The sequence below is a fragment of the Homarus americanus genome, unplaced genomic scaffold, assembly GCF_018991925.1.
Source record: "Homarus americanus isolate GMGI-L3 unplaced genomic scaffold, GMGI_Hamer_2.0 scaffold367, whole genome shotgun sequence".
Classification (NCBI taxonomy): domain Eukaryota; kingdom Metazoa; phylum Arthropoda; class Malacostraca; order Decapoda; family Nephropidae; genus Homarus; species Homarus americanus.
The window spans coordinates 1,923,338-2,190,211 of record NW_024743709.1 but is presented as its reverse complement, the minus strand read 5'-3'; the positions used below and the strand labels follow the sequence as shown (position 1 = coordinate 2,190,211).

The following is a 266,874-nucleotide window of genomic DNA, read 5'->3' as shown; positions in this document are numbered from 1 at the left end:
TTGGGATCATTGAAAAGCTCTCTGATCTGAGGGCCATAAAAATTCCTGCATTCAGCTTTGCCTCACTGACTTTTGGAAATTTTCTTTCAGAAAATTGAAAGCCTGGCTTTTTGTCCAGTGCCTTTACAAACTTTTTGAACAGACCGAGCTTGATGTGCAGTGGCGGAAGAAGAATGTTCTCTTGATTCACCAGAGCATGGGCAACAACATTGTGAGAACCTGGGTAAGTCCACTTCTTGCAGGCCAGTCGTTGCATGTAGTGCTGCTTGTCTGCTCGACTATCCCACAGACAGAGGAAACAATGGAAACTTGGTGTAACCACCTTGTAAGCCCAGCACCATGGACACAACCTGTGGAAAAACAGATTAAAATATGTTTAGCTGAATAGTTTTATTATTAAAAATAATAACACTTCATAATATGACAGTATGTCGGCAGACATATTACCTATTAGAAAAACTGTCAACAAAATATCAATTTTTGAAAGCTCAACTGTTTTTGGTTTATTAAATTACCTTCAAGTCTCCACAGATCTTCCAATTGTGGTCTTTATACTTCAGAGCAGTTAACAGATACTCCATGTTGTTGTAGTTCTCATCCATCTGCACTGAATGCCCCACCAGAACAGACCCGACCTGGTTTCCATTGAACAACACAGCTTTCAAGCTTCTTTTTGATGAGTCAATGAAGAGCCGCCACTCTGATATATTGTATGATATTCCCATAGCTGCAATGAGTCCACTGATATTGTTGCAATACACCAGACAGTTTCTTGTCAAAACTGAAGAACTTGCGAAATTCCTTGTCACGGTTACGGTACCAGGCAAATGTTGTTCCTGGTGCTAAGACATTGTGTTCACAAACCGTGATCCTAGTAGTTGAGCTGACTCCTTAGACAAGCACAAGTCTCTTGTTAAATCATTCAACTCAGCTTGACTGAAGGGGTATGGGCTCTTTGCAGAAGCTGTGGGCAAGTATGTACTAGAAGCGTCAGTCTCTTCTATGTCTTCATCGATATCATGATCGTCATCGAGTATCATGTCCTATAGTTTTCTGGTGGAGTTGGAATTGGTATTCCTGGTCCGTGAGGAACTGGTTTGATGGCTGAGGGTACATCTGGATACTTAACATGATGTTTGTTCTTCCTGTTTATACCTGAAATGTGAACGAAGGATTTAGTATCAAGATAGCATAACATATTAACTTACAGATATATTTAGAATGCATGAACATACTGCATTTGATATATTAGTATTGATGTATTAGTGTAATCGCTTATAATTCATATATGTATCAATGTCATATTAAGGTTAAGTTAATATTAGATTCAGTCTCTCGTTGTCAATATATCCGATCAATAAGAAAAGAAAATCAAATTCACTCGTTCGAAAGCTGTCACAAGTTGAAGCCAGATTGATATCCATAAAAAGGATTATGTTTCAGAACTTTAATTATTTACGTATACAGATATATAAAAAATAAGACAAATATAACCAGATAATCCAAAACACACTGTAACCAGGCCAAACCTAACCACATTTAACCAAATCTGCCCAAACTACCCGCGTGAGGAACCAAAAAATTAGTGTCTTTTTACAGCAGTTTTCACTCGTCTTACTGTAGCAGGACACCAAGGAAGTAAATGTGATGAGGGAGGTAATAGTTCTCGAGGGAAGAAGACCAAGGGGTACATGAGAGGGCAGCTGATGACTAATGATCCGTCAATAGAGACAACAGATGGTAATAGGAGCTGTGGTGGTGATGTGTGTCGGGGGAACAGGAGTCTTGTTATAATGGCAGCTATTACTATTAATAATCTCATTGCCCAGCATCTTAACTCTCCCAACCTAAGTCACTATCCTAATCCCAGTTCTGCAGTCCGTAGCTTTACGGTAAGAAATAGTGAACACTTGGGTCTACCAATCCGTACTTCTTTACCAGATAACAAACCCAAACATTCCTTTGTACATCATCAGAGAGAGGAAATGAAAGTGACCCAAGATATCTTTTATTTTTTTCAAATATTAAAGCATCAAATGAATTAGACTTGAAGATTCTGGAATCGCTAATCGTCGCAGGATATCTTTTGCCAAAACATTTTATTTGTGCTCACTGTAGTTGATCTGGACCTCGATGTTGTTAAGAGGCAGATCAGAAAGACTATCTTCCAAACCACCCACCCACCCACCCTCCTACTCCACAGTTGATGAGGCAGCCTCCTTCACAGGTAATAAGTCAGACCCCACTCCAGTAATGGCTCAACCCCCCCCCCCCTCCAAATTTATTGTTCAGCCCCCATTCCGCAGTTAATGATTCAGTCCCCGCTTCACAGTTAATGACTCAGCCCCACTCTGTAGTTGATGACTCAGCTCCCACTCCCCAGGTGATTACTCAGCCCCAAATACCCCCACTCCACACAGTTATTAACTCAGCCCCACTCCCTCATTACACAGTTGACGACTCAGTGAATCCCCACTTCTCCCACTGTACAGGTAATGACTCCGCACCCATTCCTCACCCCACCATTAATTACTCAGCCCCCACTCCCCCCACTACAGCTTATGACTTAAGTCTCCACTCGTCCCACTCCACCATTAATGACTCAGCCCCCACTCCCCTTACTCCAGCTAATGAATTATTCTCCACTCGTTCCACTCTACAGTTAATGACTCAGCCCCAATTCTTCCACGCTACAGTTAATGATTAAGTCCCCACTCTACAGATAATGATTAAGTCCCCACTCTACAGATAATGACTCAGCCCCCTCCACTCCACAGTTTATGACTCATCCCCATCTCCCCCACCACAGCTAAATAACTCAGCCCCCAACTCCCCTCACCCCACAGTTAATGACAGACCCCACTTCACAGTTGATGACGCAACCACCACTCTACAGCTGACTCAGCCCCCACTCACCCACTGCACAGCTGATGATTCAGCCCCCACTCTACAGTTGACATATCAGCCCCCTACCACACCACACAGTTGATGACTTGATGACTCAGCCCCCACTCCACAGTCCTGGCCCTCAGCCAGCGCAACACTAACTCCGTAAACTCATCACTCACCCAGCAGTCAGCCACAAGTAACAAGAAAGCAAATCACTTTTAAAAGGCTGTATTTATATCTTAACTAAAGCTTAATCAATACCAACATACATTTATATACACTATACACATGGTCTTCACAAGCTTCATGCATGGATACGGTAAATAAACGCGTCAATTCAATCGATGTTGAACCGTTGTCCATCAGTGTATTTACAGTATACAGCCATTCACTAGCAGGGCGGCAAGTGTTAACAAGGTCACGCCAGGTCAAGGGTCACTGGTTACTCATACTTGACCTCATAATGTTCCCCTCACGATACTGTACACAGGATCTTTTATGGTTCACTTACACTTATTTATGTCACTCGTTAAACCTCAATAACACAGGATGGCTTTAACTTGTTTAGACCAACCTCGCTATAACGATGTATACGCAGCGTCACGAGTCGAGCTGCATCACTGGTGGATCAGTGGCACTACAACATTCCTCAGTGGTGGATCAGTGGCGCTACAACATTCCTCAGTGGTGGACAAGTGGCACTACAACATTCCTCAGTGATGGACAAGTGGCACTACAACATTCCTCAGTGGTGGATTAGTGGCACTAAAACATTCCTCAGTGGTGGATCAGTGGCACTACAACATTCCTCAGTGGTGGATCAGTGGCGCTACAACATTCCTCAGTGGTGGACAAGTGGCACTACAACATTCCTCAGTGATGGACAAGTGGCACTACAACATTCCTCAGTGGTGGATTAGTGGCACTAAAACATTCCTCAGTGGTGGATCAGTGGCGCTACAACATTCCTCAGTGGTGGACAAGTGGCAATACAACATTCTTCAGTGATGGATAAGTGGCACTACAACATTCCTCAGTGGTGGACAAGTAGCACTACAACATTCCTCAGTGATGGATCAGTGGCACTACAAGACAACACAAATCCCTCTATCATGGTAATATTCCAATCACGATTTTTGGGTAAAGTATTTTTGCAGGAAGGCGAACATCATATATTGCGGTAAAGGTATTGCAGGGTGAACCAATCCTCCCAGCTCTCAGATTGATAAGATAAATATGGTAAAATATGCTCCCCCTAGCCTCTTACACCGCCATGCCTGTCATTCCAGCCGACGGTGGACGCCACGCTTATTTTATTCAGTCACGGGGCCGAGCTTATCATCCTAGATAGGGGGGGGGGGAAGCGTCTTTACCTTATCCTGAGTCGAAGACGTTCATGAATGGAAGGAGAGACCCAATATTATGCCCTGATACCTGACATAAGGCTGTGTGCGTCACCCGAAACAGATGGAAGGGTAGAATGTTAAAAAAAATACGCCATAGGTACTTCAACAACAACTTATGTACATCCCTGTAATTGGGTTGACTGAACATGTACAAATTGATCAACTCTCTCACTCTAGCAACAGTAAAGGCTTCACTAGTGTTCTCCGCCTCACGGTGGTCTAGTGCCCACAATGGACACAGTCCCCTGGAGTCATCATCCTGTCAGGGAATCAGCTCCTCAAACAAAGGATCTGATCACGTTAATAATTCCCAGTTGTTACTTCGTATTTGTATGTTGTTGTTGTTGTTGATAGGGGCCATAAATATATACGATACAATGCGTTTTAGTAATAAAAGTAAAGTTTATTATTTCCTTATACATATACGTGTGTGTGTGTGTGTGTGTGTGACTTACGTTTATTGTTTTAGATCAAACTAGGGAGAGGTCAGCACTATTTGTTTCTCATTACTCTACGAAAAACCATCAAATTCTTCACATATTTCAACAACACAATATATCATCGGTAATATTCCTCTCTCAGACGGTGACAGGTGGCTTGACTCTTATTGTGGTTTTATAGTTTTCCCTCATTTTATAGTCAAGTTCATAAAGACAGGTCAATCTTGGTGCTATTCTTAGATATTGGTGTGTGAGACGCACTCCTGGGCCGGCCGCCCACAACGAAGGGTGTGGAGACGATAAGCGGCTCCTCAGGGTGCTCTTGTAGGAGGTATGGGGCAAGTTAAGCGTCCATGTTGACTTTACTGTAGGAAGATGGGAAGACTGTAATAGGACTTATACTTGTGTGTGATAATCATATTTTTTTTATTATGTTTTCCTTTTTATTTCCTCTTTACTTCTATCGTTCATTTTGTTGCTTCCTTTTTTTCCTCCTCTTCCTTTTCCTCTACTATGTTCCTTGTTAATTTCTTGTGTTAATTTTTTCTCCTTTCCTGCTTTTCTTGTTCGTTATCTCTCTCTTCTTTTTCTTCCCTTTCCTCCCCCACTGTTTCTCCCATACTAATTATCATCCTCCTATCGTTCTCACTCCATTTTCTCCTTCCTTCCCTCTTAATTATCCATCTTTCCCCTCAGTCTACCTTACCTTCCCATCCCCTCTGTCCTCTCTCATTACCCCTCACTCTCTCACTCCTCTCCATCCCCATAACAGAGTGCCGTCACCCGTCAAAAAATTACTCAAATTACAGAAGACTTTACACAGAGGGCGAGGTTGATCTTGAAGTAATCAGAGCTGAGACAACACACGAGGAAGATGGACAACTGGTTATTTTACCGGAGTTATGAGAATATAAACTTCTTGTAGAGTTAGTTTCATTGTTGGGTTTTTAGAAGTCTGTGAAAAGCTATACTGTATATCTGTCTGGCGGTAGAAATATATATGTGAAAAGCTATATATCTGTATTTGAGTGTAGAAATACATATAAATGAAAAGTTATATAATCTATGTGGCTAAAAATCTTTGTATTTAAAACTATATTGTATACATCTGCTTATGTATCTAAAAATTTATATTTATTTATGTAAAAAAAACATAATAAACATACCTGTAAAAATCTTTCCCTGCAAAAATATCCATTTATTGCGATCTGTAAAAAGCTGGTGTATATATCCATCTGCTTGTGATAAGGTATGTCTCAGTATCCAGACGGCTATATATGTTCAGTATGTATCCATTATCCAGGTGAAGGGTGTCCTTCAGGCGTCTCCATCCATCATCCATCCACTCCTTTGTGTGAACAGAGAGAAGCTCGGGAAGCAGCCATCCCCCTGGACTCCCCTCCCACCTGGTACGATGTTCTCCGTAAACTTCCTGACCTCTCGTACGTCTATGGGAAAGGGTCGCGGAAAGGGGACGTGATTGCTGCCCGTATCATCATTCGGTATGACTTTGCTTGGGAGATTGGTATCCTCGCATCCCCTGGGCAACGCTCTTGTGCATTATGCAGAAGACCCGACAGCAGCACCCTTATCCACTACCTCCTAAGATGTCCCCACACACAACGCTTCCGTGACGCCTGCTGGACCACCACTCCACGACCCCCTGACGGAGACACGATGATCCTCCCCATACTGGCCAGATATTTTGTAAATAATATTGATTATGTGTTAAAGTAATATCCTTCCTTCCTTAGGCTTTAGTGAGCTCCTTTATAATATTTATACTGTATATACTTGTCACACCTGCCAGATGCTTCTGGTGTCATTGTACAGGGGTACCTAGTGACAGCACTAGGATCCCGCTTCCTCTATCAAGGAATAAACAATTGAAATTGAAAATTGAATCCTTTGTGTGAATTAAATCTAAGCGCGGACAACGGGTAGTTACTGTGTACTCAACCTGTGAGCAGGGGCGTAGAAATGATTACAGAACTGAGGTTACTGTGTGTGTGTGTGTGAGTGAGTGTAAAGTATTATTACATGACCAAATTACACCCAGGAAGCGGAGCTCTTTAAATAAACACGGGAGCCCAACCAGCCATCACAGTTCATTACCTCACTCACTACTACATCATCACCCTCAGACAACACCCCGACACAGTCAACTACTTATACACGCAACATTAAATACCATCATGCAGGCTACCACACTGCTGCCACACAACATAGTGGGCTACCACACTGCTGTCACGTAACATAGGCTACCACACTACTGCCACATAACATAGTGGGCTACCACACTGCTGCCACGTAACATAGGCTACCACACTGCTGTCACGCAACATAGTAGGCTACCACACTGCTGTCACGCAACATAGTAGGCTACCACACTGCTGTCACCATAACATAGGCTACCAAACTGCTGCCACGCAACATAGTGGGCTACCACACTGCTGCCACGTAACATAGGCTACCACACTGCTGCCACGTAACATAGTAGGCTACCATACTGCTGTCACGCAACATAGTAGGCTACCACACTGCTGCCACGTAACATAGGCTACCACACTGCTGTCACGTAACATAGTAGGCTACCACACTGCTGTCACCATAACATAGGCTACCACACTTCTGTCACGCAACATAGTAGGTTACCACACTGCTGCCACGCAACATAGTAGGCTACCACAGTGCTGTCACGTAACATAGGCTACCACACTGCTGTCACGTAACAAAGTAGGCCACCACACTGCTGTCACGCAACATAGTAGGCTACCACACTGTTGTCACGTAACATAGTAGGCTACCACACTGCTGTCACGTAACATAGTAGGCTACCACACTGCTGTCACGTAACATAGTAGGCTACCACACTGCTGTCACGCAACATAGTAGGCTACCACACTGCTGTCACGTAACATAGTAGGCTACCACACTGCTGTCACGCAACATAGTAGGCTACCACACTGCTGTCACGTAACATAGTAGGCTACCACACTGCTGTCACGCAACATAGTAGGCTACCACACTGTTGTCACGTAACATAGTAGGCTACCACACTGCTGTCACGTAACATAGTAGGCTACCACACTGCTGTCACGTAACATAGTAGGCTACCACACTGCTGTCACGCAACATAGTAGGCTACCATACTGCTGTCACTCAATATAGTAGGCTACCACACTGTTGTCACGTAACATAGTAGGCTACCACACTGCTGTCACGTAACATAGTAGGCTACCATACTACTGTCACGTAGCACAGAAGGCTACCATACTGCTGTCACATAACAAAATACACGTAATTCGCTCTAACATTTATCTTTACGTTTTTGTGTGAGACAATATGACACAATGGAATAAGAATTTTGACAACCCCACCGAGACAACAGTAAGTCGCTTTGTTTATTTTGAAAATCATACTTTTTTGAGCGCTGAACATTATAACCTGTGTGCTGTCTCGCTGCCTGCACGGTGATTTACAGCGATGGTTCATATTTGTATACACTCTAAACACTGACAAGGACGCGACATAAAACTAGGAAGATTCCCAGCTCTGAGGACCTCGACCGTGATCCTCCTCCCACTTTGTCCTGGCGTTGTTTCCACTCTAAGGACTGCACACAGGGAGGGGAGTCTCTTTGGTGAGATCCTTTCTCTCTCATCACTGTGGACGGGATATCTTTTTGTATAGCGATATTCGTGTCTGTCTCTTTATCTGTCTTTATTTAATTAGTGTATTTTGACACACACACACACACACACACACACACACACACACACACTTGTATATCATTTGTAAACCAAGAGACCCATTCCACAATTATGTAATTGTATATTTTCAGCCTTCCGGCTGCCATGCTCATTCAATAAACCATTAATTATTATTTTTATTATTATTACACACACACACACACACACACGATGCATCATACGTGGTGTGTAGTGGTGGCCAGCGTGTAAATCTTCCCTACCTCAGGACTGTACCAAGTGGTGGGCGTGTAGGACAATAGTATATATGTTAGTAAGTCATATGTCAGTGATATATTATGCTTGTATGATCATTTATGTTTGCTGAGGCATTACTGTCATGAAAAGGAAAGTTATGGCTATATTACCTTCTGGATAAGAGTCTGTTAGAGCTAAATTTACCCCTGGAATATACTACTGTTGATATATAAATATTTGTTGACTTCCTAGATCTCTTTTAGTATTTCATTTTTCTATGGGCGAGTTTTACCCAAGTTGAAGTGTGATCCATGAGTCCATTGTGTATCTGTATTAACAAATAAAAATACATATACGGAAAAACATATATATTATTGACTTTAAAGGTATATTTACTTTTATTATGGATATATTCAACTTTATCTCGCCTTGGACTTCCCCGGCCATCACAAGATCAAGCGAACCTAATTTGTATTATTCCTGATGTACTTAAATAGTTAGGCACATTAAATTTTAGTTCAGAGAGAAAACGTATTTTTGGCCAAAAATCCTAATTTTTTGTCATTTTCGGCCAAAAATGGATTTTGTTCAAAATTTCAGTATAGGTACTCCTGAATGTGCTGCTTAGATCTGTTAACCAAAATTTGATATCTTGATTATAACTTGTTCAAATGGCTTTTAGAAAAATGTTCAAATGATTTTTTAGAATAGGTATATATATATATATATATATATATATATATATATATATATATATATATATATATATATATATTTATTGAAACATGCAAACATTTCTATAAATTTGGGGGCCCACTGATGAGTTTGGCCTGGGGCCCACAAGTAGGTAAATCCGGCCCTTTCGCTATTGCTGTCCCCTCAGTTCACATTCACGTTAGTTTCTTGGTTTTCAGGAACATCTGGGTCTGCAGTGCTGGTGTCTGTGATGGCACCCAGGCCGACGCCCACACCAGGTGGTCCCAGGCTCTCCCGGGCCCCTACGCCAGGTGTGTTGAGGGATAGGCTGAGGGCTGCATAAACCTAATCTCTAAAATTAAAATTGGTTACAGAAAAATGTCACACTACTTAACCTAACTTGTTGCTTGTTTGGGGATTTCTGGAATCTAATGCTAGCCTGACCTGATCTGACTTAATGCAACCTAACCAAAGTCACTGTAAATTTCTTTTCAAACATTGACTGATAAAAGTTACAGCAGAGTATAATATTTAAAGAATTATTATTATTACATATCCAGTGTAGAGTGTTGTCATCAGCTTAGAACACAACATGAATCTTTTAGTGTTGTTCTTTCCCCCAGGCATCCAGACATTGGTGGTGTTGCCTGGTGGGGACCTGCTGGTTGGGGACCTGGGTGGTTCACTGCGGGCCTACCGTCAGCTTCCAGATGTGAAGGAAGATGGGCGACCTGTATGTGCTGGCCCCCCTCGTGCCCACGGAACTGTCAAGTATACACACCCAAAGGATCCCACCAGACCGCTCCTCGCCCAGGTACAACACTTACGTATATGGTGGGAGTTAACTTATGGTCTTTATAAAGTATGGCTGTCTTAATATGGGGATGTGTATTGTTGTGTATTAAAGCTTGTAAGCATCAGTCTCTTCCCACCAGGTTTTTCATCAGTTATGCCCTCTCTCTCTCTCTCTCTCTCTCTTTCCATCATCTAGCAAGGGTGTCAAACTCATTTGCCAAGGCGGGCCAGATTTATTATGAGTACACAGTATGCGGGCCAAGTAACATAATTATGAGCACTTCGCAATCACCTCTTAGGTGAGTATTACGACAAAATAAGAAAGGTGGATTTAGTCTGCCCTCGTGTGAAACCCTTAAAAACAAACAAATCAAGTGTTTACTTACCTTGATCAATCTTATTGTTTGCTACTGCTGCTTCCTGATAATTGGCCTCTTGGTATGGACCAGTGCATCAAAGTTTGGCACTAACGACTGAGCTGTAGCAACCTTCAGTGTTGAATTAAGGTGCACCTCAGTAAGTTGAGACCGAGGCCGAGACTTGTTCAAGTTCATCACAGAAAAGAGTTGTTCACAGACATATGTACTTCCGAACATTGACATAATCTTTGAGGCAAAATATTTAATCCCGGGATAATTTGGTCCAAAATATTGATAAAATGTGCCAACATCAACACTCGAAAACTTGTTCCTCAACACAGACTCACATTGGAGCTCATTGGTGATGTTGATTGAGTATATTGTTCTAGGAGACAGCGGACTATTTTATTCAGCTGAGGGATACACTCGCTATTTAGTTTTGGCCCCTCAAGGTGAGGCTGGAGCAGCAAATGGGCCGCATGCAGGAGTGTGTCGGGCCGCATGTTTGACGCCCCTGCGCATAGTTGATGAGTAATTAGCATTGAAAAATGTCAGTAAAATATTTCAAGGGTCATTTTGGCCACTAATTACTCTGCAATCGAATCGTGGACCACATATTCATAATCAGCAAGCTCAGGAGTACCCATACTGTGATTTTCAGCAAAATCTAATTTTTGGCTTAAAACCACAAAAAATGTAAGTCTTATACCCTACAAAATTTTTGACCCAAATATAATTTTTTCTCAGAATTGAAATTTAAGGGGTTTAACTAATTAAGTACTTTCAGAAGAACACACAAACCCTAAATCACACCTTGGAAACCTATAGTTATTCTACATATTCTAATCCTTCTGACCTTCGCCAGTGACCTTAATTATTATTTCTCACAGCCTCAATACTTTCCTCTCATTATCTCTGTAACAGCTATGGTCACTGGACGTTGGGGCCACTGTGACATCGGTCAGTGTGGTTGGGCGGGAAGTGGTCTTGGGAACCATTAACTCTGAGATGTTCCAGGTTCACCTCCCAGCTCCCACCACCCACCAACCCTCTTCCAGAGTCCTGCCTCTCTATAAGACAAATGGATGTATGAGAAAAGCAAATAACTCTGGCAACAGTGAATCAGTGGGCAGTAAAAACACAGATAAAAAAAATAACAAAAGACTATCAAGATTATCTGACCGTCTTCAGGAGATCAGACTGGATGTGATGCCACTTGAGGCCCATCTTCTGTCAACCTGTCATTCAGAACCCATTTATGATGTCACTTTTCCCAGGTGAGTAACACAGGAGAATAGATTGTTATATATATACTGTACTAAGTGATCTTGTACTGATGATCCTTCACTGAAAGATATTGTAAATTAAGGGATTTAGAAAATTCATAAAAATTGCCTCTGGAGCATAATAAATAATCTTAGAAAAATACAATATGTAATTCTGTAGCAGAAACTATAAAAAGGGATATTTATTAGCAAAATATATTACCTGTACTTGAATGTATGGTTTTTGGCCTCGGCTTGTCCCACAGTACCAATAGTGAAATATTTAAGGACATAAAAATACTGTACTGTATTGACAAATTTAAGTGGAATACCCAGTTTTGCCAAAAACCCCTTTCCCTTCAGGTTGGACAGTAAGGCTTTTAAGGGATTGCCAAAGAATATGGCATGATCCTACGGGACTCCTGAGGGCTGAGGAGGAGGCTTTGCATTGATGTATCCTCTTTTAGGGGTGTGGGTGAACTGGTGGTGAGCGCGGGTGTAGGGGGCATACGTGTGTGGAATGTCAGGTCCTTGGAGGAGGTGCTGAGGGTGGAGTTGCCCGGCCTTGTGTGCTGTTGCTGCTCCGTCACCCCCACACTCAACACAATTGTCACAGGTAGTGTTGTACACACACAGTGGGCATGTACAGTACTCAATAATACACACTCATAGGAAAGCACAACTATATAATTGGGCAGACAGTGTTATGTTGCTAAGATTTATGACCATGCACATAGAAACTCCTTTGCACATTCCTGCAATATGAATACTGTACATAGGCCCAGATATGTACACAACCTATTGTATTTGTAACTTCCACCCCATACACACACCATCTTGCTCTCCCTGCTTTTGTATTCACTTGACCCAGCAGTATATCGGTACTTTATATCCCTCATAAATGTTCACTTACTATTTAGTGCACTCACCTTAAAACCCCTTCTTATGGATGTGTCTTAGTCTAGGCAGGTACATCTTCCTTATTGATCAGCAGAATTAATAATGCCTATGTCAGCATCCTGAAAACACACACTGCATTCCCATCTGAAGCCTCCTCGGGTCTCTGCACTTTTCTGCAACTCTCTCTCTCTCTCTCTCTCTCCTGATTAATTACTGTACTTGGAATGCTCTCAATTATTTGTACTTAACTTGACACCACTACTCCTCCACATGTGCACTCCAGTACCTTCTCTAATGATTAACTGCACTGGTACTGTACCTGGCTCTGTATTTATACTGTACTTGTGTCACACCTACACATGACTCCTCCCCCCCCCCCCTCAGATTGACCGATAACTGTACTTTTGCCTTTGTTAGCATGGGTGTGCATGAACATGCTTATACATTTGTACAGTCAAAGACAAAAGTCATGTCGCGGTTTTGTCCGAAGATTGCGGTAAATATAACTCGTGAAACATTATGAGAGCCCTACCACAAGGCAGAGCGCACCAAAAGTGATAGACCTTCAGCATAAGTTTTCACCAAATTTCACGACACGACTTTTGTCTTTGACTATACATATATGATATATTTATGGCCAAAACCTCTGTATCAGGGTGGAGTGATGGGCGGCTACGAGGGCTGGGGGCAGAGAGCGGGCAGGTGGTGTGGACAGTGGATGACGCTCATCATGGTGGAGTGAACACAGTCATCACGCTCAGAGACGGCCACATCATCTCCGGAGGTCGTGATGGGCGGGTGAGACGCTATGGGGATTTAATATAACCCTGGTTTTGTGTGTGTGTGTTTATTTCTTTTTAATGTGTGTCAAGTCTTGGTTGATGAATGAAGATACACTGCTGTCTGTTGAACTTACTGATAATGTAAAGAAATATGAATGAACAGTTATACAGTGGGACAGTGATGAGACAGTGGCAAGATTAAGTTTAAACTGAAGGTGAGACACTTATGAAGTAGTGGTGAGAAATACTTATGGAGGAGAAATGCATGATGAGACAGATTATTCTAAGTAGGATATAATAATAATAATAATAATAATAATAATAATAATAATAATAATAATAAACGGTTTATTAATAGAGTTGCAGCCGGTGGCTGAAAATATACAAACTTACATTTGATTTAGACAAAATGATATGCGTTGAATACATTTACAGGGCTGTACAGTACATAAATCAGGGGTTGTTTATTATTTTAACAGTAGATGGGATGGTGCTGTTCTTATATCTATCAGTGCGGGCTCTTATGGGCTGAATTTTGTTGTAGTGGCGGACTGCGCGAGGTGGGCGGGGGATTGCCGGTGGCAGGAGGTGGCGATGATGAGGATGGTGCAGTAGTCCACTGCCAATCCTTGCTAGTGCTTGGTGGTGGAGGTCACTGAGGGATGGTATTTCCAGGGTGGAGAGAGCGTTGTTGTAGCCGGAGTAGTCTGCGCCGAGCATGATTCTGCAGGCCCTCTTCTGTACCTTCTGTGTATGAGATAAGGGATGAGATGGGGGGATGAAATTTTATCATAAAATAAGTCTGTAGTAGAAAGATTTAGGATGATAACAGTTAGACCACAACTTGTATGGGCAGGTTAGGAAGTGTGCAGTATACCCTCACTCTGCACCAATTACTGTACCTAATTCTCTGAACTTGTGGCAGGTGAGAGTGTGGGTAGTGGAGGGGTTAGGGGTGCGTATGGAGGCCTCACAGAAGGAGCACCGCGGAGAAGTGACACATCTGGCCCTCTCCTCCTCTGAGAAGCGGGTCCTTTCATGCAGTGGTGATGGTTCCTCTATCCTCTGGCAGCTGCCGTAAGTATTTGTTTTTTCTGTCTTAGAAACCACAAGGCCTCCGATACCATGGAACAAGTATCCACTATACTGCCCTTTAGTGTGATCACTCAATTCTAGGGGTAATCAACTTACGGTCACTGCCACCATACCACAGGACAGTATGTGTAGTGTTCTTTAGGTAACTGACAGAGCAATCCAGGCACTGTGAGTTCATGTTTTTCATGAGAGTTGAGAGTGCTAGGAAAGGCGAAACACTAAACAAAAATTTAACTACTTTATTTCTTAATATATAAAAAATATTGCATTCGGTCACAATACAAAACTAGTTGACCTTCCGCAAGCCATTATTAAGGTCACTACACCACAAAAATAGCAGACCTTCTCCAAATAATTAATTAAAGTCTTCTCTCTCCATAATAAAATCATTGACCACCTTACCTAGGTCATTCCTTCCCCAATATCACCCACAATATCCAATAGCACAGACACACCCAATAGCATCTGATTAAGGAACATTCAATAATATCCACCATACACACAGATACTTCAGCTCATTCTTAGCACCGAGGTACACACTAGGTACACGTTTCACACCCTACTCTTGTTAGGTGGATGAAATCCTTCCCAGGCATTCATACCAGGACTGTTTCTGCGTCTGGTATCATTAGGTCGCTTAGAGTGGCGGCCGTGAGCACCTCAAACAGCACCAGCATTTCTTCACATCCAGGGTGTTGAAGTGTGAGATGTCCAGATATCCATAGTGGAGGTTGTATAGTGGCCATAAGCATTACCCACAACACCAGGTGGGTTCCTCAAAGTAGAACAGTGGATGATTGGCCAAACATTCTCTCCGACCTCACTGGTCTTCCTCCACTCACAGGTGTGTACACCTGCGTGTATGAGAAGCCGAGCGTCACGGAGGACGATGGGGTAGCGTCTCACCCTGACTAGGCCTACTGGTGCCAATGCTTAAATTTCTCCGTCACTTTATTCTGGCCCTCACACATACACTCTCTTATTATTGCGAATTTATGCCTTATAGTTACGTACCTTAATTCTAAATTACATACTACAGTAAGTGTCTGGTTTGTCAGGTTCAGGCAAATTACTTTGGCTATCTCATTACCTCGAAGCTTTAGCGGAGGCCGGTTTAGGCGCCAGACCAAACAAAAACCTTAGTTCTTGGCTTGGGTATACAGTATAAATTTCACTTACTCCCATGTATGGCTCATTCCCCCACACTCTGCAACTGTTCAACACGTTCATAAGATTATCGAATCACTGCACTTTTGTGGTTATTTGTCACATGGGTTAACAATGTGTATTAAGCTCATACTGAGGTACGCAAGATATTTTCCCTGGAGTATATTTTATGGGTCAATTCCAACACTTCACATACGTCCGATACATTTATCCTTTCCCAGATCAGTGTCTCAAATATTTTTACCCGATACCCGAGGCAGCTATGTTTACTAATCGTACACAGACGTAAATACCACAATCTTCAGCCACGGTCACACTTATTCACTATATTGTAATACACTAATCCGTATCAATTGGGCCTTCCCAATCATCATATAGGTACCTTGAGTTCTCCTAAATTGCTATCAGTATACATACTGTACTTAAGATTATATGTACGGATCCTGGTATAGTTCATATAAAACATACAGCATACGAATTACCCCTCTCAAATGTTTAATGTTTTCTGTAACACTTCCCACTAACACAGTGAGTTTGAATGTTATGTAGCTGTAATGTGAATCAGAAGAAATTATAGACAGTACACCACAACCATCGTATAGGTTCTCACTATCTGTGGTTTTAATACAAGGAGGAGGTGGGTACTGTCATGACCAGAAACAACCATCTTTATATAAATACTTGACTAAATAGTGTTCCTCTTGATGTACAGTACAGTATATGTGACTGGCTACCATTTACTTGCATACAAGTAAACTATAACTAACTGTTAAATCCATAATTATAACAGTGAAAAAAAAAATTTTCTCTCTTCATTGTGTATTAAATACAATACTTTACTGTATACTATATACATCTGTTAATGAAAAATGAAATATAAAAACCAAGAGTGAAGAACACAAACAACTGTAAATCTGTTAGTTTAGGAAATGCTATGTGAGAACAAATGGAGATATGAATATTGAAGATATATTTTATGGGACTGAAATTTAAGCATCTATGACAAGACACTGTTACAGGGAACTGGAACGAGTATATAAACTGACAGCCCACACGGTGTTCCTTGGTGGGACTGTACTGACCAGTGGGGAGATGGCCACTGTGGGCAGCGATGGGTCTGTACTGGTGTGGGACCACGAGGATGGAGCCCTGCTGGCGGACCTGCCAGCTTCCACCAGACCCATCACCACCATCACCTCCACCACTGATGACTCTACATTGGTCACGGCGGGGGAAGACGCTGTTGTCAAGGTGAGGCAGACTAATACTGAGAAATACTCACTATTGTTCAACCTGAGAAGTACTTGAAGGTGTCCCTGGGGACGCCACTGCCTCTGGGAGGATCCCTGGGGGGCACTGCCGTCCCTGAGTGGGCTCATGGTGACACCACCACCCCTGGGAGGGTCCCTGGGGGTGCTGCCACCCCTGAGTGGGACACTGGGAATGCAACCACCCCTGGGGACCCTTCGTAGGGTCCCTGGGGGCGTGGTTGCTCTTGGGAAAATTTTCTTGGGGGACCCTGAGATGGTGCCTGGGGGTGCCGCTGGCCCTGGGACGGTCACTGGGATGGTCCCTGGGGACATCGCCGCTCCTGGGAGAGTCCCTGAAGGTCTCACCGTCCTTGGGAGGTGTCACTGGAAGTGCCGCCGTTCCCGGGAGGGTCCCTCGGACCGCCGCCGTTCCCGGGAGGGTCCCTCGGACCACCGCCGCCCCTGGGAGGGTCCCTGGTGCTGCCACTGGAAGGGTCCCTGAGGGCACCGCTGACACTGGGAGGGTCCCTGGGGGTGCTGCCACCTCTAGAATGGTGTGTCTCTATCCCATTCCTAGACTTTTCACCACTGTCAAGACGTGGTTCCCCCTCTTAGTCCGGATCTTCAAGGGTTCACTGTAATTTGCTGTACGTTTATTTTAGTACAGTATTTGAGAATAATTTTGTTACTTTTTACTTTTAGTACTTAAGTACTTTATAAATGAGATACTTTTTACTTCTACTTGAGTAATTTGAACTTTGGATACTTTTACTTCTTCTTGAGTAACATTTTGTCAATGTAACAATACTTTTACTAAAGTAACAAAGTCCTATACTTTTTACAACTCGGTCATAATTTCAGGTCTGGAACTGGAACAAAGGTCGTGTGACTCATGAAGGTCGGGGTCACAGCGGCGCCATCACCAAAGTTAGTCTCTCTCCTGAAGGTGATGTGCTGGTATCTGTTGGTAAGGATGGCGCTTTACTTTTCTGGAAGATACCTTAGGCAATATGTATTTATCTACAATCACTGTCAGGCAGCTGTTGTAAGGCATCGACCATGTCATTGTGTCAAGACTCAAGACCAGGAAAGTCATTAAAATTGTTGGCTGGGGACTGATCTTTTGACAGCTATTCCATCCATTACAATGGTCACTTTAAAAATAGCAGAAATAACTCATCCTTAAAAGACAGGAGGTCTTGTTTAGAACAATGTCTCGGTAACAATAATTTTTGTACCTCGACTGTCTGGCCATCTTCTTGGCTTTCAGGATCAACTCTCACACATGTTTGGTCTGTAGCCCCCCCTCCATGTACACAGCACGTGTTTTACTTACCAGTTACAGATATTACTATTCTCAACTTTTAGTGTCTTATTCTGTATCTCATGAAGGATTATTAAGTTAAAGGTATCACTTTAATAGTACCTGTTAAGGTGCATGTGATACCCATGATATACAACTACCGTCTCCTGGGGCAAAATCCTACCCTATTCTGGGACGGAATCCTACTGTATTATGAGGCGGAATCCTCGGTATTCTGAGGCGGAATCCTACGGTATTCTGAGGCGGAATCCTAATGTGTTCTGAGGAGAATCCTACTGTATTCTGAGGCGGAATCCTACTGTAGTCTGAGGCGGAAACCTACTGTATTCTGAGGCGGAATCCTAATGTGTTCTGAGGCGGAATCCTACTGTATTCTGAGGCGGAATCCTACTGTAGTCTGAGCGGGAAACCTACTGTATTCTGAGGCGGAATCCTAATGTGTTCTGAGGAGAATCCTACTGTATTCTGAATCCTACATATTCTGAGGTGGAATCCCTACTGTATTCTGAGGTGGAATCCTACTGTATTCTGAGGCGGAATCCTACTGTATTCTGAGGCAGAATAGTACTGTATTCTGAGGCGGAATCCTACTGTATTCTGAGGTGGAATCCTACTGTATTCTGAGGTGGAATCCTACTGTATTCTGAGGTGGAATCCTACTGTATTCTGAGGCGGAATCCTACTGTATTCTGAGGCGGAATCCTACTGTATTCTGAGGCGGAATCCTACTGTATTCTGAGGCGGAATCCTACTGTATTCTGAGGCGGAATCCTACTGTATGCTGAGGTGGAATCCTACTGTATTCTGAGGTGGAATCCTACTGTATTCTGAGGCGGAATCCTACCCTATTCTGGGACGAAATCCTACCGTTAGGTCCGGTTTGGCCAAATAGGTCCGGTTGGGGCCAAATAGGTCTGCTGGAGCCAAATTGGTCCGAAGTAGAAAATCATAGAAAACGGGAAATTTGTATCATAGAAACTGGGAAATATCTACTTTCCCGAAAAGTAGATGATCTACTTTTTATGCATGCAACATTTTAGAAATACCCTAGTATGGATATGTATTGTACATGTATACTATGAATGTTAATATATGTGTGTGTGTGTGTGTTGTGAATGACTAATTCTGAGATTGGTCCATGTGTTGTTGACAAACTGTCTGTCATGAATTTTTCTGAAATCTCTACATACTTAATGGATTCACACTAGTGAAGTCTTGCTACTGTATGTTCATCCTGGTGGAGCAGCAGGATGTGTTGCTGACTCGCTATACTGTACTTGCTATCTAGACTAAATTTCAAAGATACTTTAAGAGGTAAATTTTAGTGCTCAGCCCCCACACACATTGGATTCTTTGGTAGTGTTCAGTTAAATATATGTACAGTACTGTACTTAAACTTGCAGAATGTCATGTCAATCTAGAAATTTTATTGAAAGATCTCGTCTCTATATTTTAATTATACTAAATCGGGTATTAACTTCTTGCATCTGTTACCCAAAATGAGAAAAATACTGATAGATTTTATAGGTACAGTAGTGTAATTTATGCATTGTTTCCTAACTGTATTAAATTTTATCCATTATAATACTGTATTAAACTTTACTCTAGCAGGTTGGTGTAATGCTACAGCCTGTACTGTATTAGCAGAGTCTCAATGTCAATTTTGGTGAAAGATTATCTCTGGCCTCAAGGTCCGAGACAACACCCAGAAAACGTTTTTCAGCAAACCCTTCCTAAGGGACGTGACGTGTAACCACAAAGTTCTTGCAAATTATGATTTATCAAACTTAAAGGCTTCAAATTTTATACATGACATAATAAGAAAAACACCAAGTAAAATTGTGGCAGTTACCTCAACCCTGACTTTTCTACACCTTCAATGTGCTATTCTTGCCAAATAAAAACATAACTTTTGTTGATTGTCTTTTATTTAAAAATATATTTAAGAGTAAGCATGTATTACACCTATTATATTTGAAAAGTTAGTTAAAAGAAATTAATGACAGGAAGAAGAGACTGTATGAAGGTCCATCACTGGAGACAAAAACCCTGAGGACACAGAAAATGTGAAATATTTCTACTTTCTGGGAAAGTTGGTTATCTACTTATCATAGAAAATGGGAAATTTGTATCATAGAAAATGGGAAACATCTACTTTCCAGGAAAGTTGGTTATCTACTTTCCTGGAAGGTAGATTATTTACTTTAAGGGAAAGTAGATTATTGACTTTTTGGGAAACATTAACATTTTCCAAAGTAGATTATCATAGAAAACGAGAAATTTTTATCACAGAAAATGTAAAATATTTCTACTTTCTGGGAAAGTTGGTTATCTACTTTCCTGAAAATGGATATCTACTTCAGGAAAGTGAATTATCGAACTTTGGTGGAAGTAAATTACACCGACTTTTGGGGAAATATTAACAAATTTTTCAAAAGTAGATTATCATAGAAACGAGAATTTGTATCACAGAAAATGGGAAATGTTCTACTTTCTAGGAAAGTTCGGTTATCTACTTATCATAGAAACGGAAATTTGTATCATAGAAATAGAAATATCTCTTTCGGGAAAGTTGGTTATCTACTTTCATAGTAGATTATCTACTAAGGGAAAGTAGATTATCGACTTTTGGTGAAATGAAATTACCGACTTTTGGGAAATATTAACAAATTTTTAAGTAGATTATCATAAACAGAAATTTGTATCTGAAAATGGAAATGTTTCTACTTTTCTGGGAAGTTAGTTTTATCTACTTTCCTGAAAAAGTAGATTATCTACTTTTCGGAAAGTAGATTATCGACTTTTAATTGAAATGGGGAATACCGACTTTTTGAAATCATTAACTTATTTTCAAAGTAGATTATCTTAGAAACAGAGGAAATTTGTATCATAGAAAATGGGAAATATTTCTACTTTCTGGAAGAGTTAGTTTATCTACTTTCCTGAAAGTAGATTATCTACTTTTTCCGGGAAATGAATTATCATTTTGGTGAGTAAATTACCGACTTTTTGGGAAATAACTTATTTCAAAGTGATAGATTATCATAGAAAACCTTGAAATTTGTATCTGAAAATGAAGGAAATATTTTCTACTTTCTGGAGGATTATTTATCTACTTTCTGAAAAGTAGATTATCTACTTTTCGAAGTAATTATCGACTTTAGTGGGAAATAAATTACCGACTTTTGGGAAATATTAACTTATTTTCAAGTAGATTATCACCAAAGCAGGAAATTTGTATCACGAAAATGAATATTTCTACTTTCTGGGAAAGTTGGTTATCTACTTATCAAACGGGAAATTTGTATCATAGAAAATTAAATAATCTTTCCGGAAAGTTGGTTATCTGAAAGTAGATTATCTACTTTTCGTGAAAGTAGATTACCATTTCGGAAAGTAGAAATACCATTTTCTGTGATACTAAATTTCCCGTTTTCTACCTCGATATCTTCTTGAAAATAAGTTAATATTTCCCAAAATTTGGTAATTTACTTTTTAAAATTCGATAATCTACTTTCCCGGAAAGTAAATAATCTACTTTCAGAAGAAACAATAACTGTTTTCGGAAAAGTAGATATTCTCCCATTTCTATGATAAATTCCGTTTTACTGATAAATAGATAACCAACTTTCCCAGAGGTAGAGTATTTCCCATTTTCTGTGATACAAATTTCCCCGTTTTCTGCAAATAATCTGAAAATGAGTTAATGTTTCCCAAAGAGTCGATGATCTTCACCAAAGATCGATAATCTACTTTCCCGGAAAGTAGATAATCTTTTTTCAGGAAGTAGATAACCAACTTTCCCGGAAAGTAGATATTTCCCATTTTCTATGATACAAATTTCACGTTTTTATTCCTGAAATTTCCCGTTTTCTATGATAATCTACTTTGGAAAATATGTTAATATTTCCCAAAAAGTCGGATAATTTACTTCCACCAAAAGTCGATAATCTACTTTCCCGAAAAGTAGATAATCTACTTTTCAGGAAAGTAGATAACCAACTTTCCCGGAAAGTAGATATTTCCCATTTTCTATGATACAAATTTCCCGTTTTCATAAGAAATAGATAACCAACTTTCCCAGAAAGTAGAAATATTTCCCATTTTCTGTGATACAAATTTCCCGTTTTCTATGATAATCTACTTTGAAAAATAAGTTAATATTTCCCCAAAAGTCGGTAATTTACTTCACCAAAAGTCGATAATCTACTTTCCCGAAAAGTAGATAATCTACTTTTCAGGAAAATGATAACCAACTTTCGGAAAGTAGATGTTTCCATTCTATGATACAAATTTCCCGTTTTCTATGAAGTAGATAACCAACTTTCCCAGAAAGTAGTATTTCTCCCATTTTCTGTGATACAAATTTCCCGTTTTCTGTGATACTTTGAAAATTTGTTAATATTTCCCAAAAAGTCGGTAATTTACTTCCACCAAAAGTCGATAATCTACTTTCCCGAAAAGTAGATAATCTACTTTTCAGGAAAGTAGATAACCAACTTTCCCGGAAAGTAGATATTTCCCATTTTCTATGATACAAATTTCCCGTTTTCTATGAAAGTAGATAACCAACTTTCCCAGAAAGTAGAAATATTTCCCATTTTCTGTGATACAAATTTCCCGTTTTCTATGATAATCTACTTTGAAAATAAGTTAATATTTCCCAAAAAGTCGGTAATTTACTTCCACCAAAAGTCGATAATCTACTTTCCCGAAAAGTAGATAACCAACTTTCCCGGAAAGTAGATATTTCCCATTTTCTATGATACAAATTTCCCGTTTTCTATGATAAGTAGATAACCAACTTTCCCAGAAAGTAGAAATATTTCCCATTTTCTGTGATACAAATTTCCCGTTTTCTATGATAATCTACTTTGGAAAATATATTAAGTCGGTAATTTCTTCCACTTCCCAAAAGTCGATAATCTACTTTCCCGAAAAGTAGATAATCTACTTTTCAGGAAAGTAGATAACCAACTTTCCCGGAAAGTAGATATTTCCCATTTTCTATGATACAAATTTCCCGTTTTCTGATAAGTAGATAACCAACTTTCCCAGAAAGTAGAAATATTTCCCATTTTCTGTGATACAAATTTCCCGTTTTCTATGATAATCTACTTTGAAAATTTGTTAATATTTCCCAAAAAGTCGGTAATTTACTTCCACCAAAAGTCGATAATCTACTTTCCCGAAAAGTAGATAATCTACTTTTCAGGAAAGTAGATAACCAACTTTCCCGGAAAGTAGATATTTCCCATTTTCTATGATACAAATTTCCCGTTTTCTATGATAAGTAGATAACCAACTTTCCCAGAAAGTAGAAATATTTTACATTTTCTGTGATAAAAATTTCTCGTTTTCTATGATAATCTACTTTGGAAAATGTTAATGTTTCCCAAAAAGTCAATAATCTACTTTCCCTTAAAGTAAATAATCTACCTTCCAGGAAAGTAGATAACCAACTTTCCTGGAAAGTAGATGTTTCCCATTTTCTATGATACAAATTTCCCATTTTCTATGATAAGTAGATAACCAACTTTCCCAGAAAGTAGAAATATTTCACATTTTCTGTGTCCTCAGGGTTTTTGTCTCCAGTGATGGACCTTCATACAGTCTCTTCTTCCTGTCATTAATTTCTTTTAACTAACTTTTCAAATATAATAGGTGTAATACATGCTTACTCTTAAATATATTTTTAAATAAAAGACAATCAACAAAAGTTATGTTTTTATTTGGCAAGAATAGCACATTGAAGGTGTAGAAAAGTCAGGGTTGAGGTAACTGCCACAATTTTACTTGGTGTTTTTCTTATTATGTCATGTATAAAATTTGAAGCCTTTAAGTTTGATAAATCATAATTTGCAAGAACTTTGTGGTTACACGTCACGTCCCTTAGGAAGGGTTTGCTGAAAAACGTTTTCTGGGTGTTGTCTCGGACCTTGAGGCCAGAGATAATCTTTCACCAAAATTGACATTGAGACTCTGCTAATACAGTACAGGCTGTAGCATTACACCAACCTGCTAGAGTAAAGTTTAATACAGTATTATAATGGATAAAATTTAATACAGTTAGGAAACAATGCATAAATTACACTACTGTACCTATAAAATCTATCAGTATTTTTCTCATTTTGGGTAACAGATGCAAGAAGTTAATACCCGATTTAGTATAATTAAAATATAGAGACGAGATCTTTCAATAAAATTTCTAGATTGACACGACATTCTGCAAGTTTAAGTACAGTACTGTACATATATTTAACTGAACACTACCAAAGAATCCAATGTGTGTGGGGGCTGAGCACTAAAATTTACCTCTTAAAGTATCTTTGAAATTTAGTCTAGATAGCAAGTACAGTATAGCGAGTCAGCAACACATCCTGCTGCTCCACCAGGATGAACATACAGTAGCAAGACTTCACTAGTGTGAATCCATTAAGTATGTAGAGATTTCAGAAAAATTCATGACAGACAGTTTGTCAACAACACATGGACCAATCTCAGAATTAGTCATTCACAACACACACACACACACATATATTAACATTCATAGTATACATGTACAATACATATCCATACTAGGGTATTTCTAAAATGTTGCATGCATAAAAATTTTTATGATAATTTTTGATAATGTTCTTCACATTATTTTTAAAGAGTTGTAGTGGATGAGGAAGCATGTCTAGTACTGAACATTGCCATCACATACTGATACACTAGAGAGAAGTTTTGTTGGAATAAGGAATTTGCCCATAAATTATGAAAATGTTAGTTCCCACCCAGTTTCTGTACAGGAAATACTGTACATGTTAATGAATCACAATCTTGTGTTTGACTGTTATGTGCTGCTGGCCTCTCTAGCATCGACATTATCCTATTCTTTCTTCAGGAAGGATAAATTCTTCACAAATGTATGTACAGTAGTCCTGAATTGCATTTCTCCTCTTGTTAAGTTGATCTTTAATTTGTTTATTAAACACCAGAGACCCAGCCAGGATTACTAGACCATTCAGCCTGACTCCTCCATGACTATCAGAACTTCTGTGACTGTCTTCCTTCCACCATCCATGAACTAATATTTTTGTTTTTACTTTACAAGTGAAATGCATTGTGAAACTTTACAGGAATAATTCCCTTAAGTTGTGTCACAAATATACCTATTTTTTCCCTTAAGTTGTGTCACAAATATACCTATTTTGATGATGTTCTGCCAGTGGTTGTATTATTTGAGGAGAACCGGTCTTCTAATGTTGGATGGTTCAAGGATGAAGTACTGTACTTATTAAAACTCTTTTGGTCTTTTATCAGTAAAGTTCAATATTAAACACTCTGAAAAAATTTGACAAGGTATTGGATAATTTTTTTATATTTAACACTCATTAGTTAAGATTAAGTGTGAAAAAAATACTTTAAAGTTTATACCCATCCATTCACGGTCCAAGAATACTGTATAAACAAATTTATAAAGTAATTAAGTTTTAAATAAATTTCCTTCCATTTCTAAAGTTGAAGAATAAATATATAAGTATATTTTCAACTACAAAAAGGCAAACAATTTTAACCATGAAAGACTCTACTAATTTTCATGAAATACTGTATTTATATTTTTACTTTCAATTAAGGCACATAATTACGGAAAAAAAGGAGTTTGATCGCTCACCTTTCTTACATACCAATAAAATATACTGTACAAGCAGAAGCATCTTCACTGCCAATAACCATCAACACAGGAATTTAGTAACTAACCAAATTCTATCAATATGATTCAGTAACAGTGGCAAACACGATTTTGATAGGAAATGGAGGGGGGTGGGGATGGTGGGGTGGGGAGGGTTAGAAGGGAAGGGTGAGGAGGGGGAGGATAAGGAGAGCGGAGGGGGAAGGGTAAGGAGGCAAGCTATGGTAACAGCACTTTAAAGTTCTGTTACCTTGAATTTTTATTACAATGTCTAAACACAAATTCTGCAAATAATAGAAAGATCCACCCTCGATGGGCTCTCGAGTTTGTAATGACAGAAAAATTAAAACCCAATTATTGCCATAATGTCATTGGGGCCAAGAGCACATGTGATCCTTCACCAAACCATCCATGTGCCTGAGTGTCAAACCTTATTGTTAGTGAAGTCCCAAGAAACAGTTGATGTAACTTCTTTCCAACATTAAAACTTAGAGGGAAAAAAAATTTCTACCAGAATATACAGATATACCCTCCTGAATATACTGCATTGCCAATACGGACATGGTGGGGAAGAATGTACGATGCGAGTAAATATAATAATTCCCTCCATTGAACAACTTTACCTGGCGGTGTTTTGTAGTGCTTTAGAAACCCAGACCCACAAATTACACGGATCAATATTCTACTGTACTTGGGCAGCTGTCACCTGTACAAAAGATTGTCAGAAACTTGAAACTTACTGTATAAACCTAAATAAAATCCTTAAGTAATAATTCACCAATAAAGTATCACAAAGTTAATACAGTACAGTAATTATAAAACCTACACAAAGTTAAATATTCAACCAAAATGATCAAGTAAAAGTTAACATTAAACCATAAATTATCATATTTCCACATGAAGGTAAAACTTACAAGTACAGGATGACAGATACAAAGAAACACAAAACTTACATTAACATTACAAGCAACAATATATATGTACCAAATATAACTTCAAAATTTATATTTTACAGACTATTGATTGATTGGTGTGTGGTTGTGGTAACAACAATGTATTTCAACAGTCCCTTCACACTCAGTACTGTATTACTGCTGGTGGAACCCTCTGGTGCTCCAATGGTACAAGGACACAGTTTCTCGACTGTTAGTGACGCTTCTAATCGAGTTTCAGCCCAAGATCTATAAACACCTAGACCCTAGCAATATATTTCGTACTTTTGGGGAAAAAGTGAAAGTGGGTCCTGTAGGCCTCACTGCCTATTAGGGGTGGATACAGTACACTGTACACCAAGCCTTTTATTGGTATATAAGGAGACGGTGTCCAGCACTGTACTCCACTGCATCTTCCTTTCCCAACTTTTAAGTCAGGAATCAACAACAGTTAGACAAAGTGGTTGGAGGTACTGTTCCCTGGACATGGACCACAATCCTTATAACAAGAGCTAAGCATTGTGTACATAAAACTAACAATTAAATGCCAGAGAGAGTAGAAAGCTGCCAACACATTTGCTTAATTTTTTTAAACACATCATTTAGAATATATTTTGGGGAGCAAAAAGTTACAAACCCAGCTTGCGATGTTTTCAATGTATTAACTTTCCTACTTTACCATTGCTTTTAAATAAAGATTTAATTGTCTCCATTTTACATAACTTAATTTTAAAATTAAAAGAATATTGAAAATATTCCTCTGATTTCTGACAAAATGAAGTACTACTGTACTGTACTAAAATACCTTTGTAACAAGAGGAATACACTTCTCTTATTTCACATACTGTAACAGCTCTTCAATATCTACAGAAACATTCTTTGTAACTACCAAATTTTACTTTCAACACAATGTTCACAAAACCAAAACTACTTCCAGTTTCTGCAATACAGTTAATGAGTATCATTAACATATCCTATTATTGAGTCTTCAGTCAATACAAAGAGTGTTCATTAACGCCCCACGCTAGGGTGCCGCCGGCCGTACCCCCAACGCGGGTAAAACGAGAAAAATCAACTTTCCCAAACATAAGTTTTAACCTTTAAAAATGTTAAAACAATAAAAAATACACAAGAAAAACTATATATTGTCCCTCTAGAAACTTCCGTGGTACCTCAGTGACGAGGGTTTTTTTTTTCGGGAGCGCTGGCTGTCACTATGCACTTGGGGGTAATTTTCCCGCTTGCCTGTGTCAGAGATGGCCAATAAGGCATATACTTACTGATCATATTACTTATTTCCTATAAATAATTCATTTAGAATATTTTATTTACACCATTTTTCATAAAAGTGCTCGGCAACACACACGCAGGCTGTCTGGTTGTCTTTGTGTTTGGTAGAGCAAATAATGCATATAAAATAAACTTGCATTCAGGAAGCTTCCCTGTGGCCGAGTGTGTGGCATGACATGCAAAAAGTCACACTGGTACCTAATAACCCGAGCAGGGGATTTAAACAGTGGCGGGAAAAGGCGAGCGTTCTGAAACGTCACCCGGGACGTGCCAGTCCGGCATTCTGGAACGTCACCCGGGATGTAAGGGTTAATACTGTATTACCTCATTCACATAGAGTGGTGTGGCTACACTGAAACATCATAGCCTTTACTCTTTTTAAATAAAATTGCAAATCCATCTTTAAAACACCACCACAAACTGTTTATCTTCCAATATTTCAATAAAAACAAGAGGGCTTAAGCTTTATGCACACCAATACTCCTAAAATACAAGAAAATAATCCTACCACCACACACACACACACCAATTGAATTAATATATCAAAACATTTAAGTTCCCAGCTCAACAATAATACACTACACTGTATATTCACATGGGTCAATCCTCATTGTTATATCAATAAAAAATAATCCAATATTATAAAAAAAGGGGCTGAAATTTAATATTTTTATCACTCGCTTCCATTCTAATAAATTACGAATAAAAATCTGCATCTGTTTAATAGCACTCTTTCCTCCTAAACTGAACTCCCCCCACATAACACACACGGCACATTTGTTATACGCTCATTAATATTGTAAAAGAGACAAGTACAGAACTGTAGTTTTTGATTATTACAACTTTAATATTGTGAAATGTCAAGGTTCTCATCTTGTTGGTTCAGCCATGACTTTGACGACAAACAAAAACTATAGTACTGTAGTAGTACAGTGCTCAGATGGTGTACAAGTACTGCACTATAGTGTTATTGTTCAGGTGGTGTACAAGTATCTGTACTGTACTTTAGCTTTGGTTTGTAGTAAAAAGTTATAATGTTTCCTGATACAGGAATTTATAGAATCTTTTCAGTTTGAGTATAGTAACACTGATGTACAGTACAGTACCAACATGGCAAGCCACTTACAAGACACTCCTCAACAAAAGTTGTAACTGGTAACGAGGAATAAACCCACATGTAAATTTACAGTAAAGCTAAAGATTCCATTTGTTCATTACATTAAGGGTCTATTTAACAGATTAACTCTTTGAACACTGTAGAGTGAACTGATGAAAAAACCAAGTATAAAAATGCAAAAAAAAAATATACAGTACAGTATGTATATATTAATACTCACATCATAGTCATTTAAAGCTATTCACTAAATCGGTGCAGAAAACTAATTACAATTGTTATTTATTCAATGAGAAAATAAAGAAGCACATTATAACACTAATAATTGGAGTAAACTCTAAATCAATTCTCGTTAAACTACAGACAATGCAACAGATTCTCGCATACTGAAGACCGCTGGAATATTGTACAGCATATAATTGTGTTTTTATTTTACCAGCTGTTGTTGGTGCAGCAGAACAATGGAAAAGTAATCCACACAAGACTGAACACATGTTAATACTGTTCTATGAAACACTAAAAATAATTTATTATTAATATTTACCTAAAATTTACTTTAGAAAAATCCACTTCACCCTTTTCCCCCCAACATGTAGGAAGTTTAAACTTAGCTGATAGCACTGCTGTGGCCGAGACCTCCACCAGCTTTCCTTGGCCACAGGAGTGATTGTTTCTTGGGTTGTAAATCCACAGCTCTATTGTACCAAGTGAGCAATTTAATGGATTTTTCGAATTTTTTAAATTATTGTACCTTCTTCATTAATTTTAAACTATCCCAGATTAAATTCACAAATCAGTTTCTCACAGTTGAACATTAAAAAAATCAAAGAAAAAAACTGGAAAATAAAACTAATTTGAATATCCGATAGAAGAAGCAAAAGTGACAGACAATAACTTAGTTAAAATGTGTGACAATAAACCATACAATAGGTTGTTAAAATCACTTGCACTCTTTATTCATGGTCTATAAGTTGTTTATGTCACTTTAATCCCAGGAATGACATAGTATAAGTTAGTGTCTCATATTAGGGTTTACCTTTACACTCTTTTCTCCTCAAGATAGTTTGGTATGACAAATGAGATGATTTTTACTCCCTACACAGCAGGATAATGTCTTCCTGCCAAAAGAAATCTCACACCAGCAGCTGTTCCGAGTTTCTTTTCATAATCAGGAAAGCAAATGAATTTATGATTATTGTCAAAATATGAGATAGTACTGTACTGTATTTAGTTTCCTGCATCACACAACTTGAATACAGTGAAAGGTCATATTGTGGTTACAGACACATTACAAGTCAAGCCACGACACACAGGAATAAATATTGTAGGCGAGGTTCCCCTGCACTCATCATCTATTGGAGAAACTTATGTACTGTATATGGAGTAAAAATCTCATTTGAAACCTTAAAATCTTTAAAAAAAAATTCCCTCTGTATTTAACATTGTTTAATTATAAAAATGCCAGAATATTTGAAGAAAACTATTGCTAATTTTTTTTCATAATTTTTCCTTTTAAATTACAAACTGTTTAGAACTGACAGAATAATTTAACTTAGAAGTGTCCGTAGACTTGGAGCGAGGCGAACAATACGTATATCAACCACAGAGAAATTAATATTGCTCCAGAAATATACTTTGCTGCTGCTGGACCTCCCAGTTCTGCCTTTCCACACACAGCAAGAACTCTGGAAAAGACAAAAATATATATCAAAACAACACTGACATCCTTTACTGTTATAAATACAGTACATGATCATTATTGTACACACAACTGTTGCCAGGCATCAACACTGTAATGGTTTACTGAAAGTTTCACAACTGTAATGGTTTACTGAAAGTTTCACAACTGTAATGTGAATTTTATTTCTAAAGATGACTCTTCTTCTTGTTAAACTTTCCTGCTAAGGTTAACATTCTCAAAAGATGGATGACTGAGTATGGGAGCCACAAATTTTTGTTTCCATTAAATTTGTTATCTTGGCACTAAATGCACACCTCACACACAGTACCACCTGGTAACCTCACACACAGTACCACCTGGTAACCTCACACACAGTACCACCTGGTAACCTCACACACAGTACCACCTGGTAACCTCACACACAGTACCACCTGGTAACCTCACACACAGTACCACCTGGTAACCTCACACACAGTACCACCTGGTAACCTCACACACAGTACCACCTGGTAACCACACACACACCGCATCATCTGGTAATCTCAAACCCTCAACACGGAGTTATGACTCACCTTCTGACCATGAGAATAGCAATAGCCACAATACACAGTCCTGTGAAGAGGCCCACACTAAATCCAAGACTGCCAGCCTTAACTATAAACTTGGTTTTCTGAAACACAATGAAAGAAGCAAGAACTGTAGAATAACATGTAATAATAACTCGTTAAATCAAAATAAAACAAGTGTGATTAAACTTAGCCCCTGGAGACTGTTAAATAAGACCAAATATGTGATACTGTGTCCCCATATTATTGTAAGTGTCAACTACACAAGTGAAGATCTGTTGAAACTATTCTCAATATATTATTAAAACTTGGCTGCCATCATCAGCAATCATTTATCAACATCACACCAATCATATTCATCTAAATGTTTTATTAAACTATTAGGTAACACTTGTAGATTACTTAAATAAATATTGTTTCCCTCCTAACACCAACAAGTGAGCGTCAGTATAAAAATTGACGACTTAAAATGTAAATTACCTAAAAATTTAATGAAACCATAATTAATCAATAAACAAAATTTAGTGATAGCTAACAATAAAAATGTAATACAAGAATTGTCTTCATCATAACCTAATACTCTTCTGACTGATTACTTATACTGTATAGTACTGTAAATCTGAAAACAAAAGAGTGCAAAGGAGATTCTGAGGATGTGTCAGTACATTACTAAAATACAGGATTATGTCAATATTATATTCAACCTATTTTAAACCAATAATCTCACGTATAGATACAAAACACCATTTTTTTTTATATATGATGATTGACTAGCAAGTTTTTTCTCGTCTTGGGAGACTTTCACCCGAGGAATGTGTTGTATCAGGTGGGCAGACATTTTGCGACTGAACAATTCATCACTGCTCTATTGAATACAGTTACATTTACAAAATTTAGATAATGTCTTTATTTTAGAGGTGATAAAACCATGATTAGTTAGGTTTGTACTGAACTGATGACAATAAGTTCTGTTTATAATATTTTTGAGTTTAAGTTTTAAAATGGGTCAGATAATTTACACACCCAGTACAAGGCAATTTGTTTAGTCTGGTCATCACTTACTTGAGTCGCGTGGTAAATGGCCGCAATAAACCAGGGGAGACCAAGACCGAGAAACACATTCACCGAGTTACTGCCGGTCACGTTGCCAACAGCATTGTCGGCATATTTCTCTTGAATTGCGGCCGACTTGGATGCAAAAGTGTCAGGCAGTGAAGTTCCCAGTGCCACAAAGGTGATTGCTGTAAAAATCAATGACATTAAAATTATTTCATGGGGAGAGAAGGAGAAACTTTCTTCTATACTTATTTCTTTACTTCTCCCCTTGTTATCAATACTATAGTTATAAACAGTAATATCCAGATTGTTGTATGACCGGGCTGGAGATTCTCTAGTAATTATAATCTCATTAATAACACTCAAGTGAATGTTGTGTCAGCTCAATGGTGAGGCTGTTGCCATGACAAGTGATGACAATGGTGTTTCAGTGTTTGTATATGTTCATTCGAGACATGTACACTTGTCAATCCGAATTTTCTTACAAAAAGCTAACATAATAATGGAGAATACTTAGAAACAAGTGATACATCCCAACAACTGTCCAACACTGAAACTGACTCGCTGTTGGTTGAGGGAAGCCAAGTACACCATACACGACAACTGTCTGGTGATAAGGTGGTCAACTTCTTGTACTAACGACATTAGTCTTTCATATACTAACAGTAATCTAATTATTCCCGCCAATAAAATGTATAATCAAATCAATAATAAAAATGACCCTTAAAACCTTTAATATTGTTTCATTTCCTGCTGGTTATGCCACACATGAAACAAGAACAAACAAGTATATGTCATGGGGGACTTATGGAAGCTGGCACACACAAGTTTTTTAACAATTACTACACACCTTTGGAAGTAACTTAATCAAGGAAATTTAATGAGTAAATACTAAATATTATACCGTATGCTGATGAAAAATCAAAAGCATTTTAATTAGAAGATGTTGATTTATATTAAAAAGTATAATAAGTGTAAATTACATAAACAAAAACAATTGAAGTAAACATACCAGTGACGGAGTCCTTGAGGCCCACAAGACAACCAAAGATGGAAGCCAAGTCACCAATAATGGCAGTTAACAGACCAATCACTCCTAGAGACACAAAGAAGCACAACCAACCACCGAAGATGCTCGGGGGCGGTACCAGAGAGAAGATTATCTGAGGAAAATACAGTATTGTTAGAGGTACGAGGTCAGACACGGTGTATACGTATCTACTGCACTGTGGGGTCAACTTTGAACCCTTAATAGTTTATCTCCCCAAACACACCAAACCAAAACAAAATGCAAGAGATCTTGAGTTATTATCTTACCTTCCACCCAAAGGTTAAGAAATGCATAAAATAATCCATTCCAGTTGCATTTTCCACATCTCCACCATTAACGTTGAGGGCATCTTTGATCTGGCCGAGATAAGTCTCGTGATGAACTTGCATGGCGTGGACATTAGCATTGGTCAGTATCATCATGTTGGACAAAACATTGTTAAAGTCTGGAAAAAAAGAGAAAAATTACAATTTCATAGACAACGGATTATAACTTTTTATTCTATAGTTTTAATTTTTTGGTCATATAATGCAGACTTCTAAAATATCTTTAATACCATATCAATATTTTTTTTAATAAATCGAGTTTACCGAAGCTGTAACTAACCGTCATCGTTGGTGATGGTGACGGCAGTACGGTTTATCTGACCCAATTTGGCACCGCCTTCTGCGTCAAAGAGTTCTACCTCAAAGTGTTCATCCTTCTCTGGGGTCATGTCGTCCATGATCGGGATCTCAATGTTTTGTATAGTCTATTGGGGCATAAAATGAAACACAGTAAGTTAGGTTAGGCCATAAGTTAGACTACAGTAGTTATAATGTTTTCACTGGATTAGTTGTAATGTTTTCACTGAATATCCTTAGTTGAACTGCCTACCGTTTAAGATTAGTTGTACACCCGCATTGTCTAGGTACATTGGAAACTGCAAATATGAATGGTCTATGTGCACTATATATCAATGTTGTCTATAGCCATGCTTAACTGCGTAACTGCAGTATCTATATACAAGTGCAAACTAAACCAATTGTAAACTTGTATGACAATTTTACTGAATAAATATCTATCCATGTAAGACCTTTCCAAGTACTGTACAGTATACAAGAACCAAGTGACACACAGACCCTCTCTTAGTTCATTCTCACCACTGGTAACACATGTGTATTGTTCTGGTGCTCACCATTGCCATCGCCATAATCTCCTCAGTGCTACATTCTCCTCTCATTCACACACACTTATACTGTATACATGTAGCTCATAAATATTTGTGGGGTTACTTAACTGGATATTTCAATCGGAATTCTACCATAATTCCCCCAAAACATGCTAAGGATATTACAGTGCTCCCTCCATAAGCACAGTATGGACACCACTAGTAAATAAATCTCTTGAAATATTTTAGATAGTACGTATATCCAACTTTAAATTTATTTTCTTTCCTTTCTCTCCCATAATAATGTAAAAAAATGCAAAATATGCCAAATTTATTCAAACCAACAGCCTTTTCATATGCAAACATCACAGACTAATCAATGGTTTTCATCCAGAAAACCTTCAGAAAAATTGGTCAACCTCCTTTAGATATGGCTCTTGATCAGGGCCAGATTTACCTACTTATGGGCCCCAGGCCAAACTCATCAGTGGGCCCCCAGATTTACAGAAATGTTTGCATGTTTCAAAATAAATAAATAAATAAATAAATAAATAAATATAAATAAATATATATATATATATATACAGTATATATATATATATATATATATATATATATATATATATATATATATATATATATATATATATATATATATATATATATATATATATATATATATATATATATATATATATATATAATTTTTGTCATTTTCGGCCAAAAAATAGATTTTGTTAAAAATCTCAGTACTTTTGGAAAATTTTAATTACAGTACTTTTGCAATGCTAATTACTTGCCACTTATGGGTTTTCAAGGTCACTTCTTGGTGCTTGTGTATTATTCTGGATGTACTTAAATAGTTAGGCACATTAGATTATAGTCCTCAGAGAAAAAGTATTTTTGGCCAAAAATCCTGTAAGGCATAAGACTTACAATTTTTGTCATTTGTGGCCAAAAAATAGATTTTGTTCAAAATCTCAGTATAGGTACTCCTGAACATGCTGATTAAGGATCTGTTGACCAAAATTTGATATCTGCATTATTACTTATTCAAATGACTTGCAAAAGTAATTACAATTTTCTAAAAGCCATTTGAACAAGTAATAATCCAGATATAAAATTTTGGTCAACAGATCCTTAATCAGCATGTTCAGGAGTACCTATACTGGGGTTTTGAACAAAGTCGATGCTATTACTGTTAAACCATTGTACAGTACAGTACTATACTCGAGAGACAAGGCTGAGAAACTGCAGATGTTGTTAATGATTCACTGTGAAATTTTGTTTGCATTTTCCCAGGATAATCTATTCACCCCGTTAGTTGTTTGAATATGTTATCAGCAACACACTACTACTGGCATTTGTCAGAATCCACAAAGTCGTGGAGGAAGTGAAACTAAAAAGATATATCGGATTGATTGATTTAAGTTAAACACAATAATTACCAGTACATTATACACTTTACATCCAAATACTGTATAATACTGTAACATGATAATGTACTGAGCATTGGTCCTTGATGGCCTAACACAAGTAAGGATACATAAGGTTCTTACTTCAGTGTGCTTGAAGACAACTTTTCCTTCTCCTCCTTCAAAGTCACGACCGGACAGAGCACTCTTGTCAATAGTACGCCATTTAACGGTAATTTCTCCATCGGCTCCATTCTTTCGAATGACTGGGATGACAGCATTGCCAATGCTCTCCTTCACCAAGAAGCCTCTCTTTTGGAACATCACCACCCCAGGCTCTTAAAGCAAATATATGAGACATTGTCACAATCCACTCAAAGTAAAAAAAAAAGTGAAAAGATTAGTAAAAAATATATCACATTCATGAAATTTTACCAAAATTATCTGCACACAAAGTTATTACAGATTCAATATATATTTTACAATTACAACATTATGTTATTCTACCAATTCTACAAACAACATTGTTAATATTACATTACTGTACCAAAAGTGAGTGAAACCAATCTAATTTACTGTACTGTACTGGAGAGATGAGAACAATACTTACTCACAGTTAAGCATCAACATAACTCTGATGGTACAGGTGAGTATAAACCAACATTAGAAAGTAATGGTAGAACTGTACTGAACAATACAGGACAAAATCCTAATAACCGTAAATATTTTGATTAAGTTAAGAGTAAATTGTCTTACTGGACCATCACACTCAAGAGCCGTGTCAAGTCCACTTCATTGATCAAGACAACAGTTCTGATGTTCTTAACAATTTACATGGCATTCCTTTATTATTTCACTTATGTACGAAACAACAATTCCAATCCTTTATACATTACAGGTAGGATCAGCTGCTTTAATTAATGCAATGTTTTTATTATGGTACAAATGGTGTGTGCAGCAGTCATCTGGTGCCTCAACCGAGCCTTTATCAAGTATCTTAATCACCAAAGTTGTATATAATTCTCATGCTCAAACTAAAAGAAACTTTCCATAAAACCAAATAAATAGTCTCCCATAAGATTCGGCATTACCAGTAACCCTTAAACGGCAGCTAAGGATTCTCTACTACGTCCCCATATGTGCAAAAATGGGATCCAGGGAACATGAAAGGGCCACTGATGAAGGCCACCATCCCTACAGCTAATGGCCGCCGTTTAAGGGTTAGGGAACACTCAACAATCTATAATGTGCAGTCACGTTCACACACTGCTACTTGGTGGCTCATATCTCATCACTAATGGGTTACTTTTAAGCTTTTCTTTCAAACCTTTTCTCCTGTGTTAATGGAAGAGAAAAGCTCAAGGCTGTTAAAATATACCACAAAAGACTGCCATAGCTGAACAGACAGACATACTATCTGTAAAAAAGACAAATATGAAGAGTAACCTAAAACATGTAGCTAATAATGTCATTCAGTAATATAAAGCCAAATACTGTACTGGTAGTGAGTAAAAATGCTCTCGTTCTCCTAAACTATCTAGAAGAAAACATGAGAGAAGCAGCAGATATAAACCACAAACTTGCGTGAAAAACTCGGAAAACCTTCTAGTAAAAACCAAAATTATCATCAAACTCAGCAGATGACAAATATTACCTTGATCTTATTTACACTGAACCTGCCATCCTCAACTCAATCTATTCTATCTCTACAACACCATAGTCAAGATTATATATTTCTTCCTCTGACGTGTGTGAACCTCCATGAGAAGTCCCTAGTTAGTGTGTATACTGTACTGGAACTAGTTTCAGGGAGCCTTATCTTTCCTTACTACTCTAAAGGTTTTTTTAAAAAAACAAAAAATGGAGTATTGCCTTATTTTCTCTAACTATAAACATATAATCTTGTAAAAAAAATTATTGGAATATATTTTTAAAGGAATTACTTAAATACTAAGAGCCCAATGTTGCCACTCACCATCATCATTGAGGATAGTTATCTCCATGATAGAGATCCGGCCCAGCTGGACGCCTTGTCTCTTCTCACTGTCAAGCATCAGCGAAATCTTCAAAAAGAATTCCTCGTCCGGTTCCCATTGGTTGTCGTTGATAATTTCCACTTCAATCTGATGGTTAAATATATTTTTGTATAAGCTAATGAAAATTTCTTCATGACCAAAGAGAAAAAGTTTACCACTTGTAAGATTTGCTGAAAAGTTCTCTTAGCTTATCAGAGAAGTACAAGAGTAATAATTAATTAAAATGGCTGTATAATACAGTGTGTGTGAAGCTGAACTTAACAAATTCAAAAGACAGAAAGGTCAAAAAATGTACAGGAAGTGAATGGAAATTAAAATGATAATGCAATAGATTTTATGCAACAGTAAACAACTTTCAACTGGAATGAAACCAACGATGAGAACCATCAGTGGAAGAGAGAGCATTGACTCCATAGAGGTACAGGTACATCTATAACCAAGAATAACTCGCCTGTTTCTCCATCTCTCCTGGTGCAAAAGTGATGACCTTGTTGATGGCAATATAATCTTGCTCCTCTGTGGCTGTCCCATCTATGCTCTCAACCCTGTAATATTACCTTCTATATAAGTACAGGTATTGTTATAAGTATATACAGTACATATTGCAACTGTTGCAAGATTTATTTCTTTGGAATATATTTAATACGAGGTCAAATATACGTATATTCCTAAAACTTGTCGGTAATCGACTCGCTAGATCATCATTTTGTGTCAGAAATAATCCAATTCAATTTTCAATTTCAATTGTTTATTCCTTGATAGAGGAAATGGGATCCTAGTGCTGTCACTAGGTACCCCTGTCCTATAATCCAATTAATTTTTTTGTGCATGATCAAGCAAAGTAATCACCATTATGTTGTACTGTATTGGGAGGTGACAAAGGATGACCACATTGTGTTGGTTTACCTTAGAGATTAATACAAACCAGCTTACAATTTTTTTTAACTATTGTTCACTGTGAATTCTACTATAAGAGTCCTTTACAAGAAATGAATCTGTCTACTTATTTCATTACGTCCAGTACACACAAGTTGCTCACCTGACACTGACTTCATTATCTGTCTTGCCGGTACGACAAATAGCCACATTGAATTTCCCAATGTTTTCCATAACAGCACAAGAGGCGGCATGGAAGTCAATAACAGCATTTCTGTGTGGCATCACCTGTGACGAGGGTAAGAATAAAGTCTTAAAAGGAGAATCTTGGAATTATTCATAAAAAATCTGAACTAATCAGCTAAATTTTGCACACACATGACATGGCCATCAAACTACTTCTTTTAACTTTGCATAACAATGAAGCATTTATAGACATTATAATAGAATAGATACAGTATACAATTAGAATAAAAGGTAAGGTAACAAACTATGAAGTTAGACATAGGTATCTATCAATCAACTTACCAGCCATCATACTAATGTCCACTGAAGTATAATGAGAGCATTACAAAACTCCTAAACAACAGATATGGGTACTCCTCAACTGATGCACACATACCAGCTGCTCCATACAAGCGCGCGCACACACACACTTACCGCTCCAAGTATGTTTCCTCAAAGTGAATCAACTCACACTTCTTCCTCCCAACTTAGCCACAATCAACCTTGTGAACTATAGCCCAATATATCTCCATTCAGAAGGTCGTCCAGCTCTTCACACTTAATACATCTGTCTGTCAGTCTTGGTGCTGTAGAAGGTCAACTTATCCTTCAGATCAACAGTGGACTTCCCTTCCCCACATCCACAGAATCATCAACACAAAACATTACTAATTCCCCACATCCACAGAATCATCAACACAAAACATTACTAATCGAACAACTACAATAAGAAATTAGACCTGTGGCACTTAATAAAAGCTCATCAAACACAAACAGAAATAGTCAGAGTGTAATTATCTGAGGCAGGCATGGGCAACCTGTGACCCGGATCGTGTGTTTGTGCGGCCCGTGGAGTGATTGAGAAATTCTAATTAATGTGGCCTGAGGTTCGGGTAGATGCAGCCAGTTTATGGCGAGTAAAGCAATATTTGTTAAAAGAATAATCTTCACACACAATTCGTTTCTGTTTCATCACCTAAGAGTAAGTAACTTCAAAAATGTAACAGTGAAATAAGTACATATATAGTCAACAATATAAACATTTTAAATTGTGTGAGTTTATGGGCCAACTTCGGCCCAATCTGTATGGTGGATTAACTGCTATGTGGCAATGGGTCACTTGGGAATTAACTAAGGCTGGATAATTCCAAGTAGGGTCACAGGCATTGGTCACACAAGGTTTAACTAATTAAATACTTCCAGAATAACACCATAACACAAAAATAGCACCTCGGAAACCCATAGTTGGCGAGTAATTAGCATTGAAATAATGTAATTAGAATTTTTCACGCGTTAAATGCCAAGAAACATTAACATATCACTAAAAAATTATTATGATGGATTTGTTTTATAAATGGAAAAAAGATGGACTATAAACTGAAAATATCATAAGGACGTGACAATAAACTGCTCCATGCTAAAACAATATTAACATTACTTTTGGGTTAGGTAGGATATAAATTTTGGTGGGTTGACCCGCAGAAAAATACCTAAATTGTGTTGTGGCCCATGACTGAGGAAAGGTTGCCCATGCCTGATATAAGGTAAAGAACGTTTTGAGAAAATTCCATCAATGTACAGTACAATCCAGAATCCTACAAGAGCAAAAGATCAGATCAAATCTTCCAAAGTCAAAGGAAGTATCCCCCAGATTTGAAATAAATTGGCTGAGTTATTATTGGGATATTACCTCAAAATAATAAAAATAAAATACATTGGCTACTACAACAACCTTGAAGGGAAAACATCATCCACAATCAATACAATACACCAGAAGAATCAAGGCAGGTATCAAACTGTGATCCTTTATAACCAGAGAAAAACTTGAATGGTGCTGAATAGAGGAACTGAGATACCAGTACATGTACACAAACAGGAGTATTGTACTGTACTTGGCATGTAGTTAAGCTGTTTAAGAAATTAATGAAAAGGGATACCCATTAATACTAATCTGTGAATTTAATGTGAAAATAATTGAACCTGTTCTATCTTCTATTTAAGGCAAACACTATTAATTTATTCAGTTTAGTCTTTAGTACTTTCTATTTCTCTAAGAGCTTTCTCACCAGTCCAACACAGACTACCCCATCACTGCACATCTCTGCTCTTTTTATCCATCATCACCTCATTTGTTAAATCCTTGTATTGTTCCATCACCTTTTCTTCCCTGCTGTAGGCTGTTTGCTAACACACCTCATACACCACCACCAAGCCAAGAACGTTACTTCGTGATAAGTCCCGACATTTCAATTGCTCAGAAATTTCCTTTTGTAAAGTGCATGTTAGATCCTAATATCCTATAGAAGAAGTGCCATGATTGGACAGCTAAACCCCAATACCCTATAGAACAAGTGCCATGATTGGTCAACTTCAAGTAATGAACTGCAACAACAGACATTTGTGCATCAGTAGTGACAACACCACCATGTGGTGCATTGATTGAAGAAGTTTACCTTTGGAACCTCCCCAACTGTTGGTGCATCAGGATGTTCATTCATAGCATTGTAGACCTGTAGTAGTGGAAGATAAACACAGATTGTTAACATGCAGCGACTGATTGAAGAATTTATGACATAGAAGCCCAAGAAGGAAGTTCTCGAGGGCAAGCCTTCTTCCTATCATGCTAATATATTTTGATAGATTCTTAATTAATGGTTTTTCATTTGTCTTGCCAACAAAATCATTTAAAAAAACTAAATAATTTTATATTACCAGTTTAAATAAATAATTATGTCATCATTTTAAGGAGAAGCTTACCTGTAAAGATCTTTAAAAAAACATACAGTTTTAGGATTTTAATTACACCAAATGGTTAATATTGACTACAGTACTGTAGTAAGGAACAAACTATGATACTGTGCTATATGTTAACTAACCATAATGCACTACACTACTGTACTTGGCCAATATTTCTACTGATACTGAAGACTTAATGACACCTTACACTAATTTTCTAATGACTCTTATTCTGTATTTATTTATTTATTTATTTATCTATCTATGTCTTCCACACCATCACCTACAATCACAGGAAGATGGTATTAACATTTCAACAGTTTGGTAACTACAGTACTGTATGAGGAGTTTAGTAATTAGAGATCATCATTCTGTTAGATTACATCACAACAAAACACTGATGGTGACCTGTATTAAGGCTGTTACATAACACACAGTCTCCCTTATCTCTTGACACCTTAATAAATATGCTCAACACACTATTAATAAAACTATCTGTCGAGAATCATCAAAAGGTCTGAAATACTGTGAAGTCTGTCAGGTTACTACTATGAGATACTGTATATACTTGAGGAGCATCTATACACTACACTAAATACTAAATCATTTATATAAGTGGTCTGGCTATGAATATTATTATCTACACCACAATATATCTCTCAGTTACTCCCAACTAAATGGGGTGGAATACCAATTATAATCTTTTCACACTAATGAAGTCTTTCACGATCAACTTTAAAGCATTGCATGTCGAGCTGTCATCTATACCGAGGTGCCGAGTTCTAAAAATAATCATGAAAAGTTTAAGACAAAGTGTGTTATTACCACTGCACCGTACTATCAGTGACCACTAACTCTACGGTAATCATGAACTGCAGTACTGTACCTGTCTCCAATATGACACTGGCATTACCTACACAAAGGGCATATGTTCTATGTTATAAATCAAATATAAACAGGGAAAAATTTTAAGCCTTATTAAATTTTATCATCAAATATATAAAGGACATGAGAGCATAAACACATCCCACTGTGCAATGCATCAACCCAAAAAGCAGTGCAAGATAAAGTTCGTGTAACAGTCATGCATAGAATATTGTACCAAAATATTTCAATACCTTTCATGCACATGCAGTAATCTTCAGGTTAACTCTGTCAAATGATAAAAAGAAACTCCCGAACTTTCATATTCAAATGAAGTTTATCAGTAACACAGATCGGCTGATGTATACTGCACTGCCGACTTTCATTATCCGCACAGTTAGTTGTTAACGTACAAATTAGCAGCTTTTAATTTCCATCTGCAAATAAGACTTTGGGAGACAGTGTAGTGATAACTCACACACCGAAAACTGGACAGTGACAGCTACATGTCTCCCAGGGTAGAGGTTTAAAGCCATCAACTAAATCTGATCCACAATAAACATACGGTACAGAGTCAGTAGTAAATTTTTTTTTAATACAAACATCAATTGTTCTCTCAAGAAAAAATATTGTTAATAAATTGTAAAGGATAATTCACATTTGTGATGCCAGAACTGTATAATGAATGTTTCGTATCACAAACTATTATTTCATCCTTATTGACGAGTCTGTAAAAACCTTTATACATTTTTCTCGAGTTTCTCAAGTTATATTATAAAATTACCAAAATAACTTCCTGTGCCTTATGTGGACAGTCGCCATAAGAAAATGAATTATGATGAAATTCAATAAGTCTATTACATACAACTCATTATCACTGTATAATGTACAACTCCCATCAAGTGTACTCCCAAAAAAATATATGATAAAAATTTTGAGAAACATCACAAAAAGTTTACCAAAATTAAGATCCAACGGAGATCAATTATCCCAACAGGGTATGACAAAGGATGAAAATAATGTTTACATCCTTTACACAATAAACATAACGTAAATATTCACAGTACTACATCGCTCACAGAACACAAAAAAAATTCCAATACCGAAATAAATGCTCAACAGAGAATTATCACAGGATCACGATACAGTTATACAAGGAACAAACATAACCGGTATAGTACAACGTGACCACAATAACGAAGCTCACAAACTTAACACTATTAGATGCCTCAACATCATCGCCTCAACAAAACTTAAGATCTCATTGAGGCGAAACAAAAGAAAGAATATGACGTCAAACTAAATCGGGGTTTATATAAGATCTTTAGATGCGGGAGAAGCAACAATAAATTTTTAAGGGTAAGTCATTCCCAAGACTCCTGATGACCTTCCACCAAGGCTCTCTGAATATCTCCTTCCAAAGTAAAATACCACAAACACTTCTTCCTAATGTCACTTAAATAATGCATCTCACTCCACTTTACAACACAAACAACAATATTTCTTGCTGTGTGAACTGTACATAGCTAAAGTGTCTCAATGATGGGGACAATGAAAATAAGTGGGCTGGTGAATGGTTCCTCAGAATGAATTATCCTTTTAACTTGTGAAAAACAGCAGATACATTAGATAGCTTCTCAAAGTTAACCATCTCTTTAACTTAGGGAAAAACAGCAGATATATTATGTAACTACAGTACAGTACTCAGAACTGGCCATTACTTTAACTTGAGGAAAACTGAAAATATATGTTTAACACTGCTGCCAACACTATCAACAATCACTTAAAAGAAAACTCCACTGGAAGTCCTCATTACAACAGCCCTGGAGTTGTGGCTCAAGTTAGGTATCTTATCTCCGTAACTGGGGAACTGCAGGCTTAATGTGATGAAGATATTTTGATACCTGAATCTATATGCATCTGATCAGTAGCCAATGCAAAGGCCACTTAATATTGGCTTCATTTGCTCAGTTCTCTCAAAATATGAACACATTCACATCCTGATTGATGAACTATACTAAACAAAATTTATAGGAAAATACAGTCCAGCAAAGACTTGCATCGAGGGAACTGAAGCTGATAAAAATGTCTGCTAAATCTTGTTAGACATGATCTGCTACAATAAATGTAAACAATATGGTGAACTATATATGAGAGATCGACTGTGTATGTACACTGTACTGCTGACACCAGGCATGTAGGGGTGAGGCAATGGCCTGGTTCACTCTTTAAACTGGTGTATAATCAGTGCTCAATATACAGTTATTCCTAAAGTGTTGTGGAAAGTATGACCCAGAGAGCCTTAGTGGTGGGACCTCAGCTCACATATTCTATCAAGACTCTTTCCTTCATTGATGGAAAGCGTTGTCTACCAACCGTCTTATATTTTCACACTGACATCAGTCCAGATGTGCCGTTGTCATTAGCAATTAAACATAAAACATTTGATTGTTAAGTAACCTTTATATTCTGGGAAGCAACATTCAGATATAGAAAATAATGTCAGTATTACCTTGACTATTCTAACTTAAAGAGCACTAGAACTACTAAGTTATTGTATTTACATATACAGGTATTAATAAAATTAACAACTATCTACAAGTCCTATTAACTAAATTATTGATATAATCATTACAGAACCTCAAAATCTAGTAATATATTTTGACTAAACTAAATACAGTATGACTAAAAAGCTATGTTAAAATATGAGGTGGCTACAATTATGCTAAATGTTAAAAAATTAAAATGAAAGGTTAAGCTGGAGGCATCTATACGAACAGTTGCAGCATTAGAGTCTGTTTAAGGTTAAAGAACAAGAGGTGATCAGGTTTACTCCAAGTGTTGAGGTGGAGAAGCCAGGTGTGTTGCAGGAGGGTACTTACACTGTGCAGGTATTTGTCAACACCCTGTAAAACAAGGTCGAGGGATTCTCATACAGTGTCTAGTATACACAAACACTTAATCCATACACTTAGTAGCCACAAAACTCATGGAAAAAAATGTGTTGCTTTTCACTACAGTCAGATAATACGCAGCAAATAGACATAAAATTAAGTCTGCAAATTAACCTAAAGCGTCTAATGACTTTAGTAAGTGGCATGTTTCTCCGAGCGAGGAAGAAGTGTATGCATCACTCGTTACAGTATTACATAAAATTGATGAACACAGTTTTAGTAGACACATTTAAGAATACCAGTACTGTACCACAAGAGGTTGGTGAGAAGGATTATTTATCAACATGTGTATGAGTGGTGCTTCAAGAGGTACAGTTAGTCATAAGAAGAGTAGCAGTGAGGAACAAGTAACCCGACACATGCTGGTAGTAATGAAACAAATATTGGAGAGCAATTATTTCAAACTAACTATTCAAAGGAACCATCATTTGTTTTGTCATAAGCTTAAAATTCCTTTGTTTTTATCCATTTTCTTTTTCTTTTTTTACTCACATTAACTGTCCCTTTAGAAGTCATTATGGACCGTTTACTTAGCTGAAATATATACATCACACATGAAAGGATTTATATAAATATACATTAGATGTGTATATACAGGGTGTTCTGTTAATAGTCTACATATACCCGGGTGAACACACATACAAGACCAATGTTACATCTTACTGTATAACGTCAGAAATAATGAGGAGTGAGTGGGGCTTAGTTTACCCTAAAGGTTTCTGAGTGTTGACAGCTATAGAGTATATGTTGTTAGAACACCAGTAGACAACACAACTGTAGGTAGGGAGAAGAGAGACCGATCAAATAAAACACAACGAATGGCTCTATTACTACAATGTCTCCCAGCCCCTGAGAGCTAAGATGTCAAGGAGGCACAACTACAATACACTTAAGATCAGCGAAGCATAACACCCAGACATAAACCACATTTGTACAGGGTTATTACACTACCTTCCAAGTATTATCAAATAAATTCCCAAAAACTTTAAGTCAGAGAAAAACATTTCTTACCATTAGAACACAAATGAAAAATTATGTCACCAAACACTGAAGAGGATAATGTATAATAGCTTTCATTTCCTTAAAATAAAATGATTCACTTTCTCAAAAACTGTCAATTATTTGATCAATGTTATCTAGGGGGTTAGATTGGGTTAGGTTAGATTGGGTTAGGTTAGATTGGGTTAGGTTAGATTGGGTTAGGTTAGATTGGGTTAGATTAGATTGGGTTAGGTTAGATTGGGTTAGGCTAGATTGGGTTGGGTTAGGTTATGGTTACAGGTAATCTTAAAAGTGAAATAAGCTTGGGGATTTAATCTTCAGGTGATTCACAAACTGCATATTTCCTCAACTCGGTCACTTGGCTCTGACAGGCTTTAGTTGTAGGTAAAACAGAGAACACTCCTACAGATCCACTGATACAAGCCAAACAGACCATAACTCCCAAACATTTTCTTACATGACTTCTTAAAATGTTGTATTTCAGACCATATGGTATTGACTTACAGTATATTAGTTATCAAATGCAATACTGTACAGATGTCTCTTTTCAAGGAATTCCTATAACTAAAAGATTCTACCTAAACTCTTATGTCTACATCTAGTTATTAATAAGACAATTCACAGCTACACGGTGGCCATGTTCATAATGATTCTACAGAGATCTCGTCCACTATTACTGGAACGAAGAATTAACTATTAATATTCATACTGCTACAGCACTGTACATCACAGGTGGTTCATTTCCAGGTAATATATATCACTCTTCATTCTTTTCCTTATAAATAAATGAGTAAATAAAGTATAAGAATACACTAACACACAATGTATATTTTAAAATTAGAATTTTATAACTTGTCAATCCTTTACTAATGTGAATAAAATACAAAAACATATAAAATTATATCCAGTACAACACTGCACAAAATGGGTTAAATTATTTTCCTCTACAAACTGCCGCTGTAAACGGAGAGACACACAGACCCACATCAACCAGCAGTAATGCTGGAGGTGTAAACAATATCACTGACGACACTTTCCTAACATCACGGAGAACATATTATTTACTGTACACAAAACACCACACAAAATAATAATCACTTGCAGGATATAATGACAAAAATAATGAATGCAAACAATAAAGAAAATCCATGCAGGGAAGCCATACAGACCTGCCACGTTAAGATGACCACAAGACTAAGGAACGTAACCTCCAAACAATACAAAAAGTGTACATACAACATTACATACAGTTAACAAATGGTAACTATAGGAGTAAATACTGTACTTGTTGCTTCAAAGGTAAAACACCTCAAGGCATACTAAAATACATCTCGTAAGGTCAAGATAATAGAGAGGGTTTCATTCCTAGATGGTTACGGTGAATGCAAATACACGTAATCAGCCTTAATGAAACTCCTGAATATATTGTGTAGAATAAATCAATAAACTACACCATTCTTTCAATCCAAGAGGCCAGATCGGATAAGCTTACATACAGCAAATTGAAGATTCACAAGTCAACCGGTGGTCCTATACACCAAAAAATATATATATATAAATTCCCAGCACGACAACTCACCATGATGAGAAAGTTATCCAGATAGAGTAAAACAAAGAAGAAAAAACACTCAGAATTATAAGCTAAGATCCCAGAGAGCTGCCATTATCCCATAAAAATACTCAAGCTGAAATTGCAAAACAGTATAATTTAAAGGCAAAAAGGACCAGTCAAGGAGATCTTGACATGACAGCTGTCCCCTTGTTTTGTTCGACAAGTATCACGTCACGTTATAGATAATACAGTATACTGTACTATATATAATGGCACAAATATTCCCGTCAAGTTGGGTCCTCTACAGAGCTTCATTAAATGTTAAATATGACGAGTCTACTGGAAATAATATCATCCTCAGCTCATGTCCAGGTCCATCCTTAACTTGTCCTTTCTAACAACAGAAAATTATTGTCAGTTTCTTAAGTAATTATTTACAAGAGTGTAAGTGAGAGAAAGGTTGGTTCTCCCGTAAAGCTAACCAGTGAAGCAACGTTCCCTAAAGCAGTAAAGATGCCTAGGGGGGGGGAAGAAGGAAGATAGAGGGAGTGATAGAGGCAAAGGGCTACCTGATTGGTGCCGTCTTCTAGCATGATCAGCGTTTTCTTCCTGTCCTTAGAGCGCTTGAAACGAAGACACAGATGAGCAGTGAAGTATTAGAAGGAAGTACGAAGACCTTTTGTTTTTAGCATTGCAAAACTGATTACTGTAAGTTGCAGCTTATCTTAGCCAGGGATAACACCAAGGGAAACACAACACAAGCAGTGACCAGTGATCTGTCTCTCTTGATCAGTGGCCAGTAAGCATGGTTGCAGGCTATTATGTTTTGATTAAGCAAAATAAAAAATTTAACTTAAGTAACTAAATAAATAGAATAATTAAGCAATATCTTATATGGCACTATGAACCTTTAAAATGATCTTCAAAACACTATTACAGTAAGTCAAACTTCTGTGAACATTTCTATATGATATTTGAGTTTAAGTTATTAATCAAAGTAAGTATTTAACAATAGTTTTGAACACTACAATGAACTTTACTGATGAGTTAGTGAAGTAATGTTAGTGCTTATAACACCAACAACCTGACAGGAGTAACTGAATGTTCAGAGGGCACAGTACAGGGGGTACCAAGCTCAGGGGGACTGACTGGAACACAAAGTCCAGTTGTTAAAAGATTAGGTTCAATATGATCGTTGCAGGAACAAGCACTAAAGTAACCATTTCAAAAACCCAAAATGGCCATGTGTCTCGTGTTAAAAAAGGTCACAATTTACTCTGCTACACAAACATCACCAGGTTAGGGAAGGTTTAAAAAACTTTGTGCAAAGGCGATCATTCAAACATGAAAATAAATCTTTGGGTAGACCGTGTCCCAGATGCCATCACTATAGAGTTCATCATCTGGGCCGCACATCTTCTCTTTCTTACTTTATCAACATCAACTTACCTCTTATGGTTGAATCACACCAAATTGTTAACTACCAATAATACAAAACTTGTTGAAGGTTTACAGTAGAGTCAGCCAGTGGTGAAGAAGGTAGATAAGTAAGTTGAGGTCACATGTGAGGTGATATGAAATGGGCTCCAGTTCTCAACCTAACCTAACTTATCTATTAGGTCCAAATCCTAATAGGCAGTATTCAAAATGGCTAAATTAAAGAGTGTGGCTCAGTAGGACTGTGGCTCACCTATCCTGCAACTGACAATTATAAAATGCCACATCAAGCCTTAATTGTTATTAAGGCTTGATGTAGCCTTCTATCACTGCCTGTGTGATGCTCTACAGCCACAACTAACACTAACTGATAAATAATGGACTATTTCCTTCTAAGAATATCTTTGATAAATACAGATTCATTTTATATACATTATATATAAACATATAACTTTTTTAAAGAACTCCATATGTTGTGTGTGAGTATGCATGTACTGTACCTGTGTTTGTGTGTACCTGTGTATGTCAGCATATGTGTGTACCTGTGTATGTCAGCATATGTGTGTACCTGTGTATGTTAGCATATGTGTGTTTGTGTGTATATACTGTACAGTATATATATCCTTAGGTTTAATTGTGTGAATGTGTGTGTTTAAGTATGTGTACAGTATACTGTATATACGTGTGTGTTTAGGTGTTTGTATGCATATATACAAAGTGTCATTTGTGATATATAGCAAGACAGATACATTTAAGTGTGAAACAGTAAAAAGAACACAAGAAGGAATAAGAAAATGGGACGAGGTACAGTAGTAAGGATAATGGGCACAGTGTGGGGACATTCTTGATGACAATGGTGGAGGAAATAAGTAACAATGGTGGAAAGAGTGAATGGGAGAGAAGAACAATGAGGGAGGGAGTAGCAGCAGAGACAAATAAAGGAAAGAGGAAGATATCAACAAGGGGAAAGGACAGGAACCACAGATACACAGGAAACTGGAATAACAGTGTAAAAGTTGTATCAGTCAGTAAACATTATCTTATAAAGTAGACTCATTATTAAGCATCCAGAAGCTCAACTACTATCAGTGTCTTGTACAGTATAATATCTCAACATTTAGAATGCTTGTGTTTATCACCCAATAAATCACAGGGTTATGAGTTTCATCTAGTAAAAAACAAAGCCAACATCTCAGTCCTCATAAAACTTTATCAATACACTTGTGTCCCGTCTCCTGCTGGAGGAGGACCTCTTCAACCCCTGCCCTCTACTGAAGTAAAATTAACCCAGATGGTTGGCTGGTTGTGTGAACACCAATAATGTAACAAGAGATCTGATGTATGAAAGTTTTCAGTTAATGAACCAACAAAAGAAAGTCGGGGTAGAGGTGGATAGAAATAGATGAACGCACACAAACTGTAATGTGACCCAAGTAATAGTGTGTATGTTTACTGTACATATTGATGATAGAACACACCGTGGTGAGTGAAGTGTCAAACATGTACACTCGACACATGCTTATTTCAGACACACGAGTGAAGAATGACCGTGCTCAACACATCAGGTCAGAGGGTGTTCTATCACACTTACACACTCTGGAAATATAAGTTGAGATCACTGCTGTATGGGGGTGACTTTAACATTTATGGTGTATCAAGCAAGTAACAGTAAAACGTGTAATATACGCAGATCTCAGTTTGAGGAAGCACAGGTGGTCATAAGTCTCACACGTGGATAAATGTCTTCAAGACTCACGAATTTTAACTTCCAGTCAAAATCTTGTTGAATTTTCGCATCAATCATTCTTGATATCTTGATGTAGAAAACAAAATAGTTTGATCACTCAACATGTTGACAACTTAACACTCAAGTACCAGAATTAGTTTGTCCATCAAGGCTCACTACCTAAGAACAAACTGACACGGAGGAACAACTGCAGAAAGTTGTGACCTGTACAGTTCAGTAGATGGAAACAAACAGGTTGGGGTTAAGGTCAGTGAGGATTAAGAAAGAAGAGATTTTATTATTTTATTGTTTTGAATATTATCTTATTTACTAACCCTCATCAACACAACACCCGGTATCAATATATCATTTATTTTATTCATAAGAGTAACAAACCCACAACCCTACCTTGTCTGCTTCCACTTACTGTACATGCATTACCATGTACTTTATAATAGTGAGCTAACACAATTGTAGTATTCAACACAACTAAAACAAAATGAATAAGAATCAAACATTTTTATCAAAATTTAAATTCCTTGTCATAGTGCACACTGTAGGTAAATTGTTCTTGATGGAATGACATAAATGACACACCACAAGATGTTATACCAGTCAAGGTTCACGGTAAACCATTAGATATTCGACAACAACATAATCCAAGTTACTACATAATATTCTGTGCATCTAATAGGACAAAACCTCAAATCTGATCTATTTATTAAGTCCATCAGAAAACCTGTTGGCTAACTATCATATCTTCCAATGTTAGAAATAATTTTTTATATAATAAGTTTATAACATGTCACTATACACTAACCTCCATATTTATATAACCCTTACTAAACATATCCTGTTGTATCTGTGTCGTACTGTATAACACACAAACTTGGTCAGAGAGTTTTAAATGTTACCACCTGTGAACCAGTTTCCTTGATCCTAACTAAATATTTGACCAAGGAAATATATAGGACTCAGATTCCGTTCCTTGTACAGTACTGCCCATTAAGGAGCAACAGTGTAAGTGGCAAGTCAAGGTGAATCAAAAGCCAATTTAAATCATAATTACCACACAATTAACACAAATTCCATCTGAAATCACCTCATTGTTTCATTAAAAATTTATGCTTTACAAGCTTTCAAAACCATTCTAGTGAGCTGGAACATGATTACATTAGAAGGAAAAAAAAAAGAATAATTAGGACATTAATGTATAGTAAACTCAAGCATAACTGAGCTTCACTTTAAAACAGTCTGGATAAACTGGACCTTATTTCACTCATCCAAACTTTTTTTGGAAATACAGTAATCAAATTTTTGAAAAACTGTAATGAATTTAAATTTTTGGCATACTGTAATTACCCTATAGTCTGGTTTACTTTTCGAGTTTACAGTAATACATTAGCACATGATCCATTTAAACTCTATCCACACAAGAAGAAAAACCCTTTATCACTATGAATTACAACATATGTGACTGTCACATGGTCATGCAGGACACACTTGCCCTAGGGGTGAGTGGAGACGTGTGTTCAAACCTGTGCTTACTAGCGTTCTGTACACATCACACGGAGTACTTTGATGCTATATCTGTGTTTTTGGTGTATACAGTACAAGCACTTGTATCACAGTACGGCTCTCCCTAATTCATCATGACAATGAAAGCTAGTAGTAGTAGCAGCAGTAATAGTGAGGGTGGTAGTATTGGCAGTGGTGGTGGTGGTGTTGGTGATAGTAGTAGTGGTGGTGTTGGTGGTGGTGATGATGGAATGCATAAAACAACTAGTAGTGGTGGTGCTGGTAATAATAGTAATGGTGGTGGTGGTGGTGGTGGTGGTGGTGGTGGTGGTGGTAGTGGTGGTGGTAGTGGTGGTGGTGGTGGTGGTGGTGGTGGTGTTGGTGGTGGTGGTGGTGGTGGTGGTGATGGTGGTGGTGTTGGTGGTGGTAGTGGTGGTGATGGTGATGGTGATGGTGGTGGTGGTGGTGGTGGTGATGGTGGTGGTGGTGGTGGTGATGGTGGTGGTGGTGGTGGTGGTGGTGGTGGTGGAATGCAAAAAACAACACAAGTACACAACCATACAAACAGCACAGATGGACAAGAGAACATCTCCACCATGGCTGTGAGGACACCGTACCTCCTGACCCTCCCTGAGACATCAACCACTCCACCCCTAACCTGCCCCTCTGCCTCACAGGGTGTAAACAGCTCATATAATTGATAATACTTTGTTGTTCCTGTTATATCAGTGTATCTCTTATTACTGTTTAATGGATCATGGATGAAGCAGGTTACTGTATATGTTAGTAAACTGCACATAATTATATATTTATAAGGACTGTAACTGGTGGTATTATGAGCATCAAGAAATTTACCAGAGAAGCCAGAAATTTGTAAAATCCAGACTTCCTTTCCCTTAAGTAGCTCAGTTTAGCTTGGGTTTACTGTTCTTTTCTTCATATTTATTAGTTAATAAAACAGAAATGAGAGAATGTAGCATTTTTCCTTAAAGAAAATCATCTCTACTTTTCTGTTCATTACCTGGAAACACGCAATGCAGATCTTTCAAATAAGTGATGACACCCATAATGTTATGTACACACGTTGGTTTATGAGATAACCAGTACACACACACCTACAGGAACCCACATCACTACAATCATATTATTAGTCTCAAATAATTCTTACTGATACCAAGTTAGAAGGTTAAATGTGATTCAGTTAGTCTCATGCTATATTATTAAATCCCATGTTAAGACTCTCACCAACACCATGAGGACACATGCTGATGAGCCGGACAGGTTTTGTACCGCTCAGAAGGTTAGTTTTGTTAAAAGACCTAATAAATAAGTAAGAAAATCTATATGATGAACTACCCTGACTATACATCATTTGAGCAGTCATGTTGGAAATGAACTTTGGTTCTAGTTCATAAATATTTAGACATTAAAATAATTACAAGAAAGCACTGAAATCATTATAGTCTCAGTAATTACTTGGAATTATTTCATATGATTACTGTATCCAATTAAAACTATCAATCACATACAAACACACACATACAGTATACCCGTCTTAATAACTTACTCCACTGTGCACCAGCTTCCTTACGTGTAATATTCCAACATGACTACAGTATTTATATCACTTACATATGAAAGTTAGTCATAATTAGCACCACAAGGGGCCTTTACTGGTCAATGACTGATCAAGAAAAAAGTAATAGGAGTGTAGTAAGACTCAGCCATCATCCTTATTACTTTATGACGGCCAACATGCTGCAGGTAATTATGTCTATATGAAGGATATTTAGTGGGAAAAAAACCAGACAAGATGCTTGAGAAAGACCCTAAATTAATCTTCATCAACATAAATGAAACTTTATAAATAATCACAATAAATGAAGTGCCCATGACATAAGCAACTTCTTTATTCACCTGAGACTTTACAGGTAACTATAATGTCAAGATACATCAAGATAAAATTTAAAATGACCAACCAAATACAGTAATAATAGTAACCATCATGAAATATAAAAGAATTGATGCTCAAGCTTAGAGGAAATTGAGCAATATGCGGGCATCCTGTTGAACTGTGGCAGATATAAACCGACACACTCCTGAACTAGTGGAAGCCTTATGCCTCACTGTGCTTACTGTATGTTGTAATGGTGATTGTGTAATACTCTTTTGTGGTGCTAATAATAACTGAAATTTGTGTATAATAATGATAAAAGTTGTTAACCTTAAAATGTCATCTAATAATATAACCTACAAGAGAAGAACTAGTACTGTATTAAGTATTATTCCTGTCATGGTTGAACTACTGTGGGACAAAACCTTACCTCTTTAAGTTTGTAGGAGAGCTGAGGCTGTGTCTTGCGTCCACCAGTCATACTACGCACGGCACCCACACGGTACCACATCCTGGAGTGGCTCTGAGATTCTACCAATCTGGAATATAGTACAATACTGTATTAGTACTTATTCTCGCACAATTTTTGACAGTTTAACAACCTGTGAAAAGAATAAAATAAAAAGAAGCTTTCTATATGACCTTAAATAATATACACAATTAATTTAATAAAAAAATACATTGTCTAGCAAATATGGAAATATCATATCTGTTTTATAACAATTTTAAGAATTAAGAATGCCTGTACCTGACATGTGTCCACAGTGTAAGGCAATGTGTCTACTACAGTACAAGATGATAAATTGATGAACCCAGTACTTGTACTTAAAGTTTCTACTGCAGGTCGGGGAATATTATGGATCACCAGAAGATGAGCCTCCAGCTTGTTTCACCTGAATATTAACCACTGTAACACTAACCTAATCTCACCAAGTAGTACTTATCGTGTTCAATGAAACTTGTACAGTATATTAAAGTCATGTATGAGGACTGGGCCCAGAGACCTTAACTGAAGATGTAAAAGTAAGATCTCTAATTGTACTACAGGTCACAACACTCACTTGGAGGCAGCGAGCACAGCAGCGTCTTCATCAGTAAGTCCTGGGTAGTTTTTCACCTCCTTGATGAAGGCGACCAGGCCGTCACGATCCAGATGACCGTCCTTGAAATACTGCCGCTCCTTCAGGAATTTGTCCGCTGAAAAACACCAAGAAAATATTAACATGTATAGTGGCAATAAATTTTTATCAACTTGTCTGAGGAGGAACACAATGACTGGCCATTGCAGGAAGTGAAACAAAATCAAATGCATGTAACAACAATAATATATCTTGCTAAATATACAATACAGTACTTTAATGGACTCAGCAAACGTGATTCTTAAATAACAAATTCCTCTACAGCAAACACCAAACACAATCTTTAGAAGACTTGAAGTAAAATATTAAATAAACTGGTGTGTTTACAGTACTTTTAGTATCGTGGGAATCATCCGAGCTCATGTACATTATAAAATAAAAAGTAAACAGAAAAAATAATAATACCATTGAGGTAATATATTACTGTACATAAAACAGGTATAAACTGTATTAATAAGAAGTACAGGGTATGTACAGTACTCACCTTACATTTATTGAAAAAAATGCAATTTACAATAGTACAGTAAATATTTGTTGATTATTTACAACCTTCTCTTTTGTACACATTATACAATCAAACACCAAATTTTTGTCCCTGGGATGAAGGAGGCACTGTACTGTACAGTATGATTATCTAAAACATCTTAATCATTATTTATTTTACAAGTGATAATTATAAACTGTACATTAAAGTTTACTGAACAGTGATGTTACAATGAATGTTACAGGCACTTTACAATAAGTTAGAAAAAATACAGAAATAAATATGACTAGTTTGTGTCACTGATACTGTACAGGGTGAAGCACTTGCTGGCAGCCCTGGGGTGTCTCATATAGTGATACAGTATTAGGGTGTACCAGTGAGTGAATCAACCTGTATGTAATCACTTGTATGAGAGTTAATACAATCCAGATAAAACAACATAGAGCATTATATAAAACCTTGAACAACAACACACTGCGGTAAGTCTGAACTAAACTCACAACCAACACACTCCACACCACACAATAGTTAAATTATCATCACTAAACCTCAATAACAATGTTAGTTTAACAATAATAACAATTAGTGAAATGACAAAAAATTAAATACTTCATCAGTAGAGTAATTCTATGTCAGTTCTTGAGCCACAACACATAATGTAAACTGAGAGGTCACGATGTATTACAGGTAAACTTAACATTGTAACTTATGGTAATTCTGAAGGAAAATAAATGTCATACTATCTAGGTTAGATAACTGTAAGGGGGCAGGATTTCATTCCCAAGTACCCTGTATAGTCGCCACAATCCTGGTCAAGTCAACTTTGAGGTCACAATCAAGCAGTTGACCACTAAAGGTTACAAAAGAAAATCCGAAAATTTCACTAATGATGCTTGATCAGTCCGTGATAGCAAACCACACCTAGTTAATGAACTCCGAGGTACTGCACCAGGACCATGCCAGCAGTGACTTACCAGAGGGCGTGGTGGTGGTGGGGGCTTTCACCCCCAGACACACCAAACACTGCCTACACGGGTCTTCTTCTTCTTCTGCTGCTGCTAGAACACAACACAACATCTCACTATCATGTCTGACAAAATGTATCTCCAAACTTCTCCCTCTTTCTCTTTATGGTAAATTACCTGCCTGCTGGATGGAGACCTGAGGGCTGGCAGGCACAATAGTTGTTTTGAGGTTATGGGATGGTGGGACTACACAGCTGATAGCGATATTTATCTAAATATTATTGTCAGGAATACAAATGCTGTTGTCTTTCTACACTTGACCATTATTGGATCCAGTTTTGAAATAAAGTCAGTAGCTCTGGTACTAAAGGTTACTACAGGTACATGTAGTGTACTTACATGTACTGTGGATACATACAGTACTGTACATGTCTCTGAGAATAACAAAACTACATCACTCTCAGGGTCTGAGTAAAGTACACAACCCACAAACTCCCTACAACACAGACCAGACCAGACCAGACCAGACCACGAGTCAGTCTTTCATTAATGTAAATTTCTCTACTCTCCCATGAAACGAGTCAACATTAACTAGATATACTCTTCCTCTTCTGAGGCCTTGTGCATCGCCCTCGAGGCCAAGTGATTACAAGAGGTTTTTGTAAATTACCGTAATTGAGAGGAGGAGACGGCCTGGAGGAGGTAAACACTCTCTGCTTTCTGGGGCCATTTGACTCGTGCTCATTACCATAGTGACCAGGGTTGCCAACTCGGGTGTTCACATGTCGCTAGGCTGGTACCTAAATGTCGCTAAATCTTCCATGGAAAGTCGCTAGCTATTATTCCCCCCTTCAGTAATTTGATATTATTTTTTTTAAAGTTTAATGTGCACACTTACCTATTATTCAATAGTAATTGCATCCCAGTCCTTTTGGTAGTGTGAACAACTGTAGAGCTGGAAGCATGTGAAGTGCTTGGTTCAGGTTCTCTTGTAACTGTATGCCTCCACAGTCCCTATCTTTCTTAAAATATCACTAGGAAGTTCACAACAGGTGCTCTGTCTTTTTAACCCATACTTTATTGTAAGAATTGCCTTTAATGTCGATAGTTTCATTTTGTTGCGCAATTTTGATTTCACAAAGTTCATATTAGGCTACTAAATGTGCGCTCTACATCTGCGTTTGAATGCGGAAGAGATAAGGCAGCGAGTGCAATTTCAGCCAGATCATGGTAAGGGTTTTCACCGGTCGCATCTCTGTAATTTGCCACTTCTGACCACAATTTTAGGGTGTTAGATGTTTCTGTCCAGATTGTGTGATGCAGTTTTTTCCACTGGAAATCAATCTTGGTAAGGGTGCTGGAATCTTTTGTAAATAAGTGTGCCAAACCAAGTATATCTGATTTAATAGGCTTCAAGCATTCATCGGCACTCAGAAAAGAAATAGACTGCAGCACACGAATGTTGTCAGGTAAGCGTTGACGAAGTTGTTTTATGAGTTCAACCCGTTCAAATGCATTGTCCCTGTAACCCCGTTGCTATATATTATGGCTCGAAATTAGGAAAACTGAGTTTTCATAGACAGTCCAAAAGTATCCAGAAAGTCGCTAGATTTCTGTGGATATCTTTAGATTTGCGACAAGTCGCAAATCGCTCTAAAATGTCGCTCGAAAAAAACAAAAAGCTCTAGATCTAGCTACAAAGTCGCTAAGTTGGCAACTCTGATAGTGAGGGAAGGAACATTGTTTTGTTCCCTCATGAAGACTTCTCATTAATGATCATTGTTGATTCTCACTCATTATTTAAACTCTTTATATTTTTGTCTTGTTTTGAGGGATGACGTCAGCTCCACAGCTCTTAATAGACTCGTCTCTCCATGATGAACACTTGGCCTTCACGGGGACCAGAGGAGCCTCACCTTAGGCTGATATTATTCCAACATTACCAGACGATTTTACTCGGCTCAGAGAGGACCCCATACACAAGGGGTCAAGCAGGTAAATACTGTACACTAATGATAATAAATAATGTGTTATATTATAGAGAAATTAAGGATCACCTGAAGATTTACCTCCAATTAACCTATCCTAACCCAACCGGTAACATGAGGGTGGTTACTCATCAGGTAAAATAAGCTGGGGGCTAATCTTCAGGTGATCAAAAAATAGTTTATATGAAATGAAATACTAAAATGGTTTCGCTGATATTCTCCAGTGAGGTTTGATCCAACATTAGTACATTAGAATCGATTTCCCATCAGCCGGAATTAAATTGTGTATGTCATGTACTATGTTGTGTCACATCCAACTGGGTTACTTCACCTACTGCAGTATACAAAACGCAATTTAGTTCCGAATACAAAAACAAATGTCATTTTGAATACCAATTACCTCCGTGGAAAAGAAAATGATTTATACCACACAAAATTTTCGTGACTATACAGTATATCAAAGTATGAATCACCTTATTATTAGACCATTCCAGTTCATTTCAACTAAAAATTAACCACCATAATAGTAACCTAATCTAACCTAACCAAACACTGATCTATCATGAACCATCACTAACCTTCCCTAACACTCTACGGACACTCCCACCCACGTTTCATTTACTTCCACGGAAACTTTTTTTTTTTTCGTCTATCGGTATATGTTTTAAGAGATTTCTTTCTCTTCCTTCTTTACTCGCAATATACTTCTTTCTTACTTCCTTCAACATTGAATTATCCGTGAATAACCATATCATTTATCTCCCCCCTCTCCCTCCCTCCTTTCGTATCTCTCCCTCACTCCCTCCATTTCCTCGCTTTCCTTCTCTTTCGTCCCTCACTCCCTTCCCTCAACACCATCTCTTTCCTCGTCCCATCTTTCCCTCCAACTTAGTTTTCACGCGGAAGGAAGGGGGAAGGAGGAAGGGGAGGAAGGAGGGAGGAGGGAAGGAGGAGGGGGGGAAGGAGGGGTGGAAGAGGGGGGGAAGGAGAGGGGGAGGAGGGGGGTGGTAGGGCGGGTAGCCTCAGGACAAGAGGCACTTAATTCACTACGCCTCACAACCCGTCCGGGAGAGTTAAGGCTAACCCCATGGTGAGAATTCAGACCCTAATTTATGGTCCAGCCCTTACTTTTAGGGGTTACGTGGAGGGCTGAGGGCTGCCCGTTTGTATAAGGTATATGACAGAGCCCAGGTCACTATACACATCTTCAGGGTATGTATAAACGCCATACATACATACATACATACATACCATACATACATACATAGGAGTTGTATTTTTAATCAGAAGAGGTTAAGAGCTATGGGTTGGCTCTATCTGCCTCGTCTTCTGCTCATTTCCGCCACTTTCCTCTTCCATACAAGGACCAAGTTCACTTTCTAATTTTGTCACAACTGCTATTTTCCGCCTTCAACCAAACTCACTTTAATTATCACAGCTTCAATTTTCCGCCTCCATACCCAACTAAATTTCCCTTTCTAATTGTGTCGCAGTTTAAACTTTCCGCCTTTGTTCTCACTTACAGTCTAAATACTTTGAACCTTGAGAGAGTAAGAGAAGCCATAATGAATAAACAGTAGCTGAGTGAAACGACTAACACACTCACAACAGCCCCAGGGAGAAGGAGGGGGTGAGAGGGATACAGGAGGGGACGGCGGGAGAGGGTGAAGGAGGGGGGTGAGAGGGGGGAGGACGGGAGGGGAGTAGGGGATACAGGAAGGGAGAAGCCCGCAAGACTTCAAGGCGGGGAGATTATAAAGGAGTGGAAGTGTAAAGGAAAGATGGGATGGAGGGAAGAATGAAGGTAGGATAGAGGGAGGGAATAAAGACGATAAGTAAACAGGAAGCACTACACAGGGTTGAAGGTGTTGTTGCCGGGTACACCCTGATGGAGGTGTCCCTGAGGGTGTAGTTAGGACTCCATAAACTACTAGGTTATGTGACGTGAGTGTGGAGTACAGGGGTGTAGTGTGGTGAGGACTGTAGAGTGGGTATGGTGTGGGTGTGACGGACTGTAGAGTGGGTATGGTGTGGAGTGAGTGTGGTGTGGGTGTGACGGACTGTAGAGTGGGTATGGTGTGGGTGTGACGGACTGTAGAGTGGGTATGGTGTGGGTGTGACGGACTGTAGAGTGGGTATGGTGTGGGTGTGACGGACTGTACCAATTACTCTACCTGTACTTTATAACCCGATCTTGTACGTACTTCTAGTGATGTTACCCAAATAAATCTTTCCAAGTGCAGTGTAGTACATTTAAGTGTAGTACAGTGTAAAGTAGTGTAGTGTAAAGTAGTGTAGTACAGTGTAAAGTAGTGTAGTTACGTATGGTGTAGTGTAGTGAGGCGTAATGTGGTGCGAGAGACTAATAATAACAATGCGTCTTAACTTACAGCTGGGCCCCCTCGCGTATGGCTGCGACACGAACTATGTAACCACCGCTGATTTAGTCATCCCTTAGCACTCCAGACACGCCCGGCATCTCCAGTACTGTATATAGTATTAATTATTCCTATGTCAAATACATCAGACGACCTCTTAACTATATCCTCTCCTGAATTATTAGACTTGGGGGAGTTAGATGGAGAGAGAGGGGGGGGAGGGGGGGGAGAGAAGGGTGACGGAGGATATATTGAAGAGGGGCAGTCTCTCTCTCTCTCTCTCCTCTCTCTCTCTCTCTCTCTCTCTCTCTCTCTCTCTCTCTCTCTCTCTCTCTCTCTCTCTCTCTCTCTCTCTCTCTCTCTCTCTCTCTCTCTCTCTCTCTCTCTCTCTCTCTCTCTCCACAAACACAGGACTTAAATTACGATATACAAAGAATAAATAATAAAATAAATACAATCATTCATATTTGGTGATTAACAAGATCAAATATAACTAATTACATTGTGCCTTCTATACGATAATTACATACGATCAGTGCGCAAGAATTACATTACATTATGGTGATTATATAAGAAAATAACATAAGGTATTACGGTGATTGCAGAAGAAAAAATTACGTTACAAGAAGTATTATGGTGATTACAGAATACAATAGGTTGACCAAAGAATCAAAGAAAACGGATCAACAGCTCAGTAATAAGAGAAAACGTAATTGTGCTGGAGGGGAAACTTGAACAAGAATTTAATTACTCGACATATACCATCAAAAGGACTTTTAAAATCTTTCGTTTATTTAACAGATGTCAAACTTTAACCAAACCTAATTTGAAGAATCGCATTACGCTAGGATGGATCAGGTTAGGTTAGGTCAGGTCGGGTTAGGCAAGGTTTGATTAAGTTTGGTACTGCTGCAATAGGGTAGGGTAGGGTAGGGTAGGGTAGGGTAGGGTAGGGTAGGGTAAGGATTCACTAGGTTATGTTTGGTTCTATTAGACAAAGTTTAGTAAGCACCGTTCGTGGTACTTCCCAACAATGTGAGGCGGTGGTCAAAGGGGTGGTATCAAGCTGTTATACACAAGACAGTGCAATAACGACAAACAAACACCAATAAATATACCGTACATATTATCGTTAAATATTTACTTACGCGTTTCATCTCCTGCAGCATAATAATAAAACAATTGATAAATCCTGAATTACAACCACCCTAAAATAATTTATCTTTTCCATAATATTTCAATTAATACAGCTCGTTATATTTTGCAGCTAACAAAGGTATTATTACATGGTCGAAATATATCTTACGATTATCTGTGCGAGAACTGTATAATGAACATGGATGACTAAAGCTGCACCATAACGAAGTGGATCATTCTTTGTATAGCCGCGTATACACCAAGCAAATTATATACAATAAATAATTCATACAATACTTTTAAGATATACAATTACTCGTGTCATATTTATTAACATTCATCAGCGTGCTTAGTTAATTTCAGCGGATAGTTGACAAGTGGATTACAGTGGTTGGCGGATAGTACAGTGGATGGCGGATAGTACAGAAGCTGGCGGATAGTACAGTGGCTGGCGGATAGTACAGTGGATGGCGGATAGTACAGTGGCTGGCGGATAGTACAGTGGCTGGCGGATAGTACAGTGGCTGGCGAATAGTACATACAGTAGTCTGCTCTATTACCTGTATAAACAAAACATGCGCAGGAAATGTGTACTTTTGTATCTTTTGTTTATTATCAAGCGACGAGACAGTTTTTCATACAGTTTTCCAAGATACACACAAAATATACACCAAGCGGTTAAAATACAAAACTTCCTGTAACTTAAGAGATATATAGTTACGAATATAAAGAGAAAATACAGACTTCATTGAGCATACAGCATAAAAAACAGACGTATGAGTAAAAAAATACACAAATACTAACATAAAGAGATGTCAGTTTTAAAAATATACAGACAAAGAATTAAATATGAAAATACAAGAATACTTCTATTAAGATAAAGTGAAAGTAAGTTCTTTAATTAAACACAAGGAAAAAAACACTGAACGCCAGACATGAAAAAACACAGACGAAAGCAAACTGGTTGTGTGTGTGTGTGTGTGTGTGTGTGTGTACAGAGCTTGAGGCCAACCAACACGAGGTGAACTAATTTGCATATTAAAAATGTTGGGGAAATGTTTACACTTGGATCTGTGAACGTTTGGGGGCTCTGGTGCAAATGGTGGTGATGATGGTGGTTAGTGGTGATGGTGGTGGTTAGTGGTGATGGTGGTTAGTGGTGATGGTGGTTAGTGGTGATGGTGGTTAGTGGTGGTGGTGGTTAGTGGTGATGGTGGTTAGTGGTGATGGTAGTGGTTGGTAGTGGTTGGTAGTGGTTGGTAGTGGTAGTGGTGATGGTGGTTAGTGGTGGTGGTTAGTGGTGATGGTAGTGGTGATGGTGGCTAGTGTGGTGGTGGTTATGGTGATGTGGTAAGATGGTGGTGGTTAGTGGTGATGGTGGTGGTTAGTGGTGTGGTGGTTAGTGGTGGTGGTGGTGGTTAGTGGTGATGGTGGTGGTTAGTGGTGATGGTGGTTGGTGGTGGTGGTGGTGGTTAGTGGTGATGGTGGTGATAGGGTGGTGATAGTGGGTGATGGTGATTAGTGGTGGTGGTATTAGTGGTGGTGGTGGCTGGTGGTGGTGGGTGGTTGGTGGTGGTGGTGTAGTGGTTGCAGGAAGTGGTGGTAGTGGTTGGTAGTGTGGTGGTGGCGGTAGTATGGTGGTGGTGGTGGTAGTGGTAGTTGGTAGTGGTGGTGGTGGTTGGTAGTGGTGGTGGTTGGTAGTGGTGGTAGTGGTTGGTAATGATAGTTGATGGCACCGGAAAACAAAACTTATCTTTGTTGTTACCGGATTGAATTAATTTCTAACCGGATACAACCCCTTCAAACACTCTGGACGACAAGCAAATGACCTTATGACCCCCTACAGCGGGAATCGAACCGGGGTCGTATTAAACTGAAGGCGAGGGCATTACTCCCTAAGCCACGACACACCCTCACAACAATGGCTAGTCATCAACCTAACCTAACCTGCCGCCATAGTCACGGTAGGGATTGATTACAGGTAGGTGCTGAGGTGAATATGGCGGTCACCTCTCTATCTCTACCTGTCAATGATGATGATGATGTCGCGTGATGACCTTGGCGGACCGGTCAAGAATCATTAACGTTACTCGACTGATTATAGCGTGTCACTGTCAAGCTCCGCCTCTCACTCACTGACAGTATCTAGTGACGTCACCATCAAGGTCATCCGTGTCACCCGTTTGACCTGACCTCTGACCTAGTGATTGTTTTCATTTCCGTCAACTGTATTCATGGAAGTCAAGTTTAAATACAAAGGTGTAGTGGCAGAGTAAATACAACACTCGTTTCTCCTTCTAAAAGTCCCTGGTTCGATCCCCGGGGCATTGCTAGTCCACCCAGGTGTATATGTGTACCTGTTGTGTATGCTGAGGTGTGTATTTCTCCCATTACATATACTGTATACTATACTCTCAAGGACAAACTAACTCTAACGAATATATAATGTAACAGGTTTAATGACGTCATCTTGTTATTCATGATTTACAAGGTTAATTATGCAATGACCTCCCCCCCAGGTCAGGTCAGCACAGGTGGTGATGGTGTGTGACGTTCAACCTTATAATTGTGCACTGCATAAAATGTGTAAATTAATCTGGTAAAAGTCGCTTTGTATGTATATATTTCTAGATTGAAATTTAAGTTGGAAAATAAACGCAAACTAATTAAAAAATGTGAGAGTTGTATATGATAGTCATCGTAGAGTGTTTCATTACATAAGATAATGACTGACAGTTCCTGGTCATGTTAAACGCTGGCGGCATTAATAAGTTTAAGACAATCAACTATGACATTTAAACGACAATATCTTTATCATACTGTCGGTTATTTCAAGCACAAACAATCACGATTTCCATAGTATACATTTTACTTTGTGTTAACGCTTCAGTGAGCATTGTGTGTGTAACCGACCACAACAACTGGTGGCCATCAGGGCAGACTCTAATATGAGTTTCTTGTTAAGGGAGAGACAGCCTCTAGATGGCCAATATTGTCTATTATAAAAACAATATCCTGGGTGTGGATAAACCCAAAAATCCTGAGGATGAAGGAAATCCCCGACAATGGTGAGACAAGTGAGGGTGGGGCAATGGTGAGACAAGTGAGGGTGGGGCAGCGTAAATTGGGGCAGCGTGGGGGTGCGGTGGCGGGGGTGGGGCAGCGTGGGGTGGGGCAGCGTGGGGGTGGGGCAGCGTGGGGGTGGGGGCAGCGTGGGGGTGGGGCAGCGTGGGGTGGGGAGCAGCGTGGGGGTGGGGCAGCGTGAGGGGCCAGAGAACACTCTTGTCTGCTTTCTTTTGTTTACACACAGCTGAGCGGCGGCATCTGATTGGCTGATTAACTAATTAGACACGCGGATAATACTATTGTTTGGACACGTATTTCAAACTTTACACCAATATAAAAGTAAATATTAACATTACGCTCTTATATATTATCTTTATTAATAATACTGAATGATTATTATTATTAGTGTATCAAACAACTAATTACTTACACAGTCAATTGGTATACATTTACGTTGTGAATATTATATAACCTATAATGTTATTTAACAACTTTAATTCTTACGACTATTCTAATGTTTGTTGCAGCTAAAATGGGTTATTTATTACACGAGTGACAGCAACCAGTCAGAGCCCCAGGTTATGGCAACAGGTGTTGACACACAACAACAGGAACCAGGGGACAGTAAACTCTTGGCTGGTAACCATGGTAACGGCCGCCTTGCTGCTGCCCGCCTCTAAGCTGCGGTTCACCTTCCTCATGCTTCACAGCTTCTCGAAACTTACTAAGCTTCCATCAAAACCTAAGCTTCCCTCGAAACTTACCGAAGTTTCCCTCAAAACTTACCAAGCTTCCCTCAAAACCTACAGAGCTTCCCTCTATCAACTAAGCTTCCTTCAAAACTTACCAAGCTTCCCTCCTCTTAAGCCGTTTTATGTACATATATACTCCATCAAGCTTCGGTTCAAGATGTGTTGTTACGTGTTCACATTTGTACCACACTAAGCTTACCCGTGTGTTGCAACCATCTGCCTCCAAGATTTACGAACTTTTCAGAATCTTGCTTAAGTAAAAAAAAAAATAATAATAATAATAATTAATAATACAAAAATAAATAAAATCCACCCAAAAAAAATAATAATTCTTTTACACAATTTAGACCAAAATAATACCCCTGTGTGTTGAGTGATGTCTCTACACACGCTCTGTACTGTGTAAAGCATTAAATATATATCTCACTATATTATAACGATAAATATAGTGGTTATAGTGACAGCGGATATAGTGATTATAGTGACAAATAGTGGTTATAGCGACATATAGCAGATATAGTGATTATAGTGGCAGATAAATATAGCCAATAGTGGTTATAGTGACAGAATATGGTATAGTATAGTAAATATGGTGTATGGTATTATACTATGGTGATATATGTATAGCTTATAATGATCTGCATATGATGATTAATATAGTGATAACGTAAATATAGTGCGGTATGGTGATTTTAGACGACTATTAGTATTTAACATTGAATAGCAGCAATGGTAGATGGTGTGTTTGGTGCTCCTAGCTATGGTGGCTCTCGGTATGGTGTTCATGGTGCTCTAGCTACAGCCTATGGTGCTCTAACATCTATAGTGTAAAGTCTATTGAACCCTAGCTATGGTGCTGTCCGTCCTAAAGTCTATGGTGCCCTAATTAAAGCTTATGGTGCCCTAATTAAAGCTTATGGTGTCCCACTTAAAGCTTATGGTGCTAATTAAAGCTTATGGTGCCCTAGGTATGGTGGCTATAGTGTCATAATCACGGTAGCGGAGGCGTGGCACCGACTATGGTAATGGGAGGCTTCTTATGGTAGTAACTGGGCCTACCTGCCAGATATTTCCTCAGCGCTAGAGACAAATGGGAGATATATTAATGAGAGAGAGAGAGAGAGAGAGAGATAGATAGATAGATAGATAGATAGATAGATAGATAGATAGATAGATAGATAGATAGATAGATAGATAGATAGATAGATAGATAGATAGATAGATAGATAGATAGATAGATAGATAGATAGATAGATAGATAGATAGATAGATAGATAGATAGATAGATAGATAGATAGATAGATAGATAGATAGATAGATGGATAGATGGATAGATAGATGGATAGATAGATAGATAGATAGATAGATAGATAGATGATAGATAGATAGATGGATAGATAGATGGATAGATGGATGGATGATAGATGGATAGATGATAGATGGATAGATGGATGATAGATTGATTGATTGTTAGATAAAGAGAGAGTCAATTATATCCACATCGCTAAAATAAAGTATACACACACACACACACACGTATAATACAAAGCAAAGTTTATATACCTTCACATAATCATACTTACCTGACCAATATATATATATACATACAAAAATACTCTTATAATATATGTATAATCACACATCCCACCTGTTTGTATCCATGCATAGCTACATATGTATAATTCACATCTATAAAACACAATATAAAGAGTTAATATTAATAACTATAAACTAGTCTTACATTAACCTAAAAATATAATTAACTTAACCACATGCAAATTAGATGGCCAATTACCCTTCATTAATACTGTACAAACATGTTAAATAATTAATTAACGTACAGGTATATGGTAGTCTTAAATTAACATATTAACTTGTTATATTCATGCTGGTATATAGTCCTCTATTGTTATATTATAAGAGGTGGAAATACAGCATTAGCGCCACAAGTAATAGTTCTTTTATACTGGACTGAGTTATAGTCTATGGTAATACTACTACTACTTCACCTGTTCACATATCCGCTGAGACATTGTTACATAACTATTTGACAAATTTCAAAACCGAATGACAGAACACATATCGAATGACAATCTAAAATAACTGTTGGTGGTATGTCATTCTTCAATTGTTACATTCTCTAACTATATGTAGACTGTTGGTTTATTGTTCACGGCTGTCAACTTCATAACTTATGTCAATCTCTTCCGTTAGCATGAACCAACAGGTATTTTAGATTGTCATTCGATATGTGTTCTGTCATTCGGTTTTGAAATTGGTCAAATAGTTATGTAACAATGTCTCAGCGGATATGTGAAAAGGTGAACTACTACTAATACTACTACTACTACTAATAAATAAATAATTAACAGTTCCCTAAGTTTAATAAGTAACGCCAATAATATGATATTTGAGGCGAGAACAAAAATCTATTATCAGGAAATAAACTATCGATATTTTTTTTTTCAATCTCTCACAAAGAATAAGGTGAGCTAACAGGTGGTGGTTGGTACAGTCAGGTGGCGAGCTAACACAACACACAGGTGGTCACACACACACACACACACCAGTAAAGCAACACGATATAAAACAATTGAGGTGTGAGTCAGGTACAGAGGCGCTACTGACAAACAGCCTGTTAAAGGAGGTGAAGCTAATACAGGTCAGGTCAGGTCAGGTCAGGTTAGTCTTTCCTGCTAATTCAGTGGCGCCTCTATATTGTTCACACAAAACAAATAATACCTACCCACATATACCCCCCAAAATCATAAACAAACACCACACATCATACGACCCGCTACACACACACAACAGATAAAACTACTTGTGGCTAAGAGTTACTGGGGGTGACTCTAAAGATTCTGCCATGCGTGTTATATATTAGAGGGTGACAACACGCTGGTGGCCAAGGCAAGTGGTGGTAGAGAGATGCTGTTACGACGTCGTGCAGACCTTGCTACCACATTACAGAGAGATGGGGGTGGGGTGGGCAGGTGAGCGAGTGGGCGGGCGGGCGGGCTTGTAGGCGGGGCGATAATCTACACCTTGACAACCAGCGGTAAAGGATGGGAAGGGAGGAGGATGCAGCAGCCACCCACAACAGCAGCAGCAGCAGCAGTAGTAGTAGTAGAAGTAATCACACGAAGGAGGAGGAGGCAGCAGAAGGAGTACCTCGTCTTAACCCACTACCAGCAGACGCCACGCTCTTTATAACAACTGCAACGGAGAAGAAACATAGGAACGATATCAACTTACTCTCACCTGGCTGGAAACTGCCAAGCTCAATCTGTTTACTAGTGTCCGTCTTGTTGGGGACGCCGCACAGGTTCTTCTCGGCCAACCAGGCGAGGATCACCAACATGGGGAAGAGCAGCAGGGTCACCACCGCCTCCCAGATCTCCACCTCGTCCTTAGAGTTCGCCACCAGGATGATCAGCAGCCACAGGTACGCCACCACTGCGAACACCGCCGTCACAGCGAACACCTGCCGGCCATGACAAGAACAATGGGTGAGTGAGGACCATGGAACACAGGTGAAGGTGACAGGGAGGGAACACAGCCGTCGAGATGAATGTGAGGAAAATATTGGCAACTGAGCACCATCTCCTGCCCGTCACAACACCAACATCCTGCACCGATAAGACTCATTTCCCTGTTGTCATGTGCTGGAGATCTTCCGGGCATTGGGGAGCACCCGGGGGAACACCTGGAGGCACCTGGGGAAGACACCTGAAGGCACCTGATGGAGGGAAGTAACACCTGATGGGGAAAGTAGCACCTGATGGGGAAAGAACACCTGATGGGGGAAAGTAGCACCTGGTGGGGAAAGTAGCACCTGATGGGGAAAGTAGCACCTGATGGGGAAAGTAGCACCTGATGGGGAAAGTAGCACCTGATGGGGAAAGTGGCACCTGATGGGGGAAAGTGGCACCTGATGGGGGAAAGTAGCACCTGATGGGGGAAAGTAACACCTGATGGGGGAAAGTAGCACCTGATGGGGGGAAAGTAACACCTGATGGGGACCAAGGTGACTCCTGGAACCTGATTTAAGGTGGTGAGGCCGTGAGTCAAGGTGAATGAAACACAATACGAGAGCGCCTGGGGGAGGAAGACCTGCCTGGGTATGAATGAACACTCGTGGTCACAGGTCGAATGTCATTGCAAATTCCAACGTCATATTTCTGCAATTCTAACCTCAATTTACCTGTCAACTTTGTGCAATAGAGTGAGGGAGATGAAATACGTTCCGATACATCCAGTTTAGGGAAGTTAATACAATCATAAAACACCTGGTCATTAAGATACCTGGTTCACTAGTATGTTACCTGAGCTACCTGCCTCATGTGACCCCCCTCACCTGTTTCTCTCAAGCATGACGAGTTCTTAGGGAAGTGAGAGAGAGAATTATGATAAAGCAGAGACGATAATAATTAGCGATAACAATATATAAAGATAGAGGGAGAATAAACAGTCAAGACATCGATAAATTAATAGAAAGCAATGAATATAATTTTTGTATCAAGGACGAGGATTTTTGAAGAGGAAGAGGAGCAGGAGTAGAAGGAACAGGAGTAGGAGTAATGGGAGGAATAGGAGTAGTAATAGGAGCAGGAAGAGGAGGAGGAGTAAGAAGAGGAGGAGGAGGAGGAGTAGTAGGGGGAGGAGTAGTAGTAGGAGGAGTAGAAGCAGAAGGAAGAAAACGTGATAAAACACAGATACGTACAATAACTAACCAAACCCTTGACATCCTTACCTTGATATCCTTAATCCTACGAGTCTCGGTGTTTGGAATAGCCATAACACAGACGGCAGTGATGACAAACAGATTGAAGGCAGCCGAACCCACGATGGTACTGGGTCCTAACTCCCCAGAATTGAACCCATTGCCCATGATCTCAATGATGGACAGAAGGATCTCAGGGGCCGAAGATCCTAGGGCCATGAGGGTCAGGTTGGCCACGGCGTCACTCCATATCCTCACCTCGATCACCTCTGGTTCGTCCTCCTTCTCTGACGTCAGGTAGATCTGTTGAGGGAGACGGTTTGTTATTGTTGTGGTCTGCTGTGTGTGTGTGTGTGTGTGTGTGTGTGTGTGTGTGTGTGTGTGTGTCTGTGTGTGTGTGTCAATCACTCTTCCAGAATATCTCTCGCTCTCTGTCTTGATCTTTCTGTCTCTCTCCCTCTCCTTTACTCTCTCCCCCACTCCTCCTCTCCCCATTCTTCTCACCACCTCCTCTCCCCCACTCCTCCTCTCCCCAACCCCCTCTCCCCCACTCACCTTACGGGTCTTGCTGGTGATCTTCTCAATTGCTCCCATAAAGATGTCGGCGATGATAGCAACACCCAGGAAGCAGTAGAGAAGACCCGCCAGGTAGAGGAAGGCGCGAACCTCAAATGTCCAGGTGTACTCCGAGATGAACGGCAGCAGCAGTCCCCGATTTGCACACCTGTAATGTACGTGTAGAGGTTAATGAGCAACTATACACCTGTAATTCACGTGTGAAGAAGTAAATGATCACTTTACAAGGTATGTTTTTGCTGGCTAATCAAATGTTGTGGTAATACAAATAGATTAGAGAGAGAGAGAGAGAGAGAGAGACTCACCTGTAGCCGCCGTACACCTCCTCGGCCCTCAGGTAACTCTCATTATTGTAGGTGATGACCGACTCGACAGCCATCAGGGCGTCAACTGATGCCTCCGTCGTCGCTGTCGACCCCCTCCCTCACTCACTCCTGCTGGGGGAGACACACAGTTACTTCCTGGTGGATGATAAAGAACTAATTATATTATCTACTGGAGATTATGAGTCGAGGTGTTTACCAGATACTAGCGAACAGAATTTTTTGGATCAGTTGCCAGCGAATAATTGTATATTAATCCACTTCCTGGCGAATAAACATAATGTATCCAAAAGCCATAGATGGTACACGTAAATATGTGTATATATAAACTGGAAATAGGAAGATTAAAAGAGGATCATAATATACACACAAACACTTCATCTTTATTTTATCCACCTCCACACTCCACCCTCACACTCCACCTCCACACTCCACCCTCACACTCCACCCTCACACTCCACCCTCGAGATACAAGCCAATAACAACACCGTGACACAAGACACACGGGGTCTGGTGGGGGTGATATTTGGGTTCAGTTATCCCTCGACGAGCTTACCACCACCACCACCACCACCACCTCACCATTCTTTCTTCTCCTTCGCTTCCTTCTTCTCCTCTTATTTCACTTCCTTCTCCTTCACTTCATTTTCTTCCCCTTCTCCTATTCCTTCTGCTTCTTTCCTCCTCCCACTCCTCTTCTTCTCATCATCTTCCCTTTCTCCTCTTCCTCCTACGTATATTAAATTCTTTGACAGGTGGCCAGACGACAGAGGGCATAGTGGGTGGGGGAGCAAAGGGTGGGGGAGGGTGAGGGAGTAAAGGGTGGGGGTGAGGGAGCAAAGGGTGGGGGTGAGGGAGAAAGGGTGGGGGGTGAGGGAGTAAAGGGTGGGGGTGAGGGAGAAGGGTGGGGGTGAGGAGCAAAGGTGGGGGCTGAGGGAGTAAAGGTGGGGGTGAGAGAGATAATGGGTAGTAAGTGGGGATGACGGAGGGGGTTAAGGGCGGAAAGACAAGAAGGAAATGGAATGGGTGATGTGTAACGGCAGAAACAGGATGGGCGTAGGATGGGCGAGGAGGGCGTGGGTGAAGATACAAGGAAGGAAGGAAGGAAGGAAGGAAGGAAGGAAGGAGAGACTTAAGGAAGGTACGGAAGACATGGAGAGAATATGATGGTTAGAGATAATGAGAGAATGAGATAAGAGACGGAAAGGAATGAACAAAGTTGAAGAGATAGAGAGAGACACTGCATCCGAGGAGGAAACAATTGGACGAGGAGATAAGAGGAAAGGGGCTTACAACCTCTCTCCTCCCTCCTCTCCCTCTCCCCTCCCTCTCCTCTCCTCTCTCCACAACGTCACAGAAGCCCCTCCCCACAGAGTACCAGCCACCACGAAATACTAGAGGAAAGGAAATGAAGGGAAAAAATTTCATTATCTATTGTGATACGAGACTGATAGACACACAGACCAAAAGAGAGAGAGAGAGAGAGAGAGAGAGAGAGAGATATGACAAACTTTCTGGGACAATTTTCCGGAGCTGTTGAAACTAAGTCTAACACAAAGACGCTTTCAACTTGCGGCGCCTCTGTCCGTCTGTCTTGTTTCTCTATCTGTATATCTCGGTCTGTTTGTCTCAATCTATTCTTTATCTTCTCCTTTCCTCTCTCTCTCTTCCCATCTTTTTCCTCTTCACTCCTCACTCTTAGGGAGAGAATAAAAGGTAACTGGACTCCTTTACCATAGGAATTTTCAAGGATATTTCAACTCTCCTTTTCTTAACTCTTCCTGTCGCTTTATCTGCTTAATCTCCCTTTTTAACTCTTCTCCCTTTACTTATGTCTTCTTCAACTCCCTTTATCCACCCACATATAGAGATAGAAGAGGAGGAAAGGGAAGAGAACACAAGATGTAGTTTAAATGTTGAGATAAATATATTAAGAGAAATTACGATAGTTATCCTTCAACTTTCGCTGTGGTCGTTTTTGATTCACACGACCTCCCTCTCACCTTACGTATTATTATTACTATTTTTACTATTATTACCATTTTTATTATTATTATTATTATTATTTTACTATTATTATTATTATATTATTATAATTTACTATTAATATTTTTACTATTATTATTATTTTTACTATTAATATTTTTACTATTATTATTATTATTATTATTATTATTATTATTATTATTATTATTACAATTTTTACTTTAATATTTTTCTATTATTATTTTTTACTATTAATATTTTTACTATTAATATTATTATTATTATTATTATTATTATTATTATTATTACGTTTCATTAGGACTAAAAATCCTTTTCTCAACCTACCCACTAACACCAAACACATCTATCTTGCTACCTCAATTTAAAATTGATATACTGTACAGTATAAACAGATCGATTCGCATTTTATACAATAATACGAACTTAGAGGAAATATCCACCACCACCCAAGAAAAAAGGTCTTGCAAGTCACTGTGTACGGCCTGAAGGGTGGGGGGAGGTGGAGGGAGGGGAGGAGGTGGGGAGGAGAGGGGAAAAGAGGGGAGGGGGGAGGGGAGGAGAGGGGAGGAGGTGAGGTGGGAGGAGGAGAAAATGAACATAAATGGTGTTCTTGGAAGGAATGGCAAGGTGAATGAAGGGGAGAAATGTGAAGGGGGGAGGGAAGTGAAATGAGAGTATAGAGGGGAGGCGAGGGTCAGGCTCGGCATGAAACACTTTGTGCAAGTCAGAGAGGGAAGGGGGAGAGGGAGGAGGGGAGATGAGGGGGGAGGAGGATGAGGGGAAGAGGAAGGATGAAAGGGAGGTATGGAGGGATGGAAGGAGACAGTAGAAATTGGAGAAGAGAAGGGGACGGTAAGGGGGGGAAGGTGGAAACCGATATGGGGAGAAGAGGAAGAGGAGGGAGGGAGGGAGAGGGATCGGTGAGAGGGTGGGAGGGATGTTAACACCTGCAGCTGTTCGGAACTTGCCTTCTCACCACTTTTCCCTCACCACTTTCCCTCACCACCCCACCACTTTCCCCTAACCACCTTCCCTCATCCACCCCTTTCTCCTTCCCCACTTTCCTCTTACCATCACAGTCTGTCTCACTTCACTTCACTTCACCTCGTCTCAGGTGGGAGAAGATAATTAGCACCTGGCCACCTGGATCGCTCGTCCCCACCTCACACTATATTTACCACCTGAGAGAGAGAGAGAGAGAGAGAGAGAGAGAGAGAGAGAGAGAGAGAGAGAGAGAGGCACTCTATAATATATATGGTGGTAATAATACTAAATAATAACAATAATAATAATAATAATAATAAAAATAACAATATCAACAGAGTCCTCAGCACATTTCAACACAATGTTTACGTTTTTCTAGAGTTGGATTACCCTTCGGATTTGCTTAATGACGTCACACAGGACAGAGCCTCATTGGTGGACATGAGAGGCGTGTTCAGTACTCACCACGCCTCTACACACACACACACTCGCCATTGTTCTTACTTTTTCCTTGTTACCACCTTGACAGCAGACCTTTAGAAATTATATATACAATTTTTCTTGCTGTTGCCATAGTGTATATATGTAGTAAGTATAAATACTGTTAACCTTCCCGTTTTATAGTGAAGATGGTTATATAAACAGACAGACTGACAGACGTACTGTACATACTAGTGACGTTGACTACCTGTACTGTAGCTACTGTTGGTAATTAAATTAAATTGAGAATACGGAGACGACCATTTAAAGCAACACGATAACACAATTACATGGTGGTGGTGATAGTAGTGGTGGTGGTGATAGTAGTGGTGATGGTGGTGTGGTGGTAATGGTGGTAGTGATAGTGGTAATGGTGGTGGTGATAGTGGTGATGGTGGTGAGTGGTGGTAATGGTGGTAGGATAGTGGTAATGGTGGTGGTGATTGTGGTAATGGTGGTGGTGATAGTGGTAATGGTGGTGGTGATAGTGGTAATGGTGGTGGTGATAGTGGTAATGGTGGTGGTGATAGTGGTAATGGTGGTGGTGGTGATAGCGCTGGTGGTGGTGGTGATAATTAGTGGTCAGACCTTTGAATGTCAAGTGTCAGGTGATATTTAGAAACTTGAACGTTAACATTTCTTATTAGTGTATTATCACCTCATAAACACGTATGGGGGGCGAACGACCTATTTAAGGAAGGCTGTATATTCTCTCTCCTTATCTACGAGCGATAGGGCTGGTGTGAACGGGCTGCCTATAGTATGGCCAATAGGACAGTTTCTCTCTCTCTCTCTCTATTGCCCTCTAACAATGTTCGTCAACCAATTGGTGATAACGTTGTCGCCACGTTTTGTTTGTCGACCACCCGTGACGCCTCCTCTCTGGGGTCACTCACTAAGGTCATTATCTGGGGTCCTTTTAATGGAGTCTTGGGTAATTCTCTGGGGGTAATTATATAAGATCACTAGGAGAGGAAAATTCTGGGGTCATCCTCTAGGGGTGATTTTAAGGGGTACCTCTCAGCAATTTTGTCTGTGGGTCGTTGAGAGAGAGAGAGAGAGAGAGAGACTGTCTAGACGACACTGGTAACATTAACAACACAAAAAGTGGTTGTTGGTTGGTGGTGGTGGTGGTAGTAGGTGGTGGTGGTGGTAGTAGTGGTGGTGGTGGCAGTAGTGGTGGTGGTGTTGGTAGTCGTGGTGGTGTTGGCAGGTGGTGGTGTTGGTAGTGGTGGTGGTGTTGGTGGTGTTGGTAGTAGTGGTGTTGGTAGTAGTGGTGGTGCTGGTAGTAGTGGTGGTGTTGGTAGTAGTGGTGGTGTTGGTAGTAGTGGCGGTGTTGGTAGGTGGTGGTGTTGGTAGTAGTGGTGGGTGGTGGTGGTGGTAGTAGTGGTGGTGTTGGTAGTGGTGTTGGATAGTGGTGGTGTTGGTAGTAGAGGCAGGTTGGTAGCAGTGGTGGTGTTTATAGTAGTGGTGGTTGAAGGTATGGTGGTGTTGGTGGTGGTGGTGGTGGTAGTAGTGGTGGTGGTGGTGGTGGTGGTGGAGGTGGTGGTGGTGGTAGGGTGGTAGTGGTGGTGGTGTTGGTAGTGGTGGTGTTGGTAGTGGTGGTGGTGTTGGTAGTAGTGGTGGTGTTGTAGTAGTGGTGGTGTTGGTAGTAGTGGTGGTGCAGAGTAGGGTAGTAGTAGTGCTGGGTAGTGGTGGTGTTGGTAGTAGTGGAGGTTATAGTAGTGTGGTGTTGGTAGTAGTGGTGGTGTTGGTGGTGGTGGTGGTAGTAGTGGTGGTGCTTGGTAGTGGTGGTGTTGGTAGCAGGTGTTGCAGTAGTGGTGGTAGAGTAGTAGTGGTGGTGTTGGTAGTAGTGGTGGTGTTGGTGTAGTGGTGGTGTTGGTAGTAGTGGTGTTGGTAGTAGTAGGGTGGTGGTGGTGGTGGTGGTGGTCGTGGCGAGGCGGCGCGGCAGAGGTACTGCCACGCCCCCGCTGATCAATAGTCACAACCACGCCTGCACTCTACACGCCCAGACCCACGCCCCAAACTACGCCACGTGCCAAGGTTTTGGTCTCCAACTCTCCTACCCACCCACGCACCCCAACCCAAGAACCGCACCCCTTTAGTAAACACACACACACAGTGGCAACATACAGATGGACACTCAAGCCAGACACAGACAGACGCCACACTATACAACGTCCAGTTAAAGATTACAAAGTGAATTATTCACACACACACACACACACGTGAGAAGTTTCTGCACCATCCTCGACACCGGCCCTACTTCCACCCGAGATCCCTCGTCCGCGAATGGCTGTTCGACACCACAACCGCATCCAGCTCATACGAGCACGTACAGATTTCAAGAACAGCCCAGTCCCAACCATTGTAAAAATTATCAACAGTTCGTAATCAACCAGTGTATTCACTCCCAGTCAATCTTACTTTTTGCGCTGTCACTATGTTGAAATGCCCTGTAGTATAACCTTCTCCCCACCTAGTTATTATATATCATATTTGTATCATTTATGTCACTTGTATATTATTTGTAAATCAAGAAACCCATTCCCCATTTATTTAACTGTATATTTTCAGCCTTCCAGCCGCCATGCTCTTTCAATAAACTGTTAATTATTACACACACCAGCGTGAATCATCTGTACAAGGCGGGGGATTACGGGCTCTTCTTGGGCAAGCTCTTTATAACTACCAACATTTATGTTTGTTCTCTGTTTTCTCTACTTCCGTGTGTTCTTTTGATAGGTTCTTCTTACTTTCTCTTATTATCTCACCCCCACTCCTCTCAATGCTGGGTGCCCTTCTCATGCAGGCAGTCACCCTCTGCTTCTACTGGCACTCTCCTGACATACTAGCATCCTTTAATCATACTGGCACTGTCTGGTGATACTGGCACTACTTCAGAGTATGTCATCCGTGTACCAACAAGAATAGTGAACTGGCACTAAATCACACTGGACGGTGCCTAGGGAGGGGACAACGAGGGGAGAAAGAAGGGGAGGTGGAAGAGGAAGGGGAGGAAGGATAGAGGATGATAACAATATACTAGAAGGAAATAAAGAGATGAAAGGGGGGGAGGTAGGCAGGGGAGAAGGGAGGTGTGCAGAGGGGAGGTGGTGGTGCAGGGGGAGAGGGGAGAGGCAGGGGAGAGGGGAGGAGGTGCAGGGGAGAGGGAGGAAGTGGTGCAGGGGAGAGGGAGGAGGTGGCAGGGGAGAGGGGAGGAGGTGGTGCAGGAGAGGGAGGAGGTGCAGGGTAACAGGTGGTCGTTAAGTGGGTCATAGTTGATGGGCAGAATGTGGCCTTCAGGTGTCGATGCACTCAGGAGGATGAAGGGAGGGATAGGGAGGGATAGGGAGGGAAGTAGAGAGAGGAGGGGAGAAAGAAAGTAGAGGAAGAGCGTGAGAAGGAACGATTGGAAAGGATAAGTGAGGGCGGAGGAGGGAGGGGAGGGAGGGGAGGAGGAGGGGAGGGGAGGAGGAGGGAGGGGAGAGAGAGAGAGGACACAGTGGGGTGACAGAGTAGGTGAGGGAGGAAAGAAGGGAAAACACAGTATGCAAATGAGACCTGTGGCGTGAGTGAATGTCCCCAGGTTGCATCCCCAGCAAGTGCAGTACAGTACGCCCTTGCCTTTGTCGATCCAGTGCAGTTTGTTAAGTGGTCCGGCCTTTAGACTTAAACACACAGATCCACACCCACCCACCCATCCACCCACCCACCCACCCATTCACCCACCCACCCACCCACACCCCCACCCCCACCCACCCACCCATCCACCCACCCACACCCCCCTTGGCCTCACCTAACCACCTGGGGTAATACAGACCAAACAGGTACCAGGTAAGGGAAGGGCTCAATACCCTCCCAGAAGGGTGAGTGTTAGTACAGGTGTTCCCTTTCACCCACACCTGTGGAGGACAGAGAGAGAGAGAGAGAGAGAGAGAGAGAGAGAGAGAGAGAGAGAGAGAGAGAGAGAGAGAGAGAGAGAGAGAGAGAGAGAGCACGAAAAAAACACGTTCTCACATCTACTTGGGTCAAAACTGAACACATGAACTTATTTACAGAATCCAATTTGGTGTTGTATTAGTCTAGGGTTTCTGGGTAATGGGCCAGGTGTGAGGGGGGGAGGAGCATAAAGGTGAGGGATGGGCTTGATGTAAACACCAATGAACAGGACATAAGCTAATAACGTCTAAGATGAGAGAGAGAGAGAGAGAGAGAGAGAGAGAGAGAGAGAGAGAGGAGGTGTGTGTGTGTGTGTGTGTCAGCCAACCAGTCTCCCACCAGACAACCTCACACACAAACACACCTCCAAGCACAGTTTATATACACTGGAGGAGGAAGAGGTCGACCAGGACCACTTATCACATCTCCCCCCCCCCCTCTGTGGCTCTGTCCCTCCCCCTCTGGTTTCTGCCCCCCCTCTGTTTCCATGCCAAATTTCCCCCATTCCACCTCCCGTTCCACAACACCAGGAGGGAATCGGCACCAAACACCATCCCACACAGGTAATCGAGTGACGGCCGGGAGGTAGATGGGATTAAGCAGCTTAACGTAAGACTCTGGGATCAACGTCGACGTGTTATGAACTTTGGTGAATTTTTACTATCGGGAGGAATATATTTCTTTGTGTACTAGTATGTATGTTGGTCCGTGTGGCAGACAGATGCTTTGTGTGCGTGTGTGAGGTGTGTGTGGACACTAACCCGAGACAAATTAACCTACTATGCCTATTTAGATTATCCAAAAAAGTAGGCCGTGACATCATGAATAATATAATTGTTTCACTAAATCATTTGGCCTTTAAAACATCCCAACATTTCCTGGTCTCTATCTCTCTCACTCGTGACGCCTCAACACCTGATTTCCTTCTATTTATGAACCTCTGCTTTGCTTGGCACTAAACCATGACAGGGAGGCATTCACAGTGCCAAGGGACCTGTCTGAACTATTCTATCAGGACAAAATTGCTTACTAACCTAATATAACCCGACCTGACCTGATCTGACCCGACCCGACCCGACCCATCTGACCCGACCTGAACCCATCTGACCCGACCCGACCTGACCTGACTAGCTGCAATGTTTACGTTTTACGCTCGGGCCGCCCACCCGCTGGTAATTACCGTTACATTCAAGTATGCAATTTAATTATTTATTACACTATATAAAGCTATCTACACATCTTTCATGTCTATTACAACAAAATAAAAATCACAATTCATATCCTCAACTAGTCTATGAGTGAAATTTCTTTAAAAGTGTGAAAATTCAAAACGATAATAATTGGATGATACGAGTGCAAGGAGACAGTCGCCAGACACCGCTACACTGACGCCCACACAATCATAATAACAATAAACTTATTTCTTTTACAGATAGATAGATAGATAGATAGATAGAGGATAGATATATATATTCAGTAAAACAAACACACAACTTCATCTCGGTTCGTTACGTACTGTACTGTACATACATTGAAAATACACAATGTACACAGTGCAGGTAAACACACAATGGTTTAAACTAACTCAGTACAACCAAGACTCACATAACTTTCCCAAGACCATACAACGTTCCCCAAGACCACAACACGTTCCCCAAGACCACAACAACGTTCCCCAAGACCACACAACGTTCCAAGACCACACAACGTCCCCAAGACCACACAACGTTCCCAAGACCACACAACGTTCCCCAAGACCACAGCAACGTTCCCCAAGACCACCACGTGCTACTCTACAGGACCAACAAGACTCTACAAAAGTGGGGAAAAAATGAAGGGAAAAAATACCTGAGAGCTAAACAACTTAACCTGGAGAGTTTTACAAGGGGTCAAGTGACGCCTTTCTCAGTCTAGGAGGAGGAAGACAAGGACGAGGAGGATAAGGGGGGAGGATAAGGGGGAGGATAAGGAGGAGGAAGAGGAGGAGGATAAGGGGGAGGAAGAGGGAAATGATGAGGATGATAAGTAGGAAAGGGGGTAAGGATGGATAGGAAGGAGAATAGGAGGAGAAGAAGGAGTAGGAAGAGGCAACAAACTCCGAAGAACCAACTTGGAGCGACACGGATGAGTGACACGACTATTGTGAGCAGCTAGGCACTTAAAGGAGGAGAGGAGGAGGGGAGAGGGGAGGGGAGGGAGGGGAGGGGAGGGGGATGGAGGGGAGGGGAGGGGATGAGGGGAGGGGGAGGGGGAGGAGGGGAGGGGAGGAGGAGGGGAGGGGAGGGGAAGGGAGGGGAGGAGGGGAGGGGAGGGGAGGGGAGGAGGGAGGGGAGGGGGAGGGGAGGGGAGGGGAGGGGAGGGGGTGAGGGGAGGAGGAGGTGGAGGGGGAGGAGGAGAGGGTGGAGGGAGAGGAGAGGGGTGAGAGGGAGGAGGGAGGGATGAGAGGGGAGGGTGAGGGGAGGGGAGGGGGAGGAGGAGAGAGGAGGGGGGAGGGGGATGAGGGGAGGGGAGGGAGGGAGGGGAGGAGGGGAGGGGGAGGGAGGGGGGGAGGGGGAGGGGAGGGGTGAGGGGAGGAGGGAGGGTGAGGAGGGAGAGAGGAAAGATAAATATAGAGTAGGGGAGAGGAACGGAGGAGGGAGAGAGAAGGAGAGTGTTGAGGTGAAGGCATCTATTTACAACACCCATAATGTCAACACATCCCAGTACACACAATACTCATTTTATTCGCCACCATTTTATTACCTTAATATTAAATATCTTAGTACATAAGTAGCTATCCTAGCTGTGTTGAGTTAGTTGAGCCACAGATCTATGCGGCATTCAGTGACTGTAGCCTCATAGTCAATATCTGCAACTGTTGTCGGCTTTGGGGCCGATGCTCTCGTTCCCCTAAGACAGAGCAAAGCCGACCTAAGGAGAGAGGACAGTCGACATCTCATCCAGGCTGTAACATAACGTCTGGGCTGCTGCTTCCGTTCAGATAACACCTCCGCGAGTCTGGCGTAGACACATCTTGCACTTGGTCCCATCCCACCAGAGGTTGTGAACACTAGAGGAGTGAAGCTGCCTTGATCAACGTACTGAATTCTCTCCCCGTATGCCCTTATCTTGTCATTCTCGTTACTATTACTACTTTGCTGTCACCCGGAATCGAGTATAACGATCATCCAACTATGATAAGAGTTATTAGGGATGTCACCTTCGTTGGTTAGTTCTGAGGTGACTCGAGAGGCCCATACAGGACCGGCAGGGTCGTCCACAGATGTTGCATGTGTGGAGGGCTACTTCTAGTGCGGGAGGGGCGGCGGCAGCGTCTTTCCGGTGTTTGTGCTTATCTGCCTCGGTATGCAGTCGGGCTAACTCGAAAGTATTGTCACCTTGTGTGGTGCTCCTCCAAGCGTTACGGTGTGGAGTAATCGTCTCCCAGGTAAGGGGGTCGATTTGGCACTGTTCAGGTTGTCTTAAGACTTTCCTTATACCTTTTCAGTTGCCCGCCAGCGTTACGTCTACTATTCGTTAGGTGACTGTAAAGTAGCTGCTTTCGCAGTCTACTGTCGTCCATGTGGGTAACATAGCCAGTCCAGCGTAGTTGTTCATGGATAATGGTAGCCTCGATGCTTCTACAGTTGGTGTCAGCAAGAATACTGGCATTTGTTCTCGTGCCTTCCCAGCGAACTCGGAAGATGGAACGTAGACTACGTTGGTGAAAGTTTTCAAGTGCCTTGAGGTGACTCCTGTATGTGGCCCATGACTTGCTACTATACAGCAGGGTGGGGAGGACCACTGCTCGATATACCTGTAACTTTGTAGATAATTTCAGTTCTCTACAGCTGGGTACGGAGTCTGCCGAAGGCTCAAGATGCACATCTGATCCGATGTTGAATCTCTTCATCGATGTCCGCGGTGGTGGACAGGTGGGAGCCGAGATACTGAAAGTGGTAACAATAGAGAGGGTAGTACCGTTAAGCTGGGTGGATGGACGCACGCACACCGCCCCAGTACACCCCAGCCAACATATGGTACCGGTTTGAGAGGAAGGTCACGGTGTATGACCATACGAGGAGGCGCGCGGTGGTTGGCCGAGTCATCCTCCAGACTGGTGGGACTGGTTGCTATTGGCTGAGGGGTGGGGAGGAGGGCGAGGGGTAGGGTGAGGAGGGCGAGGGGTAAGGTGAGGAGGGCGGGCGAGGGGTAGGGTGGAGGAGGGCGAGGGGTAGGGGTGAGGGAGGGCGAAGGTAGGAGTATATTGAAGGAAGGGAAGAGGAAGCAAAGTGGTTAGGAGGACCGATTAGGGCGTGACGGGTGGGGGAGGAATGCGGCAACTCGGTACATACTCTCTCTCTCTCTCTCTCTCTCTCTCTCCCCTTCCTCCGCGTCCCTCCACTGGTCCGTGACAACGTACAAGATGTCAGGGAACCGAGGGCCATTCACGTACAACCTAACTTAACCTAAGCTAACTGAAATTTAACACAACCTAATCTAAACCTAACCTAACCTACAAGCTAAGCCATTTTAGTCTCCCAGTTAACACGGACTGGTGAAGCCGAAGTTCATTTAACCTGGTCTCTCCACACAGTCAACACCTTGCCTCACTACACTAACTGTTAACTGTTGTGACGTGTACTGAGCTACCACACATGGAATGGTTATCAGTGTATACAGTATTACACACACACACACACACACACACACACACACACACACCTGATTTATAATTTTAACGTAATACAATGCTATCAGTGTTTGTTTACCATCTTAATCAGCTGTTGTGTGACCTCACGTGTTAATGTTTACCTTGATCAGCTGTTGTGTGTGACCTCACGTGTTAATGTTTACCTTGATCAGCTGTTGTGTGGCGTCACGTACTGCTGCTGACCTCGCGTGACGTCACCTCAACTCACCTGCAACGAAAACAAAAACAATTGTACTTTCAAATTAAAAACAAAATACTTTAAATTATTACTTGTGTATAATATTAACAGTAAAAATAAGACTAAACTAAAGTATTATTTTGTATCTGAATAACTCGACCTTCAGTAAATAGCTTAAATATTATGTGAACCAGACAGACACGCAGCCCTGGTTGAGGTGGTTCTAATCAGTGTTGCCAGACCAAAATAACGAAGACAATAGGCGTAACAACAAGAAAATAACTTTCGTGGCAATCAGTGTTGCCAGAGAAAAAGTATCGGTGTGTGTGTGTGATTTGGAAACCTCCAGGTACATCGGCCTTACACTCACAACACTACCACCACCACCATCACCACTACTACCACCATCACCACCACTACCTCTACCACCATCACCACCATTCCTCTGGGAAATTATCTCAAGAGCCGTAAAATTCCTTCAGGCGTGTGTGTGTGTGTGTCTAGACAGGTACAGACAGAGAGACAGACGGGTAGGTAACTGTCTGTCTGTATTAGTATATCTTTACGTCTGTGTTTGTGTAGAATGACACCGGCTGCAACTCTATTAATAAACCGTTTATTATTATTACATACATACATAAACACACACACATACATACCAGCACAAAGACAGACATAGTTCAATGGTCCAGATATACTTTAAAACTGCCCCAAACACCTCCACCTGTTGTTGCTTTAACACTTAATAAACGCCACCAGTGTTTATGTCCCAGTAATAATATAACAATTAATTGAATACATAAAATTACTTAAAAATCACAGCCAAAAATTGCAGGTATATATTGTTAAGATAAATGGTAAAAAAAATTATAATTAAGTAGTGGAAAAAAAAACACGAGTAAGAGCGATATTTATAGTAGTAAATTAGCGAGTTTATAATTAGCGGAGAAAGATTCAAAGTTAGCGGAAAAGGTCTGAAAGTTAGCGGAAAAGGTCTGAAAGTTAGCAGAAAAGGTCTGAAAGTTAGCAGAAAATGTCTGAAAGTTAGCGGGAAGTTTAATTTACAAGAATATGAACGTAATTGGGAGAAATAACATTTAAAACTTAATACAATGAACGAAAAGAAAAAACGTTAGTAATTATAAAAAAAACTCGAATCAATAAAAAAAATCCCAATTAGCACAGAAAGGTATATTTACTCAGGTATATAAACAGGTCACGTATACCAGGTATATATACATATGCTGATAACCACAAGGAAAGAAGAAAACACCAAGTTCCCAAGCGCTTTCGTGTAATTCACATCTTCAGGGGTGAGTACAGACTAGAGAGAGAAATACAAACCAAGGTGTATATATACAGAGGAGGGTGAGACCAGGTCCACAATGGTCAGGTATTAGGTAATGACCCTACTAATCTTTAAACATTATTAGGGCAACAATAGGTGTATATAATAAAATAACACCAAACAAAAACTAAAATGCAAAATAATAAAAAAAATACAGAAAAACTACACAAAACCTGTATTTTATGAGGGAAACATTACAGCATTAAGATACACTGTAACTCTGCGTCAGACATTACAGCGAGTGTCTTCCTCATATGTAACCGATGCTGTACTGTAATTACCTGCGGTGATATAACAGGTAATAATAACAGGTGTGGTTAATGTAGTGTTCTAACTCAGGCATAACTACGGCGACATACACACATACATACATACATACATACATACATACATACATACATACATACATACACAAACACGCACACACAGGTACACACACTATCCGGGTTGTGATGAGGTTAGGTTGGAGGTATCTTAGCCAGCCAGCCAGCCAGCCACTACAGGCAGGAAAAAGGTGCACGTCAAAAAAATATTACCCCCGATATATCCTGGAGTGGGAAGGGGGAGGGAGGCTCTCACGGGGGTGGGTTCTCACGGGGGTTCTCACAGGGGGGAGGAGGAACATTTCATAGAAAGAAAGAACAGGGAGGGAGGGTCGAAGGCATTATGTTAAAGGGAGGGAATTGGTCCATTCAGGGGAGAGAGAGAGAGAGAGTTAGGAGAGAAGAAAGACTTGATCTCCTCGAGTGAATCAGGTCTTGTGCCACCTGGCCTACCTCTCACCTTGACCACAGTGACTGATGGTGTCACGGGGAGTGTTGGAGGCGAGTGTTGGAGGGGGTGGGGGAGGGTAGGAGGATGGTGGAGGGAGTAGGAGGGAGTGGAGGGGTGGGAGGGAGGGAGTGGGAGGGGTGGTGGAGGGAGTAGGAGGGTGGTGGAGAGGAGGAGGGAGGGATGGTGGAGAGTAGGAGGGATGGTGGAGGGGAGGGATGGTGGAGGGGGAGGGGTGGTGGAGGAGTAGGAGGGGTGGTGGAGGGAGGGAGGGAGTAGGAGGGGTGGTGGAGGGAGTGGGAGGGGTGGTGGAGGGAGTAGGGAGTGGTGGAGGGAGAGAGGGAGGGGTGGAGGAGGGAGTGGGAGGGGAGGGTGGTGGAGGGAGTGGTGGAGGGAGTAGGGAGTGGTGGAGGAGGGGTGGTGGAGGGAGTGGGAGGGGTGGTGGAGGGTGGAGGGTGGTGGAGGGTGGGGGAGGAGGGGTGGTGGAGGAGGAGGGGTGGAGGAGGTGGTGGAGGGGTGGAGGGGAAGGAGGGGTGGTGGAGGGAGTAGGGGGGGTGGAGTAAGTGTATAAGAGACAGCATCGTACACCCACACATCATAATTATGAAGGTTTTGGGATGTAAACACACACTCGAGTTACTGCACCACGTGAACACCACACTACCTGGTGTCTCCATGACCACGTGAGGTCAATAATGAAGGCTTTTGTTACACGACCCACCCACCCCATGTCTTAGTATGTAAGATTGTAAGAAGTCATTTTTGTTCAATATATATTTTCAGCCTTCGGGCGGCAGAACTTTTTCAATAAGCCTTTAATTATTATCTTACACACACACACACTCTCTCTCTCCTCCCTCCCTCGCTTGCCCCGCTCTCTCCTCCCTCCCTCCCTCCCTTGCCCTGCCCCTGCCTCCTCCTCCTCCCTCCTCCTCCCCTCCCCCTCCTCCTCCCTTGTCCTGCTCTCCCTCCCTCCTCCCTTGCTCCCTGCTCTCCTCCCTCCCTTCCTTGCTCCCTGCCTTCTCCCTCCCTTGCCCCGCTCTCTCCTCCCTCCCTTGCCCCGCTCTCTCCTCCCTCCCTTTCTCCCGGGGACTGAACACCGGATGGACATGAGGGAGGGGCGGGGAGTCGCCAGTAGAGGAGATAACTCCGGCATAACTCTGCCTGTGTGTCGCCACCGAGGGGGACTCACTCACTCACTCCTTGGTTCTTGAATTTAATTTAATTGAAACAGTTTATTTAGCCAGAGAAACATAGATACAGAGTGGATAATAATAACAATATTAACTCCTTGGTTCTTAAATGCCTTACAAGGGCTGTCGGTCAGATCGTCTACTGTCTACAGTATATGTATAGTGTTTGTACTTATATCTGGCACTTATATACCATAGTAGTGTACTTATATACCATAGTAGTGTACTTGTATACCATAGTAGTGTACTTATATACCATAGTAGTGTACTTGTATACCATAGTAGTGTACTTATATACCACAAACAGCGAGGACCTCAGCTAACGACGAGTAGTAGTACCCTGTGACCCTAACAACTTGTGGTTCGCCTCGCCGTCTCTCCCCACCAACAGTGACTCTTGCTCTCAATTCATTTTTTTTTTCAATTTCAATTGTTTATTCCTTGATAGAGGAAGTGGGATCCTAGTGCTGTCACTAGGTACCCCTGTACGATGACACCAGAAGCATCTGGCAAGTGTGACAAGTATATACAGTATAAATATTATAAAGGGGCTTACTAAAGCCTAAGGAAGGTTCTCGCTCTCTCCATTTCTCTTACCCCCCTTTTCTTCCTCCTTCCTTCCCTCAATATTTCCTTCATTTTCTCTCCTTTCCTCCCTCACCACGTGGACCATCAACTATATACAAACACCAAGTAACTACGTCACAACAGCATTTTCTGTCGGATTTTCGCCTGGCGTAGATTCCCGGGGGTGGTGTGTGAATAATAATAATAATAATAATAATAATAATAATAATAATAATAATAATAATAATAATATAATAATAATAAAAATATAATAATAATAATAATAATAATAATAATAATAATAATAATTAATGGTTTATTAAAAAAGTTCTACAGCCCGAAGGCTGAATATATATACTGGACAAAAATGACTTCTTACATACAAAGACATGAGGTGGGTGGGTCGTTTAAAATAAGCCTTTATTACTGAAAGAAGAAGGTACAATGATTGAACATACAAATTATTATAGTTTACAGTTGATGGCCCGGGCCTGGGGTGGTCATGGAGACACCAGGTGGTGTGGTGTTCACGTGGTGCAGTAACTCGTCCTCGGGTGTTGATATGAAGGACCTCACGTGGTCATGGAGACACCAGGTGGTGTGGGGTGGTGTCACAGTACCTCGCCCTGCAGGGTGGTGTTGTGTTATCTCGTACTCAGGTGAGAAGCCGACCCCCTATTGTTCCCATGGTGGACAGATTAGCACCTCCTGGTCAGAAGATGGCGGTCAGTTCCCAGGGGTGCTTATGTCACTGGTGGGTCACGGCTTTCACTGGTACTGTCTAGTGCTGAATTGATTGGCTTAAACACTGTTCATCACTGTTCAACACTGGTTCCACTTCTTTCCGAAACGAAATTGTCACTTTTGATTATGTAGATATCCCGGTGGTGAGGATGGGTCGGGGAGAGGGACTTGGGGAATGGGCTGAACATTGACCAAGGGAGGCAGCTGCTCAGCAGGAGCAGCGCCTGAATAGGTCTCGACCCGACGATGGTCAAGGATGTATGTGTATGTGTGTGTGTGTGTGTGTGTGTGTCAGATAGGATGGCAGGAGGCACAGGTAGGATGGCAGGACGCCACAGAATCCACTGACAACAAAAGGTCAAGAGTGTCGACACGGGGGTTCCTGCGGTAACCTGATGACACGTAGGAATTCCCTCGGTTCCCTGACACGAGGCCTACAATCCCCAAGTCCCAGTCCTTCAAGTTCTAAAGCTTTCTAATCTTTGAGCCACTTGAAGGGTGACCTCTGACCTTCAAGGGTAACCTCTGACCTTCAAGAGTGACCGTCTGATCCCCCGGCAGGATGAATTGTATGAATTTCCGGTTCGCTTATCGTGTTATGGGAAGGAGGTTGGGTGAAGCTGTGGAAGAGGGTGTGGGTGGTGGGAAGGACCTCTCTTGAAAAGCATCTAGAGAGAGAGAGAGTCCCCAAAATAGAATTAACACCATCATAACCCTAAATCTCCCCCCCCCCTCCCCTCTCCTCCCTCTCAATAACACCTTCTCCCTCCAAGTCTTCCCGAGGATAGTGTAACCTCTCCCTCTCTCCACCCCCGACTCCATCTCACCTGTAATCAATCTATTTTAGTCACCTTATCTCCCCCCAAACCTGCTGACCTGTACCTGTTGACCTGTACCTGCCGACCTTACGGGGGGGTGAGGTGTATGATATCACTTTTAAGATGGTGATGGTGGTGAGGGTGATGAAGGTGAGGATGGTGATGGTGGTGAGGATGGTGATGGTGGTGAGGGTGATGAAGGTGAGGATGGTGATGGTGGTGAGGGTGGTGATGGTGGTGAGGGTGATGAAGGTGAGGATGGTGATGGTGGTGGAGGATGCAGATGGTGGTGAGGACAGATGGTGGGTGAGGCGAGGATGGTGGTGGGAGGATGAAGATGGTAGGAGATGCAGTGATGGTGGTGAGGGTGGTGATTGGTAGGAGGGTGATGAGATGGGTGAGGATGGTGATGGTGGTGAGGATGAGATGGTGGGGAGGGATGAGATGGTAGGAGATGGTGATGGTGGTGAGAGGGTGTAGATGGTGGTGGAGGTAGGACAGAGGATGCAGGATGGTGGGAGGATGGTGATGGTGGTGGGGAGGGTGATGAAGGTGAGGATTAGATGGTGGTGAGGATGTAGGATGGTGGTGAGGATGTAGGATGGTGGTGAGGGAGGTGATGGTGGTGAGGGTGGTGATGGTGGAGGATGGTGATGGCGGTGAGGATGGTGATGGTGGTGAGGGCGATGAAGGTGAGGATGAGATGGTGGTGAGGGTAGATGGTGGTGGGGAGGGTGATGAAGGTGGGAGGGATGGTGATGGTGGTGAGACAGTGATGGTGGGTGAGGGTGATGAAGGTGAGGATGGTGATGGTGGTGAGGGTGATGAAGGTGAGGATGGTGATGTAGGTAGGGCGGTGATGGTGGTGAGGGAAGATGAAGGTGGAGGATGGTGAGGGTGATGAAGGCGAGGATGGTGATGGTGGTGAGGATGGTGATGGTAGAGGATGGTGGGATGGCTAGGGAGAGGATGGTGGTTTAGGACAGGGTGGTGAAGGTGAGAATGGTGTCGATGATGGTGATTAAGGTAAGAGTGGCGAAGGTCGTGACATATAATGTACATAAACAGTGGAGGTATACAATGTACGTAGGGGGGGGTGATGGAGAGGGAGGAACAGTGTTTCAGGTGTGTGTAAAATTAATCAGTTTATCTCACTTAACTTCTTAATCTGTCCACCATCGTCTCTCTCTGTTTGTGTATGTCTGTCTGTCTGTCCCTGTCTGTCTCACGTCTCACAAACGGCTCATCAGTATTTACATCAACACGTTGAGCCTCCAAGGTTTGTTTAGTGACGTCATAAGCGATAGGTTGGTTTTCATTCTGACGTCATCGGCGCCATGTTTATTATATGACGTCAGGTTTCGCAAAAACAATAAAAAATCGCCCGCACGAGCACTCACAGGCGCCAGGCGTCACCTTTCACCCAACAATGATAACCTTCTGGGAACTTAGCCTGGCGCATTTTCGACAGACTTCAAACTCTACGCCAGACTAACGTACGGTCGGTATGACTGTGTAGCCTGGCGGTGCGTTACCATGACGACACCTCGCTACTACGGCCTCGACTGTCTGTCCAACTCCCGTCTACCCATCCATCTACTGTCAGTGCACGCACGCACACACACGCGCGTACACACACACACACAGTGCCAAACAAACAAGAATTCTCAGTAACAAAAGGGGAGGGGAGGGGGAGGGGGGGTAATTTCCCTATTATGGTAACACTGGTGGAAGGTTTACACGCCGAGCTGGTGTAAAGTTTGACCCAATAGTGAAGCCGAAACTCGGTGGTGTCTGGGGGTCACTGCTTGGCACTCTTACTGGCACTGAGTGTTTGTGTTTGTTGTGAGTTTTTTGTGGTGTGTGTGTGTGTGTGTGTTGTGGTGTGTGTGTGTGTGTGTTTGTGGTGTGTGTGTGTGTGTGTGTGTGTGTGTGTGTGTGTGTGTGTGTGTGTGTGTGTTTGTGGTGGTGTGTGTGTGTGTGTGTGTGTGTGTTTGTTGTGTGTGTGTGTGTGTGTGTGTGTGTGTGTCTAGTAATTCGGTCTTATCTCCACCAAGATCTTAACACCAGCGCTCGTGTTAGTCATTAGCGAATTTAATATACTTTAAACACGCCTCGACACACTTTAACACACTCCAACACTTAAAACTTTACTTCAGCACACTTTAACACACTCAAAACTCACTTCAACACACCTTAACACATCACAGCAATCCTAAACATACTTCAACACACCATAACACACTTTAAAACACCTCAACACACTTTAATTACACAATAAAAAATTCCAACACTTTAAACACACCCCTACACACCTTTAAACACACCCCTACACACCTTTAAACACACCCCTACACACCTTTAAACACACTTACACACTCTTTAAACACACCTCTTACACACTTTAAACATTACCCCTTACACACTCTTAAACACACCCCTACAATTTTAAACACACTCCCTACACACTCTTTTAAACACACACTTACACACCCCTACATACAATTTTAAATACACTCCTTACACACCTTTTAAACACACCCCTACACACCTTTAAACACACCCCTACACACCTTTAAACACACCCCTACACACCTTTAAACACACCCCTACACACCTTTAAACACACCCCTACACACCTTTAAACACACCCCTACACACTTTCACACGCACCCCAACACACACACTACCTGGCCGCCTCATTACAAACTCGCCTGTAAAACAAACGTGAGGAAATGGCACACACATTAATGTCTTTGACCTAACAATAACAAACCTGACCTTGACCTTTTGGGTAATGAGGTCAGTAAATCACCTTTATACACCTAGTTAATAGCGTTAAATCTAATAGTGAATAGTGATTAGCAAATTGCGTTAGGTAATTATATTTTGATATGCTTGACAAATTAATAGAAAAGTCAGGGAATAAGAGATTGAATGTTATATGATAAATAATGTTAATAATGAGGAAATATACGATAACAGGTAATGTAAGGGAGAAACAGAAGATAACATGTCAAGTGATAACATCTTGGAGGTTCACACTCGAGGTTCCAACAACAGATAAGAAGATAACAGGTATGAATGAAGAGCCTCTCCTTAAATTATGAACCTGTTACCAACCCCCTCCCGTCCATGGAAGTCTCATAATTTAATGTTTAGTATCTTAATTACTTTCTCCTCCTTCAGAGCTAAAACTCCACTCAAGGGTCTAGTCTACCTGGGGCACTGATACTCGAGACACAACTCCGAGGCCCACGTACAAGTAGTAGTTTTGTACGTGATAAGAGTTTCCCTGAAGTCTTATCCTTAGTTTTGGACACACACACACACACACACACACACACACACACACACACACACACACAATAATAATAATTCAGTGTGTCTACGAATGATAGATCAATACGTATTTAATATCATTTATGCATTTTTATTGTTATTATTATTATTATTATTATATTAGTATTATTATTACCATCGTGGACAACACAACACCATTTTCTCTAACCGTGATAAGTGGCAAGTCGTGTTCATGCCACTACCTCCACCCACCACTGCCACAACTATCACAGCCTTCACCACACACACATACACTACTACCACCACCATCACACACACCACCGCTGCTACTACCACCACCACCACCATACACGCCTACTACAGGTAATATGAGGAAGGTGACCACTATACTCCAGGAACACACACTACACCACGTCCATACAAGTGTATTCTTCTACATCTTGATAATTAATAGCTGCTAACACCTATAATTAACTATCTAAATTTACCTCACCGTATCTAACTGTACCTGTCATCACTCAAAGCACAGACCATCACTGTATCACACTAATAACATCTGTAGACTCGAACCAGTTACATAAATAATTCAGTGGAACAAACACTCTCATTGTTTACACCGTGACGTCATGATAGTAGGGAGTATTAACTGGCTGGTTCGTGATGGTTACAGCCTGACGTCACCTACTGGCTTTAGAGAACAGTGTGTGCTGTGGCCAAGTGGGTAGAACACTCACTTTCTGTCCTGCGTGTCGCTGGTTCGATTCTGAGGTATTTGATTTTACATTGAGGAAGTGATGGTGAGGAGGAGGAGGAGGGGAGTGATGGTGAGGAAGAGGGGAGAGATGGTGAGGAGGAGGGGAGTGATGGTGAGAAGGGGAGTGATGGTGAGGAGGAGGGGTGTGATGGTGAGGAGGAGGGGTGTGATGGTGAGGAGGAGGAGTGCAGTGAGTAGTGGGTGTGATGGTGAGAAAGTGGAGAGATAGGTGTGATGGTGAGGGAGGAGGGGGAAGTAGCAGGAGGGTGATGGTGGAGGAGGAGGAAAGAGTGTGAGGAGGAGGGGTGACAGGAGAGGAGGGATGCAGAGGGAGGAGGGAGAGATGGGGAGAGAGTGGAGTGGAGGGTGAGGAGGAGGGAGTGATGGTGAGGAGGAGGAGAGTGATGGTGAGGAGGAGAGTGATGGTGAGGAGGGGTGGTGGTGACTTACTGTATGCTTTGTGTAGTGAGGAGGAGAGAGAGAGGGAGGGGAGGAGAAGGAGCAGGAAGAGGCGCCGCCGCTTGGGAGAGGTTCAGGTTACTAACGTGATGCTGCCGTGACGTCACTACCCAAAATCGTCGTCTTCATTGGCAGATGGCTAGCTGTAGTACTCTCTCTCAGTATGATCATTTAAACCCCTGAATACCATGCCATAGTACAGGTGTGACTCATAGTACAGGTGTGACTCGCGACTCGCACAGGTGTAGGGCGACTCATGACTCGCATTCTTTAGTATAAATTTTTTCCCAGCTTTCACAAACTTTCTACAGTAACATGTTCCTCGTCTTCCTTCCTTCCTTCCTTCCTTCTCCTCCCTCCCTCTCGCTGTCTCTCTCCTTCCTTCCTCCATCTTTTCTTCCTTCCCCTTTTCCTCCCTCCCTCCATCCCATTACTCCTCCCTATTCACCCCCCATTAAAGTTCCTACATGACGTCAGCGGCACACCCATTCAAGACGATGTCCTAAGGAGAGCCCCCCACCCCCGCCTCTCCCTTCAACATACTCAAGGGTTTAAGCAATTGTACTCGGGTTCTCATCGTACTCCACGTCTTAATCCATCGTACTCAAAGGTCTTGGGGTATCGTACTCGAGCATTTAAACCACCGTACTCAAGGCACTTCAAACATACGGTGCACCAACATGTACTCAGTGATTGGGGCCGTCATGCTTTAACTGTGTCTCACTAAACGAGCCCATGAACCCGTGACCGCTTCACTGCCGGGTCGCTGACGAAGCCTCACCCACTTTCTACGAAGCTCCTCACCACCACCTGAAGCTCCTCGCCACCACCTGAAGCTCCTCGCCACCACCTGAAGCTCCTCACCACCACCTGAAGCTCCTCACCACCACCTGAAGCTCCTCACCACCACCTGAAGCTCCTCACCACCACCTGAAGCTCCTCACCACCACCTGAAATCTCCACCACACAAGCTCCTCCACCACCACCTGGCTCCCTCACCACCACCTGAAGCTCCTCACCACCACCTAGGCTCCTCCACCTACCTGGAAGCTCTCACCACCATCTGAGCTCCTCACACCATCTGAAGCTCCCTCCCACCCCCCACCACCTGAAAACACCCTCCACTTTCTGCACAGGCTCCCTCACCACCACCTGAGCTCCTCCCTGCCTACCTGAGCTCCTCGCCACCACCTGGCTCCTCCACCACCACCTGAAGCTCCCCCACACTACCACCTGAAGCTCCTCACCACCACCTGAGCTCCTCACACCACCACCACCTGAAGCTCCTCCACCCACCACCAAGGCTCCTCACCACCACCTGAAGCTCCTCACCACCACCTGAGCTCCTCACCACCACCTGGGCTCCTCACCACCTGAGCTCCTCCACCACCACTAGGCTCCTCACCACCACCTGAGCTCCTGCCTGAGCTCCTCACCTAAGGCTCCCTCACCACCACCTAGGCTCCTCCACACCCACACCTGGAAGCTCTCCTCCCTCACCACCTGAGAGCTCCTCCTGCACCATCTAGGCTCCTCACACCACCATCTGAAGCTCCTCCACCCTGCACCTGAAGCTCCTCACCACCTGAGCTCCTGCCACCATCAGCTCCTCCACCCACCACCTGCTCCCTCACACCACCTGAGCTCCCCTCACCCACCACCTGAAGCTCCTCACCACCACCTGAAGCTCCTCACCACCACCTGAAGCTCCTCACCACCACCTGAAGCTCCTCACCACCACCTGAAGCTCCTCACCACCACCTGAAGCTCCTCACCACCATCTGAAGCTCCTCACCACCATCTGAAGCTCCTCACCACCATCTGAAGCTCCTCATCACCACCTGAAGCTCCTCACCACCATCTGAAGCTCCTCCTTTTTGGAGGAGTTATCCTTAGCTCGAGTTAGACTGTTATCACTGTTTGTATGTGTTGTGGTTCATAGCTGTCTGGCTGGCTGTCTGTCTGTATCTGCGTGTGTGTGTGTGTGTGTGTGTGTGTGTACGTAAGTGCGTGTATTAATAATAATAATTAACGGTTTATTGAAAGAGCATGGCAGCTGGAAGGCTGAAAATATACAGTTAAATAAATGGGGAATGGGTCTCTTGATTTACAAATAATATAAAAGTAACATAAGTGATACAGCAATTCACGGACGAGGGATCTCGGGTGGAAGTAGGAGCCGGTGTCGAGTATGATATGTGTTTGTGTGTCTCACGCAGGAGAAAAGTGTGTCAAAGTCACATACCTGTCATCAACACAAACCTGAGGGCGAAGTGTGTAGCCATGACACCACCACCACCAACAACTAATGACCTGCATTCCATCGTCTCCAACCACTATCTGTTTTCTCTCCCATGTAAACGTTTATTTTACCCAACATTCCATTCTTAATACACACATCCCGTTTTCTTTACCATCAATCCACTCTTTACGTACATTCCAGTGTTTATTTAAGAGTATTCCCTTTTCTCTTTCGTGTCTATATACAGGTTACCTGCGTTCCGTTTTCTTTACCTAATTTCCGTAGACAGACACACCCCCCCCCCCTTCTCTCTCTCTCCTTGACAATTCTCTCCTTGGCATTTTTCTCACCGTATCTCTCTCCCTCCCTCGTTTATCTCTCACCCTCTTCTCACCATCACTCCCTCCCCCTCCCCCTCCTCCTCCTCCCCCTCTTCCCCCTCCCTCCTCCCTTTCCTCCTCTACCCTCCACCAATACAAAATGACACTGGAGTATTATAATGACTTAATGGATAGTTGGTGGAAAGGTAAGCTGTGACAGTGACCTTACTGCTGCCTCACTGCTGACTGTCCAGAGGAAGGAGAACGGAAGAAGGAAGGGAGGAGGAGAAGAAGAAGGAAGGAAGGAAGGAGGGAGGGAAGGAAGGAAGGAAGGAGGAGGAGGAAAGAAGGAGGGAGGAAATAAGGAGGAGCGGAGGAAGGAGGAAGGAAGGAGGAAGGAGACACACAAGACTCACGTACTGGAGGTCTTCGCTCCGAGATAACATGGTGAGGCTGTATTAACTAACTCCTTTTCCAACCCCACTACCCCCACACAACCCCCCACACCAACCCCCCACACAGCCCCCACACACAACCCCCCACACACAACCCCCACACACAACCTTGCGAAACCCCCACCTAGTTAAACATATACCTTCGTGGTCAGGTAATTAGGACGTTCACCTGTTCAAGTGTGGCCACAGAACCACCACCAGGAGGGGGAGAAACGCCGAGTTGCTATGGGTGAACTGTTGTCCAAATAACCCACCATGAGGCAGCGTTCACACACACACACAAACACCTGTCTGTCTCTGTCTCGTCTCTGTGTGTGTGTGTGTGTGTGTGTGTGACAAACAAAACAGTAACAAACATCAAACACACGTAAGACAAAACACATCAAATTAGGCTTAAACAGGAACAAATCACTTGTGTTGAGTTTACCTGTAGTTTACCTGGCGTTTACCAGTAGTTTACCTGTAGTTTACCTGGCGTTTACCAGTAGTTTACCTGTAGTTTACCTAAAGTTTACCTGTAATCAACTAAGTCTCAAAGCCTTCCCTTCCATTTGATCAATATTCGACTGAGCGTGATCACGGTGTCCTGGGGAGGGGTGGGGTGGGAGGAGGGGGGGAGAGGAGAGGTGAGGTGGGGAAGGGAGAGGGGTGGGGAGAGGGAGAGGTGGGGAGGGAGGGGGAGGGGAGGAGGGGAGAGATGGGGGGAGGTGAGGGAGGGGAGAGATGGGGAGAGGTGAGGTGGGAGGGGAGGGGAGAGGTGGGAGGGGGAGAGATGGGGAGAGGTGAGGTGGGAAGAGGAGGGGGGAGGGGAGGAAACAAAGTAGAAAGAAAGGACACGAAGAAAGAATGACAAGAGGAGAAAAAAAAGAGGGGGGGAGGAAAAGAGGAGGAGAGGGGAAAGGAAAGAGGGGAAGAGAAAGATAAGGAGAGGAAGGAGGGGAAAGAAACAGTAGAAGAGAGGGAGGGAAAAACAGAGGAAAGAGAATGTGGAAAGGAAAGAAGGGAAGAGAAGGGGGAGGAATGAGGGGGAAGCAAGGGGAAAGAAGTGGGCAAAAAGGGGGCAGGAAAGGGGGAGGTGATAAGGGGTACAGGGGACACTAACATTAATCACATCACCGATCAAGTAGTTGTCAGGCTTCTCCGTTTCCCCTCGTCCTGATTGTCTCCTCCCCTCGTCCTGATTTTCACGGATTCGTTTTGTTAATTCTTTTGATGGGAAGTTCTGAGGCTTCCTGGGAGTGGAGGGAGAGGGGAGAAGGGAGGTGGTGGGGGGGGAGAGGGGGGTGAAGGGAGGCAGAGTAAGGGGAGGAAAGGAAGGAAAAAGAGAAAGAACAAGAGAAGAGAGAGAGAGTAGTGATGTTGTAGGTCAGGTCACCATGGTAACAAGGACGCTGCTCACCTGACTGCCAAATTATCTATCTATCTAACTATCTATAAGAACATAAGAATGGAGGAAACTGCAGCGGGCCTATTGGCCCATACTGGGCAGTCCCGTTTACACCCAACCCCGATTGCTCATATAAGCATCCAACCTATGTTTGGAGCTATTCAGCGTATTCGAGTTAATGATGATATTTGGTAACTTGTTCCATTCATCCACTACTCTGTTTCAAAACCAGTGTTTACCTACTTCACGCCTAAATCTAAATTTGTCTAATTTAAAACCATTGTTACGAGTTCGCTCCTGGTTGGATAGTTTGAGTACCTTTGTAATGTCCCCTTTGTTTAGCCCTGACTTCCACTTATACACCTCTATCAGGTCGCCCCTCGCTCTACGTCTCTCGAGGGAGTGCAAATTAAGATGCTTTAACCTGTCTCTATACTCAAGGTCCTAATGCCCGGAATTAGTCTTGTCATTCTCCTCTGAATTCTTTCCAAGGATTCTATATCCATCCTGTAATACGGTGACCAGAACTGAACTGCGTAATTCAGGTGTGGTCTCACAAGAGCAAGATACAGTTTTAGGATGACCTCGCTAGTCTTGCAACTAACACTCCTTTGTATGAACCCAAGTACTTTATTAGCCTTGTTACGAGCAAAAACACATTGTTTACTTGACTTAAGGTTCCTACTTATCATTACTCCTAAATCTCTCTCGCAGTCGGATTTCTCTATGTCATCGTTGTTCATCTGGTATCTGGTTTCCCTGTTTACATCTCCTATACTGAGTACTTTACATTTGCCCACGTTGAATTTCATCTGCCATTTTTCAGACCATTCGAAAAATTTGTTTAGATTTTCCTGTAGTTTTGCCGGTATCTATGTCGTTTATGTATATAATAAATAATAATGGTCCAAGTACCGAGCCTTGGGGAACACCACTAGTGACGTTGGGCGGGGTTACTGAACAGGAAACAGCGAGTGAGCATTAACGGCACTAACTATCTATCTGTCTGTCTATCTATCTGTCTGTCTATCTATATGTCTTTACTTGTCTGTCTATTATATATCTGTCTGTGTCTGTCTATACATTCGTCTGTGTGTACATGGTATTGGTGTACACAAGACCTCACACCATCAGAAGTACCAACCTTACCGACAGAACACAGAGTCAGGCGTACACACATGGTGGTGGTGGTTGTGTGTGTGTCAGGACTCTTGTGTACGGGGGGGTGAGGGGGGCCCGGGGACAACAGGGGGGGCCGAGGACAACAGGGGGGGGCCGAGGACGACAGGGGAGAGGGAGGACAACAGGAGGGAGGGAGGGAGGGAGGACACGACGGAGGATCCCAACCAAACATGGCTGTGGGCGTCGACAAGGTCATGATCTACTAGACGTCCTCCTCCTTAACCGTCACGCCCACGCCCACTGATGCCCATACCCTCACGCCCTACAAAATGCGTCCCACTTACGCCCATAATCTGTCATACACCCACACACGCCCACAAACTACCGCTCCCACCTACACCAAAACTCGCCCAAAACCACCCCCCCCACACACATACATACGTACACACATACATACATACGCGCACACACACACGCACACACACAGATACATACATACATACATACACACACACAGATACATACATACATACATACACACACACAAACACACTACCGGTTCTACTTAGACACACAAAATACCAACTCCCGCCCACTTCACGCCCACTATCAGCTGCTACACCACTAAACTCATCAGCCATAAATAGGTTCGTAAGTTAATTCGTGTACATGTAAATCACAAACACCCAGGTTTTATATTGTGTAAATCTGTTGTAAATTACACGTCCCCTACCTGTAAATCACACGTCCCTACCTGTAAATCACACTTCTCCCCTACCTGTAAATCACAACTCTCCTACTTGTAAATCACACGTCTCTACCTGTAAATCACACGTCCCTACCTTTAAATCACACGTCTCCTGCCTGTAAATCACACGTCCCTACCTTTAAATCACACGTCTCCTGCCTGTTGTAAATGTATAACTTAATGATCTAAGTCAATTTATCACCGGTAAATCGCGTGTAATTTACAGATCGAACACTTCCCGGTAAATGATGTAAATGGGCCTCTTACCACGTTTTGTTGCCCAATCAGAAGCTTCTTGCTACTTTTCGTTAGCCAATCAGAAGCTTTATGCCTTTTCTCGTCGACCAATCACACAGCTGTGAGGTCCAACACCAAGTGTCAACAGGTTGCTGGCACCCTCCCCCCACCCCTGGCACCCTCCCCCACCCCTGGCACCGTGCCAAGTTTCCTTCACACACAGGTGGTCGATCTTACTCAATTTCGACTAAAGTGTTGACGAGACAGAGGGGACGGTTAGGTTAGGTTAGGTTAAATTTCTCCTGTCTGATGGGACACACACACGATGCAGATGAGGACAAGATTAAATGCAGGTGTCAACACCTGAGAAAGAGAGAGAGAGAGAGAGTCGAGGAAAGGGAGATGGAAAAGGAAAGGAAGAAAGAGAAGAAGGGAAAAGATGTTCATGTCTGCTCCTGTCATGACTATGTTCAGCGTCTCCAAGTCCTGTCTATTTAAAAGTTATGTTGTATTTATTTACGAGTGTGGAGTCGTGTGTGTGTGTGTGTGTGTGTGTGTGTGTGTGTGATAAGCACACAAAAATGCACACTCACAAGGTACTGTGTTGTGTGTGATTTTGTTTGGCGTATAAATGAAAAAATAAATACCCTGTATATGTGTATTTTTAGGGCAGGTCGTCCCAGGGCTGAGGAAAGGTCAAAGATGAAACGGTACACCGTGTGTATGTGTATGTGTGTGTATGTGTATGTGTGTGTATGTGTGTGTGTGTGTGCATGTGTGTGTGCCAGGCATGCGTGGGTACGTATGTGTTGGTACTGGTATGCGTCGGTACTGGTAGGTACAGGTATGCGTGGGTACAGGTATGCGTGGGTACAGGTATGCGTGGGTACAGGTATGCGTGGGTACAGGTATCGGTACAGGTATGCGTCGGTACAGGTATGCGTCGGTACAGGTATGCGTGGGTACAGGTATGCGTGGGTACAGGTATGCGTGGGTACAGGTATGCGTGGCTACATGCAGTGGCCGGCTTAGTGCTTGACTATTAATACCGACACTGACACACACCACCATGCACTGGTTGACTCTGCCCGGCCAAGGGGGGGTGGAGGGAGGGAATGATGGAAGGAGGGAGAAGGAGAGAGGAAGAACGACAGGAGAAAGGGAGAGGTAATTGGTGTAGGTGAGGTGCAAGTATTATTACAGGTGTACAATACTCTCTCTCTCTCTCCTCAGTTTCCCTTCCTTCTCTCCCTCTCCCCTCCCCCACACACACACCGTCACGATGCCGTACAGGTGATTGAACACGTCCCGTTATGTTCACCTATTACTGTTCTCACCTGTTAGTCACACCTGCCGTTGTTATTGTTCTCGTCTGTTGTTGCCGTTTCCTTACCTGTAACAGAAAAAAGAATAAATACAATAGTATTTGAATATTCATAACAATAAGTATTTACGTGTTAAAACTATACACATTATTAACATAATAAACCTATCATAACTATCTAACATAATAGTTATGTAACAATTATATATAGATAACAAAATATTGACATGTACCAAACATTTATTTAACATTATGAGAACATTAACATGACAACATAGTTAATATTACCGCACTGGGGAGATAATGCCCTCCCCCAGGTGGACACGCACACACACACAAACGCTCACGAGATCATTTATAAGCACACACGCACACATACACGAAATCGTTTATAAACACACATGTACACACACACAGTCAATATATCCTCATTACAACAACGATCAAAGATAACAGGCAATCCAGAGGAAGGCGAAAATTACCTACAATTAAAATACTTCTCTTCTGCACACCAAGAGACAGCCACGTCACACCACTACTTAGGCTTCTGTGTCACGAGGTCACAGCTACAGTGTGACCTACAGTCAGCGTGACATGACTAACTGACTTAAGATGACAGAGTTGATTTAAGGGAATTTATTGGTGAGCTGAGGAGATTAAGATTGACCTAAAGTGGACGGAGTTGAAGAGTTAACCTAAGATGTGTAGAATTGACCTTGGGTGGCTAAGACTTGACCTATAACTGTCTTAAGAGTTGATTCAGGTTGATATCCAATTGACCTAACATGACAATTAAAGTTTACCTAAACCTCACCCCAAAAATACTAAGTGACCCAAAGGTGACCTCTGTTGAACAAAACCCCGAGACCTGACATGACCGGAGTCATTAAGATGCAACAGTGGAGGAGTTATGAACAAGCCGCCTCCACACACCCGCCGCTCTCACACTGCCGCAATCAAGGTCACGCACGGACGTAATTGGCACCTTGCAACAGGCTTAAAAATGATTATGGCCACCAAGGTCATGCTGGTAGTGAGTGACCTTGTGGGAGTGGTGGTGACCTAGTAGGGACGGTGGTGACCTTGTGGGAGTGGTGGTGACCTAGTAGGGACGGTGGTGACCTAATAGGGACGGTGGTGACCTAGTAGGGACGGTGGTGACCTAGTAGGGACGATAGTGACCTTGTGGGTGCGGCGGTAGTGACCCTATGACCTTATTTCCATGGAGGTGTTGTGACCATCATCCATAACCACCTGGGGACGTTTCAAGTTTCTTATAGGATGAGTTCCCAGAATCCTTCAGGGCTTAGGATCGACACCAGAAGATAGGATCAGGTCACGATCTCCTTCAACTGGATGACGCCTGGATGCATCAGTAGGACCTTCCAACCCAGACAGTATGAGAGAGGTAACCGAGACGTGAGGGAAGGGCGACTGACAGTGTGTTTCAAAGGGGACTAGTGTAATGTCGCCATACACAACACACACTACACTACACTACACTACACACACACTACACTACACACATACACTACACACACGATTAGTGATGTTATTCCTGACGGTGAAGCCTTTGCGTGTTGTCTTTGTGCCGTTATTGTTTATGTTGCATTGTTTCGGTTTTATTGCAGTTTCCGTTGCTGAGGTTGCAAGGATTATCTCTGATGTTGCAATTGATTTTGTTCTTGTTATTGCAATTAATACTTTTCTCTTGTTGATTTGTTTTATGTTGCAATTTGTGTTTCATTGATGTTGTTTTTGTTATTATTGTTGTTGTTATGAATGACATGGTCGAGTGAGCAGGCGTTTGTTGACCCTTGTGTAACTATGCGTCTGTAGAGTGTGTGTGTGTGTGTGTGTGTGTGTGTGTGTGTGTACTTGTGCGAGTGCTTGTGAGTGCGTGTATACTTGTGATTGTTTAAGCGCGTGTGTATTTGTGTGAGTGCGTGAATAATTATGAGCGCCAGTGTATTTATGTGAGTGAGTGTATTTGAGTGAGTGAGTGAGTGCGTTAGAGTGCGTGCATCATCACCACACTTCCGGGTAGAGTAGCTGCCAGACCACATCAGCCAGCGAGAATGTATCCAACAAACACACGTGTCCAACTTACACCATCACTACCACCATACCAACCACCACACCCACTGTATTATTATTTACTTCATTGTATATAGGAAATAATGTAACATACAGTCAACTACATAAATACTGTACCGGGAAAACTTGGCCAAGAGACAGAGGAGTCATAGGTTTGCTTATGCCAGAATGTATCTTTAACCTAACTTACATATACATACACACATACATATACATACACACATACATATACATACACACATACATATACACACACACATACATACACACATACATATACACACATACATACGTTTTATCTCACCTCTTTTCACCTGATCATAGTTAACGATAATAAGCAGGTGAGAAGGCCATTATGTGCACCTGAACCACACTAATTAAGGTATATGCTGGCCTTCATGAGTTCCCGGCCTCCCCCTGTACACCCACACAGGTACACACACACGTATATACACACACATACACAGGCGCGTACTTGTGTGTATACACACACACACACACCCACACACACACCTTTCTCTCTCTCTCTCTCTCTCTCTCTCTCTCTCTAACTCTCTCCCCCCAAAACAACGCCAACCTTTAAATTAAACATCGCGAATAAAACTCGGTGAAAACAACGGGAAAATGTAATTTCAGATCTTGACACAATTGTATACAGCACAACGAGGTACAGAACAGCGTGGTACAGCAGTGAGGTACAGTCCAGCGAGGTGCAGCAGTGAGGTACAACCCAGCGAGGTACAGCAGTGAGGTACAACCCAGCGAGGTACAGCAGTGAGGTACAACCCAGCGAGGTACAGCAGTGAGGTACAGTCCAGCGAGGTACAGCAGGAGTACAACCCATACAGCAGTGTACAACCCAGCGAGGCAGGTGAGTACAGCCAGCGAGGTGCAGCAGTGAGGTACAGTCCAGCGAGGTACAGCAGTGAGGTACAACCCAGGAGGACAGCAGTGACAGCAGTGAGGTACAACCAGCGAGGTACACAGTCCAGTGCAGCAGTGAGGTACAACCCAGCGTGGTGCAGTGAGGTACAACCCAGCGAGGTGCAGCAGTGAGGTACAACCCAGCGAGGTACAGCAGTGAGGTACAACCCAGCGAGGTACAGCAGTGAGGTACAACAGCATGGAGGAGGGTGGTACAGTCCAGCGAGGTGCAGCAGTGAGGCAGTCCCAGGTGCAGCAGTGAGGCAACCCAGCAGTGAGTGAGGTACAACCCAGCGAGGTACAGCAGTGAGGTACAACCCAGCAGGTGCAGCAGTGAGGTACAACCCAGCGTGGTACAGCAGTGGGTGAGGTACAGCAGTGAGGCAGTCCAGGAGGTGCAGCAGTGAGGTACAACCCAGCGAGGTGCAACCCAGCGAGGTACAGTGCAGGTACAAAGCGAGGTGCAGCAGTGCAGGTACAACCCAGCGAGGTACAGCAGTGAGTGCAACCCAGCGAGGTGACAGCAGTGCAGGTGCAACCAGCAGCATGAGTGTACGTGCAGCAGTGAGGTACAGCATAGGCGAGGCAGCATAGCGTGGTACAGCAGTGAGGTACAACCCAGCGAGGTACAGCAGTGAGGTACAGTCCAGCGAGGTGCAGCAGTGAGGTACAGCATAGCGAGGTACAGCATAGCGAGGTACAGCAGTGAGGTACAACCAGTGAGGAATATTGCCTGGCTTTTAACTCTGGTGTGTGTGTCAGGTTATGGGTGGACGGGATCAATGGCGTCCAGCCCCTTTAACCCACAGTCGTTCAGGCGCAGGAGAACCTTCATGTAGGAGCTATAATGGCACAAGTAGGCGGTCTTCTTAATCTATTTACAGTAGGGAATATTGCCCAAGTTTCTAGGGGTAATCCGTGTTCAGTGCTTGCATACCCACTACCTGTTGACGAACGACGATAGATCCACATCACCTGGCCTCGTCCTACTGTCTGCCAGGTAAGGTAAGGTAAGGTAAGGTAAGGTTAGGTTAGGTTAGGTAAGGTAAGGTAAAAAGTAACTAAATTAAAACTTTTAAATTGAATTACAACTTTACACCCGGGATAAAACAACGATTCACAACTCGGGAGACGACCACACCTATGTAAACACTGGCTAGGAGGACCATCTGATTAGCTGGATGGAGTGTGATATGGTGACTGTCACTACTCTCTGGACCAATAAGATAACCGTATTTGTGGACATGTGTTGACGTCACTACTCTCTGGACCAATAAGATAACCGTATTTGTGGACATGTGTTGACGTCACTACTCTCTGGACCAATAAGATAACCGTGTTAGTGGACATGTGTTGACGTCACTACTCTCTAGACCAATAAGATAACCGTATTTGTGGACATGTGTTGACGTCACTACTCTCTAGACCAGGGGTCACCAAACTTTTTTCACAGTGGGCCGGATAACTGAAAGAATGACAGCGCGGGCCGCATAATCATTCTGTTCAATACTTGCAAGCCAGAACGAAAGCTCTGGTAACGTCAGAGCGTAGTTTTGAGCTACCACGAGCCGGGGAAGGACTTGGGATCCGGCCCGCGGGCCGTAGTTTGGTGACCCCTGCTCTAGACCAATAAGATAACCGTATTTGTGGACATGTGTTGACGTCACTACTCTCTAGACCAATTAGAACAGCATTTGTGGATATCCTGTAAGGTGCGTGTCACACTACACTTACCACGAAAAATAACACTAAATACGCATCTTTAATTACGATCTTTGTTATCTTTATTCTAAAACTTATATATCTGCTTCTGATAACTTTATTACGTTATCTTGGGCCATCTTTTAGGTTACCATTGTTTACATACCTGTACCGTCTATACCTACTTATTTAAACAATGTAAACTACCGTCTCCATTAAAAAATTATATAAAAATCTGCGTCTATTAAAATATACGTCTATCAAAAATCGGTATTGAAATCTACATCTATTAAATCTGTCAATTAAAATCTGTCTATTAAAAATCTGTATTAAAATCTGTCTGTCTATTAAAAATGTGTAAATAGTCATGAAGTAGACGGCTCTGTGATCAAGAGATATAAATACTTCTCGTCTATTGTTCCTTCTCTACTCCCCCCCCCCTCACCCCTAGTGTTACATAATTACACAAGTCGGGTTTCACATAGTTTGTGTGTTATTTTGTATAGTTTCTGTGAGTCAAGCGTTGCGTAACATGGTGAGCAGGGGTAGATGAGGTTATCAGCGAGCGTTACTGAAGCTGTGAGCAGGAGTTAATCATTCGTGAGTAAGCAGACGTTAATTCAATTATGAGTCACCAGGTCTTGTTTATGAGCGTTACAGTAGTTTTATGAGTCACCGGGTGTTCCAGTAGGCTTACTTATGAGTCGATAACTAGCAGGCGTCACCTAGCTTGTGAGCAGTAGTCAGCACAAGCAGGTATTCAGCAGGGGTTACATAATTTGTGAGTGAGCAGGTGTTACGTAACAGGGTGTCTCTCTGGGAGGTTACCTGCTTGGGTTCATACAGGTAATAACTGCTTGACTGACCTTCTGAGGCTAAACTGTCACAACCACGCCTAGAAAACCTAACCTCTACCAAGATCTAATTCAACCGAACCCAACCATGATCTAATCTAACCTAACTCCTACTGTAATGTAATTTAACATAACCTAACCCAACATAACCTGACTTAACGTGTTATAACCTAACCCAACCCAGCGTAACATAACTTACCTCTAACATAACCTAAACTAACCCTCTCCTAACACTAACCTTAACTTCATCAACTTCACGGTTTTAGAATTAAAAAAAATGGAGGCGTGGAGTGGAGGAGGCGAGGAGTGGAGTGGAGGAGGCGAGGAGTGGAGTGGAGGGAGGCGTGGAGTGGAGGGAGGCGAGGAGTGGAGTGGAGGGAGGCGTGGAGTGGAGGAAGGCGTGGAGTGGAGGGAGGCGGTAGTGATTTATGTACAAGGTCACAAGGTGCCACGCCCCTCGCTGGAAGGTAGGGAAGAGGGGAGGCGAGAGGGTCATGTCAACTTAGCTTGTCATCTACCTGTCATGTATGTCATGTGCCTCAGCTTGACATCGCATGCCACGTGTAAAAGTTTATGACCAAGACTTTCAGGTGTGTGTGTGTGTGTGCGCGTGTGCGTGTGTGTGTGTGCGCGTGTGCGTGTGTGTGTGTGTGTGTGTGTGTGTGTGTGTGTGTGCGTGTGCGTGTGTGTGTGTGCCAAGAATAATACCACATGACCCGTCTCTCTCCTCACACCAAACTGCAAAGACCTCGACGTCAAGCAGGTTAGGTTAGGTTAAGTTAGGTTAAGTTTAGGCTAGAAGGGGTTAGGTTGAGATTAGATTAGTTTAAGTTAGGTTGGGTAAGGTTAGGTTAGATAGAGTCAAAGGGTTAGGTTAGGTTAGGTTAGGTTAGATAGAGTCAAAGGGTTAGACAATCTTGAGGTTAGGTTAAGGTCAAAGGTCAACTAGAACACAAGAGGCAGCTCCCCCAGACCTCTTACTGCTCAAATGACCACCACTTAACGAGGCTTCAAGTCATTAAGGTCTTATACACCAGATCTTTAACCTGATTGGTGGATCGATCCCTTGATGTTAGCCAATGGGAGTTTTTATCTTCGTGTTGTGTGTTATTTAACCTTTCTGTTAAGTCGCGGACCAGTGATGTTAATCTACTAAATGTTAATTATTATAGATTTAACAACTACATTTAACCTACCATACACGCCTCTACACGCCTGATTGTCCTACCATACACACCCACACGCCTCTACACGCCTGATTGTCCTACCATACACACCCACACGCCTCTACACGCCTGCTCCTAAAATACAATCTGGTCTCCCTCAAAGGACCTACAGTGTACGTGAAAAATAAACCGTACCATTATCTTCACCCTTCCTCCCTCCTCCTCACTCCTCTGGTCTCCCCCTCACTCCTCTGGTCTCTCCCTCACTCCTCTGGTCTCTCCCTTCCTCCCTCCCCCTCACTCCCTCCCCCTCACTCCTCTGGTCTCTCCCTCACTCCCTCTCCCTCACTCTCCTCATTCCCCTCCTCCTCTGGTCCTCACCTCTGGTCTCCTCACCCTCCCCACCTCTGGTCTCCCCCACCTCCTGGTCCCCCACCTCTGGTCTCTCCCTCACCCTCTGGTCCTCCCTTCCTCCTCCCCCCCACCTCTCCCTCACCTCTGGTCTCCTCCTCCCTCACCCTCCTCATCTCCTCACCCTCTCCCTCACTCCCTTCCCCTCACTCCTCTGGTCTCCCCCTCACTCCTCTGGTCTCTCCCTCACTCCTCTGGTCTCTCCCTCACTCCTCTGGTCTCTCCCTCACTCCCTCCCCCTCACTCCTCTGGTCTCTCCCTCACTCCCTCCCCCACCTATCTCCCCTTATGAGGAGATTTCACTGTAGTTTAGTTCCAACCATCGCCACCAGAGTAACAAGGCTTTAAACACCATAATATATTGCTTAATGTCTATGTTTTATCTCCTTTATAAGTTGGTGAGACACACTTGTGACCTTTAAGTAGATTGACACAAGTCTGTCTTAAGTGTTATTGTAAGTGTTAAGTGGCCGAGTCATCAAGGCTTTCCTTTGATGACGTCACACCCCAAGCTCCAGTGTTGCCATATATGTAGTTTGTATTTTTTGTCGTGTTAAAATTTCTTAAATTTTCAAGTTTTGTTTTCATTTTTTTCTCGGTAAAGTAAGAATAATATTGAATAAAGTGTGAGAGTAGTGGAGCTGTGTGCGTGCGTGTGTGTGTGTGTGTGTGTGTGTGTGTGTGTGTGTGTGTGCGTGTGTGTGTGTGTGTGTGTGTGTGCGTGTGTGTAAAGTAGAACATTCGTGTCTTAACATTATATCGTCTATCTACCAAGTGACATATGTACACACAAGCACGTACACATCCCTCCCCACCACGTACACACACACACACACCTCTCACTCCCACACACAGGATATCTTAAATTATATGATGTGTTGTCTTCCAGGAATTATGTTAAGTGTAATTATATAATAGTAATAAAAGGTTAAGTGAGACAAAAAGGTCACACACCATAGCCATTATAACACACACCCACCCTACCACACACACCCCCACACCCCCCCCCACACACACACCCCCACACCCACCCACACCACCCCCACACACCCACACAAAAAAATAATGCACACACACACGCGCACACACACACACTATTCGGTTCCCTTCATACCTGCGGGTCAATGACGTCATAACCTTGTGTGTACCTGTACTTAATGACCTTAACCCCCCATCACCCCACCCCATCATCACCCCACCCCATCTACTACCCTAGGTGCCACCCCAACTTCCTCCCATTCTCCCCTTCCCCTAACTCCCCCTTCTTCACCCCCTCCACCTGCCCCTCTCTTAATCCTGCTTCCCCAACCCCCTCCTCCATATCTACCACCGACACGCTCCCAGTCGCCTCAATTCCCTAATGGATGATACAGGTGGAGGGGGGAGGGGGGGGGAGGGGGAGGTGAGAGGAGGGGGAGGAGGAGGAGGGGAGAAGAGGAGGGGGAGAAGAAGAGGGGAGAGGTGGGGAGGGGAGAGGTGGGAGGGGGAGAAGTGAGAGAGGAGGACGGGAGAGGGAAGGAGGAGGGGAGGAGGAGGGGAGGGGAGGAGGGAGAGGAGGGGCGGAGCAGGAAGTGGTGTAAAGGTATAAATTAGTTCACTTAGCAGTTTATCGAGTGTTGAAGGTGTGGGAGACAGCAGGTGTTGGGGAGACGGGGGTGCAAGGGGGGGGTAAGGGGGAGGAAGGGAAACGATGGATGGATGGAAGGAAGGGAGAAGGGAAGGAAAGGAAGAGAGGAAGGAAGGAAGTAGGAGGAAGGAAGGAATAAAGGAAGGAAGAGAGGAAGGAAGGAAGACTAGTGAGAACGTGCTGACTGCTTTCCTCATGGTTAACCAACATTTACAACCACAGTCATAACAAGGCGACCACAGCAGCCTCCTCCCTCCAACACCTCTCCTCCTCCAACACCCTCTCCTCCCTCCAACACCCTCCTCCCCCTCCAACACCCTCCCCTCCAACACCCTCTCCTCCCTCCAACACCTCCTCCCCCCTCCAACACCCTCCTCCCCCTCCAACACCCTCTCCTCCAACACCCTCCTCCCTCCAACACCTCTCCTCTTCCAACACCTCTCCTCCCCCTCCAACACCCTCTCTCTCCAACACCCTCTCCTCCCCCTCCAACACCCTCTCCTCCAACACCCTCCCTCCAACACCATCTCCCTCCAACACCCTCTCTTCCTCCAACACCCTCTCCTCCTCGCGGACCATAACACACAAACGACGGAGGGAAAATATTGGTTATTGACGTCCTCACACTGTGTTGGGTCACGTCCACTCCCCAGACTTCATCGAATTCCTTAAATATTTGTACAAGTTACCGCATTCAGAGGGACCCCCCGGACGGACGGACAGACGGACGGACATTACCAGCTAGACGGAGACACGAGTAACACCTCCAACTCACAAGGACAAGGAGGAGGAGGTCGCCCTTGAAGGATAAATGTCCCTCTATGTAGGGTGACAGGGAGGGGGGAGTCGAACCCTGGCCACTAGAGCAGTAAGGTGATGCACTAGCCACAACACTGCGTCCAGGATGCAAGACAGCAGCTAGTGGGTGGTGACGCAGACATTCTTAGCTAATAGTGAGGCCTTTATTTTTACTAGTCTACCCTGATGTCCACCTCCACACTGTGTCCACCCCACATTCCCTCCTGTCTCATTTATTTCCTCTCCCCAACATTGATAACTCCATTTTCCTCCTCCTCAACAGCCCCCCCCCCTCCTTTCATCATCCTCTCTATTGTTTCAGTCCTCCACCTCCCACGCCTCCCTCCCACCTGCTTTACCTGTAGTACTTGTAGGTGTACGACTTAATTAACTCCCATAATAGAACATAACACCGGTGGAGGTAATGAAGGTTAGGTTACTGTAGGTCGTGGCGAGTCACAGCAATGCTTATCATGGAGCAACACAAAAGAGCAGCAGATTACAGAACAGGATTTATCTCCTGCTCTAGTGTGTGTGTGTGTGAGGGGTCAGCCAGTCTATGCTGTGTGTGTAGTGTGTGTGTGTGTGGTGTGTGTGTGTGTGTGTGTGTGTATGAGTGTGTGTGTGTAGTGTACTGTGTGTGCTTGTAGTGTAGTGTGTGTGTAGTGTGTGTGTGTGTGTGTAGTGTGTGTGTGTGTGTGTAGTGTGTGTGTGTGTGTGTGGTGTGTGTGTGTGTAGTGTACTGTGTGTGTAGTGTATTGTGTGTGTGTGTAGTGTGTGTGTGTGTGTGTGTAGTGTGTGTGTGTGTGTGTGTGGTGTGTGTGTGTGTGTAGTGTGTGTGTGTGTGTGTGTAGTGTGTGTGTGTGTGTGTGTGTAGTGTGTGTGTGTGTGTGTGTGTGTGTGTAGTGTAGGTGTGGCTGTGTGTGTGTGTGTGTGTGTGTAGTGTGTGTGTGTAGTGTAGTGTGTGTGTGTGTGTAGTGTGTGTGTGTGTGTGTAGTGTGTAGTGTGTGTGTGTAGTGTGTGTGTGTTTTAATCTTCAGGTTAAATAAACTGGGTACAAACCTTTAGGTGACCTCAGACAAGACAATCTATACCCTATGGATCGTGAGTCCCTCAAACTACACTATGGTGCCTCACTTCACAACATTCACACCCATTCACCATTCCGGAAGTGCTCTAAGGGCCTTCCAACACCCACCCACCCACCCACCTCCTTCCTCCACTAACCTTTGACAATATGGCCTCAATTGTCCTCAAACTCAAGCATGAAAATATTACCACAGTCAAGTAAGTCCGTTCTATAACCATACACTATTTCTACATAAAGACAACTACTGTAGCTTAATGAAAGTCTCCCTCAACACACTACATCAAATAAAGACACAGTTGGAGCGAGTGAGAAGGAAAAGACCAGAGCTTTTAGTCTAATAGAAGAGAGAAAGAGAGAGGGTGGGAGGGGTGATTCAGGCAACACAAGGGATAGCGGGCCAGAGTCAGCCGAGTGTGTGTATCTGCCTTAAGCTAAGCCGACTATCAACACTGCTGCACCACACACACTCGAGATTCTCAGACTTTTAAATTAAATTTGCCCCATAAACCAGAACCAAATAAATATAGGTTGATAAACTGAGACAAAAATGGATTCTCAGATTTTCCTACGTTAAATTTTCCTCTTTACTGAGTACAGAAAACGTATCTTAAATGACTCGCTTCAGTTACGACAAAAAGATAATTTACACTTGGAATTATCCTAGAGATGGACCCTTAAGGCAGCGTCACACTAGCATTTTATCCGCCAACTTCCCCGAATATGGTCTTTTTTTTCCGCTCAGACGAACCGTATCGTTTCCGCCTGAGGACAATAATATAAAACAGTCAGTTTGTTTATTGTTGATATTCGTAAACACATCTAATGTGTTTGTTTACATTGAACCATGAGTACAACTTCTTCACGGGCTCTCTATTCCTGTCCTAATATAACATGATAGACAATAGATGCAGTAAAAATTGAAGAGAATTAAGGCAAACAACGCCATCTACTTAGTTTACAATCACCGAACACAGAGAGACTGAGGCGCTGGTTCCTCTATGGGTGACGGGTCGCGCGCAGAAAATTGACAATGTTTAGAAAATCGATACAATAAAATGAGGGAAAAAGAGCTACTGTGACGCCGCCTTTATACACACTTACGGTAAATAAATAACACCTTCCCAGATCACAAAAAAATAAGTCTCCATATATTGAACAACTCCTAAGTTAAATAATTCCTCGTAACTACAAACATAAGAATGAACTTATCTTATTAACTCGAGACATAAAAACAACAACACAACATAAAACCTTAAAACAGAAACAGAATTACACACGAGACTTTAAAGTAGATACAATCACTTACCACCACCACTCCCCCACAATTAAAAGTACAGAATCAGTCAATACTTGTGCATGATTACGTTACCCGAACTCCTGCTCAGAGAAAGTGTCTATTTCTGTCTCGGTATAAGCTAATGTTTACGACACTTCTTTGTTCATGACTGGTGGGTAATGTGGGGACGAATATTCAGGTGCGGTTTATATACATTTTGTGGACGAGAGATTGTGGGTAATATATGAGGTGGTAGAGGGATTGTAGGTACTGTGTGCGGTAGTGGGGAGGATTGTGGGTTATGTGGGGAGAGGGGGGGGGGACATCCAGGTGTGGGTTATTTACCAGTCTATCTCTGGCAGCTCGCCCATGATTTCGGCCAACACTCAGCGGCGATATTTATGAGCTGATATACCTACCAGCAGCGAACGAGCTTATCTGACGAAGAAGAATTGTAGGAGAGTGAGTCGTTGGTCTCGTGTGTGCGTGCGTGCGTGCGTGTGTGTGTGTGTGTGTGTGTGTGTGTGTGTGTGTGTGTGCGTGTGTGCTTTCCTAGCTTTACACACACAACATTATCTACCCACAATCTCTCAGTCAAGTTGAGACAAAACCAAAGTAGTGGTGTTAAGAGAGAGAGAGAGAATGTGGCGGTGTAAGATGACCCTGTAGTGAGGAGCTGTCTGACGGAGGGGAACCATTACTTCTCTCCTACTACAGTATATTTAGCTCTTCAGGTGGGTCCTACAGATCAATACTCCCATCATGGTCACCTGTGGTAAGACTCTACCTGCTGAACACGCTCCTTCCTGCCTCTACTATGTACACACGATCACCTTCTGTATGTACACGACCATCTGATGTACGTACACGATCCCTACAGTACACACATTCAACCATATACTGTATACGTTCACAAATTCGTATCATACACATACATGGCCCCAACTACACGCATTTTTTTTTACGGGAATTAGCCCACCCAGGCACAGGTAACTGACCCACATCGGGGCCTGGGGGGCGAAATAATAATAATAATAATAATAATAATAATAATAATAATAATAATAATAATAATAATAATAATAATAATAATAATAATAATAATAATAATAATAATAAAGAAATAAAAAATAAAAAAATATCAACAGTAAGAAACAATATATGTATGTTGTGTTGTCAAGTAAGAGAAACAATTGAGATCCTGCAATTGTGTGTAAATGAGGCAGAAAGTCAGATCACCAACCTGGGACTTGGTCACATATGGCAGCAGGGTCTACCATTAGACAACACATTATGCTCCAATATCTTCCCAGGCGGTAGAACCTCCCTGTTTGGTAGCTGCCTACTACCTACTATCTACAGTATTTATCAATCTATCTATATATCTACAGTATCTATCTCTATTTATCAATCACGCGGACCACATACGAGCTAACATTACTTCAACTACCAAGGGATTATTGCCATTAGGTCATTAGCCACGGTGTTAGGTTAGGTTAGGTCAGCTGCCGTCTGGACTCGGTGGGTTAGGTCAGCTGCCGTCTGGACTAGGTGGGTTAGGTCAGCTGTGGTATGGTTTAGGGTAGGATTCTCTATATTCCATCACATACATACATACATACAGACAGACACATGCCTCCCCACCACCTAAGCCCTTTACTGCAAACACACAGACGCTCGCATAACAGACAAAGACACACATAACAGACACCCACGTTCTCCACAACACCACCTTCACCCCCACCAGCCTCGTCTTCTACAACAGCCGCTAAGGAGAGCCCAACCCAGACACCTAGTATCAATGTAATTTGACGTCATTACAGGTAGCAAAATGTGCTTCGCTGTGTCTTAAAGGTGTCGGTGTGGAGGAGGTAGGTGTGAGACAGTAGGTGGTAGGTGTGAGACAGTAGGTGGTAGGCGTGAGACAGTAGGTGGGAGGCGTGAGGCAGTAGGTGGTAGGCGTGAGGCAGTAGGTGGTAGGCGTGAGGCAGTAGGTGTGAGGTGGTAGGTGTGAGACAGTAGGTGGTAGGTGTGAGACAGTAGGTGGTAGGCGTGAGGCAGTAGGTGGGAGGCGTGAGGCAGTAGGTGGTAGGCGTGAGGCAGTAGGTGGGAGGTGGGAGGCAGTAGGTGGGAGGTGGGAGGCAGTAGGTGGGAGGTGGGAGGCAGTAGGTGTGAGGTGGTAGGCGTGAGGCAGTAGGTGGGAGGTGGTAGGCGTGAGGCAGTAAGTGGTCCCTATTGATGTGACTTAAGAGACACTTTGGTTCACGGTCAGTTTAACGCCGCCATAATGTTTGTTGATACTTTTGTCATAAGTTGTTTTCACCGGTGTGTTTAGGTTTAATGCGTAAATAAAAGCAGTAAATTACGTGATGGAATAGAGAGAATCCTACCCTAAACCATACCACAGCTAACCTAACCCACCTTGTCCAGACGGCAGCTGACCTGACCTAACCTAATACCGTGGCTAATGACCTAATGACAGTAATCCCTGGGTAGTTGAAGTCATGTTAGCTCGTATGTGGTCCGCGTGATAGATAGATAGATTGATAGATACTGTACATATATAGATAGATTGATAGATACTATATATATATATATATATATATATATATATATATATATATATATATATATATAGATAGATAGATACTGTAGATAGACAAACTTATAATTTTCTCCTTAATCCAACACAACATTTGGATATTTCAGAAAAAAAAAATTTAAACAAAAAAGGAAAAACTAAAAAAATAAAAATTAAAACCCAATAAAAAAAATCCATGACAGTGACCCAATTCTGACCCAAACCACCATCATTAATTACCACCAGGTGGAGTCTCGGTGTCATATTGACATAATTATTAACATCCCATGGAGCCTTCCCAACACCAGCCAATGACACCCTGAGAGAGAGACAACATATGTAGTGGGGAAGGGAAGTCCTCTACCGTGCTCTTTCTATTCGGATGTCCGGTACAATAGGGGTGTGGGGAACGGGTGTGGGGGATGGGGGGAGAGGGGGGCAGGGATGGGGAGAGAGGACAGGGATGGGGGAGAGGGACAGGGATGTGGGGAAACAGGGATGGGGAGGTGTGAAGGAGGGGGTAGTAGTAGTAAAATGTCCAGCGTCACATCCTGCAACATTGGTCAAAACAGCGTCACATCCCGGTAACATTGGTCAAAACAGCGTCACATCCCGGTAACATTGGTCAAAACAGCGTCACATCCCGGTAACATTGGTCAAAACAGCGTCACATCCCGGTAACATTGGTCAAAACAGCGTCACATCCCGGTAACATTGGTCAAAACAGCGTCACATCCCGGTAACATTGGTCAAAACAGCGTCACATCCCGGTAACATTGGTCAAAACAGCGTCACATCCCGGTAACATTGGTCAAAACAGCGTCACATCCCGGTAACATTGGTCAAAACAGCGTCACATCCCGGTAACATTGGTCAAAACAGCGTCACATCACGGTAACATTGGTCAAAACAGCGTCACATCACCGCCGTAACATAATACCGTGGCTGAAAAGTATATGCCAGCGTCACTACAGTAATCCCGGACAAAAATGACAGGACTCGGGGCTAAATAAATCCCAGAATACACCATACTGGATTTAGGATTAATCAAAGGAGGATTTCTCATACAACTCCCGTGTCACACTACTACTACTGCCACAGTACGGCTACTAGCTAGTACTCCTACCACACTACTACTACAGTACAGCTACTACCACTACCACCATTACCAGCAACCCGCACCACACCACCACCATCCCGGCAGCAGTCAGCCTCACCCCACCCATCTATCAGTCGTTACACACACACCATCGTTCACCACACTTCAAAACACCACTATCAAGTACAGTATCACTTATAACTATACACCAGTAAAGTGTATTAAGTGCCATCTAAAGTAATATAAGTGTTAAGTTTAGGCAGAGCTACACACTTGTGGGTAAGAACGCGGCAGTCAACACACTTTACCTTATTAGTTGAGAAAGATGACAGAACAGCTGCTTGTGTATTTATAAAGCACTCCAGTAACAAGTCCCTCAAGGTAAAGATGAGTGTGTATTATAGTCTTGTCCCCCAACGCCGCACTTTTATCACTGAGCAGCTGGGCACACGTCAACCAACACAACCTCTCCCCGCCGAATCTTGCTGCACACTGGTGACTGATCAGTGGGCCAGCTCTCTCTCTCTCTCTCTCATACGACACTGGTGAATCACACGGTTCCGCTCCACGCCTCGGTCCGACTCTCAACCACCATCAACAGTTGCCAGGTTTCGTTATCCCCACGATGGCAACAAGCACTACTAGCAACTCACAAATAGCTCCTCCTATTCGTTCTTCACCTATTATTTTATCCTTTTCTTGTTATTTAGACTTTCATACACACACACACACGATCGTCGTATGCCACTCCTCCCCCTGGCTCTAGTTACTGTACGTGCCTTTGTCTGTCTGTTTCTGTTTACTACTCTACTGCCTCGCGAGCTGAAACTTTAAACTGAAAAATACAATTACAAGTATTACAGGGATACAGCGCTACAGTATGTGGGTTTCAGTGTTACACGAATTCAGTAGGTATGATTTATGAAAGAATGCACGATTAACGACAGAATGCACAACGAAAGATTGCACGATTAACGACAGAATGCACAACGAAAGATTGCACGATTAACGACAGAATGCACAACGAAAGATTGCACGATTAACGACAGAATGCACAACGAAAGAATGCACGATTAACGACAGAATGCACAACGAAAGAATGCACGATTAACGACAGAATGCACAACGACAGAATGCACAATTGACGAATACAACAGTGGATAAGATTAATCCTAAACTTAAGGTGAGAAAACATTCAACATCTCCATGATCTAATTTAACACACGTTACCTCACGGGCTTATCCACATAACACACTGAAATGAAGAAGGATTAAGTCAACGGTTGAAATGTATTTTAATAATAATAATAATAATAATAATACAATGGGTTTGGTTGGCTATACTCTATCTATCGATCTATCTATCTATCTATCTAATTAGCCAACAGGTGAGAAGTGGCAGTGTACAGGTAAAGCTAAAATAATAAGCTTCAAGCGTATGACAACTTTAAGCTGGTAGTGTCTCCCAAATTTTAAAAGCGCGAAATATTTTAATTAGACGGAAGAATTTTTTCATTTTAAGTTTCAACAAGTTCGATGGTGTGGTATGGTGTAGTGTTGGTATGGTGTAGTGTTGGTATGGTGTAGTGTTGGTATGGTGTAGTGTTGGTATGGTGTAGTGTTGGTATGGTGTAGTGTTGGTATGGTGTAGTGTTGGTATGGTGTAGTGTTGATATGGTGTAGTGTTGGTATGGTGTAGTGTTGGTATGGTGTAGTGTTGATATGGTGTAGTGTTGGTATGGTGTAGTGTTGATATGGTGTAGTGTTGGTATGGTGTAGTGTTGGTATGGTGTAGTGTTGGTATGGTGTAGTGTTGGTATGGTGTAGTGTTGGTATGGTGTACTGTAGTGTTGGTATGGTGTAGTGTTGGTATGGTGTAGTGTTGGTATGGTGTAGTGTTGGTATGGTGTAGTGTTGGTATGGTGTAGTGTTGGTATGGTGTAGTGTTGGTATGGTGTAGTGTTGGTATGGTGTACTGTAGTGTTGGTATGGTGTACTGTAGTGTTGGTATGGTGTAGTATTGGTATGATGATGGTATACTGTGTTATAGTGAAGATGAAGTGTCGGTATAGTGATGATGGTGTCTTGCTATGGTGACGGTAAACAAACATGGCTAAGAAAAACACAATTGGTGAGAGAGAGAGAGAGAGAGAGAGAGAGAGAGAGAGAGAAAACAATAACAACAACAACAACAACGCTACAGGTGTACTAGACCAGGTGTGGAGAGTAATTATAAGTATGAATGACATTTTCAGGTATGCGCAGGTGATCGAAGGAAAACGGAGCCAGCATGACTAAAAAGTGTATGACGTCACTCTTAACCCGGATGGTGTGTGTGTGAACCAAGAACCGGACAAGGACAAAACTATAAACTAAGAACCAGCCGCTATGGACGACAAAGAACCGGAGTAGAACCGACCAGCAGGAGTGGAGTGTAGACGAACCCGGAACTGATGTGTTGTAAATGACCAAACCGCAGACACGAGGAGGAAGAGGAGGAGGAGGTGTAGTAGGTGGTAGAAGGCGGGGAAGGAGGAGGAAGAAGGGGAGGAGGGGAAAGACAGATAGACAGTAGGAAGGGGGGATGAGGGGGAGGGGTGGTTACAAAACCGCCAGCCGCCAGCCGCCACCCTTAAGCCGCCACACATCACCCTTTAACCAACAGCCGCCAGCCACCATCAGCCCGTCACCATGGAGCCGCCAGCCGCCACCCATCACCCTTAAGCGGAGACCCACCAGAGAGAGAGGACACCCTCGGGACAACACAGTAGTGCCAAGTATCTTCACAAGATCACATTCAGAATAACGAGAAAATTAAACAGTCATAAATTACAGGAATACAGAAGTTACAGTGATACTCAAGTGACTACGGAAGAATTACAGAAACACCCAGAACAGGTACAGTTTGAAGTACAGATATAATATGAGCCAGATAATAGCAGGTCTGCTATTGTTCTACTACTACTACTACTGCTACTACTACTACTTTTTTTAAATTGGCCTCCAGCCTCCCCCAATAGCCACACCTTCGCCACCATTTTATTACCTTAATATTAAATATCTTAGTACATAAGTAGCTATCCTAGCTGTCTTGAGTTAGTTGAGTCGCAGATCTATGCGGCATTCAGTGACTGTTGCCTCATAGTCAATATCTGCAACTGTTGTCGGCTTTGGGGCCGATGCTCTCGTTCCCCTAAGACAGAGCAAAGCCGACCTAAGGAGAGAGGCTGTAACATAACTTCTGGGCTGCTGCTTCCGTTCAGATAACACCTCCGCGAGTCTGGCGTAGACACATCTTGCACTTGGTCCCATCCCTCGAGAGGTTGTGAACACCAGAGGAGTGAAGCTGCCTTGATCAACGTACTGAATTCTCTCTCCGTATGCCCTTATCTTGTCGTTCTCGTTCCTCCTGTGTGCAGCATCGAGAGCTGAGTTACGGTGACATGCGGCCATGGGGTCGAAAATCCTTATGTCAAAGAAGTCTCGCTGTCCCCGCGTCTAGAATCCTCGAGCACTGACGTCCACACGGGCTTCGTTGGATGTGTTTGAAGTCCTGTGGCAGAGGTTCTCACCGTCCAATGGAAGGGGGGGGGGGGCGGATCCACCATGACGTCGTGGCAGATTTCCTTCAGTAAATTTACTACTACTACTACTACTACCTCCAGCCTCCCCCAATAGCCACACCTTCGCCACCATTTATTTACCTTAATATTAAATATCCTAATACATAAGAAACTATCCTATCTGTGTTAAATTAGTTGAGCCGCAGATCCATGCGGCATTCAGTGACTGTAGCCTCATAGTCGATATCTGCAGCAGTTGTCGGAGTAGGGGCAGAAGCTCTCGTTCCCCTGAGGCAGAGCAAAGCCGACCGAAGGAGAGAGAAGGACAGTCGACATCTCATCCAGGCTGTGACATAACTTCTGGGCTGCTGCTTCTGTTCGGAGATCAGCTCCGCGAGTCTGGCGTAGAAACATCTTGCACTTGGGCCCATCCCACCAGAGGTTGTGAACACTAGAGGAGTGAAGCTGCCTTGATCAACATTTTGAATTCTCTCCCCATATGCCCTTCTCTTGTCGTTCTCGTTCCTCCTATGCGCAGCATCGAGAGCTAGGTTACGGTGACAAACGGCCATGGGATCAAAAATCCTGATGTCGAAGAAAGCTCGCTGTCCCCGCGTCCAGAATCCTCGAGCACTGACGTCCACACGGGCTTCGTTAGATGTGTTTGAAGTCCTGTGTTGGAAGATCTCGCCATCCAGTGGAAGGAGGGTCGGTTCTACCATGACGTCCCGGCAGATTTCCTTCAACATATTTGCTGTGAGATCCCTTACCTCGTCATGCCTCATGCATATGAAGCCCCCCTTCTTGCAAACCATGGCGTGATCGCCATCATAGGAATAGCCACTACTACTACTACTACTACTACTACTACTATTAATAATAATAATAATAATAATAATAATAATAATAATAATAATAATAATAATAATAATAATATCTCACAATAACAGTAATCGTAATGACCATTTTTTCGCAGCCTTGCGGTCGTTAACTTAACCTAACCTAACTACCCATTACAATTCGTTAGCCAGCCTTTTATCTTCACTCTTCTCATTTCCATTTCTTCTTGTACTGCCTTCCTCCCCTACAGTGTGTGTGTAGGGGGGGGGGTCTCCTTGAGTGGGTGGGTGTAGGGTGTGGGCGGACAGAGGCCTCCGTGGGTGGCTGTGGGTGGCCTCGCTTCCATCATGGTCGGGTTAGTGTCAAGTGAACCACAAACCTTTCCAAACAACGGATCTCTCTCTCTCTCTCTCTCTCTCTCTCTCTCTCTCTCTCTCTCTCTCTCTCCTGGTGTTCAGTATTCAACACAACTTGCTGGTCTCAACGCAAACATTCTGAACACGTTAACTGTCTTCCAAATGAAACAAAGTGAAGGTGTCTAGGTGAACGTACAGCCTCATTGAACGTGTAGGTGAACGTACAGCCTCATTGAACGTGTAGGTGAACGTACAGCCTCGTTGAACGTGTTTGAGTGAATGTAGAGCCTTGGTGAAAGTAGAGCCTCAGTAAACGTAGTAGAGCCTCAATGAACGTAAAACCTGGGTGTTTTGGTGAGGCCGTTCTGGATATCAAACAAGGTAGTTAAACAGTTCACGACAATGGACCCGGACGTAAGCAAAGCCGCCATGTTTGTTGTGTAAAGAGCCGTGGGGAGGTGTTTATTGTTTACTGTGTACCAAAAAAAAAAAAAAACTTGCCGTACACTGAACAAAGGCCTATGAAGTTAAGTTAGGTTAGGTTAGGTTAGGTTAGGTTAGGTTAGGTTCTAAGGCAATAAACAACATCAGTAATAATAATAATAATAATATAAATTCAGCCAAAAGTTTATATTTGTATAAATCTTGATGACTTACCTTCACCTGTGATGAATAACTATTAATAAACTTAATTACTTTTACCTCATCTCTCTCTCTCTCTCTCTCTCTCTCCCTCTCTTATTATATATTATTATCATTAATATTATTATTATTATTATTATTATCAACAGTGGACAAAATTCATTTCGTTCAGCCAATCACAGCCGTCCTTGACCCCGGTGAACCTGTGACCACCTGCAATACCGACCACAGGTAAACCAGTCTGGAGTTTACCTTGATACAGCAACAGTTAAGGCTGGTCTGGTGTGTGTAACTCACGGTGTAATACAGTAATGCTCTCAAAAGACCTCGTGACGCCGGGGCTGGTGTGAGCTGTGGGGGGTGTGTTTACCGCTAGGGCTCACCTGTACACACCGTCACCTGATGCTTCGTGTGACAGACAGACAGACAGAGGTAAATAGACAAGCAGAAACACAGACAGACAGACAGACAGACAGACAGACAGGCATTTAATTTCGTACTCGCCTCTCTTTTTTTTAATTTACAATCAGTTAATAAAATAATAATACAATACTAATAATTAAATACTAAGTACAGCGGATATTCTCTCTCTCTCTCTCTCTCCCTCTCTCTCCCTCTCTCTCTCTCCCTCTCCCTCCCTCTCTCTCCTCTCTCTCTCCTCTCTCTCTCTCTCTCTCTCGTGACCTTGACACACAATATCCTCCAGTTTCTCTCCACAGTGCCACCGGAACCATCGCCTGACCTTATGCAACCTTTTACTGCCCTCTTCTTCTCTGCCCCTTCTTCCTCTCTCCTCTCTCCTGAGCTAGAACACACACACACACACACACACACACACACACACACACACACACACAACACCAGTGCCTGCCTACGCTCCTGGGTGACGTAGCCTCCCAGGCAAGGCCTCCTCAACAAACCCTGACCTCAGACCTGACAAACCTGCCCCTCTCCCCATCCTGGCTGGCCTCCTCACCTAGCACACCTCCTCCCTCACCCAGCATGCCCTATCTCCCTCTCCCCCTCTCCTGCACACACCTCTCCCCTCTCCACGTCACCTTGCACACCCCTCCCCCTCCCCTCTCCTGCACACCTCTCCCCTCTCCTTGCACAGCCTCCATGTCACCTTGCACACCTCTCCCTCACCTTGCACACCTCTCCTCCATGTCACCTGCACACCTCTCCCCTCACCTTGCACACCTCTCCCCTCTCCACGTCATCACCTGCACACCCTCCTCCCTCTCCTTGCACACCTCCCCTCTCCACGTCACCCAACACCCCCTCTCCCTCTCCCACACACCTCTCCTCTCCATGTCACTTGCACACCTCCCCTTCCCCTCTCCCTTGCACCTCTCCCCTCCCCCTCTCCTGCACACCTCTCCCCTCCTTGCACACCTCTCCCCCTCTCCATGTCACCTTGCACACCTCTCCCCCTCACCTACACCTCAACACCTGTCTCTCCGTTACAGTCACCTCGTCAATGAATGGTCTAATTAATCCTTGAAGGCATTTCTTCTTCCCATTATCACCTAACACACATTTTCTGTTCTCTTATTGTTAAAGGAAATAACAAGAAATAGTTTGGTGACTGAGATAAAGTCCAGCGATATACAGTCGGTGTTACCTTGTTGAGGAGGCACGATGATGTCACTTAACTGTGATTGGTGGAGGCCCTGAGCACTGATTGGTGGAGGAGTTACCAGTGTTTATTAAATGTACCGTATGTTATTTAAATTATGTAGATGTGATGATATTAAACGATGTGTATTTATCTAAATATTTTAAAGTGAAATAACATTAAAAAAAGGTCTCATTTAGTTATTAAAATAATTTATGTAAAGCTCCACAAAAAATACTTTCAAGATTAAGTCCGCCATTTAACATAGTACCATGACGACATTTTAGGATGTGACGTCATGCTTTTCACAAGAGATGACGATTGTACTCAGAATAAAACAGCAACTTATGCTATCAATCAAATATACGGGTACATTCTCTAAAATATACCTACATTTATTTCAGCAGCAAAATACAAATAAAAACATGTATGTATATTATCGGGTATATATAACTGTGAACAATTTATTAAGTTTCCTGAACCACATTTTCTGGGTTCGGATACGCCGTGACGTCACAAACACGTCATTGTTGGTCGGGTGGCGCCATGACGCGGTGGCCGCCGATGACATCATCACCACATTCACTTCATGTCTTGTTTAGTTAAATATCTGCGTGTGTAAGTGTGTGTACGTGTGGGCGTATACATGAGGGTGTGTGTACGCGTGTGTACTTGTGAATGTGTTTACGTGTGGGCGTGTGTGGGCGAGCATACCTGAGCGAGTGGGTGCAGGTAGACTGGTGGGCGGGGAAGGAATGTTGCCCCACTTCACTACTTCACACCTGTACTACCAACTGTATTATAAGTAACTGTAGTGTGACTTAACACCTGTACAACGAATTAAATACATCTCAACTTTTGTAATTAGATGTTTTAAAGAACTTATATAGGTGACTCTCCCTATACACCTGTGCTGGGGGACAGGTGTGGAGGACAGGTGTGGAGGACAGGTGTTTTTTTACAATGTCATATTCATTTATTTTTATTTATTTTTATTTATTTTTTATTAATTTCCGATCAACTTTCCCTCACTTAAAGGTCTATAATTAAACAGTGTGTGTGTGTGTGTGTGTGTGTGTGTGTGTGTGTGTGTGTGTGTGTGTACAGTATTTGCGTGTCTGTGTACATGTACGTGTGTCTTAGGGTGAAAAAGTGCCGTGTCATCCCTAGTAGTACAGTACACGCACACGGACGCCAGAGTCATGACCGTGTGTGAGGCGGAAGTGACTGACACACACACACCTGGCAATTTATTTATCAGTATTATAAATTGAGTCGAAATAGAATAATAATGATAAAGGTAAAATAAATATATATTAAAACTAAAACAAAAATCTACTAGGCGTGACTTAAGTAAAGATTAACGGCTATTATGAACGTCGTCTGGCAACACTCAAACCATGACATCATCACCATGGTTACTTGATGACGTCATAGACTCGTCATACCGGGTGTTGACCAATCCTGACTCAGATGACCTTTCCAGTGAGACAGACAATCATTCACATCATGTTTTCACTGGTGTGTGTGTGTGTGTGTGTGTGTGTGCGTGTGTGTGTGTGTGTGTGCGTGTGTGTGTGTGTGTGTGTGTGTGTGAGGTGTGTGGAGTGTGTGTGTGCGTGTGTGTGTGTGTGTGTCCCTCAACAACCTGTAATAACACCATAGAGCGTCCTGTACACATACACTACGTCACAAACAACAATGAAAATATATATATAAATGAACAAAGATTAAATGGTTAGGTTAGTGTTAGTGTTAGGTTAGTGTAGTGTTAGTGTTAGGTAATGTTGGGTAGGGTAGTGTTAGGTTATGTTAGGTTAGTGTTAGGTTACTGTTAGGTTAGTGTAGGTTAGGGTAGTGTTAGTGTTAGGGTAGTGTTAGTGTTAGGGTAGTGTTAGGGTAGTGTTAGGGTAGTGTTAGTGTTAGGGTAGTGTTAGTGTAGTGTTAGGTTAGTGTTAGGTTAGTGTTAGTGTAGTGTTAGGGTAGTGTTAGTGTAGTGTTAGTGTTAGGGTAGTGTTAGTGTAGGTTCATCCTTGACTGAGGCGGTGAGTCATGGGTCACAAAAGGGTTATAATATAATGACCCAGAGAGAGAGAGAGAGAGAATGTGATTGTGTGCAGAAATGAACTGACCCACTAGCAATCACAACCACTAGTCACCATCAATCACCACCACTAATCACCATCATCAGTCATGTAATGAGACAAAACTCACAAGAAGAAGATTACATATAGGTAGAATATTGATAGTATAAGAGTATAAAGAGAGGAAGACTTTGGTAGCGTGGCCGTGATAGTTATTTACACTGTCAGTACACTTATCGTATCTTATACGTCAATACACTTCTATTACGTCTTAAGGGCGACTTCTCAAACACTGCTTCGTTACAACTCTTTATTAATTAACGACATGACATGGACCCATTAATAACACCTTCTATTGAAGTTACTAGGACATTATATTTACGTTACTAGGACATCATATTACGTTACTAGACACTCTGATTCTCGGACACGAACATGAAATGAATACACTTCCCACGTAGGTAACTCATCCCATGGAAAGCTCTGACAAACACTCACGTGACCTAGGGGAGGCCTGGCAGGGAGACTGCTGAGCTGGAACACTGGTGTCGGGAGGGCGCCTGCTTAGCTGGGACACCGGAGGGAAGTCTCGGTCCTGACCGGAGGCGACTTGCCTCCGGCCTCTGACTTCTCTCGAGCAGGCCTGGTGGTGTAGTAGCTGGCCACCTTGTTACAAGACAACTACTTCTCTGCGAATCCTCGAGGGAGGACCAGGACGTCCTATATATTGGGAAGCGAGCCGTCAGGTTCAGCTGGCCTGGGGGGCGGCGAAGGGTCTCCTTACATTTTGACCCCGCAAATGTGCGGTCAGGCCTGGACTTTTTCAGAACTATCTGGGAAAGTCATCAGGTGGGGCCATGTGTATATTGGGAGAGCAACCGTGAGAGTTCCCCTCCACTTGACTTCCCAAACGTCGGGTCAGACTGGAGTTTCTGAGATGTAAGGAGAAGTCGTCAGGTGGGGCCGTGTAACACGAGAGGCCTTGAGTTGGGTTCCAAGGGTTACAAGTGACCTGGCTAATTGTGAGGTCAGGTCTGGACTTCTTTCTGCGGTGTAGGTTATTGTATATTGGGAGAGAGTCGGCTGGTGCCTTCTTACATGTGTGACATGGGAGGGGGAGCTAGTTGGTTTACAATCCTTGGTCAACCGCAGAGTTACCCTATACTTTTGCCCTCGGCTAATGTCCGGTCAGACTGGAGTTTCTGAGATGTAAGCTGTGGTCTGACAACCCCTCACTACACCTCCCGCCAAGACCAAAGCTTACATGCTCAGAGAACTGATGACACATTTAAAGTAGACAGTAACATCATGTGCAGTATCTAATATAGTCCCTCAGGCGATAATGCATCCTTACATTTTACAAATAATAACCCTAGAGATGTATGTTTTTCTACTGGCATAGTTTGATCTGACAAAGCTTACTATACCTCCCGCCAAGATTAAAGCTTCTATGACAGGAGAAAAAAATAAAATACATACACAGTAAGTGAACATAGAGTGATCTAAAGATCCTTCATATCTAGCATAGTGTCCGAGGCAAACTTGCAAATCACATTCTACAAACAAAACAGGTGTTACATTGCCTAACCAGGCCGTGTCAAAATAATAATTCATCTCAGTCAGTAAATGGCTACAACATTGTGTTTGGTAATACAAAACATTGATCAAATGAACTCATAGAAAAAGTGACTAATCTTTTTAAAAAAAAACATTCTTTGTAGTACATGTTAACAAAAATCAGAGAATTAAATACAAAATACAAAATGCTCCTGCTTCACATGTTAGGGTGTTATATCTTTTTATTACACATCAGCAACATCAACAACATCAGTACATTTGTTGGGTTCAGCATGGCTCAAGTCCTCCATCCAGCTGGTATCTGAAAATAAGGAATGCTGGCAGCACAACAACGGTAGTCGATTGGTCCTTTTGATTATCCACCTTGTCATCGTCGACTTTCTTCTGATGTCAGCACAGCGTCTCTTCTGTCTTCACATAGCACGTTTTTCTTTCTTCAATACCGCACTTTGTAGGTCGTGTCACCACATCTGACTTCTTCTCACTTCCTCCTGGTTTCTATCCTATTCCAGATGATTTTTCTGTTCACCTGTTCTTCCTCTACGTTTAGAGCCTTTTCATATTCCAGACGATTTTTCTGCTCGTCTGCGTTTCTTTATACATCTTCGTTTTCCGTCATATTCCAGATGAATTTTTCTGCTTCATCTGCATTTCTTCTCTGCAACATCATCATTTTCAACATATTCCAGACGATTTTCTGTTCATCTGCCGTCGGCCCTCTCCGGCTGGGATGAAGCCGGTCCACTGTTTGGGCTGTCGTCTCATTAGATAACTCGTAAGGCAGGTTCCGCGGACCAGGCCTCGCCCTCCGTACGTGAGTGTCGGCGAGACCAAAGACCGTCCTGTCTTACACCTTCCACAGTGGTGAATCCCTCCCTGGCTGGGCTCACCAGGGTTCGTTGTGTGGCACTTCATTCCACACTCCTTAACTTCCTAGTAGAAAAATATAAACTCTTCTTAATCCTAGACCAGGTAGGACTTGAAAGAAGTGGGGGTGGTGCGTGGCGGGTGTGGTGCTGCATTCCTCACGCTGCATTCCTCACGCTGCTACTTCTCTTCTTATATGTGCTGTGGACGGATTCCGGCTAGCCATGGGGCGGTACTGTGTGTGACATTTGACAGAAACAATCCTAAAGGGATGATGGATTAGTTGGAAGTGCATTCGCAAAAAAAAACAGATATTTATTTTATAAGTTACGTCAATGTTTGGTAACTATTATTTCCGTCACGACAATTTTCTCATTAGGCTGGGTCGGGGAGTGAAGCTCTGCTCACTACATTGAATATTATTTATCACTACGCGTCAAAGAGTACATTACAAATCATACTAGCATAAAAACACACTGAGTGAAGCTCTGTAATTATCGCAATGTTAAGTAACACTAACCACCAATTTCGAAGCATAACTCACAGGACAAAACATTGGTGGTCACACGGGCGGGCGGGGCGGGAAACATTCGGCCATGATGCGCGCGTGACCTAGGGAAGGCCTGAGGTGTAGAGTGGCGTACCCGGGACGGGGCGCGGGGCGGGGCGGGGCGGGGCGGGGCGGGGCGGAGCGGGGTAGGGCAGGGCAGGGCAGGGCAGGGCGGAGCGAGGCGGGAACGGATGGGTACGGAGGGTGAGGTGAGGGTTAGGACAGGGAGGAGGATGTAGGTTAAAAGACATGTTAAGTTATAACAGTTAGTACAGACACCGCTTCTATCGCTAAAACACAATGGGTACATTTAACACTGACCGACAATTAAAAAGCACTTGGGATACTGAGAACTTCACAGAACGCGGGGAACACTGAGAAATTACGTTAAGCACTGAACATATTTCTAGACAAAAAAAAATTCGCGCATACCACGACGAGAGACATTTACTTGAGCTGTAACGGTGACACACTAGGCCACTTTTCACGCTACGACGCTATGACACAGGAATTACTTATTACACAATTGTAGACAATACTTAGACTGAAACAAATGAAGGATGAAACGAGCCAGGTGTTATGGCTAACCGAGGGAGGGCATGGGTTTACGTTAAGTACACTGTTACCAATAACAAGGGACGAGGGAAGCGTGAATGCCACCAATATAATGTTACGAATGCAACCACCCTTGTACTGCCTGCTTCGTCAAGATAGTTACGAGATTACTTCAAAAGATTCTAACTATCACTGTACTGAACACTAAAGTTAAGAGGCGTGAGTATTACGTTAAGGCGCTGCCACCATTGTAATGAGACAAAACTCACAAGAAGAAGATTACATATAGGTAGAATATTGATAGTATAAGAGTATAAAGAGAGGAAGACTTTGGTAGCGTGGCCGTGATAGTTATTTACACTGTCAGTACACTTATCGTATCTTATACGTCAATACACTTCTATTACGTCTTAAGGGCGACTTCTCAAACACTGCTTCGTTACAACTCTTTATTAATTAACGACATGACATGGACCCATTAATAACACCTTCTATTGAAGTTACTAGGACATTATATTTACGTTACTAGGACATCATATTACGTTACTAGACACTCTGATTCTCGGACACGAACATGAAATGAATACACTTCCCACGTAGGTAACTCATCCCATGGAAAGCTCTGACAAACACTCACGTGACCTAGGGGAGGCCTAGCAGGGAGACTGCTTAGCTGGAACACTGGTGTCGGGAGGGCGCCTGCTTAGCTGGGACACCGGAGGGAAGTCTCGGTCCTGACCGGAGGCGACTTGCCTCCGGCCTCTGACTTCTCTCGAGCAGGCCTGGTGGTGTAGTAGCTGGCCACCTTGTTACAAGACAACTACTTCTCTGCGAATTCCCGAGGGAGGACCAGGACGTCCTATATATTGGGAAGCGAGCCGTCAGGTTCAGCTGGCCTGGGGGGCGGCGAAGGGTCTCTTTACATTTGACCCCGCAAATGTGCGGTCAGGCCTGGACTTTTCAGAACTATCTGGGAAAGTCATCAGGTGGGGCCATGTGTATATTGGGAGAGCAACCGTGAGAGTTCCCCTACACTTGACTTCCCAAACGTCGGGTCAGACTGGAGTTTCTGAGATGTAAGGAGAAGTCGTCAGGTGGGGCCGTGTAACACGAGAGGCCTTGAGTTGGGTTCCAAGGGTTACAAGTGACCTGGCTAATTGTGAGGTCAGGTCTGGACTTCTTTCTGCGGTGTAGGTTATTGTATATTGGGAGAGAGTCGGCTGGTGCCTTCTTACATGTGTGACATGGGAGGGGGAGCTAGTTGGTTTACAATCCTTGGTCAACCGCAGAGTTACCCTATACTTGCCCTCGGCTAATGTCCGGTCAGACTGGAGTTTCTCAGATGTAAGCTGTGGTCTGACAAACCATCACTACACCTCCCGCCAAGACCAAAGCTTACATGCTCAGAGAACTGATGACACATTTAAAGTAGACAGTAACATCATGTGCAGTATCTAATATAGTCCCTGAGGCGATAATGCATCCTTACATTTTACAAATAATAACCCTAGAGATGTATGTTTTTCTACTGGCATAGTTTGATCTGACAAAGCTTACTATAGTCACCAATAACAGTCACAACCAATCACCGGGACACACAGGTGAGCATGAGCCAACACTGAGAGCATCGCCGACCACAGGTGTTGAAGGTGACCTCCCCATCATGCGGCCTCTACCTCCACACACTCTACCTCCACACACTCTACCTCCACACTCTATACCTCCACACACTCTACCTCCACACACTCTACCTCCACACTCTATACCTCTCACCTCCACAGACTCTACCTCCCTACCTCCACACATTCTACCTCCCTACCTCCACACATTCTACCTCCCTACCTCCACACATTCTACCTCCCTACCTCCACACGTTCTACCTCTCTACCTCCACACATTCTACCTCTCTACCTCCACAGGCTCTACCTCCCTACCTCCACACATTCTACCTCTCTACCTCCACACTATACCAAGGGTCTTAAGACGTAAGGTATAAGGGGCTAACGTACAGGTGTTCTTAAGTTCATTAAACACCTGGTGAGAAGATTTGTCGGGGCCCTCAGGTGTTGTGGAGAGAGAGAGAGAATTTTTCATTGACAGTAGATATTGCTATTTACACCTTGAACTCTCTCTCTCTCTCTCTGCTTCTCTCCCACTCACGATACATCTCTCACTCACTACCTATCTCTCATCCTTCACTCACACACACTCTCCCACATTACCATATCAAAAGATCACCAAAACACTCCTCACCTCACGCTCTCTGGCACACTCAGGGCACGACACTTACAAGAGTTCACAAAGGTTCGTAAGTCTGGGTTTTTTTTTGGTCTTAAATTATGATGGTGAATCTATTTGACTTACTCAAAGGTTCGTAGATACGTTAAATTTTCCTCGTAAGTTATGAGGTTAAAACTGATTCATTAAAGCTACGACACAATGATGGATTCTCAAAATATGGTAAGTAATTTTTTTTTCTCTCTGACTACTTGCCTGTGTTGCTCTCTCTCTCTCTCTCTCTCTCTCATAACACCTGCTTGTGTCTCATTATCTCACTAGTTCTCATTCGTGTCTCACCTCAGTAAGGGCGGGCACAAGTAGTTGAGAGATACTATCATTATCGATCATCACCACCACAGCTAATGAAATATTTAGCTTGTGGTCTCGAATATAGCTTTGTTTGGCGACACTGGGTAATGGTAGCTGTAGCAACAGGGAGAGTAATAATAATAATAATAATCTAATTAATGCTAACCTAACCTAAAGCTAATCAAACCTAACCTAACTACCCAGGTAACATTAGGATGATTAATATTCAGGTGAAATAAGTTAGGGTGTCTAATCTTCAGATGATCCAATATAATAAAAAAGCCGTAACACTCACCATTATTAAGAACATTTTCTCTTAACCATTTTCCAGTACTTGTTGGTAGCCATCACTAGTTACAGTCTCTGGTTTCTACAATCACCTTTCTTAACTGTAAGCAATGACATCAATATTATTATCCATCACTGTTTACACATCATTCTAGTCTTACATGATGATCTAAACTATGTAAATAAAATAATAATATCGAAGGTTTACACTTAACTAACACGTGAACTGTGAAGGAGGTGACACCCTCTCACAACAGCACCTCGTCCACACTGACTCTACATCAACCGAATCTTTTTATATTTTTCGCCACATATCTATTAAATTATACATAATTTTTATACTGATTATATAAAAAATATTAAAAAGTATTAATGCCTGTATCTATGTGTAAGATGATGAAATAGATAAGAGAGATTAAATTAATATAGAGTTGTTTGGAGGGAGTCACAACTAATGTTTGTGTGTGTGTACAGGCGTCAGTGTTGCCCGGCAGCCACCCCCTCACCTCAACACCCCCTCACCTCAACACCCCCTCACCTCAACACCCCCTCACCCCCTCACCTCAACACCCCCTCACCCCCTCACCGCCTCGCTACACATTTCTCGGAATCTTTTATGTAAAGAATAAACAAATCAATCGTTATAGTACGATTTTTTTTGGTCTATTATGATATAGATAAAGATATCGTTATCAATCATTGCGAACGATATCGAAATATTATCGACCAATAGATGCGTTAGGTGTACTCAGTCATACTTCATAAAGTTGTAATAATTGTTATATAATCGTTATGTAAATGTTCTACAAACATACACACACGCACATACACATTAAACTAACCTTTAATCAATAAGCCGACCTGGATATACATGTCAACTTTCAACAACGTAATAATGAAATGTCAGAAGGTTATAGAAACTCAACAACTTTTAGGAAAGTATTTGTTACAACTTGCTTAATATAATGCTGTCTTAATATAATGCTGTCTTATATTACTGTATTATACATATATCTAACACAACACGCCAAACTAAAATCAGTACAACATATACTGTAATAATAATACAATATTTAAAATACATACACAGCTATATAAACAACACATATATAATACAATCAATACAACACACACATCTATACAACCAATACAATAGTTACATAATACTGCAGCAATTCAACTAACTCCATTTATATTTTCTTTAGCCGACACTAGCGCCATCTATTGGACAAGCTAGATATCAGAGGAATGGTCCGTGTTAGAGTGATTCTTTTTAACGTTAACTCTAGTACAGTGTATTTCCCGTTGACTTAACTTTCTTTACTATCGTCATTCATCTAATTATCTATTTTTATTATTTATCATTTCACCACTTATCACCTTATTAGTTAAATGTGGCTGAAAGTAAAGGGCCTAGAAAATACCACTTAATTATTATTTTTTTTACTCAAAGTTAGCTTTTAATTATGTCACAGATGCAGTTGAAAATATACATTAGAAGCAGGAAGAAACTAGTCAAGGATGATATCGATTAGTACTGTTATATTGAAGGAAAATGCAGAGGTTAAAAAGGTATTGGCTCCAGTATACAAGACCGTAAATTTATCACAAGTACCCGTGGATATGTACTTACAAATAACTGGTTAAATTGTAGCTAAAGAACTAATGAGTGACCCCGTTTTTATTTGTATTTTTTGGGGTAGTTTTAACTCCTCATTCCAGATATGCAACGAACCACTAATATTCACCTCGCTCTTTTCTTCTATTGGTTTCCTGCATTTTTAATTGTAACTTTGAAAAGATAAAATTTACACGAAACATAATTATATAAGAAGAGGGGATAGAGGTTGATCACTGGCTGCTACTAGACAATCAAATTCACAACACAATAACAAGTAAAGACCTGCCGCCCGAATGGCTACTAAGCTAAGTGGTGAAATGATAAATTAAACTGTAATTCAACCGTCAGTGCTTATGAATTAACCGCATAGCTATGAACTTACCTTAGGCCTGTGTTTTAGGAAGAAATGAAACCTTAGCTCACTACCATTCCTTCTATCTTCCCACAAACAACACACTGGTGGCCGGCGTTTGGAGCCATTTTATAACTACCGCCACGCCACCTAGCTTGACCTAGCACGCGTTAAAGCGCAAATTATGTAAACTGCCGACACACCTGCTCCATCTCTAGTACAAGCATCCAACTAATAGGGATATAATTCCTCCTGTATGACAATAGTTCCACATGATATTCTGTGTACCTGTATTATTCATGCTGATTGTATAACAGCATTGTCTACATAGTTGTTGAACTGTATACATACAGTACATGCAATGTCTGTCTAATACCATCACATTATTCCTTTATACAAAATACAGTATTCACTATTCCCCTGCAACACAATACAGTACTAGACATGAAGATGATTCATTCTTATTTGGCATACCCGTTTCAATATCAATTCAAAATTTTGAAGTACGGTACAGGTATTCATCTATTAAATCACGAAATAGCACCAATATAGGGGAGAATATTCTACCTATGGCTGATGGTGACAAAGTGTAAACCTTCCCCAAATGTTTAGATTATAAATCAAAGTTAGATAACTCAATACACTTACCATTCAGTAATAATTCCAGTGGTATGTAATGTCTTGAATATGAACAGGTTTAGGCAAGTAGTTATTAGATAGTATTGGTCCTTCCTGTCTGAACTAAAGCTGGGAAATTTGGGATTTGCCCGAGGACTGCATCTGGGGTTAAATACAAGGAAATTGTGAGAGATGTGAAGTGTATGAGGTGAGGAGCTGGTGCAGTGGGTTAAGATTGGTTCTCTTAGGTATTTTATGAATGAGAATAATGGCAGAAAAGGTCATACAGGTAAAGTAGAATGCGTGTGTTAAGTAGAGGAAGATTACCAACATTAAGGTATGGAAAATTGGAATAAGACATAAGGAAAGAACAGAGGATTAGGTGAATAGAGAGAAGAGAAATGTGTAGTGATACGGCAGACAATAAAATCTGGGGAAAAGATTAGATTAGTCTTAGATTCAAGCGATATAGTCTACAAAATTGAAGCACTGTTTTCTAACCAAGGCTAATGATGACAACTGTTAAAAAACAATAACAATAGATATTTATTATAATATTTATACAGTACTTCTGTTAAAGTGTATGAGCTAATGTCTTTTATTCATTATGACATTCACTGCGCATCAACTTCTTTGACTTCCTGAACTGATTTTCCAAAGAGGGAAGCAAAGAGAGTGTTGATGGCCGAGTCATCCATCCATGGTGGGTAGCACGGAGCGAGGTACTGCTGGAGTTTACTCATCACCTGCAACAGTGAAAGTAAAAACTATAAATGACTGCCTATATAAAAGTATAAACCAGCACCTATGTAAAATACCCTGACATATAGGCAACAGACACAAAGTCAAAAAGAACAATTATTATACAGGTACTGTACGTCACATTACCCTGAATATTCAAAACAATTCTTTAATTTTTCATATGAAACTGTACTTTACTGCCTGGAACTGACTATAAATAACTAACATTCCTTAAAATATATTTGTGAAACTGGTAGTAAATTCCTCAACACTTATCAACAACACCTCCTATTAGATGGTGGTCACAGCAGAAGAGCCTCCAGGTGACTCTACTACACCTCCTCTCCCTTAACAACATAAACAGTCTCTGTAATCATCATACCTGATCCATTGCATCTGTACAGAGAACCACAAGAGTCCTGTTGCCTCTCCTCCTGAACCATGAACCCCGTGATTCAGACTCGTGAACCCGAAGCACTATTCTGTCCATAAATGCTTCGGATTCACGAGTCTGAATCTCAGGGTTAGTCGTTTAGGAGGAGGAGCGATAGGACTTTTGTGGATGACTGTCCACCTCATCCCAATGAACATCTTTTCACCCATTGCATCCCCCCTCCTCTGCCTTTCCAAACACCCACTTAACACTTCGCAAGTTCTTAATCCTTCCACTAATCAGTATTCTGTAACTCTACCTGATATCTGATTTTTCTTCCCTTGCTTGCTTTCTTGTCAACTTTTCGCTTGGCTTTTTTTCGCAGGTTCTGGATCTCAATCCATTTACGAGAAACATCGGTCATGTTGTCTGAGAGTGACACTTTGGCCTTCAGCACCTCCTCCAGGGACCTTGTGTAGAAGTCGGTGTCGTCAAATATTTCTGGATCATATTCTTCTTTGTCCACCTGTGGATAACAATACATCTGTGGTAAAACAACAGGTATATGATAAAGCAGTTTGTGACATAAGATTCCCCTATGTGAAGCAAATGTAAAATACAATGTTTGCAATTTCTTTCGTCATAACATGCCAGATTTTGCTAATGATTATTTCAAAGCAACACTGTACATACATCACTTGTAATAGATGTCTCATATCTTGTAAACTTGCAGAGTGATAAAATTAGTGAAAGGATGTCAAACAAAGCCCTGGATTACCAACAAACATACACACACACACACACACAAAGTTATTGCTGTAAAGTGATAAACTATTATAAAATGGCGAGTTTAATGTATAATAAGTACTAATTAAATACACACATACAGGTGACTCAAACACTACTTGAGAGAATAAGAAGGCACTGGCAGTAACTAATGAGGAACTATAACATAAGATGGTTCTTATACCACACCTCTCCTACTGTGTTATCACTTCGACCTAAGATATGGTAGGTGATGCCCCTGGTGGCTCCCGTCAGCTGAGTCCGCCGGATCAATGGCTGCTTGTTTGCCAGGATGTTATTCAGCTGTTGCAAGGCAGAGACTTGAAACCCGCTGAATTTGTCACGAGCGTTGCGACTAGATAGAAGCTTCGTTTTCTCGTACCATCTGAAATTGAGGATAATAATTGTAAGTTGTCTCTTTTTGGCTTCAGGAATAAGTGATTGGACATCTTTTGAAGGAACTTTATATGACTACTGTATATTTAAGTAACATCATCATCACTGGCTAACCCATGCAAGTGTGGAAAATGGACATGATGTACAACTAACAATTGAACATAATTTTCACCAAGGAATTTACTGGCACTATTAATCTTCATATAATCCTTGTAATATAATAATAAAATATCTTATAGTTAACAGTCACAAAGGCTGGCCCAAGACACTGAGTCAGAGCCAAAGACGACCTCCTCAATAAGGCGGTACAGTACAACTCACTTATTTACAGCTTGGTCTCTAAACGGCACCATCGCCGCGTGTCTCTTGCTCAGGACCTCATCGTACTCCTCAAGTTTCATCTTGCGTTTGGTTCCCCGGGAGTTTAGCAAGACCTCCTTCTCTTCCTCTTCTTCACTACTGGTTACTTCCTCATCACTGAAGTTAACCACACATTGGGTGAATCTTATTGGTGTTGATTGAGTGATTAATATATAGTACATCTGGCATCTTGGTGATAAGTAATTTAGAGAACAAATGACAGCTCATGAGAAAAGTTATTAATTCCAGCCATTCTGCACAAAAGTGATTCAAATTATGTATTATTTAATGAAGGTAATACGAGTCACCTGTAACTAACCTGTCAGTCCCCAAATGTTTAGGTTTCTTGCCAGTGATGATGTAACTTGTCTCAGAATTTTGCCTGAGTAACAATTCCTGCAATGTATAAGTAAATATAAATTGATGGAATTATAATTGCCAGTCATTTTTTTATCATTACTTAACCCACATTCCTCCACACCTAAAAAAATCATTAAGACTAAAAATCTACTCAGGTATTCCCTGGTATATAAAGAAGTCTACAAATCTCAATTAGAAAAAATTTGAAAGACTAATTTTTTATCTGTAACTCATGTACATCCACTAGTCATCTTGTCCGTCAGTACCTGGACATTAAGAAGACTGTTCAGTAAATTCTTGGCCGCTGACTTGGCTGTAATGAGGTTCTTATTGTAGTGTGGGTCGCACTCCTGCACGAACTTCTTGTAAGTATCATATTGAGGCAGCTGATTGGTTCCAGTGACCACCTTCTGCAGACCTATACGACCCTCAAAGAGAGTGTCGTATATTGCTGTAAAAGAACACAAGTTTTATAGGCCAGTTCGCGAGTACAGTACCTTAAATATGAAAAATAAAATAATTTACATAATACTGCATCAATTGCCAGGTTTGCATTATAAGGACAAAGGAAAGGCTGTGGTCAAGATAATATGTCATGAATCAACACAACTTCTCTGTGTTCTACATAAACATGAAGCAAAATTATCAGATAAAGCCTTGGAAAGTTGGCTGCACAGACATACTGCCCATCACAACACTAGACCACCTTCAGCTCCCAAAATGTAAAGGCAGGAACACATTTATAGCTGGGTGGACTGAGTGCCCTGGGATGAAACTAGTGACCCTTAGGACAGGAGAAGAGAGATGTATCCACTGAGCCACTGTACCCCCTTTACCTTACCCAGCCAATGGCCATAATTAGTGCCAGAATTAATACTAAATTATTTCTAAAACAAGATGATGCATTTGGCCACACAAGTCCAAGTGTCCATCAAGAAAAACACCTTTTAACAAAACATAACCATAAGTATCCATACCAAGCTGATTCTTTACAGCTTGACCCTTCTTCACTTCCTCACACTGGTCTCCAATGCTGAACTTCTTGAGTGAATCTTCTTGACCATCTGCTTCTTCTTCCATATCTTCATCACCTTCATCATCTTCATCATCATCACCTTCATCATCATCATCATTATCATCTTCATCATCATCACCTTCATCGTCCTCCTCATCCATATCATCAGCAAATTTACTAAAATCTCCATCATCAACAAACCTGTAAGTTGATCGAGGAAGTATGTTAGTCAAGACCCCATCATACAGTAATTTCCTCCAGCTAACCTTTTATTACACATAAATTAACTGTATTATTCCTTCCATTATTTCTAAACTTTACTAATAAAAGGATAAATATAATAACAACTCCCAACTTACGTAACACCTTCTGGTTCTTTCTTCAGTTGTTTATGGATTTTCTTTATTGTGTCGTCCTCACTCTCACTGCCTTCATCATCCTCTTCAATGGCTGTGTTAGCCTTTTTCAGTTTTACTGCTAAATTTTCAACCTCATCATCAGTCTCATTTTCTAAACTGCTTTCCTCATCCTTCTCCTCCTCATCATCTTCCTCCTCCTCATCATCATCCTCATCATCGTCATCATCCTCACCGGTGTCCTCATCTGCTTCAACAGCAAAGTACTTAGTAAGTTCAGGATCAAATTCAATTTGGTCGTCCTTATTTAAGTCCTTCCGCAGTACCTTCTTCCCCTTGTAGCGAGGATCCTTCTCACCTTGAAGGGCAGCACTTCTTGCTCGCAGTTTACTTACAGGTTGTCGAGTCGAGTCTGCCCGCTCCTCCTCTGCTAAGGCGTCCACCACCTGAGCCTTTGTTTCTGGTGAAAGAATAAACAAATTACTACATGAGCATTCTACTGTTTGGGGAATTTCTGCTTCAGTACAGTGCATGGATAATACAGTAGTTAATTAATTAATTTTCAACCAATGAGAACACTTTGATTGATAAAGATCCAACAGTTTTGCTGTAACTGATTATGAGCCTGACATTTTAGCTCTGAACACAGCGAGTGGTGTTACTTTTGTGTGCAGTCTGCAAAGATATCTCTAGTCTAACCTAACCTTGTAGACTGTAAACTATAACACCCAATTAATTATTCTGGAGTTTGACCATTATCACTATCATACAATATTTTAATAGTCTTAAGTATATATAGAAATAAAAAGGTCTAATTACTATGTAGCTACAGAGGGAAAATGTGGGGTAAAATACGAAAATAACACCAAACAAACCATTGAAAACCCTAACCTAACCTTTCCTAACTTGTATAAAGGTTAAGAATGGCTTTAGAGTTTGTGTTAGACTGTTGTCACCTAACACAAGACCCACCACAGACCTCACCACAGACTAAACACACCTGAAACAAGACCCACCACAGACTGAACACACCTGAAACAAGACCCACCACAGACTAAACACCAAGACACATATAAGGTCATTTTTTTTAGTCTTACGAGTTAGGAAATGTCAGGTAAGGTTTTCATAGGTATATTTTCTTGGAAGTTTTGATAGATTTTGTCTTGGATTTTAAACATTAAAGAACGACATTATGAGACATTTGCGACGGAAATGTACAGAAAATTAATCAGAATAATGAGACAAGTCAGGTATTATAACACACACACCATGTCAGCCTCTGGTCATCCTTACCTTGGTTTCCATCATCATCAACGCTGAAAGAAGCCGCTGGGTTCAGGAGATACTTCTCAACATATGATTTTAAGTCGCTGGCCATACTTCTAGGAGTAATATAAGGCCAGGAGGTAATAACACTCAGCAGCACCACACCACCATGAGGTAAACAATACTCACCACCACGCCTCAGTGATGTAAACAACAAGTCGTCAAGTCTTAGAAGTAAATTTTAATATTGGTAAATATATCATAAATTTATTGGTAATAGTTTCTAATTATACAATAAAAATTTAGAAAAAAAATAGTTTAGAAAATTTTGGTATACTTAGTAGTAGATAAATAACATAAAATACATAGTTAACAATATATGTTTACCAGTGTGTCTGGAGGTAAGATGGTTAATGTTAGAAAAAAACTAAAAGTTAAGAGAATTAATTAAATTTATGTATTCTTTTGCGATAAATATACACAATTAACTTAATTTAATTATACTATTGCAATTTTAATTAGTTCAAGATAAGTTTATGCAGTTTGTATTACCAGAAAATTAGATAGTGTTGGCCGAGAGTGTTCGTGGTACTCTATTAACATGGAGGCAGTCATGGCAGCAGAGGCCAACACAGACGGCGGGGTGAGTGATGGGGGTCGACGTATACCACTCTTTACACCACAGGAGATCGACCAGATAGCCAAGTTTCTTGTCGGGAACCAGAGAAGAGAAAGAGAGAACATGATCATCCCCAGAAGTTTTACTCCCACAGTGATCAAGTCTAAAGAGGAGAAGACAGTGGAGGCCACCTTTGAGAGTTGTCCTTTTAAAGCTGTTTTATCATTACTTGCTGGTGAGTGTAGTGGCTTTAACTCAATGTACCCCTCTAAAACATACTAAGACCCCTCCACCTAGTAATGAGTCACGGTTTATATAGATATGTTTTTTTATGCTGGGTCAGTTGTGGTCATGTTAATTGGGTTACCTGTACAGTAGTTATAAATTAATTAGTTTTGTAATTTCACCTTTGTTCTGTCGTTGTCACCAGAAGGAACTTATGGAATTGCACCCAAATTTCTGGAGATGTTATTTGCATGATACTAAGAAAATGGAAACAATGTACAGAACCTAACCTAACCTAACCTCCAATAACTCCATGGTCACATATTAAGGTGTTATTTAAGATTACTCTATTAGTTTTACTCCTCCCACTTTTGGTGATAAAAGTAATGCATCTTAGATAACTTAATATGAATCTTAATTACAGGTTTTGTACTGGGTGGAGGTATTGGTTTATTTGCTGCCAGCGTCACCCCTTCGATACCTACCCCAGATAAGCCTCAACAGTCAGCACGAGAGGTAATATAAACTTTCGTCTCGGATGATTTTTAGTCGTCTTGAAATTGTTAGTATTGAGGCATTGTTTTAGATCTTTTATAATGTGGGTCTGTGGGAAATTGTAATATGATTTAGAAACGGAATCTTTTCATTAATCATTGATGGGTGGATAGTATTATACAAGGAACCAAATAGGAGTCTTATTATGCATATATTTAATTGTATATCATCTTTTGCCATGACAAACAACACTTTTTTTAGGTGAAACATATTGTATTAACTAATATATTTGCCCTTACAGATGTATTCACGTTATTGTACTTACAGGTCCTCAGAGAACTAAAGGTTTCAACTCTATCGTACGGCAAAAACTTCGCTGCCATTGGTTTTATGTTCTCAGGGGTGGAGTGTGCCATTGAATCAGTGAGTAGTGTTGCTGTTGTGGGTGAATAATAACAGAAGAAACATGATTGATATATTACTGTATGTTCTTATTTATGATCACAACCCTCAGCTTATTTCACCTGATTATTAAACACCCTAATGCTACCTGGGGAGGCTGGGTTAATTAGGTTAGGTTAAGTAAGCTTAGATTAGGGTGGATAATCTTAACTTGATCTATGAATGGTTGACTTAGAGGTGGATTATATTCTAGTCAAAATAATACATACAGGCAATTATTGTTTGGTTTTCCAGTATCGGGGGAAAACTGATTGGAAGAACGGCACATACGCAGGTGGAGTGACGGGGGGTATCCTGGGACTACGGGGTGAGTTGTGGGTGTGTCTGGGGGTGATACTTGTGAGGACTTACAAATATCATGTGGCTATACTGTATGTCTCTTATATAGTATGATGTGGCTATACTGTATATCTCTTATGTAGTATGATGTGGCTATACTGTATGTCTCTTATATAGTATGATGTGGCTATACTGTATATCTCTTATGTAGTATGATGTGGCTATACTGTATATCTCTTATGTAGTATGATGTGGCTATACTGTATATCTCTTATGTAGTATGGTATGGCTATACTGTATATATCTTATGTAGTATGATGTGGCTATACTGTATGTCTCTTATGTAGTATGATGTGGCTATACAATATATTATAAAGTATGATGTGGCTGTATAACAGTTCCTTGTTGAGGAGATATAGTTTAATACGATAATTAGTCATTCTCAATACGTATATATACTCTTTGTTTACATTTATTGTTTTTTCAGCGGGTATGAAAGCTGGTGTTGTAGGTGCCTTGGGTTTTGCGGCGTTTTCCTCTATTATTGACTACTACATGAGACACTGAGATGTTCTATGGTAACAAGACCCCAAGTGAAAAGTAGTGTACAATTCCATGTGCATCTTGAAAGTGTGCAAGGAAATATGATCTTGCATAGTGAGTGTCTGGTGACCAATAATAACCTGACTAATAACTGAGGTGTATGAGTGATGGTAGAGACTAACGAAGTGAATCTATTTAACATACACCTTCAGCCTGTATGATCATTGTGTTGTTGACAAGTTGTAAATATTTATAATAAAACTAAGGTGATCTTTCTGTTTTATTATACATAGAAAATTTAAGTTTGTCAATTTTGTCACAGTTAATGTCTGTGTATGTTTTGAGTTCCAGTATTTATTTATTTGGCTGCACTATATAGTTTGTTTACTGTTGGGTGCATCAAGTGGACATTCATAGGATTAATTAATTACCAGTTACCTGTACTATTCAAAGTTAAAGCAACTGATCAGTACAGGTAACTGAATTGTAATCTCTATACGAGTAAATAAATCAACGTGAAATACTATTAAAACACGACCTACTTTTTGACAGTGTTCAGGTCATATACATCAGTCTTCCCAGCTTCACTACTTGCCTGTAGAAGAACCAGTTCATCTTACACTGTGTACATCATCTCCAGTACTGTAATTCAGCAACAAACCTGAAACAAACACAAAAGAACAATTACAATATAAAAAGAGTACATGAATGAATTATGTTACAGCTGTAGTAGGTTCAGGTCATAGGCTGTAGGCAGATAGTGAGGCAGTAGTGTAGACTCTTACAGTCAACTGAAACTTGTTAGTCATGATTGTCTCTTTATGGTTTATAGAGGATTTGTAACACTGACTACTGGACAAGCACAACTTATTACTGTCCAGGGTGTGGCTCTTGTGTACCTGTCAGTGTAATCAGGGTGTGGCTCTTATGCACCTGTCAGTGTACTGTACAGTGTAGGGGAGAAGAGATGAGACTATGTGGCGGGTCCTTCATGATAAAACTATTATGTCCACACCATTTATATAGTTGTTAAACTTCCATTATATTAAGTTGACTATTCATGTATTCCAAAGTGATAAAGACTTTGTTGAAAATTTATTTGTAAATAATATATTTTGTACATGGCAAAATATACAAGTAAAATATGTTTGCTTCTTGTCCTTATCCTTCATTACTTCTTTGGGCTAGAGTTGAGAGATGATGTACTGTACTGTGTAATACTGTACAGGGACGAAAAGCCATATTTTCTGATTATAAAAAATGGAAATGAAAAAGAAACTTGGCCTAAAACTGTATACTGTACTGCAATTTAAAAAATAAAACTTCACTACAGGTACAGTATTTTTAGACTAATGATGGATCAGAATTAAAAAAAATATTAACTAGAAATATCATCAAGGAAGTATTTCAGCTTGGAAAGTAATGTACTGTGCACCTGACTAAAGCGTGACTAACTAGAACAAGCATTACAGTGAAATTTAATACAACATGGATTAATTTAACTACGGTGTAGGCCTTTTAGATACTTTTCTACACAACTAAAATAAAGTACAATCAGTGCAGTAATAGAACAAATGAAAATTTGAATAATTTCATTATGATAAAGTTACGCATTAAATAATTCGTTTTCAGTCATTTACTAAAAAAGGATACATTTTCTTTTACAGATATTTACGGGTAAACTATAGCAGGTGTAGTTTTCTTTAACTTCTCTGTTATCCCGTCTTTTATTTTATTGGTTTAGTGAGATAACTTAGGATGATATATGAGAATCCATTATATTAAAATAAAAGGATATATATATATATATATATATATATATATATATATATATATATATATATATATATATATATATATATATATATATATATATATATATATATATATATATATATATATATATATATATATATATATATATATATATAAAATAAGTAGGAACTTCTAGAATTCAAATCGGTATCACTTAAAAAAAATAGATCAAGGTGTATTACATCACAGCGGATGTACTCAGGATATACTTGTTCATCAGCGTCATGAGTGAAGGTGTTGTCTGACGGAGACCAAACAGAACCGTGCCATCACCACTTGTAGCAGTGTGTGTAGTGTGACGAGGATCAGATACGTCCTCCAGCGTTCTAAGTTTAAGACGTGGCGATTACATCACCCTTTTAGTGTTTACGTAAGGCATTTAAATAATAATTTAACAATATTTTGATACATTTGGACTGGTTACGGGTTAACAGAAGACAAATGTAGTGCGTGAATATAATGATATTTGCAAATATACACTGATCGTCAGCCAGCCTACGAGATGTGGGATTGTGTGAGGGTGAACTTATCTGCGGCCACTGACACGGTCTGGGCGGCACTGCGATGGTTAACATTAGGTAAGTTTTTGTGTGTGTGTGTTTTATTTACAGGGATTAGCCCACCCGGGCACAGGTCACTGACCCACATCAGGGCCTGGGGGATGATGATAATAATAATAATAATAATAATAATAATAATAATAATAATAATAATAATAATAATAAAATACAAAAAAGATAAAAAAGTGAAACAATATGTGTATGTTGTGTTGTCAATGATAAGAGAGACAATTGAGACCCTGCAATTGTGTGTAAATGTGGCAGAAAGTCAGATCAGCAACCTGGGACTTGTTCACAATTTTCGTGATGCCAAATGGCAGCAGGGTCTACCATTAGACAATAAATTATGTTTCCAATATCTTCCCAGGCGGTAGTACCTCCCTGTTTTGTAGCTACCTACTACCTAAGTTAATTACACCTGTGTGGCCTAAGTATGGGCAATTAAGGTACGGATTGGCAAAGTTACTGTAATCTAGTTTTGTCTCCTGTTACTAAGAAAATGTAACTAGTTAAGGAAAACTCCTGGTATAACTTCAAGTGATGCTGAGTAAAATTCAGTATTTAAGTAACTAAATAACGAACAACTGCCTATAATTAGCTACCTAACTATTGGCTGACTGAGTAATCAATTATATAACAAATTACTTTACAAAACAAAGGATGTCAGAGAATGTTGTGACATCATCCAGTAAGAGGCCCTTTAAAGCACCTACATGACCAGCACCTGCCCGACCGGCTCATAATTGATAAGTGGCGAAGAATATAAAGTCAAGTATATTAAATTGAGATAAAGTGAAGAGAAGGGCTCTGTTACTTACTGAAGTATCTTGACGAAGGCGCAGGAAGTCTCATGATTTACAGTTCAGCTAAACTCTGGCGTTGATTCAATGTGTGTGTCCTTATTTCATCTCTTTTCTTTTTTCACACGTGTGTGTGTGTCAGGTGACAAGGAGGACCAAGGAGCATTTCTGTGGCACGTCATGGACCGAACTATGACCTTCCCATACAGCTAAAGTCCATACAATATCATCCACTAAACACCACAGATAAACATTATCTCAACGCGCCGCTTAGCCACAACTTTGGACTTTAATCAACTGTAGGGTGTACGGTGACAGATCACCTCGGGTAAAGCTCAGCCTTTACAGTCAGAGGACAGGACGGTGAGTTGTGTAAGAGAATGACATGTTTACTGCATCCGGCTTCAGGATTAATGTATTCACAAACGCGATGACTCAAGTCTGGGTTGAATATGTGCATTCACGAACGATAAATTGCTTGCCTGAACGACGACATAAAACACCTTCAGATGAGACGACAGGTTTCATCTTCCTTCGATAAGTACAGTAGTGTTGTTAGGTCAGTTATGTTTACAATATCCAAGGTTGTTATTACGGTAGTTACTCTTATCGTCAGATTTAAAACAGAAAAAGCTTAAATAGGCTTTGATTTCAAAGTTTGGGTAAGTTAGGTTTAATCAGGTATGGTTGGCTTGCAATATCTACTGTATTAATACGAACGTTATTGATAGTTATTTTATCGAAAAGTACACATACAGAGAGAGAGAGAGAGAGAGATGTCTTACACAAGAGAACGTGCCTAGCTTGTATCTGACGCACCACCCTTATACCAGGCGACCCTTGATAGTTGTGTTATCAGCGGCCTGTTATCTCTCTATCAACAAGACACCGATGACTTACCTTACTATTGGTGCTGCTGGTAGTAACAGCCGACCAGTACTGCCTCAACCATGATCCTTTCAAGAAGGTGTTTGGGAGGCGCTCAGTGTCTTGTGTAGGGACAGAGTTGCGAGGATCTGATGCTTAAACACAACGGATACCTACCTGAAGAAGAACTGACGACGATGTTGGGCTACTCCTGTGTAAAGTGACTATTGAGATGGTGACGTGATGGTGGACGATGATATATTTAGTGAAATTCCTGCTGAAACTTTTTCTTTGAAAGGGATTTAAGAGATCATAAGAGTTATCTGAGGACGGTGGTGTGAGGGGAAAACAATCTTGGTGCTGTACTTGAGTGGAGTCCTTGAGGCGGTCTTGTGTTGGAAGTACTGTACCTACTCTCTGTTACTCTGCATGGTGGTGGTGGTGAAGTGAGAAGCCAGCAGAGTGAGCGGGCCAGTGAGTGAGTCAAGACGTTCAGATAAAATTACAATGATGCATTTTCTCCGGGACTTGTTCATAGCCCTGGTGGAGTGGACGCTGGCGGTGGTGTACGGGGTGTTGATGTTGGGTAAGCTTGTGTGGGCGTGGTCCAGGGGCGCCCTCCACCCCCCGTTTGTGCGTGTCGTGCCTCCCCAGTGCCTCCATGACCCCCTCCTCGGCAGACACAAGTTCATCAAGCTGCAGGTGAGTCTACTGATGAAGGTACAAGTGAATTAACACTAATGACGAGGGTACAGGTACTTTATATCTACACCTGTACTTGTTTTGATAGTCCGAAATAAACTAACATAATCTGAATTCCTTATGTAAGTTTTCACATAACTGGAAATTGTCTAATATGAGCCGGTTGTGATTTTTAACACGAGTCTTTCTCCAGAACATGAAGCTTCACTACGTGGAGGCAGGAAGCCCCTTCAACCCGCTGCTGGTGATGATCCACGGGGCTCCTGACTTCTGGTTCACCTGGAGGAGACAGATTCCCGCCCTCAGCCACGACTACTGGTGAGTAAGGTGGTGAGGGGTACTCCTTCATCAGGTGGTGAGGGGGGATTCCTTCGTCAGTAGTTCCTCATGACAGTGTATCCTCCTGCAGGGTGGTGGCGGTGGACATGAGGGGTTGTGGTGACTCGGACACGCCGCGCCTCAGGACTCAGTACACCACCGCCCTCCTGGCTGACGACGTTGCCCATCTTATCAGGCTCCTGGGTACGTCGTCCTGCTCACCTGTTCCTCTGTAGGTGTTCTTAATTAGGTGTTCATCAGAAGTTTTCTCCAAGGGGTGTATGGTGTTCCTCAGTCGATGTTCTTCACGTGTTCTTCAGTAGTTGAGTATTAAGGTGTTCATCAGTGACCTCTTGTGATCCTCAGGGCCACATACTTCAAGATATCAGTAAAACAATATTTACCCCCAAACATAAACAAAATGGGTTTTGTTGTGTCAAAACATAAACAACCTAACTTAACCTAACCCACTCCAGGTCAGACGAGCGCTCACCTGATGTGTGCAGGTGTAGGAGGACAGGTGGGGTGGCACATGTGTTACCACTACCCTCAGCTGGTGTCTAAGATGGTGCTCATCCACTGTCCTCATCCATACGTCATCCGCCATATGGTTAACACCCTCTGGATGAACTATTACAAATCCTGGTGAGTTGTGACGTGGAGATCGAGTTCTCTTGTTTTTTTCCTGGGCTGTAGAAGGAGATTCATATATGTTTACTAATTTTTTTTACTGAGCAGCAGCTGGCGAGTTTCTAGGTAATCTGGTCTTTTTCACACGTACGAAATTCCATGGCCTTTGGAGAACTCTCCTTCGGGTATTTTAACACACCTGTAAAAGTCTGAGATTATAAGTTTCCCTCTTCGTCAGGTAGGTGTTGTGTTCTCTTCTTGTACCATGCCAATGACCTTCAAACCTAACCTAACCCAGCCTAACCTAATCCTCGTCACCTTCGTCAATTATTACCACCTGTATCTCCTCCCTTCGTCAGGTACTTGTGGTTCGTGCGGCTGCCCTTCTTACCTGAGATGGCGGCGCAGGTGAACGACGTGGGCTTGGTGGACCGACTGTTCAGCTCCCTAGTGAAGAACAAGACCATCACGGAGGAGGAACTTGAGGCCTACAAGTTCACCTTTTCTAGGAGAGGTGAGTCAGGCATATCTTCTGCAGTAGTAGTCAGTCATAAGGCATACTGGGCTACTGAAGGGGTTAAGGTACAGTACTCAAGGGGTTAAAGTCCCTCTGTCTATCCTCTCTCAACTCTCGTCACCATTAACCAACCCCTCCCCTCTACTCCCTCCCCCTAGAGGACTGGACGGGCCCCCTACACCACCTCCGTCAGTTGGACCTGAGGAGGCCAAGAGAGGATGAACCCTCTCCTGACGTCATCACCAAGCCCATCCTCCTCATCATGGGCGACAGTGACCACCTACTTCCCATAGACACTGCCTACCGCTCTGCAGGTGAGCTACTAAGGAGACACCAGATCACCTGAAGATTAGACAACACCTAAGATCATTTCATCTGATGATTAAATGCCCTAACCAGAGATGGAACTGATATTTAGGAGAAAGGAAGAAGAGAAATTAAAGAATATCACTATCAGAAAAGAGGATGTTCTTAAGAGGATAAATAAACTAAAGAAGACAAAATCCCCAGGGCCAGACGAGTCTTGAAAGAGTGTAGGGAACAGATTAGCGGACCCCTCGTAAACTTATTTACAAAATCATTAGACACGGGAGTTGTGCCAGACTTGTGGAAACAGGCAAATGTAGTACCCATATTCGCAAAGGAGACAGAGCATCAGCGTCAAATTACCGGCCGATCAGTTTGACGTCAGTAGTGGGGAAATTCTCGAATCAATATAGCAGATAGCATCCGATCGCATCTAGAGAAAAGCAAATTAATCTACGACTGCAACATACTTACAAAGGAAAATCTTGTTCAACAAATTCAAGCTGACGTTTTTAGGAAAGTTCGAGGTAGTAGATAATGACGAAAATTACATGTTATTTTGCATTTAGACTTTTAGCAAAGCATTTGACAGAGTACCGCATCAGAGTAGTTTCTGAGAAAAATTAAGGCTCATGGTATCGAGGGAAAGTTTTAAATTGGATAAAATCATGGCTCACCGATAGAACGCAGAGGGTCAGCGTAGATGGTGTTAAATCTGAGTGGGGCCGTGTAACCAGTGGGGTTCCCGAGGGGTCAGTACTAGGCCCACTCTTGTTCATAATCTACATAAACGATCTAGATACTGGGATCAGCAGTGACATAAGCAAGTTTGCGGATGACACCAAAATAGGGCGACAGATTAATTCAGGGCAGGATGCAAATGCATTACAGGAGGCTCTAAATAAACTGCAGGGGTGGTCTGAAAAATGGCAAATGAAATTCAACACCAGCAAGTGCAGCGTATTTAATATTGGAAGAACAAATACTGACAATGTATACAGCCTTAACAACATCAACCTAGAGAAGTCAACTTGTGAAAGAAACCTAGAGGTACTTGTAAGCCCGGACCTACGGCCTAGAAAACAGTGCGTTAATGTTCGAAATAAGGCAAACAGAGTATTAGGTTGTATATCTAGAAGTGTAAGTAATAAGAGTGCAGAGGTCTTATTGCAACTATATCTTGCGCTAGTCAGGTCGCACCTCGATTATGCGGTTCAGTTCTGGTGCCCCTATTATAAAATGGATATCAATTTACTAGAGTCGGTGCAGCGAAGAATGACGAAAATGATTCCGGGACTTAGAAACCTTCCATATCAGGATAGGTTAAAGAAACTTAACTTGCATTCCCTAGAAAGACGAAGAGTGCGGGGAGATATGATAGAAGTATTTAAGTGGGTGAAAGGAATCAATAAAGGGGATATAGATAAAGTTCTTATAATATCCGAGCAGGATAGGACTCGGAGCAACGGATCCAAGTTGATAAGTTTAGGTTTAGGAGGGAGATAGGAAGGAACTGGTTCACAAATAGGGTGGTGGACGAGTGGAACAAGCTTAGCAACTTTGTAGTAAGTGCTGGAACGCTGGAAAGTTTTAAAATGAGGCTGGACAGATTCATGGATGATAGAGAGTGGTAGTAACTCTCGACAGGAGCTGCCATGCACAGGCCAACCGGCCTATTGCAGACTCCTTATTTTCTTATGTTCTTATGTTCTTATGTAACCTGGATAGATAGATTTGATAGATTGATAGATTTAATTGATTGATTTTTTTATAGATAGAGAAGTTTGATAGATACATAAATAGACAGATAAATAGATCAGAAGATGAATAGAAATAGACTAGCTGATGCTCTCTCTCTCTCTCTCTCTCTCTCTCTCTCTCTCTCTCTCTCTCTCTCTCTCTCACCTCACCTTCACCTCCTCACCAACAGAGTACGTCGAGAGGATCACCATCAAGCCAATACCTGGAGGAGTTTATCTGTCTCACCTGAGCCACGCTTCACAGGTGAACCAGATGGTGGGGGAGTTCCTGAGGGAGATGCCCTGGAGGCCCCTGTCCCCACTGGAGACCCCACAAAGCTCCTCTCTCGTGGGGCGTGTGATGGGGGCGAGTCTGGCTGCCGTCACCTCTACTGTCAGTAAGTGAGTAAATGTCTGTCTGTCAAATGGGTTAGTGTGGTACGCAGAGTAAAAAGGAGAGAGAGAGAGAGAGACAGAGAGAGAGACAGAGAGAGAGAGAGAGAGAGAGAGAGAGAGAGAGAGAGAGAGAGAGAGATACAGATTTTTTTTTACAGAATGCCCCCGAGGGGGCTAGTTTATTGGGCACCCCCTTACATCCTGTGCAAGGTGAAGCGCAGAAGCGTTTACAGTGCCCAACTGGGAAGCATGCGGAGTTCATGCTTGCCTTTATGACTCATGCATTAAGGGCGTGGAAACCTGAAGGGTCATGGGTTTTGTCAGCAAGTTACATAAAGTGACAGAATGATGAGTGTGTGGGGGGAAATTCCCGGTACATTTCATCTGTTTATAGCAAAGCGTGGCAGGTCCCTAATAATGTCAAGTGCCAGGGAGAGAGAGACCTCCAGCATATTGACCTCCCTCTGACCTCCACGGACCTCGGGGGCGCTGGATATGACCAAATCACTACCGGGCGGCTTCATGAACATGGCACAAGCGTCCTTCAAGGTGGCAGAGTCTAAGTTAGGGCTGGAGAACCTCTACTAACCTCGACCCGACGTATATGTATGTATGTGTGCGTGTGTGTATATATATGTACATGTACATGTATATGTGTAATATATATGTATATGTATGTATATGTGTGTGTGTGTATGTACTGTCAATGAATATGATGCATCTCTTTGTGTATGAACCTCTGTCCTGCATGGCAGTGAACAGTGACATTACCCACATGAATCTGACCTCTATACATTTATAGCTGTTAATGAATATGATGTATTTCTTTGTGTATGAACCTCTGTCCTGCGTGGCAGTGAGAAGTGATACCACCCTCAGTGTCAAGACCTGACTGAATTACTCAGAATAGGCAAACTGTACTACAAGCTCTGCCAATAAATTTGTTAAACTAAAACTAAGACCCTCTTGTGACCTGACCTTGTGTGACCTTTTGGAGTGGTCTTGGAGTCTTGTGGGGGCTAAGAAAGACCTATTAAGACCTCCTATGATCAAGACCTACAAACGTTCATTGGAAATTTTTTTGTAAATCTTATCGAGAGAGAGAGAGAGAGAGTGTTGTAGTAGACAGTAATTAAGACATTATGATGGGAAGTAGCTTTAGATATTTGTAAAGAAAAAAACAAAATGTTAAAACAGAAACGTGTGTAGTAAAATGGTAAAGCAAAGACAGGTAAAATAATAAATACTTTTAATGTAAGTCGACTAAAATATTTATTATGTTAATGTATTTTATGAGTTTTAATTAACCTTTTCCTTCCTTCTATCTTATTTACGTCTGTCTATCTTCACCTATTTCTTATATCTATTGTCACCAGAAGTGTTGGGAAGGAAGGAAGGAGAGTGAGAGAGAGATGGAGGGGGTAAGAGCGTCACATGATAATTATCTCATGTGTCTCAGGTGTGGACAGGTGACCACTACACCATCCTACACGGCCACTGCATCCACTTGGTCTTACGAGTCACTGCAGGAGGTAGTAGTAGTAGTAGAAGTAGTGGCAGGTGATGTCAAGTGAAGTCAGCTGATGTCAATTTATGTCAAATGAAGTCAGGTTTACATCAGGTAGTGTTAGATGAGGTCAGTTGAAGTCAGAGCAAGTGGAGCAGAAAGATTGGGTCAGGCTTGAAAGGGAGGGGTAAAGGAGGAGGGTGAGGGGTCAAAGGTCAGGATCTCCCTCCTTAAAGATGTTGGAACTGCGGGTCAAAAAATTGGTCTTTATATGGAGTGACCTGATTGTGGGGGTGCGGAGTGGTCACTTTAAAGGGGTGGTCAGTTTATAGGGGTTCACTTTATGTACACAGACAGGTAAGTGGGTAGGTACACACACACACACACACACACACAACAGGTTCTGGGATGTGTATGGTGACCTCAGTGGATGGACACACACACACACACACACACACACACACACACACACACACACACACACACACACACACACACACACCCCACACACACACCCACACACACCCACACACACACCTTACTTATAAGCAGTAGTTCCATAGGCAGGTCAGGGCTACTCACCGCGGTTGATCTTTACATACATACTAACTAACTCTGTTCGTAGTTTAGGTTGCTTAAGGTAAGAGTTTGGGGAGGTGTAGTAGTTCAGCCATAACAACACCTTCAACTACCAATTAGGGTCGTTGAGGTCGCGTAAATATCACTGTGGTGATTCAGTAGTGCCATGACTAACACTTGTGTTGGGGCAATGGCGGAATGCGTAAAGGGGAGGGGTGAAGGGGAGGAGTGAAGGGGAGGGTGAAGGAGGAGGGTGAAGGGGAGGGGTGAAGGGGAAGAGGTGAAGGGAAGGGGGTGAAGGGGAAGAGGGTGGGGGAGGGTGAAGGGGAGGGGGGAAGGGAGGGTGGAGGGTGAAGGAAAAGTGAAGGGAAGAGGTGAAGGGAGGGGTGAAGGGGAGGGGTGAAGGGAAAGGGTGAAGGGGAGGGTGAAGGGAGGGGTGAAGGAGGGGTGAAGGAGGAGGGTGAAGGGGAGGGTGAAGGGAAGGTGAAGGAGGGGTGAAGGGGGAGGGTGAAGGGAAGAGGTGAAGGGAGGGTGAAGGAAAGAGGTGAGGGGAGGGGTGAAGGGAAAGAGGTGGGGGAGGGGTGAAGGGAAAGAGGTGAGGGGAGGGGGTGAAGGGAGGCTGGGTTTATTGTTGGTGGTAGAGGTGGTGGTTGTTGTTGTTGGTGGTAGTGATGGTGGTGGTGGTTGTTGTTGGTGGTGATGGTGGTGGTGGTTGTTGTTGGTGGTGATGGTGGTGGTGGTGGTTGTTGTTGGTGGTGATGTGGTGGTGGTGGTGGTTGTTGTTGGTGGTGATGGTGGTGGTGGTGGTGGTGGTGGTTGTTGTTGGTGGTGATGGTGGTGGTTGTTGTTGTGGTGATGGTGGTGGTGGTGGTTGGTGGTGGTGGTTGGTGATGGTGGTGTTGGTGGTGGTGGTGGTTGGTGGTGGTGGTGGTGGTGATGGTGGTGCTGGTGGTGGTTGGTGGTGGTGGTGGTTGGTGGTGTGGTTGGTGGTGGTGGTTGGTGGTGGTGGTGGTGGTGGTGGTTGGTGGTGGTTGGTGGTGGTGGTGGTTGGTGGTGATAATGGTAGATTAACATGATTAGTATCAAGTGGTTGGCAGATAAATTGAGCTTTCTGGTGATAAATACGTCTGTCTGTCTGTTCGTCTGTCTTTGTCAACCTGTCTGTTTATGTCTGTTCCTATGTTTATTAAGGTACTCAAATGCACAAAAATTACATCCATCCATCACACACACACACACACACACACCCACACACACACACACACACACACACACCCACACACACACACACACACACACACCCACACACACACACACACACACACACACACAACAGCATTAAGCAACCCTCCTACCATCCCAACTTTCCCTCACCCCGGCACACCTACCTCCCTGTCCCTCCCCTCTCTCTCTCCTCTCTTGTTCCTTAGTCTTCCCTAAAATTAAAAAGAGAGAGAGAGAGAGAAGAGAGAGAGACTCACACTAGTATCAGCGGTTCCCAACCTCAGGTCACGACCCAAATCAGGGTCGTGGGGTGTCCTCAGTAGGGTCGCGAGGGGCCCTCAGACAATTTAAAAAATATAGTACTTATCATAGTCAAAGAAATTATTACTTAACATTGAAGCTATATAAAATATTATATGCCTGAGGGTCACGACTCCGTATTGTTGGGAAATTTAGGGTAGCAGCCAAAAACGGTTGAGAACCACTGATCTATAACAAGCAGTTGTTGTTTTTTCACTTTTAAACTAAGACTCAAGAGTGGCTGTAAACTGACCTAACCTGACCCCGAGCTGCTTCCCTCCTTCTACCCTCCTTCCTCTCTCTCTCTCAAAGCCTTCTTCAGGTCAGGTCAGGCAGTCGTGTCAAGCCTTTTATGTGTGACCGTGTTTAGTCAAGTTATGTGTGTTTGTCTCACACACACACACACACACCATCAAAATTCTCCACAACAAGCAAAAGACGGACGATCGTTCGTCTGGCGTAATTTCCATGACCATATTTCATTGCATGGTGGAAAGGTAACATTTGACGCTAGTGATCGCTCGTACTGGCGCTGTCTGTACGTAACGGACTAAGAGATAAGCAGAAGCTAGTCTGACGTTCGTGATCGCTCGTACTGGCGCAATGTTTATGGTACGGACTGAAGGCGTCAAGGTCGGTTGCCCACCTGTGACCTGTTTCTCGGGTGTGTTGTGAAGCTGCTGTAGTCACGACGCCCTTACCTGTGTGTGTGTGTGTGTGTGTGTGTACCTGTGTGTGTGTGTGTGTGTACCTGTGTGTGTGTGTGTGTACCTGTGTGTGTGTGTGTGTGTGATGTATCGTGTTTGCTTGTGAGTGATTGCTTGCATGAATCTTCTTCTCCGTTGCTTATATTTTGTGTTATTGTATCGCGCGCTGGATTATGTTTGCTTGCCTGTGCTTGGTCAGCCACGAGTGACAGGCGTGTGTTCGTTCAGTTCGTTTACCGTTTGTGTGTGGTAACCAGACCATGGGCGCTGTATTGTGTGTGTTATAGCTCACAATAATTTTTAACAATAAATACGTTCGCTTCCCCCATCCTTTCCTCTACCTTCTACCTATCCCTCCTCCTCCTCACCTGGCCACGTGTGGGAGAGACAATCTAGGTTTTCCTTCAGATGTTCACAACTCTGCGATCAGCTGACTTTTGTGTATATACCTGCGTCTCAATCCATGAACCCGGCCATGACTTGGACTTCACACCCATTTCGAGCATTACACAACCGACTATTCTTAACGTCTCTGTTTGTCTGTCTTCCTGTCTATTTTGTCCTACTTTAACTGTTAGTCTGTCTGTCTCTTACGTATTTAGAACCTCGATTCAGTGTAATTTTATCATATTGGACGTTATTTGTGTGTTTAAGTCAGCCAGTTAGATACGTTCGGACATCTTCAGTGACGAGGATGATTTAAACGGACGAACTATTGGGAATCCTGAGGTAGAGAGAGAGAGAGAGAGAGAGAGAGAACGCGCCCATATATGGTATGAATTTGTGATTGCATCCTTCTCTCTCTCTCTCATACCTGTCCCCCACGGCCCTGACCCCCCTCCCTACACACTCACCTCACGTAAAGACAATCACTTTCTCTGATGCTTATGACTATCTGGCTCACCTATACCTTTGTCTCTCTGTTTACATGTCTGTGTGTGTGTGTGTGTGTGTGTTCCATCCCTTCTAACCATATCTTACAAAATCCTCAGCCGCCCACGAGTAAATGAAGGGCAGTCCTGTTTAAGTTAGTCTCTCCATGTTTACCAAAGAAAATCCGTTTTCTTTGATAGGCGGAGCATCACTGAATAAACATGGAGGTGAATAAACATTTGAGGCAAATACTTAACGTCAGAGATGGTTTTTTAGCTCCAATTATGAACGCAAGAGAAAGAGATATCTCCTTTGTCTCCTAGATGGCAGGTGGAGATATCTCAAGTGATTATATTATTAAGAGAGGAAATTGTTCATTGGAAAGTGATGGTAGTGGATGTGAACCATTAAAAAAAGTTTGCACATCTTTTTCCCTTCTTTATTCCCTCCCTCTCTGTCCCTTACTTCTTCGTTCCCTCCCTCCACCCCTTCTTCTCTCTCCCTCCCTCATCCCCTTCTCTCCCTCTATCCTCCCTCTCTCCTCCCTCCCTCCCCTCTAATCACCCACACCTCCAATAGGTCACAATACCTATGAGAAATTCAACATAGGTCACGCAGCGTCATTTAAGGGAGGTTCTGTCACCAATACGCTGAAAGGTCACGGCAGATATGTAAGGTCACGGGAGGTCAAATTTGAGATGTTACTAGTGGGATTTACGAAAGTTACGCGAGGTCAATAGAGAGGTCACGTTATTCAGTAAGTGAGGTCCTACTTAAGCAGAAACACACGGAGAGGTCATGAAAGCTATGGGAGGTCACAGGAGGTCAGGATACGTCATTTTACTAAGGTCCTACGTGTTTAACAGGTAATTGGAAAGCTAAGGATTATAACAGGTCAAAAAAAGGTCAGGATGTATCAGTTAGAGAGATCACGGTGGCGTTATGAAAGCCTATGTTAGTCAGAGGTCACGAGATACTACTAACCTATATGGGAGGTCAAATATCACGTGACGTCACTCTAATAAGGTCATGGGCGCTACGAGTGTTTACAAGCCACAGAGAGGTCACACTACACAGCTGAGGTCAAGCACGAGTCAAAATGATCCACAGAGAAATAAAATAAATATTGTATAGATGAAACAACGATAAAGGAATAATGATAAAATGAGAAAGAGTAAGAACAAAATATATTAAGTAAATAAAAAAATAAACAAATAAACCAAAAAAATAAAAAATAAAGATTTTTTTTCGAATTTTTTCAGTGATTTAAATTTTTTATTCACGTGAGTTAAATTTAAGAAGAGAAATAATTGAGGGGAAAAGGCAGAAAAATTTTGTATACATAGTTACCAAATTTACATAAAATGAAAAACAAATAAAACCTAAAAAAAAAGCAAGAATAAAAATTTTAATACATAAACATGAAAAATAAATGAATTGCAAAAAAATAAGACACCTTTACTATAATCCAGGTAACTTACAGGTATGATGCGGCGTCTTACCTGTGATTAATTACAAGTTAATAGGGAGTTTTACCTGTTGACGTGTGACAAGGAGGAGTTAGTGTTTATCTCTCTCTCTCGTATTATCTTTCATTTATTCCGTTAATGCGCAGTACCTTCATTACCTAACCTAACCCGCGGATATACGGAAATTCAGATCCGATACCGAACCCGATACCAACACCGATACCGAATCCGATACCAACACCGATACCGAATCCGATACCCGGCCCGTAAAAAAACACAGCTTGGCTTCATTGACCAGACCTCAGAATAAAACCTCTCTTCCTTGGCTCTCCAGTATACTGTGCTAGGCTAGAGTCTTATATCACCCTGCAACACACTACACCAACACCCTGCAACACACTACACCAACACCCTGCAACACACTACACCAACACCCTGCAACACACTACACCAACACCCTGCAACACACTACACCAACACCCTGCAACACACTACAACACCACCTTGCAACACTACAACACCACCTGCAACACACTACAACACCCTGCAACACACAACTACTTTCTACCTACAGATGCAAATTAATGGGTAGTTTATGCAGCGGACGTGATAAGGGGAGAGACTGGGGGTGAGGGAGGGTAGTGGGGTGGGGGGAGAGGTGAGGTGGGCGGGGGGGGAGAGGTGGTTAGGGGGGGAGGTGGTTTTGGGCGGGGGAGGTGGTTTTAGTGGGGAGAGGGGGAGTGGGGGGGAGAGGTGTAGGGGCGGGGGAGGAGGTGGTAGGGGCGGGGGGGGAGAGGTGGTAGGGGCGGGGGGAGAGGTGGTAGTGGGCGGGGGAGAGGGTAGGGCGGGGGGAGAGGTGGAGGGCGGGGGAGAGGTAGGGCGGGGGGAAAGGTGGCTTCAACACTCATGGTGGGGAGGTGTTACTGCCCCTACCTGAGAGAGACAGTGATGATTGATGATGTGTGCTTTAGAGACAGTGGGCTCTCTCTCTCTCTCTCTTACCAGTACAGCACCTCGGGGGCTGCATACCAAGTAGCCACAGGAAGCCCCTCCTGGAATGCTGTTAGTAGATCGCATCACAATCACGACTCCCATTGGTTGTAAAAACGAGAGGCAGAGGGAGAAGATTACCTGATTGGCTACAGATCAATACTTGTAATAGCTTGATTGGCCAGCGATTAGCACCGGTAAATAATTTATTGTTCGTAAGGATTGGATGATGTGGACTGGTATCAGCTGTGTTTGTTTACATAGATCAGCTGCATTGGTTTACATAGATCAGCTGTGTTTGTTTACATAGATCGGCTGTGTTTGTTTACATAGATCGGCTGTGTTTGTTTACATAGATCGGCTGTGTTTGTTTACATAGATCGGCTGTGTTTGTTTACATAGATCGGCTGTGTTTGTTTACATAGATCAGCTGTGTTTGTTTACATAAAGTTAACGAACGTCGATCTACCTCACTTGTCTCCCTCTTCTTAATATTAGAGTGAGAGAAGTAACCTTCCCTCACCCCCCCCGTCCTTCCTCATCCTCTGGGCCTCTCTCACCCTCCCGGCCTCCCTCACCCTCCCGGCCTCCCTCACCCTCCCGGCCTCCTAAACACTCATCCTGTCTTCACTAAATAATTACCTCCACCTTCCTGCTGAAAGAGGAAAACACCTGTAGGAAGCCAACGATCGTATGCCAGTGAGGGCAGAAGGCGGGCGTGAGTTCGTCTGGCTCATGTAGACATTGTGACTCGCAAGTTAACACCAGTGTGGGCGTAGGACAAGTAAACTATCGTCTGACGCAAATTCTATATATGTGTCAGTATCGAATGAAAGTATGAGCGTCAGTGCTGGCAAACAAACGCCTGGCATATAAGTTCTATTAACCTGCTATTGCTTGTTGTCGATGTTCACTAAGGTAGGCGTTGATGAATGCTCACCCTGGCATTTATCTTCGTCAAGGTAGAAGGTACAGAGGACCCCCACTTCCGTTCTCTCCTGGCCGACCGTAATGTGTGGAGGAACTGTTTTGTTTGGTTCCTTCCGTGGTGTAATTATTCTACCTGAAGCTACCTGACGTTACCTGAAGCTACCTGACGTTACCTGGAGCTACCTGACGTTACTTAAAGCTGCCGCAACAATCCCGGGTCAGAACTCTTCGGTGGCGACAAACAGAACGAAAAAAAAAGACACATTAAGGTGAACAAACTCATTAGCGGGGATCACTTACTAATGCTCACCTGTATCCTTCACCCCTTTCATCTCTCTCTCTCTCTCTCTCTCTCTCTCTCTCTCAGGGAAACAAAACTATACTTCTCTCCGCAAAACAATGTAGGTTGTTTAAGGTGTCAAGGACAAGACCACCTGACACCGTGCATTCGTCAGCTGTGTGAGATGCCTGTTGTAGTATCTCAAGGTCTTGGTGTGTTCTCAAGCATTAAGGGAAGGTCCTTTGTCTCTGTCTCTGCCGTCTTTGTCTGCCTGTCTCTCTTCTTCTTCTGATTCTCTCTCCCTTTCTCGCTCTTATATTTATACCGTAGCCTTAGAAAACGAATTAGATACATTCTCAGATCACAAAAGAGTTTAGAAACCTTTTGAGAACTTATGTGAATACCGTAGCTTTAGGGAACCAAGTAGATACGTTCTCACTTCACCAATTACTAAAAAGAATAACTATAAACCTTTTAAAAACCAAAGTATATACTACAACCTTTAAAAATCGGGGTTATTTAAGTTCTCACAGCACCAGTTAAAAAAAACGCGAATCATCTGAGAATAATCGTGTTTTAAGCAACTGTTATCATCTCTTTTAAGGCTTTTCTATTTTTGTGGGTATTATAACTAAAATCATCGTGTCCAGGTGTATATTATAGGTACACCTGACTCATTACACCTGAACTCAAAAGGTAATTAGTGAGTTTAGAAGGATTATTTAACTTTTCCCTGTCAGGTGAAAGTTGAGTGAACGGGCGAGCGACCCCATGTAAACATAGAGCCAGGATCTGATTATCGTACTAAGGGTTAAGTTGTTGTACTTCAGAGGTTGTCGTGCTGAAGGGGTTAAGTTGTTTTCTTAAGAGCTATCGTACCATGGCTAAGTTGTTGTACTCAAGGGGTTGTTGTTGTATCAGAGGTTGTCGTGCTGAAGGGTTGTTGTTGTACTTCAGAGGTTGTCGTGCTGAAGGGAAGTTGTTTTCTTAGAGTTTATCGTACTCAAGCTAAGTTGTTGTACCAAGGGGTTGTTGTACTTCAGAGGTTGTCGTGCTGAAGGGTTAAGTTGTTTCTAAGAGCTTATCGTACTCAAGTGGCTGTTGTTGTACCAAGGCTGTTGTTGTACTTCAGAGGTTGTCGTGCAAGGTTGTTGTTTTTTTAAGAGTTTATCGTACTCAAGTGGCTGTTGCACCTGCGTTGTTGTTGACTCAGAGGTTGTCGTGCTGAAGGGGTTGTTGTTTTCTTAGAGCTTATCGTACCAAGGGCTGTTGTTGTAATTAAGGGGTTGTTGTTGTACTTCAGAGGTTGTCGTGCTGAAGGGGTTAATTGTTGTACTTCAGAGGTTGTCGTGCTGAAGGGTTGTTGTTTTTAAGAGTTTATCGTACTAAGTGGCTAAGTTGTTGTACTCAAGGGGTTGTTGTTGTACTTCAGAGGTTGTCGCTGAAGGGGTTAAGTTGTTTTCTTAAGAGCTTATCGTACTCAAGCATGTTGTTGCACTGCTGGGGTTGTTGTTGTACTTCAGAGGTTGTCGTGCTGAAGGGGTTGTTGTTTTCTTAAGAGTTTATCGTACCATGGCTGTTGTTGCAATCAAGGGTTGGTTGTTGTAATCAGAGGTTGTCGTGCTGAAGGGGTTGTTGTTTTCTTAAGAGCTTATCGTACTCAAGTGGCTGTTGTTGTACCTAAGGGTTGTTGTTGTACTTCAGAGGTTGTCGTGCTGAAGGGTTAAGTTGTTTTCTTGAGTTTATCGTACTCAAGTGGCTGTTGTTGACTCAAGGGGTTGTTGTTGTACTCAGAGGTTGTCGTGCTGAAGGGTTGTTGTTTTCTTTAAGAGCTTATCGTACCTGGCGCTGTTGTTGTACTCAAGGGTTATTGTTGTACTTCAGAGGTTGTCGTACTGAAGGGGTTAGTTGTTTTTAAGAGCTTATCGTACCAAGTGGCTGTTGTTGTACCAAGGGGTTGGTTGTTGTACTCAGAGGTTGTCGTGCTGAAGGGGTTGTTGTTTTCTATTTTATCGTACTCAAGTGGCTAAGTTGTTGTACCAAGGGGTTGTTGTTGTACTTCAGAGGTTGTCGCTGAAGGGTTGTTGTTTTCAAGAGCTTATCGTACTCAAGTGGCTGTTGTTGTACTCAAGGGGTTGTTGTTGTACTTCAGAGGTTGTCGTGCTGAAGGGTTAAGTTGTTTTCTTAAGAGTTTATCGTACCAAGTGGCTAAGTTGTTGTACTAGGGTTGTTGTTGTACTTCAGAGTTGTCGCTGAGGTTGTTGTTTTCTTAAGAGCTATCGTACTCATGGCTGTTGTTGTACCTCAAGGGTTAGTTGTTGTACTTCAGAGGTTGTCGTGCTGAAGGGGTTAAGTTGTTTTCTTAAGAGCTTATCGTACCAAGTGGCTGTTGTTGTAACTCCAAGGGTTAAGTTGTTGCTTCTCAGAGGTTGTCGTGCTGAAGGTTAGTTGTTTTCTTAAGAGTTTATCGCACCAAGTGGCTGTTGTTGTACTAGGGGTTAAGTTGTTGTACTTCAGAGGTTGTCGTGCTGAAGGGTTGTTGTTTTCTTAAGAGCTTATCGTACCCAAGTGGCTGTTGTTGTACCAAGGGGTTGTTGTTGTACTAGAGGTTGTCGTGCTGAAGGGTTAAGTTGTTTTCTTAAGAGCTTATCGTACTCCAAGTGGCTGTTGTTGTACTCAAGGGGTTGTTGTTGCACTTCAGAGGTTGTCGTGCTGAAGGGTTAAGTTGTTTTCAAGAGCTATCGTACTCGTGGCTAAGTTGTTACTCAAGGGTTAGTTGTTGACCTCAGAGGTTGTCGTGCTGAAGGGTTGTTGTTTTCTTAGAGTTTATCGTACAAGGGCTGTTGTTGTAACTAAGGGTTGTTGTTGTACTTCAGAGGTTGTCGTGCTGAAGGGGTTAAGTTGTTTTCTTAAGAGTTTATCGTACTCAAGTGGCTGTTGTTGTACCAAGGGTTAAGTTATTGTACTTCAGAGGTTGTCGTGCTGAAGGGGTTGTTGTTGTACTCAGAGGTTGTCGTGCTGAAGGGGTTAAGTTGTTGCATCAGAGGTTGTCGTGCTGAAGGGTCAAGTTGTTTTCTTAAGAGTTTATCGTACTCAAGTGGCTAAGTTGTTGTACCTAAGGGGTTAAGTTGTTGCACTCATGACTTGGGTCTTCAGTGGGTTATGTTATCGTATTCAAGGAGTTGGATCGTCAAAATGTTAAGTTATCGTAACCAGTGTTAGAATATCGTACACAATAAGTAAAGTTATCGTATTCAAGAGTTAAATTATCGTACTCAACTCGCACAAAATAAGCATCGTATTCAAGAGTTGTTATCGTACACAACTATCGTACACACACACACTATAGATTATCGTATTCATGGACTAAAAGCATCGTACGTAAAACAGATAAATTATTATACATACAAGTTAACTAAATCCAATTCTAACTCAACAGCAACTTAAATATAGACTAAAATTACCTTCGAAAGTCCAAACAGTAATAAATCTATCCAACGGAGGCGATGGAACGAGGCAATTAAACTGTTGGAGGTGATTGACGTGGCTGGTAATTACGAGAGTCAATAACCACTTCACTTCCTCTTAGTTTTTTTTAATTATTATCATTTATCTGTTAATTCATCTTGGATTCTGAATGTAATTAGAGGTGTGTGTGTGTGTGTGTGTGTGTGTGTGTGTGTGATGGTCCAACGGTAAAAAAATCATAAATGGTTGAATATTATTGATGAAAGAGAGAGAGAGAGAGAGAGATATGGCGGCTCGGGACAGCTGTCTCATAAACCTCTCACTCAATACCTGGTAAGTGCGTCAGCTGGCACTATAGCTATCGGCTTTAACTTGTGGTGTGTTGTCTTAGGGTCTGTTTATATTCTTGGATTAAATTGCCTTGATTGTGTGTGTGTGTCTCACGGCCAGGGCTGGAATGCATCCCCTCAGGGCCTACGACTTACGGTATCTATTACGTCAAGGGAGAAATCTGGTTGGTTCTTCACCTCGAGCGAATGTGACGTCACAGGAGTCATTATCCAATTAGCAGTCACGTCTTTGATGACGTAATTTTCCCGCGCTTCTCACAGCTGAGAGGAAAAACAACAGAAAAATAACCGCGGGGAAATGTTTGATTGACGTGGGTCACAAATGCCGCGAAAAACACCCCTCTCCCCAGAAAACACCCTCTCCCCAGAAAACACCCCTCTCCCAGAAAACACCCCTCCCAGAAAACACCCTCTCCCCAGAGAAACACCCTAACACTTTATTTGAACACAATTATGGGTAAGATTACTCATTATTGCTTAAATTCTCATCATCATAGAGTATACCTGAACTGTCTATGTGCACTGTATACTTGTGTTGTTTAAATGCATGTAAACTTGTATTGATTTTACTTAATATCTATCTATCTAGAGTTACGAAACGAGGTAGGATGTGTGAGTCTCTGGTAAAGCCTCCCTCGTGCGGTGGATGAGTGAGGGACTTCCTGTGACGATTGACTGAGGCGAACGAACAATGGAGAGCTAATGGCAGGCAAGACAACAACTGTGTGTGTGTGTGTGGGAAGAGGAGGAGAAGGGAGGGAGAGGAGGGAGGGAGGGAGGAGGGAGGAGGGAGGGGAGGGAGGGAGGAGGAGGGGAGGAGAGGGGGATGTAAGGTCACAGGTGTTGTAATGAGAGTTAATTACTGAGACTCTCTCTCTCTCTCTCTCTCTCTCTGTCTGTCTGTGTTTGTGTTCCTTAAGTCAACAGGTAACCAAGAGAAGTAAGACACACCAAAACAACCAACAAAAGCTAGAAACCAAACAAACAAAAAGTATTAAGAACAATACACATACTTTCTAATGTCGAGAAACAGGACCTGAGAAAGTACAAAAAGTATTAGGAGACTCTTTCTACTTTCTATCGTGATGAGGACGACCGTGGGAAAGAAGTGTAGTCCAATAGTTAAGACAAAAACTTCGGGTGTCTAATGTACAGTAAATAAGCTAGGGTGTCTAATGTACAGGTGAATGGTGCAATGTACAGGTGAAATAAGCTAGGGTGTCTAATCTTCAGATGATGGCGGCAGTACAGCACACGAGAGAGAGAGGAGGGCTGGAGGTACCCCCTATGTGTTGCCTTGTATGGTCGTTGCCTGACTGTACGCCTGAGTGATGGGTGAACCTTGCGTCACGCACTGGATGGTTGCATGATCCTCCTCACCGCACAAGGCTCACGGTAGAGGAGAAACTGTATAGACAATATATAAGGTGTTGGAACCCCTTTAAGATAACTGAATACTTTATAAACGCTAAAAAAAGTCATAGCTTGGTAAGGTGTTGAACTCCTTATGAAGATTTTACCTTTTGAGAGAGAGAGAATGAGAGAGAGAGAGAATGTACAACCTCTCACACAACATCATGTTATTCTCAACACAACACACAGTCAGCTGATCACTATTTACCTGTTAAACGTATGAACAAACACTATCAGCTGTTATTTACTTCTCAAACATATGGAAAAACAAAAGATAATCAAATACTTTCGTTTATATGCAAGTAAATCACTGTAGTTTATATATTAGAAAATGCACGTATCACAGATCTACCTCCGTAACTCTTTAAATACCAACTATCAGCTCTATTTGTTAACTTATAAAATCAATTTAAAGAGTTTCACTGTACGGAAAGATCCTCCTATCATTTGTTCTCTAATAACTTTATACACTCAGAAAACAAAAGACAGTCCTATATTTTTACCAAATGAAAAACACGAGCTAGACTTTGACTATAAATGAAAGAACCCTTAGTTCATCAAAAACAATCAACTCTTCTTTATTTACTTTATATATTTACGAAAAAATACCCCTTGTTATTTATTTACTCCCCAAAACATACGAAAAACGAGACAATAAGTTGATATCTATTTAATAAACACACGAGGAAAAACAAATGGCAATCGATTCTTAAACGACGATCGACTCTTTAATAAACACACAAAGGAAAAACAAATGACAATCGACTCTAATTTATAAACACCTAACCAAAAATAAACACACGTACTGCAATTCCTCCCTCTCATCACTCTAAAATCGTCCTTCACACTATCATATGATCTTGTCACACCTGAGAGCCGTATAGAAAAATGGTTTTATGTTGTAAGTAACGTAAGAGAAGATTCCGTGAGGCTCTGTATCTTATTTTAGGTTTTTACAGGAGATAAGATGATAGTCAGATAATAAGTGGTGCTGGGGGCGTGGTTTTTTCTCTCTCTCTCTCTCTCTCTCTCTCTCTCTCTCTCTGCTGAAACGAACCACAGTATTCTTAAGAAGGCCCATAAGGTTAGGTTAGGTTAGGTTAAAGTTAGGTTAAGGTTAGGCTTGGTTCCGGATGTGGGTTATGTATTTAAGGGCGCCGCCTCTACCGAACACGTGGGTCTTCACATTCATCTGTAGAGTCAAGGTCAGTCAAGATCCTGGTGGGTGGTGGAGGATAGTGTAGTGTGACCTGTAGATAAGGTATGAAAGAGAGAGATAATCCTTCAAAACTAGAGCCACGAGAAGAGAGAGAGAGAAGTTAGGTACTTCTTCAGCACTGTAGACACTCATCCTTGAGACGCCATGTAATAGAGAAGGGCGACCTCATAACCTCCTCCATGACCCCCTCGGCCAGGTACACCACAGGTAAACTGATATTGATTAAAACGTGTTGGGAGGGGTATCGGGAGAGGGGGTGTGGGGGAGAGAGTAAACATAAGAACATAAGGAGTCTGCAATAGGCCGGTTGGCCTGTGCATGGCAGCTCCTGTCGAGTTACCACTCTCTATCATCCATGATCTTACTACAAAGGCTGCTTCCACTCGTCCACCACCCTATTTGTGAACCAGTTCTTTCTATCTCCCTCCTAAACCTTTTATCAAATTAAATCCGTTGTTCCAAGTCCTATCCTGCTCGGATATTATAAGAACTTTATCTATATCCCCTTTATTGATTCCACTTAAATACTTCTATCATATCTCCCCGCCTTTTCGTCTTTCTAGGGAATGCAAGTTAAGTTTCTTTAACCTATCCTGATATGGAAGGTTTCTAAGTCCCTGTGAGGGTGTAGGTGTATGGGGAGGATGGCTCCTCTTGTAGGCTAAAATTGGTGAGAGAAAAACGCCTTCCTGTGACCTTATGTGGGGTCCTCCTCTTCTTTTCTTTCTCCACTTCATCCTCTTTCTTCTTCGTCTTCCTCCTCTTTCTTCTTTCTCCTTCCTCCTCCTCTTTCTCTTCCTCCTCCTATTCCTTCTCTTGATTCTTCGTTGTAGTAACCGTTCCGCAATCTCTCTTCCTCCTCCTCCTTTTATCCTTCCCTCCATCCCCTCTTCCTCATCGTTTCCCTCCTTCCCTCCCTCTCCTTCCCCCTCCCATTCTTTCCCTCCTTCCCTCCTCCCATCCCTCCCTCACCCTTCCATAGTGTGAGGGGAAAAAAAAGGGCGGGAGTCATACCTACTTTGGCAGAGGAGTGAGGGGCCCCTAACCTTGGCCCTCTGCCCTCACCATGCTCCTCCCTCATGCTCCTCACACGCTCCCACGCTCGTGATGGGGTTGGAGTGGGTACTAAGAGAGGGGTTGGAGTGGGTACTAAGAGAGGGGTAATGAGTGGGAATGGGGAGGCGTAATGGGGTAGAATGGGGGATTGTTTTAGCATAGGATATGGGGATAGTGGTGGGAGGAGGTGGGATGAAGGATAGACTTAGAGGGAGGTTCTGCTCTCCTACTACTACTACTACTACATGAACTACTACCACTACTACTACTACTATTACTGCTATTACAACAACTACTACCACCACCACCACCAGTACATCAACTAGCATCACCACTACCACTACTACCATCACTACCCGACACTGCTGCTGCTACCACTACACCATCTCCTGCACGATGTTACCCTCTTCACCTCCCATTACCAACATCATCTACCATTATTCATCACCACGCTGTCTCGTCCTCCTCTAGTGGGTGTCACGTCAGGACCTCATCCCCAACCCTCCCCTTGTTGTGGCTCTGGTGTGAATCCGGATTGAGGACAGATATCTTACGCGAACGGTGAAGGAAGATCAGCTGAAAATCCAGGTGGGGGTGAGGGGTGGTGGGGGCGAGGGGTGGAGGTGAGGGGTGAGGGGAGGGGTGAGGGGTGGAGGGGTGAGGGGGCAGGAGGTTTTTAAGCGAGACGGAGGAAAATAATTAAATACGCAAATGTCAAGGGGTCTTACGCGAACGAGGGAGGACATCCGTTTAAGAATCCTGAGACTTGTGGGGGAGAATCCGAGAGGACCTACACGAACGACAACATCCTGGAGAGGTGGACACACAAAGGCTGCTACCCGTGACACTCCGACTTATCCCTCTCAGCCAGACCAGTTATAGGACTCAATAGGTCAACAATTTAGGGTTGGAGCGTCAATCAGACAGACAGTCTTTGACGTTGATCGTGAGTTCCGTCTCGTGGGGTGGGGGATAACAGGGTGGGGGGATAAACAAGGTGGGGGGGGGATAACAAGGGTGGGGGGATAACAAGGGTGGGGGGGATAACAAGGGTGGGGGGATAACAAGGGTGGGGATAACAAGGGTGGGGGGATAACAAGGGTGGGGATAACAAGGTGGGGGGGGATAACAAGGTGGGGGATACAAGGGTGGGGGGATAACAAGGTGGGGGGATAACAGGGTGGGGGATAACAAGGGTGGGGGATAACAGGGTGGGGGGATAACAAGGGTGGGGGGATAACAAGGTGGGGGGATAACAAGGGTGGGGGGGACAGAATACAAGGGGGGGATAACAAGGGTGGGGGATAACAAGGTGGGGATAACAAGGGTGGGGGGATAAGGGTGGGGGGACAAGGGTGGGGGATAACAAGGGTGGGGGATAACAAGGGTGGGGGGATAACAAGGGTGGGGGATAACAAGGGTGGGGGGATAACAAGGTGGGGGGACAAGGGTGGGGGATAACAAGGTGGGGGGATAACAAGGGTGGTGTGTTTATTGTATTAAATGACGTCACGAACCCAAACATTGTATTGCCAGATGTCGCCAATTTGAATAATAATAATAATGTGTTACCTATATACCTGACATAACAGCTGTGTCAGTAAGTGTCAGCAGGTGTCAGTAGGACAAGTGTCAGTAGGTGTCAGCAAGTGTCAAAAGGTGTCCCACAAACAACCTATCTTTCCCGCCATCATTATTAAGACGACTTTGTCACTCAGGAAAGACGGGGGAAACTTTTACTGCCCACACACACACACACACACACACACACACTATAAAAGAAAGTGTTATTTATTGATAATTAAAACCGGGCAGGAAGATTCCAACGGACGCCAGAGAGAGAGAGAGAGAGAGAGAGAGAGAGAGAGAGAGAGAGAGAGAGAGCTTTCTCCTCATATCCTGATTTGCAGTATTTTGTTTACGGCGTTTCGAGAGAGTTGCCAGTTAGCCTTTTTTAACCTGTGTGCTATCACCTGCAGGTTTCTCCCTCTGTATGTATGTATGTATGTATGTATGTATGTATGTATGTATGTATGTATGTATGTATGTATGTCCCACACCCTCGAGCAACACAAGAGGTAAATAAAAGATATGGAGACTCTCTCTTTCAGCACACTTCCCCACCAGGTAAAAGGGACCCATGACCTATTCAGCTACAGTTAGTCAAGGTATTATAGCTGTCTGCCTGATAAGACCCAATTGCCTTTTACCTGTGGGAGGTAGAAGGATAAAGGGAATGGGAGGGAAGGGAATGAGGGGGGGAAGGGAGGGGAATGGGGGTGGGAGTGAGGGGAGGTAAGCAGGGTAAGGTGGGGAGGGGAGGAGATGGAGTGTGGGAGAGGGGAGGTGGGAGAGGGGAGGTGGGGAGGGAAAGGATGGGGAGGAAGGCAGGAGGTGTAGGGGGAGGGATGAGTGAGAGGTGGAGGGGATTCGAACGAGGGGAGGCTAGGTTCTGAGGTATAGTTAAGTAACCAACTCAGCCAGGTGGGTGAAAGTTACCTGTTGAATGACTTGAATAGAGGATGGTTATTATTTACTAGCCGCTGAGTCTATCCTTACGCCGGTCCGGGTAGAGGGATCACCTGAAGATGAGACACCCCAGCTTATTTCACCCTAACCTAAGGGAACACACACACACACACACACACACACACACACACACACACACACACACTTGGGATTAAAGGCGCAGAATTCACACGTCTTGTAATAAGAATGACACTGTTGTAACATAACTGTAGGCGAATCTGTGTTTCTCCACAGTACAGCACAGAGCAACACAGCACAGAGCAACACAGCACAGAGCAACACAGCACAGAGCAACACAGCACAGAGCAACACAGCACAGAGCAACACAGCACAGAGCAACACAGCACAGAGCAACACAGCACAGAGCAACACAGCACAGAGCAACACACACAGAGCAAATACAGCATACAACACAGCACAGAGCAAACACAGCATGTATAACACAGCACAGAGCAACACAACAGAGCAACACAGCACAGAGCAACACAGCAGCAGAGCAACACAGCACAGAGCAACACAGCACAGAGCAACACAGCACAGAGCAACACAGCACAGAGCAACACAGCACAGGCAACACAGCACAGAGCAACACAGCACAGAGCAACACAGCACAGAGCAACACAGCACAGAGCAACACAGCACAGAGCAACACAGCACAGAGCAACACAGCACAGAGCAACACAGCACAGAGCAACACAGCACAGAGCAACACAACGAATGGTGGTGAGGTTAGAGGACTCGGCCTCTCTCTCTCTCTCTCTCTTTGACATAAAATTAACTGACTGACTGACTGACTGGGTGGCTGATTGAGTGCCTTGCTGACTGACTGGCTGGCTAGCTGACTAACTGACTAACTGACTGGCTGGCTGATTAACTGATAGACTGATTGGCAGACTAACTGATAGACTGACTGCATCTACCAAAATCACGTAAATCTTCAGAAAACATCAACCAGTTATCCCCGTGAGCCACCAACCATTACGGCTGGCTCTCCTTCCTCACAATATTAATAATTATTTCCTCCTCTGACAGTTGGTAGTCCTCACCTGTCAGATTTTTGGGGGAAGATAATGCGGAAAGGGTTAATTAACATAAACCATACACCTGCCTCAAACACCTGCCTCAAACACCTGCTTATTCTTTTGTTTACATTTCGTGTCTGGTCGGTTAGTCACTGAGTTGATGAGGTGACGGTAAGGCGCGGTCGAGGTCTCAGTAAACCTAACCTAACCCTGACGATGTTTTTGCTAACCTTGTGTGTGTGTGTGTGTGTGTATGTGTGTGTGTGTGTGTGTGTGTGTGGAGACAGACCCGGGTGACTGTGTCCATCTTCTTACATCTCCAGCTCAATCAGATAAACATGATTTGCCTTCATAACTCCTCCTTGTTCTACCAGAGAGTCACCCTTCAGTTGTATAGTGCGAGAGTTATGGCGGCTATATCGTACATAAAACTCCTCCCAGACTATGATACAATCTTAACAATGCCGTCAAAGGTGTTTGTGTGTGTGTGTGTGTGTGAGTGCGTGTGTGCGTGTGTGTGTGTGTGTGTGTGTGTGTGAGAGTGGTTGTGACCGGACAAATATCTGGGATCTTGATAAACTGTGATAGACGCTCACTCAACCGTCGCCATGTTTACTTTCGCCTTCATTTGTTTTCGTGGCCACAGATGTAAACAAGACTTCAAATGTGTTAAAGCGAATTTTTCTCTTTTTTGCCATTTAGTCCTTAACAATTAACAAGAGATAGAAAGTTTATAATTAACGTAATCAGATTTACCATTAAGAAAAAACTACGTACGGTCAAGGGAGTAACCCACCAAGGATGTTAGGAGAAAGTAAGGGAGGGAAGGAAGGGAGGTAGGGAGAGAGGGAGGTAGGGAGAGAGGGAGGTAGGGAGAGAGGGAGGTAAGGAGAGAGGGAGGTAGGGAGAGAGGGAGGTGGGGAGAGAGGGAGGTAGGGAGAGAGGGGACAGGGAGACAGGGAGTGTAGGGAGAGAGGGAGGGAGGAAGGAAAGGAGGTAAGGAGAGAGGATAGGGAGAGAATGAGGAGGAAGGAGGGAAGCATCTTGGAGAGCAGGGTGGAAAGCTCTGTCATGCTGGAGGCGTCCCCTGCATAATTACCACATTAAATACTTATTCCATGTAATTACGTCACCACCACCACCGCCACAAGCCGCCCCTGTCACCACTGCCACCCACACAAGCCGCCCCTCACACCCACAAGCCGCTCCCTGCTGCCCCTGCCACTCCACAGTTGCCCCCGCCACCACCACACTCAGCCACAAGCCGCCCCCGCCATTACCACACTAAAAGACTGCTGGTTTTCTCCCTCTGTGTTGTCATGTTTTTCCTCCCTCATTCTCCCTTTCTCCCTCGACAAGTGAATTGGTGCTAATGAGCGGTTAAAAGTTCTCTTAATTGACCTGAGTAATCCTGAGAGAGGCCAATTAGACGCAGAAAGCAGCAGTTGGACTTTTGTGGCGCCCAAGTAATGATTGAGGAACACTCGGTTATGGCGCCTCACACGATGACGTCATTAACTTGTGAGGACCCCCGGTTAGTGTGGGTAAAATTTCTCCCTATCTAACTGGTGATGAGAGAGAGAGAGAGAGAGAGAGATTAGAGGGAGATAACGAGAGATAATATGGAAGGAGGAAGGGAGGGAAGATGACCAGCTCCCTCACGGCTTAATGGAGGTCACTGTAGCCCATGATGACCTCTGATGACCCATGGCACAAGGAGGAGTGGGAGGAAGAGGAGGAGGGGGCAGAAGAGGAGGACGAGATAATGAAACGAGGAGGAAGAAAAGGAGGAGGAGTACCCATACATCTTGCCCATAAACATATTGACGTCACGATGGGAAAGAACCAATCAGCGCCCCTCTTCCCCGTAAACATATCTATGTCAAAATAGAAAAGAACCAATCAGGAGCCATATTGCCTATAAACATATCAACGTCACAATGAGAAGGAACCAATCAATGCCCCTCCTGCCCTTACAGAAATCGACGTCACTCTGAGAAAGGACCAATCAGTGCTCGCCCTACCCAAACATTTTCGACTACCTAATGCACCTGGGTTGGTTCCCTGTCGTGTTTACAGTAGGCTGGAGGCACGACCAAAGCGCCTGTGTGGTGTTCGTGAGTCGTAAGTCATAATTTTATAAAAGCTCAGGTTAATTTTTGCCGCCATTATACTGTACGTCAGAGAAATTTGAATAGAATCTCTTGTGTGGCCCAGATCGTGTTGTGATGGTGTTGTGTTTTAGTTATTTACTTTCTTTTGTAGAGGTGTAGAAGCTTTGAGAATAATAGAAAAAAGAAAGTTTGAATTTAAAAAGTGTTTTAGCTCTCTCACTACCACGGACACATCACAACCATTTAATTAAAACACGATAGCATCTCCAACTACCTCATCCTCCCCTTCCCTCTCTCCTCTCCCCCTCCTCCTCGCCCCTCCCACTCTTCCTCACCCCTCTCCTCTCTCCCTTCCTCCTCACTCCCGTTCCTTCTCACCCTCTCCTCCCCTTCCTCCCTCCTTACATTCTTCTCTCTCCCTACTTTATCTTCTCCCCCCCCCCTATCTCCCCACCACTCCAGAATGATCGTCAGGCCGCTGCAACACGCTCCCTTACTGATGCAATATGCAACCATTTTCATCTCCCGGTTGAGAAAAAATATTGATAATTTCCTTTGCACGATTTGTTGCATATCATAGATTCTTTACCCACGAGAAAAAGCTGTGAGTTTAACCTATTGAGTACGATGATTTAAACTCCTCGATTACGTTGGTTTAAACCGCTTGAGTACGTTGGTTTAAACTGAGTACGATGGTTAAACCGCTTGAAGAGAGAGAGAGAGAGAGAGAGAGACTTTACACACTCACTCACTCACTTAACCTCTTGACCCAGTCTGTGAGAGCTGACCAACACACACACAGTCAGTCGTGTTTGACCCATTAATGATTTTTGTTTTAACTTCAAGAGAGACGGCTGCTGATACCTCCTGTCTAGGGGGAGGGGGGGGGGAAGGAAGGGAAAACACCCCTTCACTTCATCAGTTCCATCACCTACGCTTCCTCCCTTCCATGTTCCCCATCACTTCACTTCGCCCATCTCTCCTCATTTACCCATTCCTCTTCCCTCCCTTCTCTCTCTCTATCCTTCCTCCCTCTCCCCCTCTCCCTTCCCTCCCCTCTCTCTCTCTCCTCTCCCACCTCCCCCTCCCCACCCACTTTTGTCACCTCGCCACCCTTCATTCCACCCATCCCCCTCCCCGCCACCCACAGGCACCAAGCCGCCCATTATACCATAAATTCAGGTAAATTCACCCGGAAGACTCACACCTGTGTTTTCACGCCCCCCACCCACCTCCACCCACTCCTTCCCACCCACAAATGGTTTACTTCAGTCTAAGCTTAAAGTGTACCATATAAAGCTTCCTTACCTTGTATAGTTGGGCTTCAATGGCTGACAGAAGCTTCGGTACACCTCGCTAAGCTTCACGACACAGATTAAGCTTCATTGTTGAGTCGTTCCTTCCCTCTGAGTCGTGGGTTGTTCTGACGTGTCTTGTTCACTGACTCGTTCACTCACTCACTGACGGAAACAAATTGACTTCCACACTAGAGTAGTAACTCACTGGAGGAGGACCACCACAGGCACAGTACATCAAGATACTGTTCTCCTGTACCATATTGTCTCTGTATGGCGGGAAGGAACTACCATCATAACAACCTGTCTATCTCGCTAATTACCACTGTCATAGTTAGAACATCGACACAAATATATCGTAGCAATATCTTTCTAATCTCAATTGGGTGTTTTAGTCAATATTTCTCTTGTGTATTTGACTTTATTAATACTTAACTTCGACTTTATTTCCGAAACTAATGAAGAATCGATTATGGTAATTTTTTATCGCTTTACGGTCGCCTTTACTGAAGTTCTTTACTGATACAAACACTAACGGTTATCTTTCTATTTATTAAAAGTTAAATCTAAAACAGAATTAAAGTATCTATTGTTTTTATTAATTAATGTTGGATCGAATACCTTCTTTAGTATCTCGTTATTCTTTTGTTTTGAAGTTATTGGTGATGTTTTGTTATTTCCCTTTTATTCTCCTCATTATCGTGTTATTCTTCTATTTCACACATACGTAGTTTATCTCATCACAACCTATAAATCACGTATCGTAAGGGGGGTTATTGCCACCTCTTGTGTACCATCCCGCGGGGTGTTCTCACGGTGGAGCTGAATCCTGAATCCGCTCACTTACACGAACGACAACAAGGACTCATCACCTCCTCCAGGGAAAAAAAAGCGCATCGGGTCTTTTAATTCCTCAAATCCATACACACACAAAAGGTATCATTTCAGACTTTACTTTAAACATTTGTAATATTATTTAAGAGTTTAGTTCACTGGTTAATTAGGTTAAAAGGTGATTTATTGCAGGTGTTGAGAGAAATTTGTGACGGTGTGCGTGAGAGGGCGGGGCTGAGGGAGGGGAGGAGTGGGGGTTGATGTAGAGATGGGAAAGGAAATATCCAGCTTTTTATTTTGTATTTTTTTGCCTCGATCGACATTATTTGGATTTCGCAAATATCGTGTGTGTGTGTGTGTGTGTGTGTGTGTGTTTGGTTTGTTTGTTTGTTTTTTTGTTTTGTTCTTAGTTCTAGTATCGTCATTGGTAGTAGTAGTAGAAGTAGTAGGAGAGAGAGAGAGAGAGAGAGGTTCGCGTGTCACCATAATACACAGACAGAGGGAAAGTAACAAACTGATTGCTACGGTCGACTGAAGAATGTCCCTCCCTCTAAGCGTGGCATAAAAAATCTTTCCCCACACTCAGTCAGTCAGTCAATCTGTGAGTCAGTCAGTCAGTTAGTGAGTCAGTGAGTGAGTGAGTCAGTCAGTCAATTACGTAGTGTCTCCTGAAGGTGTTGAGGTATATTTCCGGGTCCTGGTGATGATAGTGATGATGAGGAGGATGATGATGATGACGATGATGATGATGATGATGATGATGCTAAGGATGATAACATAACTAATAATACTAATCATCATCAAAGGATCATCATTAATCATCATCACACACACTCCACCCAGAGGCCTCCCCCCCCACCCCGCAACACGTTCTTCATCTGTTTACCTTTTCCTCCCCGATGAGCCAGGGACCGCCCACACCTTCTCTCTATGACATGAGACCTATATGACACCAATAATCTCTTTCTCCTTGTGACACCCAGCTGGTTTAAAGATGGTTACTAGTGTGTCGAATCTCAGGGTGTCGAATCTCAGGGTGTCGAATCTCAGGGTGTCGAATCTCAGGGTGTCGAGTCTCAGTGTGTCGAATCTCAGTTTTCTTTTGTTTGTTTTTTATTTACCAGCTGTTAGGGGAGACTGTACTATTTCCTGCGTGAACTCGTGCCATTGGACTAACAACAACAACAACAACAACAATGGCCATAATAACAACAACAACAATTAAAATACAACTACTAATAATAACAACAATAACAGAACCGTGAATCACCAAGTCAAATTTCTCACCAATAACAACAATAACAACAACAACAGTCACAAGTCACCATCAAAGTCACCATCATCAACAGAGCCACAAGTCACCAAGTCACCATGATCAACAGAGCCACAAGTCACCAAGTCACCATGATCAACAGAGCCACAAGTCAAGTGCCTCACCAACCCATAGTATTACCGCTGGTGACCCAAGACTTCCCTCCCTCGTGTGGTGATGTCACGAGGTTCACTTTTATATGATAACTCCCAGAAAAGTTCACCTCTTCCTTTCACCCCGCTGTGTGTGTGAACGTCGGGGCTCCAATATCACACACACACACACACACACACACACACACACACACACACACACACGTGCCAACAATCACCAAACAGATCTGCTCCAAACTTTCGCTATTTCTTTTTATTTCGGAGGTAAGGGGAGGTAGAGAGGGGAGGGGGAGGGGGAGAGGGGAGGGGGGTGGTAGGAGTAAGAGGGGGGGATTGTTGGTATGAGGTCAAGACAGGTGAGACGAAGGTGTTAATTACCTTTCCTACAGGTGTGTACTTCCGGGTATATGAATCCGGTGTAACTCAGGTATATCCATTTACCTGAAATCTACCTGTACATTAGTATTAAAGCCTATGGATATGTATTACGTGTATATACCTATTAATAAAAGGTATATATACTTCTATGTGTATCTACCTATTTTCGTGTGGGGTGAATCACGGGGGTGGCTCGGAGAGGTGGATCAGGGGGTGGATTAGGGGTGTGAATCAGGGGTGGATCGGAGGTGAATCAGGGCATAGGTCTGAAATTAGTTGGTGATAGTAGTGATGGAAGATACGTGTAAAAGTGACAGTAAAGTGTTGAGACATTTAGTAGAAATATCCACACACACACACACACACACACAGTATAATATTAAGTGAATCTTAACATACATACACACGACTCACAACAAAACACATCATATAGCACTATCATAACACAACACCACACCACACCACACCACACCACACTACACCACCTAACATCATCACCTCCCCTTACACCACACAACACCACACTACACAACCTAACATCACTCTCCTCCCTCCCCTACAACACCACACAACACCACACTACACCACACTACACCACCTAACATCACTCTCCCTCCTTACAACACCACACAACACCACACAACACCACACATCACACACACTACACCACACCACACCACCTATCACTCTCCTCCTACAACACCACACAACACCACACTACACCACACAACACCACACTACACCACACTACACCACACCCCATCACTATTACATCACAACCAGTCCAATATATACACAGTAAAGGCGTGACAGACAAACGCACACCTTGCTATCACTACACGCAATTGAACGTAAGCTATCATATTCTATCCTAGTTCTTGATATCAATACACGCTACGATACTGTATTATTTCTGTAGCTTTTTGTTGTGTATTTTGTGAGATAACATTACAGCATGGAAATGAAATGAGGAAATGTCTTATGTAATTCAATTTGTAACGTGTGGACACTTTCTGTATTTTGTATGATGTAAGATAGATAGATAGATAGATAGATAGATAGATAGATAGATAGACGTACAAACAGTGCAGGTATACAAACACTATACCAGGTTCCCATGTCACCATAGGTCACCATTAGAGCCGCAACACCATATACCCACCATGACAACTTAACACCATAGCTCACCATGACGGTAGCCTTCTAACACTTTATTAGCCTCAGGTAAAGGTAGGTTCATTAGGTTCCTTTATCACCTTACCTGACCTACAACCAGGTGAGTCTTCTACCTGGTGATTAACTTAATGGGTGGGGAGTAGTTATGTGTGTACACCTGTCATTATGTGTCTGGCTGCCGGTCTACATAATATACATCACAATGAACTAGTCGTCAGAGGAGAGGGGGGAGGGGGGGGGAGGGGGTGAGGGGGAGGGGAAGTGCCAAGACCATGGGTGAACCTGGGGTGCTGTAGACGGGAGGCCAGTCGGGGAGGGTGGGCATTTTCTCCAGGGCAGCGGCCCAACAGCTGGAGGTAAGGAGGTAATGAGTACGCCTCAAGTCACGTCGAAGTTGAGGAGGGAAGGAGGAAGGAGGAGGGAAGGAAGGAGGGAGGAGGGAAGGAAGGAGGAGGGTTGGGAGGAAGTAGAGACGCTGGGTCGTCTGAGGAGTTGAAAATCACTTTATTTTTTGGCGGGTTTTTCCATCAGCTGATCTCGTGTTTGTTTACATTTAGGGGAAATTTAAGTTTTTATTTTTTATATAAACATTAACTTGTTTGTCTTGTTATTTGTCTTCCTAATAAGTTAATATTTTTTTCATTCAAACATCATTGTGTTTATTAAATCATGTACGGATGTTTCTCTGAGTGTTTACTTGAGCAGTCAGCCATTATTCAATTATTTTCAACTTTGTGTTTATCTGTCAATCTCTGAGCTGTGAACACTACACACACACACACACACACAGACACACACACACACACACACACACACACGCGCTAATCTCCTCTCATCACCACCACTACAGCTCCTCAGGCAATGATGGTTTGCTAATATTGGCTGTTCCATATAGGGCAGTCACGACTATGTGTGTGTGTGTGTGTGTGTGTGTGTGTGTGTGTAATAACAACAATCCTCACCTCACTCCTCTCCCCTCAACCTCCTTCACCAGTCAACATAAAGGGTCCAGGTCACTTCAGGCTTCCGGGGAGGGAGGGAGAAGTGTCACCAGGGGAGGTAGGGAGAGGAAGGTCAGGGGAGGAGGGAGGAGGGGAGGAGGGAGGAGAGGAAGGCATAACATTGTCACCTGTCACCTCCTCTACCTGTGTCAGGGTCAGGTGCGCCTCGGTGAAAAAATTACCTTGACTATAGGGAGAAAGTTTGTACATACTAATGATCTGTTATGACCTTGTTGTTTTCATTATTACTATTATTGCTACTACTACTACTACTACTACTACTACTACTACTACTACTATTTTACTACTATCATCATCGTCATCATATTCTAGTTCCGTGATCTGACCCAGCAGCCTCGCACCCCGCTTACCATTGCTTAATAAACCGTACAGTGTAGAGAGAGAGAGAGAGAGAGAGAGAGAGAGAGAGAGCCTCCCCTTGACAACCCCCCATCTCACCCTCCCCTAGTTTGCCTTCAGGTGTACACTGTTGTTTACAAATATACCAGGTGATGAACAGTGATGGCGGCCTAACCAGGTGTTGTGCCTTGTACTTCCTGTCTACCTAGGTCTCACAACTGGAATCCATACATACATACATACATACATACATACATACATACATACATACACACACACACATTTAACTAAGTATAAACGTAATAATTATCTAATACAATAAACAGGTCAAGTTGCAAGAAAGCATTCTTCCTGACGTGCAACATTATGCAACAACATGCTAAGGGGGAGGTAGAAGAAGAGAAGAGAGGAAGGAAGGAGGGAAGAGAGGAGGGGAGGAAGGAGAGGTTGAGGGGAGGAGCATGTCTCTCAATTTACAGCATCAAGGTGTGAATAATCCAGGTATGACTGCCTTACCCAACACCTGCTGGAACCTCAGTAAAAGGGGTGGTGGGACAGGTGAGAGAGAGAGAGAGAGAGCATTAGCTGGGAAAATTCAACATTCAATCTCTCTCTCCTATATAAATTCATATATCTAATACTTAATACCTGTAGCGGAAATGTGTGTGTGTGTGTGTGTGTGTGTGTGTGTGTGTGTGTGTGTGTGTGTGTACGTCAAAATTACCTAGCAGCTGCTGATACATGCACCTTGATTATGTTACCTGCACATAATGATCATTTAATCTGTTTCACCTTCAATCAATATCATGATTTTACTCTCTCTTCTCCCCCTCCCCTCACTCTCCCTCACCCCCCTGCCTCTCTCCCCCACTCTCCCTCACCCCCCATCCATATATCACCTGAAGATGTACTGACAGGTGCAGATTACCTACAGAAACACCTGTAGGGAAGAAACGAGGCCGAGTGTTCCTCCCCCATCAGTAGTGTATACAGCCTTAACAACATCAACCCAGAGAAGTCGACTTGTGAAGAGACTTAGGGTACGTAAGCCCGGACCTACGGCCTAGAAAACAGTGCGTTAATGTTCGAAATAAGGCAAACAGAGTATTGGGTTGTATATCTAGAAGTGTAAGTAACAAGAGGAGGTCTTATTGCAACGATATCTTTGCTAGTCAGGCCGCACCTCGATTATGTGGGTTCAGCTGGCCCCTTATTATAGAATGGATATCAATTCACTAGAGTCGCAGCACGAAGAATGACGAAAATGATTCCAACTAAGAAACCTTCCATATCAAGATAGGTTAAAGAAACTAAACTTGCATTCCCTAGAAAGACGAAGAGTGCGGGAGATATGATAGAAGTATTTAAGTGGGTGAAAGGAATCAATAAAGGGATATAGATAAAGTTCTTATAATATCCGAGCAGGATAGGACTCGGAGCAACGGATTCAAGTTGGATAAGTTTAGGTTAGAGGAGATAGGAAGGAACTGGTTCACAAATAGGGTGGTGGACGAGGAACAAGCTAGCAACTTTGTAGTAAGTGCTGGAACTCTGGAAAGTTTCAAAAGGAGGCTAGATAGATTCATGGATGATAGAGAGTGGTAGTAACTCGACAGCTGCCATGCACAGGCCAACCGGCCTATTGCAGACTCCTTATTTTCTTATGTTCTTATGTTAGTGACGAAGAGACACACACACACACACACACACACAACACACACACACACACACACACACACACACACACACACACACACACACACACACATGGCCGCGAGATAGGTCATGTAGTGGCTAAGGTTTATTCTTTAGAAGAGAGAGAGAGAGAGAGAGAGAGATCAATTTACCAGACACACACACACAACACAGAGGACAATTCACCACTGTCCATCACTTGTGGTTTCGATACAGCCTTGACCTGCTACGTGGGGAAGGGGGGGAGAGAGGGAGGGAGAGAGGGAGGAGAGGGAGGAAGGGGAGGGAGGGAGGGAGGGAGAGGGAGGGAGGGAGACGTGAAGGGGGGAGGGGAGAGGAGAGAGGAGGGAAGGAGACGTGAAGGGGGGGGGAGGGGAGGGTAGAGTGAGACAAGGAAGGAGGGATAGAGGGAGGGGAGGGATGAGGAAGGGACAGGGAAGAGAGGAGGAGAGTTCACCCATTCTTCCGTTCACCCACACACAATCTCTCTCTCTCTCTCGCCATTTGTTGTATAGTCAAGGAGTAACTTTCGCTTTTAACGACCTACAACACCTGCCACCTGTGTGTGACGTCAGGGTTTACCTCACCTGTGTGTGGTTAACTGTGTGAGGTGAGGGAAGTTAACTGTGTCTAGTGAGGTAAGGTAACTGTGTGTGGTGAGGTAAGTTGACTGTGTGTGGTGAGGTAAGGTAACTGTGTGTGGTGAGGTAAGTTAACTGTGTGTGGTGAGGTAAGGTAACTGTGTGTGGTGAGGGAAGGTAACTGTGTGTGGTGAGGGAAGGTAACTGTGTGTGGTGAGGTAAGTTGACTGTGTGTGGTGAGGTAAAGGTGGACTGTGTGGTGAGGTAAGGTAACTGTGTGTGGTGAGGTAAGGTAACTGTGTGTGGTGAGGTAAGGTAACTGTGTCTAGTGAGGGAAGGTAACTGTGTCTAGTGAGGGAAGGTAACTGTGTGTGGTGGGGTAAGGTAACTGTGTGTGGTGAGGTAAGGTAACTGTGTGTGGTGAGGTGTGTTAACTGTGTCTAGTGAGGTAAGGTAATCCGTGTGTGGTGCGAGGTATGTAACTGTGTCTAGGCAGGAGGTATGCAACTGTGTGTGGTGAGGTGGGCGTAACTGTGTGCAGAGGTGTTAACTGTGCTCCAGTGAGGTAAAGGTAACTGGGTGTGTGGTGAGGTAAGGTAACTGTGTGTGTGGTGAGGTAAGTGTGGTGAGGTATAACTGTGTCTAGGTGAGGTAAGGTAACTGTGTGTGGTGAGGTAAGGTAACTGTGTGTGGTGAGGTAAGGTAACTGTGTGTGGTGAGGTAAGGTAACTGTGTGTGGTGAGGTAAGGTAACTGTGTCTAGTGAGGTAAGGTAACTGTGTGTGGTGAGGTAAGGTAACTGAGAGAAGTTAACTGTTAGTGTTTGTTAATCTTATTCAATAATTAATCTTTTAAGGGATGGTAAATGTAATAATTATATCAACTAATTATTTAAGGATGATTATTATAATTAGTACAAATTATCCGAAAAGACGAAGATTTTTATTGTGATTATTTTTAGTCTGAATTATTTTTCTTTTATTCATCTTTATTTTATTTATTTTTAGTAGTTTATATTATTTTATTTTTATTGTAAATTATTTTCTTTATCCTTTTTATTATATTTTAAAATCATATTTCTAAGATATTTAAGTTTTTATTAATTTTTTAACAATTTCAATTAAGAATGAAACTTTTAATTACAAGAAAACTGGAGACAAAATAATTAAACTTTCACTTAATTGATCTAAGACTTCTGAACCGGAAATATCATACAGGGTGACACATAAGTCAGTTTTACCTCAACAAGAGCAACTTATTCACCACCCTGTACATGACCCCATCGTCACCCACACCCTAAGTGAAGGTCTCCATCAGTGGTCGGTAGGGTAGTTCAGCTCACCTGTCGCTTCCTCTAATTAGCGACAGGTAAGGTGATAAAGTCCCGGTCAGCCATATTGTTGGAACAGCGCCTCGGTGTGCTGTTGTGGTTGTGGTGTACTGAAGGTAAAACTTCTCCTTGTGAAAGTAATAGAATAATGAGTCTTAACACCTGACGTCCGTTCGCCAGCCCTTCTCACGACTGGAGTTGGTCCGGGTACGTGTGTGTGTGTGTGGGTGTCAGACCATGGTGCCGTGGTTATGGTGAATTAACGACGAGATGGTTTACAAAATACGGAAATATGGTGACCCTCCCTCCCCTCACCTCACCTGCCCTCCTCACCCCCCACAGGTGTACTTCCGGCCTCGTGTCCTTTTAAGGGGGCGTGGGAGAGTTACACCCACCTGTACATCTTTACTTTTACCTGTAATTAAGCACAACCCATTCTTTACCTGTACTGCTTAATGTATCTGTACTAGTGATTCTACCTGTACCTGTATCTGGGATTGAACATGTGATTATACCTGTACTTGTTACCTGTACCTGTATCTGTACCTGTCTGTACCTGGGTTTATCGTAACTTACAACCTATAACACTTAACCAATTAACACACAAGTATCCCCTTAAATACGTTTTCTTTTCGGTGGTAAACTATTGTGTTTTTGGTTCAGTAGAGCGAAGCACGACCGTGGTAATTCTTCTAACATGGATTAGAGCTGCGTGTGTGTGTGTGTGTGTGTGTGTGTGTGTGTGTGTGTGTGTGTGTGGAAAGGAAAAAGGAAGAATTGGAAAGATAGCGAGAGGATGGAGGTTTTACTAATGCGAGAGAGGAGAGGGGGGGTGAAGAAGAGGAAGAAAGGAAGGGGGGAAGAAAGAAGGGAGGGAGGAAGGGGGGAGAGAAGGAGAGAGAAATGAGGGAAGGAAGGAGAGAGGGGAACCTACCTAGACAGAGGGAGTCAAACACGTACAGGTCATGTCCCCATGTTGTTCAGTACGAGTTAGATGCCTTCTACCACAACCCAGACCAGTACACCACACAGCCTCCAGTACACCACACGACTCCTCAGGGGGTAAAGGCGTACAAGTCTTCCATTACCTAAAGTACGCCACTAATAGCTTCCGCCTGGCGTACACTTCGACTCGCTGCACCTGTTAACTAAGTCAAGGGGAGCGTAAATGAACGCCTGGATGAACGTGAGGTAGAATTACTAAGACGGTAGGGAACGTGTGAGCGACCTTGGGGCTCTTGAGATGCTCACGCCATCATACGAACGCCAGCACGAGCACTCAACATAGCCAACACGAGCATTCATCAGCGCCTCAGTGTTTGAAAAGCTTGAGAAACGTTTTAAAAGTTTTGATAAAAGTTGTGTATGAAAGGTTCGTCAGACGTATGTTTTTTACTGCCGTCTACAGTTGAGCAGTGGGTGGAGAGCGTGACCTGCAGGGGAGATGCTGTCGCCGCCTCTGTTTGGGAACCTTGTAAGACATCTGAGGAATTTCAATAAACGTCTTGAAAGCTTGGCGTGAGAAATGTGTATGCTACTACTACTACTACTACTACTACTACTACTACTACTACTACTACTAAGAGGAATACAATAGGTGACTGTCTGTATAAGTATCTTGTCGTAAACCCAATCACCGAAGCGTGTCGTGTTGTAAGTTCAAGACACAGATAGAGTTTAGTAAAAGAATTTATTGATGATGTCTAGTCCAGTTTACCGTGTCGTAAGCTCGTGTTATCAGCGGAATATAATGAGGCTTTTCGTGCGTGTGTGTGTGGAGGTAACAGTCGTATTTAGTAATATGATTAATTACCTTCAGCGCCGTCAGGAGAGAACACCCTACGTCAGGCAGGTGTTTGGCTCTTCCCGACCCTTATACTGCTGGCTCCTCTTGGACACTCTACTATAACCAATCATAGGTCCAGAAGCTCGGTAACCCACCCTGCTATTGGCTGGCTGTAGTAGTGACGTAATGACTACCTTTGCCCCCTCAGGTATGTCGGGTCACGGCAGCTCCCCGCTAACATCACTTTCCCTGACAACGGACCAATCACCTCCGACATGTAGCACCAGCTTGGGTTATGATTGGCTGATGGTCACCTACACTGAGATACGCCTGGGGACTTGGAGGCACCTGGGGTCATGTGAACGTCTCTGGTCACGTGATCCAGGGTCAGACTAGTGATGAAACAGGTGAGCATCAGCCAGCGCATCCTCGACCTCAAGGGGGGGGTGTGACTTTCACTCCTGACCACAATCCTTCGCTCACCTGCACCTGAGCATCGTTCACCACTGATGCTCGACGATACTACGCCAGGCGAACGATTGTTTTCAGACGAGGATGAAAGTGAATGAGACAGCGAGAGACCATTGATACAAAGTTCTTATTTTACAGGAGCCCCCCTGATAGTGGTGCCCCCTGATAGTGGTGCCCCCTGATAGTGGTGCCCCCTGATAGTGGTGCCCCCCTGATAGTGGTGCCCCCCTGATAGTGGTGCCCCCTGATGGTGCCCCTGATGGTGGTGCCCCTAATAGTGGTGCCCCTGATAGTGGTGCCCCTGATGGTAATTGCCCCTAGTGATGACCACTGGCAGTGGTGCCCCCTGGCAGTGGTGCCCCCTGGTATTAGTGCCTCCCTGGTAGTGGTGCCCCCTGATAGTGGTGCCCCCTGGTAGTGGTTTTTAAGTAGTGGTGCCCCCTGGCTAATGGTGCCCCTGGTGATGGTGCCCCTGGTAGTGGTGCCCCCCTGGTGAGTGGTGCCCCCCCTGGTAGTGAAGTGCCCCCCTGGTAGTGGTGCCCCCTAGTGATGGTGCCCCCTGGTAGTGGTGCCCTGGTAGTGGTACCCCCCTGGTAGTGTTACCCCCTGGTAATAGTGCCCCGGTAGTGGTGCCCCCTGGTGGTTCTACTGGTAGTGGTGCCCCTGGTAGTGCCCTCACCATTTCCTTCTCCCTATCTGATTCTTCCTCCCTCCTAGCCATGCCCTCCTCCTCTCACCCTGCCCCCCCCCTCTCTCCTCATGCCTGTCCCTTCCCTCTCGCCCACCTGCCCCCCCCTCCTCTCCTCATGCCCTGTCCCTTCCCTCTCCCTACACACCCCCTCTGACATAGCACCACTAAGACCACCATCATTTCCACCACCCAAAAATGGCCACAAATTAACACAGAGACTCTACCTTAACAAGGGAACCATTAATTAACACTCCCCGGTTAAGGCTTCGACTCTCTTAATAAGTCACAAGTTAATTTTCCTCCCATTTAACCAAATCAAACTTAACCTAACCTAACCTAACCTAACCTAAACTAACCTAACCTAACCTAACCTAACCTAACCTAACCTAACCTAACCTAACCTAACCTAACCGGCGATAAAAGAATGTATTTAGTTACGCCAGAGTCTCAGTGGAATTTGGACGCCATCTTGGATCACCAGCTGTTTGTGTATTGTATAGGTTAAGTGAGACAGTTATATACGTTCCCACATCACATCACTAGAAGTAACACCGCCACGATACAATAGAGTCTGGATAATTAAATTGGCTGGCTGGCTGACTGTCTGACTGTCTGACTTGCTGGCTGGCTGGCACGCTGGCTGACTATTAAGGTGGGTGGCTGGCTGAAGGGCTGGCACGCTGGCTGACTATTAAGGTGGGTGGCTGGCTGAAGGGCTGGCACGCTGGCTGACTATTAAGGTGGGTGGCTGGTTGAAGGGCTGGCACGCTGGCTGGGAGGGCCGTGTGGGGTCGACCCAGCACCACCTTCCTCACTCACACGTCTGCGCGCCGCCGTGCCGTCCACATCCCCCCCTCGTGCTGGTGAAACCCTCGTCACCTCCCTCAGTGCCCTCGTCTTCGTCCCCACGTCAGGAACTACACCCAGCAGGACGAGGAATACACACTACACCACATGTGTCTCTTAACTAGGACGTGACCCCCTGTGTGGTATTATTAGTGCAATAAATAAAAGTGCTTTTGGGTGGGTAAATACCGCTTTTGTTTTTTTACCAAAGTTTCCCCGAAAAAAGGACAACACAAAGGGATAAAAATTACAGTCATCTTTGATTTAAGAAGAAAAACAAGGCGGTAGGTTGAGAGCAGTGTGACAGTGACGGAAGTTCTGTCTCTCACAATATTTTAATCGTTGTTGGACTTGTGTAATTACTAAAGTAGTTACGCGTTTAAAGACGTTAGTTATTGAGGCGCAGTAGTAACATTATAACGTCACATGACAGTGGTAGTTGGCAGGAAAAGAAACGAGCAAACTAACGGACGAGGAAATAACTGGTGATAACAGAGATAAGTGACAACAAACGGTGAAGTGAAGACAGTGGAAGAGGAAGAACAATGATGATGACAGGCAGAGGAGCGGGTGTGGTACTGGTGGTGGGTGTGGTGTGGGTAGCAGCACTCATCCACACCATCCACGCCCAGGAGGGTCACATCCACTATGTCCGCGCTGACGAACTCAGAGGTGAGTACCACGATGTACTGTACTACAACGGCGGAGTGTGTCAGACCACAGCCGGGTATATTAGAACAGAGCAGCATACAGTAAAATACATTAAAATACAGTAATATACAGTAAAATACATTAAAATACAGTAATATACAGTAAAATACATTAAAATACAGTAATATACAGTAAAATACATCAAAATACAGTAATATACAGTAAAATACATCAAAATACAGTAATATACAGTAAAATACATCAAAATACATCAAAATACATCAAAATACAGTACAATGAGATAGAATACAACAGGATACATCAAATAAAGAAGAAGCCATCACACTACAGTACAATCTATCAAAATCCAAGAGAATAAATCAAAATTCAGTATAATACAGCAGGATACAGTAAGGTATGGGGGCCACAGGTGAGGAGAGGCCAGGAGGTACACCTTCACTAATTAATTAATCAAGAGTACACACTTTACCTCACCTGTGTACTACTGTTCATCCTTGTACTGTACATGTCGCCTGGTGTACACGCTCCTGGGCGACTGTGTGTGTGTGTGTGTGTGTGTGTAATCAGTATAACTTCCACAAATATACAGTTCAGAGTTAACCAATATAACACAATAGCCTGTCACATAATACAATAGTTTACAATACAATACTCCATTCCTATTAGACCCATTCCTATTAGACCCATTCCTAATAGGTCTCCATTCCCAATAGGCCGTGTTTCTAATATGGTTTACTGGACAAACTTCCCAGACGCATCCATTAACTTTGGGATTTATTCGGCCTGGCCCAATTAGGTTAGGTTTGATTAGGATACGTTAGGTTAGGTTAGGACAGGACAGTCAGACAACACACACACACACACACACACACACAGCAAAAACTAAAACTATCGTTCTTAATGTTACGTCAATAGGTGAACAAATTCTACTGCAACATGACATAGGCGCTATATGTGTGTGTGTGTGTGTGTGTGTGTGTGTGGTGACAACATTTCGCTGGGAGAGTTTCGGTAACATCAATGGTGAAACTAGTCCATAAGAGAGTGATGGTGACAGTGTGTTTGGTGAACTGTAGGTGTGGTGAGAGGGTGGGAGTGGGAGTGGAGAGGGTGGGGGAGATTGGGAGTGAGTGGGCGAGATAGAGGGAATGAGTGGCGTGTGTGTGGTACAGGTAGGTGGCGTGTGTGGGGTACAGGTAGGTGGCGTGTGTGGGGTACAGGTAGGTGGCGTGTGTCAGGTGAGAGAGTTACGTATAGGCTCGCCATTGCCACGGTCTTAGGAAACGGTGTTGACGTGTACCTGAGGGCGTGTGTGTGTACCTGAGGGCGTGTGTGTGTGTACCTGAGGGCGTGTGTGTGTACCTGAGGGTGCGTGTGTGTGTACCTAAGGGCGTACCCTCAGGCGCGCCTCTCTAAACACTTACACTTCAACGACCATTACTTAACACTACCACAAGGGGATCAGGTGTTACTTAAGAGGCTGTTCCTGTTAAGTTAATGTTATGGTCTTCAGTCATAATAGCTATATATGTGAAAGACATATTATAAAACTATACAAGTGACTAAGACATATATGAACATAACAAAGACTTTATTTAGACACAAGTGACTCTCTCTCTCTCTCTCTCTCTCTCTCTCTCTCTCTCTCTCTCTCTCTCAGACATCTTAACTTCCTGGACATTACGTAGCCATAAATAAACAGTTGCAAATACAGGATAGATACATACCCTCTCCCCTTCCCCTCCCATTTCCCTTCCCTTTCCCCTCTCCCTCCTTCCATTCCTCTATCCCCTCCCCATATACCTTACCTTCCTTACCCCTTCCCTATCCCCCCCCCTCACCTCACCCCTCCCCTCCTCTCCCATGCCCCTATTAGCCGTGGACTGGCCGCAGTTTATCAACCATCACCCAATTACTCACGTGTGTCGTTAACCTAGGATCGTTAGTAACCAAACTGAGGGTAGTTAGACAGACCACGCTAACCATCATTACTACTTCTCAATGCTCGTTAGTCTTAGTGTATACTCTGAGGTTAGGTTAGGTTAGGTTAGGTTAGGTTAGGTTAGGTTAGGTTAGGTACGTGTCAGTCTATCAAGAGCGGTGGAGGAGGAAGATGGAGAAGAGGAGGAAGGAAGGAGGAAAAGATGGAAGAGGAGGAACAGGAAGAAGAGAATAAGAGGGATGATACACACACACACACACACACACACACACACACAGTTCACCAGGTGTTGCAGGTGTACAGTCACAGCGTTACTTCACCGCCATCTTTCCCACAGTTCTCTACCACCAAGACAATGCTCTTAAGGGAACGACCACAAAAAACGGAGTGTGGGTTGGTCGCCTTTCTTCCGGCGTCTTGTTATGAGTTTTAATACTTCACAACTCTCCCTTTCATAGCTTTGTCTGTCTGTGTCTGTATGTGTCTGTGTCTGTGTGTGTCTGTCTGTGTGTGTCTGTGTGTGTGTGTGTCTGTGCGTCTGTGTGTCTGTGCGTCTGTGTGTGCTGTGTGTGTCTGTGTGTCTGTCTCTCCTTTTTGTCTTGTTTTTAGTAATTTCCTCTCTCTCTCTCTCTCTCTCTCTCTCTCTCTCTCTCTCTCTCTCTCTCTCTCTCTCTCTCTACAATGGCCTCGTGACTAAACAAGACTTAAGTAAACAACAAACAAACAAACACAAAAAAATTAAAGAAAATACAATTCCCTAGAACACCTGTGATCATAAAAAGTAATTATCCAGGTGCCTAATTAACCACATATAGCGAGACAGGTATTGCACTGACGGGTAATCAGACAGGTGTTAGTTAATTAAGAGGTAATTACTCACCTGCTAGGCCACCAACAGGTAATTAGACAGATACTGCAGTAATTAAATCATGCACAATTACTAATTAGACAGGTGTGCAAATATATCAAGATAATGTAATTAGTAGCCTACAGGTGTTCTCATAGTAGGGATGGGGATAGGTACAGTGGGGTGTGGGGAGTGGGGATATCCCAAAGTAGGGGTGGCATCCTCCCCCCTCTGAACTGGGCTTCCTTCTCTTCCCCTCCACGCTAGAGGTCCTCCTTATCCTGTATTTCTCCCGTTCCTTCACTTATGTTTCTTCGCCTTCCTTCCCTTCCTCTGTCTCTTATCTTCCTCCCTCCCCCCACCCTCATAAACCCACTCAATCTCTCCCCCTCACCTCCCTCACCCCGGCTCGTGCACACACCAACAATACTGCCACACCTTGCATCACCCCCTCGCCTCCTCCTCCCTCACCGTGGGAACACAGGGAGTGAGGTACTAATCCACTCCCTCTGGTGTCAACACAACCACCTCACACCCCTCCAAGACTCCTAGTAGACTCCTAATCCTAGTAGCCTCATAAGCCGCTTGGGTAGGTCAAAATTTTCTATTATGGAGGAAGAAAACTCGTAAACATTTTCTCTACCTTCCCCCCCCCGCCCCCCTCCCTCCCTCCCTCCCTCCCTCCTTCTGACGGCAGCTGATCTGTAAACGTCACTCCCACTCCTCATTACGGGCGATATTTTTATCTCTATCGGGAGATCAGAGACACTGGGAGATAATCAACCTGTCTCATAATTATTCTCAGTGAAAGGTAAACTCTATACCTGTGTCATGTATACCTGTACAGCGATGCTTTTTTGTTTTCTATCTTAAATCTTTCGTTAAGTGAGACGTGGTGTTTGTGTTCTGCTGGATGGAGGTTTTGTTCGATGATCTTTTGTTATTTTGTTGACATTTGGAGCTTTTGTTCAGGTATTTTATTTATTTGTTTCGTTTCTTAGGGGAAATCTGGATAAATTTGAGATGGATTTTTTTTTATTAGTAACTGTATTGGATTCTCTCTCTCTCTTTCTCTCTCTAACAACAGAATGTCGCCGACTCACTCACACACACATACTTTCACAATTAGTTAACCTTTGTAAATATTACCTGACAAGAACACCTGTAATTATGACATTTTAAGAACACCTGTTGATAAAAGCTCTCAGAGAGGTACACAGTCTTGACCTATTGTGAACACCTGTTGAAATTAACTTCTAAACACACCTGTACACATGACCCTTTCTGCTACAGCTGTCAAGGAAAGCCACCAATAAGAACATCTGGCTCGACTCTTTTTGTAAATAGCCTTTCAAGTCAATATATAGACATAACCCGTACTGCTGTCTAGTGAGGCAAGCTGAGACACCTGTAAGAACTGCTGTCTAGTTCACAGGTGTCTAAGTAACAGCCAAGAACACCTGTAATCATAAATCCATGACGTTACGCAGATGTCAACTCAACACCTGCAAGGATCACATGTGTTTGTACATGTAAATTATTCCAAATGACATGACAGAGAAGTAGTGACATGACAAGTAAGTAATGACATGACAAGGAAGTGTCGTACCATGAAAATAAGTTCACATGACATCTGCTTATGAATCAAAGGCAGTCAAGGAAGTGTCATGACATTCACACGTGACAGTGCAGCATGACAAGGAAATAACACAGCTGAGATGACTTGATGATTCTTCCTCTTGTGTGTGTGTGTGTGTGTGTGTGTGGGTGGGTGAGTGTGTGTGTGTGTGTGTGTGTATGTTGGTATGATATAACACTGCTATACCCTATATTATACTCCATTCAGGACCCCTCCACATAAACTGATCTCCCTCCCCCCTTCCTTCCCCCCTCCCTCTATACATATGCATCACAATCCCTCTTTCTTCCCTCCCTTCCCTCCTTCCCTTCCTTCCTTCCTTCCTTCCTTCCTTTCTTCCCTTCTTGACATTCACTTCTTTCCTCCTTCCCTTCCCTTTCCTTCTCCTCCCTGCCCCTTCCCCTGTCTCGATCCTCTTCCCTTCTCCATTTCTTCCCCCTTTCCCCTCCCCTCCTCGACCCTACAGAGTACACCATCATTACTATTTGTAGCGGTGCAGGCGAACTACCCACTAACAACCTCGTCCCCCGGAGCTTAATGGCCGCTGTAGGCTGTGTCCGTGATGTGGGCGTAGTGTTGTGAGTCTTTTGTTGCCCACAGCCCTTGTAACCACGTCAGAAACACCTGTTGTATCCACGTCGAAAACAGCTGATGTAACTACGTCAGAAACACACCCACGATTCCGCCACCAGCGTCTTGGGGTTATAAACATCGTAATGGAACACCTTCAATAAATAACAGGGAGGAGGTTTAAAGAATGGAACAGCTTAAATAAATAACAGGGAGGTGATTTAGAGGATATAACAGCTTAAATAAATAACGGGAAGGGGGTTTAGAGGATGGAACAGCTTAGATAAATAACAGGAAGGTGATTTAGAGGCTGGAGCGGCTTAAATAAATAACGGAGGTGGTTTAGAAGATGGAACAGCTTCAATAAATAACAGGGAGGAGGTTTAGAGGATGGAAAAGCTTAGATGAATAACAGGGAGGTAGTATAGTGGTTGGAATAGTAAAAATAAATATGAGGGAGGGGGTCTAGTGGATGGAACAGCGTAAATAGAGGAAGAAGAGGTGGAAAGGTTGAGTGGAACAGCATGATTGTCGTGTTGTGTGGCGTAAGAGAGGTGGTGGATGGGGAGGACTCTAGCATACCTCCCTCCCTCAGGCTGTTGCTGCCATGAATGGTGGAGGAACACATGAACTTACCTCTGCGTGGGCGTGTCTCTCTCTCTCTCTCTCTCTCTCTCTCTCTCTCTCTCTCTCTCTCTCTCTCTCTCCTCTCTCTCTCTCTCTCTCATTCTTTTTCTCGTCATCCTTTATTTTTCTTTTCTCCTTCCTCCTCCTCCTCCATCAGAGGGCAACGTAAGGGGAGGGGGGAAGGAAAAAAGGAGGAAAGGAGTATAAGAAGAGGGAGGAGGAGGACTGGGGAGACAATAGGTGGAAGGGAAGAAGAAGGGAAGAAAAGGGGGAGAGGAAGAGGTGGTGGTAGGAGGCCCTCAACACGCAGGGGTGAGGGATATTTCGTGGGTCAGCTCCCCTCACCTCCCTCACCATACTTGCCCCTCACCATCACCACCTCCTCCCTATCCCACCACCTCCTCACCATCACCACCTCCCTCACCATCACCTCCCTCACACATCACACCCCCTCACCATCACCACCTCCCTCACCATCACCACCTCCTCACCATCACCACCTCCTCACCATCACCACCCCTCCCCTCCTCCTCATATCTCACCCCGCCCCTGACGCTGGAGTAACACCCAGGTTGTGGCAGGGAATGTGGGAGGCACTAGACTGTCAGCAGGGAATGTGGGAGGCACTAGACTGTCAGCAGGGAATGTGGGAGGCACTAGACTGTCAGCAGGGAATGTGGGGTGCCGCGTCGATATATTAGCGAAAGGAACTAGGTAGTGAAAGTTACCTAAATGATACAAAGTGTGTGTGTGTGTGTGTGTGTGAGCAGGACCGCATAGGATGCCTAACACTATAATTGTGGAAGGATTAAATACCAGTATAAGACAGAAATAAGACTCCTGTGGTTATAAGAATGTGTGAAAGGAACTCATGACAGGAAGAGCGCGACGAGGAGTAGAAGGATTTTATGTTTATGAGAATAAGGACCCCGGAGGCAGGAGGATCAGTGAAAGGAACCATTGTTATGACATTTGGTGTTTAGGACTCAAAGGACTAGGGGCCTCCAGAGAGAGGTAAATCCCCCGAGGATATGAATACTTGTGAAAGGATCCCAGCTCATGAGAGACGTCGTGTGAGAGGTGAAGAATATTATGCTCAGGAGGCGGACCCCTTAACTCCTACACGACGCCCCACAGATGTTGACTGTTGCCTTTAGGTGGACCTCGAGTGCTAGGAGGAGGAGGAGGTGTGAGGGTCCTATTATATGTAACACGGGTAGGAGACGAAGGATCTATGCCCAGGAGGAGGAGAAGGACTCTTTAAGCTTACTAGGAGAGAGGAAATGGGGCGGTGATGGGGTGAAGGTGTCTGGCTGTCAGCTTCAGAGAAAATACAAAATCGGCTGACATTATCGTTGTTCCCGTCAGCCACCTATCCCTTGAGGCTTCCTCGGCCTATGTTCACTGTGAGCTCACCTGAGGGGTGACATTCACCAGGTGCTAATTACCTTCACTAGCCCCCTCGAGGGCAATCTAAAAATAAATCTTCACGTTTGCTACACTTGTAATTAAAAATATAATGTTGTTTATAGTCTGGGCGAACAGTGTGTGTGTGTGTGTGTGTGTGTGTGTGTTGCACTGAGACCCCTGTACACTTTCTAGTCCCATCCCCTCCTCCTTCTCTCCCTCTTAGGTGAGTGGGAAAATAAGAGGGGGGGGGGAGGGCTGTAGGTCGGGAGTGAGAGGAGTGAGTTGGGCGACAAGGCATTTCCACAAGCACACACACTGTCCGCAGCAGTCCTCCCACGACCAGTTCTAGCCTGCCCCGTGTGGGTCCACTCTCCCTCTCTGCATCATGGTGGAGGGAGAGATTGATTTTCTCTCCCTTCCCTCTCCTCCCTTTACCCCCTACTCTCTTATATGGAATTTATAATTATCTGATTGACCTCAAGTATCTGGCAACACGACCTTCCTTGACCTCTAACCTCCCTGACCTCCTTGCTGTACCTGTCAGTTGACCAAATTTTCGAGAATATTTCCCGCAGTGGTTATTATTATTATTATTATTATTATTACTATTATTAATTATTTTCTTTGTATGGAAATGTAAGGACAGACAGGCAGACAGAAAAGTTGAGAACTTTATCGTTTTGATAATAATTGCAAATAAATTTCTAATACGTGTTACACATCAAATTACATTAAACAATATTGCAAATTTAGAAGTTATTACACTTTAAATTACTTACTAACACAGGGTTACAAGCTCTAAGATTCAGATTACTTAGAAAACTTACATTAGTAGTGTACTTTAGGGCCAATTAGTACTTAAGGGCCGACCTTACTTAGTTGGGTACTTGTGGTACTTGTGACTTGATATTGGCGCCAACAAAGTGTGAGTGTGTGTGTGTGTGTTTTGGCTGGGCTGCAGCTAAAGGTGGTTACCGTCCTGTAGGGTGTGTGTGTTTTGGCTGGGCTGCAGCTAAAGGTGGTTACCGTCCTGTAGGGTGTGTGTGTTTTGGCTGGGCTGCAGCTAAAGGTGGTTACCGTCCTGTAGGGTGTGTGTGTTTTGGCTGGGCTGCAGCTAAAGGTGGTTACCGTCCTGTAGGGTGTGGTGTTGTGGCTGGGCTGCAGCTAAAGGTGGTTACCATGAGATTATTATTGTGTTTGGCTGGGCTGCAGCTAAAAGGTGGTTACCGTCCTGTAGGGTGTGTGTGTTTTGGCTGAGCCTTGCAGCTAAAATTAGTTACCGTCTATGGGGTGTGTGTGTTTTGGCTGGGCTGCAGCTAAGGTAGTTACATCCTGTAGGGGTGTGTGTGTGTTTTGGCTGGGCTGCAGCTAAAAGGCCTGGGCTCGGCAGCAGGGTGTGTGTGTTTGGCTGGGCTGCAGCTAAAGGTAGTTACCGTCCTGTAGGGTGTGTGTGTTTGGCTGGGCTGCAGCTAAAGGTGGTTGCAAATCCTGTAGGGTGTGTGTGTTTTGGCTGGGCTGCAGCTAAAATTGATTGCAAATCCTGTAGGGTGTGTGTGTGTTTAATGCTGGGCTGCAGCTAAAGGTGGTTACCGTCTGGCAAGTTAATGTTGTGTTTGGTTCGTGTGTTCATTTTTGGTTCAGCCGTTCATCTTGCTTTGGTGGAAGTTCACCAGAGCGAACTTCGGTGTTGAACTGTTCCCGATGTTGCTGAACAGATGATAGAGAAAGCTGGTTTCTGAGGAGGTTTAGTGGAGATGAGCGCAATTGTATTGCCTTGTACCCTTTGGCCGCACGTACATTTGTAGTGGAGAAAATTCGGTCCAGTATTTATAAAAGGTTTTGACATCTTTTAATGGGGTGGAGCTTCGTCCAAAGCTTGGTGGTGGCAGCTTGCTGGTGTTTTGTTTGCATTCATCTCCCAGAAAGATCTCGGAAGAGCTTTCTGAAACAACTGTAAACTTGGCGTTGGAGTCTGGGGGCAGGTATGACATGCTTAGACGGTTTATTGACAGATTTACTGTCACTTGAGGTCTGCATACAAGTGGGCATTCGTTTTGAGTGTCATCTCCTGGAGTCTCGGGGGTTGTGTCACTGGGCCCGTGTCCAAAGAAGTGACCATTGAGCAACACTTCATAGGCATTTCTTAACTCTTGAAAAAGTTTTTGTGGCTTTAGGGTCGTTGGGGTTCTTGTCTGGATGGCGTCGTCGAAGAGAGCCAGACTAAGGTACACTCCTATCGGATCTCTGTTTCGGAAGCGTTAAAAGTAACTCCAGTGTTTTCCACGGGAAGTCATTTTAGATTATTTATCAGGTGTCAATTCAAACGAGTTATTAGGTAGCGTGAAATTCACGGTCTACTTGCAAAAAACCTTCCCAAGATACACAGGTTAGATTTCCAAATACAGTATAATATAGGACATTCAGATGGTGAAGATACTGTAACGTCGCTTGGTGATGGGGTCAGATGTGAGGATAGTTTGAAGTATGTAGTGAGGATAGTTTGATGTGTGTAGTGAGGATAGTTTGATGTATGTAGTGAGGATAGTTTGATGTGTGTAGTGAGGATAGTTTGATGTATGTAGTGAGGATAGTTTGATGTGTGTAGTGAGGATAGTTTGAAGTGTGTAGTGAGGATAGTTTGATGTGTGTAGTGAGGATAGTTTGAAGTGTATAGTGAGGATAGTTTGAAGTGTATAGTGAGGATAGTTTGATGTATGTAGTGAGGATAGTTTGATGTGTGTAGTGAGGATAGTTTGATGTGTGTAGTGAGGATAGTTTGATGTATGTAGTGAGGATAGTTTGATGTGTATAGTGAGGATAGTTTGATGTGTGTAGTGAGGATAGTTTGATGTATGTAGTGAGGATAGTTTGAAGTGTATAGTGAGGATAGTTTGAAGTGTATAGTGAGGATCGTTTGATGGAGTGAAGGATAGTTTGAAGCAAAGTAGAGGATAGTTTGAAGTGAAGAGGATATTGATGTGTGTAGAGTGATAGTTTGATGGTGGAGATGGTTTTGAAGTGTAGTGGATAGTTTGATGTGTGTAGTGAGGATAGTTTGATGTGTGTAGTGAGGATAGTTTGATGTATGTAGTGAGGATAGTTTGATGTGTATAGTGAGGATAGTTTGATGTGTGTAGTGAGGATAGTTTGATGTATGTAGTGAGGATAGTTTGAAGTGTATAGTGAGGATAGTTTGAAGTGTATAGTGAGGATCGTTTGATGGAGTGAAGGACAAAGCCCCCTAGGATGAAGAGCCCAAGGACTAAAGTCCCCCAGGAGAAATAATGATATTTTTTTTTAATTATTATTTTTTTCTTTTTTTTGTTTATGAACACTTCTCTAACCTAACCTAACCTAACCTTCGGGAATTTTGTTATAGTTATAAAGAAGTATACAAGGAATGTTTATTTAATCTTCAATGACGTGTTTTGTCTACTGGGGTAATTACTCCCCTGACGGTCAGTGACCTGACTGGGCCCTCGGGTCACCTCAGTAAATACAGAATGAACATGAAGGTAAAATATGTCGTCTTTTTTCTGTTCTATTTATTTAATAATGTTATATAACTAAATTGAATGAGTTATAATATTTTAATTATTTAAATTGTAATAATTTAATATTTAAATCTATATATTTTTAATATTTCTAATGACTCTCTCTAATATAAAAAGTGTGTGTGTGTACGTGAGTGAAGTGTGTGTGTACGTGAGTGAAGTGTGTGTGTACGTGAGTAAAGTATGTGTGTACGTGAGTGAAGTGTGTGTGTTCGTAGTTTTGGTGTGTCGTGATTGTGGGGCGTGTGTGTGTGTGTGTGTGTGTGTGTGTGTGTGTGTGTGTGTGTGTGTTTATACGTGATTACAGATTATTTATGTGATTGTAGTCTGTGTACACCACACAATTACGCCCATGGACAGTTCATAGCTCTATGACACATCATCACTATAGTTCACATATCACTACACATCATTATAGTTCACATCATCACTATAGTTCACATATCACTACTCATCATTATAGTTCACATCAATACTATAATTCACATCACTATAGTTCACATCATCACTACACAGTTCGTGGCATCATGACACATCATCACTATAGTTCACTTCATCACTACACAGTCTGCAAGTAATCATGACACATCACTATAGTTCACATCATCACTACACAGTTCGTGGCATCATGACACATCATCACTATAGTTCACATCATCACTACACAGTTCGTAGCATCATGACACATCGTCACTATAGTTCACATCATCACTACACAGTTCGTAGCATCATGACACATCATCACTATAGTTCACATCATCACTACACAGTTCGTAGCATCATGACACATCATCACTATAGTTCACAGCATCACTACACAGTTCGTGGCATCATGACACATCATCACTCTAGTCCACATCATCACTATATAGTTCATGGCATTATGACACATTATCACTATAGCTCACTTCATCACTACACAGTTCGTAGCATCATGACACATCATCACTATAGTTCACAGCATCACTACACAGTTAACATCATCACTAAACATAAACTAAAGTTCCATCATCACTACACAGTTAACATCATCACTAAAGTTCCATCATCATTATATAGATCATAGCATCATGAAACATCATCACTAAGGTTCACATCATCACTATAGTTCACAGCATCACTACACAGTTAACATCATCACTAAAGTTCTATCATCACTGTATAGTTCATAGCTTCATGAAACATCATCACTATAGTTCACATCATAACTATGGTTCACGTCATCACTACACAGTTAACATCATCACTAAACATATCACTAAAGTTCCAACCTCATTGAACCTCTTACTACATTCTTTCACAGGATTCTGAATCAACCTGGTCCCTTTATCATATATCTATAAAACAATTATATTTATTAAAATGGAAGATCAGCGCCAAAAATTCCTCCAAGAAGCTACCAGCCAACTCCGTCACATGGACGACGAGCTGACACAAGCTTACACAAATATAAGTTGTGTAAGGGTTGTGGGTTTCGGGGTGAGTCTAGAGATTCCCTCCAACACAAACTTAGACTTTGTGTTGGATAAATTGGCTGATCTAGAATACCTCCGAAATAATAACACTACGGTGGTTAAAGCATGTATCTACCTACGACAAGAGGTAAAAAAGTTGACAGATATCCCAGACAAAGGGATAATGTTTTACTACTCTGCCTTGAGCGGAAAACAAACTAAGAAGGGATACGAAACATTTCAATATGTGGTGTATCCTCCATTGGAGTTGTTCAAGTTCAAGATATTGTTTACAAAAGAACAATTTGACACAGAAACGTTGAAGATTTGCCATAATTTCTGTACCAAGGCGCTGGCGAAAGTCAACAAGCACCTGGGCATCTGCCCCACTATGGGTAACGCTCCCCAGGCTGTCGCCGCCGAGGTCGCTCCCCAGGCTGTCACCACCGAGGTCGCTCCCCAGGCTGAGGTCGCTCCCCAGGCTGTCGCCTCCGAAGACACTTCCCAGGAGGTCGCCTCCGAAGACGCTTCCCAGGAGGTCGCCTCCGAAGACGCTTCCCAGGAGGTCGCCTCCGAAGACGCTTCCCAGGAGGTCGCCTCCGAAGACGCTTCCCAGGAGGTCGCCTCCGAAGACGCTTCCCAGGAGGTCGCCTCCGAAGACGCTTCCCAGGAGGTCGCCTCAGGCCCTTCCCGGAGGTCTCGCCTCCGAAGGCGCTTCCCAGGAGGTCGCCTGAAGACGCTTCCAGAGGTCGCCTCCGAAGACGCTTCCCAGGAGGTCGCCCGAAGACGCCTTCCAGGAAGTCGCCGCCGAAGACGACCCGCCGCAGGTCGCCCGGGACGCTTCCCAGGAAGTCGCCTCCAAGACGAATCCCAGGAGGTCGCCTCCGAAGACGCTTCCCAGGAAGTCGCCAAGACGCTTCCCAGGAAGTCGCCGCCGAAGACGCTTCCCAGGAGGTCGCCTCCGGCGAGCTTCGCTCAAGACGCGCTTCCCAGGAAGTCGCCTCCGGACGACGCTTCCCAGGAGGTCGCCTCCGAAGACGCTTTCCCAGGAGGTCGCCCTCCGAAGACGCTTCCCAGGAGGTCGCCTCCGGCGCCCCAGGAAGTCGCCTAAGACGCCCGCGGGTCGCCGCCGAAGACGAACCCAGGAAGTCGCCGCCAAACGTGACGAATCCCAGGAGGTCGCCCGACGCTCCCAGGAAGTCGCCGCCAAAGACGCTTCCCAGGAAGTCGCCGCCGAAGACGCTTCCCAGGAGGTCGCCTCCAAGACGCCCAGGAAGTCGCCTCCCGAAGACGCTTCCCAGGAAGTCGCCGCGAAGACGCTTCCAGGAGGTCGCCCCGAGACGCTCCAGAAGTCGCTCAAAGACGCTCCAGGAAGTCGCCCAAGACGCTTCCCAGGAAGTCGCCGCCAAAGACGCTTCCCAGGAAGTCGCCGCCAAGACGCTTCCCAGGAAGTCGCCGCCGAAGACGCTTCCCAGGAGGTCGCCGCCGAGCGCTTCCAGGAAGTCGCCGCCGAAGACGCTTCCCAGGAAGTCGCCGCCGAACCTTCCCAGTCGCCGCCGAAGAGCTAGTCCTTCCAGGAAGTCGCCGCCGAACGCTTCCCAGGAAGTCGCCGCCGAAGACGCCTTCAGGAAGTCGCCGCCAGGCCTTCCCAGGAAGTCACGCTTCCAGGCGCGAAGTCGCCGCCGAAGACGCTTCCCAGGAAGCGCCGCCGAACCTTCCCAGGAGTCCGCCGAACACTTTGAAGTCGCCGCCGAAGACGCTTCCAGGAACCGGTCCCAGCCCCATCGCCAGCGCTTCCCGGCGCCCGGGGTCGCCATTAAGGACGCTCCTCGGGCGGTTGCCGCCATGGAAGCTCCCAAGGTGGTGCCCCGTAAAGCTGCTGCCCAACAGGCCCGGGCCAATAAGCCTCACCAGGCCAAGAAAACCTTGGGCCCACAAACAAACAGAGTTGCAGAAGCCCGTAAAGCCGCTGCCCAACAGTCCCGGGCCATGGCCAAGGCTTACCGCCTGAAAACTTTTGTCAAATCAAAGTGATTTTTAATCACCATTGTTTTTAAGTAAACTAAAAATAAAGTATAATATAATGTTATTTGTATGATTACTCCATAAAAATACTTGTAGAGCAAATCCTGCCGACAACTCTTACTGCACTAATGTCACATATATACAGGATTGGTAATACCTGGGTATAACACTTTAAAATAACCAAACTCTCCCACAAAAAACAAAACACTGGCCAGGTTCTTTTTTTGTCTTGCTTTCCAGGCATTTTCTTAGTTATCGCCAAGAATACCAGGGATAAGACCTTTGTGTGTGTGTGTGTGTGTGTGTGTGTGAGTGAGAGAGAGAAAGAGATAAATGTTAAAATTCTCTTCGTCTCTCATTAGTAAAAACAATATTTGGGTTCATCATAAAGTTTGTTTCCAAAGGTTAAATAGTATCGTGATGTTACTGGTTCATCCTGCCATTTTCTCTATATTTTATTCAGTCAAGGCACGAATATATTTTATGCTTAGGTTAGGTTATAGTAATTACAAAAACAATGTCAAAGATGATTTTTTTTAACGTGGCCACCAACCTCCCCTTATAGCTACACCTTTTCCACCATTGTACTACCTTACTATCCTAACACAAAAGAAACTATCCTAGCTGAGTTAGTTAAACGGCAGGTTTATGTGGCATTCAGGGATTGTTGCCTCATTGTCAATATCTGCGACTGTTGTTGGCCGGTGATCTCGTTCCCCAGAGGCAAAGTATTGCAGCTCTAAGCAGAGAGGACAGGTGATATCTCAATCATGTTGTAACGTGACTTCTAGATTGCTGCTTCTGTTTAGATAACACCTCGGCCAATCATGCGGGGAAGCATCTTGAACTTGGTCCCATCCCACCGGAGGTTGTGAACACCAGTGGATTGAAGCTACTCTGATCAACATTCTGATTTCTCTTTGACTGTGCACTGTTCTTGTTGCTCTCGTTCATCTTGTGTGCAGCCTTGAGAGACAGGTTATGGTGACATGCGACCATGGAGTCAAATATCCTGACATCAAGGAAGGACAGAAGGCTCCTTGTCCCCATGCTCTGAATTCTCGAGCATTGGCGTTCACACGGGCATCGTGAGATGTGTTGGAAGTCCTGTGATGGAGATTCTCACCGCCCAATGGAAGGAGGATCGGTTCCACCTTGACGTGGCAGATTTCCTTCAGAATATTCACTGTGAGATCCCTTACTTCGTCATGCCTTGTGCATATGAAGCCCCTTATTGCACACCATGACGTGGCCGATATCGTAGGATGAGCCACACACACATTGGGTTGGTATATCTTCTACTGGTGTCTGTAAATTCTTGTTTGTTAAAGCTGAAGCCCTTTTCTCTTATCGATAACATTGTTAGCCAATTCGATACACACCCACCTCCTGTGCTCTAGCTACTCATTTTTTCTGAAGTTCACTGACAATTCCTTCATCAGTTATTGAAGCTTATGACTTTGGGTATGCTGCTGCCCTGTCGGAATGGAAAGTCGAAACTTGTTTAATTCGTTCTCTTCCTTTTCCTCTTTTTACTTTCTCTTCTTTTTACTCTTGTTCTTCTCTTTCTTTTCCTCTTTTTTCTTTCTTTTCTTTTTCTTCTTTTTTCTTCTTCTTTTCTTTCTTCTCTTCTTTATTATTGCTGTGCTGCTGAGAGTTACAAGTTGTGATGTTTCGTCCCTGCTCCACTTACACGAGTTCAGTTAAAATATTATGAAAACGTATTTTTTAGGGTTCAAATTAAAGAATATAAATTTTTTTTAAGGGATTCAAATGTCAAAATGACGAATATAAGTATTTTTAGGGGTTCAAAGTATAGAAAGTATGAATAATTATATTTTTTGCTCTAACTCTACCTTTGATATTTGTTTCTAATTCTAAATAAATTGTCTAATTCTATCTTTACATTTGATTAAACAGCTTGTACACCTTAAACAAATTCACGCCTAGGTGGCCCGAGTGCCTGCCATCTTCGTTACACAAGGGGCAACCATTATTATTGCACAATGGAAAGTCGAGTTAGATATCACGAGGTTTGGTTAGGTTAGGTTACGTTACATTTGGTTAGGTTCGGTTCGGTTCGGTTCGGTTCAAGTTTGGTTGTGGTGTGGCAACGAACGTGACCCAAACCTTTAGGTCCTGTACACTGTAAATATTATCTTCTGGGTCAGTGAACATTCATGTGGCGTTAGAGGAACAGTTCTTCCATATACTAATTTTACACGTATAATAATCCACGCCCTTATGTCTTAGTGACCATAATTTGTTTTCTTTTTTTTTTTACGCCAGACGCCATCAACAGTGGAGGCCGAGCATTAGAGACTCTTCGTGACGAACTAATGAACACAAAGATTATTACCTCCCGTGACACGACCACCACTACACCCTCCCTACCTCCCCTACACCCTCCCTACCTCCCCTACCTCCTCAATCTACCTCCACTACCTTATCTTTACCACTACCTCAACCTACCGACCTCTACTCCCTACCCACACCTCCACTACCTCCACCGCCTTCCTCGACCTCCCCACATCCAGTACTTCCCCCGACTTAACCCGGCCTCCGCTACCTACCTAGACCTTACCCAAACCTCCATTACCTCCCCCGACCTCTCCGACAAAGGCCTCCCGACAACACAAGGCTGTAGAAAACATGGCTATAAATTCTCTCGACCTCATCACCAAGACGGGGCGCTTGGTGAGGCAGGTGGGATGGTGACTGGTTGGTGCTTTAAGTCACCAGGCTCCTGTAGGTGTACACAGGTTACTAGGATATTATTATGACTGGTGCGTCCCCTTCACACCCCTCACCACCTGGCACCCCTCACCACCTGGCACCACCTCACCACCTGGCACCCCACACCACCTGGCACCCATCACCACCTGACACCCCCACACCACCTGGCACCCATCACCCCTGGCACCCCACACCACCTGGCACCCATCACCACCTGGCACCCCACACCACCTGGCACCCTCACCACCTGGCACCCCACCACCTGGCACCTCACCACCTGGCACCCTCACCACCTGGCACCCCTCACCACCTGGCACACCTCACCACCTGGCACCCCTCACCACCTGGCACCCCTCTCCACCTGGCACCCATCACCACCTGACCCTATTGTGGACGGGTCAAGGCTCCACCTACAATATACTGACAGACTTGACGTAATTAGTTAGCTGATGTTTGTTTGCTCAGTTGTTGTTTGTTTACTCAGCTGTTGTTTGTTTACTCAGCTGTTGTTTGTTTACTCAGCTGTTGTTTGTTTACTCAGCTGTTGTTTGTTTACTCAGGTGATGAAATGTGTTGTGGTAGTTGACAGATGTGTTGTGAGGTGACTGTGCCAACTTTAATTATAAACTAAAGTCAATTATGGAACTACATAGCAATGATGAAAGATGGTAGAGAGAAAAAGATAACTTGCAGTAACAGACCTTCCTCCTAACCTAACCTAACCTAACCTAACCAATTTGTACAAAGACGCAAGAATTTGACTTATGATAATACGTATATTTTAACAATACAAAGACAGAGTTAGTGTCACGATTATTGAAGAACATTAATATTTTTATTATTGAAGACTGAGGCACTTAACACCGAGGGCCTCATACAAGTGACTTTGATTAACACACATCTGTACTTAAGTGAGTTCACATAATGCTAAGTTTAAACGGTTTTATGCACACTGGCAGTCAATCACGCACTCGAGAAGAAACTCTAGACACTTAACATGAACTCAAATCGTCTGAACCAACATTAAACTTTGATGAAGTAAAATTAAGTCTTACGTTCTACACACTCTCTCCAACACGACCCTCCTTGTTAAACCAGATTGCAGTGCATCTCTCTCTCTGTCTCTCTCTCTCATTGTATTTCTTTCTCTCTCTATCATATGAATACTGATTGTGTTGCGACACCCCGACGCTCACTCAGTCGAGCTTCACTGAGTCTGTCTGGGCCTGAGAGAGGGGTGGAGGTACCAGAGCCCCGACCTGCTCTACGCCCCGCTCACCATTACAGATTTTTTGTTTACACGTTTAAGGCGGGAAACTCCCTTCATATAGCTAATGTAAACATGAGGATTTGTTAACACTGAGATGGACACAGTTGGCTGGTTCTGAGCTCTGTGTGTACGTCTCCTTAGGCCTTTTGTTATTTATAGATCATAAGGGCTGTCAATACTATTTCCAAATCGAGCAGCGTGACCATGACCCTCTGAGGCAATATGCCAACCACTATGAAGAGCAGAGGAAGAGGTTCCCAGAGGCTCGCTGTGCAGGTAGAGATGGTGACTTAGTTTTTATGGTGAGAACTTGTTTAATTTCTGACGCTTAATTCATGACTAACACCTCTACCACGGACGCTTCAGTCACGGACGTCTGATCTATAAAACACGGACGGTCAGTCGTATCGTCACGAAAGTACAACCAACCTACACTAACAGTAGTTTCTTCAGCCACGGCGACCTGAGCCACGGACGACTCAATAACAGACACCTGAACCACGGACGGATCAGCATCGACCCACGAGCGTCACAACCTTGACCTGGAGGCGGGAACTAGAGTGGCCGGGTCAAGAACTGTGACCTCCCGGCCCAAGTGCTCGGTATGTCACGAGCGTGTGTGTGTGTGTGTGGGTGTGTGTGTGTGTGTGTGTGTGTGTGTTAATCGTAAGAGCACACAACACTATAGTCGAGGAGCCGCATTAACTCGCACAAACTGAGGAACAATAAGGCGAGACACCAGCAGCGCCCCTTGCAGGAGATCGGGCCTTTCGTTAGCCAACTTTAACTTAACAAAGGGCAGAGGACTCGCAACCAGCAGGGGAGTACAATGTATCTAGAAGGAGGGGGAGGAGGAGAGAAGGAAGAGAAAGAGGAGGAAGTGGAGGTGGAGGAGGAACTGCAATTACCGACCTATTGTATTCTCCTTTTCAGAAATGGCTCAAGCACGCGCGCGCACACACACACACACACACACACACACACACACACACGACCGTACATCAAGTGTTTGTTGAGTTCACTGCTTCGTCTCACTATTGTTCCAAAGATTCTATTATTTATTGCAACAACTATTATCCCCAGCTTCACCTTACCAGCTATTCTTAACAGCTCAAACTATCTTCAATATAGCTGTGTGTGTGTGTGTGTGTTTTGTGTTGTACTGCGTGTAAACTAAGGCGCAGGTTTTTCAGGGAGGCTTTCATGCATGGTTAATTCTCCTGGATATTTCTGTTTTGCTAATATTCCTTTATACCTGTATCACAAACGCCATTATGTATACTTTACCATTTAAGATCAATAACCATGTCACCTAATATACAACTACGACAATAGCTGCAACATCCTTGATAAACACAACAACAACGTCACGACAATCACAATAATACCTACCACCACCACCACGACAACCACCCCCGTTAGATGGGTTGGCGTAGTTGACGTGGGTAAACCTAATGAAGAGAACGGGACTCATGCCAGCCTTGGAGTACGCCGCCATCATCACCACCACTTCACTTTTATCGAATTTTAATGAGATTTTAATCGCTTTTGGGGGATAATATTGAATGATTTCCTTGAGAATTGAATTATATGTGATGTTTTTTTTTTGAGGTTAAGTGAGGTAGAGGCGAGAGGAGGTCTGTGTGAGAGGTTTAGTAAGTGAAAGTTGTCGTGTTGGAGGATGTGGAAGGCGGGAAGGTCGCTCTTTGCCTGGTGCCCGTCCGTCCGTTACTTAACCCAGGCGTATTTTCTCGTTTTTGTTTTATTTTTGTTTTTTATTCTCCTCATCATACTTGGTGAGGCAAAAACTAATCATACTACCTCAGGTATGATGCTACATGAGGTTAAATTATAGTGAAGATATGATATATTACTGATTTACGGAATATAATTGACGTCAGCCTCAAGAAAGTGCATTATTTTGACGGTGTTCAGTGATCGTTCGTCAGATACCGGAGTTATCGTATGAGAGATGGTTGCGTCATCGTTGCGTCATCGTTGCGTCATCGTTGAAAATTGCAAATAAAGTTGGGTTTTGTAAGATAAATAAAACGATGATGAGTATTACGTCATATATGAAAGTGTTATATTGTCTTCTAACTGTTTAGTGAAGGTAGAGTCTCAGTGTAGTTTGGACGCCATTTTGGACTTTAACTTTGTACTTTAACGTTAATCAGCCAGTTAGGTAGGTTAATTAGCCAGTTAAGTTAATTCTCCAGTTAGATTAATTAGTCAGTTAGGTCAGTTAATCAGTCAGTTAGGTGGGTTAATTAGCCAGTTAGGTCAGTTAATCAGTCTGTTACATACGTTCTTGCATCTCCAGTTAAGATGACAATTTACTGTACGAACCTTTAACCATGAACCAGGTGCGTTTGTTGTGGTGAGCAGGTGTCGTGGTCATGGTGAACAGGTGTGGTGGTCGTGGTGAGCAGGTGTGGGGATTATACAGGTGTGTGCGAGAGATGGAAAGAGTTAATGATAAAGTTGACACATTCACCAAAATAGATTGTACAAGTTCTCGCGTCCTCACACACACACACACACACACACACACCATGATAATGTGTACTCTGCTACTATATATGATTGCATAATGTGTAGCGGTGTGTATGTATGTATATGTATGAGCCAGGTGTTAATACATGGTATGTATAAGCGTGTGTGTGACCTTCGTCTGCACTGTGGCTCACCGCCCATACCGTGAGAAGGTGGTGGTGGGGTATAGTGATGGTGGTGATGGTGGTAGTGGTGGTGGGTATAGTGATGGTGTGATGGTGGTGATGGTGGTAGTGGTGGTGGGTATAGTGATGGTGGTGGTGGGTATGGTGGTGGGTATAGTGATGGTGGTGATGGTGGTAGTGGTGGTGGGTATAGTGATGGTGGTAATGGTGGTGGTGGGTATAGTGATGGTGGTGATGGTGGTAGTGGTGGTGGGTATAGTGATGGTGGTGATGGTGGTAGTGGTGGTGGGTATAGTGATGGTGGTGATGGTGGTGGGTATGGTGGTGATGGTGGTGGTGGTGGTGGTGGTGGTGGTAGTGGTGGTGGGTATGGTGGTGATGGTGGTGGGTATAGTGATGGTGGTGATGGTGGTAGTGGTGGTGGGTATGGTGATGGTGGTAGTGGTGGTGGGTATAGTGATGGTGGTGATGGTGGTAGTGGTGGTGGGTATGGTGGTGATGGTGGTGGTGGTAGTGGTGGTGGGTATAGTGATGGTGGGTATGGTGGTGGTGGGTATGGTGGTGATGGTGGTGGTGGTGGTGGTAGTGGTGGTGGGTATGGTGGTGATGGTGGTAGTGGTGGTGGGTATGGTGGTGGTGGTGGTGTTAATGGTGATGGTGGTGGGTATAGTGATGGTGATGGTGGTGGTAGGTATGGTGGTGGTATATGGTAGTGGTGTGTGTGTGTGTGTGTGTGTGTGTGTGTGTGTGTGTGTGGTGTGTGTGTGTTTGGTGAAAGTTCTGTGTACAAGACAGCCTACAGTACACCTTACATGGGTGTCTGGTGTGTGTACTAGAAGAATATTAAGTGTGTGTGTGTGTGTGTGTGTGTGTGTGTGTGTGTGTGTGTGTGTGTGTGTGTGGCACTGTCTCTTGTACGTGTAACTCATGGCCAGGTTGGCACAGTTGAAGGTTAATTCACTCTGATGTGTCACGGAACTATTACAGCGAGAGAGAGAGAGAGAGAGAGAATGTTGAACGAACGGATTTAGTGGAGGAGGCGTGGGTAGTGGACGGTGAGGCGGGGTAGTGGAGGAGGCGTGGGGGAGGAGGCGGGGCAGGGAGGAGGCGTGGGCGTGGAGGCGTGGGCAGTGGAGGAGGCGTGGGTAGTGGAGGAGGCGTGGGCAGTGGAGGAGGCGTGGGTAGTTGGGAAGGAAGCCATACAGTGACACCCAAGCCTATAAGACTACACGCCAACGCCTCATTACAGCTCCTATACGGCACAGTGTTACCAAATTGGTCGAGAGGTAATGCAACCTCTCTCTCTCTCCTCTCTCTCTCCTCAACCGTGAAATTTATCGCCCATAATCCAACAATATTTACGACAGCAGCAAAAACAAAAAAGTTCCACCATTTCATTATATTTTCAAGGTTCTCTCACGTGGTGTATCAGTGTTCAATTACCTGGAGTTTATGTCTCTCTATCGCTCACGCTGCAGGTACAGGTGTGTGGGGAGGGGTACAGGTAATAGTACAGGTGTATATACAGGTACAGGTGTGTGTGTGTGGGGGGGTACAGGTAATAGTACAGGTGTATATACAGGTACAGGTGTGTGTGTGTGGGGTACCGGTGTAATATACAGGTATAGGTATATCGTGCTTTTTAAATTTCTGGCTGACCATAGACCATAAGGCAAAAGCACAAGACAAAAATATATAGCATTATACAACTAACCTATCTTAACCCTCCACCCCTCCACCCTCTCCACCTAACCCTCCACCCTCTCCACCTAACCCTCCACCCTCTCCACCTAACCCTCCACCCTCTCCACCTACCCTCCACCCTCTCCACCTAACCCTCCACCCTCTCCACCTAACCCTCCACCCTCTCCACCTAACCCTCTCCACCCCTCCAGCGAGGCGTCCAAGTGTGTCAGTGTTCAGGGAGGCTGGAACACACTTGAGGTGATTCATTATCTCAACATTTCTCAGATCACTAAAGTCTCAGTGTAGTGTGGAACCCATCTTTGTTTTCGAAGCTTCAGTGTCATGCTTCAGTATCTGCTTCAGTATATGGTAGCTTCAGTGTATCGTAACTTCAGTGTATGTAACTTCAGTGTATCGTAACATCAGTGTATCGTAACCAGGTATCAACTACAGTGTATCGTAACTACAGTGTATCGTAGCCAGTGTCATGTACCGAGACCTTACTTAACCTAGCAATATACAGGTGATGTTGCCTCATTAAACACATCTTATGGTCGGTGTTCATAAAGCAATAAGCGTGTGGAGGCTGTTGTGTACTAGACGGGTCACAGTGGCCAGCCAGGACGTCACAGGTGATGACTAAACACCTCCGCTTATTAATTAACTGTAAACACACCTGCCTTGATGATGACGTAACAACGACAACATTAATAACAACAAGAACAACGACAATAATAATAACAAAAACAACAACAATAATAATAACAAAAACAACAACAATAATAATAACAAAAACAACAACAAACAACAACAGCTACTCACACATTTCACTAACGTAACAAAGACACAATAACAAATAAAATCTTACAAAAACTTTCAGGTAACAATAAATAAACTTCTACAATAACTCGGCAGTGAATAGATAATGAATAATGCCTCAGGAAGTGGTGAGGTGGGTGAGGGGTGATGAGGGGTGGTGAAGGGTGGTGAGGGGAGGTGAAGGGTGATGAAGGGGTGCTGAGGGGTGATGAGGGTGGTGAGGGGTGGTGAAGGGAGGAGGGGTGGTGGAAGGGGTGGTGAGGGGTGGTGGGGGGATGAGGGGTGGTGAAGGGGTGGTAGGGGTGATGATGGGTGGTGAGGGGTGGTGAAGGGTGATGAAGGGGTGGTGAGGGGGATGAAAGGGTGGTGAGGGGTGGTAAGGGGTGGTGAGGGTGGTGAAGGGGTGGTGAGGGGTGATGAAAGGGTGGTGAGAGGTGATGAGGGGTGATGAGGGGTGATGAAAGGGTGATGAGGGGTGATGAAAGGGTGGTGAGGGGTGATGAGGGGTGATGAGGGGTGATGAAGGGGTGATGAAAGGGTGATGAGGGAAGTGAGGGGTAAAGGGTGGTGAGGTGATGAGGGGTGATGAGGGGTGATGAAGGGGTGGTGAGGGGTGGTAATTGGCTAACCTAACCTAACCTTCTGCCTCCTCCCCTTCCTTTCACCGCCTATTCCCTCTTTAATTCACTCTTTTCCCTCTCTTTTATTCCTTTAACTCACTCTATCTTCACCCCTGACCTCCTCTCTTGGTGCCACAATACAGGGGTCAAGCGGGAGGTCAAGAGAGAGAGAGAGAGAGAGAGAGAGAGAGAGAGAGAGAGAGAGAGAGAGAGAGTAAACATCATCAAGGCAGATAAAGACAACAGACACCAAAGGCAGACACCAACAGGCAGACACCAACAGGTAAACAGGCAGACAACGGCACCACCATCACGGAAGTATCCCCCCACAACAGTAAATGAAAGTGAACGGGAGATGAATGACTCAGGATGTGGCTTACTGAAGAGCGAAGGATGGCAGTGTAGGGCCTTCAAGGATGTAAACCACAGGTCCTCCCTCCTACCCTCTCTCCTAACCTCCCTCCTACCTTCCTTCCCTCTCCCCCCCCCCTCTCCTTCCTCCTCCTCCTCCTCCCTTCCCTCCACCTTCCCTTCATGACTACAGTGACCTTTCCAATATGGTAGTGAATGGCACCTTGATGGCACCTAATGGCACTCGAAAGGAAGGAGGGGAGGAGGGGGAAGAGGGTCGTAATTAAGGTAGTTTATGTCGCAATGTTTGGGCTCATCATGACTCATTACGTCATGGCGGAGAGAGACAAGATGATGACGTCAGGAGATGAAATGATGACGTCAGATATCTGTTCCTTATACCTGTGGCGTAGTAATTAACATCATAAAACTAATTAAAATTTTCCCAAGAGTCATTAGGATAATTACCTAAATATCAAAATTCTTTAAGCACATACGAGCCGAAGAGAACTGTTATTAATGTAAAATATTAGAGTAAATAATAGCACTTTTGTTAAGGATTACACACACACACACACACACACACACACACACACACACACACACACTGTTTCTGTATGGCACCTGTTGTATGACACCTGTTGTATAACACCTGTTGTATGACACCTGTTATATGGCACCTGTTGTATGACACCTGTTGTATATCACCTGTTGTATGGCACCTGTTGTATGACACCTGTTGTATGACACCTGTTGTATGACACCTGTTGTATGACACCTGTTGTATGACACCTGTTGTATGACACCTGTTGTATATCACCTGTTGTATGACACCTGTTGTATATCACCTGTTGTATGGCACCTGTTGTATGGCACCTGTTGTATGGCACCTGTTGTATGACACCTGTTGTATGACGCACCTGTTGTATGGCACCTGTTGTGTGACACCTGTTGTATATCACCTGTTGTATGACACCTGTTGTATGACACCTGTTGTATGACACCTGTTGTATGACACCTGTTGTATATCACCTGTTGTATATCACCTGTTGTATGACACCTGTTGTTGTATATCACCTGTTGTATATCACCTGTTGTATCCTGTTGTATGACACCTGTTGTATATCACCTGTTGTATGACACCTGTTGTATGACACCTGTTGTATGACACCTGTTGTATGACACCTGTTGTATATCACCTGTTGTATATCACCTGTTGTATGCCACCTGTTGTATATCACCTGTTGTATGGCACCTGTTGTATGACACCTGTTGTATGACACCTGTTGTATATCACCTGTTGTATATCACCTGTTGTATGGCACCTGTTGTATGGCACCTGTTGTATATCACCTGTTGTATGACACCTGTTGTATATCACCTGTTGTATGGCACCTGTTGTATGGCACCTGTTGTATGACACCTGTTGTATGACACCTGTTGTATGACACCTGTTGTATGGCACCTGTTGTATGGCACCTGTTGTATGACTCTGTTGTATGACACCTGTTGTATGACACCTGTTGTATATCACCTGTTGTATGGCACCTGTTGTATGACACCTGTTGTATGACACCTGTTGTATGACACCTGTTGTATGACACTGTTGTATATCACCTGTTGTATGGCACCTGTTGTATGACATGTGCTTTCGTCACATCTTCATGGTTAGCGTGACGGTAAAAATATTAAGTAAACAACATTAAGGTGATATCATTAAGGGAGGAAGATTAAGGTAAGGACAGAGGCAATAATAACTCTGTCAAGACTATGAGGAATATTTCACAAGTGTTGTAAACATAAACAAATAAACTGACGCTCTACACCTGCCCTACACCTGTCCCACACCTGTTCTACACCTACGTCAGTCATCCCACACTACCTGTCTGATTACTTCTCTGGTATTATATAAATGTCCTAATAATGTTAAGAGTGCAGTAAACATATCGGTGATTATAACGAACGACCTCCACTCCACCTCCACTCCTCGTCCCTCCCCCAAAGACTGTCACGGGACACCTGGCCGGTCTACCCTGGCATGGACCACGTATATAACAAGCCTCACCGCCCAGGCCGAGGCATTGCACATAACTCACTTAAAATTGTAGAGAAATCGTTCGCTAATTGTGCAACGAAACATTAAATTTACGAGATAATGCAACACACGCGGGCGCTGAAACTCACAGACACACACACAGACACATATACATACACAGACAAACACACACACACACACACACACACACACACACACACACACACACACACACACACACACACAAACAGATCACTATCTACCTGAGTGTTGAAATTCCCCGCCAGTACTGCAGAGTGTCACGCCAGGCTTATCCTCAACACACTACATTAACCTCCTGTACTCCAGGTAGCAGCGGGGGCCACAGTCTTGTTCCTACTGGGGTCTAAGGGGTGGCTACATCTCTCATAAAGGTTAATGATACTTGTAATGGATAATAATGGGTAATTATCTCGAGTTCATTATACCTTCATGAGAATCCTGACCCATTAACTTGAGGTTCCTGTTGCTTATGCCATTAATGGGTCTTAATGGGGGCTATACATCATCATGAACGGGATAAATATATAATGGGTACTGGGTATCGTGGTTTTATACATACCTTAATAAATCCCATTAGAAGTGACTCGTCAAAACCACGAAATTGAAAGCATCCACAAGAATATTGGAATCCACTTGACCATTGCTGTCATGCTGTATTAAGAGGCCATTCTGATAACAGCATTCTTGGGAGGGCGCGAGGGCATGGTGGTGTAGGTTGTCATGTTATTTTACCCTTTTGATGGCTGGTACAAGAGCTATCGAACCTACGACACATGTGGAATGAAACCTCGAATAGTCGTCCCCATTACACCCCATACAATAGTCCTTTAAGGGTTTTTTTAACATCGTATCAGGTTAATGGATATGGTAATGGTTCACTTCACTTGTGGTTAGTCTCGTTGTTCTAGTGGGTAATGGGTCGTAATGGGGATTAAATTCTCAGAGAGGTGAGTGTGTGTGGGGTAAGGATCATGGGTGGTCGTCATGGTCAATGGAGACGCCTTGTTGCTACACCACTGAAGGGGACTTAATGGTATTAGATTCTTTAAAACGCATAAAAATACTTAAACTAATAAACGTTAATAGGCTACATAGATGACCTTCGATTCTACATTTGAAGGGATTGGATCTTACGACTCACAAGAGGTAAAAACAAGAGAGCAGCGGGAGTACACTGTAATAGACGACTGGGGTGTGTTTACGGGACTGACAGCTAACCTTATCTAATGCTCTTAAAGGGGGATTAGATCGTGTGAGTCAGAGGAAGAAACAAAAGAGCATCACCAACATTAATATAGAGGATTGGGGGCCTTGGAGGGGGGGGGGTGTCTTTAGAGGTTCACAAGACTAATGATAACAGGTTTATGGATGAAGACAAGGGGAAGAAGTCTTAGATCTGGTGAAGACAAAGTTAAGCAGCAAGTGAAGACAAGACGTGACTCAGGATCTTGTGAGAGGCAGCATGATATTGATGTTAAACGAGAAAGAATAACGAGATAATGAACAAAGAACATCTTGATGAACAACGATAAGGTGAACACACGAGACAGTTGAACATGAGGTACTGAACATATGCCAAAATTATATAACATAATAAGAATAATAAACACCTGTCTCATACCTACTACACACCTGTCCTACACACCTGCAAACTACACCTGTCCCACACACCTGCAACATACGCACGTCCCACACACCTGCAACACACCCTTGTCCTACACACCTGAAAATCAGACCTGTTCTCCACACCTGCAACACACACTTGTCTTACACACCTGCAACACACTCACTAGTTGCGGTTAAATAAGAGACCTTCACCACGAAGGTAATCCAGGTGTGGTAATTAAAAAAACATATTAATTAATCCGAACCACGAAACTCTGGTGTGCTGGAAAGGTCAGGATGAGGCTGAGGTCAAAGGTCACTATGCCTCAACCTTGACTACACACATACATACATACACCTTATAATATCACACCCTCATAACTCCCCCTAACACCCGCCGTTACTACGCAGCCAATACGCACAGAAAAATGCGTAAATCACCCCGAGACGCCCCGTGGAACATGTGAAAGTAAATGTGTGTATGTGTGTATGTATGAGCGTGGGTTTCCTTCACATACATGGGAGAGAGAGAGAGAAAAATAGATAAAAAAAAGTGAGCTAAAGACAGAGAGAGAGAGAGAGAGAAAACAAATCAAGAAATGAAAGTAGAATAAGTGAAAGTAGAGATAAAGAGATAGAATGAAATAAAAGAGACAATTACTGTGTTTTTTTCTCCGTCAGTAATTGAGTTAGTTCACAGTGATGGCGACTCTGATCAACGTCTTCCTAGTTAACTGCTTAAGTGGAGAACAGGTTGAGAAGCCCTTAGGGAGGAGGAGGGAGGGGGTGAGGAGGGGGGGGGTGAGGAGGAGGGTGAGGAGGAGGGGGGTGAGGAGGAGGGGGGTGAGAGGAGGGGGTGAGGAGGAGGAGGAGGAGGGGTGAGGAGGAGGAGGAGGAGGGAGGAGGGGAGGGAGGGGTGAGGAGGAGGGAGGGGGGGTGAGGAGGGGAGGGGGTGAGGAGGAGGGAGGGGTGAGGAGGGAGGGAGGGGGGGTGAGTAGGGGGTGAGGAGGGAGGGGGAGGAGGAGGGAGGGGTGAGGAGGAGGGGAGGTGAGGAGTAGGGAGGTGAGGAGGAGGGAGGGGGGGTGAAAGAGAGGACCGTGTTTTCCTGACTGGTGGAAGGGGTGAGGGGGGGGTGAGGAGCGAGAGAGAGGAAGGGAGGTGGAGGAAAGAGGAGAATAAGGGAGATGGGAAGTAAAGGGAGGAGGAAGAGGGGAAGAAGAAGAAAAATTTGAGAGTAGGATGGGAGGCGGGAAGGAGGGAAGATGAGAGAGAGAGAGAGAGAGAGAGAGAGAGAGAGAGAGAGAGAGAGGTCCATCAACTCCCTCCATCGTGACCTCATCCATCACCATCATCTATTTCCCTGTCAACACCTTCTAAGCTATATGTCAACTCTCTCAACTCAGACAGACAGACAGACAGACAGACAGACAGACAAAGATCAATAATTACCAGTACATGTAAAGGTACAGGTGAGAAACACAGTCATAGGTACACATACATGTTATACGTACACACACACAGGTCTCAAGACACGAGGTTATCATCAGTTATCTCACCTCCCTGTTATCATGCACTCATCAAGATTACACCTGGTTATCGTGACGTCTCAATCTGGTTCTCCTAATATACCTAATCTTACTAATTACAGCATCACCTGGGTATAAGTGGCGTCCGCAGGTGTACGGGGGATTGGACTAATCAAGCTTTGTCATATATACATACATATATACATACTTACATGCATACATACATACATTTGTTCGTCTATGTGATTTATAGTGTTTTAATTAACTTTGTGAAATAATAGAAATAAATAACATTACTTTTCAATTTTTGAGAGAGAGAGAGAGAGAGAGAGAGATTCAACCCCCTAGCGGTGAGTGTTGATATTAACCCTCAGAAAAAGAAAGAAAGAAAACGTCATTACATTTTATGGTAAACTATAGAAATTGTACACACTTTGCACTCCATTACCACCATTACCAAAGTTCATGATTATACAAATTTCTCATAATATACCAACCAATAACACCATACCACACCACACCACACTACCACACCCACCACACCTATACCTTTTTATAACATATTAGACAATGGTAAGGTTGGGTAATAACATAATTTAGTGTTTTCTTAAGGCTATATGAGTGGGTCTAGTCGATCTTACAGCCGCCTCCACCACCGCCTCTCATCCACACACACTTTTACGGCCGAGTTGCTGTGTTTTTTACTGTATTGGTCGATCACTCATGCTTAACTCCCCAAGGCTGCCGCAACACATTCTCTCTCTCTCTCTCTCTCTCTCTATCGCAATCTCACTAGCGCAAACACAGACGCAATCTCATGTAGGTAGCCGCAAGCAATCAGTGTTACATATGCTTGTACTCTGAGCTGCGAGAGAGAGAGAGAGAGAGAGAGAGAGAGAGAGAGAGTACTGGTAAAAGAACAGTTCCATAACCATGTCTCTCCCACAAAGTCGAACGGAAGTTACCCAGCAAAACTTTCTCTCTCTTTCTATCTCTCACACACCTACACCACACCTGCACCTACACCACACCTGCACCACACACCTACACCTACACCACACACCTACACCACACCTACACCTGCACCACACACCTGCACCACACACAGCCATTATCACCTGCCCGCCCCCTCCCACAACACGGATTTATCACCTAAACTATTACACAACCTGACTGTGTACAAGTTCTCTGTCGCTGTGTTGTTCGTCAAGCCGGGAAGGAGGTCGAGGGATCGTCTAGACACAGTACAGTCACAGCACATGTTAGGCCGCCATCTTTATCCCGTCTATTATATAAATTTTCACACGAGTTCTTAGATCTTCAGTTAAGAGGGTATTTTAACTTACGATCTTATGAGAATCAAAAATTTATCGTAGGTTAATTTGAAATACAAGTCCAGTTAAGGGAGTATCTTTTTTTTAACTTACGACCCTTCGATAAACAGCTTTTAAATACGTCGATATAAGTAAAAGTCACAAAAGTTCTCACATCTTCAGTTAAAATGTCAAACAGGAACTAGACTTTTATTGCCTCGACACTTGGGTTGCACAGTGGAGTGTAAAGTGGTGTTGATGAGCCGTAAATCGTCAGGATACCTCCACGCACTGCTACTGCTGGGGGAACAGAGAGCCCCTCGGGTAGGTGGTGGTGGTGCAAAGTGTGGTTACGTCTCAGTGTTGCAAGTTGAGCTGTTGTCATCGTTGGCTGGCTGGCTGACCCACACCTACGCCCACACCACACACACACCACCCCACACACACACCACCCCACACACACACACACCACCCCACACACACACCCCACACACACACACAGGGGAATCTTCAGGAAGGTGTTAGTGACTGAGAAAGGTGTCCTACTTCTACTAGTGACTGGTGAAAAGGTGACTGGAGTTACAGACTGTTGGAAATACGTCTTTAACAGTAATAACTGGAGCGAGGGTGATTGACTGTCAACTACTTATCATCACTAACTGTAACAGAAGCACAGTAGGGCATAAAATAAGTGGTGGAGACTGTTGTTAAGTAACTGTTCTAAAGTGTACACCAGTTACCACCAGAGACTGGGCAATGAGGGACACAGGGCCACTTAAACTGTGAGATCTTACTTATAATTTAGGAAGGAGAACTACTTAAATCCGCCTGGTCTATACTTAAAACTTCTTCAGTGTTTTAAGTAAATGTGTATTGTGGGTTTGAGGAAATTAAACCATGCAATAACTTTTTATGTGCTTTACACTCTACCATGGTTCACACACTCTACCATGGTTCACACACTCTACCATGGTTCACACACTCTACCATGGTTCACACACTCTACCATGGTTCACACACTCTACCATGGTTCACACACTCTACCATGTTCACACACACTCTACCATGGTTCACACACCATGGTTCACACACCATGGTCTATGGTTCACACACCATGACACACTTCACACACTCTACTATGATTCACACACTCTACCACACACTGATTCACACTACCATGGTTCACACACTCCACCATGATTCACACACTCTACTATGATTCACACACTCTACCACGATTCACACTATGATTCACACACACTACCATGATTCACACACACTCTACCACACACTGGTTCACACACTGGTTCACACTCTACCACACACACTCTACCATGGTTCACACACTCTACACACTGGTTCACACACTCTACCATGGTTCACACATGGTTCACTCTACCATGGTTCACACACTCTACCATGGTTCACACACTCTACCATGGTTCACACACTCTACCATGGTTCACACACTCTACCATGGTTCACACACTCTACCATGGTTCACACACTCTACCATGGTTCACACACTCCACCATGGTTCACACACTCCACCATGGTTCACACACTCCACCATGGTTCACACACTCTACCATGGTTCACACACTCTACCATGGTTCACACACTCCACCATGGTTCACACACACTCCACCATGGTTCACACACACTCCACCATGATTCACACACTCTACTATGATTCACACACTCTACCACGATTCACACACTCTACTATGATTCACACACACCTACCATGGTTCACACACACTCTACCATGGTTCACACACTCTACCATGGTACACACACACTTCACCATGGCAGCCTGAGGGAAAACCTGACTAACCCACACCACTTAATCTCAACCTTCAGTAATTCTGGTCATTTTCTTGTCTGATAGAAATGTTGGGAAACAGAAGGGAAAAAACTTGATAAACAGAGGAAATTTGTGAGATGAAAATTGTAATGTTTGTCTTATGGTCGTTTGTCTTATACCACGCGTGATGGTGTGTGTGTGTGTGTGTGTGTCGGTCACTCTACCTGTCTTACCTCAATTAACACCTGTTTCTCCAAGTTTATGACACCTGATCAACATTCTGGGGCATGGGTGTTTGTGGAGTGAGGGAGAGGTGGGTTGGTGAGGGAGGGATGGAGAGAGAGAGAGGGAGGGAGAGGGTGAAGGAGGTATAGAGTGGGAGGAAGGGGGTGTGAGGGAGGATAGGTAAAGGTGAGGAAGGAAGGAAGGAAGGAAGGGAGGAGGAAGAAAAAAGGGGAGAGACACAAAGGATAAAGAAACACAAAGAATATAACAAACACACAGTAAACATTCTCCCCACAACAACCCATTTTCTCCCCACAACCCATTTTCTCCCCACAACAACCCATTTTCTCCCGGTTACTTTCCCTGCCACCCCCACCACCATGTCCAGGGCTAGTGGGGCGTGAGATGTGTATTAATGTTGTGTCTCTAATGCCTTCGATACGCACGACGCCATACACTGAGCCACACACCTCTGTCAGCAGGGGGTAGGGTAAGGTAGGCTTGACTTTACTTATAGTCATCAACATAAAGGAGTTTCTTGTTTATAATATGTACAAATGTAATAAATTCCTGACAACAGTTCATCAAGGGATCCTACACTCCATCTAATTAACAAAACAAAAACAAAATCACCAAAAAGAGGAATTAAATACCCCACAAATCAAGAACTTAAGAGTCTGGCGTTTATAGCTTCATCTTATCTATAAACTTGAAAACAAAAGAAAATCCCCGAATAAGGAATCAGATACAATAGATCAATCATTTATAAGAACAGTTTAACAAAAAAAAATATAAACAAGACGAACAAAGGATCTGATACGCTATAAATCAACCGTTTCATAAGATACAACTGACTGACGCGAGTATAAAAAACATAATAGGATCAGATGACAAGAGTTAAGACAAAAAAAACAAGTGAAGGTCGCGATGTAAACACAGGTTAGGAGGAGAGGGAGGGAAGAGAAGTAATGAGAGGGAAGAGATGTAATGAGAGGGATAGGGAGGTGGAGAGGGGGTGAAGTGAGGCGGAGGTGGAAAAGGTGGTAGAAGAATGAAGGGGAAAAGTAGGTGGAGGAGGAGTAGGTTGAGAAGACGGATGGATGTGGTGGGGGAGTAGAGTAAGATAAAGCAAGGACTAAAAGGGTGGAGTGGGGAAGGGAAGGGGGAAGGGAAGGTCAGCTAACACGGCTCAGCACCACCACCAGTCTCGTGCCATTATTGTGTTGGTCCCACTTTTATATATCAAGTCCCAGAACATTATTTCCTCGTGAGCTTAAATCACCATTAGGGTGACTCTTGAACCGTAACACCACAACTCCTTCTAGGGGAGAGAGAGAGAGAGAGAGAGAGCCATCACCCACACCGACATTATTCACATCACCATCAACACCACCACCATCACTACTACCTGCATCACCACTACTAGCATCACCACACTGGCTTTCACCATCCACCTGCCCCACACACCTGGTAACATAACCTGTACTTATACTATTAAACTTTGTTACATAACCCGAAGGAACTGCGTAACACATGACTATTCTAACTTATTTCACTGGTAATAACTTGGTGAAATAGTTCATATTAAGCCTCAAATACCTTAGTGTTGTAATGTAACAAACTCACATGTATACACACAAACAAACATACACCGTACACATGACGTACAAACAAACACACACACACACGCACGCACGCACACACACGCACGCACACACACGGACCTTAGAGACTACGGGACCTCGCCCTTGAAACACCTGAAGCCTTAAGTGGTAAAACACAGGTAAAAACATGACTACCTTGAGGGGCTCACACCTCCACCTGAACACCTCCACCTGCTGCAGTGAACACCTCCACCTGCTGCAGTGAACACCTCCACCTGCTGCAGTGAACACCTCCACCTACTGCAGTGAACACCTCTAATAACAGAACATAAAACAGAGAGAATGAAAGGAAGAAATGGAAAAACGTATAAATTAATAAAAAAATGAGAAAAAATACAAAATAAAAATTCCCATTAACATTTACGTTGAGTTGCCAAGACATAAATAAAACCTTTTTCATAGATCTGGGACAATAACTCTTTTTAACCATAAGATTTTAACATTAACAATACCTCTATGTAACCTCGATCACCCTTCCTGCCTCCTTCCCTTCTCTCCCTCCCACCCTTCCCCCTCTATTACCAACATGATCTATTAGAACTGGGGTCTATTAAGACTGGAGCCTAATAGGATTAAGGCCTAATTGAGCCAGTCACCATCCGGCCTGGACTTATCACCTATAAGGCAGAGAAAGAGAGAGAGAGAGAGACTTAACCCGAGACTTATAATCCTATTTCATACAGTGAGCCTCAACACGGGAGGTTAGGTTAAAGTGTTTCTCAGTATTTCATCCTTCCTTGACACGAAGTAATGGAAGCTCAGATGTTATTCATGGTCGTTCTAATACCATACACAGCTACAGCGTCAAGCTATGGTTCTTCCAAACACCTTAGCTTGTGAGTTACGGAAGATAAAGACTTCATAATGTTAAGTTAAATTAACCCTTAATGTTCCTGTACTTCCAAGACAGATCAATGTTTAGTTATATCCACAACAGATTCTCCATGCTCAGTTACTCGACACAATTGCTGTAAAAAACACAAGGGTCGACAACAACAGAGTACTGAGACAAAAAACACCATTAAATTTGTCTTGACATCTGAAAGTGACATATTTGATCCCATAGGAAACAGCCAAGCGAACAAGTGATGGTGAGGCGTGTTGTTAGTGAGGGGGGGGGGGGTCAAGGTTACCCATAAGACAATGATATAATAACCCACATAAACCTCCACCTTATATCACTGGCTAATTAAACACACTAAAGCTACCTGGGAGGGGGTTAGGTTATTCCTCGTAACAACTACCATATACCTTTCAGTCGGTGACGTCTACCAGAAGAATCAGTCTATGAGAGTTGATTGTGCAGGAGCTGGGAACACTGGCACCAACACTGTCTCTATCACTGGTCATCGTCAACTGATGACCCTATCAACGATATTGTTACTAAGTACTGACACTCGTTATAAACAGGTGATGTCTTCAAGCATAAGGCATGGTACAAACTCTACTCAAAAGATGGTGTTGTTGTTAATCATATTTTATACACATCAGTGTGTATGTATGTGTGTGAGAGAGAGAGAGAGAGAGAGAGAGTGGATTGAGAAATGAAGTTTTCCCATTTCCTCAAATCCATCCACTCACCCCCCTCCGATATAACGCGAGAAACACGAAGCGTCTCAGATAGTGATCACACACACACACACACACACACTTTCTTTTCTCAACAGTGTGATTTCTGTATTTCTCAAAAGGTTCACAGATTAACGCTCTCTCTCCCTCAACTAGAGATATGAGGAAGTAAGTATCCACCTGTCACACCTAACTTAACCACACAATGATTCTCGAAGTTTAATGACAGATACTGAACAAACGATAACTTGACACCCGCGAGTAATATATGTACCAATATTACCTGGACAGACACATATACATGGGCAATATTATGGGCTAGTTGGCTTCATGGCTTACAATTACAGTCTTTGGTCTAATTGGGTTTGATGGTAGTTAAGACAATAAGCTACTTAATGGCTAAATAACTATTTCTTTCTTTAATTACAGTAATAACACACTATTACACCTTTGTTATGATATTACTGACCAGCTTAAATACATGAGACCTGTGATGATTGTTATAGTATCACACTGGATAATACTCTTCTCACGTGTCCCAGGCCAGGACTCAAACCCAGGACACAACCTGAGAAATACACATATTACAACCAACACCCTTTAACTGTAATATATTAACTTTAAGTATTATGAAACATGAGCCTTTCCTCAGCCTCTAGTATTATAACGTTTCTTAACTACGTGTAACTTGACCATTTTTAACATTACACTTAGACCCATGTGTTCTATACACTCACTGTGTGTTCCCTCCTGCCCTCAGACCACAGCGGCAAGTGCTATGATGCGGACCGCTGCTCACTGCGGACAACAGGGGAGAGTTGGACCGTGGATCACACCTGCGAGAGGGCCACCTGTATTATTGCTTCCAATGGCACACTACTGGAGAAGCGCACCAGGTGAGGCACGTGTACACAGGTGAAACAGGTGTACACAGGTAAGGCAGGTCTATACAAGTGAGGCAAGTCTACACAGGTGAGACAGGGCTACTGTACCAGGTAGGTGTAGTTAAGTGGTGTAACATGATTAATAGAAGGGATGTATGCAGGATAAGGTGTAGAGGGTAGGGTGTAGAAGACATGGGTGAGTGTAGGTGACCACAGCTGTAAGATGCGACACACATGAATAAAATACTATAAAAGGTTAAAATAGATCAGGTTCGGTTAACTTAGGGTTAGAGCCACAGGGGACATTCACCAGGAAGGTCGGGTGTATTGGTGAAAATGACTAAGTGTTTCATGGTGTGAGTAAACGAGTAGACATGTGGTAGACAAGTAGACACATCATCAGGAAACAATGAGAAGCAGAGAAAAAAAAGTACCTATATTTATCTTTATAGCATAACGTTTTATCAGAATTACACTGCAGTTAATTGTACTGTATTTCATGTTTCCTAAGTCTATTGTAAGCATCCATGGTTTGAAAATTTTTTAAAATTCAACAACTTTTTTGTGTTTTTCATATAATTCCAAAGTTCCTTAATGACAATGTACAGTACACATTTCATTAATCTACATCGTTTAAACTTGTTTATATTTTATAAGAGTAAAATACCTATTTTTCCAACTGTCTAACTGTAACCTTCATTGATCAGATGCTCTGAACCACCGCCACTCTACTCTGAGACCTGCTACATAGTGAGGGTTGAAGGCCGACCCTACCCAGACTGCTGTCCGCAACTCTACTGCAACGGCAAGCTAGTGTCTTTTGCACAAGCTTGAAGAGATAACTTGCTCTTTTTGCGAGCCCATGTTAATATCTTTTGATTTCATTTACTTCTAATGCTACAATATGCTAGTACCCTTTATCACTACACTAGCTTGAGGAGATAGCTGGCTCTCTGGAGGAGCCCAACATAACATTAACTATTTCTATTAACCTATTGTGTTTAACACTACAGTATCTGTTATCCTTTTGTGTCTTCCAAGTTGGATATTCTCTTTTACTGTTTCATATTATTAAAGAAATTTTCCAAATTTACACACAAAACAAATTCTTTCTCCATCAACCGTATCAATTGTCACCTGAGAATATGAACTACAGTATATTCAATGTACTGTATAATTTGCAACAAAGTCTGAAAAATAGTACTGTTTATATATCAACTTTGAGAAATATGGCAGGATTACTCTGAAATATTGTTAAACACAACCTAAAGTTATGTATATAATTTTTTCCTTCAAGGTATCCTTCTACATCTAAGAATTTAAAGTGAAAAATTCTCATAAACTTGACTAAAAAATAAATAAACAAAATAATTGTTTTCTCAACAGATTTTTACATACATCTTGGTCCGTCATTTTGATCACTTGTCGTGCACCTACTGTACAGTTCTTGTGATGTTATACTGTTCAGTATAACATTACAAGAACTTCATCACTAAAGAACACACAAGAGTGTTACTTGTTCTCTGTTGAGAACTTAGTCAGCATCACTTGATTTCCTGTCATCTAACATCCCTTCTTTCTGTTCAGCATTAAGTTATATAATTTTGTAAAACTTCACAAGTCACCAAAAGAAGTTCAAGCTCATAGGTTGCCATATTTTATTTTTCATTTCGTTTATTTCAAAACTGAGCACCAAGGTAAGATTGCTGAGCACCAAGCTTCAGACTTCAAAAAATGAAAATGAGTTTAGTTTATTGGTTTTATCAGATATAATTACTAAAGTTACAGTTGAAGACCAGATCTAATGACTCCAGCCAGGTATGAGATAACATGTAATATTAAAGATGAGAGTGAAGCTGGCACACACCACCATGACAATACATCTTCAGCCACACCTGAAGATTTGTTATGGTCACCTCTGTTTGATATTAAAGAAATGTTAACATTCCACCAGTCAATGCTGTACAGTATTACTACTTTTGTAAGCACCTGTACAGTACCCTAAAAACTGTTGCCATGAAAAAGTCTCAGTGACCTTTGAGAGTCCATTTCTGGTAATCTTACTTGAGGGCGACACACTAATGCCAAGTTGTAATCAAAATAAATGACAACAGAAAAACAAGTCATAACACTTAAAATATAGTCACCGTTTTGTGACCCACACACATCCTCTAATTGTATTCAACTTAAAGTGTGAAGCTTATTTTTCTAACTAATTTTTTTCAGCATCTGCTACAAAAATACTTTTAGCTTCCTTAAACTGTTTTGTGCCCTGTAAACATAATTGTGAGGTGTGACACCAAGTTATTACTACAGTACAGTATTTGTACAAGTGAGGTGTGCCATATGGTACAGGTCTGGTGTCACACACACAGTTTTTCAGATTCATAAATTTTGTCAATTACTACACAGTAACCTGAAATGTTCTCACTCACCTGTTTACTATTATCTAAAAAAATAAATAAAACAAACTTTTCCTTTAACATTGCAACTGAATTGTTTTTGACATTGTTATTTGTGCACGAGACAAATGTCTCGGCTCATACATAATCAGTAACCTTTGTGAGTTATTTAAAACTGTTTTGTTTTGTACATACGGTAGTGATATCTATAAACAGCAAGGTTCACAAGCAACTCTGGATCACTTTGGGATGAATTTTGTGCACATATAAGCCAAATTATGAGTTAAAATTATATTGAAAATTTAATGTTACCAATGTTATATAAATGTAAATATGACTGTATGATTGTAGAATAGATGTAAAGAATGCAAACTATTACTGTATAAGTACAGTTATGAATGAAATTTCCTTTACATTCCTTCTCGAAACTGTACTGAAACCAAATGATACTACAGCATCTCCTGATGATAGACAAACAGTTCTGACTCACTGCAGGAGTTCAGTCTCAGGCATATAACAGGAATTTCGTCCATGACTGTACAGTATACACACTGGCTCACTAATCACCAACACGTGTACACTCTGCACATTTGGATATCCTCAAGCAAATATTTTCACTTCCTTCACACCATCATTCATGATACACTTAAAGCTTTTCAAGTTTTATAACAATGTATGTGATGAAGTCTATTAAATGTACAGAAGATGACCTCAAACCTTGTAGTCATTTTCCAGTTTCTGTAATATTGTGATAGTATGAAAAATATAGGGCCAATTTTAACTATCAACCCGACAACTTTGTATAAGAAGGATTTACAGTATAAGGACACAAGGGGAGGGAGGAGACCATGAAAGGCTTCTTATTGGACAAACACGTACACAAATAGAGAAGACAAAACACTGTATATATAAGAAAACTCTGGGTGTTCCAAGATGATAACTATATTCAATCTGTGTAATCCATTTCATAAACTAACCATACTTGTCTACCCTACAGCAAACATCCCTAACATGATGAGGAAATTAATGTACACTATATCCTCATTAATTAAAAGACGAGGGGCTCTGGGTCATTCGAATTACCGAAAAATCGGAATTAATTGAATTCAGAATATTTTGACATTATTCGATTTCTGAAATTTTTTTGGTTTTCTGTTCAGTTTTTGCATCTTGCCTTGGCTGCCACATAAAATAATCTATTTATAATTACTGTGCAAACAAATATTTTCTAAATGTACATACAGTGATAATAAAGTAAATAATACAGTAATAATAAAGTAAATAATAAAGTAACAATAATGTAAATAATACAGTAATAAATGTAACACTGCAAGAAGCTGACGAGGTGAGGGTTGAGGTAACGAGGTAGTACAAGGGATACAAAAGTTAGTAAAAATTCACTAACCTGCAATGTTTCACTCTACCAAGCAACTCCCCTTTGTAAGAGACATTAAACAGAAGAGACTCCAAGCCATCCAATCACTTCTTATCCCGTCCCACTTACTCTTTATGTACAGTTCCACTCTTCCCTCCCGTCTTCACCTAATGCTATAATCTCGCAAAGAACGTTTTGTTTACACGACACACACACACACATACAGTGAAATAATACAAGTAGGCAACAGTAACACACAACCTATCATTGGGAGGCTCAATTATATACAGTAGTTAAAGGATCCAGTTATAAAAACAAGTAACTCAAAGAATTTGCATTAGAGAGAATCAAGGCTAACTCAAGTAAGTGTGGAATATGGGCATAAGAAGGTGACGATGGTCATGTTGCCATGTGATTGTAGAAATAAATAAATAATTACCAACATCTATTGTCTGTACAGTTGATAGGACTCCTGGTTATTAATTTTATGTACTGCAGGGATCATATTACATACAAGCATGTTTAAAAAATGTCTGATGGTATAAGGTTTAATAAATATTTTTGTACAAACCTCTGCATGGCTATTTCATTTCACAAGACCTGATTATATAAAAAAAAAAAAAAGAATCACCGAACACCTCGTATACAAGAGTGTGGAAAAAGTCATAACACGATCCATTTTTGTATTTTTATTAAGTGTAGAGTAAATAAATGAAAAAATAGACAAGACAACATAAGCTACATAATACCACAGAGCCAAGATATTGATTCTATATCTTAAGCAACAACAAGTAACTCAATAAATCCAGTAGATAATGTTTCCCCTAAATCACCTTCCTCTGAGCTATTCTTACATCATGTTTCTGTAATAACAAAATGGTTCCTGCCAATTCATGATGGTTATTATACAAGGGGCACATTAATTCATGACAAGTTGGGTATTGGCTACAAGGCACAAAAGCAGGAGTAAAATACTAGTTCTTGGCAATAAAGTAAAACTACACAGAGTAAGTCCACAACAATCTGGTCAGCAGCCTCAAGTGGATCAAGGTTTATCACCCTTCATCATCACTGAAGCATCAGAATATATGAATGAAGACATATAAAATTATTATTCATATTTACTGTACATGGATATAATTTACCTCGTGTGAAATGTCAAGTTTACATCCTAAAATAAGTCCAACAATGCTCCTCTCTCTCTTAACTTGAGGTATAACCCAATATAACAATACTGTCAAGAAGATATTTAATAACAGATTAACCAGGGAACTCAATGGACCAAGCCGAGGGTCTTAAGCAAGCACCATTATGGGTCAGACAAGAAGAAGTATTTGATATTTCACAATTACTTTTAACACAATTATTTTCATCTCCTTTAAGTATTACTTTTAACAATCATCTGGTGATTCAGGAACAGAACCACTAATCCTAAGAACCTCTCAACCAATCACCTTAGTTATATGCTCTGTGACCCATCTTGACAAGTCTTACTGCATCAATGAGATTACGTATTTGTTTGCCACATAAACCTGAAAAAAACATAAACACAATCTATACTTAAGTGGAATTCTTATATCATCTGTGGTACAGTTTCCAATTAATCTAAATCCATGTACAATTGTGGGCCGAACTCCCTCAACTCTTGGTAATATGTGGTATATACTCGAGGCCACAAGTGATTGCTTAGTATCCGGTAAATCCTGGTTTTCAGTACAAATTACTGTACGTTAAAATGATAACATAAAAGAACATTAATTACAAATAAAGAGAGTCAATAGAAGATAAAAATCCCGATTATCTTACTTATATAACCTTCAAACAGATTGCCAAAAGTTTCCAGGGAATTTTGACCACAACATTACAGTAAACATGGGAACAATAACTCAAGACAATACATCAACATATAAAGGAACAAAAGTGTCAGGACAAAACAGTTATCAACCACCCATATAAAAAGTCACCCAAATTAATCTTTTTTATGAGCTTCAAAAATATTACTTGTGCACAATTTCAAGGGACAGTAATAACCACCTACCTTGTTATTAACATTATTACTGTACAGTACTACATCAATGTTCACAACTCTTCAATGACTTGTTGCTCAAACTTCTGTAAAATATTTATAATGATAAACTTGTAGCATGACAACATCCTGTTAAGATCCATGTCACTCATCAAGGAGAGCCTTCACTACAATGCTCTACAAGCTTTATTTACCATTTGATCACTTGTTTCTCACATTAATTACACACACTTAGATCACATTTCAACATATTACAATGAATTTATTCTTACACAAGTGTCGGTTGTAATAATTCACCCGATAGTCACTCAAATACTTTCAAGGCAAGAATTTTTGTACAATACAACTACTGTACATCAATCATCACATTGTCCGTGTTCCCACATAATACAGTACTGTATAGCCATAAACCATTACCGAAACCATGGTTAAAAGTCTCTTAATTGGGATACTGTATACTTATTCATAATAGGTGAGTGATGTTCTATAACACAAGTATTGCTCATAATAGGTTCTTCCATAATAGGCAAATATTGTTCAATAATTGGCAAGTGTTGCATTATAATAGGCAAGTATTGTTCAATAATTGGCAAGTGTTGCACCACAATAGGCAAGTATTGTTCAATAATTGTCAACTGTTTCACCATGATAGGCAAATATTGTTCCATAATAGAAAAGGTTTGTTCAATAATTGGCAAGTGTTGTCCTATAATAAGCAACTATTATTTTATAACAGGCAAGTGTCATCTAATAATACAGTACTTAATTGTTTATTGAGATAAAACAGCAGCCAAGTGCAGAAAAAACACAATGAACAGAAATGGTACAAATTTCTTTTGGTGATATAGGGTAGTGGGTCACTTACTAAAGCTTTCAATAAAAGTAAGGAGACAACATGTGGTGAACAGACACATCTGATCTACTGTACTTCATCCAGCTCACCCAATCATTATATAGCTCAGCCATCACCATCCATCATGCTATTTTCAATTGTACTGGATAATACACAGTACTCTTACAAACTAAAAGCAAAATGCCACTTAAGTAGTACTGTACTGAATATGTCTTAAAATATAATGTCAATTACATCAGCCATCAACGTAAAGCTAAAAGCCTTCCACTTATAGTATGGAATGTCTGACCATTACTGTCCTATGCACTTCAGTTTTCATTGCATTCCCTGACCTTTTGTGTATTAGCTAAAACTCCCATTTATCTAATCAAACTCTTAAGAACATATAATGATGATTACCTTCAGATTTTGTTCTTATTATGACTCCATTCAAAGTAGTACAGTGTTGGTACAGGACTCTAAGTACTAGATATATTGCAGTGTGTGTGGCTGTAACCTGATTCACCAGAGAACAGCATTGTACTCTGAAAGTCATCTTCACTCAATAATGTGAACAATAACTGTTTAACTGAAAAAAAAAAACAGCATGACCATTTTATTAATTAATATCTTCCCTACCTTTGATTCTTCTTTCAGTGGCACAGTTTTATATTTCAAAAACAATGTCTAGTTATTTCCCAGCCATTGTATACTTACTTGCTCTACTAACCTAGACATCTCTGATAAAGACCTACCTGACCCCAGACATATTCACATTAGTTTGAAAGCAGCAAAAAGCAATCCCTCCCTATTAAGGCTCCATTACAAACACATTTATGCTAAGGCCTTCCCGCCTTTTTTGGCAAACCACTCATCCGACTTGTCCTTCTCCATGGCCTCGTTCAGGAGGTCATCGGCCTTTGGGTCAACTTGAGACAGTTCAGTGAATCCTTCAACTCCTACGAAGCAAATTTCATGGTCATCCTGTAACAAAATAACAACATTCAGAATTTTTAACAAATCTAAACTAAGAATGACTTAAGAATATTCAAACCCAACACTAATTTATAACTTGCTACACTCTATTTTTATAAATAAAAAACTACTCAATACACTACTGGGTAATTAATTTTGGGGGACCAACTATAAATTCTTTTACACTTCATCCCACTTCCAGCTGTAATGCACGGTGGCTGGAATAAAGAGTAAATACAGTAATGTCTCTTCATTCCTCTAACTGCTGTCTTAGAGGTGTTCTGTTATGATGTTCACCTTCCAAGGCCCCCCAAGATTTCTAACTTCTTTATGTTATCTGACTGGATGACATACCCAGCTGTAAAACTGTCAGAGCCCAACTGGATACTGGTAGGTCGTGCCTCAAGGTACTCTGGTGGAATGGATGTAACAATACTGTACACTCACTTGAGACACACAGGATACCATACAAGACTTCTATATGGTGTAAAAATCTAAACTAAGAACACCTGTACCTATCATAAAGACTTTCTCAAGGAAAATCATAATTCTTAAGAAACATAAATAAAAGATCTTTGGTTCCTACTCTCACCTACTGAGTTCATACTTTGGTCAGAGGATTCTGTTGCTGGGTGAATTTGATCTAGTAATACAAAACTGACCAAACTTTAAAAAAGCTTCTTTACCACAGTACAGTATTTATGTTCAAAAGTCTTTCTGCCTCATTCTTACTCTGTCCACTTATTCCCCTGTAACTTAACAGGATAAGTTTTCTCTTAGTGTACCTCAAGTGGTGTCTCTATACTGTCCTGTGATACCAAAGCATGACCTATTCTCATATATCAGTGGTCAAACTGTGTGTCTCTAAATATCACATACAGTTTACTAAGTTTAAACATCAACCTCCAACACTCACAACATAACTAATATTTAATTCCTACTTTTTTAAGGTTTCCTCCACCATTTCTCATTTCACTCATCTATAAAAAATATAAATAATGTATATCAAAGCCCATGTAAACCAGTGATGTAGTGGAGAGCACAAGTGAGATCCTTCACATCTTCATGGATCACCTGAAGATTAGCCCCCTAGATATTGATCACTTCATGGTCTCAATTACTTTACATGTTTTATGTGTTATACGTTATGATATAATATGGTACAGTATTATAACGTGAAATATATGCAGTACTTACAGGATCGGCCAAGATGACAACCTCCACCATGGCTTTACCTGGTGTTTCTAGAGAAATAAATGGTTTAACTATTGTTTGGTTGGCTTTTTTCATTGTCTTCTCAATACCCAGCAGCTCATCACCTGGTGCCGCAAAGGCAACCCTGCCGAAGGCCTTAGCGTGGTCCACTGGTCCACCTAAAAAATATCACAAAGCCGAGTGCTGAGATCTACACTTAAGACACGGAAAATATCACAATGAATTGTAATTTCTGAGTAGCAACACCTACCATTAATGATACTGAGAGCTAAGACTTCCCTAAGTGCATTCTACTTGAACAAAGACTTTCTCTTATCCTTAAGACACAGTTAACATATTCTTCAAGTTCCTCTTTACAACAGTATTATCCCTATATCTTGAGTATTTTGTTGTAATACATACATACATACACTCTGTTCCACACGTTCTTTTACCATTATTGGCTAAGATTTGCATAAAGGTTTTCAAAGATGTTTGGGTATGTGAAGAGACTAGAAAAAACAATTGGGTCAAGTGATGCATGTGTCTCTAAATGTAGAGGGGAGGAGAACTAGGAGTAGGCCAAGAATGACATGGGGAAAGACTGTAAGACATTAAGAACCTGATGAGAGAAACTGCATGGAGAGCTGCCATCAGGTAATCCTAGTTAACCCACGCAAGCATGAAAAACGGTCATAAAATATTGATGATGATTACCACTTTCTCCTGACATTTTATACCTATAATTTAATTTTAATAACTGAAAACAAATGCATATAATAAATACCATATAATATTGATTTATTAAAAAGAAAAAAACAAGTGTACACGTTCTATAGGTACACGACTCAATCAGGGACCACAGCTCCACCCATCCCAGTCTCTGCCTTCCCCTGGTCCTCCAACCCTCAACTATAAATATTAATATTTCTACCAATATCCCCACATCACAATATCTAATTCATCTTGCTCCATATATTTTAAGTATTTCTCTCCTTGCTCTAACCAAGCTTTAGTAATTACCATTTGTGAAGTATAATCATGTCAAACTTACCAATATCCTGGAGGATCACTTTTGCCTGAGTGTTAGCATATCCAAAAGTCGCCGCTTTGTCCGTCTTCTTGTACATGGTCAACCCAGCCAAGTCCCTCCAATACTTTATTGATTTTTCTAAGTTGCTGCTGGCCAGTACTACTTGTTGCACCGGGTCTTTGGAGAATCAACAACAACAGTAAGTCATATCACAGCCTAAAGACAATTTTAGATGTTCCAAACAAGTGCTTGGACCCTAAATGTTCTCTCTCTCTCTCTCTCTCTCTCTCTCACTGTGTGTGCGCATTAAAAAACAATCATCCTATGAATTGTACTGAACTCCTTGTCTATGTATTATTGGTGCATTATACAGCATCAGCAAATTATAATGATCTGGCAGATGAGGAAACTTTCAAGTACACATTGTAACTTTCCATATACAGTCGACCCTCGTTAATTCGGACCCCTTTAATCCAGATTTCGGATAATTCGGAAAAAATCTGAACAAACTTTTTTCTTTTTTTTTTTAGATTTGTAGGAATATTACCTACACGGACCTTAAGCTAAAATGCTGGTCCACCCACTGCTGGGATAAAACACCAGCGTCTTTTTGGTTAAATGTAACATCTCCACCACTAGTGTGGGGAGGGATGCAACTTTTAGCTTCAGACATGAAAAATATTTACCATTTACTGCCAGTAAACAATGGAAACGTAAATTATGTACCAATTAGTAATGAAAAGTTGTGCAGTAGCTTCAGAAAATGAAGCTCACTAACTTACAATAGGCTAAATTACCTTACAACATGTTTTCAGTAGTCTATGTTGAAGTTCTTAGCACAGGCTAACTTATCATATCATATACGGTAAAACAGTTCTCATTGATCTACAACAAATACCGGTAATAAAAACCTTTTCGATATTTCACACTTAATATAATACCCGGTAATCTACTTCAACCTCCTATTGTTTACAACGACGCATGACGCACCACCAGCTGTTGAGTATCAATCAGCTAGACGGTACACGTGTTTTTCGAATCGTTTTCAGTTAAAAAACTGTTACATCACATGTATATTTTACCTTAACTGTGCCTGAATGAATATATTCTCGGAAATAAATAGTAGTTTTGCTGAAACGTGATGTATTTTAATGTAAAATAGGATAAAATACATGACGAAAACAAAAGATTTTACCTAACCTTCCGATGTTCAAGAGAAGTTACTCGTTTTTTTAATAGTTTTTGGTTAAAATACTGTTATATTACAATGGTATTCTATTCATACTGCGCTTGATATAATGCATTCACGGAAATGTAATATTTTTGCTGAAATGACATACGTATTACAGTGGAAAGTGGGATAAAATCGAGACGAAAACAATGACTTTGAAATATAATGCAATATTAACCCCTAAATCGGTTAATTCGGACAATCGGCTAAAACGGACACCCCCCCCTATTAATCCGAATTAACAGGGGTCGACTGTAACAACACAAAAATGTATTTGTAAGATCTATACTATGTCATTCTTTTTTTATGACCATATAAAAGCAGATTTTGTTTCAGGAACAACCAAACCCAGACACATGACAGTTGGTACCAAGACACACTCACCTCTGTCTCCTGGCTGGGGTTTGTTGATAATGAAGAACTTGTAGCCTCCTGGAGCCTCTAATACACTGTGTTCCCCATCTTGCTTCACCGGCCAGTCACTGGCCTTCGCTCTCTCCAGAGCTTCACTCGACTCAATATACATTCCAAGAAAGTCATTGCCTGGGGAGATGACAAGCCTATATTATCTACTACAATGCCTCTCTCCTCCACAGAGCTCCCTCCAGGGGGGCAAGTAGAGCCTCCACACTCACATCACTCCATACCTACATTAACTTGTCTATTTCTCTCCTCTCTTTCCTTATTACGGTATCTCCTTAAAGGTACATTAGAAAGTTTTATGTTAGGCTTTACACTTAAGAGAAAACTTTCTGAACATAACAGTTCAAAGGTACTGTACTGTACCTCCCTAAGAGTAGCCAAGACCCCAGCCACTCACCACACAGTTTCATGGTGGAAACCTGTACTGTAGATACTTTAAACATTATATTTTATGAAAGTAATTTATTTGATTAAATTTTGCAATTTCTGTATGAAGGATTGTGTGTGTATGTAACTAAGCAACCCCCCTACCTGAAATTAAAAGTTAAAAATATTTTATATCTTATAATAATTAAACAAAAATTAGGGTGAGGGGGAGGGGCACTGTCTGCATGTAAGTACATAAGAAAAAGAAAATTATATATATCTATCCAAAATTACGAGTCATATATATAATCATAACATATACAGCTCACAGGTGGAGTATGGTTGGAAATAACTCGACTCAATCCATGAATTATTTGGTGGTCAGAGGACTTATGGGAGAGTATCCTTAACCTGGGGTGTGTGTACTATATTAAAAGCCAGAATTGCACATAAGTGGTACTGTACTTTAATACCAATTTTTTTAGTTGTATATTATGATGTACCTTACCTAATAAAACAAGATGATAATACTGTACTGTGCTAACCCATTTCATAATGAGAGATGCCATAGTTGTAGGTCAGTTCACACACAAAGTGGTTGTCTTCTGGCCCGTATCCAATCATTGTCTTGCTCCATTTACCATCATAGGGTCTGAAAACATATCCAGATTAACCTGTGTTACTCTATGACATACCTGCTTTGTCTTCAGTACACAAGTCATAACCACTACAGTAATTTCCAAGATAAGACGTCTTTATTACAACACAGGAACTACACACACCAACATCTCTATAACCTTCTCATGCTGTCTGCCAAAAGTCTAACTGCATGAAAACATAATAATTATCCAGCTCTTTGTGGAATATTTCAAGCCAACTCATCACATGTGTTCAGCTTGAGCACTAATTATTAATGCTTCTCCTAACTAGGGATCAATCTGGATGTTACCTGAGTTACTAAGGCACCTGCCTTTGAAAGAGCAAGAAACACACACTGTAAATGTCATCTTTAACTGTCACCTAATAAAGACTCACTGACAACTTCATAGATATTCTCAGAGTCTGAGATCTTTCTGAACCTCTTGTGAACGTAAACATGCCGACACATTAAAACATGCTGACACATTAAAACATGCCGACGCATTAAAACATGCTGACACATTAAAACATGCCGACGTATTAAAACATGCCGACACATTAAAACATGCTGACACATTAAAACATGCCGACGTATTAAAACATGCCGACACATTAAAACATGCCGACACATTAAAACATGCCGACACATTAAACCATGCCGACACACTAAAACATGCTGACACATATCTTATTAATGTAGAGGCAGGCCAAGTGGTCTTCCTAATCCTCCACCTCATCTGTCAACTTAAGCCATCCTCAACTTTACCAGTGATGAACTGATTCAGCCATTTAAGGACAAAATGGCTCATCAACCTCAAGTCTTGATATAAGATAACTCAGGCCTGACCTCTGAATTATATATAGTATAGTACTTCTCACACACTTGAGGTATACTGTATACTTTTTTACACTCAACATCCTCTTAGTCTGGGGGAAAAAGGATGAGAAGCAATCCTCAATTTTTATGTCAAACTTTCCTCTAAGTCTTGATAAACACATGGATCCTTAGACCAGAAGTTTAGAAAAAGAAACGGGCAATTTCCTACAGAAAGATAAACAGTGACATCTATGATTCTGGAGTGTTTATATTTTCAGCCAGACCTTTGACCCAATTAATCCACAACTATTGAAGTTTTACTATAATAATAAGAGGTAAGTGACGTACCCGTTACACGTAGCTTCACAACCTTTCTCAAACTCCTCATGGCGTAATACCTGAAAGTTTAAAAAGAAGTCATGAACAAAAAAATATACAGTATATTGTACTGGCATATATAATACAGTACAGTATACAGTACTGTAAGTATAATCTCCCATTAGCCGGAATCTCTGGTCACCAGAACTATCCAATAACCGGAATGGATTTTGAGCCTTCCAGAAAATTCTAGGAAAACTCTCTCCATTCTCGGCATGAGAACGAGTTTCTGAAGATGAAATCACGTGCATTTCCGGAAACATTTTGAGAAAATCTCTCCAAATCTTTTCACTCCGGGGACGGGAACCTATTTTCCCGGAGTTCTGAGAGATTGCATCGTGCTCTGACGCGTCCGTACGAGCCGGGCGTGTGGCTGGGTTGGTGTCATCCCACTTGGTCAATTCCCACTTTGAAGATTGTCTGTTTTATGCGATTTTTATCCTTTTTAATTCCATGATCAGGTTAGCTTAGGTTGGGTTGGGTTAGGTAGCCTGAAACATACGATCACCTTCTTAATGTTACTTCTAGTGTGGTAAGTTAATTTATTAAGTCTATTTACAATATAGTATAAATACATCAACTTTATAAGAGTAAAGAAATCATTTGATATTATATGTCATTGGCTTAATGCATTACTGTACAGTACTAAGAAAGACCCAGTGAATGACACCATCACCTACAGGTGTACAGAACAAGATCTACCTATCCATGCCTAACTTAAGCTTATCTAATTATTTATACTGAAGTGGCAGCCAAGTCCACACTCCAGTAACAAAGTACAGTACAGCACAGTACTGTACACTACACTACTTTGGAATGTTATCACATGCTAAGCAGTAACTTCAGGAAATTTTTCAACATAATAATCAATTCTAAATTTTTGTTTACTCATAACATGAAGAAAACTAACCTAACATACTGCATTAAGTTCTATCTTTTTCTTTTCTAAAATAAAGGGCAATATAGTGAAGCCTAATTGAACACCTTAACTGCCTACTTTGCACCATTCATCACAGAACATAAATGCTTTCTTGTTTCATGAAATCGATGAGAAATGCACAAGCAATATATTTTGAGTTTGTAACACTGCCACCAGCTGTCAAGAACAGAGAGAGAAACACTTTAACCCCAAAATATGATAAAATACTATGTTTTCCATGTTTTAACCCCATATTTTCACACTTCAAAGCCCTGTCCACTTATGGGGTATTAATACTGAAGGGGGGAGAAAGGGGCCATATTTTAAAAAATGAAGCATTTCCATAACAAAGTTATCATCAATGTCTAGAGTATAAAAAAAAAACACCTGGAAACTCCATGTCTCATTGCTAGGTAGAGGAGCTGGTGTTTTCTATATACAGTATTTGCCAATTGCAATAATAAGGTATTATCAAGCAAACTGTAAATCTGTGTCATTTTATGGGACTTCCATGAGGTAATAAAGCATTTACTGTACCTGCAAGAGAAAAACTTAGGTAAATTTGCATAAGTGGGCCCCATTCCGACCTAAACCGTGCAATAGTCTGGTAACCGTTCGTGTCCGATGGAAATGCCATAGAAGAAAAGTGTCTTAGAACAGTTTGAACTGTATGAATTTTGTTTTTAAATTAAGAAATTGAGTTGGACCCACTAAGGCAATACAGGAATACCAAAACTTCTTAAGGTTCCTGGTTAATGTGCAATACTGTCTCAAGTATTACCGGCCACTTTATATTCTAAAACATATCCCGAGGTGTGTAATGAGTGGCCGGGGAAGTGGGTGTAATGAGTGGCCGGGGCAGTGGGTGTAATGAGTGGCCAGGGTAGCATAATGAGGCGGTCCGACTAATTACCCAAATGTAGCCGCAATGAAGTCAAATGATGGTCGTACAAGCGTAAATCGGGCTGTGAATCACTTCTCGATTATTATTTAGTGTCATAAAGTCACAAAAAATTGGTAAACTTAATTTAATCTGAGTTGTGTTGTGTTAGGTTAGGTTAGGTTAGATTAGGTTAGGTTAGGTACATGCACTTGATCTATTAACTCAGATAAATTAAGTTTACCAATTTTTTGTGACTTCGTGACACCAAATACTAGTCGAGGTTAGGTTAGGTTAGGTTAGGTTAGGTTCGGTACATGCACTCGATCTGTTACTTTTACTTTTATCTTCTTCACCACTGATCGGCTCGCTAGCCGCTTGGGCGATCGGTCACGTCTCTGTCACGCACTGTTGGCAAGTACTGGGCATGCACCGGCTCCTGAATGTACCTGAACCTGCTCCAGTGTTGGTCAAGTCTTGTCTTGAAAGAGCTCACACTCGGTGCCGTCACAACACTCTCTGGTAGATTGTTCCAAGAGTTTACAACCCTCACTCCGAAAAAGTTTGCCCTCACAGTTTTCTGGACTTGCAGCTTCTTCAGCCTTGAGCTGTGACCCCTTGTGGGGCAGCGTCCGCCAGCTCCAGGTAAGGACACTCACCTGAGTAGTGCCCCCTGAGATGCTTATTAAATTACGTTTTCCAATTTTTTTTTTACTTTGTGACACCAAATACTAGTCGAGAAGTGATTGGTAACCCGTTTTATTCATGTAGGACCATTATTTGACTTCAATGCGGCTACAGTTGGGTAATAAGTGGGACCCTAATGAGGGAGGGGGTGTCTTACATAAGCAGTTCCCTCACGGACAGTCTCTTCATTAACTCTCACCTTCATGCCAAGAATCTCTCTGTAAAACTTAGCAGTGGCCTCCCTGTCACCTATCTTGTAGACGAAGTGTAGAGCCCTCCTAGACGCCATAACAACTATATTTTGCGAGGGTTTGAGTCCCAGCTGTGTGGACCTGGAGGTGCTCTGCTCAGGCTCTCGGCGAGGACTATTTAGCTCGAGTAACTCCTATTGTTGCTCGTGCCTCCCCCAGTATGGAGAACACTCAGGTGGTTCACGGCCAACTAAAGTATTTATAATAAAAGGGTTTCTGCAAAAGTTTTGTTTTATTCGTATTCGTATATTTATGTTTCATCTTATATTTAAATATCTAAATTATATTTTCATTTTTATTTTCTTTGTTACTAAACTGGATTAGATTAACATACCTGTATGACATATATGAGAGAGTAAAGTTTCTATACTTAAGATTTAAACTCCGTTACATTACGCTAGGCTAGGTTATACTCGCCTAGTTAAATTGTGTTAGACAAGACAGTTAGCATAGTTCAGGAGGTGATAGGCTGGCGTCAGTTGAATTAGATTACTCTAGTTAATTTATTCCAGCTTATGCAACTTAACTCAGCTTACCTTAATTACACGTATGCATACCTTCCGTAATAACACTACTATTTAAAAACAATAAAAGAATTACACAAACACAGATAACTGAGTTACATAAAACATAATCTCAATAACATGTGTGCATTGTCTCACACTGTCTTGTGAGACCCAACACTACCTCCTCATCTGTCTTATTTGACCTCAATCACTCTGACTTATATAACTAAATGTCGTAAGCAAAGTTCCCGGGAGCTGAAGTTTGCTATATATATATATAAAGTACTGTATGTGTGTGTGTGTGTCCGTGAGCTTGGACGGAAGACAGACGAGTCTCATTCATCACTAGGTCCCCGAAGTTACAAGTCACCAATCCACTCCTAGTTCATCAGTCACTAAGATGGTCGGTGTGCTCCCCTTCATCACGGGCCTCGTCTTGACACTGGGAGTCATGGCGCCTCTCTCCCAGGGGTTAAGTTTACAGCCGGGAAAGTGTCCGGAATTTATCACAAAGCTGGACTTCGAGGTGGCCCCGGTGAGTGGTGGAGGAAAGGTGATGGTTAAGCTATTGTGTGACGGAATGGTGATGGGTGAAGGTGGTGAAAGGTAAGAATGGTGTATAGGATGATGATGGGTGAGTAGTGGTGGATGGTGAGACTATGGTGATGGGTGAAGATGGTGAACGGTTAGGTTGTAGTGATAGAATGGTGCCGGGTTAGGATGGTGATAGATAAAACAATGGTGAAAGGTGGGGATATTGTACGGGAGAGAATGATGATGGTGACTGAATGGTGTTGTGTCAAGTGGTAAGGATAGTGAAGTGATGTTGAATGTTTGAATAGATGGGTAGTGAAGGATATTAAATAAGGAAATAAACAGTGAGGGTTGTAAACTCTTGGAACAATCTACCAGAAAGTGTTGTGACGGCACCGAGTGTGAGCTCTTTCAAGAGAAGACTTGACCAACACTGGAGCGGGTTCAGGTACATTCAGGAGCCGGTGCATGCCCAGTATTTGCCAACAGTGCGTACAGAGACGTGACTGAAGCGAGCCGACCTGGTGAAGAATATAAAGGAAAGAGTCAGACCGATCGCCCAAGCGGCTAACAAGCCGATCAGTGGCGAAGAGGATAAAAGAAAAAAGAAAAAAAAAAAAAGTAAAACACGAGAGAATGATGAAGTGAAGATGTGGTGATAAACGTGGACAAAGAACAAGAGTGGAAGGAATAGCAAAAATATTACTATTGAACCAAGTATAAAGAACTTATATCTAAAACTGAGTTACCATAGAATACGAGATATCAGATGATCACCATATGTATGTAGACAGACACACGGATGGACGCTGAGTGTACCCCCTACCCTCACTCTCTTTATCACGAGACCAAGTTCATTTTCTAACTAATCACCTATTGTTGTTTTACTCTTCAATTACATGAATACAGGTGTACTGATGAAATACCTTGCCACCTGTCAGGACTCTCACAATGCTACACACCTTCCTAATTAGCGTGTTTATACCCTTAGTACCTGGGTAAATGGATCGAGTTCGCTAGGTTCACTATGCCGTACGAGAGAGGTCAGACGTGTAACTATGCAGAGTACAGCGACAGAGGTGAGTTTCTTTACTACTTATTTTCTTGTAAGGTGATGAAATATAATCAAAATGCAAATAAATAAAATCGGATTACCTGAAGAATAACCCTCCCCCCCAGTTAATTTCAGCAGCTTTCCTTTTTCCGGCCGTAGCTTACCGTAGTTTGCCGTAGTCTATGCAGTAGGAAATAGTTATATATGCTGCCGACTGAACGACGTCCAAAATTCGGAACTAAATCTTGATACTTAACAAAATAAAATGGAGCCACAGAGTTAGCATTAACTTTCAACGATGGCAGTCTTCTTTCCCAAACTTAAGTGCTTCTCCTTATATGGGACACAGTATCCGTACATCACCTGTACTTGTATACTTAATTGTGTATATTTCCTCGTGTATGTCATGTTTGTTAACCAGGGTATTTCTCTGATAGGCGACGGGACAGTAGGTGTACACAATGGCGGGCTGGACGCTGGCGGCAACTACACAGAGATCTTCGGGTACGCTGAAAAGACTCCTGTTAATGGCGTCCTTGTGCTGCACCTTGATGGCGGTGAGTGCTTGTCAGTCTGCGTGGTTGTCTCCCATTTTCCTTTTCTCTCCCTCTCTTTAAGCGGATAGAATAATGATTGAATGTGTATTTCACCTCTACTGTAAATACGTCGAGACTTATCTAACTTGACGAGTTTAGTTTAGTTTGCCCTCCAACAGTCACGTTTTCTCTGGATAGACGGCCACTTATCCCAGCGGCACATACAGCAAGATGACCCAACGATGACTGTGCGTCGTTAACATTCTGGACTGTTTCACCAACTCAAATAAATATTGACAAAAAATAAATAAAATAGGTGAAAAACCAACAACCATTCACATGAGATAAGAAAGAACCCGTGACCTAGTGCAGCACATAGTGTGTGTACGTCTTCCCTGATTACATTAAGTAGCTTATGTCACCTTGTTGGCTTCCTGACTTCACCCTTCTGTTAAAATGTCGACGTTGAAAAGAAATACTACGAATATGACCATGGAAACTTTTATTTATCGGTTAGGTTAGGCTAGGACTGATGCTCACTTGCCCAGTCATTATTTATTTAACATATGAATCCTCTGAGAATCTGTCTGGTGCGTGACTTGGCCGTGTGAAGTGTACAGATAAACGAGTTAGATTATTATGGCCAACTGGCTATATTGTGGAGAGGAACACTTCAACACACTTGTTACTGCAGTGTTTGTGTTCACTTTAGCAACACAAAGCCAACAAAAACATAACATTTGAGACAGTATTCATGACCACAATTGTTTTGGTTACTCCTCCTCGTCTCCTCCAACAGTGCCAGTGGCTGGGGACTACAACGTGTTGGCCACAGACTACACCACCTACACCGCCGTCTACTCCTGCAACAACTTCCTCAACTTGGGCCACGTAGATCAAGCCTGGATCCTGGCCCGCACCCCAACCCTGACGAAGGAACAGCTCGAGCCGGCCCTCGCTGCCTTCTCCAAGTGGGGTATTGACACACAGCAATTCTTCTACACCCCGCAAGAGAACTGTGACTACCCCTAAAACACCCAGACGATCACCTACACCAACAGGAGAACTCTGACTACCCTACAGCACCTCGGTACCTTACAGAATAAGTGTATCTTTACCTTGAACAGCAGGATGTTATTTACAGCTCGTAGAAACACTCAGGGTGTCGTCTGCTGCCAGTCAGAAATGTGTGTTTACCTCTAGGATGTCAGTCCTTCGTTCACATCCTGCTGGAGATTCACCGCTACTCTCGGGAAGGATTCAACACCTTTAATGCCCTACTGTGGTAGAGCTTATCACTTACTCTGGGTCTGGCACTAAGAAAAACATTAACCTCTGAGTTTTCACTGCTGACACTATGTAACGCTATCCGCTGTGACAGACTCTTTTGTTTTATTTATCAAAACAAAGCTATTTATAATATCCTTTACTATTAAATAAATCAATATGTAATTATTGCATTGTTATCTTAATACACAAAATAATTATCAATTATTTGTATGTTAAGTACAGTCACCCAAAAGAGTCCCGTCGCGAACCATGAACCCCGAGATTCAGACTCTTGAATCCGAAGCATTTATGGACGGAATAATGTATCAGTGTCTACTGCTTCGGGTTCACGAGTCTGAGTCATGGTTCGCGACGGGACTCTTTTGGGAGACTGTACCTCGGCCCGTGCCTCGTCTGGCCGGTCTTAATTTTTATATAATAATTCCTTTGTTGCCTTTACGGTGAATCTGCCGCGGCGCCCTTTAGTGTAATTGATTAAAATGAATTCTGCTGTTGTGTATAATAAATGGTTTTACCCAGACAATCAATGTGTGTTAAATAAAGAAGACTGGAAACTGTCATTAACAACACAGGTGAGACATATAATGAAAAACGTAGTTGCCAATTGATTATTTATTAACCAATAAATTTTGTCGAGAATTCAGGGATTATAATGGCCCAATAACTTAAATAAAAGCTCCAATAAACACAATATATGTCAATAAAAAAAAATGTATACTGAATTGATGATAAGAAAGAAGGATTTGATATTTTCATCACTAGACAGAAATTCACAGTCAAAACTGACGTAGATTCCTTGACGTACCTGAAAAAAAAACACTTGACGAATTGTTCCATGACGTGGTTCCTAATGGCGAGCGTGAAGGTACGATAATTTTTCTAATAATTTTCAGTAATTTTTGCTTTACTTTCAAAACAATAAACTTTCAACACCTGAGAGTGTATTATATATCAATGGTCTCTTAAGCCGGGGTTGTTTTATAACAATGGTCCTTTACTCCAGAAGGAGGTGGAGTCCGTTTCCGCTCTCCCTCACACACCACAATAGTCCTGATGGCTGCATAAATCTATCTAGTTAAATATCACAGAGAAGAACATTAACACTTGCGAATATGATAAGATGTCGCCTTTGTTTCTCTTGGGGTTTATTTCCCGATTTTCACTGATGACATCACACAACGACCCACGACGAGGACTTACTGCATCATGATTGTTGAATTACACGACCTGTTTAGGTTTGCAATAAATAAATAGAATATAGTGAGTTCACTACAAACTACATACTTGTGTATTAGTTATATACTATACTGTAAGTGTGAGGTTCTGTTAATATCTGAAGGTTCTGGTGCACTTTAGGGTATTTCCAATAATATTCGCGATTTGTTTACAAGGTCACAAGACAAGAGGAAGACTACAATAAGGCGGTGGGCAGGAGGACTTGGGGAAAAACTCGAGTTTTTCTGTGTTCATGTTTTTCAGTGAGAGGCTCGTTCTGTATCAGCGATATTTGTTTGGTATGTCGTTCACTGACCAAAGGAAAGACTCGATCACCGACCAATACGGGAGCCAGAACACTATATTTTTGCCGTGATGGAGACTCATGGTGACCGCGGAGGTGTTAAATACACACTAAGGACAGCAAACTCTGATGATCGCCACGATGAGGGTCTTGGGTCCTCTCAGCTGCCTTGTGGTGCAGAAGAGGCCACCTGTCGCCGCCCGGAGATGTCGTAGAAGAGGTTTAGTCCATGTCGACGGACTGACCAATACTGTCAGAGCGGAAGGCCTCCACCTGTGCCTGACTGTCAGCCCTCATCATCCGACGGAGATCAGGCTGTGGGAGATCAAGAGGTCATAATAAAAGGTTGTGGGTCATGTAGGAGGTGAAAGGTCATATTATACTGTAGGTCATACAGTAGCCTGTTATGTCGTTTATTATACATCACTTATATACGTTATATGTCAAAGGGAACACAAGAAAGATGATCTGAGGGAGGGGGGGGGAGCGGTGACCTACCTTGGGGGTGAGGGAGCGGTGACCTACCTTGGGGTGCATGAGGACGAAAGGCAACTCAGCCGTGACCTCGCCACCCATGGCTCCCAGGTAGAGCTTCACCTTCACCGTGTAGGAGATCACCATCCCGAACATGTCCCGCGACTCTGGATTGGCCAGCCTGTAGGAGGACCACCGACTGATGTTACGACTCATACGAGGAAGAAATGTGAGCACAACTTGTGAGGATATTAGACATGTGTAGAGAACAACAAACAAAACAAGAATTATATTGAACAAGATAAAGAACAGAGTATTGTACATATGAACAAAACAGGAAGGAGAACAGAATATTAAAGATGACACAGAAAAGAGAGAGAGAGAGAGAGAGAGAGAGAGAGAGAGAGAACTCACAGTGTGGAGGAGGCAAGGTTGGTGTGGATGTTCTTGAGGTGGCCGTCCAGGGCGACGCCGCGACGGTCCAGGTTGCTGCTCAGGGTCGGCGAGAGGTAAAGAACCTTCTGCAGGGCGGAGCCAGGCGACACGGGGCAGCCCTCGCTGTTGATGACACACAGAGGACGTGTCAATACACCTACATCTGTACATAAATGCTTACGTGGTAGCACAGTACAGCCATAAGATATCAAAACTGTATACACTGTCCAGCAACACAACTAAATATTAAGAAAAATCCGCAGTTAACAGTTTGTGTAGTCAGAGGTTAAAGAATCGATTGGTTGCCAGGGAAAAACCTGAATGAATACTGTAAAGGTTCTCATTAACTTCTTATAAGTTGTCGCTTTATTACACCATGAAGTTATTCACGACAATCAGTGTAGTAGTTCTGTGTTGTATATTGTGAAGCGTGATGGAGAGAATTACTTACTTGCGGCATTTCATTATGTGATCATAAGCATAAACTGCTGCAGCAGTGGAACTAATCACTCACATTGTTATGTGTTAATGGTAAGTTTTCAAAGTTAAGGAACATTGGGCAGTGCAGTATTCTTGTTGTGCAGTGAGACATTCAATAGACTGTCTTCCATGAACGTGTGTTATACTCACTGTGTCTCGACGCTGGCCACGGTGCTGCGGTATTGGCCGCCGGAGAAGAGGCAGATGTCAACAGACTGCTGGACAGCGGCCTTGATTTTCTTCACTGTCTTGTTGCTGTGGTTCTTCACCGTCAGGTTGATGGCGATCTTCTCGTTATGGTAGTAAAGCTGCTTGTCTAGCGTCACCTCCAGCTCTAGCTCTCCTGGGCTCATCAAGAAGTCCTTCCTGACGATGGTACACGGTTGGCGGCCAGACTTACTGGGCGCGAACTGGATGCGACGAACGTTGAGTTGGACCGAAGATCTGATGACGTAATAAATGTTCTCAATGGAGGCTAAGCCATCTTGCCAGGAACCTCACCCAAAATTTGTGATTTTGTTCTCGAATTCATTTATGATAAAAGAACAAACAACACCAACCTAATGTTTGTTTACATAGTGACGTCACTCACCTCTTATGGCTGCGGTCCTCCTCGTTCTCGCCGACGAAGACTTTAATGTAATACTCCACACCACAGGGGCGCCCCTCGTCATCCTGTCCGGGCTGGATGGTAACAGAGGGCGGGGCGTTCTCGGGCATCTTGAACGTGAAAGGAAAGGAATTGGCGCCGAGTTTCTTCATGAGACGCTCCTGCAGTTTGGTGGGCTCGGTGTTCTTGGGTGGGTAGATCTGCTCGGAGGCCAAGAACAGGTCCTTCTGGAAGTTGAGACCCATCATTTCATCCTCCTCTCGGCCATACCTGAAGCTGCACACCAGCTGGCCGAACACTTTACGCCCCTGCAGGTAGTCCGCGTCCAGCACCAGCACGCCATCTGGAGGACAAAGTTGTTACTGGTGACTGCGGTGGTAATGGTTTGTTACAAGTGTCCTTGGGTTTCTTTACACACAAGTTATTTCTCACCATAATGTCTGTGAACCTGAGATATATTAAGAAGAAATGAATATATATATTTTTTTAAGCCCTCAGGCTCTGCTACTGACCGCAAGTAAGAAAATAATGTTATTAACCTTTGAGGACGATGGGTTAACCTTCTCGTCCCCAAAGGGTTAAACTTAAATCATCTAAAATATTGTCCAGAGACGCCCAACACAGTGACCGCCGGCTGCTGTGGTCACACCATAGCCACACCCACGTGCGAGCGAGTACACCCAAAGTAATCAAACACTGGGATGAGCTGAGTAGAGAGAGGACTGATAAGGTTGATAGACTCACCAACGGGGTCGACAGCTGACACATGATCAACAAAGTCCCTCCTGCCCAGGTAGATGGTCAGCTTGCCATTGGGCGACGCCTTCTTGAACACCTTGAACTGTACCACCATCTTGGCTGTGTGTCTTGGAGCTGCTACTGACGAAGAAGACCTCGGCCGTGTCTTTACTACTGGAGGAGGAGTTAACCTGAAGTGAGAAGAGGAGGAAGAGCGACTGGTAACGAGAGGTGGGGTCGAGGGTTATATATACAAGCGAGGGTCACTAACAGGATGATGGCTGATGATGGTGAGTCAGCAGACGAAGGCGGTGAGGAAGTGGCTGCAGAAGCCCTTCAGGTCGTGCCACGGGTACTGGTCCCGCTTTATGTGCTTTTTTTCTCTCTTTTCTTTTTTTCTTTATTGTTGTTTTTCTCATCATCCTTCGCCTACACTGTCTGTATCAACTGTAACTATTTCTTCCTTAATCATTCCTCAATTCTCTTTCCCTCCCTTGACGTTTAATCTCCTTCTCTCTATCTGTCTCTATCTCTGTCTCTGTCTGTCTATCTCTGTCTCTGTCTCTGTCTCTGTCTCTTTCTGTACTCTGTAACTTATACGTTCTCTCGGGGAGCCTCTGTAAATTAAAACAGAAATAAAGATGAGAAAATACAAAAGTAGTGATGATGAATGATGCAGGACACTGTATGTTAACACACACTAATAATGTACGTGTGTGTGTGTGTCCCATCTCCTGAGCTGAGACTCTCGCTGGGAGATAGTCACAGTACCGTTGGAGTTGTTCAGAGGCGTTGTCTCAGCGCTGGGAGGAGCTGAGAGCTAGGTAGAGACAGATGACGAGGGGCCCTTAGTAACACTGGTTGGGGATGTGTTGTTTATGTTCTGTCTGTCTGTCTCTCTGTCTGTATTTTATCTACAATATGAATCAGAAGAGTGAAACAAGGAGAAAAATAATACACACTCTCTCTCTCTCTCTCTCTCTCTCTCATGAGGTATTTTAAAACGTTCTAGTAATTTATCCGACTTTAAAAGGTAGCTTGTGTGTGTGTGTGTGAGAGGGGGAGAGGGTAGAAGGAGGGAGAGAAGGAAGCAGGGAGGGAAGGAGGCAGGGAGGGAAGGAGGCAGGGAGGGAGAGTGTAGGGGAGGGGGCCCAGCAAGTACTCGTCCTTCAGGGTCGAGTGAGTCTTATAAGTGAGTCATTTCAGAACACTATGGCTGAGTATTAGTAAGTCAGTAAGTAAAACAGACATTTAAATGAGCTATGGCTGGAGACAGACTTGTGTAAAGCTGTTAAGAACGTAGACATGTGAAAGCCATTAAAATATCAAAGAAAACGATATAAAACGACATCAGAGAAAACGAATAAAACTTAATAAATGGATAACTAAGATAAAGCAACAACATACACGCCAAGAGGCACGAAGAGGGTAAAATATAGAATAAAATAAACAATTAAGTTGGTTAGTAAGTAAGACAATGTCACTATGGTGAATTACTCATCTCCTCAAGACCGCTGCCGTTCGTGTATTTCTCGAGCTTCTCTATGACGTCACAATACGATGAGCTACGCCGCCGTGACGTCACCAAAAGCTCGTGACCCTTATTGATGACGTCATTACTGGGAGAGTTGGTAGGACTTCGGCGTAACCTTTCTTATCTACTGTAGCTTTTTATAACACATATACAGTACCTAAGTTAGTGCGTCATTATCGTCTCGTTCTTCTTCCCATTGTTCACTTCTTTGTTTCTTTAATCGTCCTTTATCTTACATTTCTTCCTTTTCTCGTGTTGTTAATTCATTTTGTATAACTTAGTTAACTTGTTATACATTGTTTTATAATCGTTTTCTTCTCTTCTTATCTTTTATCATCCTTCCTCTTATTATTTTGTTTCTCTCTCTCTCTCTCTTTCTCCTTCTCCTCCTCCCGTCTCTCCTTCTGTCCCTCTCTCCCCTCTCAAAGAAACCATATCCCTTCAATTCTCGCCCTCTCAGCAAGTCAACGTAATCACTTTCACATGACATATTCTTTAACTTCCTCTGACCTCTCAACCTAACCTAACCTAACGTACCCTAACCTAACGGACCCTAACCTACCCTAACCTAACCTAACCTACCCTAACCTTGTGATGTCCCTTGCTAATGGATTTATTTGACCACGTTAAGTTTTGTTTGTTCATGTTATCAGGGACGTTTACCTGTGGGACTTTTTGCTAATTGATTCCTCGTTTTACCTGTGGTTGTAGATTCTGTATAATAAATAGATCTGTTTTAGACGTCCAATGAAACACAATTATGTCTCAAAGATTAAGACGAGTTAAGAATATTAGTGGATTTTTGTTTGTTTTTTTCTTCTATATCTCTTAATTTTTTTCTCTCTCAATCTCTTGTGTTTCTGTCTCTCCTTTATCCTGTCTTTACACTTCTCCCTTAACCTCTCTATCTCTCTCTATCAACCTCACTTCCTCACCTTGTCTCTCTCTCGTTAAGTAGCATTGACCCGTACCACAGCCAGAAACTAGGTTCATCCGGGCTCAGTTCACGAAGCCCAGCAAGTTCTCGACAACCACGAACACGGTCTACACTTTCCTGAACCAATTTTTTTGTTTTCTCCTTAATAATAAACCCATGACAGACTTATAGCCTTCATTCAGGAGAAGACAAAAATTCTACTCCATAATTCAAGAGTTTAAAATGGTAAATATCAGATAATGTCTTTGTTTCTGGGCGTCGGAATGATGGCTGGCGCATGTGAGGTTTGTGTCCACCTGGCAAGAGAGCAGTGCGTGGCTGGGTGTCAGGGGGAGGTATATAAGCCCTCGAGGTTCTGTCGTGGTATTCATTTCATCCACTTGCAGTCGGTCGAGCAACTACCAGGTGAGTGAGAGTTGTGTCGTGTGTTGTAGTCTGTGTTTTAAGACTTGTAAGTATATATTCTATTCACCGAAACTATTGTTTGACAAGTGGTTCATGTGTACAGTAGTTCTAGTATGTTACTGATTAATCTTTTTTGTTGTTTTTATACATAGTAATCGTTTGTAATGTTTAGTTGTAAATGAATCACAGCTGACAATGTTTCTATTCACCCACTGATAAATTCTGATGTTGTTTCCGTGTGTCTCGCCCCCCTGCAGTATTCAGCTCCCTGTCGACTAACTACTTCGACTCAACGCTCAAACTCATCCTACAACTTCGTCTTCTTTTCCTCAGTGGGCATCAACTCCTTCACACAGCCAAGATGGTGGTACAGTTCAAGGTATTTAAGAAGGCGGCGCCCAATGGCAAGCTGACCATCTACCTGGGCAGGAGGGACTTTGTTGATCATGTGTCTGCTGTCGACCCCGTTGGTGAGTCTATCTCTCTCATGGTTCATCATCCCTGTGAATAAGGAAGTGACAGTTCAGAGGAAAGTGTCACTGCTGGACAGTGTGTGGTGGCGTGTGTGGTGGAGTGTGGTGGATTACGGTGACAGTGTGTGTGTGGGAGTGTGACGACTGTCTGTGGTGGAATGTGGAGAGTGTGTGAAGATTGTGTGGAAGGGTATATGGTGACTGAGTGGTGTAGAGTGTGTATTGTAGAGTGGTCAGTGTGTGGTGAAGTGTGGTCAGTGTGTGGTAGAGGGTGGTCAGTGTGCGGTGGAGTGCGTCACCCCTGTGTGGTAGGGCTCTCAGCCTGGTAGGGACTGCATGGGGTGAAATAAATCTTGCTTATTTCTCTTTTATTCCTATTGTGTGTTTCTTGTGCATCATCCTCTCCCTCTACTTATCCGCCTGCTCCTCCTCCTGCCTCTCACGTGTAAGGAACCCTTACCATGTGTTGTGTGTCTTTACCGCCAGACGGAGTGTTGATGCTGGACACAGACTACCTGCAGGGGCGTAAGGTGTTCGGCCAACTGGTGTGCAGCTTCAGGTATGGCCGAGAGGACGATGAAGTGATGGGTCTCAACTTCCAGAAGGACCTGTTCCTTTCTTCTTGCCAGATTTATCCTCCCAAGGAGAATGCCGAGTCCACCAAGCTGCAGGAACGGCTCATCAAGAAGCTGGGTGGGAACGCCTATCCATTCTCTTTTGATATGCCTGTGAACGCCCCTCCCTCCGTCACGATCCAGCCAGGTAGGGAGGACGAGGGGCGCCCCTGTGGCGTGGAGTACTACATTAAAGTCTTCGTCGGCGAGAAGGAAGAAGAACACAGCCACAAGAGGTGAGTGATGGCATAACATATTGGTGAACGATGTGATATAACAATGTAGATAAAGCAACATCAATATACTTCTTTGGCATTTTCTTTAAATTTTCCCTGAGCAAGAAAATTGGAACAATTGTTTTTCATTTTCTCTCAGCCACAAAAGGCAAAAGTCTGTCATAATTTTCTTCACACGACTGAGGGGACGCGTGAGTCAGGTCATGAGTGGAGTATCTCATCAAGTTACTTTCATACTAAACAAACATTTAAGCCTAAGATAATAAAATTAAGCTTGGTTGGTTTGTGAAATATGAGACCATGTGGTCTTACCAATTACAGTCCATCTTATAGGTTCTCTGTTGTGCTTTAATTCTGTGACTTTGGTTCTTAACCATCACATACATTTCCGTCGGCAGATCCACCGTAGTGATGAACATCCGCCGCATCCAGTTCGCGCCCAGTAAGTCTGGCCGTCAGCCGTGTACCATCGTCAGGAAGGACTTCATGCTCAGTCCAGGAGAGTTGGAGTTGGAGGTGACACTTGACAAGCAGCTGTACTACCACTATGAAAACATCGCGATCAACTGCATCATTAAAAACAACAGCAACAAAACGGTTAAGAAAATCAAGGCCGCTGTCCAGCAGTCTGTTGACATCTGTCTCTTCTCCGGCGGCCAATTCCGCAGCACCGTGGCCAGCGTCGAGACACAGTGAGTACCACAGCTACAGTTCTCTGCCTCAACACTTATGACTGTTTCATTGTAAAAAATGAACACCGATAATTGTCATAACCTTAACAAACCACTACAAAAGACTCGGAGGCATTAACAAAGTACTGTACTTCTAAATGTGTATCGTTGAGAGGTAAATTTGATGAATTAAACAGTAATTGGTACATATATACTCGGATACTCTTGCATATATCAGGGTTCCACAAGGTACTTCTCACCCAATTGGCTCTACACCAACACTCTGATCTTCGGTGCACATAATGAACACCTTCACTATGTTCCTACAGAGAGGGCTGCCCAGTCAACCCGGGGTCAAACCTACTGAAAGAGCTGACTCTCTCGCCGACCCTGAGCAGCAACATGGACCGTCGCGGCGTCGCCCTGGACGGCCACCTCAAGAACATCCACACCAACCTTGCCTCCTCCACACTGTGAGTTCTCTCTCTCTCTCTCTCTCTCTCTCTCTCTCTCTTCTGTGTCATCTTTAATATTCTGTTCTCCTTCCTGTTTTGTTCATATGTACAATACTCTGTTCTTTATCTTGTTCAATATAATTCTTGTTTTGTTTGTTGTTCTCTACACATGTCTAATATCCTCACAAGTTGTGCTTACATTTCTTCCTCGTATGAGTCGTAACATCAGTCGGTGGTCCTCCTACAGGCTGGCCAACCCAGAGTCGCGGGACATGTTCGGGATGGTGATCTCCTACACGGTGAAGGTGAAGCTCTACCTGGGAGCCATGGGTGGCGAGGTCACGGCTGAGTTGCCTTTCGTCCTCATGCACCCCAAGGTAGGTCACCGCTCACCCCCCAAGGTAGGTCACCGCTCCCTCCCCCTCCCTCAGATAAGTAGGTCAGGATAAGTTAGGCCTCTCCTCCTTCTTTCTAATGTGAATAATATTTGACAAAGAGTTCAATGCTTTGAAAATTTGGCTATTTGTTATCAGTATAATTATCACTACTTTAATTGGTCTTGTAAATTTTCTAGCCTGATTTACGTCGGCTGATGAGAGGAGACAGTCAGGCCCAGGTGGAGGCCTTCCGCTCAGACAGTATGGCTGGCACCGTGGACGAGAGCTAAGCTGTACTCCAAACGAGTTACTCATTTATCTTTCTTGCTCATTTTTCTTGTCATCTCCTCTTCACAAACCTTACTCCTTGCCCCCTCATGCCCCCCAGTTGCCTCTCCTCACCTCACAATGCCCACTCCTCTTACTTACCGCCCCACCAGGAAGAGAAGATGTCTCGTTGTAAATTTATATTTTCATTTTTTTAGTGTGTTGTGTTAATGGAGGAGTGTGAACACTGGCTCCAGTCTTCGTTGAGCGGTTCACCCAGATATGTTTATATTTTAAGAGTTTGTTGAGTATTGTTTGTTTTAATGGTATATTGTTTGTACAAAATATATTCTTTGTTATAAAACAGACAACATGTAAAACTTCTTTCTTTGTGTCCTATATTGAGCGATATATTGGTCCAACAGCCACTGGGACTCACCAACACTGAATGAAACTGTCCAAGTGATCTTACACAAGTTTGAAGATATTGTCTGTAACTCCTCACGAGCCACTGTTATTTAATTTACAACTTCCCTTTAAGTCTCAAGATACGCCGCGGGACACGTTGTAATGTTTGGCAACTCTCCAGGCCACCCATGTAAATAAAATGAAGGTGTTTGATAACTCGAGAAAGTAATAAATAATAATGTTCAATAATTTGGGTAAAAATATTATAATTTGGGGATATCGACACAATAATTCTCATCTGGAAATCTGGGCCTAGCAAATGGCACACAACAAAAGGAGCCAGGACAACTGACACTGTTGCTTTAACCTGTTTTAAAGACCAGTGAAACACAACACAGACAGCTGAAGGATGGGTCGCATTGTTCATACGTCAGTTGCAACATGTGATCACTTGAATAATTTATGTAAAAACTGCGTCACTGAGAGTAAGATTGTTTCTCTGACACAAATTCGAAATAAGTAAACAAACAGCACTAGGACAAGCATCCTAGGCAGGCCAGTGGCATACTTCCTTCGGCATGGCCACCTCTAGTGGGTGGTCATTAGGTAAACAAGGTGTGGTCATTAGAGAACAGGGTGTGGTCGTCATCAGCCACACAGTTGTCTTTAACAACACCTTACTATAAACTAAGTAAACTTTCACTCACCTGTTGGTTCAAGTCTCCCAGGTGCCGTCGTCCATCACATTGACATAAACACAACGTTATATTTCCTACGCTGTGTCGTTCCAGTGTTCTCATCACCACCAAATATATAATAAATGACACTAACACAAGAACCTTATAAGTCTCGTTAAATAACTCATTACCTCTGTGTCCAGGAGCATTAAAGGTTTATTAACTACAGGTGTTGGGAACTTGGTCACGGTGTACACATTTGACCCATTATTGGGTCGTCCTTAACTTGTTAATGGATCTATAGTCCTACGGGATGTCCTCACTACTGTCACCTCCAATTGTCGTTCGTTATAAAAAGTAATAAATGTCTCACTGTGGATTTGTTTACTAATACCGGGTCATGTAACAAAAACTATATTGTTGTTTAATCTAAAATAACGATATTAGAAATGTATATAATAGGTAATATAATAGTAATTAGGTTTATTATATTAGCATCACTGTAAGAATATTAATAAAAAAGAAAATATTACTTATTCAAAGCAAAACTCACAATAATGAAAGCCATATGTAACCCAGACGACAGGAGAGGAAGACTTTACCTGTGTTAGTTCCTGAGCAGTGTTGTGACGTCACCAAGTTCATGACCTGATGCACCTGAAGCTCCGGAGGTGAGGAAGTAAACCACCTGAAGCTCCGGAGGTGAGGAAGTAAACCACCTGAAGCTCCGGAGGTGAGGAAGTAAACCACCTGAAGCTCCGGAGGTGAGGAAGTAAACCACCTGAAGCTCCGGAGGTGAGGAAGTAAACCACCTGAAGCTCCGGAGGTGAGGAAGTAAACCACCTGAAGCTCCCCTTGACTGATGCAATTTTTATGCCATATTTCAAGGTTGTTTTAAGGGTTCGTTCTCAAGGAGTCAGTTTAGTGTGTTGGGATAAGTTGTGCAGTATATTCCAACAACAAGAGAGGATAAATAAAACTGGTCTGGGCTCCAAGAATATATTCATGAACTCTATAATAGTGAAGTAATACGCGGTTAAGACCAACAGCTGGAGAACATGGCTACATCACATCAAATTTAACAGGAAAATTGACCAATGTTTTGGGTTATACCGGAGTGAGTGAGGCCAGGAGAGAGAGAGAGAGAGAGAGAGAGAGAGAGAGAGACCCTACACCCCCCCTGCCCTCACTCCCCCAAGTCATTTATACAAGAATAATCCCACAATAATTGACCATCAAGCATAAAAGTGAAATACAGTATTATTTCCTTTTTTACGAAATAGAGGAAAAAATGTAACGTTGTACAGTAAATCTTTTCAGAGAGTTGTTATTATTTAGTGAAGCTGTCGAGTACATGAATATCCTGGTATATATATATATATATATATATATATATATATATATATATATATATATATATATATATATATATATATATATATATATATATGAATGATCAACATGATAGAACAGTTGTAAACAATGTGTAGTTCAACCTGCGGCCCCGTTACTTTTGTGTTCCTCTACACACAGCCAAGGAGGACCTGTTTGTTCTATACACGGCAGCTAAGGAGGACCTGTCACCTGTGAGGGTCACTGTGAGTCATGTTACATAATTCTTCTATGTCTCTTTTATGTTCTCTTACAGTGTTACCAGACACCTGACCTGTCTGTTCCACTCTTCCAAGAACGGTTTCTACTGACTTGCTCCACCACCACCTGGTCTCCTAGCTCTTGCACCTCCCTTACCTGCCTCAGAGGCGTGTCTAGTGTACTCCTCTGACACACAGCCAGACGGGCAGGTCGTGGCCCAGCTGACGGGGATAAAGTCGTAGTATCAAGTGTGTGTTGGAGTGAGGGCCTGTGTGGCGTGGTGTGTGAGGGGAACACAACAACACTACGACTGTCGCCTCTATAACATGTCATATAGTGTTTGTGTGAGGTCACTGCGAGGCCGCTGGTCGGATACACAACCCAAACAGTCAGCAGAATATGTAGACAAGTCAAAGATTAATTACGCAACTTTTATATTGATTATTGCTCAAGAAGAGAAGAGTGAGGGAGGGAGGGAGAGAAGGAGCTCCGAGACGCGTCACAGCTCACTGTCAATCTCGCCTGTTGAATGACTTCCCGCCCTGGTGTGACTGTACAATAACTCTACCGTAAAATAGTCCTACCGTGAAATAATCCTTGTGTTCTATATGTCAGCGCTGGCCACCACACCACTCTGGGGTCTGCCGTCATTAGTACCTACGTATAGTAAAGTTAGGTAAGGCAGATTAAGTTAACTTTCATTTGGGAGTTTCAAGTGTAGGAGAACTTTACACATAGGATTATAAACGCCGCGTCGGGGCTCAACACAACCCCCGGGCGATGATGTTCCCTGGTGACGCATTGCCTTGTGTACATGATACAAGATGAATAACGTAAAATTAAATCAATACCTTGTGAGTGAAGTGAATTAGATCATTCTTTAAGAGGTCATATCAAGGGTAAATTAGCTGTCATATCAACACATAACATCTGATATGACCTCTTGAAGTCATTATTGATGCCTATGAGTGGGATGTTTTTATTATAGACTTAAGAGGAAACAACAAAAGCATTAGACTCTTAGAGAGGAAAGGAGGAAAATAGGTATGATTATCCATTAAGTTGATGAGTCTCATCTGCCACTGCTTCAAGAACCTCCTCCACCATATATATTTAAGTGACAGGGGAAACATTATTTAAGTATCCTGGACTACAACTTCTCTCTCTTTAAGTAATCTCTGTATAACATTGTAAGTATCATCTCACTACAGCTACGTTCTTAAGTAACCTCCAGATACTTTACGAGATACTTTACACTTTATAGAGCGGTACTAATGACAACAATATTAACACCACCTTCAACTACGTTACCAGGTAGAGGGTAGATAAAGTGTTACCAGGTAGAGGGTAGATAAAGTGTTACCAGGTAGAGGGTAGATAAAGTGTTACCAGGTAGAGGGTAGATAAAGTGTTACCAGGTAGAGGGTAGATAAAGTGTTACCAGGTAGAGGGTAGATAAAGTGTTACCAGGTAGACGGTAGATAAAGTGTTACCAGGTAGAGGGTAGATAAAGTGTTACCAGGTAGAGGGTAGATAAAGTGTTACCAGGTAGAGGGTAGATAAAGTGTTACCAGGTAGAGGGTAGATAAAGTGTTACCAGGTAGAGGGTAGATAAAGTGTTACCAGGTAGAAGGTAGATAAAGTGTTAATAGAAGTGTTACCCAGGTAGAAGGTAGATAAAGTGTTACCAGGTAGAGTGGTAGATAAAGTGTTACCAGGTAGAGGGTAGATAAAGTGTTACCAGGTAGAGGGTAGATAAAGTGTTACCAGGTAGAGGGTAGATAAAGTGTTACCAGGTAGAGGGTGTAAAGTGTTACCAGGTAGAGGGTAGATAGTGTTACCAGGTAGAGGGTAGATAAAGTGTTACCAGGGAAGGTAGATAAGATAAAGTGTGGTTCTGTGACCTTTAGAAATAGTAAAGGTGGGCTGGGGGAAGGGTGGGCTGGGGAGTGAAGGTGGGCTGGGGAGAGGGGGTGGGGGGGAGTGAAGAGGAAGGTGGGCTGGAGGAGTGAAGGTGGGCTGGGGAGGTGAGGGTGGGCTGGGGAGTAGTGAAGGTGGGCTGAGTAGTGAAGGTGGGCTGGGAGTAGTAAAGGTGGGCTGGGAGTAGTGAAGGTGGGCTGGGGAGTAGTGAAGATGGGCTGGGGAGTAGTGGAAGGTGGGCTGGGGAGTAGAAAGGTGGGCTGGGGAGAGGAAGGTGGGCTGGGGAGTAGTGTAGACAGGGTCCCCATAATATAGTGTACTTTACGGCTGATAACTATAACTTCTGTACTCAAAATGTGAACAATAGATAAAAGTTTTAATATTTATCTTTGTGTGTAAGTTGAAGAAGGTTGGTGAGGGCGACTCCCACCCCCTGGCCACCACTGACGTCATGGCTGGAGGCGGTGCTCATTTAAATATATTCCCCCAAACGATTGCATTAGGTGACAGTGCTTGTTAAAACTGTAGTCCTGTAATGAGTCAGTTGTTGGTCAGTGTGAGGTTCCCAGTACTCACAAACGCCTCACTAACAAACAAACACAGAGCGTTGTCTTAAACACAATAAATTGAACCACAGTTTATGATTGAAACTCCGGGGTAAACACACAGTGACGTACACGGGGAGTTATGGCTCCCTGTGTCACACCACGGGGAGTTATGGCTCCCTGTGTCACACCACGGGGAGTTATGGCTCCCTGTGTCACACCACGGGGAGTTATGGCTCCCTGTGTCACACCACGGGGAGTTATGGCTCCCTGTGCCACACCACGGGGAGTTATGGCTCCCTGTGCCACACTTTTGAAAACACGACTTAAACTTTAACTAAATTATCTTAAAACGTTTTTCATTATTCAGATCTGACCTTGAAGTATTTGTTAAATAATTTATTTTAATATTCAAAAATTTGTTGCTAACATTACGTATACTAAGTAGTTAACATTTACAAGAGAAGACAGACTTTAAACTTTCAGTAATCTCAACCCCACACGACAAAAATATTACTTTGATGATAAAGGAAGTTAATACGAGTGACCAGCAGTACTCACACACTCACGCTGGTCTACAACGAGTAACAACTTGGCAGTCACAGACAAGGAAATATAATTATACTTTTCTCAATGGTTGTTGAAGGGTGTGGTGCTGCTCCTGCTGCCGGGGGGGGGCGCCCAGCCTCACCTACAGTACTCAGGCCTCGGTCAGGCTGAGCGGGATCATCACATAATATAAACAGTAAAAATATAATATTACAGAGCATGAGTGACAAAACATAAGGAGTTAACAATCAAAAAACAGCTCGGTCTGCGGCCACAAAAACCTGCCTCTGCCCCGTCCTGTCACACACGGCGCTCACAGTGAAGCTGCACCGTGTTTACATAGTTCCTCCATGTCTGTGTACACAAGCATCATGAGACTGTAAACACCCCAATATGTTTACAACTACAGACACAAGTGTGGTGTTGGCTGTCACCACCACACTTGGAGTGTCCATTCTCACTCGGAGTCTGGTGCAAGAAGGGAGTCATCCAATGAGGCGCTACCGACCATGGCAGGTCTTCTCCGAGTACGGTCACCGAGAGCTGCTCCAGGCCACCAGGCTTGTGTCTGTGTTGGGTGTTGACACATTTGTTCCTAAACCAGCAGTTACATGTTGCTTCCCCCCCCCCCCTACACACATACCACTGTACACAGAGTACTGTACGTAAGTACTATACACAGAACACTGTACACAACATAGAGCACTGTATACAGATCACAGAGCACTGTACACCCAAGGTCTGCACCAACACCCCGACGCACGAGGCTGTATCACCAAGACTGCATCAAACTCACCAAATCCTCTATTAAGTCAAGTAAACGAAAAGCAACGTAGAAAAGCAAATTTTTTTTAATAATTGTGATAAACATGAACTCGGTTCCTTAAAGTTATTAAAAGAAGAACTAAGGATATAGTTATTATGAAGACTTGTGAGAGCCTCCTGAAGCTCAAGACTGTTACATAATATAGCGAGCTTTAAATACCAGAGGAAAGATCTCTAAAGTTTGTTCAGCTTACGTATTTAAGAAGCGGCTAGAGAGGAGGTATTTAGCATCAAGTTGTCTACGTTAAGTGTTGGCTCACCACACTCACGTACACTATACACTATCTCGGAAAACAACAGAGAAATTAAAATAAAGGTATAAATCCACGCTTTCCTTTTGGCAGAAAAGGAGTGCTTTAACGTCACCCAGCCAGCTTAACCCATGGCGCCGCGGAACACTGGGTCACACACACACACAGGGGACACTAGGTTAAGGACAACAGACACAACACAGACATTCGGTCAAAGGGGAACAGACACACCCGCGGAACGCTCTCACCCAGACGATCACCACCACCAAGACTCAGGCAGATCAGCGACACGACCCGTCCAGGAGTCATCAACGTGGGAGAACTAATACAAGGGCTGACTGGTGTCTCGCTGGCCACAACCACTCCCTGGCTCATGCTGTTGGTGTGGTTGTTATGGTGACGACAATAACAATCACAACTCGCCTCATCTTACAACACAAGGGAAGTATAACCCTATATGAACCTAGCTGATCTTGTCCTGATGACGTAAATGATAATAATCTTATAAATTAACGGCAGATAAATTCATTCATGTCCATAAGCAATGCACCTCTCTGATTGACGCTTAATTTGAGTATTTTTTACACAAGTTCTCTGTGTTCTGTACCGCCTGACCCGCCAAGTCCCAATAGATTCTTTGTTTAACAGCTTTCAGTGTTTCTGGAGCAAATAATAAATATATTTTGAAATGTTTCAATTGTCTTTCAAGTCCATAAATATTATTCCGTTGAGGCGACAACTGTTAGATGGTCGGCCACCTCACAGCTGCTTCCTCCTCCGCCTCATCTTCCAGTTACCGTACAGGAGGAGGCAGCGGTGTAGGTGGTGGTGGTGGTTGTGTGGGCGAGGGGGCTGGGCTGGGATATGATACAGGGCAAACTTTAAGGTCATCAGTGGTCAGTGACCCTCTGTTTGTGACCTCGGAAGGTAGCTTGGATCTTGGTGGCCGCCTTGTTCAGCTCAGGGTCAGAGAGGTCAATGTCCAGCTCCTCAGCCTCCTGGGGAAGAAGTAAACAGTTAACATGGATTAACTTAATCTAACCAAACCTAATCTAACTTAATCTGTTAATATGGATAAACTTTACTTCATTATTCAATCAGATCCTACAAGTTGATTCACTCGCTGGTGGCTCACATACAGGACAGGTCCTCATGAACAAGCCTCACACCGTCCAAGACCCCAAGACCAACATATACAGGGACAGTAAAGCCATTGAAGAAGACAAGTTACAGCGAACTCTCCCTAACACGGAGAGTGGTTCATAAACAAAGGGTTATATCAGCGTGTCCTGACCTGTCAGGGAGCGAGGCACACAGTAGTTATCCAAAGACGACGATTTTTCCAGTAATAGTCAAGAAGATTTTTCAGTAACGACCAAATTATTGAAGTTGTTGAGTAGAAACTGTCACCAGGTGTGTGTTGAGTAGAAACTGTCACCAGGTGTGTGTTGGGTAGAAACTGTCACCAGGTGTGTGTTGAGAGAAACTGTCACCAGGTGTGTTGTAGAAACTGTCACCAGGTGTGTGTTGGGTAGAAACTGTCACCAGGTGTGTGTTGAGTAGAAACTGTCACCAGGTGTGTGTTGTAGAAACTGTCACCAGGTGTGTGTTGTAGAAACTGTCACCAGGTGTGTGTTGGGTAGAAACTGTCACCAGGTGTGTGTTGGGTAGAAACTGTCACCAGGTGTGTGTTGGAGAAACTGTCACCAGGTGTGTGTTGGGTAGAAACTGTCACCAGGTGTGTGTTGAGTAGAAACTGTCACCAGGTGTGTGTGTTGTAGAAACTGCCACCAGGTGTGTGTTGTAGAAACTGTCACCAGGTGTGTTGAGTAGAAACTGTCACCAGGTGTGTTGAGTAGAAACTGTCACCAGGTGTGTGTTGGTAGAAACTGTCACCAGGTGTGTGAGGAGAAACTGTCACCAGGTGTGTGTTGGGTGAAACTGTCACCAGGTGTGTGCTGTAGAAACTGTCACCAGGTGTGTTGAGTAGAAACTGTCACCAGGTGTGTGTTGAGTAGAAACTGTCACCAGGTGTGTGTTCGGTAGAAACTGTCACCAGGTGTGTGTGAGTAGAAACTGTCACCAGGTGTGTGTTGAGTAGAAACTGTCACCAGGTGTGTGTTGAGTAGAAACTGTCACCAGGTGTGTTGGGTAGAAACTGTCACCAGGTGTGTGTTGGGTAGAAACTGTCACCAGGTGTGTGTTGAGTAGAAACTGTCACCAGGTGTGTGTGGTAGAAACTGTCACCAGGTGTGTGTTGAGTAGAAACTGTCACCAGGTGTGTTGAGAAACTGTCACCAGGTGTGTGGGTAGAAACTGTCACCAGGTGTGTGTTGGAGAAACTGTCACCAGGTGTGTTGTGAAACTGCACCAGGTGTGTGTGAGAAACTGTCACCAGGTGTGTGTTGTAGAAACTGTCACCAGGTGTGTGTTGGGTAGAAACTGTCACCAGGTGTGTGTTGAGAAACTGTCACCAGGTGTGTGTTGGGTAGAAACTGTCACCAGGTGTGTGTTAAGTGAAACTGTCACCAGGTGTGTGTTGAGTAGAAACTGTCACCAGGTGTTGTGGTGAAACTGTCACCAGGTGTAGTAGAAACTGTCACCAGGTGTGTGTGGTGAAACCGTCACCAGGTGTGCTGGAGAAACTGTCACCAGGTGTGTGTTGAGAAACTGTCACCAGTGTGTGTTAAACTCACTGTGTGTTGAGTAGAAACGT

The 266,874-nt window shown here is 42.7% G+C and overlaps 11 protein-coding genes across 21 annotated transcripts in view; 6 read left to right on the top strand and 5 right to left on the bottom strand.

Moving 5' to 3' along the window:
- The first annotated feature begins 946 nt into the window (after positions 1-946).
- LOC121877438 (cilia- and flagella-associated protein 52-like) lies at positions 947-18,291 on the top strand. The gene is made up of 10 exons (XM_042383202.1): positions 947-974; positions 9,597-9,689; positions 10,002-10,192; positions 11,457-11,809; positions 12,161-12,168; positions 13,353-13,495; positions 14,405-14,556; positions 16,761-16,992; positions 17,853-17,918; positions 18,262-18,291. The coding sequence occupies exons 1-10, from the start codon at positions 947-949 to the stop codon at positions 18,289-18,291; spliced, it is 1,296 nt and encodes a 431-aa protein (XP_042239136.1).
- A 5,739-nt stretch (positions 18,292-24,030) lies between these two features.
- Positions 24,031-118,834, bottom strand: LOC121877346 (sodium/calcium exchanger 2-like). 9 transcript variants are annotated; one of them, XM_042383056.1, is made up of 21 exons: positions 118,608-118,834; positions 84,849-84,913; positions 72,582-72,713; positions 72,256-72,424; positions 71,731-72,003; positions 70,239-70,461; positions 63,171-63,182; positions 56,130-56,265; positions 55,499-55,607; positions 51,687-51,743; positions 41,839-41,895; positions 39,324-39,448; positions 38,736-38,829; positions 38,224-38,371; positions 36,393-36,586; positions 34,290-34,434; positions 33,950-34,128; positions 33,645-33,795; positions 32,639-32,817; positions 31,583-31,680; positions 24,031-31,014 (listed from the first exon to the last, which is right to left on the bottom strand). In XM_042383056.1, exons 3-21 carry the CDS (start codon positions 72,653-72,655, stop codon positions 30,882-30,884), a joined length of 2,556 nt encoding a protein of 851 aa, XP_042238990.1. In that variant the 5' UTR covers positions 72,656-72,713; positions 84,849-84,913; positions 118,608-118,834; the 3' UTR covers positions 24,031-30,881. The 9 variants fall into 9 exon arrangements, with proteins under 9 accessions (XP_042238990.1, XP_042238993.1, XP_042238996.1 ...); XM_042383059.1 differs by lacking the exon at positions 51,687-51,743 and adding an exon at positions 49,063-49,116; XM_042383062.1 differs by lacking the exon at positions 51,687-51,743 and adding an exon at positions 45,868-45,891.
- A 17,058-nt stretch (positions 118,835-135,892) lies between these two features.
- LOC121877333 (protein AATF-like) lies at positions 135,893-142,286 on the bottom strand. Its single transcript, XM_042383037.1, has 9 exons — positions 142,101-142,286; positions 140,811-141,267; positions 140,414-140,652; positions 139,703-139,887; positions 139,396-139,472; positions 139,038-139,193; positions 138,510-138,705; positions 137,854-138,060; positions 135,893-137,166 (listed from the first exon to the last, which is right to left on the bottom strand). Exons 1-9 carry the CDS (start codon positions 142,183-142,185, stop codon positions 137,035-137,037), a joined length of 1,734 nt encoding a protein of 577 aa, XP_042238971.1. The 5' UTR covers positions 142,186-142,286; the 3' UTR covers positions 135,893-137,034.
- A 397-nt stretch (positions 142,287-142,683) lies between these two features.
- LOC121877351 (mitochondrial import inner membrane translocase subunit Tim22-like) lies at positions 142,684-145,843 on the top strand. Its single transcript, XM_042383069.1, has 5 exons — positions 142,684-142,927; positions 143,342-143,433; positions 143,740-143,835; positions 144,109-144,181; positions 144,641-145,843. Exons 1-5 carry the CDS (start codon positions 142,687-142,689, stop codon positions 144,718-144,720), a joined length of 582 nt encoding a protein of 193 aa, XP_042239003.1. The 5' UTR covers positions 142,684-142,686; the 3' UTR covers positions 144,721-145,843.
- A 918-nt stretch (positions 145,844-146,761) lies between these two features.
- LOC121877365 (epoxide hydrolase 4-like) lies at positions 146,762-154,017 on the top strand. 2 transcript variants are annotated; one of them, XM_042383091.1, is made up of 9 exons: positions 146,762-147,089; positions 149,277-149,440; positions 149,634-149,758; positions 149,850-149,962; positions 150,235-150,403; positions 150,748-150,902; positions 151,064-151,219; positions 153,142-153,352; positions 153,823-154,017. In XM_042383091.1, exons 1-9 carry the CDS (start codon positions 147,014-147,016, stop codon positions 153,932-153,934), a joined length of 1,281 nt encoding a protein of 426 aa, XP_042239025.1. In that variant the 5' UTR covers positions 146,762-147,013; the 3' UTR covers positions 153,935-154,017. The 2 variants fall into 2 exon arrangements, with proteins under 2 accessions (XP_042239025.1, XP_042239026.1); XM_042383092.1 differs by having other exon boundaries at positions 153,142-153,348; positions 153,823-153,957.
- A 35,182-nt stretch (positions 154,018-189,199) lies between these two features.
- Positions 189,200-231,168, top strand: LOC121877399 (U-scoloptoxin(16)-Er13a-like). The gene is made up of 3 exons (XM_042383146.1): positions 189,200-189,916; positions 226,694-226,829; positions 227,525-231,168. Exons 1-3 carry the CDS (start codon positions 189,790-189,792, stop codon positions 227,649-227,651), a joined length of 390 nt encoding a protein of 129 aa, XP_042239080.1. The 5' UTR covers positions 189,200-189,789; the 3' UTR covers positions 227,652-231,168.
- A 102-nt stretch (positions 231,169-231,270) lies between these two features.
- On the bottom strand, positions 231,271-243,422 carry LOC121877398 (glyoxalase domain-containing protein 4-like). Its single transcript, XM_042383144.1, has 7 exons — positions 243,194-243,422; positions 240,479-240,528; positions 239,220-239,326; positions 238,270-238,428; positions 236,676-236,831; positions 235,625-235,800; positions 231,271-234,436 (listed from the first exon to the last, which is right to left on the bottom strand). Exons 1-7 carry the CDS (start codon positions 243,281-243,283, stop codon positions 234,287-234,289), a joined length of 888 nt encoding a protein of 295 aa, XP_042239078.1. The 5' UTR covers positions 243,284-243,422; the 3' UTR covers positions 231,271-234,286.
- Positions 243,423-244,031: 609 nt separating this feature from the next.
- LOC121877397 (apolipoprotein D-like) lies at positions 244,032-247,688 on the top strand. Its single transcript, XM_042383143.1, has 4 exons — positions 244,032-244,286; positions 245,277-245,364; positions 245,777-245,896; positions 246,675-247,688. Exons 1-4 carry the CDS (start codon positions 244,152-244,154, stop codon positions 246,905-246,907), a joined length of 576 nt encoding a protein of 191 aa, XP_042239077.1. The 5' UTR covers positions 244,032-244,151; the 3' UTR covers positions 246,908-247,688.
- Positions 247,689-247,762: 74 nt separating this feature from the next.
- Positions 247,763-251,657, bottom strand: LOC121877396 (arrestin homolog). The gene is made up of 6 exons (XM_042383142.1): positions 251,428-251,657; positions 250,666-251,026; positions 250,224-250,517; positions 249,573-249,716; positions 249,210-249,339; positions 247,763-248,999 (listed from the first exon to the last, which is right to left on the bottom strand). The coding sequence occupies exons 1-6, from the start codon at positions 251,534-251,536 to the stop codon at positions 248,907-248,909; spliced, it is 1,131 nt and encodes a 376-aa protein (XP_042239076.1). The 5' UTR covers positions 251,537-251,657; the 3' UTR covers positions 247,763-248,906.
- Positions 251,658-254,143: 2,486 nt separating this feature from the next.
- LOC121877394 (arrestin homolog) lies at positions 254,144-257,770 on the top strand. Of its 2 annotated transcripts, none has more exons than XM_042383140.1 (7): positions 254,144-254,297; positions 254,555-254,767; positions 255,257-255,620; positions 256,019-256,312; positions 256,621-256,764; positions 256,994-257,123; positions 257,321-257,770. In XM_042383140.1, exons 1-7 carry the CDS (start codon positions 254,156-254,158, stop codon positions 257,411-257,413), a joined length of 1,380 nt encoding a protein of 459 aa, XP_042239074.1. In that variant the 5' UTR covers positions 254,144-254,155; the 3' UTR covers positions 257,414-257,770. The 2 variants fall into 2 exon arrangements, with proteins under 2 accessions (XP_042239074.1, XP_042239075.1); XM_042383141.1 differs by having other exon boundaries at positions 254,198-254,297; positions 254,631-254,767.
- A 4,380-nt stretch (positions 257,771-262,150) lies between these two features.
- LOC121877437 overlaps positions 262,151-266,874 on the bottom strand; it is a 26,495-nt gene continuing 21,771 nt past the window's right edge. The window contains exon 5 of the mRNA XM_042383201.1: positions 262,151-265,156. Coding sequence (XP_042239135.1) covers positions 265,049-265,156 — 108 coding nt within the window. The 3' untranslated portion in view covers positions 262,151-265,048. The remainder of the gene's footprint in view (positions 265,157-266,874) is intronic.

What these genes read in the sequence shown, in the direction of transcription:
- LOC121877438 (XM_042383202.1), top strand. Translation starts at nt 947, where the DNA reads ATGGGCTCTTTGCAGAAGCTGTGGGCAA. An exon ending in CCAGACCGCTCCTCGCCCAG is followed by an intron (nt 10,193 to 11,456) that starts GTACAACACTTA and finishes TCTCTGTAACAG; the next exon opens with CTATGGTCACTGGACGTTGG. An exon ending in TCTATCCTCTGGCAGCTGCC is followed by an intron (nt 14,557 to 16,760) that starts GTAAGTATTTGT and finishes ACACTGTTACAG; the next exon opens with GGAACTGGAACGAGTATATA.
- LOC121877346 (XM_042383056.1), bottom strand. Translation starts at nt 72,655, where the DNA reads ATGGCTGTCGAGTCGGTCATCACCTACAATAATGAGAGTTACCTGAGG. An exon ending in GTAGGATTAAGGATATCAAG is followed by an intron (nt 70,462 to 71,730) that starts GTAAGGATGTCA and finishes CATGGCCGGCAG; the next exon opens with GTGTTCGCTGTGACGGCGGT. An exon ending in GATAATGAAGTCAGTGTCAG is followed by an intron (nt 38,830 to 39,323) that starts GTGAGCAACTTG and finishes GTAATATTACAG; the next exon opens with GGTTGAGAGCATAGATGGGA.
- LOC121877333 (XM_042383037.1), bottom strand. Translation starts at nt 142,185, where the DNA reads ATGGCCAGCGACTTAAAATCATATGTTGAGAAGTATCTCCTGAACCCA. An exon ending in GTGATAACACAGTAGGAGAG is followed by an intron (nt 138,061 to 138,509) that starts GTGTGGTATAAG and finishes TGTTATCCACAG; the next exon opens with GTGGACAAAGAAGAATATGA. An exon ending in GAAGAAAAATCAGATATCAG is followed by an intron (nt 137,167 to 137,853) that starts GTAGAGTTACAG and finishes TCACTGTTGCAG; the next exon opens with GTGATGAGTAAACTCCAGCA.
- LOC121877351 (XM_042383069.1), top strand. Translation starts at nt 142,687, where the DNA reads ATGGCAGCAGAGGCCAACACAGACGGCGGGGTGAGTGATGGGGGTCGA. An exon ending in CTCAACAGTCAGCACGAGAG is followed by an intron (nt 143,434 to 143,739) that starts GTAATATAAACT and finishes TTGTACTTACAG; the next exon opens with GTCCTCAGAGAACTAAAGGT. An exon ending in TGGAGTGTGCCATTGAATCA is followed by an intron (nt 143,836 to 144,108) that starts GTGAGTAGTGTT and finishes TTGGTTTTCCAG; the next exon opens with TATCGGGGGAAAACTGATTG.
- LOC121877365 (XM_042383091.1), top strand. Translation starts at nt 147,014, where the DNA reads ATGTGGGATTGTGTGAGGGTGAACTTATCTGCGGCCACTGACACGGTC. An exon ending in ATGAACTATTACAAATCCTG is followed by an intron (nt 150,404 to 150,747) that starts GTGAGTTGTGAC and finishes TCCCTTCGTCAG; the next exon opens with GTACTTGTGGTTCGTGCGGC. An exon ending in GTTCACCTTTTCTAGGAGAG is followed by an intron (nt 150,903 to 151,063) that starts GTGAGTCAGGCA and finishes CCCTCCCCCTAG; the next exon opens with AGGACTGGACGGGCCCCCTA.
- LOC121877399 (XM_042383146.1), top strand. Translation starts at nt 189,790, where the DNA reads ATGATGATGACAGGCAGAGGAGCGGGTGTGGTACTGGTGGTGGGTGTG. An exon ending in CCGCGCTGACGAACTCAGAG is followed by an intron (nt 189,917 to 226,693) that starts GTGAGTACCACG and finishes TCCTGCCCTCAG; the next exon opens with ACCACAGCGGCAAGTGCTAT. An exon ending in CTACTGGAGAAGCGCACCAG is followed by an intron (nt 226,830 to 227,524) that starts GTGAGGCACGTG and finishes TTCATTGATCAG; the next exon opens with ATGCTCTGAACCACCGCCAC.
- LOC121877398 (XM_042383144.1), bottom strand. Translation starts at nt 243,283, where the DNA reads ATGGCGTCTAGGAGGGCTCTACACTTCGTCTACAAGATAGGTGACAGG. An exon ending in TGTGAAGCTACGTGTAACGG is followed by an intron (nt 239,327 to 240,478) that starts GTACGTCACTTA and finishes ATATGTTTTCAG; the next exon opens with ACCCTATGATGGTAAATGGA. An exon ending in CATCTCTCATTATGAAATGG is followed by an intron (nt 238,429 to 239,219) that starts GTTAGCACAGTA and finishes TCATCTCCCCAG; the next exon opens with GCAATGACTTTCTTGGAATG.
- LOC121877397 (XM_042383143.1), top strand. Translation starts at nt 244,152, where the DNA reads ATGGTCGGTGTGCTCCCCTTCATCACGGGCCTCGTCTTGACACTGGGA. An exon ending in TGGACTTCGAGGTGGCCCCG is followed by an intron (nt 244,287 to 245,276) that starts GTGAGTGGTGGA and finishes TTATACCCTTAG; the next exon opens with TACCTGGGTAAATGGATCGA. An exon ending in TGTGCTGCACCTTGATGGCG is followed by an intron (nt 245,897 to 246,674) that starts GTGAGTGCTTGT and finishes CTCCTCCAACAG; the next exon opens with TGCCAGTGGCTGGGGACTAC.
- LOC121877396 (XM_042383142.1), bottom strand. Translation starts at nt 251,536, where the DNA reads ATGGTGGTACAGTTCAAGGTGTTCAAGAAGGCGTCGCCCAATGGCAAG. An exon ending in GTCAGCTGTCGACCCCGTTG is followed by an intron (nt 251,027 to 251,427) that starts GTGAGTCTATCA and finishes TTTGTCCTCCAG; the next exon opens with ATGGCGTGCTGGTGCTGGAC. An exon ending in TCGTCCTCATGCACCCCAAG is followed by an intron (nt 249,000 to 249,209) that starts GTAGGTCACCGC and finishes GATCTCCCACAG; the next exon opens with CCTGATCTCCGTCGGATGAT.
- LOC121877394 (XM_042383140.1), top strand. Translation starts at nt 254,156, where the DNA reads ATGATGGCTGGCGCATGTGAGGTTTGTGTCCACCTGGCAAGAGAGCAG. An exon ending in GTCGGTCGAGCAACTACCAG is followed by an intron (nt 254,298 to 254,554) that starts GTGAGTGAGAGT and finishes GCCCCCCTGCAG; the next exon opens with TATTCAGCTCCCTGTCGACT. An exon ending in TCGTCCTCATGCACCCCAAG is followed by an intron (nt 257,124 to 257,320) that starts GTAGGTCACCGC and finishes TAAATTTTCTAG; the next exon opens with CCTGATTTACGTCGGCTGAT.